This window comes from Ciconia boyciana, chromosome 2 (genome assembly GCF_034638445.1).
Source record: "Ciconia boyciana chromosome 2, ASM3463844v1, whole genome shotgun sequence".
Lineage (NCBI taxonomy): Eukaryota > Metazoa > Chordata > Aves > Ciconiiformes > Ciconiidae > Ciconia > Ciconia boyciana.
This window is the reverse complement of record NC_132935.1, coordinates 77,790,927-78,074,144: the sequence shown is the minus strand read 5'-3', so window position 1 is coordinate 78,074,144 and position 283,218 is coordinate 77,790,927. Positions and strand designations below refer to the sequence as shown.

The window sequence follows — 283,218 nt, the reverse complement described above, 5'->3', positions numbered from 1 at the left end:
TTTTACTAACTGGAAGGACAAACCGTGAGCTATTAACAGACACATAATTCAGTAACCTTTCAGAAAAGAAAAGGGTTTGAGAGCTTCAGCCCTTAAGGAAAGGCAAAGCATTTGACATCTTGTTTTCTTACCAGATGATCTTTAACATTTTCTGCCTTACTGTGAAGACCTACCAAATATAAGTGACATAAAAGATTGACAGAGATATTGTTCTTCCCCACCTTTTTTGTTTAATAAAAGCTATTTAAAAAGCAGAGCTCTATACATATGTTTAAAGTACCTGGTTGGGGAAAAATTTTTCCCTTAAGCTGACGCTCTAAAGATGGCATACATCCATATTACTGTATATTTTTCTTATACTCTTAACCCACAGCTGTTTACAGCACAAAAATGAACTGAAGAGGACAGCCCAGTCACAATCTTCATCACTCCTGACATCACCAGTATAGCAGTTCAGAATGCCAGTGGAGGAAGGGAAAAGAAGGGGAACAGGAAGACCTCGTGATGTAGAGGGGACATTCTTTTAAAAGGAGAGAGGGGTGGTAGGATAAAGATGACTGAGTAGAACACAGTAGGAGTTTGAGGGAGAGGAGATATATTTCCCTGTATCATTCCCAACCCGTTGTTTTGTTCCTGAAGTTTTCCAAAGATGGCCATACGATGTTGCATCAGCAACATTTGCACCCATCTGTCATGTTCTCCAAGAGCAGAAATACAGACAGATTAGGATTTTCTGACCACTTGGCTCTATCAGGAGTTAGTAAAGCTGTTTGGAAGCACTTTTGCCAAAAAGTTCCAATGAAATGATGACGTTCTCTACAGGAAGTGAAAAATAAAACGTTTCCATCTTTTACATACATGTCTATTCAGTGAAAACTTCCTCAACTTTCATATTAGAAAGAGGTGTCAAGCATATTTTAAGACAATTTCTTACATAGTTTGACTGATAACTTGCTTATGCTGAATTTTTCATTTTCAGCTATACTTAATACAGTCATTTTACGCATATGAGAAGGTGAATAAGATGTGGCTCAGTTTTCAGAAGTATCAGATACTTGCTGCTTAAATTCAAATCAATGCATTTTGGTAAGATAAAAACCTGTGGAAGCACAGAATGTGAGAGGCAGGGCTTGCCTGGACCAAACTTATGTTTAAAACAAACATCAAATGAGTGTGCCTGGGTGCAAAGAAAGGCCATAAACCATCTATTGCTATTGTTTAGTTTCATGTGGTAGAAGGTGCTGAGGTCTTAAAGTAAAACAGAAACTATCAGGCTAAATAAATTAAACCAAATACTAAAAATAGACACTTGTTATTCCTCTCTTTGATTGCCTTCCAATTTTTTGCAGCTCAATTAAAAATGTACTGGCTCAGAGAATGAAATGAGAAAAAAGTTTGTATGTATGACTAGTCCAGTGATCAGTCCAAAGGATATATGGGCAACTGGCTTCTACTCCTTGTTCCAGTGAACAACTTCATATTCGATTACAAAATATCTAGGTAGCTATGATGTGCTTCTGAGGACTTAAGGAGCTCTATCCCAAATCAAACAAAAAAAGCATCTAAAACTAGGTCTTCTGTAACCAAGCTGAGTTCTTCCAACAGCTGAGTATAGCGGACTGACAGTTACCACCCTCAGACTGTTTTTTACAAAGGTGGGAGGCTTACGCACTATCTCTGAACAAATTCTCTTGTGTTGAGTCACCTGTATGAATTAACGAGATGAATCCCAAAGGTGTATTGGCATTTCTTCAGTTCCGCACAGCCCACACAGAAGTAATCCTGCACATGCCTGCCAACAAACATATAGAGAGAGCAAGGAAGCCCTGTTTTTTGCAGATCCATTTGTTTTATTTGAATACTTAATAAGGCAGTCAGGTATACAAATCCTCCTAGTGAATCTAGACTTGTATTCACTTCCAGAAACATACATTTAGAACATATAATCTAGTGCTTGCTTCATGAACTCAAGAGGAAGAGATTTCACTGAGATGATATTAAGTATCTCTGATGAATTTGCTCCTAGATAGCTTTATTTAAGAATAATTCACTAGAATAGGGCACTCACTCATGTCTTATATCTTCCTGATGTACTTTATTCAAGCAGAGGCTTGGCTGTGTAAGCTACTTTAATTAACACTTTAAGCTAAGCCTTCACCATCTGCTCTCCGTTATAATTACAAATGTAAAGGGAATCTCATTCTCAGTAGTATCATTAAAATTCAAGATATTAAAGAAAAGACATAAATGCATGGCATTTTATTCATTCCAAGGGCACTCATTCGCTGTGTTCTTTTTTACTGTTTTTGTCTCATCTAGGACTCAAAGGGCAGAGCAGTGCTGAATGGTGCCAAAATATTTCCTTGACTGAGCTCTTGGGACTGCCTTTGAAATCATGGATGACTCACATGAGCTTCTGAATCACAGAAAAGAAACACGTACTGTAGCAATATTATTCTAGGCCAATAAAAATTTGCTTTCAGGAAATTTCATAGAGTTTTTCTATATCAAATTCCCCAGCTTTATCTGTTATGGGGGAAAAGGGTATTCATCAAGAACATAAAAATAAAAACAGGAGTCATACTAGCAAAAGATGCAAAAAAATGAATGACAGAAGGAAATAAGTTTACTTGAAGTACTGTAGTACTTAAAGTTATTATTTCCATTCTCCAGGTACTTGGAAGCCTACTCAGTTATGGTTTCTTGTGTCCTGCACTGACCCAGCAACTTGCAGAGCAACCTAACCATCCTTTCCATCAGCATGGTCGGCAGGGAGAATATTCTCAGCCAGCTTTGTCAGAAATGTCCCAGTGCCTCCTACAGTATGAAACAGCCATAAGCACTTGTTATCAGATATGCACCAAAGACAAAGCTGAGTCAACAGCCAACAAACTGCGAGAACTGTGGGGGAAGAGTCCTTTCAGCAGCATTAATCAAAAAGATTTTGCATAATAAACAAGGAAAGTCTTACTAGTTAGTTCCCTGTATATTCAGGGGAAGTTTATGTTTCAAACTGCCTTTACTGATAAAGAAGAGTACATGAAAGAAGTGATCGTATCATCAGTTTCTCTTGCTAATGGAAACCCAACACAGGACTGTGAGTACTAGTTAGTCTCTTGGTTCCCTGAAGTCCATCTGAAAGACCCTTTCCCTGACTTTTACATCCAAACAGACCCTCTAGAGAATTTTTTCTACTGTCCAAGTACACAGACAGGTAAGGTTCCTTTGCAGAAAAGGAATAATTTATATTTGGAATGAAAAGAGTTATGCTTGCTATTAAATTACTGCTGGTTTTAGGTGTAAACAAAGAAGACGTCATGCTATAAATTATTCAACAGCTGTTAAAGAGAAACATTAGGACTCACAGACATTTTAAGTTGCCCAGAATTGGAGTCTGACTTGTTCCCAAATGCAGAAGAAGCAGAAACAATATTTTTGAAATTAATTCAGATACAAAATTATTCAAATAATATATTAATCTTAAATTTATAGCTGATAATCCCAGCAGTTTCTTCATTCTTTCAGCATTTCATATTTAGCTTGACTTTTTTCTGTAGTTCTTGGTAGTTAATATTAAATATTCTTAATTCATTAATGTCTCTAATATTTAGACTTATGGAATTATTTCAGCTTCTTCGTTGGCCCCTATTTCCATTAGAATTGATCATTCCTGATATAAGCACATTCCATTAATCAAACTAAAAATGAGACATATCAAATGCCAGTAATAACTTAGATATAATCTATTATCTCTTTAGTCACAGCAAGTGATTTCTAGTCTGTTACTCAATATTTATTTTTATTTTTTCATTTCAGTGTGCTAGGGTAAGTAGCAAAATATGTAATGTCATTCTAAATTTCCTCACAAGATTAAAAGATAAGAGATGAATACCACTCCTGATTTTCTGCCTTGTAACTTGAGGATCTCCCTCATGTAAAACACGTTGAAGTTACATGAAACTTAACTTTGAAATTCTTCTGCTCACCGCAGGACTTGGGACAAGATGAATTTCAGAGATGCCCTTCAAATGTCGGGCTTCACTGTTTATATCAGTGGAAAAAGCCATTCTAATGTGATGCTCAAAGCTATGCTGATAAAATGCATCAACACCAGCAGGAGCAGATAGACCTCAGATCTTGCTCCTGCCCACCCAGCTGCCTTGATAGAAACTAGTTCCCACCCAGAAGTGTTATGTTAATCTAGTGCTTAAAAGGATCTAGAAAGAGCTCAAGACCATCGCTTTGCTCACACTGATACAAAGTCTCTTGCCTATTGCTCTCCTGTTCCACCAGGTGGTTACATTGACTGAGAAGCTCACAAAATAATATATGTTGGAAGGTGACCTACCTCTGGAGTCATCTGTTCCTCTACTGCCAGCCTCCCCAAACTGTATCAACTTAGATCAGGTTGCTCAGGACCTTGTCCAGTTATGTTCTGAATATTTCCAAAAATGGAAACTCCACACAACCTTTGGGCAACCTGTTCCAAAGTGTGTTTCTGTTTGACAGATGAGGCTGACTCAGGTGAACCGGAGCCATAAGCGGACCCTGTGTAGTCTGATCAGTACTTCAAACAGGAGGTGGTCCTTTTGTAGAATTCTAGTTTGTTGTAAAACACTTGTACAGTGCTACAAATGAATGAAAATTTCATAATTTTAAGGTCCAGTCTTTCAGGCTTTGTCATATATATCATCCTTATTCATTCAAGTCAAGGCAGGAACAGCACTGTCTAAATAACAGCAACAAAATTTACACGTTTACTCAACATCTCAGCACAGCCATTTCCTTAGCTCCTGTCCATGAATCTAAACCATGCTGATACATCAGAGACTATTCTTAATCAAGGCTACATGGAAAAGGTAAAGTACACGTTTTCATTTTTTGGTTTTAGTGCAACCATGTTATTGAAAGGATTGTACTTGAATGTGATGAAAGAAAAAAAAGACCTGAAGAATTTCTAAAACCTTCCCAATTGTGAGTCACCACAGAGAATTTACTGGCATAATTTTGTTCTCCACTTTTTATACCAGCTCTTACTCTAGAAGCAGTTGGACATTTTACAGTGTGCTTTTTTCCCTGCAGTTTTTTTGGTAAAACTTCTTGTTTGTCTCAGAGTACACAAACATTTTGAAGATAACACAGGGTGTTGTATACTCAGATCTTTAGTGCTACTAAATGATACATTCCATATTCTGAAGATTACAAAGAGGCAATGAAATAAGACTATGGCTCTAGGAATTTGGATTTAGATGCAATAAAAACCCTAGAAATATAAGCCATCGGAGTTATGTACTTGCGATTCCTGTGCACTGCATGAGGAGAATTAGGCACTTCACAAAATAGCCCAAAATCCAGCATCTTCACCAGGGAACTGTTTAAAGTTAATAACAGAATGAACACAGTTTCTTTCTCCATGAATAGCATAAGGCACCTGAGAGGTTGCAGAAAGGCAATGCATTTTTGGTTTTCCTCCTTTTTTTTCCTCCTTTTTTTTCAAGAGGGATTGCTGAAGGTGCCAGCACTGCTCCTGAACACCTCTTCCGTAGCTGCAGTTAGGCCATTGATTCAGTGGTTCTGAAACAAGGAAGGATGAAGGCCTGGGACTCACTGCCCTAGGTCACTTGCCCAGTAGTGGGACTTCTGGATTCTGGTCTCTGCTAAAGCTTCTCTATTCTCTATTGACCCTAAAGCTGCCTAACATAAAATTGTCTTAGAGATCCACAGACTCACGGCTATTCTTGCCTGTTGTCCTGTTGGCTCCACGAATTTGGCATTATCATCCGGTACTATACATGTACCTATGGAATATACCTTATCTCTGCAGCTGTAAGACTCAGTTACTTTTATGGGCAAAGTGAACCCTCAGCATCCCTAATGAGTGTGCAAGCATTGTGGTTTAGCCCCAGTCAGCAACTAAGCACCACCATGCAGCCACTTGCTCACCCTCCCCCCTCCCCGTGGGATGGGGGAGAGAATTGGAAAAGCACAAGTAAGAAAACTCATGGGCTGAGATAAGAACAGTTTAATAATTGAAATAAAATAAAATAAATAAAATAAAATGAAATAATAATAATAATAATAAAATTGTAACGAAAAGGAAAATAACAAGAGAGGGAGAGAGAGAGGAACAAAACCCAGGGAAAAACAAAAAAAAACAAGTGATGCAACCATTCACCACCCACCAACCGATGCCCAGCCAGACCCCAAGCAGTGATCACTGCCCCCCGGCCAACTCCCCCCAGTTTATATACTGAGTATGATGCCATATGGTATGGAATAGCCCTTGGGCCAGTTTGGATCAACTCTCTTGGCTGTGCCCCCTCCCAGCTTCTTGTGTGCCTGGCAGAGCATGGGAAGCTGAAAAGTCCTTGACCAGTGTAAGCATTACTTAGCAACAACTAAAACATCAGTGTGTTATCAACATTATTCTCATCCTAAATCCAAAACACAGCACTATACCAGCTACTAGGAAGAAAATTAACTCTATCCCAGCCGCAACCAGGGCAGCAAGCCACAGGTTCATGACAGAAGGGTGAACATTGACACCACTGTCTAAGGGAAAATGGGACATAGCTTAGGACTTTGCTGCTCTTCTTTCTAGTTTCAGCATCCCAACTCAACTTAGCCAGGAGATATTTTAGCAGATGCAGAACTTCAGTTATAGCATATATAGAACCTGCAAGCTTATCTGGGAGATGACTAGTGAATTTCAAATGTTTTTAAGTTGAGTTAGCAACTGAGCAGATGTTTTCTCATTTGTAATTCTGAAGCTTGACACCTGAGATTTATCTCTATATTCTATCTGGCACTGAGGGCCTTTCCTGTATGTTCTCATTATTGCAATTACCACTGAAGTTGATGATAGTTGCCCTTCTCTTATTGCCAAATTCAATTGCTGCTAGCAGCCTTTTAATTAATTCTGATGTTCAGTAGACCAATCATCAGAGAAAGGCAAAAGGGGCTCATAAGATTTCATTTTGCCCATGCTTACTCCTACTGAAAATTATGACTCAGTCGGAGAAGAGGAGGCCAATATGTAGCACTGAATGATTCATTACAAATATTTCAGAACTCTGACAGCAGTTATCATTAAAGCTTTTATAAATGTGTTTTCTGGAGAGAATCCCATGGTTCATATCTTCCACTGTGGGCAGACTCAGTTTCACCCAAAACAAAAGTGGGCAACAGCTGCTTCAAGCAAGGCTTATAGTCTTCCAAATTTCTACCTTCCTGTGAGATAACCTCAAGAAATTTTGGATTTATGTTCATTTTCCCCAAGCTTTTAGAACTGGCAAATAAAGACTGCATGTGTTTTGTAGATGCAACGCAAACAATTCCTGGGGAATTTGGTAGTTGGGTGCTAGTCAAAGATCTGAAACGTTCTTGAGAACTAAGAGAATGTATATTTTTTATTAGACTAACTTGCATACACAGAAAAATAGGAAAATGTTAATATACACAAACTTTTCTTTGTGTATTGAGCAGAAGGAACAAATTTTAAAGCTGAACAGAAAGTTGAGTTCTTCCTCTTGTGCAAACCAAAAATAAGCATATCTTTATACCTGATCATTTTGCTATGACTGCTGAAGCTTTTCTGTCTGAATCTCACTCAACCAAAAGAACAGTAGACCTCTTCCAGATGATTACATATTATACCAGTTAAAATCTGCAGCAGCTGAAACAAAGGAGTGATTGAGCACCTCCATTTAAAAGGAAAAACTGAAGCAGAAAATGTTTATTCTTGGATCACAAAAAGTGTAATTGAGGTACAATCTGAATACCAATAAGCATAATAGCCTCCCAGGTACCACCTGCAATTTCTTCACAGACACCAAGCTGTAGGTGATAACCTTCTTACAAGCACCTGCCACCAGGGAGCTCACCCAGTAAAAGCTGTCTCTGCTGTGCATCAGCTTAATTTCAACATCCACACTATTCAACAAAGTTGTCTTGAAAGAATGGGTCACTGTGGAGGGGTCCCAACAGTTCAGTCCTCCCACTCTCAGCCATCAGAGCTGAGCATTGCCTAATCCCTGATCACCAACACCATTCAGCATAAGCTTCCTGCTGCCCAGATGTGTCTTTGGAGAAAAAAACCCATGAAGAAATGTGTGGACAGCGTGACATAGCTGTAGATGAGAAACAGCCTGATGACTGAGCGGTAGGAGAAAGAGCTGCATCTCTGGCTTATAAATCAGTTCTGGACTTACAAATCAGTCCAGCTGTCTGAAATTAGAGCCTCTAGTTATTTCAGCACAGGCCTACAGCATCTCTCACACTGAGCTGGACCTGATGAACAGCGCCTTAGGTGCCCAAGCAATTTGTATGGCTATGGCCTTCTATCTGCAAGTCTTGACATTGGGAGCTTTGTAACCCTTCACACAGCTGCCCACACAGTACTTTCCCTTGTTTTCCTCATGCTATTGCTCTCATAGAATCAAAGAATCATTTATGTTGGAAAAGACCTTTAAGATCATCAAGTCCAACTGTTAACCTACCACTGCCAAGTCCACCACTACACCATGTCCCTAAGCACCACATCTACACGTCTTTTAAATACTTCCAGGAATGGTGACTCCACCACTTCCCTGGGCAGCCTGTTCCAATGCTTGACAACCCTTTTGGTGAAGAAATTTTTCCTAATATCCAATCTAAACCTCCCCTGGTGCAACTTGAGGCCATTTCCTCTTGTCCTATGGCTTGTCACTTGGGAGAAGAGACCGACCCCCACCTCGCTACAACCTCCTTTCAGGTAGCTGTAGAGAGCAATAAGGTCTCCCCTCAGCCTCCTTTTCTCCAGGCTAAACAACCCCAGTTCCCTCAGTTGCTCCTCATAAGACTTGTGCTCTAGACCCTTCACCAGCTTTGTTGCCCTTCTTTGGACATGCTGCTGTGGCCATGGCCTTGCACCTGCAAACCCCAATACTCTTGTTAGGGTGGGTTCTCATGGAAAATGGTTGCCACCAGTGTGAGAATCACCCCTTCTTTCCCACTTTTCCTACTCCTCAAATGGTTTGCATTATGAGGAAAATACTGCTTGGGGTGAGGAATGGAACAGGTCACCTTTTTCTGGGTTTCCATTTCTTTTGCACTGCTTGGCACAGCTTGTTGTTCTTTTTCTTCTTCTTGTCCTGACCAGGCTCTGCCCTCTGCCATCCTCAATTTTTCTTTCAAGGGGTTGGGGTGGGCCTTGTCTCTGGGAAGGTGATGTGTTTATTTCTGTCAAAGCCTTTTCTTTGAATAAAGACCAGCCACAGTCCTCCTGCTCTGTTACTGTTTCCAACTTGTCCAGGATGACCTGAAAAATGTGTCTGACCACATTTTTTCAATGTAGGAGGTGCTTATGATGTGGGGCTTAATTACTTCCAAACCTCTTTTCACAAGTGCTATAGACTTTTGTGACCAGTACCCCCTGTTCCTGACCCCTAGTAGCATGGTTGGCATAACTAATGGCATTTTACAGAGCAAACAGCCATTCTCTGTGACCAAAACGGCCATGTATCAGTCCCCTTTTCCCTCCTTATCAGGCCCTGAAGGTCCTGTGCACCAGATAGATTTCTTCTTTCCCTCCCTATCAGCCTCAAGGTTCCTAGGCACCAGGCTGACTACTCCCCTCCTTACCGGCCTTGACAGTCCCAGTTACCTGGCCAGACAGCTTGTGATGACCCCGTCACAGAACAGGGAAGCATAGCAGCACACACAGCACTGTCTATAAAATCAAGCAGTTACAGGTCCTAAGTGATACTTGGACTGGAACTGCTGCTGGACAGCAAAACCCATGACGCCTCGGTGGTGAGGGATGCGTCCACCATCATCTGCTTCCTCCAAGGACTGATTGAGGTGACTCCTGTTCTTTTACCTATTTCAAGTCTAGATTATAATTGTTATATCGATATGGCAAGACAAGTATTAAGATTTGACCTAATCTGCAGACGGTCCAGGTGATTAGAAACCGTAAGCTAAGCTGTGCTATAAAATTCTGTGCTACGCTGCTTATAAAATTGTGCTACACTGATTCTGTGTATTAAAAACCTGTGCTACTCTGATCATAAAATTCTATGCCATGCTGATCATAAAATTCTGTTAAAAAAAATAAAGCTTTACTTGTAACTACAACTTAGTGCTGTCATCATTCTGCCAAGGATCCCTAAAAGAACCTGTCTGTCCCCATAGTGTCAGGTGACAACTTTCTAAACAGGCTATATATATATATGTACCTCCTACGTCAGTCCCATATGTAACAGGAATACCTTGAAAACCAGAGAGACCCTTGCGGTGGCTCTGTACAAATTAATGTACATTGATGGGTCCCCATAATTCTTTACCACCACTACGTTGACCTGTTTTGTTAAAATATCAGAGTCTTCTGGGGCCACAGATGCAACTTCGCAACTACCTTCCAAAAGTCAAAGGAGACATGTTTGTTCTGATCAGTCTTTGAGTCTTTGTTTCAGTGCTGATCATGTTGGTGTGCTGCTGTTGGTTCACTCCTTATATCTCACAACTTCCAAGTGCATGTCCAGGCAAAGATCAGTTTTGGGAGCCTCAACCAACAGAAGTGAATGGACTAAATTTTCTCCTGAAAAAGACTATTCAGAGAAGGAGCCATTCTCACAGCATCACTTACTGGCTTTGGAACCCCTGAACCCTCAGATGGGTTTTCTGGGACAAAGCTTGCTATTGTGAATGCTGTTTTCATTGGCTGTATTGGGGAATGTGTATGGTAAACAGTGTAATCTCAGGAACCTGGTCTTGCAGGTACTATCTCAGAGTGTAACCTCAGATTTTGCTGGCAAAGACTTGATTAAAATTGTCTACAAAGTCCATACATAAGATTCTCACTATGACAAGGCAGTCGTGCCTATGGCTGGACAGATGTACCTAACCACATGACTTGCCTAAATGAATATAAAGCTTTTGACTTCTTTATGCAGTGGTACTCCTGAACTTTTCTGCATTCTCGTAGACACAGTTCATCTGCTAGTCACGGCTTCTGTGGATGATACTCTGATTACTTTTTCAGGAAAGCCTTTATATGAGCACACATCCTAATAAGTTCTCCAGGAAGGCCTATAGGTATCACACTTTCCTTCTGCTTCTATGACTATGGGAGGAAAGACATCAGCTACCCTGCACATGCAACCTGTGCCAAAGCAGGTCATCCTGACAACAGAGAATGGACACCACAAGGGCTTCTTTAACTAGCAGCTAGTCCAGTTAGTAGCTCAATACTGTGTGAAGAGTGGTTCTGCATAGCAAGTCAGTAAAATCTCCCCCACTCAAGAGCAGGGGCAAGTACAGGCAGTACTGGTGTGGGAGTGAGTCCCAGGAGCCAAATAGACCCAAAAAAGCACATAGCCTCCATCACCTTTCCTGTGTTCTTCAAATGACAGTGCTACTGTCAGAATGAAGCTTCCTATTTCAAGCACAGAAAATCTGCCGTTGCATTCATCCTTAGAAACAGAACTAGTTATCACACTTACATAGTGTGATATGTTTCTCCTGGAGAAACAGCAATCACAACATCCCTTTGTACTTCCCCACACCTCTTAGGCTGCGGAACTGTTTTTTTAACCCTTTCCAACTTCCCAATCATGTCATGAGCTTTACTAAGCTGTAACTCCTCTGCTTTTTCTACCCCTCCAAGTCCAGCAGCAAAAGCAGGAGAAGCGGCAGCCACAACAGCAGCAGTGGCAGGCAATACGTCCTCACAAAGGCTGTTGAACTGAGATAGTCATGCATGGCGCAAAGCTCTCTTTTATGGCATGGAGTGGCACAGTCACATATCCTGGCATAGTTACATGCTATGAATTGAGCAGACAAGCAGGGAGGGAGAGATGTGCTAGAGAGTCACATGAGTGACTGCCTATGCTGGTAAATTAAACATGGCTGAGACCTTTGTTAAGCCCAAAAGTTGACTTGGTGTGAGATGCCTCTGCTGGTAAATTCTCTGCCCCAGACTCCCAACAAGATAACTACATCCCACCTGCAAGTTAGTGTTCACGGAATATAACCCCATGCTGGCTACAGATATTTCTGCAGGTCTCTCTCACCTGCATAGCTGACGTTGGGCCCGTAATGCAACACACTGCACTCCCTGCAGACTCAACCACTGATGATGCTTGAATCAGACACCCATCCACCACTCCTCAGGGGCAACTCTCCCTCCCAGTGGGCTCCACATGGCCCAGCTCAGACCCTAAGCTCAGGAGCTCAGCCATACAGCAGAAGTGGCAACATCCAGGCCTCGCCACCTGAGCCCATGGCAGGCAGTGTACAGGATGGAAACCCTCAACATCTGGAAACATCTGCAAAAATCTTCACAAAGAGACACCAGTAGGACAGGAGCACCTTCTGGTGGGACCACATTTGGCATCACCAGATCCATGTACACAATGTTCACACAGGGAGGGCTATATCTCAGATGGAGATGGCTATATCTGAGCAAGGAAGGAGAGCTGGTGTGGCATGCTGTGCCACTGTCTTTTACTCTGGAGTCTTCTGACCCCTGATGTGTCCTGGTCACCAAACCCATGATAGGCAAAGCCATGGTGGAGGTTGCTCCCCCAGTTAACTCACCCATGACTGGGGCATTTTGCCAAGCGTACCTTCAATTTTTTGCATGCTTGACTGGACTAACACTCATTTGGTGACTACAAGGCTCCTTTTAATAGGAGTACTGAATTCACAGACAATCACACAGTCCTAGGCACCTCCTCATCCGTGGCTATGAGGGCTGCCATTTCCTCAAATCTACAGGTGGCTCCTTTTTAGTTATCAACCATTTCTTGCATGAGAAGATCCTGCAAAGAATTAAATTGCTGCTTCACTTGTCCCAAGAGTGCCGTTTTTTCACTGTAATGCTGTGGGTGAGATTGGCATGGCCTCAGGGATGGTATGAGGGCATGGCAGGCCTCTTGGAATCATTCTGAAGGGCTGCATCACAGCATGCTGAAATGCTGTGGCCTTCCCTTTGTGGGGAATGGGGAATGGCCAATGGTAACTTCCAAGCTGTAGGAAGGGAAATATTATCACATTAATAAAGAGCTAATGTTAGTTAATATTAGTACAGAATGTGGACCAAAGTAATGCCAATTAATAGGTTCCAGGGTCACTCTTTCATATGGTTTAGTTTACTCGTATAAAAACAGCCATAAGGGCTGTTGCAGAGGTACCAAACCATGGTTCACCCCCAGTGGTGTTCAGTAAGGCTGTGCTGTTTACTCTGGCAATGAACAATATGAAGAAAAACTGGTGCACAGTAACTGGGTCAGGAGTGATCACTTCCTGGCATAAACCCCAATGACACTGTAGACTTAATTCTAAGAAAAAATGCTTGTTGCAAATAATTTGATAAGTTATATAATTTCTCTCAGGAAAATTATGCTGCACAGAAAACTGACACGCTTTCATTCACCTGGCTGTATAACAAATAAATTTTATAAAAAAGAGAAACATGAATTATGAATGGCTTAGGCTACCACAGAAAAAAAGGGATACATGTATGTGAAATTAAGAGTTTGACTATGTTTTTCTGTAGTGTTTCTACTGAGATGAAGTATGTTGGTTAGCATATGACTAACTCTCTCATTCTTTTGGTAGGAAAAAAAATTGTGTAGAAATTATATACCTTATTACCATACAGTATGTCTGTGATCGTGACTTCTAAAGCTGGAAGAAAATAGAAAAGAGACCTTTCTTAATCATCACTTGGTGTTCATACAAAGGCACCAGAAGGAGCAGATGAAACAAACCATTTAAGTTAATATACACTTGTCAAGCAAGAAGCAGTATGATGGCATGACTCCAGTCTCTCAGAGGAAGGAAGTTTTTTTGTTCAGTGAAAGCTGATATCCCAGTAAACCGCCCAGCACAAAAATAGGAAATGAAGTTAAGAAATGCAAAGCTCTTCCACTCCTCTCATCTTTTCTCCCTGCACTATTATGTTTAATGTTATGGGAATATACAGAGGAGAAAGCAAGCCATAGCTTGTCATCAGAGCTTGACAAAACTGGAAATAAGTTTTCTTTTACTGTCAACATACAATGACAATTTTTATAGTACTATTACAGGTGTCAGCTCCCTATAAATACTTTTGTCCTATTATAGGTAAGCAACTTAGGTGACAGAAACCAACTGAATGAAAACCTATCCGTTGCTACATGAACAGTCAGTCAATGGAGTGCCAGCAATGTCATGTAGCAGATTCTGGATTACATGCATGTCACAGTTAATTTGGATCTCTCAAATTTAAAGGTCAATGTATTCTGTGTTCCATGTCATGGAAGAGGTTACCATCATCCGTAGGTTTGCTTGATTATCGCATACTGCATCAACATTTATCTAATAGTATCCTAGAGTTCCCAACACAAGGGTCAGAGTTGTTTGATATATGAAGGATCCTGACTTTCTAGACATTGTCAACACTCTCTCTGGTGGTAACACCTCACCACAGGGAGTGTTAATGAAGTTCCAGGGAATATTTAGTGTACTTGCTAGATGGACACTTTCCATAGCATGCAGGTGAAATGGCATCTTTCACTCATTTGTCCAGGAGATCAGTGGTTCCTAGGGAGTGAGAAAGAAGACTTATGTCTTGGACTGTATCCAAGCCTCAGTAATGATAAATTTCACTCCCATACTATCTGTAGTTTCCTATGTTCCTTTCCTTCAAAAGCACTGCAAAGTAACCCAGAGTTTTCCGAACGATGGGTGTTGAATTCTCGTCTGATCTCCTGGATGCCACACTGAGGTGTTCAAAGCATCCTGATCATTCAGCACAGGAGATTGTTCAAAACCTTTATACAGTGGACTACCAGTCACTGTCTATCAGGATTTTAAGAACTGCACGGCCTCCCATAAGTTTCTTCCTCAATTAGTGCCACCATTGCGCCATTTGATTTTTTCAAGCAACCTGCTTCATCTTTCTCCTATACCATTACTCTGAGGTCAATAGAGTAAATGCAAAGTCCACTTAACTCCATGCCAAAGACACCATTCTTGTACTAATTTATTTTTAAAATGTGACCCATTATCTGACTGTCTCTCTTGTGGCATTGGCTGTGTAGCAAACCATTGGTTTACAGAATCACAGAATCGTATAGGTTGGAAAAGACCTTTAAGATCATCGAGTCCAACCGTAAACCTAACACTACCAAGACCACCACTTCACCATGTCCCTAAGCACCTCATCCAAAAGTCTTTTAAATACCTCCAGGGATGGCAACTCAACCACTTCCCTGGGCAGCCTGTTCCAATGCTTTACAACCCCTTCAGTGAAGTAAAATTTCCTAATATCCAGTCTAAACCTCCCCTGGCACAACTGGAGGCCATTTCCTCTCGTCCTATCACTTGTTACCTGGGAGAAGAGATCGACCCCACGTCACTACAACCTCCTTTCAGGTCATTGTAGAGAGCAATAAGGTCTCCCCTCAGCCTCCTTTTCTCCAGGCTAAACAACCCCAGTTCCCTCAGCCGCTCCTCATCAGACTTGTGCTCTAGACCCTTCACCAGCTTCATTGCCCTTCTCTGGACACGCTCCAGCACCTCAATGTCTCTCTTGTAGTGAGGGGCCCAAACCTGAACACAGTATTCGAGGTGCAGCCTCACCAGTGCCGAGTACAGGGGCACGATCACTTCCCTAGTCCTGCTGGCCACACTATTTTTGATACAAGCCAGGGTGCCATTGGCTTTCTTGGCCACCTGGGCACACTGCTGGTTTATATTCAGCTGGCTGTCAACCAACACCCCCAGGTCCTTCTCTGCCAGGCAGCTTTCCAGCCACTCTTCCCCAAGCCTGTAGCGTTGCATGGGGTTGCTGTGACCCAAGTGCAGGACCCGGCACTTAGCCTTGTTGAGCCTCATACAATTGGTCTTGGCCCATAGATCTAGCCTGTCCAGGTCCCTCTGTAGAGCCGTCCTACCCTCAAGCAGATCAACACTCCCGCACAGCTTGGTGTCATCCGCAAACTTACTGAGGGTGCACTCGATCCCTTCGTCCACATCATTGATAAAGAGATTAAACAGAACTGGCCCCAACACTGAGCCCTGGGGAACACCACTTGTGACCGGCCGACAACTGGAGTAAACTCCATTCACCACTACTCTTTGGGCCCGGCCATCCAGCCAGTTCTTTACGCAGAGAAGAGTACACCCATCCAAGCCATGAGCATCCAGTTTCTCCAGGAGAATGCTGTGGGAAACCATGTCAAAGGCTTTACTGAAGTCTAGATAGACAACATCCACAGCCTTCCCCTCATCCACTAGGTGGGTCACCTTGTCATAGAAGGAGATCAGGTTGGTCAAGCAGGACCTGCCTTTCATAAACCCATGCTGGCTGGGCTTGATCCCTTGGTTATCCTCTACATGCCATGTGATGGCACTCAGGATGATCTGCTCCATCAGCTTCCCCGGTACTGAGGTCAGGCTGACAGGCCTGTAGTTCCCCGGGTCCTCCTTCTGCCCCTTCTTGAAGATGGGTGTCACATTTGCTAATCTCCAGTCAACTGGGGCCTCCCCAGTTAGCCAGGACTGCTGGTAAATGATGGAAAGGGGCTTGGTGAGCACTTCTGCCAGTTCCTTCAGTACTCGTGGGTGGATCTCATCAGGCCCCATAGACTTGTGAGTGTCTAAGTGGTGTAGCAGGTCCCTAACCATTTTCCCTTGGATTATGGGGGCTCCATTCTGGTCCCCGTCCCTATCTTCCGACTCGGGGGGGCTGGGTACCCAGAGAACAACTGGCCCTACTATTAAAGACTGAGGCAAAGAAGGCATTCAGTACCTCAGCCTTTTCCTCATCCTTGGTCACTGTGTTCCCTCCCCTGTCTACTAGGGGCTGGAGATTCTCCTTAGCTCTCCTTTTGCTGCTAATGTATTTGAAGAAGTATTTTTTGTTGTCTTTTACGGCTGTAGCCAGATTGAGCTCTAGCTCAGCTTTGGCCCTTCTAATTTTCTCCCTGCACAGCCTCGCTACACCTTTGTAGTCCTCCTGAGTTGCCTGCCCCTTCTTCCAGAGGTCGTAGACTCCCCTCTTTTTCCTGAGTTCCAGCCAGAGCTCTCTATTCAGCCAGGCCAGTCTTCTTCCCTGCTGGCTCATCTTTCAGTACCTGGGGACGGCCTGCTCTTGTGCCTTTAGGACTTCCTCCTTAAAGAATGTCCAGCCTTCCTGGACTCCTTTGCCCTTTAGGGCTGCCTCCCAGGGTACTCTGTGGCAGTTCTGCTGACCCCTCTCCTCGCTTCTCCAAGTATCAAAAACTCTATCATTTCGTGATCACTCTGCCCAAGACAGCCTCCAACCATCACATGGCTCACAAGTCCTTCTCTGTTCGTGAACAAGAGGTCCACTGGGGCAGCTTCCCTAGTTGGCTCCCTCACCAGCTGTGTCAGGAAGTTATCTGCCACACACTCCAGGAACCTCCTAGACTGTTTCCTCTCTGCTGTATTGTATTTCCAGCAGACATCTGGTAAGTTGAAGTCCCCCACAAGAACAAGGGCTAGCGATTGTGAGGTTTCTCCGAGCTGCTTATAGAATATTTCATCTGCCTCCTCATCCTGGTTGGGTGGTCTGTAACAGACTCCCACCACAATATCTGCCTTGTTGGCCTTCCCCCTGATTCTTACCCATAGACACTCAACCCTATTGTCACCATCATTAAGCTCTAAACTATCCAGACACTCCCTAACATACAGGGCTACCCCACCGCCTCTCCTGCCTCACCTGTCCCTCCTGAAGAGTTTATAGCTATCTATCGCCGCACTCTAGTTGTGCGAGTCGTCCCACCATGTTTCCGTGATGGCGACCATATCATAGTTTTCCTGATGTACAACGGCTTCCAACTCCTCCAGCTTGTTGCCCATGCTACAGTTTAATCATGCTATGGTTTACAATCTGGATGCAGTGCATGCAAGGTAAACATTATTCAAACTGCTCACTACTTCAACTGCAGTAATAATAAATTTCCACCCCTTGGAGGTACATGTCATGAGTCTGATATAGTCTACTTGCCCAGTAAAGCAAAGGACTCTTCCTTCCCTAAGGTTTGCTTGTTGTTGACTTTGGACAAGAGAATCCTTAATTTCATTATCAAATCCACTGGTTGTCATTAAATGATTTGCTTGTTTCTTAGTAATTGGCCAGCCTCACCTTCTGGCATGCTGATGCAAGTCATATGCTCCAGTGTGTCCAAATAATTTATGGACCCATTGACCACTCAAGGCAGAAGAAAGGCCTTGAGTACTGAATGGTGAAGTAAATACCACCATTTCTGGTGTGCTGCTACATGCTCTATTGTAATAGGATGACAACTGGCAATATCTTATATTTGCTCCCAATATTTGCTTTCCTGTATATTGAGATATATGGGGAATTTGACTAAGTTCCTAGCCATTGTGTAGCACTAGCCCATACAGCATAGGAATCAGTGTATATGGCCTGTGTAACATTTCTAAGAGCCAATACTATGGCATAGAGCTCTGCTAATTGAGCAAAACCTTCTGTTCACTCAGTTACTACAGGTCCTTTGGCTACAAATACAGCCATAGCCATTCCTTGCCATTTACCCTGTATTTTGTGAGCACTCCTGTCAGTAAACCAGACACCATCTGGTTGACAGATGTTGAACTCAGGGGCATCCTGGATAGAAGAGTAAAGAGGCTCCATGTATTCAACAGACATTCCTATATGCTCCACAACTTCAGTAACTTTGTTCTTAGTTAAGCCATCTACAGTTTCATGATGATAGATATACAGTGCTCACCTTTGTACAGGGGTCTTACATACGACACCTAAAGGTACTGGTTTACCAGCAAGCATAGGTTTAAGAATAGGTATTGGCAATGTAAATTTTATGCTCCTTCCCTGGGTCAAGGGTTCAGTCACTACTAGCCCTTTGTAAGCTGCTAACAGCACCTTTTCAAAAGTCCAGTGATTGTGCTCACCACTCTGCCAGATATACATATACACTGCACAACAGTGACCTCCTGTGGTAACTTTAATGTTTCTACTTCTTTAGACAACACAGCATGAACAATGGTCAGACTGTTTAAAACATGCACTAAGGGAGTAAATGTATATAGTGCAGTCCCTGCCAGGTGGAAACAAATCGCTCCCTATCTGCATCCGGTACATATCCTTCACATCTATAGTTGCCAGCCAGGGAAAGGTATGTTAATTAAGAGATTTGACTATATCAGTTACATTGGGAGCAGTTTGTTGTCAGCATTCAGGGCTTAATCTACTGTTAGCTGCCACTTGCCATTAGGTTTCTTTACAGGCCATACAGGAGAATTGTAGGGGGAACAGGAATGGGAATTTTCCCCACAAGTCCACCCACAACTGGCCCTTAAATAGATCAGTGCGTAAGATATTTTGGGGACCTAAGAATAAGGTCAGGTGGACTCTCCATCCATTAGACAGAATTAGTTTAGCCCTGGCCAGTGGGTGGGTAGTGACTTGCTGATTGATGCCTACAACATAAACTAGTAGTTTGCTAAGTGGAAGCTGTCATTTGTAGGTGTCCTTACTTACCATCAACATCTGGGCTGCTGTATCGATAGGGAACGTTGTAAAGCAGCAATCATTAACTGCAACCATCATCTCGGGACTTGGATCCTTAGCAGTGGGAGTAGCTGCGGCAAGTACCTCCATTGGATCAAGCCCCCACCCTAGTCTCCTATGTACTCACGGTCTAGGGTCAGTGCTGATAGCTTTGAATATCTCCCCCAAGTTCACATCCCCAACATCCTCCAGCTCCCTAGGCATTACCTTCTTAAATCATACAGTGTCGCTCCCATCCCTTGATATGGATCCCAGAGGAGTATCACGAGGAGCTAATGAGAAACCTGGCCAACTGCTAAAAAATGGGAATCAGCAGCCCATTTAACTGACTTGGTGAGAGTCCTTTATCTAAACACATTTTCTGTAACTTCTTATGCTCCTTCTGCTCCCTTTACTATGGAGCAGAGATGTCGTAAGAAATCATCTCCCAGGGTATGGGCTCTGCGGAAGGTGTTTGTTTGGCACCTGGGCAACGGGTGGTGGGCCTTCCAGTTCAGCTAAAATAGGGGTTTTCAGGAAGGCAGTCTGAAGGCTGGCTGACGAGGTCCACTGCCATGTGCTTGCCCCACCATGATCAGCAGGATGTAAAGTATGTTGCCAACACAAAACACAAGTCCGGTGACTTCTAATATTTGGCTCTGCAGTATCTAAAAATATTACTGTACCTAATGCTAATGATCAATCTTCAGTTGGGGTAAGGTGGAGCTGGTTGGCTCTGGCTGTCCAGATTTGCACTAGAAAGGCCAAGGGTGTTTCCCTCAGGTTAGTCTGATATCTTCCCTACAGATCTTTTAATTCCAAGACAGTAAACCCTCCAGTAGCTGTTCTAAAGGGAGGTGATTTTTGTGCCCTATTGTTCAGACTTGATTACTGCTGTCAAAACTGGGGGGGGGGGGGGCGGGGAGAGGGCAGGAGACATAATCATCCCAGTTATCATCTGGCCCTGAGGAGCAGGGATCAACGTCTGATTCCACATATTCCCAACTCAATCATCATCACACAAGGTACAATAGATTTTAACTGGGTCAATCATAGTGGCTTCCAGCAACCTTCTCTTGTGCCCTTCTGCATTTGTAACTAACTGGGCTAAAGTTTTGAATAAAGCAATTTAGTTTGCATTTCTAACTGTCTAAACTTTAATTCCCAAGTATTCCCTTTTCCGCATCCTCATTTTCCTTTTTCTGTTGTACAATTTCCCCCTTCAATTCATCAATCTTATCTGTTGCTGCTCTAAGACAACTAATAGCTAGCACATAGCATCTTTCCCCTTTTCCCTTCTTTCGGCTACACAAGTAAGATTACTACCTCATGTCTGAAGTCCTGTATTTCAGGCATTTGCATTAGATAAAGGACTTTAACCTTTTGTTAAAGGATGTTTTGCATGGGTTGAAAGGAGCAATCCCTTAAAGTAGCTGTGAAATTCATACAATAACAGTCAACGTGCTCCTGGTAGAATTATGTTGGAAGTCCACACACACACAAAAAAGGGTTATAAATAGAGTTTGTAGAATGGACTGCAATCCCCAGGCACCGCAGGATAACCGCAGAGACCAGGAGAGTGCTGACTTGCCATGGACCCCTTTCATTGCCCACCTCTTCTCTGCTTTCCCACCCTTGCTCTCCCTGCTGGGCACTCTCCAGACTCCCTTGCAAAGGGGAAGCCCAGTGCCCTCCTTGGAAGGAGCATGGGGTCTGCAAGTCCCATCATACAAGGGGGCCAGGATCCATTGCCCCTGCAAGCACCTCCTACCCTTGCACAGGCAGTCCCACCTCCTCCTCCTTTCCTGCTGCTCATGAGGGTGCTGTCCTCATCTCCTGGCCCCCAGTGTCCCAGACGCCTCACTGCTAAACTTTGGTGCTGGCTGGTATCACCACCCTCTTCTTAACTCCTCCTGAGCCCTTCCCTGCCCAGGGCTCCTTGCCAACCCAGCACCTGTCACAGAAGATACTTCCATACAACTGTTTGCCGTATTTTCCTTCCTCAAGTTGCATCTAACTCTGTACTTTCAGGCTTCCTTTTGATATGAGTGCATATGAAATGGACTTTGTATAACTCTTCCAGTGTTTGAGTGTGCTGTATCCATCAGGTCTCATCATAAACTTGAAAACGAAGCCCATTATAACCTGTCCAGAGGGCCAGTTAAGGCTGCCTGTTAGAGGGAAGTGTTTTCTTTATTGTTAATTTTAAATACCTGCTAAGCTTCTGCCAAGCTTTCTGCTGAGTGTCGGCACAAATGGGAGGAGTATCATTACAGTGCCACAGAATAAAACAGAGATCTTATTTTGGCTGTTGTGTTTTATTTACAAAAGAAGCCATTTGCTGCTGGGCCCAGCTTCATGGATATTGCTGTCCAGGTACCTGTACTCACTGTTAAGCCGAAGGCTGCTGCCCTCGTGTACTCTTGCTGGGCACAGCAACCTCAACTTCATTAGAAAAAGTCTCACAGAAGATCTGCCCAGCCTGTTGGAAAATGAGTGGTCTTTTTAACGTTTCTCTCATTGTCCTTGTACCAGAGCATTATCTTTCCAAGAAAGCAGTCCATCCCACATGCCCATTTCCTACTGAAAGGAGATCCGGTCCTTCAGCTCTCCTGTTCTCCTGGCTCCCTACAGCCCTTGAAAACCACAGCAATTGCAGAGACAGTGTTCTCTTTGGTTTCTCAGCACCCTCCAGGTTGTGTCAGGCTGAGGGCCAGCTGCTCCCTAAGGCATGGGAAGCCCGGAGTTGAGTGTGAGGACACTTCCTGGCAGGGCACCCACGCCAGCACCCAAACCACAGCACACGTCCATTGCCTGCCTCCCATGGACAGGCTGGGACCACTGAGCAAGAATTCTGTTCACCAAGAGTGAATTGCAGGGGAAACAAAGCCTAAGAAGACAGAAACTAACTACTGGCTTTCATTCACACTTAAATATATGCACCATATAGTGTCGTCACAGAGTGCCTCTCCATCATACCTTCTTTGTCTTTGCGTTTTCTTTGTCCTCAGCATCCTGCTGCCAAATGCTTTGCACATCCAAATCAAAAGGCCCTCTTCTCGGCTCATAACTGTTACCATGAGGGTGATCAGCCTTAAACTCTCTGTGAATCATATAATCTAGTAGAGAGGAAATAGAGGTCCTGCAGGCAAAGATTTAACACTTGTCTGTGACAGGGATACATTCATATGTTGCACTTTATTACAGAATTATTCTGAAACACTAACAGGTGAAGAGAGAACCCAAGAAGTTATGCGGGATCTCAGCAAACTTGCTGTGGGTCATTGGTGGCTGGGGGATTGGAGCAGTGCGGGTACCAGTCAGGCACAGCACACGCTGATGGAGAGGACCTCCTTGTCACAGGAGTGTAGTGCTTCAGTAGGTCTTGAGAGAAAAAGACTAAAGGAGGAAGTTGGAGGAAGCTGGCTCTCCGTGGTCACTGACTTCTCTGGTCTTGCAGTGGCATGTGGTATTACTGTCCTACAGTAATGGAAAAGAAAACATTTATGGTAAAAGTTATCTGCTGGAGTGGGTAGGGGGTAGACAGGGGAAGAACACAAGGGCAGCCTGAGAGCTGGGTCTGGAGGTGGTGAAAGGCAGCAGCAGACTCTTCAGTCTCTTCACAAACGCCAGGACTAGACCTAGAAAGCCTTTTGTCTCTGCAAAATGAGGGATGAGTCCATTTTGGATCGCACAGAGGGAGTCCCAAGCAGTTGCCCACATACATCCTGCCATAGTAATTGCGAGAGCATAGTGCAGTCCTGCATTGTGCTCTGCAGGACAGGTTATATCCCTGAGCTGTCTTGGTTCTCCTTTTGACCCGAACCAGAAGGACACCAATGTTTCCTCTGTTGGCAGTGGATTTGACTTGTGCTTCTGAGAGATGAGGTTTCCTTCGGAAACCTGGTCAGCTTCTTGCTAGTGGTCTGCCATAGGAAAAGGACCACAAGATCCTGTGAAGGGTGCAAGAAGTTTTCTAGTAGAACAAAAGGGACCTGTTTATTCCTGACGAAGAGTACACTGTACGCCTTTCAAGAGCCTCCTAGAAAAGTCAGGAGGAGTTTCCATCTTGCAGAGCAGTGTGTGCTGTCTCTTGGCAGATCAGGCTTCAGGGGTGCAGTGCAGGGCCTAGCCACTGGGGCGTTTCTTTGGAGTTTTCCTGGTTCTCCTAGGCTTCCCAGCATGCATTACAGTCAGCCCTCCCTCCTTCCCTCTTTATCCAGCCTGCATTTGTCTGCATTTATGCCAACGAAAGGGCCAGTGATAACCCGGCTGCTAAAGAAATGCTGCTAGAGGGGAGACACACAACCGCCCCTGCACCGCAGAATATTGAACTGTAGGGTAGAGGCTGGGTAGCAGCTTCCTTGTGTGTGTACCTGTACCTGCAGCTGTGGGCTCAGGCAGTTCCTGGCAGCCCTTCCAGGAAGAAATAATTGGGCTGCGAGGTTGAAATGGTCTTTTGTTTCAGTTTAGCCTGCTTTTCTCAAGCTTCACGAGACCACTCGTGCAGGTACTGCCTGTCTGGTGTGCCTAAGCTCTTTTTTTTTTTTTTTTTTTTTAAGCAATCCTCAAGCCAAGGGCCTGCTGCTCTGCAGAGCCCAGGGGTCTGTGGGCAGGACCAACCCCAGCTTCTGCAGCCTCAGCCAGCATGGACAGCGAGTCTGCTGCTGAACTGCCCAGGTACCGCCAGCTTCACCATGCTTTTCCTCCTTGCTGCTCCGCAGCAAAACGAAGGCTTGGAAGAGGATGACCCTGTCGCTGCTTGTCCTTCTGTTCTCTTTTGGTGAGTCTCTGTAGAGCTCAGACCTGAAAGTGGTTCTTTAGGAGGTACCCAGGGCTCCGTTCTGCCCTGGTCCACTTCCCCTGCTGTGACCAGAGGAGCCTGGCTAAGAGCAGAAAGTCCCCAGCAGAGGTGTGCCAGTCTCCCCTGCTTCAGAGGAATGGGTGTGGGGGCGAGGAAGGTGTGACTTGCCTTCCCCAGGAGCGCTAAGCCAGTTCTCGTAAGCCAAGGGAGAGACAGTGGCTAACCTCGCCTGCCTGAGGAGGTTGAGAAGCTTCTGCAGGACAAGGAGCATGTTCCAGGGGAGGAAATGTCTGTCTGTTGTGGAGCCCACGTGGCATCATGACCTCTCTCAAAGACTACAAGAGGAGAGACAACTGTGGCACCTGGGAGAGACACAGAAAGGGGAGTGGGCAGCCTGAGGCATAACCTAGCCTTAGACCAAGTTCTAAGTGTAAGGAGAGCTTTGGTGTATGTCTGACAGGTATTTGCCACGTGGGACAGCTTGGCAAAGAAAGCCTCCGGAGAACTGCAGCAGTAGGCCAGGCCTACGTCTACCTCTGACATTCAGCCGCTGCAACAGCAGGTGACATTTAGGTTTCTTCAAATCAAGGCTGGTTCCGCTAGCGTAACTCCAGGGCATAAAGTCCCACTCATTAAAAGCCTGTGGCTAGGAGTAGGTACAGTAGCCACCCTGGCAGGTCATTCAGGTGAAGGTCAACTGGACTGAACACCAGTGTCTCCACAGTTCATGGCATTGCACACAGCTGACAAAGAGCAAGGATTAGGCAGATTTGGGCCTGCATAGGCTTCAGCAAAGCACTGGCCTGTGTGTGAAGACTTGAGTCCTTTGGTTTTGATCAGTATTAGAGTCCTGCTGCCCTAGCCTTCAACATGCCAACCACTTCAAAAATTCATTTGTGGGCACATAATTCAGCAAGCAGGTTCATAGCAATGGAACTTTTCAGGGTGGTATCAAGAAAGGACCTGTAATCAAACTGTTGTCTCACAAACGGAGTTCGTTACCCGCTGTGCAGCATCCAGTATCACACGCAGAGCCGAGATATCAGTATATTCCAAGTTTTGCGCAAGACCAGGTGCTAGGTGGTAACTCCACAAAGCTAGCACACCGATCGTTCGAACAGGTACTATTTTATACAGTTTAGTTATACATATGCATAAACAATTACATAAAACAGTTTCTTATTGGTCTACATTTCCATACCTTACTCTTAAAGCCACAGTACTACTTTAATGTTCTACGCATGCTCAGAGGTGAGGGGTCTCTACTTGGGCTGGGGTCTCCAGCTCCAGGGGTGTGATTTTTAGTATTATAATGAAGATAGTTCGCGTAAGGGTGCTTCTTATCACACTTCTACTAATGAGGTCAGATTGCTGTTACAATGTCTTATTGAGCTCACGTATTTCTTCAGGATGTGTTTCACTCCCAAGGACAGTAATTCTTTCCACATTCCAGCATGAATCCTCCTTACCAGCTTTACGTATGCCTCGGCCTTCCACCAGCTCTAGTGTACTTTCACATCTGAATCTTCCAACATAGCTGTATAATACTGAATTTTAATTGACTACATGTAATTGACTACAAAACCAGCCTTGTAAGTATAGCAGGAACCTGCCCTGTAGTAGTCCAGCTGCCTAGGAAGGCAGGAAACTGAAGGAATACATAAGAGGTTGCGTGCACCTCCGGAATGGCCCTATTTGCAACGTCTTAGTATCACCCTGAGGAGAGGGCCATTTTCGTGACGGCCTGCAGCGTGGCCACACAGGGCCCAGGGCCTCGCACCTCACAGCCCTGCCCCTGCACCGCAGGGCTGACCCAGGCACGGCCAGGACCCCGAGAGGGTCCCAGCTCCCCCCGAGGCTCTGCGACCGACTGGTGGAAAACGCGTCGCTTGTGCAGCCCAGGGCGGGAAGAGGAAGAGGTCTCCCACCACAGGCCGCGGACGACGAGGGAAGGGAGAGGGACCCGCCTGCCCGCCCGCGGCGCGGCGCAGCACACACGCACCCGCCCACCGCCAGCCAGACCGGGCACCGGAAGATGGCGCCGGCTCCCCTGACCGGGGGAGCGGGGCGGGCCTTGGGCGCCTGAGCGCGGCCCTCGGCGGCTAGGGGCCCCTCCCCCGCGGGGCGGTGCGCGACCGGCCGCGGCCCGCCCCCGTTGCCATTGCCGTGTCTGGCCCGCGCGTCGGGAGCGGCGCGGCTGGGGCGAGCGGCGGCGCTGCCGGGAGCTCGCAGCTGGCGGGCGTCCCTCTTCGGGCGGGGGGTGGCGGCGAGGGCAGCGGCGGGCGCGGCTCCCGCCTCTCTCCCAGTCAGGTGCCGGCTGTGAGGAGCGGGAGCCGCCCGGACCTCGCCTGGCGGCGCCGCTGCAGCCGCCCGTGGCGGGTACGGCGCCGCGCTCAGCCTCCTGCGGAGGGAGGGGGCGTTAGCCGGGGTGTCCCGCTCTGCCTCCGGCGTGAGCCTTACTCCGCCCTGAGGCTTGCCTTCGCCTCCCGTCAGAGGGGGGCTCAGGGCGTGCTCCGAGGCGGGCGCTGGCCGCAGGCGCTCGGCAGCCGCTCCGTCGCGGCAGCCTTTCCCGCAGCGCGGGACCCCACGCGTGCTCCGGCCGCGGCGTGATGCGCCCTTCTGCGTACCCGCCTTTATCTGCTCGGCGGGCAAGCGGAGGAGCTGTCGGTCGCTGCATCCGCTTCGCGGGTTCCTTTCTCTGGCTTCTCTACCCCAGGTGGCCGCAGTGGCTTTCTGCTGGTGCTGCTCAGCGCTCCCGTGCAAGGAGAGGTGCCGGCTCGCCGCTCGGTAGGCTTTCCGTCAGGCCCCACGGCCCGTCGCTGTGGGGTGGAAGTTAACGGCACGGTAAGGTGCAGCTACGGAGGGACTGCACCTGCAGCCACGGAGGGAGCCACGCGTGCAGCGCCCGGTTCCCACCTGACTGAGTTTCCTCAAGTACTGGCTGAGCTCTAAGCACCTTTGCCGTCCCCGAGTCATTTTACCTGGTGTCCTCTTGCACTCTGAATGACGGCGTTTCCTCCTTTTGCAGAGGTCTTCTAGAAGATGTCAGGGGGAGAAAAGCACTCCGAAACACTTTGCCCTCTAGGTGAAGCCCGGTAGAGCGCAGCCTGTTCGACTGGGGTTGCTGATCCTTTTTAGAGGAAATGCCGATTTTGTTTTTTAATCTTAAGCCACGGCATGCAGTAGAGATCCAAGACAGTAGCAACCCAGCAAAGTGCAAAGGAGAGCATTTGGAATAATTAGGTTGCACAGTTTCTGATGGACCAATTAGTGAAGTGACAGCAAGCACGGCCTAATGTTTCTTTGCCCTTGATACCAGGGAGAGCAAGTGCTTTGGGTTGTTATTTCTTGCAGCTGGGTTTCAGCATAGCTAACATTTGTGTGTACCTAAGAACTCCTAAGGCTGCCTGCCTTAAGATAGTTTCCTTACACCTACGAAATGACATTTGCTGCACTTGGAGTCATTTCAGTATGTGTCCTGTGCACCTTTCATGGCATAATTCCTTAGACTGTCTTTTTCTTCCTTGTTGGCCACTCCATTTTCCCATTAATGAGTATTTATTTACATTTTGGTTTTGCTCACTAGAAGTTGAGAAGGTAATGTATTGAGAGGTAGGGTGTTGGGTGGTTTGTTTTTTTTTTTATTTGGGGAGGTGGATGGTTTGGGGATTTGGTTTGGTTGTTTTACAAATAAAGACCTGCAAACGGGCAGGTACTGTCTTTGCTTTTGTTAATGGGGGAGGAGGAAAGGAAACCAAGGCTTAAGTGTTTCCTGCTGTCTTCTGTGCCTCTTGCTGCTCTTGGTGTCCTTGGAAATAGTTTTCTGCATGAAGAGGCATGATCCCCTGTATTAGAACACCTTACGTGAAAACTTGAATGCTGTTTCAAAACTGAAACCAAGGTGTTCCCTTGTTGCATCTGATCCTCTAGAAGTTGCATGTACTATATCCCCCAGAGTAAGCAAGCCTGGTCTTCTGTCTTCAAGCTGAAATGCAGCATGTCACTCAAGTTTCAGGTGGGCTTGATTTGTTAGATGCCTGAAAAAGGGATGCTAGTGGTTGACTTTTACCATAAATATTTTATTTTCCATTATTGCAGGACGGTAATACCACATGCCACTGAAATGACCAGAGAAGTCGGTAACCTTGAAGAGCCCACTTCCTCCAACATCCCAGATTCCGGGTCTTGGTGGCCTTACAAAAGCTCCCCATGAAATGCTGTCTGGGTGCTGCAGGAAGTGGATCAGAGACCGATTCAGCTTACGTCAGGCTGGCAAAGCAAGGAGGCTGACCTGGTGAGCGTCTGTCTCGCTTGTTTGTTTTTCCTTTGTTTTCTTTGGCTTTGCTTAAGTGTAGTGGTAGAAAGTACTTGCAGATGCTACAGAAGAATCCTCTGGATTTTTGAAATTAACCTATGGAAAAAATGAGCAATTGAAAATGTGACATAAGAGGTCACCTTGTAAAGACATCCTTGCAGTCTATTGTGTATAGGTGCCTTTTAGCAAAATGTGTAGTTTTGCACTGTATCTGGTCTAAGTAGATGGTGACAGTTTAGCTGCATTTGAGTGAGATATTTACAATTTATGCTTGGGCTATTTAAGTAGTGGTCTGGTGAAAATGATGTTGTCACAAAAAAGCATAATCAGAAAACTTGGTAGAGGTTTATAAAGTGTTTTTTGTGATGATGTTCAGTTTGTTACAGTGCTGTACATATTCTGTTCTTGTACCAAGGTGATCTGTGGTTTTGTTATTTCTTTTATTGAAGAAGGAAGCTTGAGGAACTTGAGCAGATGGCTTGCACGCACGCTTAGAGCAGGGTGACAAATTCAGAAATATGAATTAACAGACTGGCAGAAACAAGTCAAAGCATTTAGAGCAAGATAAACAAGGTACAAGTGGAATGCAGTGCTGCAAGGTTCTGACTGTCCATTTTACCAAGGCAGACAAATGCTCCTTACTGAATAAAGCAAGCATTTCTTCCTGATACAACAGCAACCTGAAAACAAAGGTAATGCTTTTGCAACCAGATAAGAAGTCAGAAAAGTAGTGGCTTTTGTCTTTTTCTCTCAAGACCTACCGAAGCACTATACTCTTATGGCAAGGAGGTCCTCTCCAGCAGCATGTGCTGCGCCTGACTGCCACTCGCACTGCTCTAATCCACCAGCAGCTGCTGACCCACAGCAAGTCTGCTGAGATCCCGCATAACTTCTTGGGTTCTCTCTTCACCTGTTAGTGTTTCAGAATACTTTTATACTAAAGGGCAAGATATGTATCCCTTGTACAAACAAGTGTTAAATGTTTGCCTGCAGGACCCCTATTTCCCCTCTACCAGATTATATGATTCACAGAGAGTTTAAGGCTGATGACCATCGTGGTAATAGTTATGAGACAAGAAGAGGGCCTTTTGATTTTGATACGAAAAGTGTTTGGCAGCAGGATGCTGAGGACAAACAAAACGCAAAGAAAAAGAAGGTAGGATGGAGAGGCACTTTGTGATGATGCTTTGTAGAGCTTGTGAAGACACCTCTGGCTGGGCCTGTAGGTTCTTACAGAAGGGAAGCTGTAGTCCACCTGGGTTTCTGTATTCCAGAAGCAATTTTTATATTGCAGTTACAGAATGAGAAGTTACTTGTTTCTCTTAAGTGCTGCAGATATAGCATAAGAACCAGAAATACAGGTTCCAGTCACATTATATGGTACGTATACTTAAGTGTGAATGAAAGACAGTAGTTAGTTTCTATCTTCTTATGCTTTATTTCCCCTGCAATTCACTCTTGGTGAAGAGAATTCTTGTTTTGTGATCTTGGTGGAGGAAGAAAGAAGAAGGAGGAAGGAACAGAAGACTTTTCCGAAAAAGGAGTTTGTTTTAGTTTAAAATGCAAGAGTCCGCAGAGGTACTGCACTAGATGTCTTTGAATGGAAGATGTATCCAAGACAAAATAAGTATAGCACAAGCTATGCCCAGAACAAACCTTTCTGTGATGACCTGGGCGTTTTGTCCTGGAAACCTCTCTCCCATATTCCCTCTTTCATCCTCCCTGCCCATTTTAGATGCTGAAGCCTTATGTTTTTTTAATATCCTCTGTAATCTTGGTTGCCTCATTTACCATAGGTCTTCGGAGTATACATGGAAAGGCATTTGATGTACTTGAACACGAGTACCTCCCTTCTTGAACAGAGGAGTGTATGTTGGACGTTTTAGGAAAAAAAGTCCTTAGCCTTTGCTGAGATGAATCACTAGTGCAAATTCAGAACAATGGCTTGTGTAAATGGGAACACCTCATTTCTGAATAGGCTTGGGAATGTTCACTTGATCTGTGGAAACAGGCAAACAAGCAATGTATGCTTAAACTATAATTTGCCTGATGCTTGTAGGTGAAGCTTTTTTTCAATCAGAGATTTAAGGCACTGAAAATTGAAACTTAGCCTGCTACAGAGCCTCTTAAAGGATCGAACTAGGATGGAGAGGAAGTGCTGTACCTTGCTCTCTTACTTAAGAACCAATTATCTTCAGTACTGTTAAGAGTCAAACTTAACTTTGGTAACAGTAAGTGTAATTCAAGCCCATGTGGTGACTGGTACAGTGAGACTGAGGTCCATTTCTGTTTGCATGGAGCTTGATCAAGATCCGGTTTCATTGAGTCAACTTTTTCCCATGTGTTTTATTTATCACCAAATACAAAGTGAATATATGTTGTATATTCAGCTCAGATTCTAAATCTGCTGAGGCCCTGATATATAATTTACACCGCTCTTCTGGAAACTGAAGTTGAATTTTGTCTAAGGAACTAAATCTACCAAATCTTTTTCTTTAAGATTAGGTGCCTGAGAAGGCAGATTCTGTGTCTCTAGCTTTAGCTCTTCCTCCACACCACCATCTCGGAAATGGTTGTCCTTCACAGTACCTTTCTTGTACCCTGAAAAGCATCTCATATATCTTGAAACATCACATGGTGCTTCTTTCACAGCTATTTCTTGTATTTCCTCTTACAGGAGGTTTCTATCCCATGCTTTAAGAGTACCTTCCTGAAGAGTCTTTGAGACAATGGGACTAGCCCTACAAAACAGTCTTGATATTAGTTTTCTCACCGTACATCTTGTATGTTGAAATAGAAGAGATGTATTCCAAAACACCACAGGCAAATTTCTAAGGAATATTCAATTTATTTGTTTGACTACGTGATGATACTGCAGCAGCAAACTTCCTCAAGTACTGAGACTGAACGTATTGAAAATATTTGTCAGTCCAGTCTGACTAAGTAGTTGTTCAGAAGAGAGATGCGTGATGCAGTTGTGGAGATAAATCCCAAAGGGCACCCCTAGGGACAAGTGCAAAAACATTTTAACCTCTAAGGGTACCTGTTCTACTCAGTTTGGAAAACATTGTTCCAAAGCGGGCCCTTGCTCTGAAATGTTAAGCCTTTATGCCACTTTGTTCTGAAGTATTAGAATCTCCAACCGTTCCTCATATTATGGTTGTCACTGTGTAGAGGAGGACTGGAGATCAGGAGGACCATTACATGGTTCTCCATGCCTCGGGATGGATCCTGAGGTTCCTCCCTAATGCCTTAATCACGGGGATAATTCTCGTTCTTCTGGGAACTTTGCAAAGCAGCAAAGACATGTTAGTGCATGAAGGATTTAGGTTTTGTGCTCATGGCAAAGTGATGGACTACTAGCCCAGGTGGAAGCATCCTTTTGCCTATGCATCATGTGGATCAGCCAGGTTGGGTTGAAAATGCTACGACCTTAAGAAAGAGGCAGGCCTGTGTATGGATGGGAGATCAGTTGGAGGTGGTATCAGGGTTAGCATCAGCATTAGGCAATCTTCCTGTGGCACCAGTGAGAGTACTACTTCATGTCTGAAGTAATCTCTTTCAGGCACTTGACTAAAATGTATGTGTATATACGCATACATACATATGTATGTGTGTGCTGTAGCAAAAGGATTACTCATCTGAGGTCAGGATTTTACCTCAGAGATTTGAAATGTAATCTAGAATTTTTCCCTTGATCACAGGGGAGCCAGGATTTCATCCGGGGGCTTTTAGCTTTCCATGCTGGCAGCAGGTATCCATTGTTCTTCATATACCAGCCAGGCACAATACATATCACAGTTCATGTTTCTTGAATTTGAGACTTAATAAATGTGTATGTATAATAAATGTAGGTAGTAGTTTTTAGGGTATGTTGTTGCCATCTCTTCACAAAGGGAGAAAATGCTCTAAACCAAGCACATGTAAAAAATATCCTACATAGTTTGCTTTATCTGGGAAGCTTGATGGCTGTTAAATAGAGGCTTGTCAAAGTGAAAATGCTTCCTCAGCTATAACCATTGGGGTGTAGTGGCACAAGGGTCTGCTTTTAATGCTGAATTTGTTCAGCAAAGTAACAAACAGCACCTGATGGGATTGCAGGTGCCCTCCAAAACCAAATTCTGGTGTGTTCCCTTGCTCCTTTTGTCACTTCTTAGCCGATTTGAACAGTAGGGAATGTTTTGATACCTGCAAGTTATGCTAGCCTGTCTCATTTAATACCAAGAAAAGAAAGACAACCTTTAAAACAGTGTGCGAGACTTGCTAGCAGCCTTCAAGTCTTTTCTCCTTGCCTTTCCTTTCCCCTTTTTTTCCTTGACTTCAGTTTTAACAGTTGGGCCTTTGTCTATCTCTAGACAAAATCTTGCTAGGCTTCCTTTCTCCCCCTGCCCTTTAATGAACTCTTTAATTATTAGACTTCCTTTTCTAATGCTTCTCTTCAGTGCCAAGAGGAGAATCTCATCTCTTTCCATTTACTATTTGTATATCCTGCCTATCAAATCAAGTTGTTTTTCTGTGTTGCCCTGTGTACCATCATGCCTTCAATATGTGACAAGTTACCTGAGTTTGATTATTTCTACTTGTCTAATTAAATAGTTTTAGTCAGTTGAAACTGTAGGTAACTGTGTCCTGGACCTGAAACTTCCATGGTATGTCAGATCTGAAATGGTACAGTTTAATGATAGACAGAAGATGGCGCTATCATTTTTTGCACAATAGGATAGCATTTTTGAAAAGTAAAGCACAAATAGGCTGCTTCAGCAAAGAATAGTGTTAACAGATTTGAAAGGCAGTTCTAAGCAGCTAACATGTTTTTTAACCTCCAGGTTGGACAACAGACCCCCCCCCCATCTGACATTACTGCGTCCGACATCACTGCATGCTCTTGCTAGTATCATCTCTTCTTCTTTGACAAGTATCCCCAGTTTTTAATCTTTTTAAGCTTCAACATAACATCAGTCAGGCTGAAATCTAGGAGCTCATCCACTTATTCTTTACCAGATTCTGGAACTTTTCTTCTGACAAAACTCTGACTCCACTGAAGTCTGTAGGGATTTCAGCACTGACTTAACATGTTGGTTTGCATTGACGTCCTGTTTCAGACTCAGTAGAACTGTCTGTTCTAGGCTTCACTTTCTCCCAGAAAATAAGAAAACTTACACTCTCCGAACATTCAGGTCTGCTTCTTTTAGTGGCTTGTTAATTAGTTCACTGATAAGATGTATTCAAATGCTATTATACTTTTCTTTGCTCTTTCCATACTAAATGTGCACGGGCTCCTTGAAGTCCGTGGTGCACTTACATCTATTTTGGAATCTTGTCCTCATGGATGTTTTCATGGGAGTTGTTTTGTAGTGTCTGCAATCCAAGTGCAACTGCTGAAGATGCATCTAATTTTTTCACTCTGTTCATACTTTATTGCTCTGTTAACTGTATTGCAGTAGCTATGTCCACATAGGTGAAAAGTATCTTTATCCTTAATGTACTTTTGAAATTTACAGAGCAATACATTTCATGTCTAGTTACACTGTCCTGATTTTTTTTTTTAATATAACCTGCAAGTAATATCTCTTATCCTATGGAGTGCTCTCCTGTGTTGCATGTTTAAAAGAGAAAATGGTCAAATAATATGTAGGTTCTAATTAAAAGGATATATTAGTATAACACAAAAACTTTGTTAATAAGCTTTGAAAACTTTGTGCCATCTTCAGGACTCCCCCCCCCCCCCCCCCCCCGCAATGAAGGAAGCTGTAAATAGTCTTTAAAAGGTTTGGTTTTTATTTAACCTCATAATTTCTTAGCAGCTATTAGTGAAAAATATCTGGGAGTTGTTGGGGATATTTAATTTAATTTTTTTTGAGAGGGAAGTAACTTGACCCTTCAGCAGCTGTTGATTTTGATCAAAGTTGTAATAAACAACTTTGATATGTGTTGCTAATGTTTCTCCATTATTTTTTGGTTTTCCAACTTTCAGTCCTAGAGTTTGTGATGTCAGTTCACTGGCTTTCTAGGTGTCATCTTATCTTTCTGTCTTTCAGTCAACACTGAGTTTCTTTACCTGTCATTAGCAAGTGAATGATGATAAAAGTAAAATACACTTTTCTGTTGCAGGCTTCCCCCAATATATCTGTATTTGTTAGATTTTCAAACATCTAATTAATGTACCACAACTGTTTTCTTATTAATGGGATGTTTTATGCTTTTTATTTAAAAAAAAAATGTAGTAATTAAACTGGAAATTACTTTCTGGTCCCACTGACTTTAGTAAGACTGGGATGTTTTCATACGCTACATACAGAGAAATGAGCCAAGATAAGAGGTTGCAATGGGTAAGTCTGAATTTGAAGCTTAACTTTGGGTAGAAGAGTACTGTGAGGGAAAAGCTTGTGGAGAGCACACTTTGCATTATTGACATACTGAACAAAGAACTGATCTGATCTAGAATAGCTAACTAAAGTGCTGCTTTATCTTTTGCTGTTCCTTTATACTCCTCTACTCTTGCTTATGGAAATAATATAGCTAAGATAGTAAAATTTGAAGACATTTAGGGCCTTTAATATAACATTCACTTTTGAAGGTTATATTATCATACAATCTTCTTGGTTACTTTTATCATAACACCATTAAGTTAAGATTTCTCTAACACAGGTAAAGCTCCCAGCTATAAACCCCAAATATCCAAGCAGAATGCTGAATGTTTCTACAAACAAGGAATTTAGTGGGAAAAATAAGCTTTTTTTCACACCTATGTAAGTAGTATGCTTATGAAATTCATTAAACTCCTAAGCCTGCAACTATTTGTGCATGCAAATAATATTACTCCTTGTGAAATTGCAGAGATTAGTGGATATGCGTATGGACTTTGTGGATCCTTACTACTACTAAACTTGCTGTCGTGTGATGCTACGACAGTTTTACAAACAATTAAAATAATAGCACTTTAACTCATATAGGAAAGCTAGTCAATGTAACTTTGCTTTAGGAAAACTAAGCATACAGTTGCATGTCTTCATGTAGCACATTTTTATTGTATTCTAAATTGTCTGGGTTTTTTCTCAATACCAGTGAACAGATGCAAACAATATACATTGTTAGTTCTGTAAGCATATGTTAGAGAGACACAAGTAGGACTACCATTTTAAGAAAACACATAAACTGTAGCCTATATAAGGTCAGGTACAGCAAACGTACTGTAATGAACACCTGGAAGTTAACAGTCTTTTAAGCAAATTACTGTTATCACCTGTGATGTAATCAGTCATCAGCTGTGTGCACAACTGAATTGTTTCTGTGTACTTTGTCTTAAAAATTTATTACACAGTCATCAGTAATCCCAGTATGTTTTAGAAATATGCTAATCATGCAAAATAAGTGATTAAACTGTCTAATGAACTTCAGAGCAAATCTGTGACAATTTTACCTTCATGCAGCACAGAATGAGTATTGTCAGCCTTTTTTACTTACACATTCTTTGTGTGATTTCTCTTTTTCACTTTTTCATCTCTAAGACCAGAACTGTGTAAGTATTATGCATGTAAAGTTCCAATAAAAAGGATGGCTCTTGTCATGTAAAATTACACATTACTGAATCAGGCGTAGTTGTGTGCTTTATTTTTGGTTTTTTGTTAGATGATTACATGGAGAACAGATGTTTAGTTACTTAGAAATAAATTATAACGCTATTGCCCTTTCTGTGCAAAATACAATTTTCCCACCTAATACCCATTTTTGTTTACTTATGCAATTGTTTTCCTTAATATATTTGGATTTACAGGCCTGCTCAGAGAAAAAGCGAAGCAGTGTAAACTTTAGCAAATTAATCAGCAATGGTTATGGGACTGGCTGGTTTCAGCAGTGTACTGGATGGGGAAAAAAAGATTCAGGAAACATCAGAAAATAGTGAGCAGTCCAAAGGTAAAATTATTGAAAGCTGTTTCTTTTAAAGTGAGTTGGGATCTCAAGGTAACAGCAGAAGGTAGCCTGAATAGTTTGTGTGGCGCTCTCTGAATATGACGAGACTTACTGAGTTACTGTGCTTAGCTTACAATACCCTATGATCAGCCAAATAAAAGAATGCTCCTGTTTGTAGTCAGGAAGGCAGGGGCTTTCATGGGTCTTTTTATCTTTACAATTGCAGATGTATGTTCTGTTCCGATCCAAGGGCTTCTGTGTAATGTGTTTTTGTAAAATGCTGCAGACACACAGCTGTCCTCCTTCCTAAATTTAAGCAGACCATAAAATATTTGTTACCTGTTTGTTGTGAGTAGTCTTTGGCCCCTAATATTCTGAAACCTTCTGTGACAAATGTCATCAATACTTGTGTTTAAGAAATAGATCACTGTTCATAACAATTTGTCAAAATAAATATATGTGCATCGTTGAAGACAGTGGTGTTGCAATAGTTTTATTAGAGAGAAAAAAAGTTATCCAATGTTCACCTACTATTTCAAACCAGACTTTGTCATGCATAATGGTAACAGCTATGAAAGACATCACTTGCAAACACTTAGATATAAAGGTTAAAGGGCGGAAAACTCCCCTTACTTCTGTCAAAGACCTTTTGCTTAGGCTTTTTACAGTGGCTTGGTAACCATGGTGGGTATATCAGTTTTCTATAGCAACCTTTTAAAATCCTATTGAACATACACATTGCAAGCTCCAGAATTTTATTTTTTTTAATTTGTATCAGTGAATGATTTTGTATACACTGGGGATTGCCATGGCTGCCTTGACCTTGATATATCAATGTGTGAAAATCTTAGAGGCCGGTTAATTTAGTTTCTGTGATACTTTAGTACTTCCTGAATTATTCTTTGTGTCTTCCATTAATATATCTGCAGTAATTGTTTTGTGTGTGTGTGCAGAACCTCTTTCTCCAGGTGTGTATCAGAAGAAAACAGGCAAACAGAAAACTAGAAGTTGTGTGTTATGGTTCAGAAGAAAAACTGCTATAAAACTAAGGGATGAAGCCAGATCTCAGTCTGGACCTGAAAGAGGGTGCATAACCTGAGAAGCCACTCTTCAAAGTCAACTGAAGTATCCAGACTCTGATCAGCAGAGGATGGTGCCTTGGGAGGTGCAATGACCTAACAGTTCAACCGTGGAGCCTAAATGTGCTCTTCCCCAGCATGAAAGAAAACGTTGAATATTCTTCTTTTGTCTTCAGAGTTTATTTAACTTTCTTGTGCACTGACACTTTTCTTTTCCATTACTGTGAGTAAAATGAAAGGATTTGGGATTTTTTGAAACCTCAAATTAATTCATTTGGTAATAGCTGATTTCTTTAATGTGAAGTGTGCCTCTAATGGGACATTTGGGATATAAAGAAAGCTGAAGATTTTTCAGAGTAATCATGATACTGTTTTGGTTATACCACTTATGCATAAAGAACAAAATGATGAGTATACTGTAAAGGCTGCTGAAAAGTCACTATGCTGCATAGTTTCATATATAGATACATCTTATTTTTGAGACACTTTTCTTTCAGAAATTCTTAGATAACACGACACCTGCTTTGCTTGTATTGCCCTCCTTTGTCAATCATAGCTATTCCTATTGAGATTGATTCTGTATCTCAATGTACAAGGAGGGTTTTTTTAATGCTTTTAACAGTAATGTTTCATCCAAACATGTACCGTGATTCAGTTTTGACCTTGTCCTTTTCATTCTTTCAGGTATGCACTGAAGGTACTGCTTGCATTTTCTTCCCACTTGGGTACTTTGGTCTGCTCCTCCAAAGCAATTGGCAGCATGAGCACCTTGCAGTTCCCTTTTGAGATGGAGCTTTGTTATCTCTTGCACAAGGTAAGTCCCAAGACACATCAGACAGGAGATATAACCCATTCCATATGTGAATCTATAATCCATTTGTGTTGGGTTATAGATTTGCATTGTACTGCAAACTTTGTAGGTAGCTTGTCTATCTTGTTAGTTAAAAATTAAAAGTACTGGAATTTGTATGCATTTTGACATGAAGGAGAAACTGAAAATTTTAGTTGACCTTTATATAATTATGGTTGAAGTTATGCTAAGAACTTTAATCTTTTTTTTATTGCAGATTGAGAGCCATCACAGTCTGAATCAGCACCTGCAAGCAATAAGTCAAAGCCACTGTTTCACGGATGTAATAAGTAACTTAAAAAACTATTGAGGAAAGTAGTCTTATATGGCTTATATAGTCCACTATTTACATGTTTGTTAGATTACTTTATATAGTTGAACTCATGCCTGATTGAGAAGTTCATTTGGTTTATAGTATGGATGAACTTCATTGTGCTTGATTACAGCAAATTTTAAAGAACAGGCAACAGCTGTCAGTATGTATTCCTAGACCTTTTCTTAATATAATAAACAAAAGGAAGCAAAACGGAAGTTCTCTCCAACACCAGACTAGTGCTCCTTTGCTGTTGTCAAATAGGATTACCACACTGCTGCTGATTTGACTAGACATAGGCATGATACCGATGTGTCCAAGCCAGCAAGTTTATTTCTTTAACTACAGTTATACTTATGATCTATGCCATAAAGAAAGGTGAAGGGGAACTGTACGGTACGGGATGAAATGTAAATAGGAAGAACTGAATTGGTATGGATACTTGCAGTGAAAAACTTAAGCCTTCACTGGAAGGATGCCTTCTTAGTTCCAAAAGCACATTTATTTAGATCAGATATTCAGCTTTCTAGGACAATTCTGTTGCTATGCCTGCTGCACAAGAGATCAGTCATAGTGTCCAGCCACATAATTAAATTAAGACGTGGTGGCATTTCCTGTCATAGTCTTGTTATATAGAAGATGCATCATTGGGTAACAGTGGTGTGGACTAAGCTATATATGATGTCTGCACTTTCAGCTGTTAAATAGAAATTTTATTTATCCTGAAGTTTTGACTGCAACAAAAATATTATATGCTAGATCTCAGTGCTTATTCACACCAGCAAAACAGTTTGTACTTTGAAATAGCAATGTATATAAATTATTTTAATATTTTGAAAAAGTTAGATACACTGATATTTTAACACTTGCTCTTTTATCTACTTGAATTAGGATATATCCCTGAAATCTTATGAATAATTAAATATTTATTATAAAGCCCATTAGAAAGTGGATATAATTTCAATAGGATATTTTTTGCCAATACTATGAAAAGTGAAGTTTTTAATAAGTAAAACAGTAATTTTTAGTTTCCTTTTCAGAGTGCACTCAGTACATTGTACAACTTTGAATCCAAGAGCTGAAGATTTTAAAATGTATTACTGAATATAAATTTATTTGAACAGAATGTTTAGAGGATTCGGCTTATCAGTGCTTTTCTTTAGAACTTTGATATGAAAATTGATTGGAAATAGGTAAACCTATTGCTACCCTGAACCCTCAAAATTTTCAGTGAAAGTTTGTGGAAGTTTTGCTGTTGATGTTGTTAGACCCAGCATCTGAGTCCATCTTTGCTGTTCATTGTAACCAACAATTCAACTGTCTAAGTTGTATTTACAAAAATAGAAGGCTAAAACATATGAAAATACCTAGATGTACAGTTATTGGTTAGTCAGCAAAATTTTCCAAACATAAAAAAGCTTACATCAAGCTGTATCTGAGAGGGGGGGGGAAATTACTACCTTATATCTGTTTTCACTTACAATGTGTCTTGCGGATTATGTTCAGATACATTGAAACCATTAATTTTGCTGTGAAAGCAGAGCTGTTGGTGAAGTCTACTTTTCTATGCTAGAGTACCAGGGTATGCCAGAGCTGGAACTCATGGTATTAAAACCTGACCAGTAGAAAAACTGTCACCTGTCATTATAGAGAAGCACTAAAGAATAAGCTTGTGTGAAGAAATTGTGTATGTATAACAGGGAAATTGTTGATACCCTTAGGATTTCAACTATAAAATTTTACACCTAATGCCGTAATCACCAGTAGCTGCATGATGTTCTCCAAAAAAATAAGTACCATTTTATGAATTTTTCAGAATTATTCAGTCATATGAATGTGCCTTATCTGGGAATTCAGCTATCTTTATTTGACAGAGTCTTTGGATAAGGTTATCACTTTTATTTTTAGTGTCTGTAAATAGACGGCTGGGTTTGTTGTGCCCACCAATGGTAAACTGCAACAGTAAAATACGTTTTGTGTGTGACAGCCTTTGTAGCATACTTTAAGGGTATAAGTATCAGTAATAGTACTACTTTTCACTCTCCCTTTGATCTTCTGACTTCTATTATCATAGAAAAAACTTCTTTTGCAAATACTATGTGCAGTTACATGCTTTTACTGGCCAAAACATAAAAGAAAAGGGAAATAGGAGATGATGATGAAACTCTCCAGAGTTAAGTTGCTTAATGGTAAGGCAGCCAAGTGCTTTTTTAATGCTCATCAGTTGAGTAAGAAGGTTTTTTGTTCTTAAGCATATATTGAATCCATTTCAATCTTTTTTTTTGTAGAAAGTGTTCTGAAACGTCTTTAGTACAAATTTACTGAAAAAGTTGGAGACAGTAATGTTATGACAAAAAAACCCCCCAACCAACTAGCATGGGTATTTAAAAATATTTACAAATTTATAGATCACCTGTTCACATAGACTTGAAGGTGCTTGCTGTGCCAAAGCCCTCAAAATCTATTCCATAAAATAAGAATTCCTGTGTGGCTGCAATACTGTTGACCTGCAGACAAGAATTCTAATCATTCTTTTCCATATTATGGTCTCCTTTTCTCATTAAGATCTGTACAAACCTTCCTAAAGTAACTTCATTAGAGTCATTTGATGTCTTAAGCCCTCTTCACTTTTGGACACTTCTTCCTCAGTGTTGGAGTTCTTGTCCAAAAGTGTCATATTTTTAGGCAATTGTTAGAGGCAGAGACAGGAAGACAACTGAGATCCTAACTTGGTCACTGTTATTTTGCATTACTGTAGTTGTGTTCTTAGAAGTGTTTATAGTGCTGGTTTTCAGGTATTTTAAAAGCATACACCATATCCTATTGTAAAAATTGTCTCTCTTTTACCTTGGTCACCATTAGGTGATATCCACATGACATCCCTCAAATTCTTAAAAGTTTGCTAATGTGCCATTAATGTATACTCAGCTTTCCCTAGTCAAGCCAAGGAGATGTTTGATCTGCACTGTTGGTCAACTGAGTCTTCATGGCTCACAGTTTGAATACTGTGAGTTAGAATATTAACAGCCTAAGAGTTCTCTTTATACGAGCAGGTGGAGAACCCTGAAATTTGTGTTTGTGCATTCAGAATAATGGAAACCTGCAGCACAAGCATAACTTGCCAGTTCTCCAAGGGACATGAAATCAAAGTAGTATGACAAATCAAAAAGCTCCAACTGAATTCAAGGATGGAAATGTGTTGCTCGAGTTCACCTTACCCCAGTAATCATGTTTCATTTACTTCTGAGTCAATGCAGTCATGCAACTGCCAGTTTTCAAAATCATCAGCAGTTCCATGTAAAAGCGGTGGAAGCTTCTGGGTCTGGAAGGGTTTTCAATGTTTGTTTTTCAGAGCGATGCCTTAGTCAAAAGCTGGGCGCTTACTTACAAAATCTAGCCTTATTATTTTAAATGCTGAAACTTTTATTTAGTTGTATTGTGCTCCATCTCTGACCTGAATGCCCTTAAGTAATAAGTGAGATAATTTCTTTTTTTTTGAATACTGATTGCTTTGCAAGCCCAAAGATAAAACAAAAGTGCAGTTATATTTTATGAATTATATCCAAGTATACTGAATATGTGAATATTTTCAAAAGAGAATTACAGATACAGATTTAAAAATAGCTTGACAGTTTAGGTACTGAAGAGTAATTTTCCTTTTACCTGTAACCATTTAACCGTAGCAAAGTCTAATGGCTGTTTTCATTTTAATGTGACTGAATATATACTTCATTCTTACCACTAATGTCTTTTTAGACTAGACTAAAATATGAACATGTTTTCAGAAATCAAGGGTATATATACATTAACTTTCTTTGTGTAGCAATGCAAACAAATTGGCCCATGCATCTCTTAAGCATCTAAAATTTCATTGACTTCAGTGTATCTATTTCTTAACTACTTGTATCTGTGCTGAATATGCAGACTTAGTTGTAAAAGATGTAGGATGAAGCCTATTTTTTTTTCCGTAACAAATAGCCCAATATTCTGCTTTTGCAGTTCTCTGCAGATTATTTTTCAGAATGTAGTTACATATTATGCTATAGCCTGAAAAAAAGCTAGAAATAGAAATCTAGAAGTTCAGTCTTAGCACGTTTTGTCCTCTTATTAATAGCTTTAATGATACTAAACATCCAGCATGACTGAAGAATCAAAATGCAGTAGGGAAGTGTCTGACCAGCTGCACTGAATTATTTGACCAACTGACTATAAAAATGGTATATGGTGAGCAGGAAGGAGTATACCTTTGATTATAAAAGGACAGCCAGCCTTACTTTCCATAGATGCAAGTTTTCATCCATGCAATATAAAAATCTGAAAAGTGAGGCCAGTTGCAAGTCTTGTAATTTATTGCTGTAATAATCCCAGTATGTAGTTGTGTATTTTTTCACCCTTCTAAAATAACATTTGTTAACGTATTTTGTATTTTTAAGAGGTATCTTTCCCATTAAAATACAAAATGAAATGAAAACCCAAAGATTACAAAAACAGGAAGCTTAAAATGAATTTAAATTTAAAAAAAGTTTTCTAGGGATGACTGAGAGCAAAGGTTACTACCAATTATTAGACTCGTAGAGATGCATTATTTATTGAACGTTTCAGACAATGTAACTATAGTAACCTGATTATTCTTTATTTACAAAAGAAATCATTTACATTAATGATTCTCTTAATATATAGCTGGATGACAAACCTCCTGAAAGCCAAAGTAGATTTTTCAGTGGACCCTGAGATGAAGGGGTAGGTAATATTCCTATTTAAAGAAGTAGCTTCTTCCACAGAATTAAAATACTGTTCTAAGGTGCTTATTTTGGATTGTCCACTACCATAGCTTTCAAGTGTTGACAACTATTCAAGGAACAGAAAAATGGAAGATGCATTAGGAGGCTGTGCTTCTATTTTACCTATTAGAGATTTAAACAAGTTGAACAGCTGACGTTTTTCTTAGTTTGTTGAGCAATTTCTCTTGTATGTCATTCATGGCTAGAAACGCATCTGTGTGCAGGGGATTTCTCTCTCTTATATTCCCATACAAAGTCCTTTGGTGTGAGACAGGATATTAAGAGATTTTACTCTAAATGCCTAATATGTGATTTTGTAATAAATACATCTTTGCAATGTCTTGTGCCCAATGTGTTTACCCTCCTGATGTGCAGAAAGTTACGTACCAAGAATGTTTTAGTTGCTCTGTCTCCCAGGAATTCCCTCCTATGACAAACTACAGTGTGGTTCTGGTAGGAAAAATGATTTTTAAAATTGTATTGCAGGATTCTAGGTTTAATGTCTTCAGTTACTGTATGAACAATGTTACATTTATGCTTAGAGTGCTTTATGATTTTTTTCTTTGTTTTTGCTTTAGATTTCTTGCTAATTTGATGGAAAAGGATAATCCTTTTAATAATTTTAAATTCATCTGTTTCCAGCTTGAACCAGTTCTGCCAGACTAAGTATATCCTGTCTTGGAAGAACTACTGTTTGGCCTACATCTCTTACATATAAATTGGAGACTTGACCCTGTAAGATAGACCTAAGAAAATGTGTGCCAAGTTAAGTGTATTTTGCAGTCTCTCTTTCTTGGTTCCTTATAATTTCAAAACTTGTAGGATTGTAGCTCTGTTTCCATTGCAAATGTTACTTCTGTAGCTGAATGTGCTGGATCCCTCTTGCAGATGTTTTCCTCTCTTGTTCAGGATCTCACTGGTGCTTTATGATGAACAGGTACCACTCTTTCAGAACTAAAAAGGGTGTGAGCTGAATTCACAGCTTGGTTTCACTTATTTTTCTCAGGCTAAGTGGCCTAGCTCTAGCAAGGTCAGCTGTATCAAAGTGACACTGGAGATGCCACGGCTACAGTTGTGCTGCACTCGCCTGCCTAGCTTTAGGAGCTGAGAGTACATTTTGTATTTCCTTGCTTTGCAAAACTTTAGCTAGGAGCTATTTCATAGCAAGTTGTGGAGAACCTGTTCTTTTTATTTAGGCAGAGGGGACTTGTGAGAACTTTCTGAATCAGCAAACAGTTGCAGGCTAGCTGCTTTAGTGATGCAGCATGTTAAAACCTGTTGATTGGTGCTCAAGTTTTTAACCCAAAAAGATCATTTGACTTAAGATGGTAGTGTCATGCTCTCTAGATTTTTGTGTATGTTTAGGATGCCAGACATAAGTCAGGTTTTTGTTATAATGAAGATTACCCCTCAGTTGTGTTAGTTTGATCGATTAAGTAGATCTTTAAGTAGATCTTTTATTTAAAATAATACATCGTTATCACTGGCAATGGCCAAGTAAACTACTGGTCAGGTAACTCCGGTTCTGTTTCCAAGGAAATTTTTCAGACTTATGTGGTGGTCTTTGTATTAACACTTGTTTTCCATCCAAAATGCAGACCTCCATTTTATATGCTTTGTAGCTGTTAGTTGGTTGACACTCTGAATTTGATACCAGCAATGATAAACACTGGTGCTTGTTTTGCTGAGTTAGGTACAGCTGAGTTAGCACTTCTCAAGTTAAGCAGAGGAAAATGTTGTGGTGCTGGAGGATCCACCTGATGGGATCTACCTGTCCTGATGGGGAAAACGTGTCTTTCTACGTAAGCTGGTAGGACTGATCGAGAGGGCTTTAAACTAAATCGATGGGGGAAGGGGATACCAACAGGATTGCCGAAGGTAAGCCAAGGGTTGACATGGCATCACCTGAGGTTGGCAATGCTAGTGGGAACGTTTACTCTGCTCCTGAGAGCACAGAAGGCTCGGGAGCATCTCTGAAATGCTTATGCACCAACGCACGCAGTATGAGAAACAAACAGGATGAACTGGAAGCGTTGGTCAGCTCCCAGAGCTATGATATCATTGGTATTAGTGAGAGTTGGTGGACTGAGTTCCACAGTTTGGAGTGCTGGGATGGAGGGCTAGCCAGGGCAGGCGAGGTGGAGAAGTTGCACTGTATGTAAGGGAGAGGTTTGATTGTACAGCCCTTACAGTTAGCGATGATGTGGTTGAGAGCCTCTGGGTGAGGATTAGGGGATGGAAAACAAAGGAGATGTGGTAGCAGGTGTCTACTACTGATCGCCCAGCCAGGATGTAAGCACTGATAAGTTACTCTATAGGCAATTAGGAGAAATTTCTGGATCAGTTAGCCCTTGTCCTTATGGTAGATGTCAACTTCCCAGACATCAACTGGGAATATCACACTGCTCTGATGAGCAGGTCTTGTAAATTCTTGAAGTTTGTGGAAGATAACTTCTTGTCACAAGTACTCAGTGAGCCAACTAGGAAAGATGCCCTCCTAGACTTGCTGTTTGTGAATAGAGAAGGACTTGTGGGAGATGTGATGGTAGGTGGCTGTCTTGGCCACAGTGAACATGAAATAGTTGAGTTTAAAATTTTCAGTGTAATGAGAAAAAAGGACAGCAAAGTTGCTACCCTGGACTTCAAGAGAGAAAACTTTAAGCTACTCAGGAGCTATTTAGCAGAGTACCCTGGGAATCTGCTTTTGAGGGCTTAGGAGTCCATGAGTGCTGGTCAGTTTTTAAGAACCATCTTTTAGAAGCACAGGAGCAGGCAATTCCACTGTGTCATAAGTCAGGCAAGTGGGGCAGAAGACCAGCTTGGCTGAACAGAGAATTCCTCGTGGAGCTCAAGAGGAAAAAGGAATTGTATGATCTCTGGAAGTAAGGTCAGGCTTTGCAGGAAGATTACAGAGCTGTGGTTCGTATATGCAGGGAGAAGACACAAAAGGCCAAAGCTCAATTAGAGTTGAAACTGGCCAGTGTTGTGTCAGACAACAAGAGGGGCTTTTTAATGTCTTTTAATAGCAAGAGGAGGTCTAAAGAAAACATTAGTCTGATACTTGTTGAAGATGGCCATCTGACTAATAGGGATGAAGAAAAAGCAGAGGCATTCAATGCCTTTTTTTTTTTTTGCCCCAGTCTTTAATAATACTGATAGACCTTGGGCTGCCTGGTCCCCTGAGTTGGAGGACCATGAGTGTGGGAACAGTGACTTTCCATTTGTGGACACTGAAATTGTAAGGGGCCAGCTGTATCAGCTGAATGTTCCTAAGTCCATGGGGCCTGATGGGATTCATCCCAGAGTACTGAAGGAGCTAGCAGATGTTATGGCAGGACCCCTCTCAATCTTCTACCAAAGGTCTTGGGAGTCTGGGGACGTCCCGCTGACTGGAAGTTAGCCAATGTTATTCCAGTCTACAAAAAGGGCAGCTGCAGACCCGGGGAGCTACAGACCTGTTAGTCTAACCTCAGTTCCTGGAAAAATTATGGAGAAGATTATACTGGATAGTATTGAAAGGCATTTAAAGAATAATGCAATCATCAGGCACAGTCAACACAGGTTCACAAAGGGGAAGTCCTGTTTAAGCAATTTGGTATCCTTCTATGATAAGGTTACCCGCCTAGTGGATGAAGACAAGGTGGTGGATGTAGTTTTTCTGGATTTTAGTAAGGCTTTTGATACTGTCCCTCACAGCATCCTTCTGGACAAGTTGCCCAGCTATGGGATGAGTGGGTTCATGGTGCGCTGGGTGAAGAACTGGCTGAAGGGCAGAGCTCAAAGGGTTGTAGTGAATGGGGCTGCATCCGGCTGGCGACCGGTCACCAGCGGTGTTACTCAGGGCTCAATTCTAGGGCTGTTCAATGTATTCATCAATGATCTGGATGCAGGAGTTGAATGCATGCATGTTTAGTAAGTTTGCTGATGATACCAAACTGGGACAGTTGGTATCATCTGTTGACTCTCTTGAGGGACAAGAGGCTTTGCAGAGGGATCTAGATAGATTGGAGCATTGGTTTATGATTAATGGGATGAAATTTAACAAGTTGAAATGCTGGATTCTGCACCTAGGATGGGGTAATGCTGGGTACAAGTATAAATTGGGAGAGGAGTGGTTGGGGAGCAGCCCTGCAGAAAGGGATCTGGGTCTACAGCAGGCTTGATATGAGTCAGCAGTGTGCCCTGGCAGCCAGGAGGGCAAACCGCATCCTGGGGTGCATCAAACACAGCATAACCAGCCCATCAAAAGAGGTGATCATCCTGCTGTATTCAGTGTTGATGCAGCCTCATCTTGAGTACTGTGTGCAGTTCTGGGCCCCACCATTTAAGAAGGATGTGAACGTCCTTGAATGCGTCCAGAGGAGGGCAGCAAAGCTGGTGGAAGGGCTGGAAGGAACGTCCTACGAGGAGCGGCTAAGGACTTTGGGCTTGTCTAGTTTGGAGAAAAGGAGGCTGAGGGGCCACCTCATTGCTCTCTACAGCTTCCTGAGGAGGAGAAGTGGAGAGGGAGGTGCTGAGCTCTTCTCCCTGGTATCCAGTGATAGGATGCATGGGAACGGTTCAAAGCTGCATCAGGGGAGGTTTAGACTGGACATTAGGAAGCATTTGTTTACAGAGAGGGAGGTCAAACACTGGAACAGGCTTCCTAGAGAGGTGGTCAATGTCCCAAGCCTGTCAGCGTTTGAGGCATTTGGACAATGCCCTTAACAACCTGCTTTAACTTTTGGTCAGCCGTGAATTGTTCAGGCAGGTGGACTAGATGATCGTTGTAGGTCCCTTCCAACTGAAATAGTCTAGTCTATTAGCAGAAGTCATCTGTGCTCTTTTCTCACCACCTTTTTTGGCCGTACTGAAGTGCACTTAAAGACTGTACGAATATACGTTTACAAAGGCAGACACAGATACCAACGTCCATACAACCTGACCTGACTCTGCAATCCTCAGGGTGCCAACATAAATATTTATATGCATATTGTAAGATCATCCTGAAAGCTGGGAGCCTCGAGGTGGATCTCCAGAGGAGCGGCAGCAGCCCCACGCTTGCAGCACACGAGGCGCGCTGCTCTCGCTTCCCTCCCGCGCCGCATGCCTTACCGGTGCCCGCGGCCCCCGCCGTGCGAACAGCCGGTCTCCGTGCAGCCGGGCGGGCCGCCCCGCAGGCCCCGCCGCCGCGGGCACCCCCGACCCTCGCCGCGTCCCCGGCGGGGGCGGCCGCCGGCGCGCAGGGAGTTAACGGCGGCCGGTGCTGCGGCCCCGGCCCCGGCCCGGGGCGGGGCGGTGCCCGCCCGCCGCAGCCGGCAGGCGGCTCGGCCGCCGCGCCCCGCAGCCCGCCCGGGTGCAGCGAGAGGCTCTCCTCGGTTCCCAGCGGCGGTTCCCGCCGCCCCAGGTGAGAGCCGAGCCCCGCCGGCCGCGGCACGGGAGGTGTGGGGCGAGGCGTGGCGGCGCACGGGGGGGACCCCTGCGGCCCGCCGTCCCCTCTCGGCCGCCGGGCGGGAGGCGGGTGCCGCAGCGGCAGCCCCGGGCGGCGAGACCCCTGCGTGGGGGAGCGGCAGCGCCGTGGGTGCCCGCGGGTGGGGAAGCCGCGGGGAGGGCGGCGGGCGCCGAGGTCTCGTCGGATGGGCGCTTCGGCGGTGCCGCCGCCTCCGAGGTTGGAGCGGTGGGAGCTGGCTGCCGGCCCCGCCGCCTGCGGAGCCGGGGAAATCGTCGGGCGGTGGCGTGCGGCGTGAGCGAGCTGTAGTTGTACAGCCGCAAGAGGGGAAACCACAGTATAAAAGTCAATTTTGCAGTGACTTCGGTTTTTCTCGTGATGGATCAACACCAAACTAGAGCTTTTCCTTAAAGATACCATTAACTCAGGCTTTCTTTAAAAAAAAAAAAGGGGAGGTGGGATAAAAAAATAAGAGAGAGAGCAACGATAATGGACTCTGCGTGGTTTTAAAACACCGGTCAGAGGATTTGCACACACGTTAAAGTGGGCCACGCCCTTTCTTGAGCTGAGTCTTGCTGCGAGCACGTTACTCTTGAACATCAGTTTTAACTTTGCCTGCGGAAGGCTGCTGAAACTTTTGACGTGGCTATAAAAATTTCCATTTGTTTAGACAGTGTGAGAATTTTGTAGCTTTATATTAATTGGGTGCCTGTCAGCTGCTTCCTGATGGCCAGAAGGGTCTGCCAGGGGAAAACTGCTTTCTGCTCGCTCCTTTCTTCTGTTCCTGCCAAGGCATCTCCTGTTGGGCACTGCTGGAGAGGGTATTCTGGACCTTTGGACTGTCAGAACTTTGTTCTTGGTTTTTTGAAATACATCGTTACTTGGGGGATTACAGAACCAAGAAGACTGTTAAAAATCACGTGGTTGCTTAATACCACGTGAACAGCAGCCGAATGAATATCCTCAGTTCGTTTGCAGCCATTTATCATCTAGGTACAAAAAAATCGCTTTGCTGTTTCTTCTTCTCATCTCCTAACTCCTTGTTGTTAGGACTCCCGGCACTGTAGTTTTCTTGGAAGAAATTATGCATTTTTCCCATAATGTACATGGCATAATAGCGATACCCTGTAGTAACGGACTCTAATCGTAGGACCGTAAGGATGCATAATTGATTTTAAATGCGACATTTATACTTTGCCTCCTTGAGCATAGGTTCTAGTATACGTTTAGTACATGTGAAGTTTAGGTCTATTTAATAAATACTAGTATTTTAAATGAAGAAAACTAATAATCCCTATAAATTTTATTACATTTCCATTATTCAGTGGCTTTTAACAGACAGACTTCAGGTTTATTTTGTTTGGTTCTTCACTTCTTCCAAAACAAATGTGTTACGTAATTCTATTGCAATACTGATTTATTTCCTTGTAGCGTAATCCTGGGGTTTTTAAGGGTTACAATACTGTCTGTTATAATTTATGTGCTGCCAGGCCCTTTGTAAGGGAAGGTAGAGCAAAACTTTGTGATTCAATACTTCCTGTAAGGGCATTCCCAGAAAGTACCAACTTTGTCACGTAGCCTTAGTAACTTCTGAAAATAACACCAAATGAATCATTCTGTAATTATAATTCTGTCATCGTATCAGCACCAAAGCCTCAGTGATACATTTGCCTATTTGAATATAAAGGAGAATGCAGAAAGGAGAATTTTTTTGGTATAGGTTAGGGTAATGGATTAGGAAACAAGGTATTCAAGATGGATGATAGAGTGCTGTGACTTTTTGAAGTCCTGTTTGGTTTAGTCTTCCTCGCCCTTAGGCTGGGGCAGGTAGAAATGCTCTTAAGGTCAGTAGGAGGAGTTTAATGAAGAGGATATTATGAGTAAGGTGCTTCCTGGACTCAGGTTTCAGGCACAGGACAGTTAGAGATGAGCTTTGGAGACCTTCTGGAGCCAGAGGTGAAAGGGGGCTAGAGCTAGTTCAGCAGTCACTGTCGCTGTGGGAGGTATGGAAGGAAGAGATTAGTTAGCTAGCTGGGAGACTTACCTCTCTCTGGCCCCTGAGCCAGGTGTTGCTTATACCGCAGAACAGAAGTAGTGGTGAGGTGGGGATTACGTTAGCAAGGGGTTAGTTTGGGCTTCAGTGGTTTGACAGTGGCAATGCTTGGCTGTAAAAAATTGGAGGTGCTCATTTTGCTACAGGCATAAAAGCTGTAGTGTGGCTGGATTATTTTGGGGGTTTAATATTCATGACAGTATCATCTATATAGAAGGTTTCTATCGCTGTTAATGATGCTAGCTTTACAGATGGCAAATTTACTATTTATTTTAGTAATACTTACTATTTATTATACTTACAGATTTACTATTCTGATGCACTTATATCTGATTTTTTTAAATATAACTCTAGGTAGAAGCATACATGGCTCCTGGTGTCTCAAATGAGAAGAAAACTGATGATGAACAGTCGTCAAAGTAAGATTCAGAAATGAATTATCTTGCCCAAATTTACACTCACCTTCCTCCGCAAACTCATAACATACTCATTTAGTTTAAGATAAAGTTTATGATACAAATATTACTTATAACATCAAGTATCTAGTAGAAGCTGTTTTGACAAATGGAGTCCTTATCTGCTTTAACCAGACCTACACAGAGGCCTTTGCTGGCTAGCCATTTTCATTTATCACGACAGTGAATTTTTCCAAACATAGGTGATGTTTTTATTTATTTATTTTTTTTAGTCCAGTGAGCTGTTGAAATGTTGACGTTGGTTGCTGCATATGGCCAGACCTACCTGCTTCAATAGTTTGAACAAATATTTCAATCTATTTCTCTAATCCTTACTTTAAGGTTATTTTAGTAAAACTTTACACGCATGTTTAGTCCTCAGACATTCATGCTTTGTTGAAACACCCAGAAGTTGTAGGTGCTTTACAACAGCGTGAGGGGAATAAATTGTCTGCTGCTTAGAGTTACAGGCCAAAGATTTTTATCAAGCAAACTTTGCCTCTGCTGTAAATCCATGGCACTGGTCCTACATACACATAGTAATATGCTTACTTTTATTGCCCATTTTACCCCAGGGTCCAAGTCTGCAATTAGATCTGGGTGGAAGATAACCAGTACAAGTTTGTAACAGCCCCCAGCTGCAGTGAGGCGGTGGGTTGAAGAGTGGTGCTGGTAGGGTATGAGATGAGAAAGGTGAAAGATTGTCACTGCTGAGGAAGGAAGCTGTATTTAGGCCAGGCACGAGGACAGTGGTGTTGGCACATACCACATGAATTTCCCGGTACTTTTAATAGAGGCCTCATCTTTTCCCAGTTTATTTCCTGGAGAGAAGCTTTTATTGCTGGTATTGTCATAAAGAAGGAAATATTTTTTGCTTGCCTGAGAACAAATTCTAAAGTGATTTCAGATCATATCCTATTCGTATGTAAAAGCCATACCAATAAGTATCAGCACAGCCAGCTATTTGATCTGCGTTAGTGAATGACCCATTAAATATGGGTAGAGAGTCCCACAAAACCAAACAGGAATAATTCAGAGGAGGCAGCCTGGGAATTCTGCTTACATGAGCTGGCAAACTCCTGGGCTGTCTGCACCTTTCTGAAGAGCCATAAACCTGCTCTTTATTTCTCCCGGAGTCAAACAGGTCTCTCGGAGGGAAGAACAAAGGCAACCAAAGCCTTTGGTTCTACCTCAGGCGGGATTTGTATGAAGAGAGGCAAATGGGGCATGTGGGAGGTGGAAAGGGATTACTGCCGAAGGGGCGAACGAACCACCTGCTTTGTTGGGCTGCTTTTTCAGTTGCTGAAGGTGGTAGTCTGTGGTGGGCAGGGACAAATAGGGTGGATTGGGATGATACCTCTGTCTTTGGTTGTGCAGCTGCTGCTGGATAGTTAGTGACATTGGAGAGAGAATTTCAAGAACAGAAACGATTGTTATACTCAGAATATTGGAGTTGTAACTATTTTCTTTGCTTTCTGAGGAACAGTTCAGTGACCTCAGTAGGGGCATCTAGGCCACTTAGGCTTCTTAAGGTAATCGATACATCCTGCACAGGATTGACAGATAAGACATAGGACCTACAGAAAAGCACTGCCCTCCTGGAGAGGCATTAGAAGACAGACAAGGTAACATAAAACATCTAAAATAGCACTGAATGCCTATGTTCAGGTTTCAGAGTTGTTCCTGCAAAGTCTTAATTTTTTGCATAAACTCCAGGCAAACTCTTTTGTTTGTCTCCTCTGACAAAGCAGTTTGAGTTTGCTGAGCCATGCTGTGACTGCAGTGAGCCTTCATTAAGCTATTAAGTCATCTTCTTGTGTCTGGAAGGTATTTATTGCTTGATTTAATCTCTCAGAAACTACTTTGAAGTATTGGCCAGTATTTTGCTTAAGCCTGTGGTTATTGACTAGTCTTTTCCTACCTGTTTCAACTGAACTTAAAAACATCAAGCGCGGAAAGCAGACGTTTTATGAATCATTCAGCTTGCTTAGTTAGTCCACTACCAAATTTTCCATGAAGGCGATCCCACATGCTAAGTAGTGCAGTTTTCCTTCCTTGCCTTGTCATTTTCTGGTTCTTCAGAATTTTTTTTTTTTTTTTTAAGCTGTATCACTTCCTCACAGGAAGCAACTTAAGAGGAAGTGAATTCTTTTTACCTCTTCCTCTCTTTCCCTTTTTCTTGCCTTTTTATTTTCTCTTCCATGGTTTTTTTTCTTTGCTTCAGATTTCCATTTGCCTCTTCCCTCTCCTATTTCAGATCCTCTGTACTCTTGTTACCAGTCTCATGCTGTAGAGTTTTTTCTTCCTGGCTGGATGACACAGAGTTACATGAGCCAAATTGCCAGAAATCCCCTTTGGGCCTGTCTGTAAAGCCAAAATCTTCCCACACCTCTCAGTTGGCTAGGAGGGTCAGTCAAAACACAGAGGTCAAGTTTGCTTTTCAGCTTTGCTATAGATCATCTATGTAGTAAGGTGGTCTATTGAATATTCCCTGGTCCTGCTCCCGTTGTTCTGCTCACCATAAAGACCCACTATGGTTCGCAGCTTTAATATTGTTTAAGATAAAGTTTGCACTGTTGCAAATGCATCCTAGCGTCTCAGCTTTTCTTCAGCAATTTCATCCTGTGCAATGAATGGAATGTTAAATATCATATGTGATTTATTACGAGATGTAAGGTGGTCATGAAATTTAGGATTTCCTTAATGTAATGCATGAGGAACCAAAATTAGGTAGTGCAGGCATACTTAGGTGTGGCATTTCCCAACTTTTACTGCTTGACTTTGCAAAAATAGCATCTGTTCAATGTAGGGGTTTGTATATACTCTATGTATTTCACACTGCTGCTGTCCTGGCAGAGAGAATTTTATCCATCTCTGCAACCCTCACCTGGAGAAAATGAAAGAAGACATCCTGTACCATTTTGCTCTTGGGACTGGTACTCATGATTTTCCAGCATTGTTTGGAGATGTAAAGGTAAGACACTTCATTTCATTCAGCAAGCCTAAGCTTTTCTGCAGAAGGTGGAAGTGTAGCTGTCTTCAAAATAAGACTAAATGTATCAGCATACCACCAATTGAGGAATGAATGGAAAGGGGATAAGATTTTGTGGGTTCTTGTCACTTCCAATATCAAGCAAAATTGGGGATAATTGTTTCTGACTGTCTCTTAATTCAGTAAAAAGGCAAATGCTGCAGTCTCTATTCAGGTAGAGCTCCCTTTTGGGGGGCCTTCAAGCCAGTGTCTGTCTTTTCCTAGTTTAAACAGGTTGAATGCATTTGAGTGCTATATAGAAGGTTTGGATTTTTTTCCCTATAATTTTTCTTCATGGCCTTTTAGAATGATTATGAGAAGAACCACATCTGGAAATAGCTTTGTGTTAACCGACGGTGTTTGCATCCTCATGTTGATCTTTGCATGTTCTTTGATATACTGAATCATGAGTTTGATTTTGTTTTGTTGAATACTGTCGACCCCAGTTTGTATGTGTTGGAGGAAGTCCTTCACGGATGAAAGCGTTTATCGCCTACATAGCTGAAGAACTGGGGCTTGGGAGCCCTGGTGGTGACTATCCTAACATCTGTGCGGGAACTGACCGTTACGCAATGTACAAAGTGGGACCTGTTTTGTCAGTCAGTGTAAGTACCTGACTCAATCACATACGGGACACAGTTCAATGATGCTGTTCAAAGTAGAAAATGTGAATGCACATTTCTTTTAAACACTTAATAGACGGAGTCAGGTTTTTAAGTTTGTATCAGCCATGCTTAAAATAGTGCAGTCAGCTAATTAAGAATTCCTTTTTAGCCCTTTCTTGTTAGATGGCAAATCTCTGAGACCTTTCTTGCCTCTTTTTCCTTAGTGTACCACTGAGGTGTTGCAGGAATGGCCTGATAAATTTTTTGAGCAGGCTTACTGTTGCCTTGTTCCTGTTCTGTATCCTGAATAAGGGGGAAAAAAGGTCACTCGATGCATGTGGGGTATTGGAAAAAATGGCTGTATCACATCCAGAGCTAAGTATCTGCAGTGGCATTGTCAAATGCGCTTACATAGCTTAAGAGTAGCATTCCATGGGACTTGTGCTGCCAACTCATGTATGCATTTTAAAAGTTCATACCTTTAATTTGTAGTTACGATTACATACTTCAATTGCATAACTGTAGTATCATTCTGCACGCTTTCTTTTGAGTTGTAATTATTGCATTATCATGCAAGTTAAGGTGGACTTAAATTTGCTGAACTTGGTGACTAAACCGCGATGTCTGTGTTTTGAAAAAATTTAGCTTAACTATTCACTAGTACTTCAGGTTGGTAAAAAATCAGAATGGGGTTTTTCCTGTGTTTAAGAAATGTTCTGTGATGAAGTACATTTGTCAACTATTAGGAAAGGACACTGCTTATACTTTTGAGAATGTAAATATTTTATAATTAACGATTTTTAGAAATACTGTACTTCATCCTTGGTCTACCACAGCCAGTGGGTAGACTGTTTACTTTCAGTAGCCTTTCAGTAGGCCCATGGGTTAGGGTTTTTGTAGGAGTGAGTTAGGTGACATTTGGAAAAAAATATCAGGAAGGAGATACTTCCAGCTCCTTCTTCCGTATATATTTTGCATTGTCTATGTGAATGTCGAATATGAATTTCTGCTTTCATTTCAGCACGGTATGGGCATTCCTTCTATTTCAATCATGTTGCACGAGCTGATCAAACTGTTGTATCATGCCAAGTGTTCCAACATAACCATTATTCGCATTGGCACCTCTGGTGGAATAGGTATTTCTCCTCTTCATTTCTTTTTTTCTTGAAACCAAAGCATCTTTGTAGGAGAGCAAAGCGTCTCTCTGCAAGTAAGTGATTGATGGTCAGAACAGTTTTCTGCAGGAGATGAATCATTTTGCTTCCGTAATTTTGAAAGAAAAAGCAATATCTGCCTCTGGATAGAGAAAATGCACTTAAGAGATCTGACAACATGAGGAGAAGGACATTCCTGTCCTGTATGAAAAGTATGAGATGATAAAGAATATATAGTGAAAAAGGAAAAATTTAATTCTTTCAGAAATTATTTGTAATAATAAACTGAAGCAGCTAGGCATGCACAAAAAAAATTCTCTCGGTGAATTCAAGGGCAAAATTGCCACCTTTAAAAGAAGCAGGATTGGGTCAAGATATATGTTTTATGTGTGTGGAAAGAAAGCATTAACTACATTGTGAAGCTATATCTATTTCTTTTTACTGCAGGTCTGGAGCCAGGCTCGGTGGTTATAACTAGGCAGTCTGTAGATGCCACCTTCAAACCTCAGTTTGAACAGGTTATTCTGGGAAAGACCGTAATTCGCAGTACAAACCTAGATGAACAGCTAGCTAAGGAGCTGATGCAGTGCAGTAAAGAAATCGGTCAGTTCAATACAGTCATTGGAAACACGATGTGCACTTTGGATTTCTATGAAGGTAAGGCTGGCGACAGGCTAACAATTATATTGGTAAGCAGCAATAGATAAATATTGAATAATATTTTAACATTAAGGTTCCAGTTCACTGAACAGAACGCATTCCCTAGTTTGAGTTGTCTTGTCAATTGTAATTAACCCATTTTTCATATATGTAAAATCAAGCATTGTGCTTAGCAGTTTGCTGTATTGAACCTTTAATTTTGTGGAGGTTTATTTCCCCCCAGCTCTAAATAGATGCTCTGAAATACACAGTCTACCACACACTTTTCACATACTCATCAGTTAGGTATGTTTGTCACAAAATTTCTGTAGTTTACTGAGGCATCCTAGAGGATTAGAGGAGTGAGAATTATTTGTGGCTGGTTTGGGGTTGGTTTTTTTTTTGCACTGATTAAGTATCTAAAGTAAATCTTTTCTGAAAGAAGTGTTGGAACTTGTTTCCCATGCGCATTTTGAGCAAAGCAGTGGTCAGGCAACTGAAGACAATATTTTGCTGAGTTGTGTCAATGCTGCTACGTAGGAGGGGCAAACCTCCAAGGCTTACTTGGGATAAACATATAGACATTCAGGTGCTTTTCTGATCTCCCAAGTCTATTCACAAACATCTTTCAAATCTTGCGAGAATAGGGTGTAGATGGCACCTGATACTACTTTCTCTAGCTGTTACTGAATAGGTGACAAGGGGTGCAACGCAGAAGGGAACACATGGTCTTTGTAATAGTGCTCAAGCTTGGTCAGAAGCAGACACTGTCAGTTTGTGTATCTCCTCGGACACCAATCACAGGTGCAAGCTACACTAAAAAAACGGGGCAGGAATGTTTTCAACTCATACAGCAAAAACTGAGAACAGGCTCAAGGGCATTAATTTAGGAGTACATCTCCTGAAAACAAAAGATACTGAGTAAAACACTGTGAAATTTAACTTTACTGTACATAACCTGCTGCTGTTTTATCTGTAGGTGTTATTCTTGAGTAATTTGCATAAACTAGTTTTCTCAAAAAAATTATAATAGTATTAGCTAGTTAGCTTAAGAGACTCTTCATCTCTTACCTTAGAGAGTCTGTAAGTAATAAAATGTTCATCCTTTTAAGGTAGCATCAGGAAGGCATTTTCAAGCCTGGCAGCTTTTCTAGACAATGATTAAACATAGAAAAAATGCAGCACTCCATACAGCTTAAAGGTTGTTGCTGAATTTTGACGCATGCCACACATGCAGGAAACTACTACTTATATTTTCCCATTTAAGAATTTGAGAATTTAAGCTGGAGAAGACCAATTAAATTACTGTGATTCACATTATAAAAAATAAAAGTAATATGTAGAAGCTCTAGCAGTAGCTAAGAATCACCTTGTCCTATTTGTCTTGCGCACAAAAATAAAGAGTAATAGTAAAAACTGGGTATTGTATAGGGGAAACTGAAATAATTGGGTGTTTTAGAAACTGAATTTGTTCTGTGACTTCATCACTCTGAAAATTTCTACAAAATGACTTTGTAGGACAGGGCAGGTTGGATGGTGCAATCTGCTTATATAATGAAGAAGAAAAACTGCAATATTTGAAGGAAGCTTATGATTCTGGCGTCAGAAACATAGAGATGGAGTCTTCTGTATTTGCTGCAATGTGTAATCTCAGCGGTGTCAAAGGTAAACTAACTTAAAGTCACTTTATTGAAGCTATAGGAAGTTTTCTGCGTTGCAGGGGGTTTGTGGTAAAAACTGCGAATGAGGTGTTAACATACCTTCTGCATAGAAAAAAAAGCAGTTCTGGTTATAGTTTTGTTGCTCTGATTGTTTGATTTGTGTCACATGTATTCACAACTTATGCAAACTTCCTCACATAGTTCTTATACAGTTTAGTTCTGTCATTTTGCTATTCCAGCCCCTGGCAAGCACATAAATCATTAAAGTACCTAATTACCCTATAGCATTAATTTGTTTTCTTCAGGTAGCTTTTGAAGTTTACAGGAAGCAACTGGTTAATTTAAGCAATCAGGTGATTCTCATATACATAAAACTATAATCACTTTCTATACTTTCATATCAAATTGAAAAAAGTATTCTGTGTAGACTTACGTCCTTAATTCTTAAACAGTTGAAAATATTTAGTAGCATCATGAATAAACCATTCCTAATCATAAAATGAGTTTTTAATTTTTTTACACAAGCTAACTAATTTTCAGGAAAGATTAGGGGAAAAAAAAAGTGATTACAAACAGTTTAATACAGTGCCTTTCTACTTACCATGTTAACTATAGTCTCTCACTTTCCTTGGCAAGGAACTTGCCAATTTAAAACACTGATGTTTCTCAAACTTCCTTAAACTCAAGGAGGACGAAATGGAGAAAAATAAGCAAAAAAGGCCAACAGTTATATCAAACATCCTCAGTTCTTACTGACTTGAGAGTGATTAAAAACCCAACCCATGCTATCAGTGAGCCATTAGGGAGCCTGGTCCTTTTTGCCGTCTCTACTTTGTAGGTCTGTAACGTGTATTACTGCTTGCGCTCTGCAAATTGTCACTAGCAGAAACCCCAGATACAGAAGAGTGATGGTAGAGCTCAGCTTGAGTGAAAGGAGTGATTTTACCTTTGGGGCTCTGATTACCAAAAGGCAGCAGATGAGGCTGAGATGATTCATGAGATCCTCATGTACTTGCAGTGCTCCCCGTCCATGAATGTCGAAGCAGCTCATCTGCTGGTTCCCAAGGGATAGCATCTACAACACAGGGTTTTGAGTTGGGGATAAGGTAGATAGCGGAGGGCTGTACCTACATCGGCTAGAACACTGTCTCCAATCACTTCCTACCAGTCAAGTCCTGGGTACTTGTGAAATATAATTCCTATCCAGAAAAACATAAGAAACATGATACAACAATAAGTATCTGCAGCTGCCTGAGAGCTCTTGCTTTATTAATGTAGCAATCAGTTGTCTTAAACTATTTGTACCTTTTTTTATATCATCCACAGCATGCTAGTCCCCTAGCATCATATGGTGATGTGCACCATTTTTTTTTCATTTGTTTTCTCTCATATTTCTAATCTTCTAGCTGTTTGTTCAAATGTTTATGCTTTTGCACTGTAGAAGTGCCAGAATGTCAGTCCTAACTAATGCTGTCTTTTAATTTCTAGCTGCTGTAGTGTGTGTCACTCTTCTGAATCGGCTTGAAGGGGATCAGATTAGTAGCTCACATGATGTACTTGTGGAGTATCAGCAGAGACCACAGAAGTTAGTGGGATATTTCATTAAGAAAAGTCTTGGGAAAGTATGAAATATCCATCTTTGTTTTACAGAAGCAGAAGGCTTTTGCACAGCTGAAGTCATGGTCACGACTTCTGTGCATTAAAGGTCTTTTGCCTCAGAATACCTTACAGCATTCTGTGTGTCTGTGGAAGTTAATAATTTATGTCACTGTGCTTTTGGGGAACTGAATGTGCTGAATGGACTTCAGTTAAGTTTTGCTTAGTTATGCATTGCTGGATCTAAGACTCACTTTTCTGTGAATTGGAAAATGGATCTGTTGTGAAGGACAAGCCTGCTATAATATATAAAAAAGCTTTATTTATCCCTGCTGTAAAAGGAAGAACTAGGAAGAAAATAAAAATTTATTGCCAAGTACTTGCAACCACCAAATTAAAATTAATTTAAGAATGGTAATCCTTTTCTCGTTATTATAAAAAATTATATAAATTATAATTGTCTTTGTTGCTTCACTTGTAAAGAAAATTTAGTGAATGCAGTTTATTTTTTGCAAACTTTGACAAATAAACAATACTATTTTCATATATTAAAATTTCATGAAATTGCAAAGTGTGGGACTGAATTTTCTAAGCATTAAGGACTTGACACCCAGCTGTTGAATATCTGTACTTCCTAGATATTGATCCAACAAGGTCATTCGTATTCCATTTTAACTATATGATTGAATCAATACCCAGGAAACATTTATGCATTAAGTAATTTTGCATTGAAGAACTTGAAATCTTTTACTGAATCAAGGCTCCTGCTTACTCAAGAGGAGCCAAAGGCATTCAGGAGATGCACAGCATGTTCACAGGACTGCATTATGGTAGTTCATTTTTTTTTTTCCCTTTTACTTTGTTTCTTTTTAAATTGGTTTTCATCTTCATGTCTTCAAGACATAACACTCACTGCTGCAAAGGTTCCCAGTTCTTCTGAAGAACTGGAGAATACCTATTGTCTGTACATGCCATCAAAACCATTTCTGCAATTTTTTCCACTACCATTAGCCTGGTGTTTGGGGTTTTTTTAAATTGTATTCATCGCTGCTTTGCTGCTGTGGTTAGAATATAAAAACGTGGCCAGCTAAAGAAAAATGCATTTCTCTCTCCTTCCCCACCACCACTAGTGCAGTGGAGGGTCCAGTCCTAGCAGGAGTCACAGGTCAAAAGGGTCTGAAGAAACTCTCAGAACAGCTGTCACTGATCCTGCTAAATGAGATCTTCTTTTCGAGGATTGTAGTCTGCAACACTGTGAACAAGCATAAGGGTTAGATCTAAGAGGGAGTGATGTAGTAGTAGGCACATTCACCAAGAAGTGGCAGAAACTGGAAGCAATGTGATGAAAACATTAAAAAAGGAAGGGATGACTCTTGTGAACAGGAAACTGCCACTGAGGATTAGTCTCCTTAAATTTGATTAATTTTCAGTTGGAGAACAGATAAAAAGATAAAAATATTAGATTTTTAAAAATTTACTAATTTAGTCTTCCTTTAATTTTAAAAACACATTTTCTCATTTATGCTCAGGATATACAACGAATGTAAGTTTTCAGAGAAAGCCTTTTTTTCCCTAAGCTTAAGGGAAGGAGTTAGGTGGGAATGGCTCCACATTTTGTTTGAACTGTTCCTTCCTTATTTGAGGGGTGGAAAATCTGTGCTTAACTATGCCTAGTGCTTGCCTGGGCATTGCACGAAGCCCTGTGAGGTCCCTTGGGAAACATGCAACAAAGCACATCCTTGCTCTGCAGCCTCCTGTTCCCAGAACAGCAGCAAGGAGGTCACTTAAGAAGCAAGGTGCTGTACCCTAGGCTGAAGAAAAGCTTGTACCAAATTGACCAGTATGGGTTTGAAGGAGACAGTTTGCTGTTGTAAAAGAAATACTTACTATGAATTACGTAAAGAGGAGAAAAAATACTTTATCAAGAAAACAATGTGGCGCTGTGACGCTTTGGGGAAGCATATTACTGCAGTTGTCCTGGAGCTATGAATCTGGAATGGTGTGATTTGTCTTTTTAAAGGAAGGACAGGAAGAATCTGGAAACTGGTTAAAAAGAAATAGTTCTTAAATCATTTAACAGGGTGAGCTGTCAATTGAAACTACAAAGCTTTTGTATTTACAGTCATATAAAGTAGGCACTTCTGTTTTGATAACAAATATCGAAACTCTTATTGCTACATGCCAAAATATAACTAGCATTGTGGCCTGGCTGAATTGGAGCTAAGGTTCAGGCATTCATGGAGTGATGTGTCTATTCTATTAAATCAATACACAAGACCCTAGCAGAAACCCCTGGAAGACTTTAGCCATTCACTTTTTGCAGTATGTCCTTTTTCCTTCCCGCTGTTCCTTAGGACATTGTCCTTTTCTTTCTGCTAAAATACTTTTCTTCTGTGTTCCTTAGGACATTGTACTTTTCTTTCTGCTGAAATATTTTTGTTCTGTGCTTCCTAACAGATGGAGTAAAAGGATGTATGGCAACTTAAAATTAGAATTTAAAGGAGACCAAGTTCCTCCTGTTTCTACTGGTCACCATCCTGTAATGCTGTATTCCTAATGCAAGAGGGTGCTCTATAGACACATGTTACGTGCAATAAAATACTTTTCTTAGCTTCAGAGGAAACTTGCCAGAATGTTATCCTGATAAGAACAATTGTATTTTCCCTTGTGACTGCAACTGGACAGAGAGATAACGAAATGAGTCAGCTGTGTGCATCCGGCAGTGAAGTTACCTTCCTGTAGGTTTTACAAAGACATCCATAAAGAATTATAAAATATTTAATAGGCTTTTATATGCAAATCAATACTTTAATATTAGCCATTCACATTCTTTCAGCAGAACATGAATCAGGATTTGGAGTGGTGATATTTTTAAAAGCATATATGATGTTACATATATGTTTGATATTACATAGTGCAGTGTCTCCTGGTAGATCTGCAAGCCCTGGAAACCTCAATTTCAAATCAAAGGCCTGCTTTTGTTCTCTATGCCACCCTGTACCTAGCAATACACTACAGAATCAGTTTAGTCCAGAGATCATAAGGGATCAAAAGCAAAGAAGGAGGGTAGAAGATATGAATAGGGTGGAGGTGTGAAGGGAGAAAACAGTGGTTTCTACTAATAGTTTGTTCTGTGATTCATGGTGGTGTTCTGGCCTGTGCCCAACTTTTTGTTAAAGAAATGGTTGAAACCATAATGAAGATAGGCTAGAATGCATTTGTTTCACATTTGCAAGAGGCTGAGAATGTGCAGTAACTTGATTAGTGACTTGAAGGAGCGGATTTTTATTTTTGGCATCTTGATATACTTCCCAGAAGGATTTTCTTTAATGGAAGGTATGAGAAATCCTGAAAAGGAATATTTTGGAATGACCTATTGCCAGAAGTGCTTAGAGTATAAATGTTTTTATCTATCCTTTAAAAACCAAGCAAAATAATTCAGTTATTTCAGTATTTCTTGAAAATATACACGTAATACACAGTATCTTTTAAAAAATTCTTCCTAAGTCCTTGCAAAGGATTTTCAGTGCATTATGTAACAGAATTGGATTTTATTCTCAAGTCTGGATCTCAATATATTCCTAAATAAAATGTTTATACAGTTGAATCGGAGATGTGTTTCATTTCCATTGACAAGATAGGTGAAAGAAACTGAAGTGTGAATGTTTTTAGATTTGCCCATCAGCAGTCAGTTATGTTCTGAAGCAGTGCTCAGTAGTGCAAGTAGCAAACTGAGCTTTGGGGACTGGATCTGTGTGCAACAACTGAATACAAAAAAGCACAGTAGTGTGGTTTGATGACACTATTACGGTTTGCTACAAGATGTTGAGGTTTGCTTTCCCTGAAAGTTTCTTAGTCTTTACGTTGGAGTGACTTAACTACATGCTTTCTTTTTGTAAAATAATTACCATTTAATATTATACTCCAGAGTATGAATTAAATTACAGTTTAAAAAGTCTTCTGCCTGAAGAGAAAGGAGATCACTGAATAGAGCAACATTAAATCTGAAACTGTATGGTACAATAATAGAAGAAAGAGTAATGCTGACAGGGGCAATGCTTTTGCTCAGGCTACAGACAAAATGCAGCAGCAGAAAAAGACAGACAGAGCCAGTTTCACAGGACACAGAAACCTGATTCCAGATGCTTCTTGTTGGCGCTGAGCTTGTAACTGTGAGAAAATCTTCGGCTTACTATTAGTCTATCACAGTACAAGAATAAAATTCCTAGAGCTGTCCAGAAGCTCAAACCAACCACTGTCCCCCTTGTGAGATTGGGTCTGTTTTGTTTAATGTGTAGCTCCATTTTAATCAGCCCTATTATTTGACCTTGCCCACAACTAACATTTTTCATCATATCCTAACTTTGCACGCAGGAAGTGTCTCCCAGGAAAGACGCTTCTAATTGATGTCATCCTGCAGGCGCTTTGTCTGCAAAACAGGTCTGTGCCATGTAAATATTTACAAGTAGTACTCCCAGTAATGTTAAAAGGAAAGCCTTGTGATCACACAATAAACCTTGTGAAAGAAATTGTGGGTGGTGATGGGAAAATATGCTAGTTTACCAGATTCCCAGCCATATTCTCACATGATTTGACTGCATTCCTGTCTACCAAAAATTATTTTTGGCTCCTGGGCTTTAACCTCTTTACTGTATAAAACTGTTTCTTTGAATGTCCTTGCCAACCTACTCTAATTAGCTTATATTAAAACTGTAGGCTAGACGTGGTGTGTTAATGGTATCATATTATACAGCAGTCAAGTTTTAAAACCAGAGATGGATGCTGGCAGAAGGTTCTCTGCCTTTTCTGTCCCAGTGGTTTTGGATATCTTGCATATTATAAGTAAACTTCTAAGTTAAAAAAACTGAGACAAGGCCTGCTAAAGCTAAGCAGAAGCAGAAAAGGGCAGGTCACTGTCTTGTCCTCACTTGGAGACCTGATTCTGAGCGTGTTTTTTTTCCATTCCAGAAGGAATGAGTGGAGCACATGATGAAATATATGACCTTCTAATTTGCCCTGCAATTTTCAAGATGCTGCTGTTGACTACAGCCACTCTGTTAAGGAGCCCTGAAAGCATGTATTTTATTTAGCTTACCAGCAGCTGGGCTGCGTTTGAACCTTTTTAAGCTCTTTGTACATGCAAATCCTAAACAAATTTATGCTATTTAAGGCTGGTACTTGCACAGGGTACTGCTTGACACTGTACTGATGAAACCTAGATCACTCAAAAGAGCTTCCAGGATGGCAGCAATATAGCTGATTCGTCTTTCCAAAAATATTTAGAACTGATTTGCTTTTCCTGCCTGTGTGCTTAATTTTTAATATTACCATCTCTTTTGTGCCAAGGGTTTGTACTGTGTGTGAGGGTGGTTTGATTTCATATTTCTCATATTTCTATAACATTGCAAATAATACAGTCAAGCTCATTGTTGTGGTTTAGCCCCAGCCAGCAACTAAGCCCCACACAGCCGCTCGCTCACTCCTCCCGGTGGGATGGGGGAGAGAATCAGAAGAGCAAAAGTGGAAAAACTCATGGGTTGAGATAAAGACAGGTTAATAGGTAAAGCAAAAGCCACGCACACAAGCAAACCAAAGCAAGGAATTCATTCACTGCTTCCCAGGGGCAGGCAGGTGTTCAGCCATCCCCAGGAAAGCAGGGCTCCATCACGCGTAATGGTTACTTGGGAAGACAAACGCCATCACTCCGAACATCCCCCCCTTCCTTCTTCTTCCCCAGCTTTAAATACTGAGCATGATGTCATATGGTATGGAATAGCCCTTTGGGCAGTTTGGATCAACTGTCCTGGCTGTGTCCCCTCCCAGCTTCTCCTGCACCTGGCAGAGCACGGGAAGGTGAAAAGTCCTTGACTAGTGCAGCAACAACTAAAACATCAGTGTGTTATCAACACTGTTTTCAGCACAAATCCAAAACACAGCCCCTTACCAGCCACTATAAAGAAAATTAACTCTATCTCAGCTGAAACCAGGACAGTATCCACCCCTTATTCTATACCATTTACGTCATGCTCAGGTCTCACCCTATCCAATACATTCTTATTACCCACCGTCACCGTTCCCATCCTTTGATATAATACACAGATATAATTCCCTTAGTCTATGGACCACCCCTGTAAAATGTCTGTAAAATGTCCATAAATGTCCACAAAATGTCCACTGAGTTCATTTAGTCCATGACTTTGGGCTCCATCTGTTATGGTGGTCACTCAGGACAGGAGAGGTGGTGTGTTGCATGGAGTTATTGGGCACCAAAGCCAGCTCAGGTCAGGTCACTGCTGCACTTGCACTGCTTCTTGTAAGGCTTCTCCTCCATTGGTTCAGGTGGTTCTGGCTGTAGTAATTCCCATAACATGCAACTCAAATCCTGGGTTACAACAATTTAAAGGTATTTCCATTACAATCTTCACTCCTGCTCCCTTTGGACCAAACCATCGGGTTTAACATTGCAATGAACTCCTCCCATTGCCCCTGCTCTGGCTTGAACTTATCCACAGACTGTAGTCCCTTCAGAAGTAAACTTGCTCCAACATGGCCTCATGCACAGCCACTGATGCTTCAAGGTGTACCTGCTGCAGCATGGACTTTATCCACAGCCACAGATGCTTCGAGGTGCACCTTATCCAGCATGGACTTATCCTCGGGCCACAATTCCTTCAGAGGGATACCTGCTGTGGCACATGCATAACCATGGCCACAGACATTTCAAGATACACCTGCTCTGGCATGGGCTTATCCATGGGCACAGACGCTTTGGGGTGTCCTGCTCCCACATGGATTCATCCACAGGTCACAGTCCCTTTGACTCCAGTTCACACCGGAGTTCCAGCCTGTCCAGTACAGAAGCACAGAAAACAGCAGCAATGTGCTGGCCATCTGCCAGCCCAGGCGCATCCAGAAACATCCTGCTTCTTCTAAAATTACTTTTAGAAATAATTTCCCAGAATGCCACTGCAAGGATTGTTCTTGGTTAGATGTTTATGAGGTATCTTTTACTTCCATAAATTTTGTTCTAGGAAAAACAAGTCTACTACTGGAGAACACCATACTAGGCAAGAATTAATTTCTTTAGGAAAGGACGATGATGTGTGAGGGCAAATGAAGTTAACAGAACTTGCTGGTGAAAGGTGCTTGTCTATTGGGTGTCTTATATAGTAAAATGAGGAGTCAGTAGTTCATTAGTACTGAATACTAACTGCATACAAAATCCTTGTCTCCTGTATCCATGAAAAGCTGTTTAGCATTAAAAAATTAGAATGCAACATTTATGAGTACGTAATTATATAGAGCATGATAAATTATGCACATCACACAGTCAGATGAGCAGAGATTTTGCGGAACTACTTGTTCAGAATAATTTGGCAAATGGTTCATGTGAGCTGTTTTAGCTTACATACTTACAGTCAGGAACTGTCTTCTGTATCAGTTGCTTTGATAAATAACTGCTTGTAATTCATTTTGCTGACTGATTAGTTTATAATTTCCTACAAATCACACACTATAGATTCTGCTCCCCAGCTTTCCAAAATGGCTGTGTGAACCCATGCATATATTCACAATATTCAATTATTGACAAATATTTGTTTAAAAATGCATACTTCAACTGCGCACAGAATTTTCATCTGAGCTATCTCAGAATTTCACCTTTGGTCCTAGTGACCAAAATTACTGTACATACTCTGAAATAGCAGGGATTTTAGCGTTGCTTGACTGAAAACAGAAACATCCCTTATGCAAATGCCAGCCAGCTGTGAAGTGGAGCTCCTTGGTGAGGTATGTTCTTCCTTTTCGGTTGTTTGCCCAGCTACACTTTGCCACGGTAGGGCATGCCAAGAGGAGAGCCCCAGAGAGGGGGGATGATGGGAGAGGTGAGACGTGGGGGACATGTGGCTCTGCTGCACAGCACAGGGGCTGCTCTTCAGCACTGGAGGAAGCAGAAAGATGGTAACGTGGTTGATGACCGCTGGAGGTGCGCGCTTTGCCAGTACCATGCCGACAGAGTGGGAAATAGGGGTTAATGGAAGAACAGAAGATGTGCTCAATAGACCCACCTTCATACATAACTTAATTAATCCTGCCTTAGAGGTACAAACATGCTTAACATCATTCAGGTGAACACTGAACTACTTAGTTTTTTAGTATGTCCTGAGGACTTTCACATTTCTATTTAAATCTACACAATTACTTTAGTAATTTTTCAGTCAGAGAAAATTTTTCAGCAGAGAAAATAAAAAGGAATCCCACCGTATTTGAGGAATAAAGGCGTTCAACTAGTCATATTCTGCCATGACCGCATCTGTGATTTCTGCTTTGCTGGGAGGTGATTTTTACCAGTATGTAAAAATTTATGAATTCATGAGATCTATATAATCTGTTTTTTCTCTACTCCTTGAACCCATGGAAAATGTAAAAATTAAAACAGAAATTTGCACCATTCAAATACAAAGATTTTAACAGAATAATCAGTCAGTTTAACATGAAGTGGAGTAAGTAAGCTTCACAACATGCTCTGGAAGGCCAAAACCTGCTGCTGGGTGACCCAAATCCAAAGCTTGGGAAAGGGAAGCTCAGGCACTGGACATAAGACAGCAGCTGAACCTCATCCCATGGAAACTGGCAGAGCTCAGTGGACCTACGGATGCGCAGTTGCTCACTAAAGAAGTAGCAGACTTGTTAATTTTTTAGATTGCTGCCTTAGCCCAAATCTACTGGAAGTCGGATTCCTCACTGGTGACTTCTATATCCAAAAAGTTTTTACATTTTGGGGGATTTTACTCTTAATGTGAAAAAATAGCTGTGAATGTTAAGATGTCTCTTTCATTCAATAGTAATGCATTTTGCAGGAAGTGTAATGATGCAATTTACTCAGCAATAATGAGAAATGAAGAGTATTTGTTCAGGCATCGCACTGTCCTAATGTGTGTGTATGTGCAATTCATGATTCAGATTATAGGTGGTTTGAACCACCTTCTAGAATGGCTGTGTTCTGTGTCTCCATTGACCACAGAGAGAGCTTTTGGGGATCAGATGCTATCTTAGGCAATTCGCCTGGGTAGAACAAAACGTACAGAACATTTACTCCTCTGCCCAAGGTGTCATTCCCAATCGGTAGGGCAGTCATCCTCACCCCCCAGTAAAACAGCACAGCTCTGCACCGCCAGACACCTGCTGTGTCTCCAGGTGGCCCAGGTACGCGCAGGCTCCCCTCCTGCAGATCCCTCTGCACAGCTCCAGGAATTGCCCTCCCTCCTCTTTGCTGAAGGAAATGCTGGAAGACTGATTTTCATCCTAGGTGGCATGTGGCAATTAATTAATAAGAGTTTTCTGACTCATTGGAATATTCCACCTTTATGTAGGTAATGTATACTGAAAAAGGAGAATGAAATGTCAAACACACACCCTTTATAAGATAAAATTAAACAGTCATATGATGATGCAATGGGACCACCACAGTGCTAGATGTATACTTACAAGGGTGTTCTAGAAGTATACAGGCATGTATAGGGCTATGTGGTTAAACAGTATACTTACTTTCCTACTATTCTTTTTTTTTTTTTTTCAAAAATCTAAGCATATGCATGCAAAATGACATTAACACTGCAGTGACAGAAAGTCACCAAACTGTAGAAAAAGACAAATGGGTGTTACATGTTCTTTTTCCCTGTTGTGTGCATTCATTTTTAGTCCAGAAAAGCAGGAACAAGTGCAGAATATATACTGTGGAGTAAAGCACCCTGAAGGCATTTGTACAAACCCACCCCCTTACTGTTCATTGCACTGAGAAGCAAATGGAAAGATGAGATTCCTCAGCGAATGCAAAACAAGAGGCAGAAACATAATCTCATCTTTTCTCAGCAAGCAGGCAAATCTCTTGCACCATTCTCTAGTGCTGGAATTAATCGGCTTCTGAATAGTATGTTCAGACTGCTTGGTGAGATGATTCTGAGTTAGAAAGTCCTGAAGAAGCTGCTCTGCAAGTGGATGAAGGAAAGGAAGGACGATATGGGGCATGCTGTGCACCAGTTCAAGGCTTTGTTTTGGAAGAATTGGCTCTGCCGTGTGAGGCAACCGGTAAGTTTTTGGAAATGATAAAAAAAGGAATATTTTAAATCTTCTTTTAATATCTGTTGGAAAGAGTGTATCTATCGATTTTCCCTTTTCGCTGCAAATTATTAGGTTGCACTGCAGGTTGCATAGGCTGGCTGCAAGTTCTTGTTTTGCCTTTGGTCTCCTAATTGTTGAAAACACAAGTAGAGAACAACAGTGTGTTTTAATTCTAAAATGGCTGAATACAGCAATGCTCCCCAATTTGCAAATGAGATAGGAAATCTCATAAAAGTTTTGAAGAGCCACAGCTTATCATTTAATTATCATTAGATACTACCAGTGCTTGTAGCAGTGGCGGGGATGAAAATCAATTTTCTTCACATTACAGGTACTCATTGGTAATGTAAAAAAGCTTGCACAATTGTGATCAAAATCTAGATACGGGGAATGCAAGGACTGTGTATTAAAATTGTATATACTTCTAAATTTCCTTTCTTATCCACTCTACAAAGCCTAATTTAACCTTTCAAATTCCAATATGCAGAATGTGGCAGCTACTTCAACAGCAGGCAAAATTAAAATAATACTCAAATATGAGAAGAGATGTCATTGTTTGCTTTTACTGTGATTGACGTGATTTTTTAATTTAAGATAGAAGGAAGCGAATTTTCTCAAGTGAGATAACATTTTTGTGGGGAAAAAAATGTCACTTCAATTAATAGTTTCTCATTGATTTCCCTTGCCTGTCATGATCTGGGGATTTGCAATACGGCATGTTGGCTGCTTCAGATAGGATTACCTCAATTAAGTAAACATACAGGTTTTCATTTCAGAAATATTTCATTTACATAAAATTGTGATTTAGAGAGAGAATTTCTGCTCCAAATAATCTCAAGTGATGTTTTTTAACATGAAAGACATTTTTTCGGGAGGGATACTGTTGGTTATATTCTTCTCAGTTCCTAAATGCTTCTGTATGCTCCCTGTTCCTCCTACTTCAATCAATGTGCATTAAGTGGCTTCTCAGTATCTCGTGTTCTCCTGCATGCTAATCTATTTCTCTTCTTGCTCTGTGTAGTTTTCCCTCTTACATATTTTCAAAGGACAAAATCTTCATTCATGTAAGTTTTAAGTTTGCCTAATTGGTAGCTTTCCTGAAGAGAGAGCTCACTGAGATGCAGACTTCCCCAAACCAGGAATTACAATAAATGACCCAAAGCAAACTTAATTCTGCCTGTTCAGAGCCAGGAGCTGCCCTGGGGAATTTGCAAAACCTCCTTACGTGCTCATTGTGTGAACACTGGGCCATGAAGGCACTCCATCTGCAGTTACACAAGGAGAAATCCAGGTGGATCATCCACCTACACAAAGGGCAGGTCAGACCCTTGTGAATCTGAAGAGAGAAGCATCTCCTGAAAGATCTGATGTGCTTCTGCTCTATATTACATTGTGTAGATCTATCTGTAGAAGGCAGTTGTCTTCTCATGGTTATTTATCAGCAGTTAGGGCTAGAAGACAAGTGTGGTCTGTTGAACTAATGATGTGTCATGAGTGTCATGTGGCATTAGTTGATATCACACAGTGAAGGGGCTGTGAAAGACGTAAGTGTTCTGTAAAGAGTAGGTGTTTTGACTGAAATTCAGACAGGCATTAGCGCCTCTTATTAACATGGTTCAAAGGCAGCACAGGATAATATGTATGTTTGGACGTCAGTTGGAGTTTGAAATTGCAGTTGTGTAGAAGATACCTTCTCATTTCTGTTTTCAGGAGCTTTTGCTTCTGATGTACACATTCTGGAAGCTTAGGAGATACATACTACCAGGCAGCTGTAGTACTTACGTTTTCTATCACTGCATTTCTTAACTATTGTTTATATAGTATTTATTACCATCCAGACTTGCAGCTAGGTAAAGGATGAAATGTGATTCCCAAATTCTCTTGTTCTGATACCCTAATTTAGAGGAGAATTGGGATTATAATAATGTTGTGAAATGCTTGGAGTGTGTAGTTGCTAGTACAGCTATTAGGAGAAAACAGAAACATAGCCTATCCTAAAGCTATGCCTTTTTTAAAAAGTTGCTATTATTAATCATTTTCATTTTGGATTAATGTTAAGCATGAGAGAAAATACTGGTATAATTCTTGCTCTTCATCTGCCCCTACACTGTCATCTTTGCCCTGCTTCTGTCCTTTACAGTTCACACTCATTTCCTCCACACTTTAAAAGATATAAACATCCCTACAAGTTGCTTACTGCTGAATGCCCTCTGTTTTGCACATGTATGTTTTTGCATCAGTGCAAAAAAATGAAAGTAAAATAAAATAACAGTGAATGGCTACAAAGTTGTCTGCTTTTATCAGCCAGGTCCTAAAGCTCCATTATCAAATTCACCATTCTTCCAGGTGCAACTCACCAGAATGGCATGAGCTCTCAGACCCCAGTTCCCCTCAGTGCCTGGGCAAAGCAGCTGCGTAAGGGCTGCCATCTTGTGAATGCCCTTTCTTTGGACCTTCTTCTATTGGTGCCTTTCCTAATTGAACATGAATATGCCTTATACAGCAGTATTACTTCCCACTTTTACCAGGAATAACTTGCTCAATAAGATCAATTTTGCTTGCTTAATGTCTGCAGCATGCTGATAGTTGAGTCCTCCAACTTGTTTCCACTTCAGCCCAACCTGTTGTTGTTGCCTCTGCAGCTGCCTTCTCAGTTCTTGTACTTATCCCAAATTCAGCTGTTATCATGTGCTCTACAGGAGCCAGCTGCGTGGGGTTTGCTTTATTTGCCTAAAAAAATCATTAGCTTACCAAAGGACAGAACTGCTAAGGACTTTTTTGAGGTTTGGGAAAAAACCCCCAACTATTTCAGACTCCCTCACGTCCAAGCATCAGCTGCATGGTTGCTGCTGTTGCTACCCAGGCAGTGGTTGAGATGGTAGTAAGGACAGATGGAGCAGACTACGGCAATGTGGACAACGGGATTACTTCTTAATATTCCTAGGTTCTCTGCAATTGCTATTATCAACATCCAGACTCATGGTACTCTAACAAAGAAAGGCATAAGCATATTAGACTGAGAAGTCTACCTCTGATAAGCCATTAATGCATACTGAAATTCTGGGGATAAATGGAAAATGGGGAAATTATTTGTTTTCCTAAAACCTAAACAACAAAAGTTATTCTAATAGGCCTATACTTGCTTGCCTCACTGGTATTCTCCAGTCACGAATTTTATATATTTATTAAACCTTGAATTTTATAGATTCACCAAAATCATTGCTATTTACCCTATTCTTTAGGTGCAATGAGGTTTCTCAGCTGAATGGCAACAGCCAAGGACAATCCAGCCCAGAATGAGAGCAACGATTGTTTACAGCTCTTATCATTTCATTAGGTGTCTTTCTCCCCCAGTGCCAATGCTAGTGGCATTGTGCAATGTTCATTTTGATCCCTAGTTTTGTGGGGGAAAAAAACCCCAGAGAATTTGCCCATTTTAAAAAATGCTGCTGTTGTATTTTTGTATTTTAAGAATCTTTGGCTCATTTGTCCCAGATTTGGAATAATAACCCTTCCCTGCATGCCAGATTTTTGGATATTCTGACTAAGCAAATTAATTTTGGAAGAGCTTAAACCAGAGGAGAGTTCTCAACTGTAACTGTTCTGTATCTGGCATACCCTACTATGTTACAGCCCATGTGACTTTTCTAGTCACAGAGTATTCTCTTTTATTTCTAGCCAGATGACACTCAGTTATACCTATAAATGGGTTATTTCTTCCCCTTTCTCTGTTTTGCTTCCTACATACCATCTGATAATCCAGCAGCAATTCTCAGTGGGTCAATCTCTTAAAGTTCAAAATATTTCTAAAATGTAATTGCAGACAAAAAAGCCCAGGAACAGGCCAAACCCAATTAACTAAAGTCTACCTGAAATAAATGAACTTCCTTGGCTGCATCCAAAGTCCACAGAAATCTACAGGAAGAATACCATTCAAAGTTTTAGGCCAAGTGATATATCACACCCCATGAAAGTTGCAAGAGTGGGCCTCTGGTGACTGCTATAGTATACCAAAGGGGGCATCAATGGAGAAAGTCCAATTAATTTCACAGCTATCTTAAATATGAATAATGGGTCCTTAATGCAGCCTAATAGGGGAAATGGTATGAAAAAAGAAGGTCCAGAATGAGGGTACTTCTGTATTTGTTTGGGTGAACTAATCTAAATTTTGAAGTCAGAAGCTTGCCTTATTCTGAATTGATGGGAAATTTGTTTCTTCATTAGTAGGGTTTTGTTTTGTCTCAGTTAATGGGAAACATTATATTTTCTGCTTTTCTGTTGTGGTAAGCAAGTAGAATCTTTCAGATACCATAACTCCTATAACGGTGTTTGTGCAAGCGCAAAAGTATGCCACAGTGCTAGTACCATGCTGTTCCTCAATTTTTGTGATAAGATAGTGTGATATTTTTGATCCTAGGTCTACTTCTCCAGAGACATTTAATAAAATCTGTTCCATCCCTCTGGGAAGGCCTTTGTAATGATTAATAAAAGTCTTCAAGTCTATCCCTTCTCTGCTTTGTAGCACAAATAAATCCCTCTTACCAACATATTTAATCCCCTGCATTTTTTGCTTGAAACCTTCTTACTAATTACAAATAACATGTTAGATTTCCTTGACCACAGAGGTACTCTCATCTCAGTAAGTGTCCTAGTGAAACGCTGCTCCAAATTCATATCTTTTTTAGTAAGGCCTAGATTAGCTCTGTACAATAAGACTAGCTTTTTTACTAAGAGTTTGGATACTGGTGACTGAGCCCGTAGGTAAAACCATTCCTGTTCTTCCCACATCATGAGTCCTTGTTAAATATAACCAAGAAACTCAAGGTTTTTCGGTTGGTAAGTGACAACCCATGACTTGGTTTGGCCATGAGTCCAGTCCTGGGCTTTCAGAAGTAGAGCTGCCTGGAATTATTTGTGGTGGCTCCTCACCATGCTTTTATTTACATGACTTTGTGTTTTGTCCAGGTTTTTGTACTGAAAGAGCAAAAAGCTGCCACAGTTATTTTAGTGTCCAGGGCTCACAAGTACAATTCTGGATATTGTGCAATGGACTTGAAAGCTATTGAGCCAACCACACATTCAATTTCTTTATTTATGCTTGATTTGCTTGCAAGAGGTAAAGGAAGCCCCTGGTAAAAGTCTGGTGCAGTAGGACAGACAGAGAACAGAACAGCAGACTTGAAATCAGAAGATTTTGGTTAGTCCGCAAGTTCTCTAGAGATGGTCCCCATGATGCAGAATCCCAAGTGGCTTCTCCAGCTTAACAGAAAGATGAGTAGGCGCAAAGAAGGGCAGATGATAAGTAGCTCTATCCTATCTAGAAGGCATTATCAAGTGAATACCTAAATACACCTACAGCTGTGCTCACAGGTGTCAGGGTCCTGAGGACACTGATAGGTCTTAATGGCCCTGAACAGCCTCACCTGGGGCCTCCACCCACACACCCAGCCCTGTCCCTATTTAAACTCAGCCTGGGGCTTTCACTAGGAGTTGTAGCCTCTTGTACTTTTCTATAGACTCTGCTAGTGATTGCAGACTGTATCTGACCCTGGCTGCTCTTACTAAATGGGACCTGCAGGTTAGCTTCCTGGCTTGGTCATAGGCCTGTCTCATTGCTGCAGACTCACCTGGAAATCTAGACTCTCAGTTGAATCTGGCTGCTGTTGCCTAGCCTGCTTGCTTGGCTGGGCTACTGCAGGACAGGCCCTGCCTGACAAGGATCCTGCTGGCTTGGCATCCCTGTTGGCTCCCTGCCCTTTAGGGAGCAGCTGGCTGGTGCTGTTCCCTGACCACCAGCTGAGGTTGCCATGAGCCCTGAGGTGAGCACCAGGGACCCCAGCCTGTGGCTATCCAGCGCCTTCCCCCTATAAACCCTAGTGAGCTCTGGTCTCCCACAGCCCTGCTGCCTGGGTTTCTTGTGGGACCTTCCCCCAGTACTGGCCTGGGAGGGTGGTGGTGTGTGTCTCCAGGGGCAGCCTTGACACTTTCCAGCCCCTCATGGGCAGCCTGGTGACACTTCCTCCAAGTGTCTTCTGCAGTGTCCCTTTCCTCATCTGCTGTACCTGGCTCTACATCCCCACCTCTTCCCGCCCCCCCAAAACCAGCCCACCGATATCCTGCAGCAATGGCACCACTCCACAGCAAGGCCCCTCCAGTCCCAGATGGGAGGTATGTTGATGAACATGCCAAGGAGGGGAGGCTGCTGCCAGGCCCTGGGGGCACTGCTGAGCTTCAATGGCCCTGACCAGCCTCACCTGGGGCTCCACCTGGGCCCATGCCTCAGCTGAAATGGGGCTTCTGGGCCCACAGCTCCTGCCTGGCTGAAGTCAGAGGATCACCGCTCTCCAGCTCAGCTCTTGTGCTTTGTCACTGTCGTTCTGGCTTGGCCGTGGTCCTGCCTCATCACCGTGACCTTGCCTGAGGATCAGGACCCCTGGTTGAAGCTGGCTGTGATGTCTGGGCCTGCCCTGGTCACCTCGTGGGATCTTGAGGGATGGGTCCCCAGCTGGCAAGGCCCCTGCGCTGCTGGGAGGTGTTACCATCCATGGCTCCCTGTGCTTTAGGGACCAGCCAGCCCTTGCTGCTGCCTGAAAATTTGAAAGCACCAGGCCTCGCTTTTTTTTGGTTGGCTCCTATAGGGTTTGGAGTATGTTCCATTTAAATGAATGGCAATTTCCCTAAATTTCAGGAAACCTTTAGTTCCTCAGGAAGTTCTTCAGGAAACCTTTAGAACCTCACGTTCAGCAGAGCAGGCCTTTTCCACAGGGAAGACTCTGCCACTGGATTTTGTTTTTAAGCGTTATGTTACTTTTCTCAGGTATTTTTCTAACATACCCAAGTTTAGGAATCACTTCCCCAGTAGGATTTGATTCAACTCTGACAGTTTAGAAATAAAAATCCTCAATACACTTCAGAGAAGTTAATAGCCTCTAATGGGAGATCTTTAGTGTGGTTCTTTGTCATTTCTACTACATTTCTGTTACTGAGCTTGGTATTCACACTTTCCTAGCACTTTTATTAGTGAATCTAGAAGTCTTTTGAAAGTTGGCTGAATGGCAGTTTCTTCCTTTTTGCAGCTGAAAATTGAGACAATTGTTTTTGTTTGTTTGTTTGTTTTCTCCGTGCAGTCTGTTTGGGGGTTTGCATCCTCTCTGAGGAGGCTCAAGCACATACTGTCTACGTGCAATTTGCTCAGAGGAGACACACTCAAAATCTGCGAGTCCCGCAGTGGGCCAGCTTGGGTGCCTTTTCATTGTGGCCCTGGAAACGGGAAGGCAGTGAAATGAGAAGCGCAGCAGTGGGCAGCCTCAGGCCCATTAGCTTGGTCTCACAACACCCTGCTGCTGGAGGTGACAAAGGCAGCGTTTGGAGAGAGGTGACTGCAGGTGACAGGAAGGGTGTAATGGCAGCAGTCAGGGAGCCAGGGAAGGACAAGGAGGTATGCCGCCGGGCAGGGTTCAGGACAGCAGGCTTCAGGGGAGCATGAGGAGTTGCAGCAAGGTGCAGAATGCTGCTGGCTTCTTAGGAGGCTCAGGTATGGGAAAGCTGGATGTTGGTGTCATCAAGTTGTCAGTCACTGTGTTGACCAGAGGGAAATATCTACAAACACTATAAATAGAAGAAGTGAAAACTTCTTTTTTACTCCGAAAGCAGTGTATTTGGCAAAGTTATAGGGATTTTAAATAGAAGTCTGAATTACTAATTTGCTTTTAATGATATTACTTTCCCTTAAGTAGTTGTAGAGGGGATATTTAATGTTTTTTTATTAAAAGATATATGAATTTTAATGATTTGTTCCCAAATCTTGTTTTCTATAGTACTGACAATGTTTTGGTTTCCCTTTTCAGGTCCTGTCTCTCACTGAAATACTCTGGCCATGTGTGCTTTTCTTGATTCTGGCTGCAATCCGCTTCCAGGAGCCCCCAAAATACAAGGAAAACTGTATGTTTTGTTTCACCTGTGTTCTGTTTTGGTCGCCTCTGCTTGTAGAATTATTTAGGAAATACTAAAGATATCCTAGAAGGGGGGACTTAAATGTAGTGGAGTCAACAGAAAGAGTCCCAATGGAAAGTGGGATTCAGTCTTGTCTAGCTGTGGATCTGAGCAAGTCATATTTAGGCAGGAAAGAAATACCAAGTTTAAGGTCTGATTTGTCAGACCAGTTTTAGACATCTACTTTGGAGTAAGGTGGATTACTTGGGTTTTAGCTGTACTTATTTCTTTCTATTGAGTAAGGGAGTTTAGATGCCTGGCTCAGAGGTAGATAATTATGCAGTAGATATTAACAGTTAGACAAGATGAATCTTACCCCTACCCACTTCCTGGGATTTAGAATGAACATTTTGTAAATAATAAATTCTTCCATTTCCATCAACACTTCAAAACTTGTTATGACTACCTCCACTTTATAAAGTTCTTTTTGCTTTTATCTTGTCAAATGTTAACTTCATTCAGAAAAGAATTACTTGTGATATTATAGTCTATTCAGTTTATTATTCTGTTATTCACAGATGTCAGTAAGCTGGGGATAAACCAACTTTAGCTACATTAGAAACCAATTTGGTAAAACAATTATAGATCTGTAGAATGAAACATCTGGAGAGAATCTAGCCTGCACTATATACATTTACTTTAGACTAGCTCTAGTCTGGACCCAAGGATGCAATGCATGCTAATGGTTTGAGTACATTAAGTGTGCTCTTAGAGTACATCTTCTGCTTTGCTTTAGTGGAAAGGGATCCCGTGTACGTGCTTGGAGGGCTTTCTACAATGTGAACTGGAGTGTGCTAAGTAAAAATAACTCATCTGCAAATGGCACTGGTCATTCACAACTCAAAATTCATTATTTTATACATCAGGTACAGTTCCTGAGGAATGAAGGATGGTTTGACTAACAGTGCAATTTCTGATGGTATATGTCTCAAAAATATTGGCACCTGAATTTAAATAAAATTAGGATTTTTAAGTATCATGTACATGTAGTAAATTCCCCATTTCTGCATCTTTCAATTCTGAATATTCAGTAAGAGTGATAGCCCAAATGCTAGTTTTCTTATCTCCTTCTCATTTCATTCCCTTAATTTTGATGTAATGGTTGCCAAAAGGAGGTTATTCAGAGGAAGAGGGGAATGACCTTTCAAGTATTTCTCAATTTTAGCTGTTTTAAACAGAGAAATGAAGTTAAATAGGAACCCTATAGTTATTCCTTATGTTTCAAAATAAGCAAAAAAGTTGCTTTATATTTTGAAGTTTAAATTCGCAGAACTATGGAGAGATATGGATAAATTCCAGAGATATGGAAAAGTTGCTGTTTAGACAGTCTTGATGGATGTACATTCAGACATTGCTGAATACCAGTTCCTTCATCTCTTGAAAGCCTGGGAGAAAAGGCGAAATACTATTTTGTGAAGAAGTCTATATTCTAATCTAGGTCACAGGTCATTTTGGGCAGGGAGGCTAGAAAGCGTATGATGTTGCAATGGGATTACTACCGTGCAAATCAGCTTTTCATATGTTATACCCTGTTGTCACAGTCTGACACAGAAGTTACTCATTTTCTGTGGTGAATTAGTTGTTCTTAAATGGGACACCATTGATACAACTTCATTGTTTGCAGGCAACAAAGCCACTTTCTAGGAGAAGGGAACACAATGTGATGGTACAGGTTTGAAACTGCAATGTTACCGGTTTTAATTCTGCCGCTGCTTGGTTTTAGGTTACTTAGAAGCTCGGGATTTACCAAGTCGGGGTCTTTACCCTTTCATGCGGACCCTTTTGTGTAATGTTGGTTCAAGATGCAAGAATACTAGTTACACAACACAGAAAAACAACCGCTTACGGTAAGTTATACGAATTTGAGAGAGCTGTCAGTATCACAGTGCATCTTTTTCTACAGCAAAGCTTCTTATTGTCTTGTAGACAGGTAGAACATGAGCTTTGTTACTCTGTGCTAAAAGTTGCCTTCAGTGTCCTTATGAATGCAAAAGATGTAGGGCCTTAGTCATGCCTCTTCCTAATTTTTGTTTGCCTTTGTTGGGCATTTCCTGCTGTTATTAGATACTGAAAACTGTCTGGGGGGAAAATTGGAGAGGTATCTTGTGATATTCTTGCCCTTCACCGGTGCCATGTGAGAGCATACTTTTATCCTTCACTAGAGAGTCTTTTATTACATGAGGGTGAGATTGAGCATCAAAAAGTGTATCATACATGGATTTAAACTTTGAATAATTTGGGACCATACATGGTGGGATAAATAAACATAGAAAAGCAAAACAAGGATAACTCTTGAGTAAGCCCCATGAAGAGCCAAAAAGGAGTAGCAGAAGCTCTGTAATAAAAAGAACTTGAAAAAGTAATCTGTAAAAGGGCCTTGTCACAGGATCCCAGAATGCAGCAAGAAAATTATGAACTTGAATTTGGGCTTCTTCTTTAAGAAATGTAGTAATTTCATCTACTTCAAAATGTTGAAAAGCATTGAGATGCAAATTGGCTGAAGGATGTAGTCATAAGCAACCTTTCAAAATATATAACAATAAAGTCAAATTAAGGTGAGCTAATCAGAATATATGTATGTATATATGTATGTTTATTCTTAGAAAATTGAGAATATCTACCAAGAAAGATCTTAGAGGTTTGAGCCAGTAAGTGTGTAAGAGCATCAAGTTTTTATGGTTTACGATTGTAGAAGTTTATAGGTAGCAATAAATTCAGCATGCAGCAAGTTGGGAAGCTTCAGTATCACAGTAATCGGCCATAATACTTACCGTTTGATCTAGACAGTCTGTTCTAGTTATTTGTACATGTAGAGAGCTGTTGATTGAGCATAAGACCATGCAAAATAAATCTTGTTTACGGGCAAACACCTTCTACATAAAGCAATAATTTGCTGGTAGAATTGAAATCTTAACAGTTTAAGCTAAGAATCATTATTAATCCAGATCTAGTATTACACAAAAGACTTATATACAGAAATAACAGTATTACAGTAATATCCCTAAACAAAATTTCTCATAATAATAATACAATTAAAATTGTTAGACAATCACTTAGTTTCTACTCCTTTCCCTGGGGTTATGCTCACCTTTCCACTGCTGCTCTGGGTCATAAGGTCACTGGCTGCAGTCTGGTGGTGGTGGCGTTGTTATGGCAAGTTATGATCTGGAGCCCTTTACCTGCAGGAATGCGGTGTTGATGGCTTCTTTTTCACTCTAGGGTGCACTTGGGGTCACTTATGTTTGCTAATGTGCTTTTATACCTTGTTTGTTCTCCATTGGTCTGCATGTCTATGATACATCAGAATGTATAAGGTATCTTTTACATATGTTAGATATCTGTTCTTTTTTCTTGATACTTATAAATTGGCTTTGTCTGGCTATAGTTCTGCATTGTAACTGACCACTGGTGAGTTGTTTATAGCCAGGGGGTCCTCAGTGCCAGCCTGTTGCCCATCTCTTATCATTCCGGACCTGTATTCCAGTACAGTGCATCCTATGTCCCCACTTATCAAGGCCTCTACTATTATACTGGGCCTGTGTTCCTCTGCACTGCTTTGCTATGTTAATCATAAATATCTCATTTTGCACTGAATGATCACTTGTTACTACTATCTGTATAAAACTATGGTGGTATTATACAATGACAAGTGAAAGTAAAGCAAATAGCCATAGACATCTGGCCAGGAAAAAGAAGTTAAAACTAAATTAAGTAAAAAACAAAACTGCAGGCACAGTAAGACAAGTTCAGACAAAGCAAAGGTGGCAAGCCTCTGTGCCATAGTCTTGCAAACTCAGTACAAAGACTGTTACTTGCAGTGGCAATACTATATTACTGGGTTATAGAGTTACAATAGCTGTTGGCCTTTTTAAAAACTGTTTCCTAAAAGGATAGTTTTTATTTATATCACTTGTCCAGATGCCACCTAAGTGTGTTAAACCTCTAGAAACTATGAACTATATTGACGGCTCTGCATGATTATTTACACTGCTTTGACTGAACTGCCCAAATTACATTTCATCTCAAAAGAAAAGCGGGAAAGAATTTCCTGGAGGCAGTCTTAGACCTACTTAAGAATTGGGGAAATTATTCAGTGGCTTTCAATTTTTCAACTGAAAAATAAAATGCATGCATGTATGCATATTTCTAAACTCAATAGGCTACACTGAGTGGCATATAGCCTAGGTAAGGAAAAGGGATAAAAAGGTAGGATGAAGTTCATTCTGAGGTCAGTCTATTCCAGCAGGTCCATCAGTATAAATTAAATCAACCTCAGGGATGCTCTGACTTATGCTGGCTGCCAACAGCCTTAGGAATACAGACTGTCATCTTGATCAGCCAAACATAACTGAATCCTACAATGTCCCTGTGTTGACTGGAGAGAAGGGGTGGCATAGGAACAGTAATACCAATTATCTTCCCTTAGAGGATTTATACCAAACCATAGGTGGTTCTTTATAATCGTTTTCAGGGTCATTTTTGCATCAACTATGTTGTGTTTATTAAGGGTAAATCAAAGACTGTGCATAGTTTGCATGGACACTTAACCCATTTGTTTTCACAGTATGTACCACATCGGTGCTATCAGTTTGAAATATAGTTGTTGCCTTTTGGAAAAAGTAATTCTATGACTTCTGTTGGAACCTCCACTATGAAAGCCATAAACCACCCAAATAACCATTTGTCAGTGAGCAGCCTGAGCAGGCCTGCTCCATGAGAGGGGCTGAACCAGGGGTTGAAGTCATCCTAGTGCAGGCCATGCCCTCACAGATGTGGCACCATTCCCCCAGGCAACAGGCTTCATTAACAGCCTCCAACATGGTGCGAAGATGAGCCAGGTGAAGGCTACAACTACCTCATTAACGTTGATTTGCAGCAAAATCTGTCACCTCCTCTGATGCCTCGGAAAGCATCCATTTTTCAACAGCTCCGAGGCTTTGCTCCTTGCTCCTCTCTTCAGCCACTGCAAAAGCTGCTGGCTTGCAGCTCTTTGATGTGATTCCATAGTCTGTTGCACCCAACAGAGGAGTAAGGAAATATTTAGGAGGTATATTTAGGAGGTCCCATGGCAAAGGACACTTTTCCCTGCTCTTTCCAGAATGTTCTACCCCCCACTTCATCTTAATGGAGCACAGAGTAAAATTGAGAGCATGCAAATAAGATAAAAACCATGCAGCTCAGTGTCCTATGGCCTTACACTCACAAATGAGAGTGCATGTGCATGGAGACATAATGTATTCCCAGTACTCTTAATTCTACTGCAAATCTTGCAGAACATGGTGGGATTTGCCCTTGCAGCTCAGACTTCTAGATCTACATTTGTTAGACTTCTCAATACCTAAAAGAAAATTAAGCTTAAGTTTTCTCAGACTTAGAACTACAAATATCACAAAAACAAGACTCTAAAATGTTATTTCTAAGCACATTAGTTTATTTCTCTTTATTGAGCTACAAGTAGTAGCAGCCTAAGCAGCCTCACTCTGTAGGTGTGTCAGAGCCCCAGGTCTGTCTCTGGCATCTTCTCCTGGATGGACCCCTCGGTCCCACGAGGTACCTCTGTGTCCTTTGGCACCTGACTGGACTCCTGGGCTCATCCCACCGTTTTGGGACTGTCACTGGAGCCTGTGACCCACCCCCGGCTCTGCCTGCTGGCTAGGATCTTGGGGGATGGTGCCGCATCGTTGAGGGCATGGCCTCCTCCAGGGTCACCTCAGCTCCCACTCCTGGTGCAGCCCCACTCATGCTGGTGTCTTTCTTGTTACTGATTTTATTGATATCTGGGCCTCCGTGGTTCTCTAGTAGAGCAGTATCAGAAGGGCTCATGTACAGGAGCAGGTGTGGAAAAACAAAATCAAGGAAGGTCTAAGCAACAATAATAGCACTTGCATAAGAATTGCTTAGAGGGTCAAATTTTTCTTTAATGATGTGTATCTTCAAATGAAAAAAGAAATAATTCTGCAAGATAACTGTACGTCTGCAGCAACTTATTGGAACAGTAACCCTATGTGTTCTGGGCCAGCTTTTGTAGTCTTATGCTATGTAGTTGGAAAACAGAAACCTAAGCAATTTTTGTGATCTTGCTTATAGATTGTCAGAGAGTTGGGGAGAAAAGGAATTTTAAACGTGAGTTTTCTCCATTTTATAGCCAATTAACAACAACACTTTTTTGGTTCTTTATATTTTTTGGTCCATTGCATTTTAGAAGGGTTACAATGGTATGCAACATGGAGGGGGAAGATATTTATTTTCTGTGACAGACACACAGTAAGCTATTGTCTAGCATCTGTATTGGTGTTGATGGAGATGTCATGTCTCCAGGCTGTCCTGAGATGGTGCAGAACAGGAGCCAGCACAGCTGGGGCTTTGCAATTTTAGAGAGAAATTTTCAATGGCGTGACAGGGGTGAGGTTGAGACAAGAGTTTGCTGAGAGGCTTATGAAAATCACCAGTCTAAATGGCATTGCACATCATCGCTGAGATCTCAGATGAACTCTGAAACATTCTTATTGTCATCCTGAGTAACTGGGTAATTTGGACAGAATTAGCATTTCTGAGTCATGACTTTAGGAAATGCCAATTGCTTTTACATGCTCAAAGAGATGCAAAGTCTTTTTGCTCTTTTGCAGTGTTTTGTCATGGTCAAAATTCGTATGAATGTATGTCTTTAGTTTGATTTCTGTCCTCGTGCAAGTATTTCTGGAAATGCACAATTAAGGGAAGAGTTACCATGGATGATAATGAAATTATATATATAGACACACCTTCTCCTAACACCCCAGTTCTAATTATGTTATGTCCTCTCCTACAAATTACTGGCTCCCTCCTTTTGTCCTTTTTGTTATCCCTTGCTTCTCATCTTTATTGATCCTAGCAACTGCTGCTGTTGACTTCCTTTACACATACATAAGTAAGTTAGTGTCATCCTCTGCCCCAGAAAGCACACATTGAAGGCTCTTTGGGAGAGTAGCAGTACAACAATTAAGTATTTTTGTTGGCACACTGTCTGAAAATTGCTTGTCTTGACTGTCCCTGCAGCTGGTTTTGGAGTCTAGTTTCTTATCTTTTTGGCAAGATGGTGACATCTTCCTGCAATTTTGTGTAACTTGTGCTCAATTAAGAAACTAGCAGTATCTCGTAGCATTCTTATTAGGAGATAAATATGGTCCCCTATTCCCATGTTAAAAATATATAAAATCCTTTAAAACTTAGCATGGATATTCAGCAAACGGAACCTCTGTAATATTTTAATCTGTTTCATAAAACTGAGCCTGATAACTAATATCATGCCCGTTGCCTTTTCCTCTTCCAAAGGAGGTTGCACTCAGCTCCAAGAGTAGCCAGAGGAAGGTCTGTGGCAATGATGGCAAAAGAGGGGCACGAGTGGCAGCTGGCTGACATAACTTCTGCCCTGGAAATCCCCATAAACAGCACACCTGAACAGCTGCTCTCATCCTGCTGAGAGGCTTGTGCTTGGGAGTGTGGTGTTTCTATGAGTTTTTCAGGTTGCACTTGCTGCCTTCTCTGCTGTAATAGCTGGGCCTTATGCCTGATTTTTGGTCTTTCTTCCATACCCTAAATATCTATATACCCCTACTGTTTCCCAGCTCCCCCTCCAGTTTCACCATCAACTTGCTTTTCCCTGCACTTCACCCTGGACCTCTTCAGAGCCACCATGCTCCAAGTGCTGCCAGCTATTTTCTTTAATGTTTCTTTTATTCTGTGGGACCCCTCGCAGGTCAGTGGCTTGTCTCTCCAGCCCTCAAGCCCGGAGACACTGAAGGGACAGCCCAGCTGACCTTGTCCTGCTCGAGCAAGGGCAGAGCAGAAAGGGCTAAGTAGGCTGCTGCTGCTGCCTCGCACAGTGCCTAGGGCAGCATGACCTAAAGCCTTTTGATCAACTTCTTAGTTCAAAGGAAGCTTTACAGCTATCAATGAAACATTTTGAAGCCAAGTGATGAAGAGCAGACAGCATTTTTCCTTGCTCAAACTACAGGGTAGGGGAGTTCAGTTTTCCTCTTGTTTGAAAAGCTATTGCTAAACAGACCCTGTTTATCTATTACATTTGCTACCTACCTGCTCCAAGAACTGCTCGCTGCTCTGCTTGTACAGTGTGAGGCTGAATGGTTTCTGGGCTGGGATTACTCACAAGAGATTCGGATTAACAGAAGTGATTAATGTTCACACAATTCAGCCTGTGTTATCAGGTGTGCTTCTGCTATATATCAAACAGGCGGCTATAGCATGTAAAATTAGATTCTGAGAGGGGTTTTTTGTTCCCCTGCTCTTTATCAACCCAAGCTTTGTAGATCCAAGGTGCAGCACATTCAGTGATGGGCGTAGAGGAGAGGGAATTACTAACTTCCCCATCACTGTCATCTGTGCAACCTGCTGCTGGCAGTGAGGCTGAGCAGCACCAACAGCCCTGGCGCCAGTGTTGAGCCCAGCTGTATGCTCCCATGTGAGTAAAAGTGTCCTTTTTCCCCAGAGCGTTATTGTTTGCAGTGCTTCTAAACCAGGGACATTTGTACATGAGGATGCAAGGCTTACGTCTAGTTTGGAAGGAAAACAACGTGGGTTGAAATACTGCTTTTGTGCTCCACTTTTCTGACTACTTGTGATTATTTTAAGTGACCTTGTTTTGTGAGTTTAGTTGTCAATTTAAAGTTCAGCAAGTACTTTGGAAAAAAAAAAATCTGTGGAAAATCCTGTGGAAACTGAGCTAGAGTATTGGTTTTTTAAAGTTCTGACTGGATTTGTGTTTTAACCAATATGGTTGTTATTATTCTGGTCAAGTGCTGGCCACTTGTTCATGCTCAAAAAGCACAGTGCTAGAAAGTTTTCAGTATGTAGTTAGTGTTCCTGTTCTTCTTTACCGAACACCAGTGTTTCTAGCTGTCTAAAATTTCAGGCAGTAGGTATATTAGTAATATTGGAATTTGTGGTAGTTTTGAAAAGCAGTAGCTAAAGTGCAGCTATTAATCACCCTAAAAGCTGCCCTCTGAACAACAGAAACCTGCTTTTTAAAATGTCATTTAAAAGAAAAAAAATGTGATGAGAAATTGTTCTGCCTTTAATCCATTAAAATTTGAGACTGGTGAAAGAGTTTTCCAAAATCCTACTGGCTGTAGGCCAAGTTGGGATCAAAATAAACTGCCCTGAAACAATCAAGAACTTTATTGCTTTAAGATTAAATTTTCTTTTCATCCCTTAGTCTAAAGTTGCAGTCAGCTCTGCAGGTGTCTGAACAAATGAGGATCAGGGAGGGAGAGAAAGAGAAACGAGAGAATCAGAAAGCAGTGGCTGATGTTTTTTGCTTTGGTTTGTGAATCTATCTCAGTTTTTTCTTCACCAATAAGTAAGAATTGTGCTGAAAACTAGTATTCACATACAAGTTTGACAAGAAAGGAATGTAACTCTTTATTATGTTTTTGTAAGTGGGGCTTATGTGACAGTTAATTGTGCTTCTAATGAAAAATAGCAGTATTTTTGCTACACAGGATTTCACCCTAAGATAATTTTAACTTCCTATAAGATAAAACAGAATTTAACTGCCTAGTAAAAGATGATTATTCCTAGCTAAATATGGTTATTCCATTGTTTATGGTACCTTGGGAGAGTCTAAGTTATTTTGTCCTCTAGAGGGATGTTTAAAGGACTCTTTGACTTCTGATTTAATCTTGAAAGTATTGTTATAAAATTGTGCTATTGAGTATCCACCAGATGGTAGTATGATAGAGATAATAGAGATAACATGTACCAGGGGTTTAGCTGTAAGCTGCGATCAGGGGAAAGCCAGTAATGATAATAGGATACTATTTTTATAGGTTGTTGCATGTATTTGAAAAAACAAGCTGTCATATGCCAAATACAAACTGTATAGGTTTTCTGAACAACAGACACTTCTTGTGTGTTGAGTGAGCATAAGGCAAAAATATGTTGCCAGAGACACCATTCTTCTCGCTTTTTAAGTAGAAGGGTACCTTGAGGAGCACATCATCTGGAATTGGCATAGGTTTGTTAGTATGCATGCTTTTTTATTAAGGTGGTGAAATCATTATCATAGTTCTGTTGCTTAGTAAATGAACTAAAGAGGAAGCACCAACTTTCGTCATGGCCCAGAAAGAGGGACTTCCCTATATTTCATCTGGTGACATTGACCAATTTGCCTGTTCTGGTTGCAGCATGTTGCCTTAGATGCAATAAGAAAGCCTGAACTTCAGGGTGCAGGCCATCAAAGAACCATCACCTGGAGTCATGATAAAGCAGGGGAGAAAAGTTAAGTGTGTTCAGAAACATCAAAGGCTTCTTTGGATGTGTCTGTCTTTGGCTGCTGCCAGAATTGGGTTACTGGCGTAGGTGAGCTGCTCCAGCTCAGCAATATTTCATTGCCCTCTTTCCTGAGGCTTTGAGACTCAGTGCTGCAACTTGCACACTAATGAACTGAACTAAATAAAAGTTGTGTAAATGTATAGTAGTTAAAAAAAAATCAGAATATTGCTGTAGATTATATACACATTTTTCAGCTACTTGCTTGCAGTTTGTAATTACCTCCTCTGTCCCATTTCTTTCTGTGAAAAAGTACTTCCGGCATCCAAAGTGGTCCAGAGAGCTTTACAGGACTTGATCTAGACTTCATGAAAGAGATAGAAGAACTTGCAAGGGGATTTATTGAGACCACAGAGAAAACCATGGCTTTAGAAAAGCTATGGGAGGAAACCTCAAAGTTCCCAGGTAAGCTGTGATCTTTCTAATAACGAATTGCTTTGTCTATCAGGGAGTGACAACTGTCAAGCAAAGTAATACTCTTAAAAATAAAATGAACAAACTAATATTTAGCTGATCTGAAAAAAGCTACTTTTATGATTACTCTTACTGTGTCTGTCATAAAACTATCAGAAAAACAGCTTTCTAAAACTATGCCCTTTTTTTACTACTTGATAGTTAACAAAATACTGTGAGGGGAAAGGTTTAAAGGTAAAGTTTAATAATCTGAGCACATGGTTAGTTGGTCTGACATGCATTCAAAAGTAACATATCAAGATTTAAGTCCGGTTTTTCTGTTGTACTAGAGAGTACAGGGATGGAAAACCTCAGTAGCTCACACCTGGTAACCTTTAGGCAAACAACTCCATCTCGCACTAAAAGAGTGAGACTGGAAACACCAAGTTCTGATGCTCCCACTCTGTTCCCACCAGAGTGGGCATTTAAGACCTACTACTACCCTGCCTTTCTGGCTGAGTTTTCAGGCAGTAAGATTTAGGCGAAACAGTTATTTTCATGCCTGGCAGTTTGGGACCTAGTACATTCATCTAGTGTTGATGTGATTATTTTGCCTTACTGAAAAGTGATTGGTAAGCAATTTCTTTTAACTTGTTTTTGTGATAATAGTAAAAGTATTGGAAAGCACAGAAAATCAAGCGGATCACTATCTTTCTAGAGTATTAGTTGTTTCACATGCCTTTACTCCTGTAGAAATGCCCTTTGTGTACTATTTGCTATTGCTTATAAAATTGATTCTTCTGAAGTTAATAATGCCTCTCTGTAAAAGAAAATACTTGATTTTACAGGGCTCCATAACATCACTGCTTTTCTTACTGTAAGTATTTTTACAGTCTATTTCTAAATTACAGTTCTGGATTTTGAGGCATCTTTATTTTAATGGTTAGAAATGTGTATTCTGTCAAGGTTTAGTAAACTATCTTTAAAAATATTGGTATGCTGTTGAAGGAAAAAATGAAGTCTTGTAAATTTGATAGAGGTTCAGTGGTTTCTAGATTACTGATTTAAGCCAGTCTAGGTGTATTTGTTTTGTGTGGCAAGGTTTTGGTAGCAGGGGGGAGCTACAGCAGTGGCTTCTGTGAGAAGCTGCCAGAAGCTTCCCTCATGTCTGATAGAGCCAATGCCAGCCGGTTCCAAGACGGACCGGCCGCTGGCCAAGGCTGAGCCCATCAGTGATGGTGGTAGCGCCTCAGTGATAACATATTTAAGAAGGGGAAAAAAACCCTGCACAACCTAAGCCGAAGAGAGGAGCGAGAATATGTGAGAGAAACAACCCTGCAGACACCAGGGTCAGTGAAGAAGGAGGGGGAGGAGGTGCTCCAGGTGCCGGAGCAGAGATTCCCCTGCAGCCCGTGGTGAAGACCATGGTGAGGCAGGCTGTCCCAGGGAGGTCCATGGTGGAGCAGATATCCACCTGCAGCCCATGGAGGACCCCACACCGGAGCAGGTGGATGCCCAAAGGAGGCTGTGATCCTGTGAGAAGCCCACAGTGGAGCAGGCTCCTGGCAGGACCTGTGGACCCATGGAGAGAGGAGCCCACGCTGGAGCAGGTTTGCTGGCAGGACTTGTGACCTTGTGGGAGACCCACATTGGAGCAGTCTGTTCCTGAATGACTGCGCCCTGTGGAAGGGACCCATGCTGGAGCAGTTCATGGAGAACTGTAGCCCGTGGGAAGGACTCACGTTGGAGAAGTTCGTGGAGGACTGTCTCCTGTGGGAGGGACCCCACTCTGGAGCAGGGGAAGAGTGTGAGGAGTCCTCCCCCCAAGGAGGAAGGAGCAGCAGAGACAACATGTGATGAACTGACCACAACCCCCGTTCCCCGTCCCCCTGTGCTGCTTGGGGGAAGGAGGTAGAGAAAGTCAGGAGTGAAGTTGAGCTGGGGAAGAAGAGACGGGTGGGGGGAATATGTTTTAAGATTTAGTTTTATTTCTCATTATCCTACTCTGATTTGATTGGTAATAAGTTAAACTAATTTCCCCAAGTCGAGTCTGTTTTGCCTGTGATGGTAAGTGGTGAGTGATCTTCCCCTGTTCTTACTTTGACCCACAAGCCTTTCGTTATATTTTCTCTCCCCTGCCCAGCTGAGGAGGAGAGTGATAGAGCGGCTTTGGTGGGCACCTGGCGTCCAGCCAGGGTCAACTCACCACACTAGGTTGTTAGTAGCTAAAATTCACAGTTATTTGAAGGCTGATTATTAATTAGGAGCAATTTAAAAGTGCATCTGCCAGACCTTCTGTAGCTGTATAAAATCATATTACAAAATGTCTTGCAAGGAACTGTTATCCTAGTGTGTACTTATTCAAAACAAAACACCAACCCAAAACTTAAAAAAGGACTGCAGTGAGATTGAAAAGATGGGGCTCTTGCTTGGATGAGATTACTCTGAATTCAGATTTGTGATCTAGTAAATATGGCAAGCAGACTGAAGTGGGGGTGAAGGAAGACAGATTTGCAAGATGTAGCATAATTCCTTCCAGAATCAATTTGTCAGTTTATGTGAAACGAGTTTGGTCTTTTTTACTGTCCCTAATGCATTAGTCTTTCACCCTTGCAATCTCAACAAAAAGAGGAAGGCTGAATGGGCACAGTAGTGGATCTCCATTACTGTCAATTTTGTACCTTTCACAGATCATTGGTTTCACTTTAAAAATATTTTAAAATGCATTTTCTCCATGTGTGATTGATTGTAACTGCTACTTCATGAAACCTAGATTTCCAATTTATAACTTGAAATTAGATGGCATTTTTATAGTAATGTTTTTAAATTGCTCATGAGATACTTGATTGAAAGGAGCTTTATCAATATGAAATTTCATTTCTGGAATGGAATATAAAATAGAAAGAATGTGTTTATCAACGTTAAGAAAATATTTAGTTGAAAGTAGCCTATCATTATAGTAACAGAGCTTGTATACACAAGCTTCTTTTTGTATAAACCATGCTCATGTTACCATTATCTAAAAGAGCCCTAGTGAAACATTAATTTAGAGAAACAAAGACTGCATCATAAACAAGTATGATAGATCCTGTGTTTTGCATAGGCGTCTGATAGTGTAGTCCTATAAAAGAAATGGTTTTACCCCAGTCCATCTTTAAAGAGCCATTCTTATCAATTATTATTTGACATCCCCCCCCGCCCCCAGGAGCTGTGAGGCAAGGATGGCATGTTCCTGGCAGTCCCCTGGTCTTTATACCTTAGACTTAGAAATTCATTGCAGGGCTAAAGAGCTCCTTGTGTTTGAGATCTCAAAGATAATCGTTGTCTTTGGGAGAGAGTTACAGTTCTGAGCAGAAAGAGATTGCTTAGCTTTTCTCCCAGCTCCATTTCCATCAGAGCAGAGAAAGACATCTGAAACAAAGCTTCCATAAGTTCAAAGTACTACCAAAATGATGGGATGAATTACCAAAGCTAGAGGTATGTTTCCGCTTGAAAAAAATATTTAAAATGGTTTAAAATTCAAGAGGGCAGGGGTAGGGGAAGTAACAGGCAGCTGCTATTTTTTTTTTGTTGTTAATGGAAATGTTGCATGTAAATGTGTTTTCTTCACATAAAGATGGATTTGAATGAAGCGGAGGAAATGATTTCTAGAGCAGAAAACCTGTACAGACAACCATATATCTGGAACCTTCTGCATTCACTCCCTCACCTTGAATCGAACAGCTTTTATACGGAAGATGGGTTAGCTGCCATAGCATCGTTTCTAAAAGTTATTCAAAAGTAAGTACTTTTACACGCTTGAAAGTTCTCTGTTTTAATATTTTTACCTGCAATTCTTTTTCTTCTCACTGGCTGTTTAATAAAATAAGCATCTTTATCAGTGTAAAGGGGCTGAAATTTTCTTCTGTTTACCAGATTCTGCTTTTATAGAGGTGCGGTAGGAGTTTTCACCCATTCTGATTCCATCATAACTGTATTTTTCATCTCTGTCTAGCTCAGCAGAGATACCCTAGGAGTCTCCAAGAAGCAGCTTCATCTTAGCAATGGTTGAAATTAGCCCATCACATAATATGGCTTTGAACTTTGTAATGTGCTTTGGGACTCTTTGAAAGACAGAATATTTACATATGACTATAAGAAAATAATAGTTTGCATTCTATTCAACTTAATATGTATGTAGCACTTGGTCAATATTGGGAAAATTACTCCATTTTGTTTCGCAAGCTTCTTGCTATCAAAATAGCTTTGGCTGTTCTCTTGCAAGAAATGAAGCAGTAAGAAGAAACCCACAGAGGCTGTATTCTGAACATGAAAGCTTTCTGCCTCACGTAAAGGACAGCTGGATTCAGAGGAAGACATGATCTCAAAAGCACAGGCTAAGACAAGTACTACAGGAATTTTCAGTAAAATAAGGGAATTGCTAGGAAAAAGTCTAAAATGTATTTGCCAGAGTAGGTAGTTGGTTGTAATAGGTTGATAGGTGATTGTCATTGTAGTCAATTAACATATTTATAAGGCTAGAGGAGGCCACCGAACCTGGCTGCCTGTGCAAGGCTGGCCATGAACTTCACCAGCCTTACCCCATGGGGAGGCAGGGGCCCAAAGACTTTGAATGGGAAATTACTGTGCTGATTCTGTCACCCTTTAGCATCCCACTGTCTTTTTCTTAATAAAAAAGATTATGAACGATATGATGGCATAATTTTTTTCAAACTGGGAAATAAGTCTCTTTTGATTACAATATGTGGATTGTAACTGTGTTGGGGCTTGATTCCCACTCCCCCAGCTCCCTTTATGCCTGAGTAATTTGTAACCTTATTCCAGCTTGTTCTCTGAACTATTAACATGCAAAGCTGTATTAGCTGTGCTTTTGGTGCTTATATCCCAAAAGCAGAAGTCTTTTCTGAAAGGTCTGCAAACTCTCAGAGTCTGAGTGTTCCTGATGTAAGACAGGAACTTGATTGTAAGTTTATGGTTATGGTTTTCTTCTTCAGCAGCAGTAAGTAAAGACAGCACTAACCACTGGCTGCTGTGCTGGGTCAAGTTATTAATCTGTTAATATAATCTCAGCAGTGATTTCTCTATCCTGAGCCTGTAGCGTGGACAGAGCAAGAAGGGGACAAAAGTGGAGGGTGTTCATGGTTATGGCATTTGTCATCCCACATAACTGTTAGGCATGCTGAGACCTTGCTTTCCAGGAAGTGGCTGTGCATCTGCCTGTTGATGGGAAATAGTGAATAAATTCCTTGTTTTGCTTTGCTTGCATGCACAATTTTTGCTTCACCTATGTTGTGGTTTAACCCCAGTCAGCTGCTAAGCACCACACAGCCGCTCGCTCACTCCCCCTGGTGGGATGGGGGAGAGAATCAGAAAAGTGAGAGAACTCGTGGGTTGAGGTAAAAATGTTTTAATAGGGAAAGCAAAAGCCACGCACGCAAGCAAAGCAAAACAAAGAATTAATTCACTCCTTCCCAGGGCCAGGCAGGTGTTCAGCCATCTTCAGGAAAGCAGGGCTCCATCACGCGTAATGGTTACTTGGGAAGACAAACGCCATCACTCCGAACCTTCCCCCCCTTCCTTCTTCTTCCCCCAGCTGTATATGCTGAGCATGACGCCATATGGTATGGGGTATCCCTTTGGTCAGTTGGGGTCAGCTGTCCCAGCCGTGTCCCCTCCCAACTTCTTGTGCACCCCCAGCCTACTCGCTGGTGGGGTGGGGTGAGGAGCAGAAAAGGCCTTCACTCTGAGTAATCACTGCTCAGCAGTAATGAAACCATCCCTGTATTATCAACACTGTTTTCAGCACAAATCCAAAACATAGCCCCATACTAGCTACTATGAAGAAAATTAAATTAATCCAGACAAAACCAGCATAACCTATTAAACTGTCTTTATTTTGATCCATGAGTCTTCTTGCCTTCCTTTTATTTTCTTCCTGTCCTGTGGGAGAAGGGAGTGAATGAGCAACTGTATAGGTGCTTGGCTGCCAGCCGGGGCCAACCCACAAGTGACTAATAAGAGGAGACTCAGATGTTTACATTTGGGTTTTGGTTTTTTTAAGACTTTGGTGCCCTTCAAGGACCAAATTTGCCATAATCAATTGAATTTGGAAAGCAAACCACAAAAACCAATGCTTGACTAGCTTTGTATTAATAACACACATTTCTAGAGGTCCTAGCTCAGGCAGAATTTAGTCAGCAGAAAGGATCCTAAATTTACAACTTCTCCCACTTCCTGGGCTGTACCATCTTTGCTGTGTTTCTCAGTGGTACTTAACAGATACTTTTCATACCTACTTGGAAAAGTTAAATAGCGTTGTATTTTTGGTTTTTTTTTTCCTTCCTCTTGCGTATGTTGGAAACTGCTGATCCGCTTTAACAAAATTGGATTCTTATTTTCATAATAACAAAGGAATACTCTATAGGAAATAACTGGTAAATTTGATGTAAACTTTAATTAGTAAATTACAGCTACATTATCAAAGAAGTTTGTTTCATAGCTAAAGTGACTGGGACTGAGACTTGTAAGAAATTCAATAGATATATATTTTTATCAATGCATTCTCTATGTGCTTTGTTTAATTTGTTGTGAGAATAAGTGTTCTGTTGCTTTAAAGGTTCTTTTTTTCTCAGTAGATTGGGTGGAAGTAAAATATAAGTATTCTGTGTCCATCTTGCCTTGTGGGGATAACTGGGAGAACTTTTGTTCTCCCATTTTTTTTTACTCTCTCAGGTTTTACTCTCATTTTTGCTCTCTCTTTTAACTCTTTTTCTCTCATTCTTTTTTTTTAAGAGGACATTAGTCCTCTTAGGAGACATTTCCTTAATGAAAATTGAGTGAAACTCTAACTGTAAAGTCTCAACTTGTGTTTTTTTCATGAAAAGTCTAATTTGACAAAACATCGATTTTTCAACAATAAAGAAAGTATTTTAATATTCAATTGCTTGAACTTCATCTTTTTCCACCCAGCCCTTTCAGTTTTTCTGGGTGTGTAGACAGCTTGATTTTTGTTTTATTCTTCACTTTCAGTACCTTAACATCATTGAAGGATTTAGCTGTGATGCCATTGGGCAACACTTTCTATGAAATGGTGAAAACAGCACTGAATTTAACTGCTACATCAGTACAGGATAGGAGCTTAGAAGGTAAGGAATTTGCTTCAGGTTTTTTTTGAGTACCTTGCTGGGAATATGCAATAGCAGTAACTGTCTGAGTTTCTGCTAAATTCCTAATGTAAAACGTCTAAGAGTTGAACTATATTGCTGTAGTGCTAACCCATTTCTTTATTGATCTGTATTTTAAGTATCAATAACTAAATTTCATCAGACTGGCAACCATTTGATAAACAAAGCATGTTGGTCTAATGTATCATGTTTAGAATGATCTTTCCGTGGTGAATTTTGGAGAGAGACTAAGTCACTGCAAAGGATAATTTCTTCCTTTTGATAGAAGGATAGCCTCTTGTTTTGGACATGCATGTTAAGCATTATGACTGTTTTACTTTAAGCTTCATTATTCTGTTATCATAAATTCTGGTCTCAGCTGAAGGGCTACGTTTCCCCATCTGCTGCTTGAGTATGGGAGATGAATTTAACTGGAGAAGGTAGGCTGGCCCCAGGACAACTCCTCAAGAAAAGGTCAGGAACAAGTTTCATTGGCAAACGTTCTGGTGGCACATAATTAGATTCTAGGTGCAACTGTCTGCTCTGCATAGAAGGTCAGGCTAACATTTATATGCGGTCTAAATCCCACTTCAGCTGTCAAAACCAGGACTGAAGTGGTACAAAGGTAGTATGCTGGAGCCCTTGCACAGAGGGTGAGCTTCAATTCCCTGGGTCGTCTTGTGTTCTCATGGTGCTCTCCCTCTCAGCAATGATTCATATCCAGCACATACACACACAGGAATGGGGCCCTGCTGGGTCTGCAGGGGCATCTCACCATTATTGTATCAGCTGTCAGAATACCATTAGATTAACTGACTTTACCATACTACTAATGCAATCATGGATTTTATCCTAGTGAAGTTGGTGTTCAGGTGCACTCTTTCACTCTTTTTTTTTTCTCCCCAAAAAGCTGGAAACATGGTGCTTGGATCTTGTCAAGTATGAATCATAAAGAAAAAATATGAACAAAAAGCAGGAATGATGTAAACAGAAGGGTTTTTTTCTTTTAGGTTTTCAGTATAATCTTTCTCTTGGGGATGTTTTGTGGAATCCACATGCTGTGAGAGCAGAACTTGAATCCAGGTTTGGTTTTGATGATCTTCATGTTGAGAAGCTGCTAAGTTACACAGCACAATTAACAGAGGTAAACCACTTGAAAATTTCAGTGTCCCTTTCATCTTTGTTTTTATTTGTACCCTGAAGGGATTTTTCATGCCTTACAGAAGCTATAGTCAATCTTAGACTAGTGAAGCAGCTACAAGACTGCTAAATATCCTGGCTTCATTCCCATCAAAGTAAATGTATTTAGCTTCAGCTGCATTTTTTGCACATGAAGATCCTGATGGATCCTGATAATGTCCTGTGTACATTAATGAATTTATGCTTCTCTGAAGTCACCACTGGGTATGGCAACAATCCTGTAGAGAATTCTGGGGTTTGCTCCACTAAGCTTTTAAACTAGATCCTAGATTTGAAGCTGCCTGGATTAATTTGGCAGGTAGCATTTTTCATCTGGTTTGCTAGACAAAGAATGCCTGTCTCTTCTGTGCATAAATTAAGGCACATCAAGAGTCCTTTCTTCTCAGTCGTGCAGTCTTGATATGAATATACTTTACTGATGAGTTGTCTCAGTGGGGCTATTCAAATATACTGGCGATGTTTCACATTTTGAAGAAAATCTCTTTTCTCAGAGAGGGCTTTCTAACCTTTCTTCTAGACTGAAGTGATCTGTTGTGATGGTCTGGTTTGAACTGCAGAAAACTTGAAACATGGTTTGAATTTCTACTAAAGTCCACAGTTTTTGATAGAACATGCTGGTGTTTATCTGAAATCTGTTTGCTTTTGTCAGGTACAGTCTAGAGTTGTACTCCAGAAGAACTCATTATAAAAATAGCTGATTTAGACAAAGGGGTAAATTATAAAAAAACTTGAATTTTGAATGGCCTTTTAATGAAATATCAGTGATGGCCAGTTTGATCAACTGAACTGAATTTGACTGCAGCCTGTTAGCTGTGGTTGTCTATGTAATCCCAGGCAACTCACTTGCTAGCTATTTATAGATCAAACTAATATCTTGATACTGTTTGCTTGTGTTAGGGCATTGAAGACCCTCAGAAAGTATGAAGAGAAATATGGAAGCCTGGACAATGTCTGTTCTGAGCACTTCCATTCTGTATGTAATGCCCCAGCTCGTTTGGTGTCAAAATGTCTGCAAAACTTTTGATAAATTTTCTAGTCACAGTTGAAAGGAGTTAGGATGTAAAATATCTCAGAAAGACATTAATAGGGAGAATTAAAATGTGCTAAATTATTTTTGTATGCTTTAATCAAATGTATATGTCTGGGAATAATAAATCTTTCAACAGAGAATTTAGAAGTCAGGCTATGAGGAAAAAATTCTGGCCTCTTGACCACACTGCTGAAGCCTGCCAACTTAAATTTAAAACTAGCCTGCTGCATGTAATCATTGGTTGAGATGTACCATTGTACTGAATGCTTTTTACATCAGTAATTTTTATACTTGTGAAGTTGCTTCGATACAGTTATTCTAGTACAAAATTCTAGTGTAGGTGTACTGTATCATTGTCAAGGTAGTTCAGCATCAGCCTGCAAATGACTGTAGAATTAGCAACATTGGTGTAGCTACATGGTGAAAATTCCTTGCATATACAAGTATCATGATTCTGCCTGGTGTATGAGAACCCTAACGGGGCCACTGTTATTTTATACAGCACTCTGCATGTGGAGTACTTTGAAGTACGTGCCCCAGAATATTAGGCTGGATTAAATAGCCTTTGTTCTCACTGAAGGAGGCTATGTGATATTCTTTTTTCACCAGATAAGTAAGTTGATAGCAGAGATAATACTCAGCAGCTCTCTTGAGGTGTTCATCAGTTTCTTATGTCCCTGCCAGATTCCCACAGGAGAGACACTGGAGCAGTTTGTGTGCTCAGCTTTGTCCAGTGTGCCAGAAAATGAAGCAAACAAAGAGAATAATGAAGAGGGCTGTATTTCTGCATGGCATGAAGCCAAACTGTATCTTGTTCATGCTGTCAGCAAGCTCAGACTCTATGCACAGGTACACTTAGATTAAATAGATTAAATTCCTAATTTTTGCATGTAGGCTGTCAAGATCTGAGTTAGCTATTAAATGTTATTGTCATGAACTTTCTTCATCTTGCTAATAAGACAAAGTAATCCTTATAAAGAATTGTTACAGTGGAAGTATAATCTATCACCATGTGTCCACTTAATCAGATTTTCTCATTAACTCAAATACAGATTTGAAATCTAATAGGGAATATAGTGAAATATACTGCACTGCAGAGGCCTGACAGAAGGAAGACCCATTTACTGTCCCATCTGAGCCTGAATTTTGGGCAAAACTGAAAGCAGACTACAGACTTCCACTAATACAGTATATAATTCATTTATTTTTAATTCCCCTCCACTATCTCTGGCAATAGTGGCTGAAGCATGTTGAAGGGGATGAGAGTAAATCTCCAGTATAGCATCTTAAAATTCTGCTCTGGCAGAACAGCTTGGCATGCAGTCTCTATGGTGACATATGTGTAGTTGCATGGAGAAAAGGATAAACCATTCAGATGTTTCCTAAGGAAAACACTTACTTAGCTGTCTTAACGCTGGTGTTTGTTTTTCTACTGAAATGTGTGTTTTTCCTATTAAAAAATACCAGCTGCGTATCAAGCTGCTCTGGAGATCTTTGCGATATCATCTAAAGAAAGCATGTAGAGCTTATCGCGTATTTCCTCAAAAATGTAGCCTTTGATTTCTCTCTTGATAAAGGTTTCACTGATGTATGATGACTTGAAGTAATAATTTAATGTGATTGCCAAAACTAATGCACTAATTCCTGTTGTAGCCGTAGGACAATCCAGTAATAATTTCAGCCATGATTTTAAAAGTCTTCACAAGAGCTGACATCCTTGTGATGGCAACTTGACGTACTGTAAGCTGCTGGCCACTGGGAATTCCCTTGGTGAACAGGACACGTCTTATAGTAAAAATCTGTTATAACCACTTGGCATTAAAAAAATGTAATGGTGGAGGAAAGGAGAGCAGTCAGTAGGTTTGGCCAGGCCTTGGTGTGCCTTATTTTAGGCTACACAATGCGAGCATGCAGGCTCTTTCTCCATCTTTTTGTGTAATGGGACCCCAAAAACGTTGATGCTGCTGCCTTCTATCATGTCGGTAGTGCAGGCAGAAGTCCTGTAAGGGAAAGCCAGCCTGAATAATTACTGTGGAGGTCTGCTTTAGGTTTGTTTAGCTCTCAGGCCATCTTTTTACCATTTCTGGGTGTTTGGGCAAGGACAGCACAGCATAGGATGTTAATTCTCTGTATGATATAGTATGTTATATTGCTAACTTGCAGGTCAGTACAAACTGTATTGAAAATCAACCTGTGTGAGGCCAGCCATTTCAGAGTCTAGACACATTGTTAGGGAGAAATTTTACTGTCATTGTTAATTATGTTTTTTTTTTAGACATGCAAATTCTGCGTCTTGTCTAAATAAGAAAGCTTTGATTCTCTGACAAAGTGTGTTCTGTTTTGCATTCAATCTGCTAGGTATTTGAGCAATGGTTCAGCAGTAGCCTCTCTCAGAAACTCCTTTTGGAACTTGAAAGAATCATAGCTGATTTAATGTATCAGTTTCTAGATGACAGGGAAGCCAGGAAACTTTTTTCAGAGATAAATACCCTGATCCAGCAATGGAATGAGAAATCAGATGCCTACTTTTCAGAAGGATATACTGCATCTCATGATTTGTAAGTTATACTTATCTTTTTGCAACTTGTCTTACAAAGTTAAGATCAATCTGAATATTTATCTTCACATTACATTTGATTGCTGATTTTTGTTTTTTCGTTTTATTCTGTTATTCAAAACCTCATATACAGTCAAATAATTGTGCTGATACATACACATTCTGAAAAATAAATTAAATCTGTGATTCAGAGGATACTTACTTACAGGTTCAACAGAGGACCTGAGTAAATGATCAGGACTCATAGGAATCAGCAGCTCTGTACAGTTATGCATTTTGAACTAGGACCTGAATTCTTTATCTTGTTCTGCAAACAAAGTCTAATTCCCACAAATAGTTGCTGTGACTCAGTAATGCTTCTTACTGATGTATATGCTATAGGATCAATCTACTCATGTACAGCAAGTCCAGTGCATCTGAAATGTTTCAGATTTTTGTTGTAGCAGTCATACTCATGTTAGTTTGTGCAGGAGATCTTGGAATAGAAGCCTACTACAGAGAACAGAATTACAATGTAATGCTATGTGTTTATATATATGTAGTTTCCGATCTTATCTGGGGCACTCTGAGGCTAAGAGTTCTTTTAATGTTTTTGAACTTTCAAGGTCCCCGTTTGGCTTATCACTGAATGCAAATGTAAGCAGTTTATATGAAGATATGGCTATAAGTTCTGTACTTATTCAGAATTATTTGTTTTGTTGAAGCAGTCCAAATCTTCTGTACAGTAGAGTTATTCTTTTAGCAGCTGGTCACTAATCTAGTAGAAATCTATTTTGTTGCAACTTTGGAAAATCCTTCAATTCCCATTTCAGGACAAGTGCAACCAGAAGCTTGTAAAGATTGACTGTGCTTTAATTTCAGGTATTCTGATTCACAGCATATATTTTAAAATAAAATCAAGACAATTATTCTGGGTGATGTATGCAAAATAAAGTGGTTTAAAAGCTCTGTTTCCCTATTAAAAAAAAAAAAAAAAAGGACTTGTTATAAATTATCTGGAAGGTTCTACACAGGACTTAAAAGTTGTAGATACAGGGAGTTAATGTTTGTCAGAGTTGGCAGAGCTTTATGAAAAGTCTATGGCAGAGCACAGGAACTGATACTTCTCTCTTTCTAACTGCACATTGGATGACTTGCATCACTTTTAGGAGTTATAATGTTGGCCTCAGTTTGGCATTGCTTCTTCATATCATAAACTGTCCTTCATTGGAGGAGGTATGATCCATGCTATACAAATCAACATCTGAGGATAAATCTGAAAGATACAAAGTGCTCCAATACGGCACACCCCAAGTGGGAAGTGATCAGGCAATGTCTTTGGTTCTGGATTTGTTGCTGTTTTAATTAACTTATAAAATGGACACAAGCCTCTTTCCATTTCCAAACAAATCTGTTTGAATAGGGACACAAAAAATGAAAAAAATGTTTCCTAAGTAAATGAACTGATATGGGATTATAAACAGGTGTATAACTCCTGTGCTTAACCTAACAGTCACTGGTGGAATATCAGCCACTACCTCCTTTTCCCACCTTTGAGTGTTCAGAAACATTTTTTTTAGTACAGTAAGTGGCTTGATAGAAAATTAACTCTTTAATGGGAAACTTCTCCATTTTTTTTTTCCTGCAAAGGAGAGGAAAGGAGTTGATTTTGTGTGTAAATCTTCTCTAACATTAATGGTTTTGGCCTTCAGGTAAATTAATCTGAAAAGTAGTAGACTTGTCCATGAAAACAAGTTGTACTTCTCACCTGGGAGACTGATCAGTGAATGATGAGAGTCAGAGGGGTTCTTTTGTTTTGTTTTTGCTGTTCTTTCCTTAGTTTGTCAAGGTTTTTGTAAAATCCATTATCTACTGTTAAGAGAGAGACTGCAGTCAAATTGTTCAATAATTTAGTAGTACATTTTGGAATTTGGTTCTTTTTTTATAAAAGGAAACTGCTATACTGCTGCTGTTGTAAGAAACTACAAAGTAGATGATATAGTGACTGCACAACAAAAAAAATCCCATAATTTTTCAGCAACTTTACCTTTTAGTTTGTAGTACACAATGTTTCTATGCTCTACCTGTTTTGATCGCAGAATCCTGCATCTGGAGAGAATGCAGTCTGTACTTCAGGATGTACCTCAGTGGCCTGTTATGAAGAGATTACTTCTGGTAGATGGAGCTATAAGGAATGTAATAGCACAGTATTTATACTTCACTGAAGGTAAAGCTGCATGGTGGTTACTCGTTACTAGCACTCAAATGAATTCCACAGAATAACATGGGAAATAGGTAACATTCTACCTCTAGGAAGGCATTTTGGCTCTGTAATACATGTCACACTTAGATATTTACAGCAGCTTTCAAATTCCTAAAATTTTGTTTCCCTTAGTGATGATAGAACACAACATAATACCTGTTTTCACTTCTCATATCGGGAATAAACAATTTCCTTAGGCTTCTTATATGATGTTGTATGCTACTGTGGCTGTTGTTTAAAGATCTAACTCAAGAAAAAGAGCCTACTTAATAAAAATTAAAATTATCAATGCCTGAGAAGTTTCTGATGCCATCAGTCATGTATGTGTGAACAAGAAGTCTTCGTTTTACATTTAGATGCATCTTAACTTTTCTGGATGGTCATTGCACGTGAAACAAAATGCTGAGTTGGACACATGGATTTTCTGATCTCTTTAAGTAAGGATTTGATTGAGGGCTGTGAAGCACAGAGGCAGGGTCCTTCTTTCTCTGGGGGCTATGCTTTTGGACACAAAGCTAGGCTGATGGTAAAGGAAGTGGAAGATGCCATTCCCACAAGAGAAGGGACAGTATTGAAGAACTCAGGGGAAGTGGAGGTGTATTTTACAAGAAGTTGGGGAACTGGATCTGTTTTCAGCAGTTTGACTGAGTAAGAAGAACTAGCTCCCAAGAAGTTCTTGTAAATATGTCTGTTCAGCAATTGTGACTTTCAGATTTGGAATACATTTATGGTATTATATGGTGTGCTAGGACTCAGACTGTGTGATGTTCAGCACCATGATACCCAGGAGCTGCTCGGCAATATAGTCATATTACAAGGTCCACACAGATTTGGATTTAAAAAAAATCATAACAAAGGGAAAAAGGACAAGATATCTTTCTGTGAAACCTTTTAGTGGAGACCTGCAATACTATAATGTGGGTATATATAGGAAGAACACTTGTATTACTCATTTGTAATTAGGTATGTGAAAAACACTTTGGTCCTTTTGGGGACATTGATAGTCTTAAATTACTTGATATTTGCATATGACTTTACAGTAAAGAATAAACAATATAGGATAGTTTCTGTAGTCTCCTTTTTAGGACAGGTTGATTTGAAGCATGCTACACAATTTTGTCTGTGTACTGTATATCAGTATACCTTCCTTCATGATGGTGGAGTTACACTGATTTACTACAGCTAGGCATCTGCCCTCTCACCTTATGTGGTAAAATGCTCATCTCCATCCACACAAAGGAGTATAGACGAACCGTGGCAAGTGGGAGAACCCGAATGGTACCCTGTCCCGGATCCTCCAAGGCTGGGTCACCTTACAGACTGAGGGGGTTACTGCGTAGGGGTATGGGACTCATTACAGGAAGCAGGGAAAGAGCGTTTTGGGATTGCACAAGACTTAGTATGGGAGATAGGGAAGAGGAACCAAAGGTGGGGAAAGGAAGTGATCTAGGTGGTTTGGGGAGGAACAAGTATGGGGAAAATAGAAATAAGGTGATGAAAGGGGCTGCTCGCATATAAACAGGCTGCTTGGTCAATATGCTTGCCTGGCCGTGCCCTGCACCTAGCAATTGCAGGCTGTCCTGCCTTCTCACTAAACTCCATTTCTAACTCTTTTCCTGGGTGAGGACTCTATTCTGTGTATGCACGTGTCTGGTGCAGCAACTGAGGTCAGACCACAGGACATATAGGGGCCTATAGCAACAACTGGAAGGACTGGAGTGAGTGAAATCAAATGCCAGCAAATGGGGTGGGACCTGTGTGTCTGTGGTGCCAGAAACTAGAGTGAGTGAGGGTGGGCATATCAGTGTGTGATCGCTAGTGAGGATCAGGCTGGGATAGCTGAAGGGTGGGTGAGGTGGCCTGGGAGCTGGGGAGGTGTGCACTTCTCTGACAGTGAGGAGGAGTCAGCTATCGGAGGAACCAGGAGGCCCAGGCCAACACCAGAGAGACCATGGGGTCTGGGGGTTGACTGAGAGACCTGTTTGTGTACCTCCTATGTGTGAGGCAGCTGGGGAGAGCTGAGGGACCAGGACCAGCTGCTAGATGGACTGAGTGTCCAAGAGCAGTTATTGCAGGGATCCACTCTGTGTGAGCAAGTACATCTGTACCAGAAGCTGGAGCAGGGCTGCAGCCTCAAGAGCTCATATGCCCAGTTGTCAGCAAGTGGGGAGGGAGACTGGGATCCAGGGGCAGCTGCTGAGCAGCTCAGACTGGGTGTCTGAACCCAGCTGCTAGGGGGGATCCACACCACATGTGTGTGTGTGTATATATGTATGTATTCCCTGTAACAGATCTTCATCCTGACGAACAAGGGAGGTGAACAGGATGAGGCCATCGGTGCTGTTTGTGTGTGTGCGCAAGTGCTGTGTGTGTTGGCCTGTGTTGATCTGTGTGGCCGGCTATCTGCATTTACTGTGTACGTGTTGGCTTGTGTGCCTACTTGCCCAGCCTTGCTGCCGGTTGGACCTGGGGGCATGGAGCTACAGCAGCCTCACCTCTGTAGGGCTACTGGATTTGGCAACTCCCTAACATGACCTGGTAACATTTCTGTGGTTTTCTTTTACTTGAGAAGGGCGAGATGAGTTTTGCTTGGGAGCTTAAGGAATTAGGCCACCTTTCCATATTTCAGAATAATTTGCTGGCTAAATCAACAAGTACATATGGAAAGAGTCTAAGTTTATTTACAGCATTCATAACTAGAAGCCCACACAGGACCTCAATTTCCTTTCCTGACAATCATGAAATCTCACTGAAGTCATTGGAGCTACTCTGATATAACTGTGAAAGGGGATAAGGTCAAGCTTTTGCTGGTGTAAGAAGACTGGTCTCTTCTTTCTGCCTTCTCCTGATGAGCCTTTTTCAGTGGCAGTGCAGGAGGGGAGCAGTCTTTGCTCTTCTGAAGTGCAGAGTGCAACTGTGTACATATTTTGTGCAAAATGATGGAGTGCTTTGGGCAGGGATGTCATCTAAACCAAAGTGGAACCTTTATGCCTCTGTAACTACTGTATTTTTAAACCATATCATGGACAGTTTTCTTTCGCAGAAGGATGCTTCCTACTGTACTGTCCCTGAATTACTCTGTAGGTTAAATATTTTCTTTATGGGTTGTGTGGGCGAAATGTCTTACAGAAGCTTTACGTAGCCTGGAAAAACTCATTCCGTTTGCCCAAAGAGGTGGATTCATTCATCTAGACATCAGAAAGCTCTTTGTGGAGCTAGAACAGGTATGTTGTTGTCTAATGTTTGTATATTAATTTGCATAAAGCTGCAGAGGCTTATTTGGGGGATAAAAAGTACTTGCTAAGTAGAGTATTTAACTTTTTATTCGGCATCATTTTGTTCCAGCTTTACTTTGTACTTTTTTGTCTTTTGACATCTCATTGTGAGAATTAATATGGAGTGTGAATTAAATTTGTTCCTTCACCCTGAGTTCATTTTTAAAGTAACAGTATATTAATTACATTTTAGATGTTGATGAGCAATGCTTCCTATATATGCCATGACATGCTTACAATGTTTGAGAAGACCCTGAGACTTCCACGGGGCTCAGATGACATTGACATTTTAGCAATATACATGTGCCCTGGCAATGGCTCAGAGGTGACCTTCAAGCTAAGTAACCAGGTCCAGTCACTAAAGGAATCTGTAAGTATTTCTGAATTATTTTCATGTTTAAAGCTTGCAGTGCCTTACTTATATTACTATTACAAAATGAAATAAATTAGCAGGGGTTGTAGCTTACTACTTAGTATTTGCTATTACTAAGTGGATGGGTAACTGATTATTTAAACTGATTAAAATGTGCTTGGGGGCAAGGCACAAGTGGTCCTGCAGAGTCTCTTGAGTGGATGTGACATTTTAGATATGCTAAGTAGCTGTGGCTTCCAGAATAAATTGAGAAGGTTTGAAAGACTGCTCATTTAATCCATGTTATGTTGGATTTCAATATCATCAATATTACAAATCTAAGAAGCAGGACCAAAGTCTCAGGTGAGTTTCCCTTTTACAAGTTTCAAATATTGCTTTCTTTACTGTGAAAGGTCCTACTTCTGCAGAAAGTAACTCAGGGACAACAGAGCCTGCCAGATTCAATAATGGATGATTATTTGGGATGGCAAGAAATAGAAGAGCAGCTAACCAAAAATTATGCTTATTACTGTGAAATTAATCAATTGCTGAGCACAGAGGCACCATCTGAGGACGATGTCCATTTCAGCTCGTGTCAGGAACAGCTACTCTTCTCACTGTATGTATCTTGTGTACCTTTTAATGCATAAAGATCCTGACTGGTACCAGCCTGAAGTAAGGTATTATAACCAGTAACTGAATAGATGAAAAGGTTAAAACCCTGCTTTTTGCTTTTAATTACCACCCAGTGTTAACAATTTTCTATAAGCACAAACAGGAAGGTAGAGGATGAATTTTCTTATTAGTAGTAGTATTTGGGGGGGTAGGGGTGGAAATAGGCTGAGGATAGGCAGGTATCTAGGATTCTAAAAGCCCGTTCTCCCTTTTTATCATCTCACATCCAAGCATTTTCTGCTACTTCTCAGCCTGTTCCTGGTACATACCTCTCTGGTACTGTGCCACTCAGGATGCTTGGAAACTTGGATCTGAAAGACTCCTGGGAGATGCAGCAAAACATTAAAGAGAGGGTAGTTAGAAAGTGCACTAGGAGGGGTATTGCAGCCTCAAGTTGCTTTCTGAACCCATCAAGTGGTCACCGTTCCTCTATTTTGGCAGAAAATCCATTCATCTTTTTATTAAGTTGATTGTCATTTGCAATGACTCAGTAATTCTACTGATTTCAAACTTTAATGGTGTTAAATCAGAGTATATTAGAGACAAATCTTTATATCAATGAAGTGCTTTAAAATGGGATAGGATTTTATTATTCTTGCTTGGCAATGTAAAGCATGAGAACAATGTGTTTAATATGAAGTTGCATTTATACTGGACAGATGTCCTAGGTCACAAACTTAAACGTGTAGAAGACAACTATTTACATTACTTATGTGTATGAGAAACTTGACAGAAGACTTTGCTATTAAAGCAGTAAAACTACTAGCTCTAAGCATTCAAGAATCTGTCAGAAATTCCACAAGCTGCATTGGCAGCAGGGATTAAATCCACAGATATTTAATAACATCTTAGACGTTAGAAAAAGTAGGTCATTTTTCCTGTCCCTTTTGCTGTTGGTCAACGGTTGATTGCTTTCCCTGCCTCTGTGTTTCTAAATAACTATGAAATCACCAGGAGGACTAGTTTTACATTTCCTTTTTTGAGCATCAGAAACACTGATTGAGCTAAAAGGCCCCTGGGAATAGAGGCTTGTGTTTAAGTAACATTGAAGAGCAGGAAAAGCTCAGAGCTATTTTTATGTGAGGTGTTTTGTTGTTGCTTTGTTTGATTGTTTGGGTTTTTTTCAGGAACAAAGCAATGATTTTTTTAATGCAAAGGTGTATTTCAAGACAAGAGGAAGCATTTATCGATAATTGTTTTCAATTTCAAAATGTTACTTTTTGAACCAGAGCATTTTGTTGGGGGTTTCTTAAAAGGCTTTTTAGATTTTTTTTTTTCTGCTCACAAACCTGTGTAGTAAAGTCTAGTTGTGCTTAGAGTCATGTAATAGCTATGCTGCTGATTTCTTTAGCAAAGGACTCTGCTATTAGCCTGCCTGCCTCAGTTCTTCCCTAAGTCAATAGGACTGTCTGTATGCATAAAGTAGCAATAGAATTTAACTAGAGATTTACAGAGAAACAGCATGTGTTCACAAGGTAATTTGACTTTGAAACCAGTCACTGGTTTAATCATGGCAGCCTTGTTTTCTGTGTCATTTCAGAATTAATACTACACTTGAAGACATTTTGTTTGCTTTTGAGGAAAACCCATACTGGAAGGATCTAACAACTTTTGTCAGTTGGACTTGTGAGGTAGCTCAATACATGAATGAGGAAGCAGGCTCCACGGGAGGTCAGTCAGGTGAGGAAACAGCTACTGCACAGCACAGGCTTTATTCTGATGGTTCCCTGTGTTTTAGAGTACAGTATTCCTCGGAAAGGGAAAAGGTGGTGTTTTTTACATTTGTGAGCCTGTTTCTGTTTGTGTTTCCATCAACTTTAGGATTCACCAGCTGACTGAATCATTCTCAAGGAAAACTTCTAATATACAGAGTCTGACTCTGGTAAACAGCTGTGATTTTAGTGTCAGCTGGAAAATGTTGAGATCGTCCATTTCTATTCCAACTGGTTGAACGTGGTTGGCATCTCTACTTTTGCAACAGTATTCTGTGAGGAAGGCTTCCTAAGTCCAGGATATAAATGGGAGATCAGACTAGCTGGTCACCCAGTAGAGGTATTTCTAGGCTTGTTTCATATTAGGCAAGGACTTAATGCTTGATTTCCTTCATCCCAGTTGTCCCGTGATATTCCAGATGTCCTGGCCCATCGGCTGTTAACTTTCTTGGAATAGACTAGTTTTTCATTATTGGGAGAAAACGTTTAAATATCTGAGATTTATGCTGAGGAATGGGAGATATTCCATTTCAGAATTCTATCTCATTAAATATTTGTGTTACTCTACTCAACATTTTAGTGGAGCTATGAAGCAGGGCACGATGTGGCTGATCCAAACAGCTCTAAAAAATTACCTCGCCCAATGTCACCTATTTGTTTCCTTTAAGTATTCTCACCATGCTCCCAATTCTTCAATTTTTTGACCTCTTATATTTCCAGCTTCTGAAGGATTTAGGTTACTGATGAATTTTTTTTTTTTTTTTAAGCTAGTTCTTGGGATTTATGAAAGATCTTGTTCTTGCTAAAGATCTGTTTTTCTGAACACACTTCTATTTTTTCTCCTCTGCTCTTTTTCTCTGTAAAGCTAATCAGAAATGTGCTGAATACCTCATCAGTAAGTGGGCAGCTATAGAATGTATGCAAAAATAAGCAGTACTTTTTAAATCAAACAACAGCGTTAGTGAAATTAACTGTTCAAATGTGAATTGATTGTACAGGTTTTGTAATCTATTACAGTTCCAGATATTTCAGTTATCTGGGCAGTAATAGTGAATTCAAAGAACTGCTTTCTCTTTACTGAAATGCCAAGGAAAAAGAAATGTTAACATTCATTTCAGTGCTGAGTACAGCACAAGTGCACTCTGGTATAATAAAACTAATCTTATTTGAACTAGTTCTGCAGTTCATGTAAAATTCAAAAGTTGTCTTCTGTTTTTCCTTTTTTCTGTAAGGAATTTTATTCGAATTTTTCTGTAAGCAATTCTGTAAGAAAAATATAGGTGTGCTTTATGTAGAGATGATATTTATTATAATCATTCAGTAGAACTAACATCAAACACTTTAATAAAAATTGCATATTTACTTCTTTTAAAATGTACATAATGTGTTTCTCTTTCTGCACACATTCAAGTCCTTCTAAATTTGGTAGGACTTATTCAGGTTGTTTCAGTGGGAGTCAATCAAGTTGTTTATAGATGTGTTCATAAAATCTTTTTTGATCTGTCTCTTGATTTTGAAATTTTTATTTTCTCTGCAGGGGGACTAGAAGCATCTCTATGTTCTAGACAAAAGCTCAGTTTGGAGACCATCCTAGGTCATTATTTAGCATTTCTGCAAGAGTTACCAAATTATTCCTCATTTATTTCCTGGGCACGGTAAGGTTGAACTAGTCAATGTAATTTCTTTGTTTAACTGTTTTCCAGAAATCCTTTACCCCACCTCCACTTCGGACTTTTGCAATTCTTGAACATAATTACCCTGCCTCTTTTCACCAAATGACTGGTGTTTTTCAGTATTACTGGGAAGAAATAGAATCCTGCAAAGAAAGTTATGTCTTTGTCATTCAAAAGCATTAAAAAAATACATCTCCATCTCTGGTGTGTTATCAGTAGTAACCAAAGTGGTGGACTCCTGATGGTTCCAATGTATTGTTACAAGGGCTTCTTGTCACTAAGTTACTTGCATTATAGCCCTGCTGATGTCTAGATGAACAGTGAAACAGAAGCCATTTAATCATCACCCAGTTTAAAAAAAGAAAAAAAATATCCCTCATGAAACAACTTCCGACTAATTGTTGAGTATTGCCTCTGCTATTAAGTGCTATTAACTATTTACCATGCTATGCTGGTGATCACAGCTATTAATAGATAGGAATACTTTCTAATTTACATTTCTGGACTTTGAACTTTATTTTTCATTGTGCTGCTATTTAGCTCCTTTCTAAATCAATCCCTTGTTTAACGTATCAAATGGAAATAAGCACTATCAATGCAATGAAAGATGAAGAATCAAAAGTTGATAAATGGCAAAATTTGAATATTTCCTCCATTGTTAGACAGGTCATGTCGTGCTTTTCATTCAGGCAGAACTTGACAGCTTGATTAAACTTCACAGCTTTAGCAGCTTGATTAAAATGGGCTCTAGAAGCAAAGAACTCCTGGTTTGGGTTTTCAAAATCTTAGATATTCTTGATATCTATAGTAAAAACAAAATGGAAGTTAAGGAGTAGAATGCAAATTGATATCTTGAATGTTCAATCACTTTTCTGTTGTGCTCTTTCCCAATTTTGTTATAAAGATCAATGCAGACAATGCATATTCTTGCTAGGGCAAGGATTTGGATTTGGTGTTAAATACTGTTTCCAGGGTATGCACTATTTTCTCTACACAGTAGTACTAACAAAATCACCTGACTTGTTTGGGTTTTCTTTGCTATACATGCAGAGGTATTTCTTTGACTTGAATAGGTCTAGGAAAGAGATTCTACATGAGGAATGCTTTTTTTGCCAATGTTTGACATCTTGGTTTCTCTCCTGTAGAAGCCATTCCAGTAACTGACACAGAAATTCCCTCACAAAGCTTTTTAATGGTGTGTGGTGTTCTGCTTTTTAACTATTAAAAGAAGACATATTTAAGGATAAGTTATTTTCAACTTGAGACCTTTGCATTGGAATTCTCCTTTTTCCGTGCACCTCAATCTTGACCAGTCTTACAGAGCTAGTAAACATTTTTTCTTTTGATAAATAGTATTGACACAATGGAAACATCAGTTGGAGCATTCCAATTTTCACTGTGATTTCATGTTTGGGTTTTTTTTCTAGATATTAAAGTAGCAGTGTTCAGCTATCAGTCAGTCAACTGGAATGTTTTGGCTTTCAATAATTATGATAAAACAAAAAAAATTCTTCAGAACTCATGGAAAATTAGAGGTTTTGATCGATTTTATTGATCAGTTCCTTTCTACAAAATAATTAGTCTGAAGAGCATAAAAGCTTTGCTCTTTTCAGCAGCTGAAAATGTGACGTACTTAAATTAAAGGTGTTTGACTCTTCGTGGCTTACAAGCTTGATTATGATTACTGATAAATGCACACTTCTTTAACCCAGCTGCCTGCATTCAGGTTTTGATTTGAATGTGGCTGTGACTTTTCAGTGAGTTTTGTCACATTTTTGAAAACCAAAGTGCTTGTCATTTGTGCTATTTCAGGTTTTGTGGTGATTAACTTGTGACTGCTATTTAAATGATATTTGAACTTTCTTTGAATTAAGTAAATAAAACTATATTCTAAAATTATAAAATAGATATTCAACCAATTCTTGTCTGCCTGCTAGGTAACTAACAAGAAAAAACTGGTGCTTAATTTTTCAGGATTTTGACATCTTTCAAGGAGTTTTTGAAGAGAGAAGAAAACTTACGGGTTTCTGGTGAAAAGGAAATGGATCATCTTTTTCATCTTGTAGAAATCATAGAAGAAATTATAATGCTTGATTTCTCAGCTTCTTCAAACCAGTCTCTAATAAAAAATGTCTTGAATAATACAATTATATGGATGAAAAATTTTGCTGAGGGGAAGAAATCTGCCACCAATTTCTCACTTGAAGTTTCTGAACTCCATAATGAGCTACGAAAAAATTTCCAGCCTCTTCAGAGATTCTGGATGAAAGAGAAGACAGAATTTTTCTGGCATATAGTGAAAATTGTATTCTATGAACTTGATTCTAGGCTGTCTCATTTGAGTCAAGTGGAAGAGGAGGAGGTATGGGAGACCTTATCTAGAATTGTATTTTCCATTACAGAAAATAAAATCCGTAATAGAAGTATGCTCTTGCTCCAAAATATCCTGACTGATTGGCCAGAGTTAAATATTGCTGCTTTGAACCACCTAAAACACTTAAGTGAAAACTTCCTAAGGAATCTCTATGAGGTCAGGTCATTGACTGATGATCATGTCAACATGTCTTTCAGCACAATTCATGGAGTGAGTAATGCCTCCTCTTTATTACTCTCAAATGCAACTTTTATATATAAAGTACAAACATTAGGAGAAATTGTGCACGATTTCTTCAAAAACATACAGAAATTAAACAGTACTAGTGTGGCCTCACTTGTTCCAATACTCTTCTCTCTGTATCAGAATGATGATCTGGTCTTAAATATTGAAAGTAATAGCACTCTGTTAACATTTCTTTATGAGACTTCAAAAGATATTTCATCTTTTCAAGTATGGCATGATTTCCAAGATAGGGATCGAGTTTTTGATTTTCTGTCTGAAACTTTTGATCTTCTCTGGAACTTCACCAGTAAGTCTCTCTGTGAAAAGTTACTAATTGTTTACAACTACACAGAGTTTCAGGCCCAGTCTCTTGCACAAAAAGGAAAAAAAGAGATGCAAGTTGTCTATAGTACTCTGAGCAGCCTTAAAACTTTGTTTATCGATGAAGAGGTCCAAACAGCTGCCTTTTGTTATTTGGAACAGTTTCTTGATATCTCCCCAGAATGCCTGGTAAATAATGGGTGTATTGATTTTTATCTATCAAACATTTCTTCTGTAGATGATTCAGTAGAGGTTTACAACTTACTTCTGCTTCCATTGGACAGTGTTCTGTCTAATATAACAAACTTGGGAGATAAAGTAAGTGTGCCTTCTGCTTTGCGCTGCACTTTCACATGGCTTCAAACCTGGACAGAGATTTTTGAAGAAGCATCCAAAATCTTAAATTTGAATTCAACCTTTTTTGTCTGTCTAAGAAATGATTTGGCAAATCTCTCTGAAAGTCTTTTAAATACAACTCATGACGAACTGTGCAATAATACAGCTATGGTTTTTGTTGAAGCTACAACAGCAGCAATGAATCTATTAAAAATCATATTTGAAGGAGATGGTGATTTAAATGACTGGAAAGATTTTGAAGCTTTCCTTGCTAATCTTCAAAGCGTGTTTAACAATGCAGTTGATGTCACAAGCTCGCTTAAAGGTAACAGTTTAGAAAGTGTTTTAGAAGTGATGGGAGTCATGATAACTGAATTGCAGAAATCTATGCTCAAGGTTGTTAATGGAGATTTTTTGAATTCTTGGCTTGATACTTTCATCTCAGGAGGAGCTGAGGGAGAAGATAGGAGTGCTGGTGTATTTTCCATTGGAAATTCCCTTTCTACTATTCTCAAGCTCTCCCAAAAGGAACTTGGAATTATTCTCACTGAGATAAAAGACACAACTGCTTTCTTTAAAAGTGTACCTCAAGGGAAATATATGGTTTGTATCAGCATTTTCCAGAATATTACCAAACTAATTTTGGACAATACTCTGAAAGACATAAGCCATTCACAAACAAATTTTTCATCTCATCTTAATTCCTTTCTAAACTTTTATAGTACAGTGGATGGAGCAGAGGGTTGTAGCAGATGGATACATGGATTAAGTAATCTCAGTGAAAAATACAAGTCACTTTCCCACCTTCAAAGTGCAAAACATATTTTATTTCTACTGAAATCTCTGGGAAACATTGAGACAGATGCTAAGCTAATGAGCATGGTGGACTTCATTAATTTGACTTTTAATTTGATACTCCCTGAATGTTCCCTAACTGGTTCTGATGTGATTTGTGTAAATGTTTATTTCAATATTATAGCAAAAACTTTAAAATTTATTCTTCCTGAATTTTATGTAAAAGATGACATTAGTGTGCTTGAATTTATTTTTACACTTTTAAATAACTCTGGAGGGCAAATACAAATGGTTGTCAATGATTTAGTGGGGCATTCAGAGTATACATCAAATAACACCCATTTTAGTCAGTCAATCCATGGATTAAACAGGACTTTGAGGATGTTCCTTAATCCTTTTCGCCATGTTCAGCTTTCATTAATAGAACTTTTGGCAGAAATTCCAGTTCTTCTCAAAAATAAAACTTTTGAAATCCAAGAAAACAGCTCCTCTCATTTGGATATTGAGATTGAACTTTTCTTGCATGAGAAAAATACCAGTTTGTTGATGGAGTTCTTTCAATATGTGATTAGTGAACTTGACTCAGACTTGCGGGGTGAACACAAAACATTTCTCCAGAAACTGATAGAAGCAGCAGCTCTGAATACTGACCTGGTAAGGAAGGCACTTAACATTTTCAAGTCTTCTAGTTTTACTGGCTTTCCATTAAGAGATGATAAAGAGTTTCTAAAGCATATGGTAGCCTTGGTGCAAAATATGAGAAGCATGGATGTTGAGTTCTTGATAAGTCAATTCAAACATGTCCAGAGGATCCTAGATAATTTCTTTAAAAATATCAAACCTTTGTATATTGAGAACTCTGAGTTAGGAATGTTAACAGACTTGTGGGATGCATTTGAGAACAATTTGTGTAACTGGAACCTGACTGGCTTATGGCAAATAACACAGATCTTTAAGCAAGATGAGCTCTACGATGTAGAAGAGATGTTCCGTTTCCTCCTCAATGTCATCAGCCTTACAGAAAAGTTAGCTCATGGAAACATCACAGAAGCACTAACTGAAGTATACGGTTTCATACTGACTCAGGAAGCAAAAATGCCAATGTTTACAGAAGAGGAGTTCTCTAATCAAGTAGAAAGTCTTCTAATGTTACTGGAGACACTGACAGATATGTCTGATGAACCTGCAGAGGCCTCAGTTTGTTTTTCTGCTGCATTCTGCTGGACTCTCACAACAGCAACACCTCAGAGTGATCCCACTTTCAAACCTTGTGACTTTGTGCATAGCAATTCTACTCTTAGTTACAATGCAGTCATCAAAGTTATTAAGGAGCTGAAACTCATCACTCTGGAGGATAGTTCCTCATGCACTATGGAAGACTTTCAGATGGATATCACTCGCAATCTGACTTGCTTTTTTCATCAGATCAAAGAATGGAACTCTATTCTTTTGAAGTTTTCTGAGCTCCATCACGTAAATGGCTCAGTTCTCAAAGAGCTGCTAGATTTTTGGAATGAGCTATCCCTCTATGCTGTGCCACTGCAGGTGAATAATACATACTCAGTCAATTGTTCCTCCACACTGAAGAGACAAGTGGCTTTACAAATTGTAGAAACACTGGGCAGTATGCCAGTGGCAGAAATGGAGATGGCCAAAGGTGTTCTTGAACAGCTGGATGATCTTTATGGTGGGCTAAGTTGGAACAGACATTCAAAAACATCACTTATAAAGACTGTTCTTACTAATGTTAAGAATATGACCAGTGAAGTTTCTGGACTCCTGGATACAGAAGCTGTCCTTTCTTTTCTTTCTGTAATTCAGCCTTTAATGATGCTGTCTTCTGTTGGAAACCAGACATACTCAATGCTTATGATATTATCAGCTTTAAATGGAAACAGTAATATATCTGATAACTTTGAGAACTTCTGGTTTCCTATAGTTACAAGCATAGAAGATTTATTGGTTAATTTTAATGTTAGACACTTACTTGCAGTGATAGACCAAGAGTTTCAATTACTAAGGTTAGCCACTGGACAGTCCTCTTCAATGGCTCTTGATGCTTTAATACAGCAGTTTAATACATCATCTGTAGATGCTATATTAAGAAATTTTGAAGACATACAAGAGATTGTGAACAGCTTTCTTTGTGAGTGTAACAATAAAAACTATTCTAAAATAATGCATGCTCTAATTCTCCTTATAGCTAATGAAAATTCATCAACTGACCTAATGCAGGTTGTCAAAGACATTATTGACTTTCTGGAACTATTCCAAAATAAGTCTAAGGAAGATTACGCTGATGTGTTGTTTGTTGATGGTCATCTTAGCAGAGAAAAATTGAATAATACTCGTACCGCTAATTCAGTTTTGCTAAACAGTCTCCTTCATGTAATTGCTGATCTTACTGTTATAGAAGAAGCTCTGCATACAAACAATACTGAGCTTCAGATAGTGGACTTCATTGATTCATTTTTTGATAATGCACAATATAGAGAAGTTTCTACTCAGTCCCAAAACAGAAATCTGGACATCATGCAAGAGATCTTGCAAATTATATTTCAGTCTACCACAGGACATGACAGGAACAAAATAACCTTCTTACTAAAGGATTTGCATAAGGATATAATGGCAGAAATGAGGTGAGTGTTTTCTGTGTACTCATTTTGACAGTGTGCTGACAATGACAGGAGGGGTCTTTGTTTATAAACAGCTCAAAACTTTTAAGTTAATTACTGTTTCATTTCAGATTTGTGCCTTTGAATAAAACAATATTTTGTATCAACTTATAGTGTTAAGACCAACCATATTTGGTATCACATTATATTGTATGGACCAGGTTATTGATGTGTTTAGTCATCTCTATTGGTATTTGAGGTGGTTTCTTTGGAATTATTATAGAACCAAATATTTGAAGATACTAGTGTTTTAAAATCCTTGCAGGTCTGAACACTGGACCCCCAGTTATTGGTGGACAACAGTCATTTTGGATGTGGAGCTAAATATTAAGGAATGCTTGGGACTGATATTTTGTGGTGGTTTTTTTTTTTTTTGCCCTTTTTTTTTTTTCTTTCTATATCCAAATGTAGATGTACTGTATTTGAAATGGCTTCAACTTAAATTTGCTGATGACTTATGCAAACAAGATGACCCTTTTGGGGCTATGGTTATAGTGTTAAGTTGTTCAGTTTAACAAATACAGTTTCTGAAGGAATCTTGAGCCCAAGGTCATTTTTTGTCAGATTACTCAAATCAAATGTAATCCAGCAGCAGAGGAAACTCTGCTTCAGGAAGATGTTTACTGAAAACTTATTTAACAAAAGTATTGCTAGACTGGAGTTGCTGCATTTACGTAATACTCACTGAATCCCACAAGATGGTTTTTCCAAACAGCTCTAAGGTGCCTTGCTGGTGGAGATACTGATCCTACTGACATAGACCAGCTGAGAAATGACATACTGAAGTTGATGCATGACTCTGATGTGGTATTTAGACCTTTAGGATTAATTTTATGCAAATATATAAAACCAGTGGTCAGCAGGGCCAGGTATTAGCCAAATCTGTTGAAAAATCAAAAGCAAAACCACTAGAAAAGTGGTTTATTTTCCCCAAATGCTGATTATTAGAGATTTTGAGCATTCTGCTCTTTGCCATCAAGCCAATATATGCCGTGGGCTCTCAGTATTTCTGAAGCCTTTATGATTTTGCTTATTTTGCTAAGGTACTTTCCAGCACTCTTAAGGTCTTAAGAAAGCTGATGACTTGCTCCCTTGATGAAAACCTGTTTGGTTTTGGTTTTTTTTTTTTTTTTTTTTACGTGGAAGTATTATGTTCTGATTTTGAAATAGCTCAGAGAAATGTAATAACTGTTAATATTGAAATCCTTATATGGTACATTGAAGATTGCAACCGTACATAGCCACTTTTTGAAAATTTTCGGTGGTACCCTTGTTATGAAAATAATGCTTTCTTATTAATCTTTCTACAGAGCGTCTAAAATCTGCAAGATTCTTCAGAAACATTTATACCCTGCTAGTGTCCTACTATTGCAGAAGTTGCAGTTTACCATTTTGAATGTTCTTAAAATCTTTTCAGGTTGGTTACAGTAGTGACTGTATGGGTCATCATACGTGTTAGTACTATAATGTTAAGGCTTTACTCTGAGCAACCTTCTGTAAAAATAAGTTAATCTGGGTGATGCCAAGCAAGGCAAGCATACTGATGCCTGGAAATGAAACCAGCAAAGGCACAGGAAAAATTTTTATGCAGATCACATAAAAGGATGATTTCTTTCTGGAGTGATCATGTTGATTCAAACTCTCAGTGGAAGCAGGAGGTCTTGCAGCTCCTCTTCTCTCATTTTTAGCCTTGTGCTCTTTCCCTTTCTCCTGGGCTTACTCTGACGCACCAGGACCTCTTCCTTTTTTGATTTGACTCACAAACCCAGCAGAAGACTGTATACATATTTGGGTTTTGTCTTATCTTTTTTACTGGATATTTTTCTGCCAAGCTAGTGAACTGAGTGAAGTCACAGAGTTGTTTTTTAATGAGCCAGAGTTGCCACAAGGCAGCGTATAGCTGACAGAAAGGAAAAATGGGGCAATTATATAAAGGAAGTGGCACCCCCACTTCTGGCCATGTTGAGCCAGTGGATTGGCTAACTGTAGCTGAATAACTTCACCTTCAACAAATTGTTCAAATTTTAATGTGTTAAGCTTGTTTTATTCCTTGCATATAAGTCCCCAAGATGAGCACTTTAAGAAAGGCTCTGTATTGACCTAAGGGTGTAATTTCATATTATGTTTTCTTTGGGGTAACCAAGGCCTTTGCTTTTGAAACTTCATATTTTAACCTTACTATGCCCAGAATTGTTTGCAAAGAGCAATTAGGAGGTATTAACCTGTCATTCTAGAGCAAGGAATGAGACTGTTAATGTCTTATGCCAACTTCATTTCCAAACAAAACATAAGATGTGACTACAACCCAATTCTGACTATCTTCTCCACTCTCCTGTGACTGATGTAGTTCCCAAAGAGTAAAACAGTAGCAATGTTGAGCTCAGAATAAGTGATCCTGAAAATGTGTGCTAGGTACCTGGGATCTGTCTTTGACCTCTGAAGAACAGTCTATTTACTGAGAGAACTGAGATTAAGGGATAAAATTATTGTTAGTCTTGTTTCAATGCTCTGGTCATAGGGATGTTTCATAACACGTGAATGTTTATTATTCTTCCTTCTTGACTTATGAACCAAACATAAGGAAAAAAACAAGGGGGAAATAACGAACTTGATCCTTCCGTAAACCAGAATGCAACTGTCAAGCCAAACTCCTTCCCTGCTATGCCATGTATAAACCCACTACAGGCAGGGGAACAAACTTTTTTCAGGGACGTGGGGGCCGCAAGCTTGGGTAAAAACTTCCTCCATGGATGATCAGGTGATAAATATCCCTTACATGGTTTTTTGTCCCTAGATATGCAAAATGTCTATGTAATGCTGTTTCCCTCCCCTTGCAGCTAGGGTTTGAAAGTTACTACTCACTGGAGGGTAACATCCTGATGTCTCCATGGGGAAATAGGATCAGGGGAGCCTCCCTGAGGAGGAGGTAGATGTGGTTAATATACACGGCTTCTCAGAGTTATGCTTATTGCTCACAAAGAGCAAAAATGAAGTTTTCTTCGCTGGCTGTGTAGCAGGTATTGCTGTTGTTATTGATCAGGAAAGTGTAATGGAGAAGAGTAATGGAAATCGAATCAAACTAGCCCTTCTTGCAATGATAAATAAATTTAGCCAGAAATATTTCTCTGTGCCTTAACACATCGGACTTTGCTTTTAAAAGCTTTTCTGTCCTTTATTATTTGGTTAACTTTTAATCTGATTACAGTAATTTATTTATTTTTTTAACTGATTAAGCCTGGACATTTTCTCTTACAGAAGAACCAGTTGTCATTGGCAACCTTTTCTGTGTTGTTACAAAGTGTAAAGATGGATTAACGAGTCACTTAATCCTCTCTGTCATTGAAGGAATCACTCTGGTTCAAGATCATTATCAGGTTTGAGTGGTTTGTACACCTACAAGTGTTCTTTACAACATGCATTGAACTTTGGAAACTAATGGAAATTTCTTCTTTTTTTTCCTACTCTCTGAATTACGAGTCCCCACAGTGGCTATAGAAAGCTGAGGTTTGTGTGGGTATAGCTCTGATGCTTTTGATAGTGATACACAGAAGGAATTCCTTAAGTAAACACTGGTGAGCTTTGAAAGCTGTAAATATAACTAGAATTACTAGAATTCCTATTAGTTATAGGAATATTAACTAATAGGATAATATTAGTTATAATATTAACTAATAGAATAATAACTAATAGGAATTCCTATTAGTTATAGGAATGCCAGTCTAGTTATAGAATAACTAGACTGGCATTCAATACCAAACAGCAGCCCATTTTTAATTCCTTTAGATTTTGTGATACTGGTAATTTCATGAATCAGAGTACATTTATACTTTTAAATCTTCACAGGAACAGTTGTGAAAACAAGCTAGATACAAATGAACTTCTTGGCCAGAGTCATTCAAGCTAAAATAGCAGTTGTGGTTACCAGTTGGGGTCAGTCTGTTTTTCTTTAACAGTGCATGAAATTACCAGCAGGAGAGAGTAACATTTGGCATTTAGAGACTCATCCAGAGTTGGAAGCAGGCCTTTGGGTAGCTCACACATGCATGCACACACAGACAAAATACTGAAGTCATGCTTTTAGTACAGAATTTGCCTCCTCTTTATGAAACAGCTCTGCTAGTTTGTCTACCTGGACATTTTGCTGATATGAACAGCAATGTTTTATGGTAAACAGATGTTAGAGGCATCATTCATATCTCAAAGTAGACTTTTGCAGAACAAATGAATTTCTGTTGTCACCACCATTCTATGACCTACTTCTACAAATATTAAAAAAACCTTGCAAAATCAGAAATATGAATGTTCAGGAGAAAAGATAAAAGTGAATACTACACAAAGCATAATGCAAGAAAAACTGTGGATATGAGTGTCCAGATATTTAGGTTTGCTGAATGGAAACTGATGTTGTTCAGAACAATTTTTTGGGAAAAAGATAAAAATGGTCAGCCTAAAATAGAAAAAAGAAAAGCTCATTTAATTTTGAAATTAGATTTCAAATTAAAATGTTGGCATTTTTGTTAACGGATGAATCTCCTTGATAGGCTAGGTCAAATTCACAAATATTTTTGGTTGTTTCCAAAACTCAAATCTTTGAAAATTACTTGATTCTTGAAAACCTCTTGCCCATTTTCAATTACAAATACAATGAGTAAAAGACTATTACCTTACCCATATTCTCATTTGCAAATATGCATCATCTAGTTACTAAGACCTGCTACTTCAAGAAATAACATAATCTCATGAATTTCCTAACCATATGATCACTGTGTTTTGCAGGATATTGAAAGAAAGTGGCCTGCTTTCAACAAGGGGGATTGTGAGAGTATAGCACATATAAACCAAAAACTTTCCAATACTTTGGAAAGCTTCCTGAGAGCTTTGCAGAATACCAGCAATGGCAGCTGTGAATGTCAACTAATATTGGGGAACATACAGAGACGACTGCAAAAGTAAAGCCTTTTACATTTTAGTACCCCAAACAGTTCTTGTTAGAGATTTTATTTTGTGCGTATGTCTGTGTTCTAAATTATGTAAATACAGGAGTAATACTGTTTATCAAAGTCTCTTTAAGCTTTGTTAATTTAACTGAAAATTGAGAGGATACAATGCACAAATTATTTAAATAATTTAGCAAAATTCTGGATATTTCTAAAACCCCTTACACTTTTGCGGAGTACTTGCAGCAGATCTTGCTGCTCCACAAGGAGAATGCTTTGACTCACAACTAAGAAAGTTTTCAATTTTTCACGACCTCAATTAGGTCAAAATTTTGATATCTTAATTTTTTATTTAAAGCTGTTTTGCTGTGGCCTTGTCCTCTCAGCAACTGGATATCTTTTGCAAAGCATTAAATATTCAGATCAGTTCAGCAGTTCAAACAGTCAGAAACACAGGATGGTGCTTGTAAACTGACAGCCAAATAATTTCAGATATTAGCTATTCCCTTGAGGAAAAATAGCAGATTTTAAGTAAATGAATAAAACTGCTACTACAGAGTATTTCAAACTTGCTGTCAGTTAGAAGTGGTCCTTATTATAATTGTTGCTATACTGGTTTGACTGTTGGATTATTTTTATAATGGTCTTGAATGGTCTCTGTGAATTATAGTAATAATACAGAAGAACTTGAGCTTAGATGCTGCTCTTATGGACCATAGACTCATGTCCAGTTTTTGAATGGTAAATAATATCTGATGTGCGTATACTCTTTATTACTTAAATTACAATTAGATAGACTTTATTCATCCTGAACTGCAATGCTTTGTATCTCTAGGTTTTAAAAATGTATATTCAGTAAGAAACATGGAAGCGAGACATTGCTAGACCTGTGCTTTTCCATAAGCTACTGTTTACTAGGGCACTTAGCCATCATGGGAAGATATCTACATTTGCAATCTCATTTAGGCATGAAACATGATGATACAGCATGAGAAGATCTGTAGAGTTGCTTACTGCATGCACAGTGTGTGCACATAGACCATAATGTGACCCTTTTGCCTCATTTAGTGACTGTTTCACTATTCACATTACTTTTTATACATAGTAATGTCAATGACTTAGTTCTGATAACTTGTGAAACTAAGGCTATCATTTCAGGGTGGCTGAAAATTTGGAGCTACAGTTGTCAGAAAATCCAGCAGCAGCTTTTCTCAGCAATTTTAATCTTTTGAATGGTGGGTTCCAGTTTTCTTCACTTTTTTACAAGTCACTGCTGTGTAATTTTGCAGGACAATAACTTTTTCATTGTTCTTCAAACTTTAAAGGGATACTGCACATGGAGACTACTGACTTAATGCAATATATTTTCATTGTACACATGTTCACCTATATGTTCTTGAGTTGGCACAGGACAGCATAGTTTACCCTGTCAGACCCTGTCCAATAAGATGCAGGGATTCATTAGAAAAAAGAGGGGACTTAAGTTAGTGGAAGAAGAAAATCTTAAAGGGCTAAAGGCTGCTTCACTAATTTCAGGTGTTCTCATAATACAGGGATGTGGAATAACCTGTGCTCTTACAGGATAATGCAAACAGATACACAAGCCCTTCAGTCTGCCAGGAGAGTGACCTTTACATTTGAAGTAGAAGTGAATTACATGATATGAAGCTTTTGTGTCCTTTATCGCCCCTCAGAATAAATCTAACAAAAAGGATACAATCCGTGGGCAGTTTAATTAAGCAGATTGGTACTTGCTGGCACTATTTTTCTTCTCTTCCAGATGTGAAAGTCAAAGAGTGTGTGCAGAATCTTACTCAGTTGAGGCTGGACATTGGTTCTTCTGTCAATATTTCTGAAGAAATTATCAGTACCATCCTGGAAGCCAGTATCTCTCATTCAAAGGTAAAAGATCAAAAAGAGGAGTTAAATTAATGGGTCAGCCTAGAGCCTGATGTGCTAACTGAAACAAAACAAACCGCCTTGTTTGTGTGGAATCTTACATTTTCACTTGTCACTTCTATGTGGAATATTTTGTGAGATTTATGACTTCAAAATAACAATGTGAAGCATAAGGAGATCAATCTATAGTAGCACTAGTCTTCTAGTCTAAATGGCACCGCTTCATTATTTTCAGCAGTGTTTTACCCCCTTGTGCTGACATGGAATTTGAGCTTTGCTGTCTTGGTACTATAGAAAAGGTGAGGGTTCCTGGAGAAATCATTTTGTATCTTCCCACCTCTGATCCTTGCAGTACGGAGTTGTCTGATTTTTTTTTTTTTAATTCCTTCATGTGCTCCTCATTGTTCTTACATTATCTTACCGGTATCTTGCCTTACCTCCACTTTATTTATTGTTGTCTCTTGAGTATTGTCTAAAGGGTGGATTGTGTAAGTTTTCCAAATGAAGGACTGTGTGTGTTATCATTGCTGTTGTTTCCTGTGATCCCAGTGATTAGTAGAAATCATGAAAAATGCCACCTAAATTACAGATTCTCTCTCCTGTTAGTGTTTGTATGACTGAAAAGAGTGGGGGGTACATTTGGTATAAAATAATCAGCTCAATCAAACAGCCACTGGGTGTCACTGATGCTCCACTTGCAGAAACAGTTGCAAGTTTTGTTCGTGAAAAGTGTGGCTATTAAAAAGGCAGTTCAGACCACCATAACTACTTACAGATGATTTGTTCTTCTGCTTCTTTGGCAATGTGACTGCATTCATTGTTAGATTGTTATTTTGATACCAGTAAATGGTAATGAGAGAAGTCATCTGGAAGAGATTCAGTTAAATAGGATTTGGTGCACCTTTGATCTTTCGGAATAATAATGCTAATTGACTGAATTTTCAGATGACTTTCTATCCTTATTTTTTGCCAAAGTCCTATGTAGAATTTAGATATATGTCCACATCTCACATTTGCATAGCTATACAGAATTTTTTTTTTTGCTTAAGTGCTTACATCCTCTCCCAGTCCAACTGGAACATTAAAGCCTATGTCTCTTACTGATTATGCAAGATGCACAAGTACTCTTTTAAGCTATAATTGAGGCATGCCCATTATGTTTATGGTATATACAGCCACTGTCTGATAATGTTTATAATAGCTGCAGGCCCATTGCAGTCCTGTATTTCTGTGAATGTATACCACTACTGTGCTTGCCTCTGGAATGGTAAGAATAAGGCTGCAAGTTTGTGCTTATTGCACTTACCCTTAATTTCTACCACAATATTGTGCTCTGGCCATGCTCACTGCCATGTGATTGTGTTTTGAAACTGCTCAAAACTTGTAACTTGAGGACTTGAAGCACTATAAGCATTCATTTACTGAACATAGGAGTTTAGATTAGCTCTCGTACTCACAAAGCTACAAGGAAAGTTCAGAGGGACTTAATCTAGTGGATAAAACACTGAATGGGTTAAAACTGGACTGAAATGGTGATATTCATGCAGGGCATGAGGAAATAAATTTCAAATTGTATCACAGAGTCAAATTTCCTCCACAACAAGAAGTCCAAATCAGTACCCTTTTATGCTGCTAGCAGAATTGTATTTATATTCATATTCTGTTCCTTGTACATGCACAAAAAAGTGAATATTTAAATATATAGGAAATCGTTTGGAATCACAAAGGCAAAATTCTGTTCCAGAATAAAAATCCAAAAGTCAAACTAGTAAGTTGGAAATTAAAATGTTCATAGGAATTAAAGAGTTAAATAGCATATTTTGACCAACTTTGGCTCCTAATTTGATTTTCTTGGGGATCCTCTCCCTCACTGTTACTAGCTACAGATGCATTCAGCGGAGGCAGTACAGGCAGGTTCTCTCCTAAGGAGTACAATGGAGCCCTGAGTACTGTACTTTGGCTCCTACAGGCTCCAAACTTGTAATTTTTCTGGACTTGCTGCCATTTGCTTTCTTTTAGGCATTTCAGGAGAAAGGGTAGCTAAGAACTCCTGGGTATCTGGGCTGCAAGCATTTTTCTTTTGATGTGACATTTTTGTAGGAAGAAACAAACCATCGTTATCCAAGGAGTTTTTATTGTAGTCTTGCCCAAGGTCTGCTTAGGCATCTGTCCCTTCATCCACTATTAAATAATAACACTTCAAAGGAGTGTTGAGCTGAGACATGTGAGCTGGCTCAGAGTGAACATTGTGCCATATAGGCATCCCTAATTGTTAAATTTGTGTGTCCTCTGAAAGAAGGAAGGTCCATATTGTTTGATTTTAGTGGTTCATACACCTAGATTTTGATCTTTAGGTGTTTCTGCAACAAAGGTGTGTATCTGGTAGAATGGGCCTGTTCAGCATTGTAAATATGGCTTATGGTATGAATGCTCATAGAATTAATGATGGACCTGTTCACAAACAAAAGTAAATCTTTATAAGAAATATATTTAATCTCTTTATATGTACATATAATATAAAGTAAGAACATACCATCTGATATAGAGCTGTATAGTTCATTGTTTCAGGTCTGTTGATGACTGCAAATTGTCATGTTACTGTGACACAATTTCTCACCTTATTGACTATAATAGAAGGTGATACATTTCAGGGAGAAAAATTTTTAATACACATACATTATGATAGTTTTTTTACAGTGCCTTTTTGGTAGCTTTAACTGGAAGATGTGATGAAGAATTACTTAGCCTGCTGCTAAAGCTACCTGAAAACAGTAAAACTTCCCTGGTAGTGGAAGAATTGTGTTCTTTACCAGCACTGGACTTGTATACCATGTTTGTAATGATTATACAGAATTTGAACTTACGTCATATTGTTTACAAGGTAAGATGGGAAAAAAAAGCATTCAGTTCTTATGCATTTCTTTTGAAGGTGGTCTAAAGCATGCAGTTAGATAAATGAGTAATTCTATTATTTCTTTAGATGTTCTTTCTCTGTGGAAGCAAACACATGGCATTTTTTGTCTTAATTTAGCTCCACAAAGCAAACACAACAGTTGAAGAATGGGGTTGGTAGATGCTACTGTATTCCATTTCTTGCTTCCTCAGGAAAATTATCACTGAGGAGTTAATTATGAAAGCTTTAGAGAAAACACAGGAGGTCGAAGACATAGTTTTATTAATGTTTAGCAAAGTTTGCAGTTCATGCAATTAGTCATTTCTTAATTTGTAAGTGTGGAAGACTGATCTGGTATAATTGGAATAAAACAAGCATAGGAGCTCACATTAGAAGAATGTGACATATTAGAAAAATTCATAGCACTCTGGAGTGCATTTTATTTGCTGTAGAAATCATGTTGGCAATACAGGAGGCTCCTTCAGGAAGGAGCTTTTCCAGCTCTCAGGATGAGTCTCTCTATAAGGGCAAACCTCCTATATTTTATAGGACCCAAGTCAAATGACTTTGACAAGAATAATACAGTGCCAAAACTATAATGAAGGGGATGCAGAAGTCTGTAGCAAAACTGTATTATCTGTACAACTGTAGATAATCTGAGACCTAGTGTGGGTTTTCAGTGAGATAATATTTTTACTTGTAAGAGCAAAATTATTGGATGGGATTTCTGATAGTTAGCAGACATTTATTTCAGTTCTTTTGGGGTAATTGACAGAACATAAAATGTTGTAAGTACAAATAGTTGAAAAATAGTTATAACACTGGGAGGAAGAATATTTTTTTCTAAAGCCATAGATGCCAGGTTATGTTCTGGATGCTGCATGCCCAGTTAAACACGTTGGCCACACACTTTTAAAACCAAGACAATTTACCAGAATAAGTTAAGATACCAGAGGAAAAAGAAAAGATTTCTACTTTCTGAATTATCTGCTGACCTAGAGGGGGGGGGGGGAAAGAAAAAACCAATGCTTATTTTGATGGGCTTTTCTATTGAACCCTACTGAAGCATAATGAATTCCTAGCAAAGAATAAAAAATGTTGTCAGCTCATCCTAAATTATTATGGAAATTTTACTATTTTTTTAAACGGAATAAGATTTTTTTTACTTTCTTTTTTTTTAATGTGTAAGAGCAGGTGAAGGCTGAGAAGAAAATTAAGCACAGACATTATTGTAGTAGGAAGTAAAATAAAAGTGGATAAAATAAAGATAATCAGAAGAAGTAGCTGAAAGTATATAATGAGGTTATATTGTTTTTATTATCATGCATAGGCAGGTAACAATGAATTGGTTTGTATTACCATATAATCTAAATCACCTATAAAAGAAAAGGAAATAGAAAGAAAATTCAGAGTGCCAGAAATTGCTTGGTAGAAACAGCAAACAGCCAACTGAACTTTACTCAAGTAGGGAACGAAATGCACACAATTATTTTAGGTAAAAGGTAGTGTATATGAAAAATGCGAAGGGAGGAACAGTGTGACAGGAAAGTTTGCTGTCTAATATGATTCCTAAAGCAACTAAAGTGGTTGCTAGATTTAATTTAACTTATGAATTATTTTTGAAATATTAAATTTTTGCATTGAGCATCTTGAGCCTGTTGAAGGAAAAGTTCTCATTTACACTGAATTCCAAGGGGGGGCAGGATGTTGCAGACCCCATTGGCATCTTGGGTAGGAGAGCTCTCTTCAGCTTGGTAGGTATAAACATGTTCTCTGGATTTTAATTTCTGATAGGCCAGTTCTAACATTACCAGAGAATTTTTCTTTAGCTGAATTTGAGAGTAACTGGGGAGTTATACTAAAAGGATTTTTGTTAAACATAGTTTGCAGGAACATTGTACAATTGGCTTTAGAAAAAGACCGAATAATTTTGAGTGTTTCATTGAAAGGTTAAAATTCGTTTCTAACTGGAATTTATTGTTGTGATTTTTCTTTCTTTTCCAAGATTAAGATACCATCTGAGATAGGCATTGTACTAAACATGTTACTGGATGTGGTTTCTAGTATCAGCTCTCTTCTCAATAAAGCCCACCACGTCATGGAAAACCTTCCAGTGTTCCTCCAAGGAGTTCAAGATATTGGTGTGCTTGACGTGTCTGCATTGCAGCAGGTATGTGTATGATTTCAGTATGCAAACTTAATTCCCATCGTGAGGTGCTTTGTTAGGGATGTGTGCTTAATAAGGGGGAACACTAATAGAAATTGTGTCCTAGACAGTTGGGAACTTAGAGAGAAGAGAGTCCATAGACCCTAGGAAGATTAATTTGATCTCTTTCAAGTACTCTGGTAGTAATTTTGAGACTATCGATGTGTTGTTTCTGTCATCTCTCTTTCTGTTAACTAAAGAGATCATAGCCTAAGTTAATATAGTGTTAGGCTACTGATTAATGACAGCATGTATTATCTGTGATTAGGAGATAGCCATGCCTTTTCTGCTAATGCTGTGGGGTTTTCTGATGAGCAGACTATTACTTTGTTTATAAAAAAATAGCTTTGTTTTTTTAAGGATGAGATTTCAAGATAGCATGTGCAGTTCTTGTATCTGCCATGGGTTTCTGTTTGTGTCACTTAAGGTTTTTGCGTGATAGTTCTGCTTGACATTTTAAAAAAAGTGGCATGAGGTGTGAGTGAGGATATTTCTTTTGTCCCTGCCTTTAAGGGCAGTTGCTATACAGCTAGCACAGTCGTGGATCTAGTATTAAATAAATCAGAAAAAAGATTTCTGTTTCTAAGCAGAATTCAATTTCATAAGAAGACCCACTGACCCCTATGGCATTACCTTCTGGATTTGCTATTCTGTGTGGAAAGTTTAGGATCGAATCTGGTTCTAAAATTGCAAACTTCTAAAAGATCCCTCAGTGGTAAACAGCGCAAACTGGTTTGTGACTACAGTACGGAGGAAACACTGCCTTAAATACTGTTTTCCCTAGTAATATGAATCTTTCTCAAGATCTTCTAATCTGTGTGACAGAGGCATGTTGTAAAATGCTGTTCTGTGCATATTAGTTTTGGTGTTGAGCATCTCTTCTTCGGGGTAGCTCTTTGGCTGCCACAATGAAAGGTGGCTTTCATCAGATGCTTACATCTTTTCTGCTTTCCTTAAACTAGTTCTGTTTGTGTCAGACTCTCCTTCGAACAAATTAAATATTCTTTTTGGAGTGAAATCCCGAAGTTGCTTATTTGATAGAAGAACCTCTCAAAAGGTCCTGTTCAAAAAAAGTTTGCAAAGGAACAAATCGAACAGCAGAGGGCGATCTGGTCACAGTTTTAATCTTTGCTGCATGGCAACCCATATTCTGTAATACAGCATAGATTTAACCTTGGAATTTTTGTTCCTTTTTACATCTTACCTTTTTTGGTCACTTTTTCTGACACAATCTTTATTTTCTTAGTTTTTGTTAATTCCTTTTTTTCTTGAGAAATTGCTGGTTTTGTCACCTGATAATTTGTGGAGAACTTAAAAAAACCAGTGTCTATTTCTTTTGTTAATAAATCAGATGGTTGATTTTTTGAAGGGCTCTTCTGTCTCTAACTTTTTCTCATTTTGTAGACTAGTAAAAGTTGTTTATTTTTAAGTATCCTTTCCTTTTCAGGTTTAACTGGATTTTTTCTACTTTCCAATAATACCTTTAATTATAAAATTATTTTGTTTGTTTCTGTTCCATAGTGGCCAAACTTGTGCTACTGAATAAGCGTGCCACTAAAGTGCAGATATTGCTTATACACTTTTCTCCTTAAATATTTTCTTTTGTTTCCAAAAGAGTCCATCTTTCTGGATTTTTATTTTCATGATAACCAACAGCAAAGTAGTTCAGTTACCTAGGAAGGTTACCAAATAAAGTGCTTAAAGCTTTTTGAAGTAAAAATATGTGGACCTTCAGCACAGAGTAAGACAGACTGTCTCCTTCATTAACTTCTAACTGAAAAAGTTATTTTGAAATTGATGTTAAAAAAAAATTAATTATGTCTATAATGAAAGAGGTAATAAAGTAATTGTCAATTATGTGTGGATTTTTGTCTGAAAAACAAAATGAAAAGCAAGAAATACCTTTAAAATATCTGTAAAATGCGAAGTTGAATTGGTATGCTACTTACTGTGTAATAAAAGTTGATGTAAAAACTCAATATCTGCCAGTCAGTAGTAATTGCAATACAGAGCCATATTCTACTGCTAACAACATTGAGTGAATGGATAACTCCCTGAGGAAAAACACTGCTGATTTCGATCATGATTTTTGCTTGTTTGTTTGCCGTTTGAAATTATTCGTTTATATTTCCATAGCTAATTTCTGGTATGTTTGTCACTCATGAATAGATAAGCTGGAGGGGACTTGCTGAGTTACTGAATGCTGTCAGTTGTGAAAGGTGGCCTCATTCTGTAATCCTTCCACTAACTTGAACAAGTTCTCTGTTAAAACTATCATTACTGAAAAACCTCTTGGTGTTATAAATGTATAAAATTCTGACTTAAGTTTATCCATGGCTAGTATGTTTACTTTTGTATCAAAAATGTTCTGTAGGTTTTATAACTTCTCTGACTTGCCCATGTGTTTGTGGAAGGCCAGTCATAGTCCTTCTCTGTTTTGATAGGTTAAATAGATTTATTTTAGTATTTGTTTTGTTTGTTTTAGTTTTTTTCTTTTATAACAGACTCTTAGTTGTCTCAGACATCCTAGTGTCATCTTCACATGCTGTGTTAAGGCTAATCTTGAATGTTGGGGACAAGAAATGTGTACAGTCTTTGAGGGGAATTATGGCTGATGACTCTTGTAGTTCCACTCATTCATGTCTATACCTACTAAAATGACTTCCTTAATCTTGCATTCACCTTTTTAATAAGCTGCATACATTTTTGTCTCTTACTTGATCAAGGATCAGTGATATACCCAGGTAAGCTCCATTTTATAACAGCATCTCATGATTTCAGTTGACAAATAATGTTTTGCACTGGTTATCTTTATATTCAATTTACTTTAAATTAGGTAATTGGTTTCTTGCCATATCACATTCTGACCTTCTTTTCTCCTGCAATGCTTTCTGGTATGAAATTATAGGCAAATTTCAGTAATTTGCTTCTTTCAGGGCTAAAAAACTTTTCACAGTGGACTTAAGATCAGTTTCACAGGAATAACACTAGTAACTTCTCTGTGATCCAGTCCTTTCTTTCCTTTTAACAGGGTCCCTGCAATATCTTCTTAACGCCATTTTTTACCCACTACATAGTTATAGGATTAATGCTGATTTAATATTTTCTAGGACAAGAATATTAATTGGTTGTTAGAGTTCACTTAGTTTAGAGATAGCCTATGTCTTTTTCGGGAAAAAGCACTTGCCTTCCCACGTAAATATATTGTATTGGTCTGGAACGATAATTTGATAATGCATTAAATTCTACTCCTCACATACTTTTTGTCTTTAACTGCTCTGCACTTTAAAATTTATTGTATAACTTGCCCTATTAAACATCACAACAAGATATCCATTATTTCCTGGAGCATTATGTCATTCATTCTTGAGTATAGATGAATTTTCTACTTTTCCTTCAAATATTGCCATCTAAATTTGATAGGCTTCTGAAAAATAATTTAACCAAATCAGCAATTTTGCCACTTTTTCCCCTGATCCCGTCAATTTCAGTACAATAAAGACTTTGTTTTGTTTATGGCTCTATTCACAACTAGGAATATCTATTTCTCTGCATTTGATTCCTTTAGCCCTTCGGTTTCATCAAATTTTGAATTATCTTTAACCATCTTGTAGTTTTCCAGGATAATTGCATTTTTTTTTCTCGCTCTTAATGTAATGATTCTGAATTTATTTTAGTTTTATGTGCAAGCTGTAACCTGGCTTGACTTTTAGGTTTCTTTTATTGAATAGCTGATATTTCTACTCCACATGAATTTGTTTTTATTCATAATGTTTTTTTAAGCATACAGGTGTCCAATTAGGTCAGAAACCCCTATGCTGTGAGTTTTTTGCCCCCATTTGAGAATCCAGTTCCAGATAGCTTTTTAATCTTCAGTACCAGCCTTCCTCTTCCATGAATTTGTTGGAGCAACTGGGTTGACTGATTACTTTGTTTGTAGGAGGCTGCTTGTTTGGATTCATCAGCCTTGATTACAGACCTACTTCATTTAGTTTAAACTAGAACAACTGGACCAAAGATAATTTTTTGTGAACATCCATCGTATATAGTTCTCCCACTTTATCAAAACCAAGTTTTAGGAAACATATCTTATTGATTCACTGGTTATTTAGTTGACAGTAAGTAGATTCAGTCTGTTGGTGGCAGCTTACTGCATAAATATTCATTATTTGAATTTTAAGTTATTTTGATTGGAACTGGAATTAATTAGCAAGTTCGTGCTCTTTGACTGAAATAAGCCTCATTTATCCTTCTAGTGCAAATAGTCACTAATAAGGATTCAAAATGACTTTTATTCAGCATTGTGCATAAATAAAGTTTATTCCTCCAGTAAAGTCCATGCCAGCAGACTTGTTCAGGAGCTGTAGATGATGGTATTATGAAATCTGGATATTATTTTTTTACTATGCTGTATGCTGAAACAGTATGCAAAAGGTCAGATTTTGGGAGCAGACAACACTGAGTTTTGAATAACACTTCCAATGTTCCTCCAGGATTACTAAAGAAGCACCTGGCACTTCAGTAAATGCATTGAGCAGGATAAACTCTTTCTAACAGCACAATCTCTAAACTGTCTGTAATTTATTCCTTATGTAAAGTGCTGTACTAGTTTGAAAATTGACTCTTCTGTTTAAAAAAGAATTCCAATGATAAAATGCTAATTTATTTCAGTGTCAAATGTCTTTGGTTGACATATCACAGTCTTTTTTCTATTTGCCAGTTCTGCAGTCTTCAAATGATATCTGATACTCTAGTTATGTTTTTCTTGACAAGCATCTGCAACTGTAATGAGTATCAGGCGGGCCAATGCATCCTTCAGTTATACTCCAGCAGCATGTTGCCTTGCAGTCATATCCTCTCTTAGAACTGCGTACCTGTACAGCCTTCCATGAGATACCAGTTACAGCTGAGAGTGTTATCTGAAAAATGAAGCTGCACAGAGGAGGCTGGTTTTGTTTTTTTTTTTTTTAATGTGGTGAATGATGGTTCTCAAGCCATAAAAGCAGTCAGATTGCTCTCCTCATTTGCTAGTCACGAGCAAATGGCAATAATAAATGCTGGTATGACTCAAGATGTGCAAAAACTAGAAGCATATCTAACAAGTTAAAAGATGTATTTGAAAAATAGGCTTTTAGGACACATGCACTTGAATATTTTTTTTTCTTCTTAGCAACTGTTTTCACTGCAAACATTCATATGCAAAGTGGTTTTGGTTGTTTCTGCTGTCTTTGTGACGCAGGCGTAATCTACCAGAAGAGCAGACTTTGTGAGAACTGACATTGTAATCAAGGAAACTCTAGTCCAGTTGTCTCGATATTTTCATTCCTTTTTTGCCTAACCGATACACAGTATTTTTCAAAGTTTAATGTAGTATATTATACTACTGTCTTTCATTGAGTATCCTGGCAATTAAAACCGCATCACCTTCCCCCCCCCCCCCCCACCCCATGGTAAAGGTGATGAGGAGAACAGAAAACAGCACAGCAGGCCCTTATTCTTGTAGGCAGTTTCAACAGTCTAATTTTGTCAATCTTCTTGGATGCCAATATTGAGAGAACACCAGGGCTACTCCCTGAAGCTATTAAAAGCAACTTTGATCCATCTGTATATCTGTTTGTTGTAGTTCTTGCAAGGCGGGCAGTTCAGAAGTTCAGCTGTTGGGTCCCTGAAGTCTGTAATCAAGGCAGTGTGTAAGGAAGAATCTTCATTTTTCAGCAATGCAAACCTGTTCATCGACATGCCCAGAATCATGGGAGTCTCGGAGGACAATATGGCAAAATATGGCATTCCTGAAGACTCAAGTAAGAAAAACTATCAATTACAAGTTGCATGTATGCATTCAGAGTTTTGAGACCTTTTTCCTTCTTAAATGGAAATGTTTATATACCAGCTGACATCTCAGTTGACACTGTAATCCTGAGCACAAGGGTTGATCAATAAAAGTTTTATGGCTATGAGATAATTGTGGATGAGACAGAAGTGAATCTGGTTGTTTTCTGTCTTTGCGAATAATAAATAAGAATATTCCTGTCTTAGAGACATATTTATTAGAATTTTAAAGCACTTGGCATTAAAAATATATCTTTGAGATGCAAGATTGAGAATTTATTGCTGCATGCCTTTCTTCTGTGAACACAAAGCTGTGGTATTACTGCGCAGTAAAATATGCAAGCCCTCTGGATAAAATAAGTTTTTGAATATTCCTATAAAGAGAATATTCTTATTCTCTTTATTAAGTGCCCAGAAAACCTGTTAGCTCTTACATAATTTCACCTTTGCTCCCTTTCCTAAACATACATTTGACTTACCCTGATTAATATTTTAATAACCTTGTTAGTGCCTCAGTGACCCTGTGCAAGAGAATACAGTGATAGAGTGTCACTAGGGAAGGATCTGTGACTGTGAATCATGGCTCTATCATCTATTGGTTTCTACAGCCAGAAACTGACTCTGACTTGGCTGGGACCCCGGGAGGGACCCAGAGCTCTGCCCTAGCCTTCTTCACTTGTGTGTGGGATGGCAGTAAGCAGTCAGCTCTGCTTTTCTTTCCTGTTTGAAGAGTGGAGTTAGCAGGATGGCTGATTAGAGGGATTGTTTGGGACTCAGTCTCTTTCAAAGCTGTTTAGGCCAGAAGCACTATCTGTTTCTTGATGATTTTTTTTTTTTTTTTTTAATATTGGCACAACTCTGGAGTGTTGTAAGACCTTTTACCTTAGGACCTTGAAATATCTTTAAAGCATCAGTTAGTTCCAACATTCCTATGAGCGAATTAATACTGTTTTCCATATTTTACAAATTGGTAAATGAGGCAATGGAAAATGAAAATAAAAAAAAATATATGAGGCCACAGAAACTTGATTTGTACTCCTTCAGTGATTAACTTGTATAGATTTTGTGCACCGGACACTTGCCAATGACTTTCTGAAAATCACGGCAAACTCAGATTAGCAAGTCTTCTCTGTCTTTAGCATACTGATGTTTCTGACTGGTCACTCCAAGCTGGCCAGTCAGAAACATCTTAATGTTTTTGACATTCTTTGACAGCAAAGAATTAAACCTCTTAATTCTTTGCTGTCATTTAGCAATGATTGTGTTTAGTAATTATTGTTTCCTTGAAGAAAGTAAAAATTTGGGCAAAGAACTGGATGTTCGTAATGATACATTTCTGACACTTGTTTCTTTAACTTTTGGCAGGAGTTTAAATGTTTTTGGCCTAATTTTCCATTATGTACAATAATTTGTCTTCCTTGAGGAGTTAATGACATTATTTAATATTTCCTCACAGCACTGGAAATGGGATATTTCTAAATCCAGTCATAATAAATAATGAAAAACTCCAAAACACATGAGCTGGGCATAAAAATCTAAATATTTCTCACAGAAAACTCATTGCCTTTGCTTGAGTGCAAGTGCAGTGGGATAACTTGGAAGCTATTATTTGGATCCTAGTTCTGAAGGACATACACCTTAATGCATTAATAGCCCCATCTGATGTAAGAACATGTTTTTTTGGTAAGGAATGGAAAAGTCAATTGATTAGATTTTTCAAATCAAGAAGTTAAGTGTCATGCCAATTTTTTCCTGTATTTTTGGTAGGTTCCTATGAAATTATAGAAAAAAAAAGTCAGTATTTTTCAAGGAATTTATGTATTCCTACTTCTTTCTTAAGTAGGAATAAAAAGCTACAGAACAACCTAGAGTGTGGAGTAAGTCTGTTTTTTTAAGGTGACTCTTCCCTCAGCATTCATTTCGTGGGCAGAGGTTTTGCATGTGTCCTTCCACTCTAAAATGCACTAATATAACTTTTAGGATAGATGGGGTTCACAGGCTCCTTTTCACAAATGTGAGCAGCTCTTTGGATTCTGATTCTTTTTTTCTTATCTAATGTTTAGATTTCTGCATCTTCAAGACTATGATGGGCTGTGGTTAAACAATTTCTGTTCAGGGACCTGTAGTGATTGCTTAGTGGCAGTTGCATGGTATTTGGCATGGTGCTGTGGCAGATCCTAAATTAAGACTCAAGCTTTTCTTTGAATTAAAAAAATAGTAATAATCTAACCTCACCTGTGTTGTCTGTCTTAAATGTGAGTCTGTCTTCGTTTTTGCAGCTCCATTTTGCTTGAAGCTTTATAAGGAGATTTTGCAGTCTTCTAATGGGGCTTTGCTATGGACTTTCCTGAAACCTTTATTACATGGGAAGATACTGTACAATTCAAATATCAACATGATTGACCTGGTGATGGAGAAGGTGAGTATCAAAAGAAACACTATTTCTGTTTATTGATTTTGTCTTTGTACTTCATTTTAAAGGTCCACTTCTTTCAGGGTAGGTAGAAGCAATTGGATAATTGCCTTTCAGAAAACTGGATCCACCCTGCCCCCTGAGTTCTCACCTGTTCCCACTTTAAGCTTAATATTTCTCGTAACTTTTATCCTACTTGTTACAGTGGTTTCATCTCAGTGTGAAAAGCAGAATTTTATTCAAAGTCCCTTAAACCTTGTAAAGAAAGATTAAAAAGAACATATTAGCAGAAATGTTGTGTGAATAATGCCGTATCAAGGTGTAGGATGTAGGTATTCCAAGTGAGCTTTTGCTCTCAATGTTTTCTTACGGTGGGAACTCTAATGGGACAGCATAGAGAGTTGTGGGGAAGGGATGCCCCAAGACCGAAAGCCTGTTGTGAGGGAGTCACTGAGTTGTGTTTAAAAAAACCCAAGAACCTACAGTGCATCCTTTCTGATTATGTTTCTAACACCAGTAGTATGAATGACCGGTAGTAGCTGAGCTGCCATATGTGTGGATGCTGATGACTTGATATTATTCAACAGTTTTACTGTCTCTGCAGTTTTGGTATGGTAGGTGCTCTGTCTTGAGCATGATTATCTATAATAACATGTTTGTTCATGACTAGCTTTGAGGCACTTCTGTAAGAGGAGGAATGATGACTTTTTTAAAGTACACATTAGAGTTCTGTGCAAATTTTGCATTTATCTTGCAAATATATGATTTTTACCCTGGAATATTACTTATTGCAAGATTGGTAATTTAGGTTAATTTAAAATCTAGAAAAAAGCATTACTGGTTGTAAGTGGTACACAAAAAGACTGTAGTAACTTTAAATGTGATGATAACTATTTCCCATGTAAATGGAGTACAACATGGTATTCTGACTTATGCTCTAAAAAGATAGTTAAAAAAAAAACTAAGCCAAAAAGCACATACTAGATAGCAGATACTAGGTAAGTTTATAGTTTCTGCTGTCAATAGGAAATAAGGTTTCAGTGGTTTCATATTTTGCAGTTAAATAACTTAATTTGGGCAACAGGCCCTCTCTGGAGTTGAGTATAATTAATTTTAAATTTTTAGTCAGCTAAAAATGAAGCTGCTCTTGATGTTTATAGATGGAAATTCTATAAAGAATGAGTTGTAAGAAATGATAAAAATTCCAAATTGTTTTGAATACATAATTATATTCTGTGTTACAATGACATTTAGAATGATGCACTTAAGACATTTCCACATTATTTTGCCAATTAATATGCCAAAACCACATTCTTAAAAGCATCTGTAAGAAAGATAAATCTCCTGACATACGGTGTGTTCCCCTATAGATCTTTTAGTGAAATCAAGACTGAGTAATACAATTCAGAATGAAGTTTGCTTGTGGGTTTTTTGTTTTTTTTTTTTAATGCTCTGGAATGATACAAAGATTCTAGTAGATGCCTCTAGCGCATTGTCTCATTCTCATTATGTATTCTCAGGCTCACAAAAGTTCCATCAGCTTATTCAGGTATCTGTGTAAATACACCCTCACCCTTCCCTGAGACGTGTAGATCTAAGAAGCAATTATGGATGTGTATCTGTTTATGAGTAAATATGAAAGTAGTAGGAAAGTTTCTTCAACATTTTTTTCATTTGTTTCATTACAGAAGCCTATCAGCTATTGCTTGAACAGAAACAAAATTTAAATGCAAAATATTGTCCCAGGTATCTCGAACACAACTACTAAAACTCAACCCTGTAGCCCTTACACAGACAAATCTCCTACTGAAATTGGAACAGAAGTTCTAATTTCCTTTAGACTATGTGACCACATGGCAGCTATTTACTGGAAGAAAAACGTAGAGGATTAAAGCTAAAAAAATATGGTTGTTTGTATACTAGGATATATTCTGTAAGTTTTTCACATGGACTATTTTGTTTCAAGACTGTATAATTGACCATTCTTCGATAAGTTGTGAGGTTGCTGATTTTACCTTCTGAGAAGCCAACAGTTCTAATGTGTAGAATAACAGTGACCGTCACAGATACAGGCTGCAGTGCTGACTGAGAGCAAAAAAGTTCAGTGACAACCGGCATCCAGGAGTTCAAAGACCACGTGTGATGTCTTTGATCCTTGCTTTCACAACTGAACTTTTTTGCCACTGATGAGCCGATCTTACGAAAGTATTTCTTATTTCAAAAGATTCTCATAGTTGATCTTTTATTCAGGCAATCACATTAGGACAACTTTGTGCTGTTTCTTTGTAATTGGAACAGTCAGAATATATATATATATATAAAATATAAATGTAGCAAGACAATTGAGAAATGAAAGAAATAAAACTAGTCTAGCAAATTCTTTAATTTCACTTTCCTGCCTTTTTGTCTAGTATAATTAGAAAAATTGATAATGAGTTGAGTAAGTTCTTATTCTAAACTTACATATGCTGTCTGGCTTTGCATAAGCACAATTGACTTGTCAGCCTGTTAAAGTATGTCATTATAAAAGCAGTTCAATAAGCGCAAAATACCATTTTTATTTATTCTTACATCAGGAAGAGGGTTAGACATATTCAAGCCAGACAGGACCATAACTTATATTGAAGACTCTAATTTTAATCAAAGGCAATATTCAGCCTGGGTGTTACAAAGAATATATATTGTAATGGAACTTCATTAATTAGGAAGAAGAGAACTTGAAGAGAACTTCTATTAAACATCAAAGTCCAGCTAGTCATTAGCATACAAACTCACAGGAGTTGCTTTACCATGTAAGTTTAAGCATTCATCTTGCCCTAGGTTCTGAATCCTACTGTAATTAGTGAAGGGTGTATAGGGAAGAACTGACGAACATGTCAGTAAAGTGATATTCCCCCCAAATACTGTCCCAGCTTCCAAAAACTTAAGGGTCAGGCTTGCCAGGAGTTTACTGCTATAATTTGTCCACTTGCTTTTTGAGCTTATGTAAACTCTTAGTATTCATAGTGCCTGTGGTGAGATGTTCTTCATCAACAACCTCTTCCTCGCTTGTTTGTTCTTCAACTGAGGCAACTTCATTTTTAAAATCCTATGTTTATATCTCCCAATTATATTTATTTCTATTCTCTATTTCCACTACTACTTTTAATTGTAATTTATTATTATTATTATAGCAAAATTAAAATTTGCTTAGTACAGATTTCAGAATTATTAGTCTGTAGTCCCCTGGTTCCCCTAGCATCTTTTTTTATGAATAGCATTGCATTTGTTATTTTCCAGTTCCCTGATAACAAGGGAATTTTAATCAGGAGGTTACACTACAGTGAATACTTCAACTATTTAATCCTTGAGTGCTCTTAGAATTCTTGGCTGGATGTTATCTTGTACTGGAAACTACTTATTGTTCATTTTGTTAAATTGTATGACCTTTTTTCTATTGCTGCTTCAATTTGAGACAGATTTTCTAAAGTGTTCTCCATGTAGAAGGCTTCTAGAACTTCCCCAAAGCGTACTGTGGTGAATGAGAAAGCAAGAAAATTTAGCAAAAATTTAGGCAAAAAAAATAGGAAAAAACAAAACACTTTTTTCCCCTAGTCTGTCTTGTTTTCTTATTTGGATGTAACTTCAATTTTTTCTAAGGATGTTTTTCTAATAGTTTCCTGCTGTGTAGTGTGTGTGTGCATGCATATGGTCTTCCTCAAGTCTTTATCAAATCTTTTTTTGATAGGCAATATGTATTTGGTCAGTTTCCTCTATGCCACCTTAGTCTCTGTACCTCCTGCACACAACTTACCCCTTTGCTGCTTTTTATTTTGTTCAAATAAGCTTCTACATTATATAAAGCTCATATTTTCCAAAAATCTGTGCTGCTGCAGTAATTTTTTTTTTTAATTGTTTGTGTAAGGAGGTTGAATACAAGCACGTTATGGTTACTGTAGCTCTTTGAAAGTGACTTCAGCAAACAAACAAACAAAATCTCTTGTGCTGTTCAGAATCAAGTCAAGAAGCACTAAGATCTGAGCTCTGCTGCTTGATATAACAATTTCTAATGATATCTGAAAATTTTATCTCCTTGTGTTCCAGTGTGACCTGTGCTTGCTCTGTACTGGGGAAATAGCAATCTCCCATTTTGGCTGTTTGCTACCCTTGCAGCCTTTCTGGTCTCCCTCAGCTTGTCACCATCGTGCCTGGACAGTGGGTTACATGATCCTGATATTTAGGCCTGTCATTTCAGTCCATGAGGTTTCTGGGTTGCTTGTTAACAGAAGAACTTGTATAGCTGATTTGACACCAAACTTTAGTTTAACATTTAGAATCACTCTCCCTTTGAAAGTGGAACAGGGAACCTCACAGAAGTTAAATGCATAAATTATTTCAGGAAAATGAAATTATCTGCAAGGGTCTCTTTGGGGCATTCTGCGCTACAAACGGGAAGAAAGAAACACCACAAATTGTTTTCTCATGTTGTGCTAGGAGTAGGATTTTGCAAAAGGCACTTAAAATACTATGGCAAAAATTGTGTACTTTCAATAGGAATTATTGCAAAAAGTGTGGTCCCAAATTGGAGTTTACAACTCATTGCAGACACTCTTTGCTGGGAAATGTCACGATCTCTACCATAATAACAATACTGGATTGTTCTTAAATGCACTTCTGTGACTGATAACACCAATTTAAACAAAAACATACTGCAATATTTTCTAATCTTGAGTACACTTGTGATCTGTTTAAAACAGGCTGGAAAAAAATTGATGGTTGTTTGCTAGTACCTAAGAGAGAAATTGTAGCTTATGCTTGACTGGGACAGAGAATATTTTGCTACACTCAAGTCTACCTCTGCAAGAGTATTTTGAAATGGATTGAGTGGTTAGTTGAATTTATTGTCCAGACCATGCTTCCAACTTTCACTTTTATTATATATTCAGTCAAGGTAGTCTGAATAAAAGACCCACAAGGTCTGCAAAGGCTTTCTTTTGAATATGTCCTAATTGTATTTTTTTTCTGTCTTTCTGAAGCACCTCTATGATACTCTGTATGAAAGAGACATTATAAAATAAAGAGGTGTTTATGATGCTTCAGTTAGGAAGCATGCACATTGCAGGAAGACTTTTCTTTGATTTGCTTGGTATTCAGAGACTGCAACAAATACTTTTCATTTCTTAAGTAGAAAAAAGAAAACATGGATATCCTTACTGCTGACTATCAAAGTGAAATGGAAAGTAGTTGCAGAAGATCTGAAGCAAGCCAGTTTTTCCTGTTTCTTAAGATTTGTTATGTGCAGTTTTTACTTCATTTGTCTCTCTGTGTTCTTTTTCCCAGGCTAATTTCACTTTTGGTTTTGTGGAAAACTTGAAGACTTATTCTGAGACATGGCTTAGGATGTCTGAGGTTTTTAAAACCAGTGGAAATGTCCTCACAGTCTCACGACTGCAGGTTGGTGAACTATGGGAGGGCTTCCTATTTTCCAATTATTTGCGATGTGATCTAGACAGAATTTCTATACATGTAAAACTGCCCATGTACCTGGCTTCAGGTTTAAAAAGAGCTGAAAAAGAGGCAGATTAGCTTTAGGTTACGAGCCTACAGTGTGATACTGAGAAAATTCTGAGGTGAAAATACTTAAAAGCATTATTCTCTCAATATGTTCAGTATTACCAGGCAATAGGGGAAATAAAACAAGTAGGTGCACCTACAAACTTTATACAGTTATTTAAAACAAATGTAAGATTGTAGGAAATAAACTCTTTTCTGCAACTTGTTTGTTTATCACCTGCTTTTTCCAACAATGTGTGCAACTAATAAAAAAACAGATGTGGGAAATATTGACTAAAAAAAAAGAGCAGTGTTGTTATTGGGATTTTTCCCATTCTACATATTCGTGTCTTTTTTTTTCCCAATAAAATTTAGTTTTGGCATGTTTGACTTGTGAAAACATGCATGGCTGTTACACTTTGGGAAAATAAGCAGAATCCTGTCATGGTCCATACATATCAATTGAACTTTTAAGTTCAATTAAGGAATGATGCTAGTAATCATGCATTAGACTTGCAGATCCCAGGATGCTCTTGCAGAGCTCATAATTTTTTTCCCCCTTATAACTTGGCAGATGAGCTAAAAAAGTTAAAATAATGTAAAAGGAATTCCCAAATGCCAGTTTTTTAAAGATATTTATTTTACTACTGCCAGTGCTAATAGTATAATGATCCAAAAGTCTTGCAGGAAAAGAAAATGGGTTTCTGTCCCAGCAGACTTACAAGAACGTTAGAATGGACTCACAGTTAAAATATTTGCAGTAAAGGAGGACAGTGATGTACAGCAATGGGGAGTATATGTTCTGCTGTTTATTTGAAATGTGTGGAGTTAACCTGTTAAGAGGGGAAGACTGAAGACATGGAGAGGCTGACTTCTCCAGTGTTATGCAGGAAATCTTGGTAATGGAATTGAACATGAATGTATATGTATGTTTTATATTTCTTTAGAGAAGATAAACCACATGTAACAAATAACATTTTTCATTTTAGGAAGCACTGCAAAGCAATTTCGTAAAGCACTTTATAGAAAGTAATTTGGATATTGATGTGGAAAAACTCTTTAAAAAAATGCAAGTGTATGGTATGTACATAAAAGTGCATGTACTGATTACCCTTATTAGACTTTAACTTGAACTTAGAACTATGTTCAGTTGAAACTGAATGTTTTACCTACTTAAATGATTCTAAAGTACCAGACTTCAAATTCTCTTGTTGAGTTAGTCTCAAATATTTCTAATTGTCTTTTTTTCTTCTGAGTGACTGGGTAATTTGCATTTCAAAATATTGAAAGACTTGAAAAATCTGGTAACAAATTAGAAGTGGCAAACTGTCATGGGAGAGTTAAAAACATAGGAGCTATACTTAAAAGGAGGGAAGGGAGAAGTAATCCTGGTAGACGCAGTTCCATTAGGTAGGAGTAAATTTTTGTAGCAAATTTTGAAGGAAAACTATATACTTTAAATGGAAATAAATAGAAAATGAGATTGGATACAGTGTGTTTAATCAAAAGCTGTCTGTATTTTTTTTCTCCTTTTATTGAGAATTAGTTGCGTGTGGTCTCCTTGAGCCTCGGAAAAACCTGAGATATGGTTATAATCAGGGAGCAGCAAGGTTGGGCTCTGGTCAGTAGAGAGTAAACAGGGTCAGACCCAACCCTGGGATGGCCAGGCCAGGCCATGGGGGCAATGCTGAGGCCAGGCCAGGCCATCACCCTGCGGGTAGGGGTCTGGGCCCAGGTCAGCAGGTCCATGGCCAGGTCCACGGCCAGGCTCTGATGTGGTGGGAACTGCAGCCTGGGGCAGGCCTAACCACAGCTCTGTGCAGCTCTGATGGGAAAGGAGTGGCCCTGGCTCAGGTGTCCGCATGGGGCTGCCCAGCAGTGTCCCTCTGGGTCACAGCCATCCTTCGGTACACTCTTTCCGCCTTGGCAGCCAGACGTCCAAGAGGAGAGAGTAGGCCCTCCAAGGTCAGATAGGTATCCCAAGGGGAACAGTTTATAATGGAGGAGACGGGGATTATTATGAGTAATTTTGGGTATACAGAGATTTAAGGAGGAGAAGAGAAAGTATTATGCTGGAAATTTAAGTTACTTAAAGATTTTATAAGGATTTGATAATTGAAAAAAATTCAATACGTCTTGCTGTCAGTAAGGTAGGTGCATGATAATTAAAATGGTTGCTGGCATGTGCCAGAAAGAACTGTCCATACCAAAGCAGAGTCTAATGTCATTTAAGAAAAGTTCATGATTTTGAGGACCAGAAAGAGAGAAAAGTGGCATAAAATGCAGTAACAGATAAAGCGACATCCTGTGCAAAGGGAGCTGGGTGCTTCCTAGAGGAGGATAGTGGTAGCGAGGACAGACCTATGTAGTTTGTTATGACTGAGTGTTAGGATAATTATGAGCCAGACACAAATCTGTTCCAGTCGTTTGTTGGAGGAGGGCAGTGATGAGTTCTCCAATGCCTCCATGAAGGAGCTGTGTGGCCCTTGTTGCTGGGGAAAAAAGGGCTTTACAGCAATACAGGTTATTAAGTCTTCTCTACAGTCAAAGAATTAAGTCTAGAGCTAAAATAAACAAGTAAATGTGCCTGAAGTGCAACGTGTATTGGATTTCGGTACCTGCCTCTAAGCAGGAGATGGACAAAATCCACTGCAGTTCCTGAGAGCTTGTAAATGATGAAATGTGTTCTCAGTCTTAAATAGTACTACTGCCCCGAGCTGGTGCTGTCATGGTTGGTGTGACCTGAAGTTCTTGGCTTTTCTTTTGCACACAGGATGTGAGATTTCATTGAAACCGGCCTTGATTTGAAGGTTGTGTTTGAGAAGGCTAGGACTAATTGCTCACGCTTTCACTAAGAAAAATGGTGTCCAGAATTCAATCCAGAAAGTAGGAATCTGGGCTCTGTATCCTCCTTAGGCGAGGGACTCAAACTTGAATCTGCTATCTCTCAGGCAGATTTTCTTAACCACTGAGCTGTTGCCTGGTCTGAGTCAGGCACAGCTCACCCCTCGTGGTGAAGCTGGATCACAATACAACTAAACAAAACCCAACAGAGTAATACAATTGGAAAGATAGGAGGGAGGAAAGAGCAAGTCTCTTAACCCACAAGGCCTGCTGGAAACATAGCTGTCTCAATATATTAGCTGAGTAATAGATGGATTTTGTTTGCTTGTCTAACACTGGGAACTACATGATAGGTTACGGGCAAACAATATTTCATTAAGTAGATATCAAGATCTCTTGATATGGAGTTATCAGGTCCATATTCACTGTTGCAGACAACATTATCACAGAAATCAGTGCATACGTTTCTCAAGTTTTAGCTTTTTAACAGAGCTAAGGACATTTGACAATATGTAATAAATGGTTAATAGTTTTGGATGGTGAATACAGGAAATCATTTAAGTAGAATGGCTTATGAAACTAGAATTTCTTTATTTTAATGGAATGCAGTCGATAAAATTAACATCATATAAAAAGTGAAAATCAATATGGGCTATATATCACAATAGCATTTATGCCTTTGTGAAGCTGATCTGTCCAAAGTGCAAGAGCACTCTTCTGCATTTATACTTTAATTACACTTCTTTTTACAGATTTGTTTTGTCATTTTGCTTTTTGAAAAATGTCTATGCCCTCTTATTTTTATGTTGCTTTTGTATATGCTTTTTTGTTCATTTTATTAGTCTGTAATCATGTGCAGCTGTTACTGTAAACCTCTGGTTTTATGGGGTTTTTTAAATTTCATTACTCTTATACTGCATCAGCTTTTTAGTCTTGTAATTATCTTGCTTGGACCCAATTAAAGACTTAAATGTATCCATATATGTTATTGGTTTTACCACTTACAATCTGTTTATTTCCATCCAAAGCTCAAGTTTTCTAAAATCACCTTATCTGTGTGATTATGTATTTTTGTCTTCTAACTGAAGCAAATATTCCCCTGGTTTATTACATCTACACTTGCATTAAGCTGACTTCTAATTATGCTCAAATCCAAGGTGCTTGTATCTTTTTTTACTTCTCTATGATGCTATAAAAATGGTTAACGGTCTTAGTGACATGTTATTCACCCTGCTACTCCTGCTGGAAAGTGTCGGGGACACAGAGTGGATTGATGTAGAACTCTTCCAACCTCTCTATAAAATTATCATGCTATAAGACCCCACAAAGTTATCAATTTCTAAAACGGTTTTACAGGGTTAGTGCGTCAGTTTTACTCATGTGGAACAAAGTAAATATTTAACTGAGGGCAGCAAAGTTTGTAGTTTTCTTTTTAAACCCTTCTTTACTTTCTAAACTAGCTTTATGTGGGCAAGGCAACTGTATTCTTCTATGCTTGCTTTCCGACCCAGCAATTTGCAATAATTTCCTGGGTGTAACCGATTTTATATAAACCCTGTCCCACTAGAGCGTGTGAGCTCCTTGCTGGGCGCAGTCCTTATGAACCTCTCAAGAGGCACTGGGAGGCCGTTGTGCTGCAGGCTCTTCTTTTAGATTCTTGCTTGCTGAGTCTCTTTCTTGTCCTTCTTCTGTGATTTCTTCCAGATGTAAAGTGTTTTTTCAGTACCAATGAATCTCCCTTAAGGAGGGCTACATGTGACCTGGGATGTAACAGCCAGGGTAAAAAAAAAACAGGCAGCTTTCCTCTGTGCTACCTCTCTGCTGCCCTCATTGTAATTAAATAGTTTTATGTGTGTATAGAAAGCTGGAAACAAATAGCTCTAACATCATCACTGAAAACTGTACCACCACCAAAATCACCTGATAACTAGAAACTTTCTCCTAATTTCTGACTTAAATTAATTCATTGCTGGTTTATTCCAATTTATTCGTCTTGCAACCTTTTACTTAAATAGTTCTTCTACCTAGTAGATTTACATACACCAGTTATATTTCCTCGCCGTTACTTAACGGTAGGTTAAATAAACTAAGTGGAAGATGAGGGCTGAGTTGGTATGTAACAAAGTATGAAGATAATAGTGGAAACAGATTTGCTGAGTTTTTTATTTGTAATTGCTACATTTATAAATGGGAAAAATACAAGATAGGCAATTCTATAGATCTTAGTTCTAAAACTTTCCTGTGGATTCTATCTGTTCATATATATTTGTTATTTCTATGCTAGAGTACAGAAGTTCATACACATTGTGAAAGACAATATTTTGCTTCCAGAAACATTTAAGTATGCCATATTCCAAGCAAGCAGCAAGCTAGTTGGTATTTCTTATGCTAAAATATTCAACAGTTTAATTCATAAGAGAGAAGTTTTTTTAGTTAATTGCTGATTTCAAATTAAGGTCTTTCAAAGATCAGCTGGTGAAGAGATCTCTGGTGATTTTTTTTTGTGTGTGTATATATATATATATAGGGCTATATCTAATTACACACACATATTTATAAAAATAAGAATATATATGAAAGCTTAACCCTACTACTTGGGCTTAATGTTATGAATACTCTGTTCTCTCTAGTGCCACAAAATAAGTAGCAGCATAGGTATTTCCTTTGTTGTCCTCCTCAAGGATAGTAGTAAATAAGACATATAGTATCTATATTTGGCACTGTTTTTTTTCAACCCATGTATTCACCCTGTCATTGCTTTCCTGTCTTCTAGTTCTAGACTATCAGTTCCTGTACTTTTTCTCCTTGTGATCTTTATCCTTTCACTGGTAATCATGTCTCTTCTCCAGACTACTCCATACATTTTTCCACTTATCTGCCTTCCTATTGTAATATTTCCTGTGCTGACGCTGAATAATGTGTGAATAATTTATGATTCAGGGTTTGTCTGTCACCACTGTTATCAAATGAGGTCATCACCTGTCCTTTTTAAAGCCCATATCTTCAAGTGAATCTTGACAAATTTAAGATGGACACTTGTGTTGGATGTTTATTGTCTGAGAAATTCAGATATTTCCATTAAATCCATATCAGTTAAGATTGTTTCTAGATCATGCTATCCTTCTGGTTATTCTTTCAAGCATAAGGATATAGCACTATCTCTACATTCTCTACCAACAGATGAAGATCTGAATTCCTTCAAGGGTTCAGTGTTTTTGGAAACCGGGCTTTGGTTAAGGTATACGTTTATCCTGGGTCCATAGATAAGATCAAAGTCAAAATGGGGGGGTTGTAGGCTTTTTTCAGATGCTTTTAAAATGTAGGGCTCAAGTCAAAATGCTTATGGCCTATATAACAAGGTGGTTGAAATATTTGCAGTTTCAGGGTGAGAAGAACTGGCCAATACATTACTAGATGAAAGAGATGGATCTCTGTTGTGAGGTTTGAAGTACAGTAACTCGCTTGTATTTGTGGGAGTAGTTATGGAAAGATTAGGAAATGTTCTAAGTCCTACAGCTTCAAGGACGTGGTCTCTTTCTAGAACTTTGCTAGAATTTGTTACATTTTTGTTGCTCTGAAATTGAAGGAAAAGGTAGCTGAGGACTTGTAAAAGCCACTGAAACGTGAACTATGCTTCCATAAGTTCACAGTAAAATTCCTATGTTTTTAAAACTTCTTCCTTTTTTTAAATACAAAGGGTATTTACTCCTATAGGATGTGCAAGTGAGCACATACCTTTCTGTTCTGTTCATTAAAACTAAGGAAGTCCAATTTGTTTCCTCATCTTAGAAACTATGATGAACAAGATGCTTAACAGCTCAGCAAGTAAACAGATTGACCTGTTGTCACAGCTTGTAGTAAATATCTCTTCCTGTGTGTTACTGAACCGTTTCCAGCCTTTTGACTCTGTTGAGAAACTGGAGGAGAAGGCTCATGAACTCATGCAGCAAAATAATTTTTTGGCTAGTAAGTACCTTATTTAAAATGTATATTGACAGAAAACATCAGACTTTGTAGTTGTTGTCTGTGTTTATTGATAAGGTAGGTTAAGCTTACACAGTTTCAAAGTATGTATTAAAACAAATACAATACAGGCAAAATAAAGCACGTTTACCTTAGAGGTATTCCTCAACATTTGAATGCTGTAATATCTCCTGTAAAGACTAATTATATTGTTTTAATTGTGGAACTGCCAAATGAATCCTTGGAGTCTGTTATTTCTAACAAAATATTGAAAAAAAAAGTCATAATTGTTTAAAGTAGAATAAAAAGAGTTGAAAAATGTATAGTACTGAGGAAACTTGACTACTTATTATGACAAGATCATCTAGTTTACATCCTTTTGAATTTTAATTTTTATATTCTTGGCTTTGTAAAATGGAGGGACGACAGGTGTTTTTGGTAAGTTCTATTCTTAAACCAACACCTCAGAGAAATTAACTTGTTTATTCAGAATAAATAAATTCTTAAGCAATGGATATATTTCTATTCTTCCCTGGGACTACACTCTCTATCCTTTTCCTGCATTATATCCTTATTGCTGAGAATCTTTTAATTGTACAAAAGAGTTTAAAAGACAATAATTTTTTTCTTATTACACATGCTTTCTCTTCTTGCATAAAATGCTTTGTTGCATGTAGCCTTTCCAAAAGAGAGCTCTATTTAAGTCTATATAAAGTGTGCCACATTTTCTTCCCGTGTTCTTTTGTTTTTTGTTGTCTCCCTGGATTTCTGTAAGTACACAACAGAAGACATGTCAAAGCAGTTCTAGAGAATGAAACTACTCAGTCTGGAATCCTGTGTTTGTTCTGTAACCTGCACCATACCCCCTTTTGCAGAATGTGGAAATGACCACCCTCCATCAATATAAAACCAACAGACCATACCATGAGATAAGGAAAATTTCCCAGAAGTACTTCCTAGTACTTCTGGGAAAGTCCCAATTTCACTTCCTAGGGAGTGAAATTGTCTGCCCCTTCAAGGGAAGAAACAGACAGCTAGATCTTGGCCCCCGGAAAATTGAATTGACAGGTTCTAGATCCATTTTGCTTCCACTTACATAGGGAAGGGTCATATGCTAACATAAGCCAAGACATTTCTTGGGAGTTTTTGTCAGTACTGTGGCCTTATAATCTCTTTACATGCTTAAGGAGGGAAGATGGCATTTTAAGGGGCCGAACGTGTCCAACATGTCAGTATTGCACGGTCAGATATAGGCATACATTCCTTTCCATAGTAAGATATGAAAGTAAAGTGGAATTTTCCTTGCTTGCTTTGTTTGTAGCCTCAAAGCCTTCATAGCCTCATGAAACGTCTTAGGAAATTAAATATTTGCATAAATGGGAAAATGAGATTGGCTAGTTGAAAAACTAAGCTTTACAGCAAAGTATTCTATATCATATTATCTTTCAGAGAGCCAGGCGGTAGGTAAGACATCTCTCCCCTTTCCTAAGGAAAAAAGGTCAACATTTCACATTCATCAAGAAGTTCTAAAAAAGTCTGGGTCACCCAGAAGGAAAATACAACCAATTTGCTGGTTTTGACTTCATGTTTACAGCTACAGATTAAGCTTTTGTCTGCTTTTTTTTTTTAATATACAGAGCTAGAGAAAATAAACATGCAAATTCTGCTGTGCTAAACCAGAAGTTTTGTAATTGACTCAGAAATTAAAAATCAGAGTAAATTTTAGTGGGTTGGTACTGTTTACTTTGTCACCCACTTCCAGGGGTTGTTACCCTTTGATGGACGCATTTTATGGCTGCTGCTTTCACTGTGGAATTGACATCAGTCCTCCCCAAAAAGGGGTTAAATCTGGATACAAAGAGAATAAACTGCAATTCAAAAAACAAATCACAGAAGGAATTTTCTCAGATAAAAACGATCGTTGCAAAACCATTTACCATGTGAATAATTTTTTACATTTCATATTCATGAATGTAAAAAATGTAAGTCTCTCTGAAACCTACCATTCTTGTGTTGGGGGGTCAAGAAAATTTAGAGGCCTGCCCTGACAGGTGAATGTATCCTACTATCATATGATAATTGGCTATGAGCTGGCTATGTAAATAGCATAAATCATATAAGCTTGGGTATGAAGCTCCTTTTCTTCTTGTGTCAGGTATCATCTTCAATATACCAAAGAACAAGACGCAAGATTCTAGCAATCTCCTTCCACGACACATTTCATATACAATTAGAACCAGTGTTCTCTATAGCATGAGAACGGATTTGATTAAAAACCCAGCGTGGAAATCCCATCCCCAGAAGTTGCCAGCTGACGGGTTTAAATACAACCATGTCTTTATTCCTCTTCAAGACATGATTGAAAGGGCAATTATTTCAGCGCAAACTGGGACAGATACCTCAGAGCCAGCCATTCAGGTGCAAGCCATGCCTTACCCTTGTCATACCAGTGATCTGTAAGTAAACTTTCAGCTTTTTAATTCAATATATTATCCTTATTAGATTAGTGCTAGAGGACTAGGTCTTTGTAGTGGGTGAATGAATATCTCGACACAGGACTGAACCAGTATATCCAATACCAGAATATTACAGCATCACAAATATTGGTTAACAGCTGTGACCACCACACATTATGCAACTTCTGTCTGGCAAATGACTCCTTACAGGCTGTTTGCAGCTATACTGTGGAGTAGTCTGCTGGACAGAGACTGTATCAACATATTGTGCAACTAACTTAGATTATGCTAAGAAACCTACTTTCCATCCTTAGCTGTCCTGTACGCAACCTGTAAATTGGTCCCTGGTATGTGTTGAAATACAGTGTAGAGTTGATGAAGCAAAAGAAAAAGTGTAGGATTGTTCTTTGTAAAACCATCAAAACATCCTGACTATTAGAATTTAAAAATATTCAGTGGTAATAAGTCTGTTAAAGTGGAGCAAAAGTTGAGTGGCTCATGTTATTACTTACCATCCAAATATATTACTTTGCTGTAGACACAAATCTGAATTCTATTTGACTTTGAATGGAGCCCTAAAGAGTGATTACATCAGTTGTATTGTTGACAAATACTAATATAATATTATAGTACCAATACATATATTTAGCTTGTTACATGAAAAATAAGCAATTCTAACCAGAAAAGAATAAGTCTTATTGCTCATGTCAGACCTTATTTTGTGCATACTTTGAGAATAGTCCCAGTATTAACCTATTAACATTCTGCTAAAAAAATATTTTACCTCTGGGGGCTAACAACTCTGCATATATTTTCTTTCATAGATTCTTGAACAATATAGGGTTTTTTTTCCCGCTTATGATGATGTTAACATGGATGGTTTCAGTTGCTGGCATGGTTCGCAAGCTGGTTTATGAAAGAGAAATTAATCTTGAAGAGGTAAGAGGCAGATTAGCCTCTGAAAATAAAATTTATTTATTAAAGTGTGCTGAAATACAAAACTTAAAGTTTGAGGTACTTTTATGTACTCATAATCCAGCTGGCTTTGTTTTCACTTGTTTCCTCTGGGCAGTAGGTTCTAGTTCTAACTGCCAACTCAGATTCACAACATTGTTTGAGCATCAGTCTCTTAGCATGCAAATATTGTCCCTGAGACAAAAAGCAACAAGCAAGAGATCCATACAAGTTGAAGCTGGAAACTGTTGTTTGGAAAAAGTACTTGTGATTAGAATGGTTTTTATTTTGGATTCTTTTTCATGTTTTGCTATATGTGGTCTAAAATGATAAAACTTCCTAAACCAAATTAAAATTTGCCAACTGTGTAATTATCAGAAATATAAGGAAGGACGACACAGAAAAAATGAGACAATTATTTGCTTCTATCAATGGCTAGTTTTAGCAGGTGCTAAGCATATGGAAGGACAGGGGGTTTTATGATACATTTTCTGTATGGATAAATATACTTTTTTTGAAGAATTATACTGGTCTTTACACTGCTGGAGTAAGCTTTTTTTAATTTGGGAAATTATCTAATTTGTCTAAACTTTGTCTTGTAAGATAGGCCTTATTTTTTTTTTAATGCTTTAGAATATTAAATCAACTTAATAAAGTTAATTTTGATCATCTTATGAAAGATGCATCAGAAGTAGTATTAGCTTGTTTCCAAAAGCCTTTTTTTAAAAAAAGAGGGGTGATACCTCATACCTGGCTAAATTATTATTTGCATGCTAATACATAAAGTTTTACAAACATATCCATATGTTACTTTTAGTTCAGCAACAGGCTGGGAAAAAACATTTGTTTATAAAGTGCTGTAGATATCCTCAGTAGTTTTTAGAGTATAAAAAGGCAAACTCGTCACTGGAGGACCCAGTAATCTGATATCTGCTCCTGCAAGCCTGTGCAAAAGAGAGTTGTGTCTGAACACTGGGATTCCTCGTGTTCGTATGTGATAAGCTCAGAGGCAGCCCTGCTCAGAACCGTGTTTGATCCAGGAGACAGCAGCAGAAAGTGTAGCACAGGAAAAGGGGAAAGGGATGAGTAATTTAAGGAGAAGATGACATCCTTTGGGGACCTGGTAGTGTCTTGGTGGCAACATGTTTTGCTTAAAAAATAAAAAAAAAAAGAAGAGAGAAGAATAAAATTTGTTTCCTAACTTTAACTCTCTTTGCTATGTTGTTTTGCAGTATATGAAGACAATGGGTGTACATCCAGCCATTCATTTCTTTGCTTGGTTTCTGGAGAATGTCATTGTGGTCACAATAAACAGCTGTGCTCTGGCCATCATTTTAAAAGCAAGTGGTATCTTTGCTTATAGCAATGGCTTCCTCATCTTCCTTTTTCTCCTGGATTTTGGAGTTACAGTTATTATGTTAAGCTATTTTTTGGGATCGTTTTTTAGCAGTGCCAATACAGCAGCTTTGTGTGCCAGCCTTATGTATATGATCAGTTTTTTACCCTACATAGTTTTGTTGGTCTTGCAGAACCAGTTGAGTTTCACCAACCAGATTATAATGGTAAATATTTCTTTGCCTCTTCTAATTTTTCTCCTCTAACTATGCTGTGGGTTTCTGTAGTTCTGAAACTTTAGACTATAATTTACTTATTTTTTCCCAGGTTTCTGTTTGCTTTTGTGTTTCACTGGAAATAAGTCACGTTAACAGATATCTAATTTGGAAAATGTTTTGAATGTAGAAAGGAATCAAAAATAATTTTTCAGGGAAATTTTGTAAACCTACAGGAAATATAAGGCAGTTGCATTCCTCATGCTCATGAGTTCTTTTTATGTTTTGGCCTCAAAATATTTGTAATGTTAGTATACTTTCAAGCACACCTGATGACGTGCCACTCCTGAAAGTCATTATTTGTTTGGAGGAAAACTAGTGCCTGATTCTCTGTTGAGTATAATTGGGGATTAGATCAGAAATTTGTCTTGTGCTTATCTAGCTATATAGTCGGAGGTATCTGTTTCTTTGGCATCAGTTCTTCCATGTACTTTCCTGTTTCATGTATGCCATAGGCTGTTTTACATCTTTGTACCATCTTGAGATACTATACCCCTGACTGGGACATCAAATATCACCATCATACAATGCAAACCATATTTCACACATTATAGCTTCACTCTTTCAAAATAACTCACATATCAAATTAAGGTGATGGAATAATTCATACACTGTTAAAAAAATGGACACTTTTTCAGTGTCAATTGGTCAGATAAAATATATTGGTTCTTTGCATACAAGTAAGCACAGACATAAGACTGCAGAATTCAGACAAGGTGGAATTTTGGGGTTTTTTTTTCTGTTGTTGCTTTTTTCTTCCTCCTTTGGGCCACAGAGAAGGAAAAGTATGCATCAGATAACATGCACACTTTAAAATCAGTTATTTCAAAATAACTCTTCAGATATCTTGCATTTGCTGAAAATCAGAGGCAGAAGCATGTGAAAAAGACAGTAATTTTTGAAGAGGGGGAGAGAGTGTCAAGTGAGATGGTGAAACCTTAGCAATGTAAGAGACAGGGACTCAGTTGATGGGAATTAGCATGAACTTCTCTGTACAAAAATGTAATCCGTGCCATTAATGATTTTGAATTTTTTTCTAAGTAGCAGCCTATGCCATACTTCTTTCTTCAGACAGCCGGCAGGATGTGTTCCTTTTGTGTCAAATATTGCAGAAACCTTATTTAATTGCATTATTTAAAAATAGGAGATAAAGTGAACTTCTATTTCAGCTCAATTTCAGACTGCAGAACTTTATCACTGAGTAATGCTTATTAATCTTAGTGATGTTTTGGATCTCCCCATCAGCCTTCACGAGCTCGCCAGTGTTTTTCCATTGATCATCAGTCACACTTCCTTGTTACACTACATCACTAACTTGCTCATTTTCTGTTTTGTACTTTTGTGATACAGCATGACTATGTTGCTTCTTGGAAGTAAAATGTTGTTTCCTTGCACAAAAATGCTGTCTCAGCATATAGTACCCAGTGTGCGTGTTCCTTCTGCCTCTATCTCTTCTTGAGTTCTGGTCTTACAAAAATGAGTAAGACTACTGCTCTTACTACAGAAAGTATATTCCTTTGCATGCTTTTAGTGTTGCACATTATATGTTTTTAGTATGTGGTAGATTTATGATGGGCTATAACTTGTTATAAAGTTAAATAATGCTTTCCAATATTAATAACTAGGAGCTCTTTAAGGTGGAGCAAATACTATTGCAGTATGTGGGGGAGTGTTGTTAAAACATAAAAAGAAATAATGACCATTAGCCTATGTGAAACAAAGGTCTATTTATTTTGTGCTTGCTTTTAGTATCACAAGTTATTTTATTTCATGGAGCTTGTTAATGACGTGTTTTATTTGATGTTCACATCCTGTTTCTCCTCTGGTGTTGTAGTGTCTTCTGTCTACAACTGCCTTTGGGCAAGGAGTATTTTTCATTACATTCTTTGAGGGCCAAGAAATAGGTAAGCTCTCCGGTTAGAAGAAAAGCTTTGTAATTATTATTTAAAAAACTACAGTTGGAAATGTTTTTCACTTTGTTCTGAAACAAATCTCTAATCATGAGTTAACAGGATAGATCATAACAGGAGAAAAACCTTTTTAATGCCCCTTGAAAACAGAGTTAAGCTTGTGCTGCTTTCTAGCAGTAAATTAAAGTGGGCTTAGCATTGCTCTATTTGCAATACAGGTTGGAGGAAAATCTCTGCATCCCATTAGATGACAGAATGAGTGTATTCAGCCAATGCAATTGTTCTAGAGATGCAATCCCAAACTCTATATTTAGTGAAATTCAGTACAGCTACCTAAGGGTGAGTACTGAATATTGAATAACTGAGTATTATTTCACTAATTGAATGTGTTATTTCTCTCAGTCCAGTGGAGGAAGCTTTGGCAAGGCATTTAGAGCAGTTTCTTTAAAGTCCTCATTGATGTCAGTGGCAGCTCTAATGCTTGCTTTCTGATGAGGATATCAACAGGGAGTTTTGTAGGATCACAAAATGGTTGAGGTTGGAAGGGACCTCTGGAAGTCATCTAGTCCACCCCTGTTGCTCAAGCAGGGCCACCTAGAGCCAGTTGCCCAGGACTTCAGAGTACCTCCAAGGTTGGAGACTCCACAGCCTCTCTGGGCAACCTGTGCCAGTGCTCAGTCACCCTCACAGTGAAAAAGTGTTTCCTGATGTTCAGAGGGAACCTCCTGTGTTTCAGTTTGTGCCCATTGCCTCTTGTCCTGTCACTGGGCACCACTGAAAAGAGCCTTTCTATGTCCTCTTTGCATCCTCCTTTCAGGTATTTATAGACATTCATAAGATCCCCCTTGAGCCTTCTCTTCTCCAGGCTGAGTCCCAGCTCTCTCAGCCTTTCCTCATAGGAGAGATGCTCAATTCCTTTAATCATCTCTGTGGCCCTTCACTGGACTCTCTGCAATACCTTCATGCAGAGAGGTACTCTTGTACCCGGGAGCCCAGAACTGGACCCAGGACTCCAGGCATGGCCTCACCAGTGCTGAATAAAGGGGAAGGATCACCTCCCTCAACATTCTGGCAATGCTTTGCCGAAGGCAGCCCAGGGTATCATCAGCCTTCTTTGCAGCAAGGGCAGGTTGCTGGCTCATGTTCAACTTGGTGTCTGCCAGGACCCCCAGGTCCTTTTCTGCACAGCTGCTATCCAGCTGCGTGTCCCCCAGCATATATTGGTACATGGGGTGGTTCCTTGACAGGTGCAGGACTTTGCACTTCTTGTTAAACTTAATGAGGTTCCTGTCAGCCTGTTTCACCAGCCTGTTCAGGCCTCTCTGGGTGGCAGCATGACCTTCTGGCATGTAAGCCACTTCTCCCAGTTTTGTCATCAGCAAACTTGCTGAGGATACACTCTGCCCCATTATCCAGATCATTAATGAAGATGTTAAACAGGATCAGATTCAGTATTGGCCCCTGGGGTACACCGCTAGTTACTGGCTTTCAGCTAGACTTCATGCCACTGCTTACCACCCTCTGGGCCTGGCCATTTAGCCAGTTTGCAATCCACCTCACTGTCTACTCCTCCAGCACATACTTCATTAGCTTCTTTAGGAGGATCTTATGGGAGACAGTGTTAGAAGCCTTACTGAAGTCCAGGTAGACAAGACCACTAGTCTCCCCTCATCCACCAGGCCAGTCCTTTCATCGTAGAAGTTTTATCAAGTTCGTCAAGCATGACTTCCTCTGGGTGAATATCATGCTCCTGATGATATTCTTGTCCTTAATGTGTCTGGAAATGGTTTCCAGGATTAGTTGCTCCATCACCTTCCCAGGGATCGAGATGAGGCTGACTGGCCTGTAGTTCCCTGGGTCCTCCTTCTTGAAGATAGGAGTGATATTTGCTTTCCTCCAGTCTTTGGGCACTTCTCCCAGTTGCCATGATTGATCAAAGATTATTGAGTGTGGCCTTGCAATGACATCTGCCAGCTCCTTCAGTGCTTTTGGGTGCATCCTATCAGGGTCCATGGACTTATGTGCAGTTTGCATAAGTATTCCCTGACCTGATCCTCTGCCACCAAAGGTACATCATCCTTGCTCCAGATTTTTCCCTTGGTCTCTGGGACTTGGGAGTTCTGAAGACCAGACTTGCTAGTAAAGACTGAGGCAAAGGTGGCATTCAGTACCTCAACCTTTTCCACATCCTGTGTAACCAGGTCTTCTGTGTCGTTGAGCAATGGGCCCACATTTTCCCTAGTCTTCCTTTTGTCACCTATGTACTTATAGAAGCCCTTCTTGTCTTTGACATCCCTGGCCAGATTCAATTCCATTTGGTCTTTAGCTTTTGCAGCTTCAGCCCTGGATGCTCAAACAATGTTTCCGTATTCCTCACAGGTTATCTGTCCTTGCTTCCACCCTTTGTATGGTTCCTTTTTGTGTTTGAGTTTGGCCAGGAGCTCCTTGTTCATCCATGCAGGCCTCCTGGAATTTTTACCTGACTTCCTATTCATTGGGTTGGACTACTCTTGAGCTTGGTAGATGTGCCTGGGTTCACACATGCACTAGTGTATAACACAATGGAGGTTTATGAGAACAATATTGTACAGAACAAGAACAGTGTATGTTATTCACTCTCAACATAATGCTAAGATGAATATTTAACTATTATACACTGGAAAGTAAGAAAAAAGTTACCTTTACTCTGTAAAGTATTTTGTACATTTCTCCTGCGTGACCGTATTCATACTCAGCCTGAGTAGCAGCTTGCCTCTGCAAGCTTGGAGGCAGCTGGTGAAATCCCCACTGAGCTACTGTGCCGGTGCAGAAATGCATGAGAACACCCTATTATGTTTAAGAGTTAGGAAGAAAAAAATGTTTGGAAACTGGCTAAATGTTCAAACAGGTTGCTACATGTTTTAACAAGGTGATCCCTACTATCCCCAAGCTAAGAGCTGCCCCTATTGATGCTGAAGTTTTAGAAAAGTAAGTGAATGTCTGGGCCCTTGATAAATGTCTACAAAGGATATGCATTTATGTATCTAAATATATAAAGGGATGTAATGTCTTTCTTTTTTTACTACTACAGCAAGATCGATATTGATGACAGTGGATGTTTCAAACCACTAGGCATTGAAAAAGTATCATAATGATACAAAAGTTGGTAAGAGTGGAAGAGACAGTTGCAGAAAATATTACTTACATTTCCCACCAGATACTTCATCAAAATGACGCATCTTTACTGAAGAAAGGGCAAAACGTGCTTTGTGGAAAAACTGCTTTTCTTGACAATCATAGAAAAAGAATTGTAGAAAAAATATTGTGACCCACTGTACTGCAAACAAAGTAGCATTTTCAGAAAAAAATGCAATGCTTTTTGTAAATCTACAATTTGGTTACTTTTGTCTTCCATTTAGCAATATGGTAGCTTTCTGTAGTACTAGTGTTCTGCACCTTCTTTCTTCCTTTCATGTCTTCTGCAATGTAATAATTTTATGAAGTAATTATTCAGTGAGTTTATTGTTCCAGTTTACCTCTGAGTACAGTCAATGCACACAAATACTTGCTTCTTAGTTAGAAGTCATAGATTTAAGTTTTCAGATTTAGCATTATAGAAATGACTTTAAACTTTGTGTAACCCATTTCTTTATAATATCGGTAGAATAGCATAAAGCCTGATTCATTGAAGAGGTCGGTGCTCCATTTTGTCAGAGTCGTAGTTCTTTTTCTTTTGCCAAATTAAGGGCCAGCTAAAACTTCGTAAACAGCCCTTTCTGCAACAGCTTCTCTCCATTTTCCCAGCAGCAGTGTCACCTGCTGTTCTAAACAGAGGCTTGTACAGGCATAGCAATTAATTTCTATTCATTAGAATTACTGTTATTAACTACGGTCTTTTTTGTGTCAGTGCTTAAATACCCAGAAGTGTGTGGTGTTGATGTGTTTGTGATCTTTAATGCTGTACTGATTTAGCTTTGACCTTTTAAAAATAATTTTTATTATTACTATTACTACCAGGAATTCAGTGGAATAATGTGCACCAGTCAATGGCACAAGGAGGATACATGACCTTTGGATGGATGTGCTGGATGATGTTCTTTGACTCCATTTTATATTCTATAGGTGGCTGGTATTTCAGCAATATTATTCCAGGTAAGATCATGGAGTTGTTCTTATTTCATGTTTTTGAAGAAGTTACTGAATATAATGGATAAAATTGGCTTTCCTCATTGATTGCAACTAAAACAAAACCATACCTTTTTTGATGTGTAAAACTGCCTGATTGCCTTTAGGGAGTGGCTAAGAAAGTCTTCCTACATACATAAATATTGAGTAGTGCTAACACATGGACTAGAATTTGTAGCCAGGCATGAAATATATTTTGTTTGCTTATGGGGATGACTAATATTTGAAGGATTTAAGAATTTGTTGGTACTTCACTGTAAGAGAGCTCGGTCTAGTAGCAAAAATTCCTGTGAAAATGGTGAATCTTCTGAGTCAGTACTTGGGCTGAAACCCATGAACAGCAACACGTTTTCAGATCACAAAGACTTTGAACTGCCTGGTAACTGAATCTTGCTCCCAGTCAGTCCACAGTCCAATACATAAAGAAAAATAATTAGCTTTCACGTATATTTTCAGAAAGTAGTGGCATGTTTTTTTTCATTAACCAGGTTTTATGAATATTATTGAGTTAATTGATGCATTTTTAATCATAGCCTAATGCCTCACTAGCTATTTGAAATTTACCTTTCCTCTGATTTGCATGTCAGCTTTTCTTCTAGCTTCTCTGTTATTTGTTTTAAAAATATAAAAATAAAAACCAAATTTTGCCTTGAAAGATAGGGGTGTGTGGAATATACAACTGAATTTTACAAACTTTAGCTTATATTGACACCTGCCTTTCAGTGTCAATGAAATGCAACTCCAAACACACAGAGAGTGTGTTGTGTGATTGGTATGTGAAGCCTGGAAAGATCTGGCCATGCCAAAGTTTAGGTTGTATGTAGGAGCATATTTTTGCCCTTTCTGTTTGTGTGCTACAATAAATGTTTCTTATGCTGGCTGATTTGTGTAAATTGTGCAGATAGTAATGGAATAATAATCTTTAATGATTGGTGCAATGGATTATTGTTATAATAAAAAATAAGGCTGTTTGCCTTGGCAGGCCATTTGGTGCATTTTCTTTCCTCTAGGTTACAAGATTATGTTAGTCTGTGCTTACATATTGTTAAGTCTATGATTCTGTTACACTTTAAAGCTGATTTGGAGATACAGTAAAGCACAGTATCACTGAGGATTGATTATTTTATGGCAGGACCTAGTGTTATGACCAAATGACTTTTTTCCACTTTATTAAGGTTTGTGAAGTGCAGCTGAGAGTTTGAGCTAATTAAATGGTCTAACCAGCTCTTTGTAAGTAATGATAGGACATTAGTAGTCTACAAACAAATATGAAATTGCTATAAATTTTGCAACAGTTTCTGTCATAATTATAATCTAGGAAAATTTGGATTAAAGAACCGATGGTACTTTCCCTTTACTGTTTCCTACTGGAAGAACCTGTGTGGTGCAGAGAGGAGGAAGAGACATTACCTCAACTCTAATATGTTTTTCTTCAATGAAAACTTCCAAGAAAAAGGTTTGTAGTCATAATAGAATTTTAGTAATGGCTCTTTTCTGATTGGTGTGCTGATTTTGATCAATCTGCTTTTACCATTGCTTGGTCCTATATTATGCGTTTAGATCTTGTCCCTTTCTCTCCTCCATTATATAGTGTATACTATGAACGTTATACACTAACTGTTAATTGTGCTGTCATATGTAATGCTTGAATTGTTCGATTAAAACTATTGTACACAAATATTTAAGAAAACTCTTTAAAAATGTAAAATAAGTATCTCTTGGGTTCATCCTGTCCCTGTGTATTGCCTCTTTGCTTTGTTAGGATCTTCTGAAGTTACTTGAACCTTTCCATACTCTTACTGAATCTGAAAAGTGTTGTGCTTTATTATCTTTTTTTTTTTTCCCCCTGCAGTTTCATTTTCTTCCTCCTCCTCTGCTCTTTTTATTTTCTTCTTGTTTCAGTGGAAAAATTAACTTTGTTCATTTCTTTCCCTTCTATTTCTTATTTCCCTCTTCTGTAATCACTGTTCTATCTCTGCTTCTTAACCTTTTGTTTAAAAAAAGCTACTGTTATTCTAACTTTTATCTGCTTCCAGATACTTTCACTGCTCTTCTATTTCTTTATTCACTTGCTATTAATTTATTTTTTTTTTTAGTTTTTTTTTTCCCTTCTCACATCTCTTGAATGACTTTCTCACATTTCATTTATGTTTTGTGAATGAAGGAGTAGGTCACCCTCACCTGTATTCCCTCTTGGGCCTTACAAAAACATGATGGGTTACGGTTTTTTAGCAGGTACAGTAGCTTGGAAAAGATCCAGTTGTCTGTAGCATAGGTGAAGAAGCTGAACAGCTCAGCAGTTTTATGTATTGGTATCTCCTAGAGTAGGGCAAACTTCAAAATGTCTTGAGGTTCATTTGAACACTTGTGGAAAAACTATCAGTATGAATTTTGTCTGAATTTCTGCAGTTTGGAACAATTCAATTTTTTTGAGACTATTGTCTTTGGTCCTTACTTAAAATGAAGACTTTCAGTGTTTCCCCTTGGGTTCACCACATCCTCTGTGGAAAGCGGAGAAAAAGCCCTCTCCTCTGCCTGAAAAGTTACTAGCATGGTCTCTGGCTCAAGCCATCCAAGTGATTGCCTACAACTTTGTTGATCTCTTTGTCTCATTTCTCCTCTGCTTAAACTGATGCACCTCACATGCTTGGTAGCAAATTGCCTGTGTGTGAACTGTAATGCTGCCATGCATGCAGAGGAACTTGCTGTCTTTCATAAGAATTGGGCATCATTGTACTGATAACAGGCTGAATGCATTTATGGATAATTTGCTTGGAACAGCAAAGTAACTTGCTCCCAGGCGATTTCTGCATTTGTTCCATATAGCCCAGGTAAGGGCTGGTTCAGTGGGGGTGGAAAGCACTTTGGTAATCAGAGGTGTGTCAGCGAAGGGCTGGAGTGTAGGTCCTATGAGCTGGAACTACAACTAGAGCAGGGCTGGCAGAGACCTGGGTGCTGAGTACCCACTTGGAACTCCTCTTAGGAGAAGTCCTAGGGTGATCAATTTACTGCTTGCAAGTAATCTGGAGCTCCTCCTCTGAATCTTACCTGAGATACATTGTCTGGAGCTCCTCCTCTGAATCTTACCTGAGATACATTGTCTGGAGCTCCTCCTCTGAATCTTACCGGAGATACATTGTCTGAGGCTTACTCTGTTAAGTTCCAGGATGTACTTGTAAATTTAGGAAGCAGTGGAAAGGGCATGAATAATGTTTGTAGGTGATTTTAGTCTCCAGACCAAAAGACAGAGAAGCTAACTGGAAGAGAGGTTAATGGGTAGAAGGACCTCAGAAATGTCACAGCTGCTGGTAGTACCTTGCTGGAAGGTAACCTCAAGCTTCTGGCAAAAGTTCTTTCTAAACTTAAAATTGATTGTGAAAGGAGCAAAAAACTTCTTCATTCACAGCCTAAACAAAACCATCCTTGAAGTCATTATATAATTTTTTAATTTATAATTTGATTTATATAATTTCATATATTTTTATGTAAAGCATAATTCTATCTTCTTGTAATATTTATATTTTATTTATATATAAAATGATTACACAAAATATAAATATAAACTATAAATACTGTATATAAATACATAAACTTTATATTTTGATATATAAAATATACATTAAAAAGGATAATTCTCTCTTCTCATAATTCTCATCCATAACAGTTTCCATTTCTTTGGACTAACGTTCCAATTTGGCTTGCCTTTGTTTAAAAAGAAAAAAAAAAAATCCCCCTGCCAGATTTCTCAGTTGCAATGAGTCAATAAAATATTACATCTTAATAATATATTTATGGGGCTGGTGATTGACTGTAGTCACGTTTGGAAAGTAGTGCCAACCTTTCCTCCTGGCATAGAAAAGAAGTCAACTTGATTTGCATCACATGGGTTTTAAACTAAGGGAGGGCAGATTTAGACTGGATTTAAGACAGAAATTTTTTACAATGAGGGTGGTGAAGCACTGGAACGGGTTGCCCAGAGAGGTAGTGGAGGCCCCATCTGTGGAAACATTCAAGGTCGGGTTGGATGGGGCTCTGAGCAACCTGATCTAGTTAAAGATGTCCCTGCTCTTGCAGGGGGGTTGGACTAGATGACCTGTAAAGGTCCCTTCCAACCCAAAGCATTCTATGATTCTATATAGTCATCTCAGTTTGCTGAACTGGTTACCTCACAGCTAGAAAAATGCTGGATATCTACTTGCATTGAGGACCTTGAATTAGGTTTAGACTAGATTGCTGCTCTGAATCATTTCGCAAAGAGATCTGCTTTGCTTTATTGATTGAGGGAGTTAAGAGGATTAACTGGCTATGCCTGTTAATGTTATGTTAATTTTATGTGCCTGAAACTGGATGGCATATATGGAGTAGTTCACACAGAATTTTCTCATACTTATAGGCATAAAACAATGATTCAAGCAACATTATTATAAGTGTTTTTTCTACTAGAAATAAAATATAACAACTATTTTATGACTCTGTGGAGATGTATGTGGACAGGCACACAACTTGGCATAATTGTTTTCGGTTGCTTTTTAAAACTGCAAATAGGCCAAATTCTTAGCAAATATTAACTGGCATAGTATCTTTGATTTCAGTGGAGCTTATGTCAGTTTGGAGCATCTGAACATCTGTTCCAGGCCTTGGTAAATGGCAACAGGGATTAAGTTAATTTGTTATTCCGTATATACAAACACACACACGTTTAGATTCAGCAACTCTCTTGATCTGCTGCTCTTCCCCATACAGACCCAGCACCTCCAAGTTGGAAAGGCCCTTGCATTGAAGGAGCCACCATTGGTGTCATGCTGCTGTCTCTCACCAAAGAGCATGTGGATGGCCAGAAGGCTGCTGTTAAAGATCTCAGCCTCACTTTCCATAGAGGTCAGATAACAGCGCTCTTGGGACCTAATGGAGCTGGCAAGACAACAGTTATGTAAGTCCACCATTTAATGCTATTACACTCTCCTCTGATCTCTGTTATGCTTTCTCACTTCAAAATGTTTGTGAACTCTTTCCTGTGTCTTTTTTTTTCCCAAATATATTTTTACTAAACTGCCCAAAGAACATGGAAAGTGAAGGCTATATATCTATGACAAAAGCAATGTGACGAATAGAGAACTTGGTCCTCTATGCCACTGAAACCATGATGTAATAGTTCAGGAGCAGCTTAAGTAGGAGCTGGGCATGTCTAGTTGTGGAGTTGAACACATCTCAGGGAAGTGTTCTTTTCTGGCATCCCGTGTGTATTCCTATCACATGGAGAGTGTGGAGTCATGGGGTTTTGTGCTTTGTTCCTAGAGGTTGCAAGGAACTTCTTTCTTGGCAGTTGACCAGAAACAAGAATAAGAAAATGAAAATGGCATTTAGAAGTGTCTCAATTAAGAAGTCTATGTATTTCTACCTTTATGTTAACTATAATTGGCTTTAATAAAACCAGTGATGCAGGATGGGACAAAATTAGGAATTACTCCTCAGCTAGAATACACACATGAAAAAGGAAAAAATGGTCTGTTATATTTAGTTGGGGAAAAAATGGATTTTTTTCTGGAAGTAAGGAAATGAAGGATTGTTGAGATCTTGGTTTAAAAAAAAAAAAAAAGCCCAAAACATTAGCAGTGTTTCTATAACTATGCTCAACTGAATTGGTGTTGCTCTAAGGATGCTAGGATGTGCCTCAGGAAATCCAAGTGTGAGCTATGTAATACAGTCATTACACATGATCTTTCTGAGTTTTTTATTTTTTTCTTGTATCAGATCACTGTTGACTGGTCTGTATCCACCGAGCTCCGGTACCATTATTATTAATGGAAAGGACATACGTACTGATCTGGCTGCCATCAGGACAGAGCTGGGTGTTTGCCCACAGTATGATGTCCTGTTCAATGTACTAACAGTGCGAGAACATCTGCTGCTTTATGGATCTGTGAAGGCACCTGGCTGGACAAAGGAACAGTTGAACCAGCAAGTCAGTGGGTAAGTTTTCCTTTTGTTTGTTGAAATCTGCCAAGTTAATAGGTAGTGTCTATTGCAAGCCACTCAAACAAGAAAGTGCTAAAGCAAAATTGCAAGTAGAAGCAAATAGAAACTGCAGATTTTCCATGAGTTTTTATCACACTTCATGTTCTGAAATCATGCCTTGAAAATAGATTTCCTAGTTTCTAACCTTTACTAGAATGTATTTGTAGTGAAACTGTCAACGTGAAACTGTCAACGTTTAAAAACCTGGTATACAGAACCATCAAATAATCATGTTTTGACTGGCGTGGAGATGGTTAGCCTGGTAGCAGCTGTAGTGGTTCCTGCCTCATGCTGTCTGGCTTACCTCCCTCCTTGCTGGAGAGGCAGATAGAAAGTAAACTGCTGTGTGTTCCCCCTGAGTTTTCAGATAAGTCAACACTGACTTTATGTATTTATTATCCTGTATTCCCTTCCCTGTTAAGGGAAGATTGGAAAACCAGGAAAGACAGGTAAAGGCAGTGCTTGTTACAATCTTTTTAAATAGGCCATCACCTTTTTACTTTGTCAAATTCAGACTTTAAATGTGTTTAATAAGTGAAGGGGTTTAAAAATGAACAATCTAATAGGAAAAACAAGCCAGAGCTCTGACATGACCTCAGAGGATTTGCCACTTGTCAGGTTGAGAATGTTTGCTAGTGTTTTTAGACTGCTACTTCTTTGATATAGAACTAGACCTTCCCCATTTTTGCATCATGTATATTAAACTACTAGTAAACCCTACAAGGTGAGATCTTGTTCACTAATAGCAAACTGTATTTTCTGAACTTCAGGAATAAAATGTATGGTTTTCTAATAGTGTGGCAGTGTAAATAGTTTCTGTTTACCTTCTGATTCAAGCTAGACTGTGTGGAGGGCTGGGCACTTCCACATTTCAATGGAAATAAAAGCCAAGTTGATGGGACTTCTCCTTAAGTGTACAATTAGGCATATGCAGACACTTCGGTGGCAAAGTGGCTTTCCTTTTTAGTAGCTATCATAAAAACCTGCTACTTTAAAATTTTGATCTGAAAAATCTCTGGTGTGGGACACTGCATTCTCTCTAGAAACAAGAGAAACAACTCTTTAGAACAACAAAGACAAACCAAACATAGTGTTTGGTTAAAATTTATGCAAAATAATATCCTGTATTTTATTGTACTTAGACTGCTGAATTATAATTTCAGCAGCAGACTGTCATACTAATGGCACATAAGAATACTCAGGACTCTGCAGGCCTTGCTACTAAGAAAAATGTAATTTTTTTTTAAAGGCAATGAATGCTTTAAAATACTTCAGAGAAATTAGAAAAGCAACAAAGCAATAAAAAAAGATTTGCTTTTTATTAAGCAAAAAAGATGGCTTCTAAAGACAGTAAGAATAATTTTCCTGGATATATATCTATACAACAATTATAGGAACCTCTTTTCTTAAAAAAGAAAAATTCTCTCAGGGTAAATGGCATGGTTTACAGACTTCATATTCACTCAAATGATTCAGGAGATTAGCTTAGGACTCTTGAACCTTTTATGTCTTGCTTGCCAAGCTGATAGCAACTGAAAGCTTTTAGGTCAATGACTGGATGTTCAATGTGATGAAAAATAAATTGATGGTCTTTCAGTGCTGCCTTTATTGAGCATGTTTCCACACGCTGCTCAGATGCAAGATCATCAGAGGGCTGAATAGGCAATGTCTGTATGGTATCTCCCAGTCCTTAACACAAGAATTAGATTAGGTTGGATTAGGTAGTATTATTCTACCTAGGGATCGCTAACCTGTTTACTTTACAAAAACATGTCTTCACAAAAAAAAAAAAAAAGGCAAAAAAGCGCAGCAGTGTTACCTTATTTACTTCAAATGATTACATATTTCCTAAAAACTCAGGCATTTTTTAAGGTTCTTTATGTAGTTGCAAAAACTGAAGCACTGTTTGAGTTATGAAACTAACTATCTTTACCATGGTTTAAGAGGCTATAATCTAGAGTTTGCTGAAATTGTTGGAAAAACTGGTATTTATTTGATTGGACTCAATTTCAAAATTATCTGTTCTCATCCTGCACAATACTTATCCAGAATTTGTATTTCAGGTAGTGATGAATGTTTATACTTTGTAGGCAAAGAGACCATTTTTTTTCTATTCGTTTCTGTCACCAAATTGTATAATCAGTCAGAGGTAGGTTTTTTTTTTGCTTTCCATTTATAGTGATTTTTCAGTAATTCTGCTCTGAGTGGATGTGATGTGACTGGAAAAACTTTTTCAAAATCGGTCCCATTTCTCTACTCCTATTTCAGAGCTCTGGAAGATGTGGATTTATCCCAACATCAGTACAAAACTGTTGGAGCCCTTTCTGGGGGAATGAAAAGGAGGCTGTCAATTGCCATCTCGTTTATTGGAAACTCAAAGACAGTTGTTCTAGATGAGCCCACCAGTGGACTAGATCCATGTTCTCGCCGTAGCATCTGGGATGTTCTTCTGAAGTACAAATCTGGTACAAACCTTATACTCATAATTTACTGCTTATTTTCCTTTCTGGAATTCTGTTTCAATAAATTTAAACAGGATAGTCAGAATATTAGTATTGCTATTCAGTAACTAAATACATTAATTTTAGAAGTAGCATTTAATCAAACTTGGGAAACTTTAAAGCAGCAAAGTGAGATTACAAGAATTATCTGTTATCTCACAGAAAGATACCCAATCTAACAGAAGATTGAGCTTAGTTCTGAGTCCTGTCCTTGTCCTGGTTGTGGCTGGGATAGAGTTAATTTTCTTCCTAGTAGCTGGTATAGTGCTGTGTTTTGGATTTAGTACGAGAATAATGTTGATAACACATTGATGTTTTAGTCATTGCTAAGTAATGTTTACACTAGTCAAGGACTTTGCAGCTTCCAATGCTCTGCCAGGTGCACGAGAAGCTGGGAGGGGGCACAGCCAGGACAGCTGACCCCAGCTGGCCAAAGGGCTATTCCATACCATATGATGCCATGCTCAGTATATAAACTGGGGGGGAGTTGGCTGGGGGGTAGCAACCACTGCCTGGGGACTGGCTGGGCATCGGTCAGCAGGTGGTGAGCAATTGCATGGTGCATCACTTGTTTTGTATATTCTTTTATCATTACTATTATTATTATTTTCTTTTCCTTTGCTGTCCTATTAAACTGTCTTTATCTCAGCCTACAGGTTTATATTTTTTTTTCTTCTGATTCTCTCCCCCATTCCACTGGGGACAGGGAGGGCGGACGGGAGGGGTAGTGAGCAGCTGTGTGGTGCTTAGTTGCCGACTTGGGTTTAGGTATGACAGTCCTGAAATTCTTACCTTTTTCTTTTTTGTTAGCTTCTCAAAATTATTTTCTGTTTGTCATTTCCCATTTTGCACATATCTCTATATAGATACATATATACTCCTAATGAAAATAGACTCATCAGTCAGTCTGCTACATTAATTTTTTAAGTGCTGTAAGGTTAAAAACTGATTGTGGGAAGCAACCTCTTCAGCTAGTGAGCACTCAATTAGCTGTAATAACCCACAGTGAACGATCCATTGAAACAGACACTGCTGTTATGTGGTTTTAAGGAATCTCTTAAACTCTTGAAACAGCTTGAAGTTGTAATGGCTTAATACTGCTTACTGTGTATAATACAAGACAAAGCAAGTTTAGACCTGAATCTAACAGACTGTAAATTTGAATGCAGGTTTTGTTTGTGTCTTGCAGTTATGTTTTGAAGGGACCTGAAACATATTCCCTTAAGGTCAAAAGACCCTTGTGAAAGCAAGATGCGTTTCTCTAGAAACCAGGTTTTGTAGACATGTACCAATCTTTCTGATGCAGGTTGCACACTGATCTTTACTACTCACCATCTTGATGAGGCGGAGGTGCTCAGCGACTGCATTGCCATCTTGCAGCGTGGCCAGTTGAGGTGCTGTGGTTCTCCCTCTTATCTGAGAGAAACATATGGCCAGGGACACAGTCTAAAGCTCATAAAAAAGGTATACTAAAAATGTACTGTACAGAACTTAACAGTGCCTGCCAAGTAATAGCTGTGCATATTCTAAGGGAGCCATATGTGCCTGCCAGGAAGTAATATGTGGTATAGATTTAGAGAGCCAGCAAAACATGTTTTTATCAGCTTTCTTGGTTGTTTTGGGTTGGTGGTATTATTATTATTACTACTACTACTATTATTATTATTATTTAGAATAACATAATGACATCTTTGAAGATGATGAATTTCAATATTTAGCTGAAAAGGGCTTTGTCTCACTGTTCTTTATTCCTGGGAAGTAGTCTCTGCATCCCAGTTTTGATGCAGTTTCATCAGTGGAAATTTTCCTGTATGAATTCTACTATCAAGTCCCATACTTCCGGTAACATTTAATTTTTTGTGCATGATTATCTTTCTTTCCTCATAGCCCTCTGTGTTTGAAATCCAGGATCCTAAGCATATTGTTCGGGTCACATCTTTGGTACAGACCCACATCCCAGAAGCCTTCTTGAAAGAGAACAGTGGCACTGAGCTGACCTATGTGATTCCAGAAAGGGCAGATAAGACTTCTTTAAAAGGTCTTTTTCAGGCTTTAGATCAAAGCCTTCATCATCTACATGTGACTGGCTATGGCATTTCTGACACCAGCTTGGAAGAGGTACTTTTAGTTTTTCTGTGTAATGGCATTTTCTTGGTTAGAGAATCCTGTATTAGTTTCCAGCTACTCTTATTGTATCTTTCATGTTTCACAACAGTTTCTTGTAAGCAGCATGTTTTCTTAAAAAAAAAACAAAACAAACAAACAAACAAAACCCCGGGAAGAATGTATACTTTATAGTTTTGCTGTACTGTTAATTTCAGCACCCACTCTACTGTGACTCATTTCTTATTTCAAGAATCTAATGAGAACATTGAGGAACTGTGTAACTCTTAAATGTTTGTTTCTTCATTTACTTAAGGAAAATTTAATGTGTCATTGGTTTAATGAGAACCACTGTTGTTATCCTGGATCTCTAGCCTTGGAATGAGCTTTGAACTTGCAAGGCTGGAGGTTCAGTTCAGGTAGCGCTTGGGATGGAAAAAAAATTGCCGAGAATACTCTCTGACTTACTAAATTCTAAAGCTTAGGACTTAGCAAAACCATGTGGGGAAATCTCTAGAGTATTTTGTGTGTATACCTAGAGAGAGGGAGACACTTACTTAAATATATGTATACATGAACATATATACACACTAATATATATACACTCATATATGTGTGTGTGTATAAATACCAAACAAACCAGAGAAACTCTGTTATGCTTCTTCATCACTTCTGAATTTAGCTCTGTGTAAATAGCGGTATCAGTGAGAAGTTATTTTCCTTGGACTGTTTTTATCCTGCCTATACCTTCTAAATATCAAGATTCCCTAAACCACCACTATTCAAGTTCTGTATTATAGATCCTTTTGAAAATATGATTTTTTCCATTTCTTCAAGTGATGACAGGAGACTAATGTCAGTATTTTTTTGATGCAGAAAACACATCTATTTTTATTTGATGGCACAATTAATTCAGTATCACTTTGTGAAACTGATTTCTTCAGTGATTACCTATGGTGTTAAAGACAGACAACGCTGGACTATTTTCTAACAGAAAATTTAATATATGTTAGGAAAAAACCCCACAAAAATAATGAAATTCAGATTCCTGTAGAGTGATTTTTTTAAAAATGTATTTAAGTATTTAAGTATTTTATATATTTAAGTATTTATAGCAAAAAATACTTAGTATAGAAAAGAGGTGTATCCCTTTTCCCTCTGTTCCCTGGAAATGTATGAGATGATATGATGTAGTTCTGTGGTCAGCTGGAACACAAGATCCCCCAGGGAAGATGCTTATCTTTCCTGGTTTTATGAAGATGATACACTTTAAGGCCTGTCAGACATCACTTATGCATTGTATTTTTGCTGCGTGAGCTATGCATATGGGAATTAATGGGGTCAGATATTTGAAACTGCATCAGCAGTTCTGCATTTTCAAGTTTAGAATTGTTCAGTTTATATAATCTGTGGAAAAAGTATAAATAGGCCCCCAATAATGCAAGTAAACCTAAAATGACAATTATTAATGAAATTTATTGAACCAATACACCACCACGTGGAGCTGCTCTATCCTGATGTGGTCTACCGGGAGACATCTTTAGGAATATATTGATTTGCTACATAGGTTTTTAGGACCCTGCACAAGCATAAAGGATCTGGTTTTGCACATTTGTTTTTAAACTGCAGTTCAAAGAATGATGTACCAGCAAGTACGTGGTTTCCTTTGTTAAGCTCTATACAACTGAGTTATTTATAAAGAAAAAAAAGAAAAAAGCATCTCTTCAGTTTTTCTCTTATAAATGAGCACAGCACATAAAGCTAGTGTGGCAAGCATTTGCTATGGTGGGGGGGGAATAAATCATACAAGTTTAATAAACATTTTACATAATGCTATAAAGTAAATTACCTTCCTGCTATACAATTCTATGAGGCAAGTCAAAAGCTTATGGAAAAAGCTTATTGAAAAATTGTTATTTTCTTTCAAATTATATAGGGTGATTAACATGCTATAAGAAAGAATACTGTTCACTGCCAAACTTTGTAGATTCTGAGGTAATGTATATATTGAGAACCTTTTTTGATTACATCCGTGTGGGATATCATGGGACTTTCCAGAACTGGCATCTGTAAAGTAAATGTGAAGTTGTCATGGAATATGAGGAAGCTTCCTCAGTGTGCTGCATCTGTTACTCAGTCAAGAGCTTGCTTTTGGTTGTTTTGTGCAGGGGAGGTTAAAAAAAAGCTTTAAAGGTGGTATTAGATATTGATGTATCATTCTTCAGCTTGAAGACTTAATGCATTAATTTTGGGTGATTTCTGTCATCTCTGCATCTCATCATTAGTCATTGTTACAACCTCAATTCTCCATTTTCTTATCAAAAGCCTCTTTGCATTGGCAACTAAATGGATAGCACATAATAGCGCTATTTAGTCTATTCAAACAATTCAATCTGGAAACAAAGAACTCTGACTTTAAAGGAAGAAATGTGTTATAATTTTTATTTTATCCTTTCTTTTTGTTCTCTCATACACTCGCTGTTATTCTTTTTCAGTCTGAAGGACACTCGCACTCTCTAAAAGTCCTACTCTTCAAGGGAAACCAGGCTTCCATTCATACTTCAAAGCAATCTTGAAGTTCTAACACAATCAGTTCCTGACACTTTCAAATCTCACTAATATTATATTTGCTTCACTTTAGGTTTTAGATATCTTTTCCAACCATTTGTATTTGTGTACTTTATAATGCTTGTAATCCAAAGAGTGTTAGCAGAACCAAAAGGAGGATAGAAGGGTGGTTAATTAAATTAAGTGTATACTGAGAGCTGTCTGGAGGATGATGTTTCACTTTCTGGCAGCTCTGGAGGTTTCAAAGCTTATTGCTTTCTTGCTTTGCTTTAAGGAGAGAAAAAAACATTGAAACATCTTTATAAAATTAAATACCTGTTAATTGAGTACTTCTTTAAATTCTCTTCCTTGAAATGACCAGAGAGTTTGCCCCAAAACTTTCCAGGGAAAGCCATATACCTCTGAAATATTTTAGCCTTAAAACACTACGTAGCTTCTAATGAGGTTCAGTTTTGTTGAGAGTGCTCTAACAACATCTAATAATGGCACAATCATATTAATCTATTTCACTGTAGTATTGCCATCTGGCCAGACCTTTCTCCTAGAGGGAAAAAGCACTTCCTATACCTACTGACAATCTGGTGGTTTGAAAGAAGCAAGCCAGGGTAGTGGCTGCTGCTTGCAAGTAGGGCAGTCCTTCTCAACAGCCAGCATGACTACCTGCTCTGTCCATGCCCAAGAGTGGCTGAGGTGGTCCTTCAGTGCCTGGCGTGGAGCAAGCTTGCAGGGGCAAATGCTGGAAGTGAGCCACGCTACTCCTGACCTATTTTAAGCACTTTCCTCAAAAGCATACAGCATTTCTTCTTGTGGCTTTGAGCTGTGCCAAGTGTCTGTCTCCCTCTGGGTGTGTGTATCTAAGTCTGACAGTCAGAAGTGTTCCTGTTTAGCAGATAACCATTGACCTGCTTGCAAAAGTTCCTCAGTCAACAGTTGTCCACAGTGAATGGCTCTAAGACTGCTTCTGCAGTGTTCTGCTTAGTGAAACGTGCCTGTAGCTACAGGAGGCTATACTGAGCATGGACTGCCTGGAAGAAAATATAAAAACAATGTGAATAAAAAATGTAGGAAGTGGAAAACTGGCTCCTACACAGGGAAGTTATTTAAGGTAAAATATGGATTACATATGTAGGTTTAAAACTTAGAAACTTCCCAGGGATACTTGCCCTGGTACTGCAGAAAATTAATGAAGAAAATTTACTGAAGAAAATTCAGTGATGCTGAATTATGCAGTATGTAAACATTTCCCAAGTAGAAGATGAATATTGCTTAAAAGGGAGATTTTCAGATTTTGGTATTTGGTTGAGTGTTACTAGTGGTTCAAATATGGAACAATGAGTATTTAGCACTGCTCTGTGCTCACTGATATGTTCATAGGAGCCTGCCTATCCTAGTGAGAAGGTCTACAAAAACAGTTGCGAAAATGTTAAACGCTGCTTCCATGTGGTCCTAATTCCATGTGCTGCTTACTTTTCAGGGACTTTTATATGGCTTTTAAATTACTTAATATGTTACCACTCACAATTTTGACTTCTCTTTTTGCAGGTGCTTGTTGCAAATTAACTGACAGTAAGCAATTCAAGCAATTAACACTTTCCCCACTACAAAATACCTAGGATACACATGGGATTTGTGGGATAGCAGGTCCCAGAAATGTTGTTAAAATATCAGTCAGTGATTTTAGATGATAAAGGACTGTCTATAGGTGTTGGTTGGTTTTTTTGTTTTTGTTTTTTTTTTTCCTCCCCTCTTCACTTTCTTTCAGCCACTTTGGTTTTCTGCATGTTTTCCTTTCAGGTGAAGATGTGTTTTAGGAATTATAACTAAGATGTGACAGGGTCCCCATGCTCTGCAGTGAAGTGTCAAGGATACCATGCCACTGTATCAGTGAACCAGGCTTGTTTTTATGATGCTGTCCCAAAGAAGGGATCAGGAAGAAATCAGGGAGTAGCTGCCTAGTACAGCTTAGAGGGCATGCAGGAAATGTCTGTTTCCCCAGGTTCCCCTACAGACAGCCATCTGGACAAGTCCTTGATGAGATATGGACTTGCTAGCCAAAGCAGAAATTAAGCAGGAATTGCTAAGGCGTGTAGGGAAAGGGATGCTCTGCTGAGGTCTAGAAGACACCTTCTCTTGCATTTATCCAGTCTTTTAAGTATGGCAAGAACACATTGTCTGTCTGCCATGGTGTCTAGTCCTGGCTTTTCCAGATCTGTGTGTTTTGGAGGGTACTTACTCTGCTAATAACATTGTTAGGCTACTTCTGTGCACAATATCCTGTTCAACATTAGATAAATTGTCATTTCTTCTGTGTAATATGGTCCCTAATGATTCCCATTCTTAATGGCATGTTTCAGAGCTGCCTGGATACTATGGGGAGGACTGGGCAATGCAGGTCAGGTGGCCTTTGCCTTTATAGATGTGTCAGAATAGCTGTGTCAGTGAAGCTACGGTAGACACAGTATGTATTAGAAAAGTGTTTGGTGTTTTTTTTGCTTTTTTAAGGCATAGTTACATCCTCCCTGCAAGTGACATAACGTGATTAAAGAAGAAAATATCTGTCTGCAACCTCAGCAGGAATTTTGACACTGAAATTAGTATAGGCAGGCAACATTTTGTAGTGTAGCCTTCATCCTAGCCAGAGAGGAGCAGTTCCTTTGTGGTTTTAGTTGGTTCAGTTTAGTTTGGTTTGCTTGACAGAACTGGTGTGCGAAGGAACCATCAGCAAGCAGATCCAAGGCAACAAATTAGAATGTGGTTTTGGGCAGTCAGGATCTCCCTCCAGGGTCTAATATAGAAATGTCAGGAGGTATTAATTTCTTCTGGCCTTGCAGTTGTTAATGGCCAAAAGTGTTCCCTGAAAGTTGGCAGGTAACAAATGCGATCAATAACCACTGTTAAATGGCAATTATATTGACTAAGGAAAATACAGTTTATGTAACAGTCAGACCTTAGCAAGTCAAGAAATATCTTTCCACAACTGTAAAGTACTTCAAATTGACTGGGTTTTATTGTCTATCGTATGAGCTCCTTGGAAACAAGGATTTTTTTGTTATAGCTGATATCAGGTTCTTTTGTGGGAGGAAATAAATGGTTTCTTAATGATTTCTGAAAGTTGCACCGTGGTTACAATCTAAGTCTTGCAGCTCAACCCAAACAGAGACGAGAAAGCAAGAGAAAGGCTTTCATCAGGAGAAAGCAAAACTTGGTTGTACTTTTGATGTTCAATTAGAGATGTTCATGGTAGCTATACTTTCCGTTAATTTTTCTTTTCTTTCTTTTTATCTGAAGTTCCTAGATCACTGTTTAAGTTGCAGTTCAGGTTAAGATAAGAAAATGTAAATTTTATTTTTCATTTGAGCTTACAACAAGGGGGGTGAGTGTTAATAGCTGAGTCAGTATGAAAGCTGTTCCAAGCTTCTGCAAGGCTGAGGGACTGATAAATGAAATGCATCTCTATGAAATTCAAAGGACTTTATGTGGACAGAACTGTGAAACAGGATTAAGCAAGAAGTAGTAGGTCAAACACAAATCTATTTGGCAAAGTGTATATACCATTTAAATAGATCTCATGATTATAAAGTTGGTGAATTCTGCTGTTTTTTTAAAATGTTACCTTTAACTCCCTTCTGATTTGTGTCCCCCTGCTTAGGAAGATTCAAACCTTATAATTTTACTCTAGTGCAGATTTTTAGATTGTTACTTTTATAAAAAAATAATTTCATTTTTTCCCACGGTGATTTTAGGTAACAGGATCCTATCATCTTCTCCCAGTTTGGGGTATACATGCTAATGGTTTTGCTACAAAATACGCATTGTTGCACAGTCCTCTCCATATAGTATTAGTTAGACAAAACTTTGTTAATGTTGGCTGTGCCTGATGATTGCATTGTCCTTTAAATGTCTTTCAATAACATTATTGCCCACATGCTTGCATAAATCTATGGACACTTCCCAGAGCTCTGTGTATTCTTGGTTCTGTAGGATTTTGTACATTAGATTTAGTTGTACTGGTACAACTAGAACTCTTTGGTAGCAGTTCCAGTTGTGCTCACAGATTTCTGGCTAGATTATCAGAAGAGACTTGAAGCTGTCAATATGCCCTTGGTAAAAACTGCAGTAACTGAGTTCCAACATATACCACAGTTTAGGAGCATAAAATATTGATCAAGGGCAGCCAGTCTATTGAAAAATCTTTGCAGATAGTAGTGTGCATGGGCAAACAATAGTTTGCATAGGTGCTTTTGCATCTATTGGCATTTATTCCTTTCCCCTTATCCCCAGGATTCCTCCACTGGAGAGCTTGACTAATTTTGTAGCCATTCCAGCAGGGTGGCTACAGCTGCTACTACTACTAGCTGGCAATCTGCATGGTTTGGGGGAAAAAAAAAAAAAAAAATATATATATATATAAAAAGAGTAGTTTTTAGAAAATGAATTCTAACTTATTTTTTTCCTATTTCGCGAAAGGTATTTCTGAAGCTACTGCAGGACTCAGAGAAGATGCCCTGTGTTCCACGGGCAGCACACTTGGACCATACAAATGGTGTGGAATCAGCCTGTAAGTAGAAAATTAGGTACCTTCTGAAGCAGCCAGATTTATAAAGATCACAAACGCAAAACTAAACATGCACAAATTTCACAGAGCTGAGGAATGCACAAGCAAATGGACAATACTACCTGCTACCATCTGGTAATTTTTTTTCTGTGTGTGTGATATGATCTGCCTTGGGTAGTAGGTTTTTATATGTCTACTGTGATTCACCTCTGTATCACTTCACAGTTGTCTTCTCACCCTTCTACTATGTGTACACATGCACACAAGCATTCTCTCACTGCATCAGCATTAACGTACTGCTTCCTAACAATCCCTGGCAACTAATTACCCTCTTTGACTCATACTGACAATGGATAAATATTGCTGAGATATAAAATCTGTAAGCTATTAGAAAGGTGTATTCATCTCCATCCATGTACAAATAAATAAATAAAAAAGCTGTTGCCCCCCTCCAGTAGAAGATTATTTGTCCTCTCAAGTGACATGTTATTTCAGGGTTCCTTACATGCTTGTTTGTTTTAAAACAAGTTCCTTCATGCTTTCTATTTTCCTGCCCTGCAAGCCTGGGAGGAAGTCCTTGTTAACATTTCTGAAAACTTAGGAAGCTTGTTCTCCTTAAAAACTCTTCTTAGAAGTCACTCATGATACTTTGCAAAATGCAAGACTCAAGTTCTCTAATGACAGTGCCCACCAGGCTCATCAATAGTTTCTCATTGTTCCTGGGATTTTGATGCTTCTATACATACCATGTTTCTTTCTATTTGATGATTTATATCTAGATTATAGTCTTCTTCGATCTGATGTCAAACATTTTGTTCTATATGCAGTCCTTTTTGTTTTGCTTCTTTAGAACACAGGCACAGAGAGGCCCTGGTCTGTGACTGAGAACCTTCATTGTTACAGTAATGGAAATAAGAATTTTGAACCAAGCTTGTGTTATTTGTTAAGATAAATTCAATTGGATCTGCCAGTGAGTAACCAGTGCCGAGAATTGTGGCCTAAGATGAGACCTTTTGTCACAAAGTGCAAACTTGACTGGATGACTTTTTCCAGAGGGTCTTTTTGCTGGACTATTTCAGTCCCTGTTGAATCAGTGAAGATGTAACTATATAGCAAAAAACTCTCACTAAGAAAATAAAATATCCACTCTTGTGAACGTTGAGAACAAGACTTCCATTTAAAATACATCTTTGAATATCCCTTTATTTTATAACAATCAATTGTGTATTTCTTCAAGGTTCAGCTAGGATATCCGAACCAGTTTCAAATCAAAACAGTCTGTCTTCTCCACATTGCATTTTCATTAAAAAGTAAGATTTACAGTTCCTAAAGTAATGAAAACAGAGTGTACTGTACCTAACAACTTGATAACTTTTGCCATCCACATTTCAAAAGACATAACTTAGTATTTGTTCAAGTTATTACATTAATAAAGAATCTAGTAATCAGAGACTCTGTATTTTTCAGTCTGATAAATTATGGCAAGAAAATGTGATGATAATGCCATTTCTTTGGGGATGAGAGTACTGGAAAATTGTCATTCATTGCGGATGACTGTCATTCATCATTAAGGATAGTTGTGAAGTGTAGGCATAAGGGATCTGGGAAATGGTCATGAAAGGTATCCATCATTGTCAAAGCTAACCAGAATACTCTATGGGCAATAGCTTGACCTGTATAATTTTGTCTTTGAAAGCAGATTCAAAGGTAGTCAAACTTTCTGTTCTCAAAGTAGTCAAATGAATTTTCAGCCCCCCTAGAGCAAACAGCTGGGTTATTGAGAAGATCACAGGATGCTGCTATTTGATTTGTAAAAGAATTTAGATTAGAGAGCTGCTTTGACAAAGCATGGATCTGAGCACAAGCAGGGGTATTGGCTATCCTTTACTGGTACTGAGCCCTTGAGGCGTCAGGATTGTGTAGAAATCAAAATGTTGTCTCTTGTCTCCCAGACCAGGAGATGTAGTGGAGTGGTGTGCGTGTCCCTTCTTAAATGAAACTGCAAAAAATCGGTACATGATTTAGGCTGATGACCAATGCCAAAACCAGCAAGAGACATCACTTCAGCAAAATATGACAGTATCTCACTGAAGTTGGAGTTTTGATAATTTCTAGTTGTGTTTATAGTGTCATTGTACTGGGTCTGGCTGGAATGGAGTTAATTTTCTTCATAGCAGCCCTTATGTTGCTGTGTTTTGGATTTGTGATTAAACCAGTGTTGATAACACGCCAGTGTTTTGGCTATTGCTGAGCAGTACTTGCAGCGTCGGCTTTCTCTTTTTCCCATTCTGCCCCCCTCCCTGTGGTGAGTAGGCTGACGGTGAGCAAGAAGCTGGGAGGGGACATGACCTGGACGGCTGAGCCAAATTGACCAGAGAGTTATTCAGTGCCATATAGTGTCATGTTCTGCAATAGAAACTGAGGGGAGGTTTTTTTGGGGGAGGTAGCCATTGCTACCAGACTAGCTGAGCATCAGTCTACTTGTAGGAGGTGGTGAGTGATTGCCTTTGCATTGCTTTTTTTTTGTTTTGTTTTTCTTTTTTTTTCTTTCTTTTTCCTTCACTTCTTAAACTGTCTTTAGCTTGACCTACAAGTTTTCTTGTTTTCTGTCTTCCTATGCTCTCCCCCATCCTGCTGGAGGAGGGGGAGCATGAGCGAGCAGCTGTGTGGTGCTTACTTGCTGGCCAGGGTCAATGCACCACAATAATGTAAAATAAACTCAGAATTATTTTTGACCCTTTCTAAATGCAAATATTAGAGGTAAGTAGCAGTTCATTAATTAAATTAATTGTAAAAATTTTAATATTGGTAAGTTTAAAGATATGAAGCACACTCTGTAATTTCTAGTGGTTTAAGTTTCCTTTGCGGAAGGAATAATTTTTAGTTTTATTCAAAAAAAAAAAACTTGGAATAAAACTCACCTTTTGGTGAGAACAGTTAACATTTTCTTTTTGTCAGGAATGCCTATGTGTGCAGGCATAATACATGCATATATTATAATACAGATGTGCATAATTAATTTCTACACAGCTGGGGCACACGATTGATGGTTATTGTTTTGTAGATGTACACAGAGCATGCAGAAAAAAGGTTAGACTGAACTTGCAATGACTGCATGACAAGATCATTGGAGCCAAATAGCCTTGAGAAAATGGAGAAACCAACTCTATGGAGTCCAATAAAATTATCATAAACTACAGCAGGCAGTATATGTACAAAAATAATCAGGAGAGCTAAGAGCAAGTCTAAGGGGTGACTAGCTAACCATGGATAAATAACAAAATATTCTGAGCATATGTGAAAACAGGCAATAGGCTAGAGAGTGGGCTCGTTGGATCGTTAAAGGACTAATACTGCAGAATTAAGATATTCAGATATCTTGCTGAGGAGCCAAATGAATTAATTTTGTAGCATGCTATGTCTTATAAATGTTTGGGAGATACCAACTTTGGATCTAATCTCTTCTGGCAGAAAAATACAGTTGGAACCTGAGATACAGTTAAACTAAACTGTAGAAAATTCAAAATGCATAAAATTATATTTTTCACACAGTGATACATAACATTTGACATTCATTGCCATAAAACGTTATGGAGACTACAATGGTGGTAATATGTTTAAAAAAGCCAAAGAGCGGTTATTAGTATATATATAATATGAATAGCTATAGTAACAGAAGTGCTATTAAAGCTTATGTGTCTTTGAACTTCTTGGATAAATTAACCACTGACAGTGTTGGAGTGGAAGCAGGTTGATGCAAAATTAATTTTTATGGTTGCTTAAACCTTTCTCTGAAGCAGCTAGTGTTAGCCATTTTGAATGATATTGGGCAAAATGTTACATTGCTCCTATTAGGATTTAAGAGATCAACAATATACAGTACTTATAAAGCACGCCTAAAAGCTAATTTAATTAAGAAATTGTAGCTGACAAAAAGCAGTCATCAATAGCGAAACATCAAACTGAAGAGCTTTCAGTGAATTTTCACTAGGTGTCAACTCTGCCTTTTGATTTTTTTCATCAGTGATACTGAAGTAAATATAACCTTGCTTATGAAAAAATAAAAAGTGGCTGCTGCAAGGGATTGGTAGAATGGTAATGAGTCAGACCAGTCCTAAAGAGTGAGTTAGATCACTTGAAAAGCTGAATCTATTCTAAATAAAGTGTGTTTTAATTAAGCCAAATTCTGGGCAAATCTATGTAATGGGGAGTAATATCCTGGAAAACGCTGACTTTGAAAGTTACCTACTAATCCTGGTGAAAAAGCATTTTAAGACAGTGTGGCTAAGATGATTTATGTTTCAATTTAATGTACAAAAGGACGTGAAGAGGTCATTTTGACTATCAGTACAAAATTGATGAGACTGATGCTACAATACTATGTACAACTTTTGTGTCCATGTTTTTAAGTTTGAATGTCTTTAAGGAAAAGTTGAGAATTTGGAAAGGGAACAGAGAAGAGTCAATATTGGAGGTTGGAGGTGAAGTCCTTATAAAGGCACCATCAGGGCTCAGTTAATGTAGTTTATCAGAAAGAAGATGGAGAAGTGGTTTGCTTAAAAAGCCTAAATTTTTTTTATGTGTAGAGAATACTGCCTATTAAGGTATGGTTCTAACTTTTATAGGGGCAGAAGTGATAAATGAAATAAAGGAAGAAATAAGAGAAACAAATAGGTGGAAGCTAAAGGCAGGTACTTCTCCTAGAGGTTAATTAACAGTTGGAGTTAGTCTACCCAGGGAAGTAAGTTCCCTCTCCTGCTGCATTTGACCCAAGTCTGGGGCCTTTGCAGAAAATATGCTACAGCAAAAGGTGTTATTGATTTCTGCACATGGGTAACAGAGTGGAATTTGATGTCTGTTGATAGGTGATCAAGTGGTTTCTTCTATTCTTAGATAAGAGCTTTTAATCCACTATGACAAATTGAGTTCCCTGTAATTACAAAATAAGGGTTGACAGAGTATTTGTTATAATATCTTTGAAGTTATACCACAACATCAGTTTTTAAGTGGAACTCCCTTCTTTCATTTCCCTGTAAAAGTCACTTAAAAGGATATAAGAATTATTTTAATGTTCCACCTTGCAAAATGTAACTTGATTTCTGAGTAGAAAATTGTAGACAATAAGTAGCAATGGTTCTGTTTAGAAGAGGTGGCTGCTGACATGAAGACTGATATTAAAATTTTCAAATTTTTGCCAGCTACTGATAAAGAGAAGATATAGCATACATTTCAGTCTTCTGGTAGTCTAATATTATAGATGACACTAACAGTTAAATTCAGCACTAGACCCTGAAAAAGAAGTGTCAAAATAGCTGGTCTAAAAATCTTGGATACATTATATTTTCCTTCAGCTTTTTAATTGTTGTTTTAATTAGTTTCTTGCAGGAAATCTTGTGATTCTAGCGTATGTTGAAAACTTAATTTCACGTCTTCCAATTATTTAGCTTTATACTCCTCAACCCTGAATCTTGCTTCCTTTTCCTTTTGTCACCCTTTCAGGATTGTCTGAAGCATAGAATGAGGATGGAGCATCTTTATAATGTTACCTATCAGTAATCACAAAAAAGATATCCGATCTCAGAAATAAGATCATCTAACTTGTTTAAGGTTTACATAAATTTGTTTTCTTAGTAAGTGCATAACTGTAACTCCTTCTATCCTTCTGAAAGTAAATGGTCAGGTTCTTCCACTTACCTCAAATGTGTTTCACTCTTTCCACCCACTACTTTCTTCTCTCATCCAAAAATTTTCCCTACCAATTGCTTTCATTGTGATTGCTGCCTGGTCCTTTTCCACTTTTCATCCACAGTATGGACATCTTGGGCTCTTTGTTAGATAGGCTCAGACATCATTTATTAGAAAAACAATGGAAAGACAGCTATTTTCTAGGAAAGGGAAGTACTCTTACAACACCAAGAAGCTGATCCACTTCCTGTTCGCCACCTCCTTGTCCTCACGTTCATCTCCTAACTGCTGGCAAATGAAAGAAGTGAACCCTGCCCGCCTTCCTCACAGAGGCTTTTTGTTCCGTTCAGCTCTAGAGAAAAAAATAGTCAGTAAAGCACCTGCCAAAAGGGGGACTCAGTTGAAGAAAGACTATAGTTTTCTGCAAGTGCTAGAGCACCAGAGAACAAAACAATAATCCCTTCTGAAATTTCTGGTTTGAAAATCATATTAATTGCTCATGAATGTGTTCTGTTGATGGAATTGAGTTGGTTCCACAAAAGGTCACCTGTGTGACTTAGTAGCTGCTTTCCTTCACTGTGTAATTTGGTATTTTTCTTGTTCTTAAAACGTACAAATCTCATTTAAACTGAAAGGTATGCTTGAAGAAATGTGTTGTGCTATAGATATAGATCCAGACTTCAGATTGTGGTCTGAAGTTTACTGAGTATTTCCAGTTTCTAAGTAATTGAAAATGAATGAAGAAAGTTGTTGCATCACTCCATCTTACGATGGAAGAGATGATGCCTTTTCTATCCTGCCTAGAAGAAACAGAATAATCAGAGAGACTTTTTTTGAAATTGTGGGTCACCGGAACTGATATGCATGTAACTTTTGATGGTGATGACTATATATTGAATTTCTACAAATCTCAAATGCCTTCTAAAATGCCTCTCTACAAATGCCTCTCTACAAATGCCTTCTAAACAGAAAATTGTACTTGATATTAACATCTCTCAGCTCTTGCTGCCTGGTGCGGATGTATGAGAATATTTTGAACCTGCCCTTTTCAACAACCTGCTGCCTTGCCTTTGTCATAATCTAGATTGTTTGTCATGTTAGTTATTAGTAGTGCTTGTTTCAGAAATGAAATAGCTTGGAAGCTCATCCACTATGCTCAGATGTTTTTTTGAGCTGAAGGACAAAGGATACAGATAGTTGTGAGTGCACTAGGAATGCTTTATTTATCCAAAGGTAATTTTTAGAATGTGAACTTCCTTAACATCTTGAAAAACAAGTGATCAAATCATCTCAGCTGTGTAGCTCTTATGTCTTGCCTATAAGCCCTTCTTTGATTTCTTCTTGACAGTATATTCCTTCGTACAGGCTGTTTTCCCTCAGACTTGCTAGTGCTCCCTTCTGTCTCTTTCTCCAACCTTTCCTTTGCACTCCTGGATTTCCTGGTGTTTTCTTTTAGTTCCTGTATTTTGTTGAGGCTATTACAACAGCTGCAGACAGGGAAAAGGTATTGACAGCCTTTATGATCTTTCATGGTATTTTTAAGATCCTGTCTTTTAATGAAATATTCAGGAGTCTTGTTCTCCACCCTGCAGAACTGCTTGTTTTTCATTTCATGTTGTAATGATTCCTAAGTAATTTTTACCAAAAAGAAAAAAAAAAAAAGGAAAAAAGAAAAGAATATAAGAGAAGTAGAACTGTTCCTCAGAGGATAAATGAGATCTGGCAGACAGTATTCCTGTGTTCACTTATTGCTTTTGAGAATGACCTGATTGCACTTTTTGGAGGTATTCCACTTTTTTCGCATTTGCAACATCTTCAAAAAACTGTATTCAGTATATGGATTATGTGATCGACTGTCATCTGAAAAGCAGCTGAAGGTTAAACAGCAATGGGTTGACTGGTGTAACTCTAATGTGGCTTTTGCTACACCTGTAGTAATATTTTCTTCCTAGCTTAAATAGTGAAATCCTTTTTGGCTTATGCTCTTTCCGTTGCTCAGTAGCAGGAGTTTTCCAAAGATAGCATTTACTTCTCACGCTCAAGATGAACTGATTATTTCTCTCCCTCATAATATAGGGCCTATGTGTTGGAGGAAATTTTAACTCTTAGATAATTAATATGAAGTCACACATATGGTGTCAGAAAATATTGGTTGTTAATAGCTAGTCTTTAGGTTTTATATACAAAGTAAATTCTGGTGGTTCCTTGCCTTGCTTTAGCTTACAGGTGGAGTATATATGTTATAGATTATTTTTTTTTTTCCCCAAGTGTGCCTGTGTTCATATATTTATATATTTTTATAGATGAAGATAGCGTCTGTGTATGTACACATACGCACACAAATATTTTAGAACATAACTTTGCTTTGTTAATGCTGTAGCACCAACAAATACAGATTCTTTAACTTCATTTATGTAAGTAATTTAATGCAAATGGTCAATTTTTTGAAGAAATGCTTATCAAGTCTAAGTATACTTACTTTTCATTCTGAAATGGAACATTGCTTAGGGAAGAGCCTTCATGAAGTCTTCTTAACATCTTGCTTCATCTAATGAGTAAATACCATATATATGTAGAAGGTGTGGTACACAGTTGTGCTAGCAAGGCTGTATTTGAGGTTGATACTTCCACATGAAACTAGATTTTCATGTGTCCAATACCTTCTCAGAAGTATCTCCTTTGGTGAAATTGTTGTCTCTGCTCTGTCACTAAAACATTTCTTTTGTGTTACAAAAGCCCGCAAAGACATTATCACTAGTCACACATCTGTTTTCTTGACACTAGCAACATTCTGCAGGACTACAAGGTTTTCATTTCTCAAAGCTAACAAAAAATTGTTTTAGGAGTTACAGGGACAACATCCAAAGTAGATGCAGTATGAAACGCAGTATGCTGAGCAGCCAGCACTTAGGACTGCACTTCTTTTTGCTAACTGTTCGTGCAATAAACTTATATAGGTCACAAGGTGACACCTTGATAAGATTTGTATATTACACTGTTGCCAGTTAATTCCTCATTTGAAATATATAAGTTGGACTTTATGATACGTAGACCTAGCATTGGACTTTTGTATAGGTGGAAATTTTTACCCATATCATTTTTTCTCTTTCTATCTGTCTCTTGATCTATTTTTGCAGTTCATCTAGGTTACCATATTCATTGGAGGCATTAGAAAAAAATGGAACAGTTGGTTCCGTTAATCAAGATCCTTGTAGCTGTTTAATACCACTATTTATGAGATACCAGAATGCCTGAGGAAAGAGATTATTCATCAAATATATTTTTCAATTGTTTGCTATAGCTGTGGGTCTGAATAAAACATGCCTCCTGCAGAACTCGGTCATCTTTCAGTTTTGAATTGTTTCCCTGCACAAACTCTTATATGATTTTATTGTTAATAGAATAACTCCAGTAGAGATAGTGTCTAAAAATATTCTTGATTATGGAAGTTGCAATATTTTAGACCAAGTACTTTGTTCATATTAAGCTAATACTTGCACAAATTGTAAAAGTTAAAGTGACTAAGAATGTGCTTGTCTATCAGGGTGAAATCTTGGCCCTGCTGAAGAGGTTTGCTCCATTTGTTGTCTGAGTTTTTTCTCTGAGCAATTCCAGGAGGCTTGTTCCAGGGTGCTTTATACAGTGCCTCCAAAGGCCACACACTGCAAAGTGAGCAGCTGCGTAACAAAAGTCATCTGCAGTACAAAACTGGAGAGCTACAATTTAAAAGTCCCCTTTCTGGGAAGGAAGTTACCAGTGGGAAGTACTTGAGAACATCTGGTTTGAATATATAGTTCCTTCGATCCTTGCTACATTAAATCTCTCTAGTTTGAAAATGCTAAGATATTTAGCATTAAGTATCACATTTAAGTGCTGCGGTAGAGAGAACATTCAGATTGTATTGCTGTTGTGCTCTTTCACCAGATCTTCACCAAACACAGCAAAAGTACTGTGGGTTGTAGCCCTATTGTCTACAGTAAATTCAGTCTTGAAATGTTGTAACCTGAGTCTACAGGTTGCATTCAGTGGGTTGAATTCTAATAGATTTCTGAGTACTGATTTACACTTCTACAAAGAAAAGGAACTGATCTCAAAAAGTGTGCTTCTTATTGTAACAAGAGGGTATATTCTAGCGCAGAAGGTGTATTTGATGGATGCTTGCCTGTGCATGTACAAACACATTCTTTCTCTCTGCCAAGTCTGAGATAGATATACACACACACACATATATGTATGAAATTAGTTGGGTTCTTTTTTTGGCAAGTCTGACAGACTGTACTTCTCCTCTGGTTTTGTACTTTTAAAGAATACAGACAAAAGGTGCAAGTAGGCTTCCACTTTGTACCCACCATTCTGTGCCTGTTTTTCAACTGTTCCTCCTCTTGTCCCCTCCTCCATGTGGCAATTCATTGCAGGTGCATCACTGCAGGGGAGATAGTACTATAATAAAGGCATATCTGTTTGGAAAATTATCTCCTGGAAATTGAAATTAGCATATTTGTTAATGTTGCAAGCTAATAATGCAGAAACTCAGAGAATTAGGGCTCCCAAAATTACAGTAATTTTCATTTTCAGGGCATGATAGGATTGTGTCCGCCTGGCTGAATATTTGTCTTTTGTTTGTTTCCAAAGAATATGCCCATCTCATCATGATGAAGGTGCTCTGGCCACAGTAGAGTTTGCCACACAAAGCTAAAAAATACTTGGTGCTTAGTTCCAACTTTTCAGTATGGTTTAGGCTGGCAGAAACCCCAACTAAAATGTAGAGATGAGATACGAATCAAGGCACAGCAGAAGAAAACATGGAAATGTAATAACAGAGATTGTATTAGGCACTGAAAGTCACAGCTGTAGAAAGAAGTGAAACCCTATATTTATGAATTATGGGAACAGTGCATTCAGCAATATGTCCTTCTCTTCCATCAGGACCAGACTAGTTTAGATGGCCATTCATCAAATTAGCTTGTCTGTCAGTGTAACAACCCTTTTTGGTTCCCTTTGGGGTCTGTAGGGTAATGGATAGGAAGGCAACACCATTGTTTCCCATTTCTTTATGCTTCTGTGCTTCTGACTAGAGAAGGGAAGAAAACCTGACTATTTTGTACTAGAAAATTAATTCCCTTCATTGAAAGTTATGACAGTGCTTTTATAACCAGAGTAGGTGCTTGTACCATTCACTAAAAGTGTTACATTTCAAAATAAATATATACTCAGCCAAGTTTCTGTTATGGCTACATGCCTACCCATTGTCATACTAGTAAAACCAACAAGTGGTGTTTTGACATCAGCTAACACTTCAGTAGCAACTAGGGTGTTGTTTTTTTTCCCTAGCTTTTATGGTGGCTATTATTGTTTATTATACTAGCAGCAGTACCTTGGAAACCCAATCTAAAGTCAAGCCCTGTTCTTCCAGACACCCTACGGACTAATAGTAAGGATAAAAAAACCAGATTCTCACTACCTTTGACAGCTTGCAGTCTAGTTTTAAGGCTGAATGCAATGAGTAGATAAACCAGACAGATAGGTTTTGGGAAGGTAAGATTATAAATCAGGTCCATAAATTTAAAGCAGTGGTCTCGGTTCACTGACTTTCTAACTACAATATTTACTTGCTAAATGCCATTTGGACTCTTTTGCTTCCCTAAATTTACCCTTAAAATAGAGAATGCCTGTGATGCACATCTGTTCTAAAATTCTTATCTATTACCACACATGAGGTGCTGTTGCATGGTGTGTCATTTATACTTTTAGAGGATTTTCTGTTATTTTGATATGAGTAATGAGAAAGTTTAATGGATTTTTACAGTAGTAAGAGACTGGGTATTCTTGCATTAAATAGAAGGTTAAAACGGTCAGGAAATGCTATGTGTATTTCAGTATTACTTATACGTGAATTCAAGAGGCTGGCTTACCTTCTTTGTATCTTGTATGGGCATTACAGATACCTAAATTAATACTTCGTATGACAGAATTATAATGTCTACTATAAATAGTCATGGATGTCTGTGAAGATGTAAAGGAAGGGAAAATTGGGATCTAATTGTTTAGTTTGTATCTAATTTGTATAATTGCTAAGAAATATTTGGCTTGCATTCAATGGTGCTCATGTATTTGTCTGTATAATACAGGTAATAGTATATTCTAACTTTGAAAAAACGCAAGTTCATGAAATTAAAGGATGATATTCATAATGTGGATGAGGCTATGGTATGTCTGGAAAGAACAAATAAACACCTTGAGCTGGATTCTTTCTTACACTAAAAATCTCCTGTCCTGACTATTTTGTAGATCTTTGCAGCAGCATACTCTGATGCTGGACTGCTGTAGGAAGAAGAAGATTCAGATGGACTCTGTTCAAATTCACTTAGTAATCTGTACAAAAGTCAAAGAGGTTGGGGGGCAACAATCAATCTTTTTGGGGTAGTCATTTGCTGCAGAGATGTCTGCAGTGTTGAAGCTGTTATTCCACATTTTCACCTCTAACTGCTTAGGCTGTGTCAGCAAAGGCAATATACCCATTTAATGAGCTGTTGAGAATCTAGATAATGTATTCTATTCAGTTCATTATTTTGATAACTATAATGTATTCTATTCAGTTGGGTTATTCAGTACCCAAAAATTAGTCCTGGTTTTAATTATTTCTCAGTTTGCTAGTTAACCATCCCAAAGCTATCCCGTGGAAGGTAAGGTTATGGTTCATCAGGGTGCAAGAGGAACAGAGTATTTTAGATTGGTGGTGTATCAGTCATATTTCATGTGGAACTGTGACTGGAAAATTCCTTATTTTAACTGTTCCTCCTCTCCCAACAAAAAAAAGACTGCAGCTCATTTATCTGTTAACAAATTGACGTGTTGTGTGTTGCACTATACATTTTTCAGATTATGTCATAGTGCTTTGTGAAAAACTAAAATAAAAGAACGGGAAGGAAGGGGACAAAAACCTGCTATACCTCTGTCTTGTTTCTTTCCTTTTCTTTGGTGGACACTAGCAATGTATTTTCTGTTGCCATTTAATTGTGTGCCTTATGTGAGCCTGTACAATGTGTTTACCATCTGCAACAAGCCTGAATGAAAATCCTGGATGTGAACAATGATGTCTGGGACCAAATGCTGTTGCTTGGATGCACCTCTGTCACTGATTTGATAACAATGCAGCAAGAAACAGTAAAGAAAATTATTTTATGGATGAAGGCTTGTTGTTCTCTAGCTGCTGCATGTTTTACACTTTTCCTTCTGCAAAAAAGCACTTTACATGGCTGTGTCTTTCATTTAGCCAGTGAAGGTCAGATGTATCTCCTCTTCAACCAGTTGAGTGAGGGTACTCTAAAGTGTTCCTGCCTCTAAGAGATTTATGTACAATGGTGCGCTATCAGTTCTTCAGCTTCTTACACATTGCTGTGGGTACATGATAGCCGTTGTGTTTAGGCCTGACTTTAGAATTTTATTTCTTCTAAATAGAGGATGGGTAGTTTGAATGAAGTTTGCCCCATTCTTTTCCTAAGCTTCTTGCCTACAAATGAACTTTTGTTCATACCCATTTCTCTGGGAAATGTAAAAATAAGGAGCTTAAAGAGGCTATTTCACAAGTTTGCTGGTAGTTTTTCTGGGGACAGTTTTTTGGATTGTGGGGTTTGTGTGTTGAGTTTTTTTGGTGAGAGTACTCAGCACATTTTTCTGGTTATATTGGTTTTTTTCTTGATTTTCTGATAGGAATCAGTTACATGCTTCATGCTGTCCTTTCAGTGGTCTTCAGTGTGCTAAAATATTAAATATGTCGAATCTTGAACAATAAGAATGTCTTAGATAAAGGAAGGAAATCCTCTGATCAGTCACCTGTCTGGCTTGAGGAAAAGGGCTTGGGAGATCTGAGTTGTGAAGGGGATTTCCACAAGGTTGTGGAGAAACAGACACCAATGCTTTGGCTTTAAAATATGTTAATTTTACTGATGAACTCTACAGTTACCGAGATCTCTATTATTCTGTCTCAAAGATCTTTAGGCCCATGCAGAATCCCATTCTGGAATCTGGGGCCCAGAATGTAAAGCTGAATTTTTAATATTAAAAAAACCTTTTCCCTTCAAAAAATGTCACTTAATTGGATTAAGCAGTATATATGGGGGAGGGAAGAGGAACTGTAAGTTTTGCTGAAGCTTTGCTTTTCTGGACAAGAAATTCTTAAGATGGAAACAATTTGAATCAACTTTTTAGACAAAATACACACAATGCTTAAAATGAAAAATACTCTGGGAGGAAATGGGAGGATTTATATCTAATAATGCCAGAAGGGAATTTCTCTTGTGAAATTCCCCCCAAAATATAGATTTTTCTGACCAGCTCTGTATGGAGACAGCTCATGACCCTATTACATATAAGCAAGAATCAATCATAGTATGAAACATAGACTAGAGGCATTCCCTTTATACCTCACACCATCGAAGTGCCTTTTATTCAAATGCCCTACATGAAAATCAGTCCTCAATATCCTTCTGGAAAAAAAAAATCAATATTATATTCATTTTTATAATGAGTAAACAAATATGTAAGAAGATGAAGGACATTTTTATACCTTCTAATGGAATGCTGTGCACAGATTGGTGGGCTAGCAGTAACTCTATGCCAGCATGACATATGCTGAAATTCAGAACAATGTCAGATCACTAGCTTAGCCTAGAACTACTTGTTGGCACAGAACTTCTGATAAGCTAATAAATGCACACTGCTTCAAAATGCAACCAGTTTCATGTGAGCTAGCTCAACTGTTTTGCCAGGGTATTTCAGTTCCAGGATTATCTTCCCAAAATCTGGACCTTCTCTAAATGACTTGTCTAAATGCCAAAATGACAGAAGCAGAATTGAAAATATCTTCTCCTGGCTGTTAACATAGCCATTGCATAGCCCATTTTGCCTTATTTTATTGTGCCATGAAAAAAGTTTAGAATTACATTATTTTCTAGAAGTGCAAAAAAGGGCAGAAAAAGACCATCTAATATCCAGTTAGAGACTCATACAATATTTGGTTCTGCTCCTAATTCTAGAGCAATCTATAGGTAAGGATTTTCAAAATCTTGCTTCCCAAATTTTAGGACTTGTGCTCTGTTTTCCTGTACCTGATATTAACTCTATAAATTGGAAAGTGGCAAAAATCTTTTCCATAATACAAAGGAGAGTCTAGATGAATTGGAAAGTACAACTTAATTGTGAACATAATTGCAATTCTTGCAGTTAATTGCAATCGTAAGTCAAGCAAGACAGCTTCTAACAGTTGGGTCAGATTTTTAATTTTATGATCTAAATTATTAATGAGAATATTTCCATAAACTTTCTGCATAAAAATTGACTTTATAACAGAAAGGTCAGCTGGTCTTGTCTTCTAGCCTTTATGATTATCAGTGGTAATCAGAAACTGTTTTCTGATAAATGTGAGCTTCTTTTATGCCTCCTGACATACATATCAAATGTAGGTGGTGAATTACTTACAAGCTTTATGAAGCAAAAATTAATTTTATAGGCTCTAGTTAAAAGAAAATTAAATTAGATTATGCATGTAGGATTAAGAAGCATGAAGGGTTAAATGTCAAGTGTACACAGGAATCGTATTTAGCTTTTTTTAATTATTTTTTTTTAATACTTTGGGAATCTTGAAAGCCATATTGAGTCAATTATGGAAAGCCCGATGCAGGCTACTTTTCACAGTGTGGCTTCAGTCAGACAAAATGGTATGATGCATAAAGAAGACAAGCAGATCAGTACAAGAATGTATAATGCTGTTGTATAAATCAGTAGTGTTTCCACATCTGCTAGGCAGCCGTGTTGAACACAATATATCTTGAGACTGATACAGTGGTAATATAAGGGGACTTGAGGCAAGTGGTGAGGGTGATTATGACTATAAAGATTTTTATAAGAGGAGACTGAAAGGTTGAGATTATTTATGCAGAAGATAGATTGGAAACTTCTATAACCTAAAACAAGATTTAAGAGCATATCCAGTACCATCAAATAGAATAAATTCAAAACAGATAAACAACATTTCTGGTTTTTACCTGAAACACAAAAGAATGACAGAATTCAAGGTCACAAAGACAGAAATTTAAGATGATTCAGAAAGACATTTGGCACCTTTCTCAATAAGAATTTTAATTAATAAACATACGCTTTTTTAGAAAAGACAAATCATTTTAAAAAGAAGAAGTGCCTGAGGCAAACATATACTTTTAATATAATGGTTTATTGCATCTTCCTGTGATGTATCTTGGCTGGCCAGCATTAGAAATATTGAGTAAGAGTCAGGATATTGGACAAAATAGAAAATTATTTTTATTCAGGATGACAGTTTCTCTTCCTATTGCAATCTGAATTAATTTGTTATCATTTCTTTCTGCTCCATTTGTCAAGAAAAAAGAATGAATGGCAGCTTTGATTTCCCTTTCTGCTCCCAGAAAGTAGCTGTCATAGTCCTCTTTCAGAGATTCAAAGGGGCAAATATTTTGAAGCATCTTTCACTCACATTTCATGCTTATAGTCTACGAACAGGTCTGAGACTATGGCAAATATCTCATTCTATGCTCCAGCATTTCGCTACTTTGATAAATGAGAGATGGTATATTTTACAATTTCAGGGATGCTTAGCTGGAAATACTTACAGGATATGTTTTATTCTAAAAACACTCATCCCTTGAAATTGTTCTGTTTCCAAGTGTCTCAATTTCTGTATTGAGTCAACTATTGAAAGCCTTACCATAATAATTCAAAGTGCTGAAAACATTCATAAGAAATTTGCTTTAAAAAATTCTTCTTTTACTAAGATTGTCATCTTCTACTAGCCCAATTTGTAGAAAAAACAGGTTCCAAGACCAAAATATATCCATTCTTGCTTGGTTCAGCTTGAATGCTGAACCAGGATCTGAATTTTGTAGCTACTTTTTCTCTCCACAGAGATCAAAAATCCTAAATCCCATTTGTGTTAGCTGTCAAATTAGCAAGTTATGGCTGTGATTAGAACTGCTTAAAGACAGAATTTCTGTTCTGTGGGATTTTCTGGGGAAAAAAGAAATGTCACTCAGTTGCAGAATTAAAAGAATAAATACTGGAATTTTTTTTCCCCAGAAATAAAACCAAAATTAATTACTTAGACTTAACTGGAATCTGATAGATTCAGACAATATTAAGGTTGGAAGAGCAGGTCAAGCGGGTCAAGTAAGAGCAGGTTACTCGGTGCCTTGTCCAGACTGTTTTTGAGTTTTGGTTGTCACCCTCACAGTGAAATGTTTTTTTCCTGATATATTGTCAGAATTTCCCATGTTCCAGCTGGTGTCTGTTGCTTCTTGTCCTTTCCATGAGCAGAGACTTTGCTCCCTCGTGCCAATGGGGTCCCTGGGTGCTACTGGAGAGCTGCTCCTGCTGCCAGGAGGTTCTCCTTGTCCCCAGTACCTGACCCACAGATGCCTCCAAACAGTGCGGATCCCCTCCAGGTGCAGGTGTGCACACGTGTGTGTGTTAACAAGTACTGTTAGTCAGTGTTTTCCTCATCATCGCCCCTGAGGTACAACCCTAGTAACCAACTGCTCCTCAGTTGGACCCAATACCGCTGCTCACAGCCCACAGTGTGGTGCCTGGCAGTCCAGCCAGTGATCCTTGTAGTCCTCCTCACCCCATTTGCTCTAAGGACATTGTGGGACACCATGTCACAGGCTTAGTTAAGTCAAAGTAAACAGCATCCACAGCCCTTCCTTCATTCACCAAACCAGTCCTGTATTCATGGCAAGTTCTCAGGTGGTACGGTTCAACCTTACCAAGTCCATGTTGTCTATTTCCAGTCATTTCTTGTTTTTCATAACCTGGGTGTTGTTTCCTGGAGGATTTGGTCTGTAACCTTCCCAGGGACTGAGGAAGATTAGCCTGTATTTACCTGGATCCTCCTTTTTGCTCTTCTTGGAGGTGGATGTGAAGTTTATCTTTTTCCAAAAGTCTTAGCCTTGAGAAGTCCACATGAGGTATTCTGTGTCATCGTGAAGCCCTATCTCACCTGACTTCCTCCTTTTGTGTAGGCCCAAACCCTAAAAGCCACAATCTCCCACAATGTGTATACTTGCTTATAACTTTTCACGACAAAATACACATAATTTTTAATATAAGAAACCATAAGTTTATAATTCACATTCCAGTTGTAGAGTCCAGAATTTGAGCTGTTCTGCTTGATGGCCACCCTGTCAGAAGTTCAGCTTCTTTTTCAGATTATTTTTTCCCCCCATTTGTCCCACAGCTCTCTCTTCTGGGATTAAAGTTATAGTAAACCAGAAAAAAAACCTGTGCTCAGTAGAGGACAATTAATTTGAGGCTACTTGAAAGCTCCCATACAAGTAGCTGTTAAAATGTAACATGGAAATGCTGCTTAGAGTGGTCTCAATATATAGAAGGGAAGGTAGTAAGAGACAAATCACAAGCGATCATAAAATATAGTATGTCTTTGAGCTATTCAGTCTTGCTACAGTGCAAATACCTGTGGTAGTAAATCTACCACACACTGCTATGCTATAAGGAAGAAAAGAGACTGAAGTATGTTCAGTCTGGCAAGGCCACAAGAGAAGATGGTAATAGCCTGCACGTACCTAGGAGGCATTAGGGTCTAAAATGGAGGCAAAGTGACTGGTTTCATTCACAAGCGTCTAACAAAGAACAATAAAATGAAATAAAGAGAGAGTCTATCAGGAAAATATCTGATTGGTGAGATGTTAATAATCTATGGGCACACTCCCATGGGAAGGTGAGGAACAGCCCATGAGCTGGGATTATGAAAACTGTATTGACTAACACATTAGAAAATCTTGTCAGTCCCATATGAGCAGAGAAATTAAGGGAATGCTTTTATGAGGATCTACGTCTCTAGCATCTATGATGCTCTATTACATACTCTGAAAACGTCCCATTGAAATCCCTTTGGAATAGTTGCCACTGATTTCAGTCAAGGTGGATCAAAACCTTAGTGCTAATACAGGCCATGTTTGTCATAGTCATTTGTCTAGGAGCAAAGGTGGCAACGCACAAGGAATGGTTGCACCAGTGCGAGGACCATGGGAAAACAGGTATTCAGTACTCCTTTAGCTGTGTACAGGGGGCTGTAGAGATAATGTGTTAGCTGAATATCTGTTTTCCCTTATAGGAAGAGTTAATTAGTTATAGTGGGGGGGATTATACTATTCCATCCAGGAGAATATTGTAGATTTATGTAGTTTTGCTTTTTCTATCAAAAAGACTATTATGTTCTATATTTGAAAATGTAGCGCATGAAAGTTTAATTTGATTTTCCTTGTGTGTCAAGAGGGTTGTTTTTTTTTTTGTCTCACTCAGATATCTCACTTACGGGGGCCTCAAGTGTGTGTGGAGCCCGTCTTGTTCTCACACAGATTGTTGCCCTTCTGATGAAGAGGTTTTACCACACTAGGCGAGACTGGAGAGGAATTCTGTCAAATGTGCTGCTGCCTGTCCTCTTTGTTGCACTGGCAATGGCCTTGTTTAGTGTGAAGCCGCTGGCTATTGATTATCCTTCTCTCAAGCTGACACCAAGACTTTATGACAATGTAGAATCCTTTTTTAGGTAAAGGGTTCATCCATCATCATCAATATCCAGGGTTCTGGGACTTTTACCCTTGAGTTCTCATATTTTAAAGCCTATTTGCATTCTAGGAAGAATAATAGGTTACTTTTTACAATAGCTGTTTATTTTGCACGTTTAGTACATTTTTATAGATTATTATGAGGGAGAGATGAAATTAGAAAAGCATTGTGCAAAGGATTGTCTGGAGGAAAGGGCAAAGACTTTGGAGCAGTTTGAACTGGGTAATCTGCTCCAATACCAGTCATGGCCATTTATATGTAAATGCACAAGTGTATTTAAACAAGCCTTTGCATGCTTCATTTTAACTAATTGCTTAGGTCTGAAGCCATTTTCTCAAAATAATTATCAGGTCGGAAAGTGTCACACAATATTAACAAAGCCTGGTGCCCTTCTTACTCAGCCTCTAGTTTCTATATGCTCAGCTTTGAAACCAGCTAGATTTATTTATTTATTTATTACTTTTTAATGTACAGTATCTATAGCTCAGCTCTGAACTATTCTGTATTGAGTGTATATCACATACAGATCACTTTTTCTACTGGACAAATATCCAGATATCTTTATAAACATAATGTGATGCTCTTTAAATTTATAAATGAAACATAAAAACAATTAAACCATGCTAACTGTTAGGAATGTATGTTTATAAAGAGAAAGATGGCCATGGGGACATGTTGAGATTTGTTTAGCCATAATTGTATTGAATTTTCTTTACATGTTCACATATAGTTTTTGAAATGAGATCATTTTGCTGTTTTCGTATGTTTCCTATGCATGGATTTTATAGTTCTTTAATTTCTTGCTAAACATGTAGGATCTTGAGCCTGAAAGTTAATAGAACTAGACATATTAACATGTTTGTGTTTCTTTTTCTTTTTTCTCCCCCCCCCCGGCACACTTTGAACAGCACTGAAGATGATAACCTAGGAAACCTTTCTCAGATTCTACTGAGATATTTCTCTGATTGGGACCACACATGCATGCATTCAAAACAAGGGTAACTGTAAATAATGTAACTACTTCCTTAACTGTAAATTGTAAATATTGTAAATTCCATATTTTTTTTTCCTGTGTCATGTGGACTATCTTAAGCTTTTATTGCAGCATGAGATTAATGACAAATCTGTTCTGATGAAGAAGCTGGCATCCAGGTAAAGTACGTAAGTAGGCTTCATTGTTAAAGGTCTGCTCCAAATCCCTTAAAAGTCAGTGACAGCTTTCTGATTAATTTCAGGAGGATTTTGATCAAGTCTGGTGTCCATATGAATGAAGGTTAGACAATAATTACAATATTTGTTAGGAAGCATTCCAGATTTCCAAATTTAGGAATGCAGAGTTGTGACCATGTTTTACTTATTTTATTGCTGCAAATCCAAGGCGTGCAGCTCATTTGCTGCTTTACTTATATAAATATTTTTAGTGAATCCACTTTGATACAAATGAGTAAAATTGATGTAGCTTTAGACACAGCTGCCACTGTGATAAATGCTAACAAGGTGTTCAAGATGCCAAATCTGCTCGTTACTCTGTGGATTTCTTCTGTTAAGTAATACATTCCTTTCATTTAATGGTTGTTCCTATTGTTATGTTTATTCCCATTAGAAAAAATAATTCATGTTGGCAGATGGAATCTACGTCACCCCAGGATTCATGTGGATGTGTGGCTGAACAAAAGGTATGTCATTTTATATTTACTTATGTATGTAAAAATTATGCGTGTCTATTACATCTAATACCTTGATTCTTCTTTTTGAAGGGCTAGAGAAAGGGATGAGGAAATAAACTTTCAGAGCACTGGCTTTGTTATGATTAGAGATTTTCTTCTGTTTCATCTAATGTTTGAGCTACGTGTTCTGAAGTCTTCAGGGAAAGAGCTTGCACAATTTTGGTGTATACATATGTGCGTGTCTGTATATATATATATGCACTAGAAATGGCTATAGTTTTATATGAAATAACAGGAATCAGAGATGGCTGAACTAATCTCAGCAGATGCAACTTTGCTTTAAATATGTTATAGGACTTTGCTTACAAAAAAACTCATGTAAAACAAGGTGTTGTGGTTTAGCTTAAGTCGGCAACTAAGCACCACACAGCCGCTCGCTCATCCTCTGGTGGGATGGGGGAAGGAATTGGAAGAGCAAAAGTGAGAAAACACATGGGTTGAGATAAGCCCAGTTTAGTAACTGGGAAAAAGAGAAAAAAAAATAATTGTAATGAAAAGTAAAACAATGAGAGAGAGAGAGAAGCAAAACACAGGGGAAAAAACCAAGTGATGCGACCTCTCACCACGCACCAACCGATGCCCAGCCCATCCCCGAGCTGCGATCGCTGCCTCCCCAGCCAGCTCCCCCCAGTTTATATACTGAGCATGATGTCATATGGTATGGAATAGCCCTTTGGTCAGGTTGGATCAACTCTCTTGGCTGTTCCCCCTCCCAGCTTCTTGTGCACCTGGCAGAGCAGGGGAAGCTGAAAAGTCCTTGACTAGTGTAAACATTACTTAGCAACCACTAAACCAGTGTGTTTTCAACATTATTCCCATACTAAATCCAAAACACAGCACTATACCAGCTACTAGGAAGAAAATTAACTCTATCCCAGCCAAAATCAGGACACAAGGTTAAAACATAACACTTCCATAATATCTGGAAGACCACCTACTTTCAAAAGGGAAGGGCAGGTGATCCTGGCTGATAGACGCTACCAGGGAATCTATATGTGAATCAGATTTAATTGTTGGAATTTGGTTTTGATTTGGATTCTGTATTTGAAAATAAAACAGCCTTTGAGGAAAGAAAGGATTTTGAATTTCTGACCTTCTTGACTAGTGAGTTTTCCTGCTGACTTGCTCTGAGGTTGAGTAATAAACAAGAATGTAAAACTGTGTCTGAAGTGACCAAAATATTTCCCTGGATGGGACCATTCTATCAAATAAGTTCTCTCCTTCATAAAGATATAAATATTTAGAATTGCATCTGAAATATAGCAATATAGTTTTGGGAAAAGTGGAAGGAGAAAACTAATTTTTTACTTTGCTGGGCAAGGAACAAATTTGCCTCTGATGCTGGTGAGACTTATACTTAAAATATGAGAAGCTTAAATAAAATGGGAATGGGAACTCACACAGGGAGAGGCTCATTAACCATGAAAGCTCAAAGGAGAGAAGTCACTTGACAGTGGAGGCAGAACCTGTATTTGTGAGCTATGGAAAACCAGAATCTCTGAGAGTTAATTTTAATTTGTGTAGGGTTGAAATGTCAAATAAGCATTAAAATTTTTCAGTTTATATACATAATGTACTTTATAAGGCTTCTGAGATATGTGATCATAATATCGGTCTCCTTTTCTTTGCTTGTTAGAATATCCCACTGACTCTTAGAAAACATCTTCCTTTATTCTTCTCTGCAGTCCATCAATGAGATTTTTAGAAACATATTGCATTAATTAGAATTTTATTTTCATTTCATATTCATCTGGTGCCTTTTTTGTGTTTCTTCTCCAGCACAACAAGTGAATAGCAGTCTTGCCTTTTTCATTGTTGTAAACCTTTCTAAACTTATATGCAGGTTTTGATGTTTTCAAAACAAAACTGACTGACAGGGTTACAAGAGAAATCAAATGTGGTTCTAATATGTAGGTAACACAATTATTTGAGATGCCTTATAAACATAAAACCATACATAATTTATTGAAAAGTTATAAAAGCTGAGAAAATCCAGCAAATCCAGTTGAAAAGCAATCCTGTAAAATCTACCTAAAAATGAAAAAATAGGGCTAAATGTAGTGCTGCTGATTTTTAAGAATGCTTTTTAAATTTTATGTATACTGTTTTTCAGATGTGTCCAAGTTTCAGTACCTCTGCTCCCTATGTGAAGAATAAGAAAGGACATATTTTGTATAATCTGTCAGGGTTCCTTGTGGAAGAATATTTAGTGAGGCCTTCCAATAAAGCAAGGTAACCTTAAAGTATCTGACCTTTGTTTGTCCTTTTTGTACAAAACCCACAGTCCTTCCTGATCCAAAGCATAGACCTACATCACTGAGAATATAAGGGGTAGTTGCCTTTATCTGTTGATTGTTATCAAGGCATAGAGTCAGGCTAAGGTAGCATGGAACCCCCTCCATGGTCACTTCTCAGAGCTTCCTCCAGCAGTTGCATGATAATTGCCTGTAGGGATACCCTGGCTCTTCTTGCCACACAGCGAGTTATTTCAGCATCTCAGAGAAAGAAAATGTATATGCATGTGCAAATCAGATCAACAGTATAGTTTCCATTCCTCAAAAACTCAATCAAATAGAGATGGATATGCTCCAATTAATCTTTTCTTTGAACTAAAAGGGCTGGTATCCCCCTGGCAAGACTTCATAATCTGTGATACCAGCCACAGAGGTTATAAACTGCTGTATTTTGGGGCTTTGAGGTTGACTTACATGCATTTACAGCTTAACCACTGCCTTTGACATAAATGCAAATACTAGACAGAGTATGATTTTATCAAGGAGAAGAAAGTGTTAGACGTTTATGCATTAAAAAAAAAAGTGTATCTGATTTGATAAAAATAGAGGTAAACATCTTAGGATGAAAGATTTGAGCTAGAATATGAGTGGAGCAGGAAGAAATCAAGCTAAGATGTTTCTGAAAGTCAGTAATACCTCGCTCACAAACCCACCTGTTGCTCAGGGATTTCAGCTTTCAGAAAGGAAAAATTCTTATCTGAGGGAATCCCTTTGCTGGAAAAGAGCAATAATGCTCACCTGATTCAAGAGTATATTGAGCTCCTCCTTTTTAACAGAGAAAAGTTTTGTGAGGGCTGAAGTTTTACTTTCAGTTGAAAAATAAAGCATTAATGTAGATATTACCACTTTACCATTGCAAGAAAAGACTGCTAAGCTTAAGGCAGGTAACCTGTTATTACTTTATTTTCTATTACCAGATATGGTGGCTGGTCCTTTGGAGGGAGGAAAGCATTTGAACTTCAAGATACAAAATTGAATAACACCAAATCTAAGCCTCTGGCTAAGGTAAGGGTTGCATGTATGTGTGCGGATTTGTATGTATTGCTTACGTATTCAAGCTCCAGACTTCACAGCACTTAGCAAATAATAAATCATTACATAAAATCCTTGCATTTAGAAAAAAAAACCCTCTGTCTATTATAGTCCAATTCTCTGTTCATAATTCTTGAAGTATTCTCCTGTGTTCTGAGAAGCAGTTTTAAATTAGTCAAATGATATGGCTTTTGTTGTTTTTTCCTGTGAACTTATTTCAGAGTCTAACTGAGCTCATGTTTAAAACTTTTTTTAGGTGGTGAGCCCAGATACTCCTTTATTTTTTTTGTTCTCTACAAAAAGTCAATGTCAGAATTGACAAAAGTTCATTGAACGTCTCAAAAATGAGTTTATTATTGATGTTTTTTTCATTTCTGCAAGGAATACTTTTCTTTGCTACATTTCTCTCTTTCTTCCTGCCCCCCCCCCAAAAAAAAAAAAAAAAAAGAGTAAAGATTGAATTTCTAGGAGTGGCTACTTCTGCATAACAAATACACTACCCTGTGTTTATAATCCACTTTTCAAATATGAGTAACTTTCCATTTTTATCCCAGAGAAACAGAAGTGTGCCTTGCTGAAATTAGTCAAGTTGTGAAATCTGAGTCTCTTCTTGACAGTAGATCGTACTGTCTGGCAATGCTACACACAGTCAGTGTTTTCTGTCTGGAGCTACCTCTGAAGTCAGGAAAAGAAGGATTATTCTAAGCACAATTGAAATAAAGAGCTTTTCCTTGAGGCCTTTTGGTATGTACTGGAAGTCTGCAGTATCTCCATACTGTGAAAACTTGGGATGGGACCTAGAGGCTAACAGGCAATTATCAGTGCAAGGGATTTTATTTTCCTTGGGAATGCTTTGAAAGGTTCTTTTGAGATCCACTCAAATGGAGACCAGTAATGAGTAGAGGAACAGCAGTCTTGGAGGAGTATTGAAGAATACCAGTGAGTGGTCTCTATTTTTGTATTCAATGCAAAACAGATTTGTTAAGAGGAAGTTGTGGACTTTCCAGGTTCCAGATTAGAATATGAAAGAAAGATGCTTCTGCCTTTAAATTGTTTTATGGGGGTATAGAAACTAGATTTTATTTGCTCTTATAAAAGAAGAAGAGAAGGAACTGCATAAACAAGCTCTATCCCAAAAACCATTTGGGGACAATGTTTTAAAACAACCACGTGTTAGAAAAACATACAGATATTCTCCGATCCAATATTATATCACATTTAGTTTTGCAAAATCAGTGCCTGTTTGCAATGCCTTTTCCATGTAGTTTTGTTAAAATCTATCTATCTTATATACTCACCCTACTTTAATATGTATTTTCATTTTGGTCATTTGTGATCTCCCTTCTACCCCTAGATTTCTTATAGCTTTGAATGCCAGTTCCATCAATCCTTCATTAGGAACCTGAAGTCCTAGAGGATTGCAATAAGATGTGTTTTTCAGACTGCTGTTTTTGTCCTATGTATCTTTAATCATTTTAGACTCTTGTTTTGACATGCCTGCACTGTGGTTTTTGTCAGGGTCCTTTTTTTTTTTTTTTTTTAAATGTCTTTGGCATAGAGCTCCACCTGCCATCAGCACAGGGATAAATTACAGTTATAAGCTTACAGTGAGTAAGCTTCATATTTCAGACCCAAAGAAAACAGTGGATTAGATTTATAAAGGGCACTGTGTTATCTAAAATACCTCCTAGAAGTGGCTTTCAACAGATGCAATGTCAAATTATTGCATTAACCTTTCAGTAATTAATAACCAGACTTTTACTTTGACCTTTCAGGTTTGTTCATGAGACAGTGAATGTACCATTTTCATAGCCTTGTATGAAAGAAAATGAGAAATTTGCATTTGAAGAGACTTACTGTACGATTCATTTAATTTTAGAAAATTTCTGAATCTTTATACATTATTCTCCTCCACTCAAAAAGCCAACAATTTTTCCAGTTCATATTGAAAATACTTATTTAATACCTATTTTACTTTACCTAACCATACTATGCTGTATATACCGCATACATGGTATATGCATACACCCAGAGAATGTGTATGTGTGCGTGCACGAGAGAGAATATATCTACCATGTGACAAACGTGGCTGATTAAAACCATTGATTATTGACATTCATTGATGATCACTGCTATGTGGCAAAAGCACAACTCCTCCTCAAATTTTTCATGTTTTCATGACTGTATATTCTTTGCTTTCCTTTGATAATGTGGGCAAAAAGCATTCCATAATGATTTCATAGTTGCTGTTGTTTATAACATAATTAAATATAGGAAGAACATGTGGTAATTTTAAATAGTCCTGAAAGGCAATTTGTACTGTTTATGTGGCATTCTGAAGTGTGCATTTTTCCAATCTCAAAGCTTGGGATTTGAGGCTTTACCGTACAGTAATAGTATAAATGTCCAGAGGAAGTTACATCTCTCCAGTCTAATACCCCTTCTCTCTGCCTCCCCGTCATGAATCTGGTCCAGCAATGCTTAGGGGTTTCCCTGCCCCTCCTCACCCTTTTTTCTTGATAGGCCATAGGTTAGTGAAAATGTCAGTCTAGCATTATTCTGGAATATTAACGGCAAGCAAAAATGGTATGGAATAATGGAAAACACGTTTTTACAGAACTTATATCTAATGTGGTGAGGGGATGTGTTTTTCCTTGGGAAGGAATTTTATCAACCATGGATAAAATAATGAAAATAAAAATTAATCATCTTAATCTATATATTTTTCCATTGCTCATCTCTTTTCTGCCCTCTGTAAATAATTACCTGTGTGGCACACAATAAATATGAAAGATATTTCGGCTGGAACTAATATTTTTCCTTTTTTATATTTTTACCTTTGCAATCAATTTAGAACAAAACACAATACTTTAGAAAAAAGAGCTTAAGTGTCTCTTCTGATGAAGTGAATAACCTCAAATGTCCAAATGCCTCTTTTGCCAGATTATAAACAATTAAATATCCAGCTTCAATTTGGTTATTTCCTGGTGGTTTGATTCAGTTACATAACATAGCTTGAAGGAAGAATTCTAATTAATGTGTGGGATATTGAAATGTATTGTTACACACAATGCTCTATTGAGTTTTTTGTATTTTCATTTGAATATTGGTCACATTATTATATTTCTAAGGTGTTCTGTGAACACTTGAGACCTTCCCCCTGCTTCAATTAAATGAGGTTGTGTCATCAGAATTTTGCTTTATTGTTTTCTTAATTGCCTATTTTTTTTTCAATACAGTGAACACAATTACAGTGGAGTTTTATTATGTATGTATAACTTTCTGTTCGGCACAAATCTTTTTTAAAAAGATGGAATAAGAAATGGGTGTGTGGGAGTGTGAAAAAGACTGGCTACCCTTGATCACTTGTTTATGTTTCTTTGCTCTGGTTGCTTTTTGCACAGGAGACCCAGCAGTGCAAAGATTTGCAGTTTTCCTCAGGACACTTAGGTTCTATTTCACTTCATTTCTTTCAAGAACTCTCTTGTTGATTAAAGAATGGGACATCTAGTTTGTGTAGTAATTTGTGGGAGTTGAACTGGAGGAGAACAAAGGAGTTGCATATGAGTTTGCAAAGGGGGAAAAAGTTTGGGATTTGTTCTTTTCTCTTTTCTTTAAATGTGGGGACATAAGATGCTGTTGAGATTTCAAGAAGTTGTGAAGACCACATAAGGAAGAGTAGAGTATGTGAAAGCTAATGCAAGCAAGAACAGTGGTAGACCAAAGCTGTTCATTTTTTAAATAATGACTAACAGAGCTTATGGGAAAGAAGATTCAAGAGTGAGAGACATAGGAGAAATGACAGTGGAGCTCAGAGTGGTGTTTGAAAGCATGTTATACGATAGACAGGAGGAAATTGAATGGACAATTAGAGTGTTGTAAACCTTGCCTCACAACAGAGTACAATGTGGAGATCCAAACAAGTAGGTAGTCAGAAAAATAAACCAGAAGAAAATAATTATTGAGAGAGGGAAATAGAAATGAAGATTAGACAACCTGCACTGGGAAACGTAGAGAAGAACGTGGCAGGAAAAACAGTCAAAATCTGGAACTAGTGTCCAAGTAAGGATTGTAGCTGAATACTACAAGAAAGAAAAAAAAGAATTACCTGCAAGTAAATTAAACAAAAAAATCTGGAAGTTTACGCCAGTATCAAGAAGAGGCACATATATATGGAAGAGCACTAGATGAGAACAGCATCAGAGTGATAAGAAAAGAATCTTTAGGGAAGTTTCCAAGATATAACTGCGTAGATGGTAATTTTAGAAAGGATCTAAGAAAACTGAAATCCTAGAAGAAGGGTGTTAAGGCAAGAAAGAACTATATTAAAAACTGTGCACTTTGCAGTATGATTCAGAATCCAGACACAAAGTGAGAATTGCCCAGCATCAACCTGAGATGTACAAAATGCAGATTAGCAAATAGCTGATATCAAATAGGGAAAGGTTAAGACTTTTTCAACTGTATAAGCAAAATGGGGAAATGAAGGGTTGCTGTGGAGTGAGGAATGGATAGTAATCAAAGATGATTTTAAGCATGTCACTAAAACGGAAAACAAACATACATAATAATTTGACATATTTTCAGTATAGATAATGTGGGTTCAAAGGCACTATGATTAGCAGTAATGAGGCATAGAAATGGAATCGATTTCCAAAGGCAAAGCAAAACTCAAACCTCAGTATATTCGGTTTTGGGACACACCAGGCTCTCAGCAACAATTCTAGCACATGGAAGTGTGAATTTTGAGTATATTTATCAAGTTGGGGTGATTCTGCACGATTTGAGGATAAAGTATATGTTACAGTAGAATTGCTCCCCTGCGCTCCTCAGAGAGACTGGCTTGCCTTGTCTGCCTTAAAGTTTGTCTGTATTCATTTCCTCCATGCTTAAGAAACCACTGATAATTGCTTGTTGAAGGTGGAGACACAGCTTTGTCCTTTATGAAATAGTTTCATACTCACCTTGTAAACAGTGCCTCCTTGATTCTTTCTTTCCCCACTTTCTAGGGTAATCTGTTCCTAGATATTTTATGCCGTGTGTCACTTGCAGGTATTATTTAGATAAGTCTTTTTGGAGTTTCAATAATGTTCTCCACTCGTAACACTAGTTTTGCTCATCTTTTTGTATTTTCAATTAAATTCGCAAATGTTATTTTTGCATTGTTTTTCCTCTATTTGTTCAACCAAATGTGTGTCAAGGAAGGGACACAGTGTTCCATTAAATCAGAGAATCTCAATGTAATAATTAACATAGGTGTACAGCTCCAACATTAGAAAACAAACTGCTGCATTCTGTTGAAAGACTTGTACAAATTAACTAATTCTGTCCTGCCTAGTTCACCTTCTTCTATAAAGTCGTGTCATAACAGGAGAATTAGATATCTTTATGCAATTCTTCAAGGTATGGGAGCTTTCAGATCAGCATTCAGATTCAACTCATTTTTGATTCACAATTTCCGTTCTCTCTTCCAGGTGTGGTACAACCAAAAAGGTTTCCATTCGCTGCCATCCTACTTAAATGAACTCAATAACTTCATTCTGTGGCTGAATTTGCCTCCTAATGTGGATTGGAAACAGTATGGTAATAGTCCTTTAAGTCTTTTTTCATATCTTTTGAAAAGTAGTTTTTAAATAAACTAAAATAATTTTAAGTATGAAAGCTTTTCATAGTATAAAGTAGGATTGCAGAGTCACACATTTCTTGGGAAGATTTGAAAGTGGAACTTTAATTAAACAGAAGGTTTGTTTGTGTGAAGAATGTAGTGCACAATAAGGTAAGATTTGAATTTACAGCTCACTATGCCATATGAGTTTCTTACAAAGGATATTCCTGTAGAATAAGTGTAAATTGGTTTGCTACACTTGGGATGTTAGTCCCTGTGAAGCCACTGCTAGGGCTTGCTTAAATGGGATGATTAATGCACAACAGAGTATGAATTTATAAATTTTTTGTCACTTTACTCCATCTCCTTATGTAAATATCCCCGGTAAACCCACAGTATCCTGTAAATTCACATTGCAGTGTGATGTTCCTTAGCATTCTGTTGCTCAAGGAACAGAAGAGGCTGGTATATCTTATTATTGTATATAACAAAATATATACAATAGTATATAAATTATTGTATAACTATTGTATATATAAAAAACCAAAAAATAATATATTTGACATTTGAATTCTGTGATTCAGAAATCCTTGACCTCTAGAAGAACTAGTTAAAATAAGAATTTTACAACCTGACTTCTTAAAAAATGACTGCAGCCAAAGAATCAGCTGTTAACACAGGTGAACTTTTAGGATGTTGAAATGTAGTTTGAAATCTGGGCTTCATAGTTCAGGCTAACTTCTGTTTATTCCAGTTCCTTTCATTCTTAAGGTTCTGTTAAAGAGGAATTAGTCTGGTTTAGAGAAATTTAAAAATAGCTTATGACCAATTTTTAAGAGTTTTTGAAAAGGTAGGATGGTTGTCTATAATGGTAAAATGATTTTCAGTGTGTTTATAATGAAGAAGGAAGAAAGAAGACAAAAATCAGTGAAAAAGGGGAAGGAATCCTGAGTATCTGAAAATAGAAATTCATTAAGGAAAGTTTCCAGAATGTCAATGAAAAAAGAATAATTGCTTGCTTTCAAGATGGCTGGGGTTTTATTTTTCTAAATGAATTATGAGAACGAATCAAAGGTAATGTATTTCTGCAGAAAGTTTGAATGAAATGAAATCAGGTATTTTAATGAGAATTTTTAATAGAAATCAATTTTTAATCAAGTTTCCTTGCACTTCATGAATAGTACTGATGCTGGCTTGTTTTCTGTAGCATTAGATATCCAATTCCGGAACTTAAATGTTTAAGTACCCTTACTTTTATATCTGTCATGGAGAATTGGGGATTTACCATCCAGATTACAGTCAGAGAAAATTACCATTGTCCCAAGGATTGTGGAAATGTTATGTTTTATGTTGTTGCATGACATAGAAACACAATAAGCAAAACAGTGCTTAATAAATATTTGAAGTCTTGGACTATCATCTACACAAATATGGGCTCATTATATAATCTGGCAGAATATGTTGGCTAAGTCTCTGCAGAAGTAGAGTTTATGAACTAGGAAGCAGTTTATTTATGTGTATATCTGTTGGAGAGGTATAATAAAGATGGATTGATCATGCTCTTGAGACATAATGCAGAGGGACCTGTCAGAGAAATCCTAGAAAGAGAAGTTATCTACCTATCTGTGTGTATGTATATGTGTGTGTTTATGTATATGTGTGTGTACACATATATGTATACGTGTGTGTGTATATATGCGTAGAGACAAAAGCATATGTATATTTTATTAAAAAAAAAAAAAAACACAACAGTTTTCCCACGCTATACAGGGCAGTTAAGCTCAGTTCACTTTGACTTTTTAACTATCTCTTATTTAAGGATACTGCTCTGATGGAGAAGAACTATTTATATGCTTTTCTTATTAAAATGGTAATATGTAGTCCTGTAAATTAGCAGTCAGAAGACTACATACTGTGTTTCAACACTGAAATCTATTATTTTAGATTTTCCCCCCCCCCTTGCAAACTCTGTTTATATGTAAGGTCAGTTCTAGAATATTATTGGAAATTGCTGTGAGGAAGCTTGTTAGGATGTTGCACAAATGTAGCTTTGTAATTCTGACTTGCATTAATGCCATATTTTTTTTTCATAGGATAACTTCTTCCTGTCAACAGAACCAGTGCTTCTGTATTACTTTTAAGTGACATAAAAATAATTTGACCCTTGAAAAAGGAGTTTGAGAACACAGTCTTTCCTTCCTTCACAAAAAATAAATCTTGCTTTACTGCAAGAGACTTACTTCAATAGGGCAGAGCATTACCATGGATGCAAACAGAGTAGCAACTACTATGATATTGAAACAACCTTGAAAGAGGTCAACAGCTTATTTAAATGCTCATATAAATACTGAAGAACCCTTTCACTTAGCAGTTATATCCTGTGGGTATTTCTTGAGCACAAACCCAGTTGGAGTTCTCCCAAATTCTCTGGAGGAGGGAAGAGTTATTACAGACAGTGTGCCTAGTTCTACCTGCTTTGCTCACGGGGACAGACCTAGTAACTTTCATAGGAGATCAGTAGTAGTGGTCCCAGTTTTTGACAGGTTTTAGTGATAACGAGCTGAGAAGGAGGCTAAATGCTTTTGTCTAATGTCTTTTCTTCAGTCAAGAGGATACAGGGAATATAGACTTAGGATTTTGTATGAGAGTTTGAAGGAAGAAGTTGTACCCAAGATCCAGAGGACATATGCTACTTTACACTGATTTATATCCCAAGGAATTTGTATCTGTTCAAAAAACTGAAAAAAATTGATGATTGTTTCTCTTGTGTCAGTCCAAGTTACTTACTCTTGATCATCCTGAGAATGCAGAAGCAGGAAATGATAATTATTTGGTGATCAAAAATACTTCCTTTTTTTTATTGTGTAATCTGAGCTTCAAATCCTTTCTTTGCAAGTAGAGAGATTTCTCTTCCACCCCCTCCCCCATATGGAATTACCAGTAAGCTTCTCTGAGGATGCTTGGAAAGTTACAATGTTTGCTTCTTGTAACTTTCAAGTAAAGAGTGGTATGGTTGTTGAAGAAAATGTGTGTGCCAGCTGGAGGTGCAAGTAAATAGAGTAACAGAAGTTAGCCAGATTGATTTACGTCAGTTTATCATAGTTAATGGATTGGATGTCTATTTTGGAACAGCAATTCAGGAATCCTTCTTATATGAAAATAGCTCATCTTCTGTACCATGTGGATAGCCACCTCTAGCTTCATAATCATGTAAATCTCTGTTTCTATTGTGGAAAAAAAATCTAACTCATCTGTCTTACTGGAAAGGAAACCAAATACATTATGTTTTCTAGTGGGTTATAAATTCAGTGTCAGATAATGAAAATGAACATATTAAACAATTAAAAAAAAGTGAGAAAGACTATACAACAGAGAAGGTAAGATGTACTGTTTTTTTGTCAAGACCCTTCCCCTCTGGCTGGTCTGCAAGCTTATGTGAATGATGTTTGTATGTTTTTAAATCTCTTTCTGAAATGCTGCATTCCTACAATTAGATAATGTAATTGTGAGCAAATACAAAAATGGAATAATGAAGTAAGAGGAATAAAAATCTAAAAAGCAATATTTTTTGTTCAAGTTTAAGACGGAAATTCTGATCAAGTAAAACTACATTATTTTTCACACCTAATTGTATACAGTTGAGTCAGAATGTGTTTGTCATGCTAGAATATAGGGGAAGGACTATTACCTACTCTTAAGGTAAGGTTATATAAAGAAAAAAGGAGTGGTAGTCATCTGTAATGATGTCTGTAAAGTACAGTGGTCAAAAAAAGTTCTTACATCATTACTCAAAGAACAGAAATGTATCAATATAGAAAGGCCTTATGCAATGCAGCTGCCCATCTCAGGACTTGTATTGAAGTCATTGATTTTTTAAAAACCTTTCATGCTAGGGCTCATTGTAAGTATTCATATAGCATCTTCATGTATTTCAGATTCAGTTCTTCAAAAGAGCTGAAGGGATCAAGAGACCCATTTTCAGCTGAGTTTTGGTGGAAAGTGACTGTATAGTTTCCTGATTGCTTTGCAAATTGTAACTTTAAACCTCTTTTCAAAGGAACCTGTGAAATGGCATTTAGTAGGAACCTTCTTAACCACATCTGGTTAGTGGGGGGGAAAGTAAAATATAAATCATTAATGAGGGTGCTGCCTGTGAAATTCTCCATAAAATATAAGTTGTAATTTTCAGTAAGTAGTAATGTCTCATTTCATACAAACAGAAATCTCATCATAAATTTTAAATGCCCACAAAGAAGAGCTTGTAAAAAGTGTGTATATGTATATATATGCTACCTCCATTTTTGTTATACATACTATTTTATTTTATTCTAAACTATTTTATTCTAATCTGAAATAAAATGTCTGGAATAAAGAAACGTAGATTGGTCTTCTGTTCAAGTCTGTAACAGTCATGATATTTAGAATTAGTAGCACAGATGCAAATTGATCTATGTACTCAAGACTCGGCATGCTACGTGACAGAAAGAAGAGATATTTTACAATGGAGTGCCAAGAGACAGGCTCAGACACACCCAAAATACAGTGCAGAACCGCAAAAGATACCTAAGCTCTGTTTAGCCTATGGTGATGGCATACAAGCTTGAAGACCCTTGAGATTTTTTCCTCTACATCTCTCCACCCTACACTGAAAAAGTACTTCTTGGTTCATATCACTGTCCTTATTTTTACTGCAAAACCACAGATTTTGTAACGTGTGATTATGTGGAAAGTTACCCAGGCAGGATGGACTGGGCTACCCGTGCCTCATGTTCTTTATAACCTACAGGAAGGAAACATTCCAAGTCTCTAAGACAAAGCCAAATTGCATGTTGCTTTCTTTTCTGACAGATGGTCAGGTGGTTTAGTTTTGAAATAGAAGATTGAGAGCACTTTCTCTTGAAGGTACAGTTTGCAGACTGTTAATAAGATGGGGAAAGGTGTCTTGAGTTGTGCAGCTCTTCTGAATGGCAAAAGGGCAGGATTTTTCCTACTACAACCAAGATGCTGTTCATTTCAAACATCTGTAATGTGGATGCATTTTCCTTTTTCCTGTGAACTGTCCTATCCAGAATGGAACAGGATAGTATTTTATTCTAGAGAATGTCATAATGCTTATAACATTTTATGAAGAATTTATTTCACCAGGTTAGGGATTCCTTTTTAACATATTAGAATATAAAATTAGTTTAATCAAGAACAGTGTAAGGAAAGGAATAGGATTGTTCAGCCGGGAAGGGAGAATATTAAGGGGAAATCACGGAGAAGCTGAAGAGGGTACAATTAATTGTTTATTGCCTTTTCTACTATCAAGCATGTAGCATGGAGCTCCTAGTGGCATTTCCAATGTAAATACTACCTCCCGCCCCCCAGCTGGGTTATTAATGCAATTTATAGTTAAACTGTGAAGCTCCGACTACTTCTGTCCTCTTTTCTCCTTACTAATGTGGCTTGCAGGACTGGTAAAAATGCCCTCGTTTCTCAGTTGTGTAAAGATAAGTCTTTCACTGAGCAATACAAGAGATAGCAACTGAGACTTTTACTTAAAAAAAAAAAAAAAGAAAAAAAAAGAACATACAAAAAAAATGTTGTGAACTGTAGTCAAAACAACTGAGGAAAGAAATAAAAGAAGTTTCTTAGCTGAAAACGAGCTAAGAAAATATATTACCAAAATAACTTGTTGCTTGTGCTCTCTGTTGGAATTGACATCTGGCTTCATTCCTTTTCAGAACTATACATGCACATATATATAAATTAACATGTATAAAGTCTTGTTTCTTTCTTTGAGATGCCCTCCTCTTCACCCCACTCTAATTAGGGAAATAGTCCCTTGCATTTTCAAGCTCTTCATTTTTATATTGGAGAAGGTTAAAAGATCTAAGAAAGTCTTGGCATCATGGTGTTCACTTACTCTCTGAACACAACATTAAAACCTTGATATAGTATAAGGATCTCCATGGCCACAGGTTTTCCTGTTCTTGAATTGCTTATGCAAGGCTTTGGAAAGATTGGAATTGGGGGCTATCACAATTTTTCACCTGTGCCCGTAAAGAAGCCTAAATTGTCACTGTAAAAATAATGTGACCAACTCTATGCCAAGGACATAGACAAAGGATGTTTTAGGACAATTGGGAAAATTCTCTGATTAAGTCAGGAGAATATAATGGCAATCTGTAGATGTGGAAGAAATAATTTTATCTTGAGAAATTTATGAAAAGGAGCAAATAGTTAGAGCTGAATTATATCATCTTTGTTGATATTGCCTGTCTTGTTTTTCCCTTGTGAATACTGATTTGGTAAAATTTTCCCTAAAGGCTGCTCGCACAAGCCTGGCAAATACAATCCTTAAAAAAAAATCCTTGCATAAACACTATATACATCTGTTTAATAGGAGCTTTGTAATTTAGAACTTCTTGGTTTATCTGTCATTTATGGTTTTTATTTTAAGTCCTCAAAGATGGTATTTAGTTTTCAACTTAATGAGCAGCATTATAGCAGTTTTACATAGTAAGAAGGCATATAAAGGCAAGAAAGCATCAATAAGTACATTTTACATCATGCTAACAGTTGTATTGGGACAGAGATATATGTAAAGAAAGATGGACTAGGTGGTTAGGAGAAATTTAGGAAGGGATAGATTATAAAAGTACACAGAAGGTTTTTTTTATTAAAAATACATATACGAGCAAGTAGTATATATCAAATGTGTTGTCTTATTTTGCTATTAGAAGATAGTTTATCATTGACTCCTCTTTAGGTTCAAGGGAACTTTTTTTTCCCTCTGTGAATTACAAGCCAGTTGGTTGGCTTTATATAAATTCATCATCTGTTTTTGGACAATAGTGGGGAGGAAAGAAATCATTATAATAAAAAACGTAGCAAATGCAGAAGACCCTCATGCTCCAGACTAATTGAAAAATTTAAAATAATGAATGAAAGGCAAGTATTATATTTAATACATTGATCGAATTTTGAATTCTAACATAGAACTGAACTTAGCTTAACACGGTCATACTTTGGTTAATTGTAATTCAGCAACCCTGGGAAATTTAATCTCAGTTGTGTGTGCAAATTTTCAAAAATGCAATCCTGTATTTCATCTACATGGTTTGAATGAAAGTTGACTGTAGAAAATGGTTACTACTTTTAAGAAGAGCAATTACTTTTCAGGACTCTTCCACTGAAGGAAATTAATTCAGTGCAATTTGCTTTTTGATCAGTACTGTATGATACAAGACTGCAAGGAGCATTATGCTATTTAATGTCGTGGTTTTTTTATTTCACCCAGCAATTATCTCGTTTTCACAGTCTCTGTTTTTTCTGTACTAGAGAGTTATAGCAGTGTATTTCTGTGTATGGAACCCAAGTCAACTGCTATAGACTTTTGTTTAATGGCAATACAGTAATCAGAAAGTTTTGTTAGTTTCCTCTTGGGATCTGTGTACTTAGTAGGGACAGGCCATAGTGATTTCAGGAGAGAGATTATTTCCAGACTCATTAAGTATTCCTGAGCAGAAGTTATTCCTTGTAAAATATTTAATGTCATTTTAGTCATTGTTATGTTTTGCATGTTTCATTAATTCCCTGTGGGTCTTTTTGAAAAGCTTCAGCAGTGCAGGTGGTCTTCTATAAAATTCATTGACTAGGTTCTCAAAACGTACAAGTGGGCAAACCTATGTTTATGAGCATGAATTCATTTGCACAGGAAATTGCACAAGCATGATTTCATAGCTCTGCTTTTGCTAGTGCATATTCTTCTCACTGAATACAGCAGATAGTTGATAGCAGTAGAGCAATGGGATACGATTCAAATCAGCCTGGATTAATTAATGGTATATAGTGGAGAACCTTCATGAATTCCTGGCAAACTGCCCCAGTTCTGGACACTTTATGGGCAATAATTCTCTACCACAGTCCATATGACAGATTTACCTGTCTCACAATTCTGGAAAAGGGATATGAACCACTAGGACCAATTGGTCTCCAAGTCTTGGCATTTCCTGATCATGGGTAGTATTTTAAGATTTTCAATCTCTAAAAATGCTACCCCTTGCGCTGGAGCAACTTTACTGTAGGATTTCTGTCATCTGAAGCTTGGGGGAGGACAGCTTGGTTAGAGCATTCAAATTCTTGATCATGAAGGCAAGACCTTGACAATTGTGGGAAGATCCTCTATAACTAGAACTTGGCTCATGGCCATAAAAGAGGAGGGCTAGAAGATGTATGTCTGCTCTTTTTCATTTTAGCTGAGCACTACTGAGTACAAGAAGCACATTTCATGTTGTTAACTTCTTGTTTTGGTGCTTCTGAAATTATCAGGATTCCCATTTTCCAAAAGCTCTCCTCCATTGTAATTAGATTGTCTGAAAATCAGAAATTTTTTTTTTGTTTTTTTTTTTTTTCTAACCAGATCTGAAAATAAGTTCAGGTTGGTTTCAGTTTGTCTGTATGGTAAAAATCTGGTTTAATTCTATTTTTTGCTACTAATTTCTAACTCAATAGAAATCCTATACTTCAATAGAAATCCTATTTACTTCGTATATGTATAGGAAGTAAAGACATTCTTTCTTCTCATATGCACACCTTTATTCAACCATTGGAAAAGCTTAGAAAAAATTTCTGGGAATGAATCTTCTTTCCTTTACATAAATGGAATTTCAGATAATACTTTATTCCAGTCAGAAAAAACAGTTTTCTTTGATATGTCAGTTTTAGCTTCAGAACAAATAGCAGCTATTGTTTGAAAAATTAATGGTGTAAAAGAAGAACAAAGGAAAATTTTAAACAGTCCCTCTAGGCAAATTACATGAAAGACTTCTGCAAATAGCACATATATCTACTAGTGATAAATCAAAACCTTATTGGCTTGAATCTTCTTTTGATTTGTTAACTACTGTTGGGCTTCAGTGTACAGCTTTTAACTGTATTTGAAAAATCTTTACCTTGTACTAGTTTTGTGTGCAAGTTAATAATCATCCTCTGTTGTTCAGCTTTTACCCCACAGTGACTTAGTGATGTTTACATTATTTTGGCTTGAAGATGAGGAATGCAAAAGTAAAGGGGCAAAAATAAATGTATAGATATACTTGGTAGGATTGCACCTGTTACTGGAAGGAAGACAGTTTTTATCTCTACACAGCTGGACTCTAACAAAATATGAAAAAATATGTTCAATTAAGTGGCACCCTGCAAAGTCCGTTTAAGGCTACCAACAATTTATTTATTTGCCAAAGATACTGGGAAGATTATAATTGCTGTTAGGATGGATTTTTTTTTTTTTTTTTTAATTGGGAACAGCATAGATTTATTTTAGATACTCTAATCAGATAGTGCTGGTTTGATCTCACTGCAAGAGTTTCCAGTTGGTATTATGTTACAGCTGGCACACCTGTCACGTACACACACAGAAATAAGTCAGGAAGAGCATCAAGACCAGTTGGACAGCAACTTTTGCACTGACATGGTTTTGCACCCTCCCCTCCCCCATTTATCTTCTTTTGCTTGAAAAGATAAAAAGCAAAAAGCCACAGTTTTTGTCCATAAACTACCTTCCAATTCTGAAGTTCAGTTTTCTAGATTGTTACAGGCTGGTTGTACCAAGTACCAAAATAAACTTAAGAATGCACTGCCTACTCAGGATTTTTCTTGGTCTCCCAAACCAGGTATCTTTTTAATTTAAAGCTCTACAGTTTCATCTGAGGTGTGCCTTTTTTTTTTTTTTTTTTTGGTGAATTTAGCTAAACAGTTTTTCTCTGCAAAACATCAGCAATCTAAAAATGTTTTTAGCAATGATAAAATACCAAGTATATAAATTTTGGTAACAACCTACTTTACTCCAGAAGATTAGGTATATGAACAAATTCCAGTTTAGTTTTTTTATTTAGCCTCTTCTGTGATGTAGGTCCTGCAGCAATATACAACATTGTTGAACCCATTTCTGCAGTTCAGAATGCAGAAAAGCAGCTGTTACTTATGTTTATTCATTAGATTTTGGTGGATCCAGACTCTGGAAATCACTCAACAGGAGACAGTATTTCATTTGGCAGCTTGGTGGTTGACCTCTTTCTTATTACGTATTTAGCCTTTTCATTCATCTTGTGTAATAAGACGTCAGCAGCGTACTCTAGAACCTGAAGTCCTGATGTAGCATTTAGTATTTCATAATTTATTTTTCTTTTCACAGGGATCACACTCTACAGCCAACCATATGGAGGAGCCTTGCTGGATGAGGACAAAATGTGAGCAAACTCTCAAAATATATAAGAGCTGCAATGAGCAGAGAGTTGAAACTATTAATTTAATAAGCATGTATGTTGCATGCAATAGATGTGACTTGATAGATGCAATTCAGTTCCACTGAGTGAAATATTTTTTCTAGTCTGTTGTTTATATGTCAAGTCTACTGTTTATATCAGATATGGTTGCATTATTTTGTAGAGAAAAATACTGAATTTATGCTGACTGCACTTTACAGAGTGTTTGTGAGTAGGTCATGACATTTTCAAACAGGTTAACTGCTTTAAATGATTGTCAAGTTTTTAAATTTTAATTTTCTGTAGAGGGGAAAATATTTGCAAAACTTCACTTTACTATTCAGACTTTAAACACATGCTGTGTTCCGTAACTCACGTATAGTTTTGTAACTTAACACATCATCTTGCTCCTGTTCTCTAATTAGATGTTGCCAGTGTACAAACATGGTGTTTGCAAACAGGATTAAGGTCCTAATGTCTCGTGTTGTTTTGGTAAGAAGTTGGCATTGAAAATGTTTGGGTTTGGTGAGGGTTTTTTCCCTGTTGTGTGTTCATTGTGCCATTTTGCTTTGTACCATAGAATGGAGAATGTTCGTCAGTGTGGGGTAGCACTGTGTATCATGCTGGGGTTCTCTATCCTTACCGCATCCATTGGAAGTGCCATAGTGAAAGACAGAGTATCTGGCACAAAACGCTTGCAGCACATCACAGGCCTCGGTTACAAAACTTATTGGCTTGCTAACTTCTACTATGATATGGTATGTATCATGTGGGGCAGCATGTGTTCAGGTGTAAATTTTTAACTAGTTTGTCATAAATGAGCAAAAGGAGATATGGTCACAAGACAGGTGAATAAGATTTGAATTGTGCAGAGCAACAGCTCTTGGCTGTCATGTTAACAAGCATTGGGACACCATTCCTACTTTAATACTGTCAGATAAAATTCTTTAAGGCAAGGATTGTGTTCTTCGTTTTCCGAAGTTGAATTGTAAGGTAAAGCATATGCTAGCTTTAGGTACCTACACTATTTTACAAATAAAAGGAAGCTGGCTAATCAACCTAGACAGAGAGAATCTTCCGCAGAGCAGTTCTTAGCAGGAGTTTCTGTGCTTTGAGTTGCCACTGGCAAAATCTTTCAGATTATTGGAGAAGCCTGAAGATACTAGTCAGCTACTTTAAAGGCATAATTATGTTGTCTGTTGGTAGGTAACATGAGAGATATTAATAACTGGTACCTTTTATTTCTGGCAAGATAGACAGTAGAAAATATTATTTATGAATTCATATATACAGAATGTTCTAGATCAGAAATGGGCGAAGTCTCTGTCCTGAACGCTTATTTTTCTCATACAAAATAATTTCTACCATTGTTAACATTACAGATAGTGATGTCTGCATGCAGTTCATAAACAAATCTGAAAATTTTCTCTTCTTTTGAAAATACCACAAAAGTTATTATTTTTCCCTAAATCTTACCCTTTTAATCATATGTAAAGACAGGAATGCCACTGAGACCTGACTTTGGCAGGTTGGATTTAGGCCAACATAGTTAAATGAAATAGGAATTTTTGCTTACCTTCTTCAAGCCTGAGAAGTTGATTTCTGTTCAGGCCAATAAGCAAAGGTGGTGCAATAAAATTATCTTTCTCAAGTCACTGCTACTCCCCAGTCACTGATTTTTCATCAGCTGTGTAATGGAGCTTGTTTTGATTCCATTTAAGCATGAATTCCACAAATTATCTTCAAATATCTTTTTCAAAGGTGAGTCTTTAAAAACTAAAATTAAAAATTGCTCCATTATATATGTGTATATATATCTGTCTGTGTGTGTGTGTGTATATACAAGACAAACATATATGTCCCTAACTGAAAGGCTTTTTCATAATTCAGTTGTGATGAGGCTTTCTATAGTATTAGTTGAGTGTTTGGCCGGAATTTGAGATTAGGTCATCTACTTCTGAAAGGGATAGAATTACTGTTTTTCAAGAACTAGGGCGCTGTGTGTTGATAGTTCACTTCTCAAAGAAGGTGTTTTGGATTGGGAGATTGGTTTCAGAGGCAATAGTGAGCAATTGGAGTCAGCTGGATTATTCAAAAGTAAAAAGATTCCTGGCCCCAGAGAAGGGACTTAAAACTTTCTGCACCTTGCTTAACGCACTGGGTCATGGAAGGAATGGCTGGGATCTAGCATAGGCAACACAAACATGAACTAGCCTGGTCAGGAACAGAGATTTTTGGAACACTCTCTGTTCTCATTCAGACTATTCTAAATCTGAAACATTAGAACTTCACCCATCCATGCTTGAAATCAGGATTTTCACACTTGAGCAAGCTTGAAGTAAGAGCACATTTCTCCAAACATTATTTACTTGGCCAGTCAATCTTTGTATTCCTTTTTCTGTGGTGTCAGATAAGAGAGCTTGGTTAAAAACTCAGTCCTTCATCATTCAGTTTCTCCTTGTGCAGCAAAGTCAACTCCTCATTATTTTCTGCCAATATCTTCCTTTCAAAATGTTCTCACAAATTCAGCACAGGACTGCATGATCAATCATGATCTGGGAAAGAACAGATGCTGCTTTAAATGCTAATTGTGCTGCAGATCATTTAGGGACATTGAACACATGAATATAGAAAGTGTTAAATTTGAAATCCCTCTACATATTTTAAGTATTACAGGCTGTGTCCTGCATTATTGGTAGCATAATCTTTACTATACCTGCAGAATTATTTGATTTATGAAATTACTGTCATCAGAATCAGGCTGTTCTTACTATATTTATACATGTGAATGGTATTCTTTACTATGTTCAACAAATGGAAAATGTGTAAGTGCTAAGAAAATTTCATGACAAATAGACGTTTTGTTCACATTAAGCTTGTGACACTAGAGGGGCAAAATTAAGGTTATTTTATTTGCGCATGTCCAACTTTTATTACACACCATGTTTTCAGGTGAGATTTCTAATAGAATTTATTGTTTAAGTTATTTATTTATTGCTAGAAAAAAGTCCCAGGTCTGTTGAAACATACTGGGACTCAGATGTTTTGTGACTTCTCTACCATATTTTTTAAACAGCTCCTGGATAACTGAAACCTAAATCTGTGGAGTGGTATGATATGACATTTGTATATGGCACTGAATAAGGTACATTGTGAACAACATAAGAACATTACATTTGTCTACATTTCACTCCATTGCCCTTCTCTTAAAAAAAGGTCTGTCTTCCCATTGGCAAAGAAGTGATGCCCTCTGGTTTAATTTTGAAGAGATTTGCATTGTACTTCAGTATGAAAGTCCAATTTTAACAGTAAGGATGTTGTTCGTCTACACTGAATATTTAGCTAGACCTTGATTTGTTGCCTGTATTGCAGTTGTATCTCAGTTATATTAGGATAAGGTTAAATATTATTTAAGCAGAAATAGAGTCACTGCCCTAATGAGCTCTGCTTCAATGTACAGAGCAGGCAGACACTGAGAATGGAACTGAGCACAGATTTTCACATCTTGCCATTGCTAGTTGCAAGCAGAACCCGTCTCTCTTGAATACTTGGATATGAATCCCCTGTACCAGTCACATCCTCCCCCTCTTAAGTATTTGGTTACCATTATGTCAAGAGACCAAACAGAGAAACTACTTTCCCTGTTGGCTGTAACTCTTCGAAATATTATGTCTGTTCCCATTAAAAGTTGTCATTTGCTTCATCAGCACACATGGTCCTTCATTAAGGTTCCTTTTTAAAATTGTACCCTTACTATTCTCCTATGACTGAAGCACCAATCAGTGAAACTGCTATTTCTGAATCCAAGACTCTGTATTCACAGTATAATTTGATGTTTTGTAGCAATGGTCCCATACGGACTCATTATCTGGAAGAGCTAGCTTGTTAAATGGATGTATTGGAAAGGTCAATAGAAATGGAATTAAGGGGAATATTCTGTAGTCGGATTTTATTTTGTCAGGCTGTTTCATGTGTATGTGTGTAAAAGGGGCAGTTTCACAGCAAGTGTGGACTATGAAATCTCAGAGCTCTTCTCCCTAATTCTTCCTAATTTATTGTGTAATTATATTGCAAATATGGAAAAGTTAATCTGTAAGCCCTTCTATGCTAATAAAGTAAGACCAGTAAGAGATGCTCACCTGCTAAGTGCCTTTTTTCTTTTGTTTCTAGCTGTTTTACATGGTTCCAGTCACCCTGTGTGTTAGTGTTATTACTGCCTTCCAGCTATCAGCCTTCACTTTCCGAAAGAACTTGGCAGCCACTGTTCTCCTGCTGATACTCTTTGGGTATGTGATTGGAAATGCTACTATGGAATTATAGCTTATAAGAAACAAACAGAAATCTTTAGACTTGGTTTGCACCTGCTGCTGGATGCATGATTTTCTCTCTTTGGAAATGATTATGATTCAGCAAAAGATAGTGAGAAAACAGGCTGGAACATGAGTTTGAAAGTTCCATGTGGAAGGTGGAGGGAGATTTGCTCACGCATTTAAAAAACAAAAAGGAAAAAAAGAAGGACTGGAAATGCCTCAGAAAATACTCAGCCTCTATAACAATAATTTGCTGTTAGAAACTGATTGTATGTTATCTTTCAGAAAATGAGGGAATAATAACGTAGTCAGGTCAGAATTTCAGTGCTTAGCCGTGCAGAATATCATCAAGAAGGTAAGAAGTGGCTGTCTTTTATTACAGTTCTACCCATTTTCTGTAGTTCTGTAATTTTAAATAGCTCCAGGAATTTATATTTCCAATGAGAAGTCTATCCAATGTGGAGTACTGGGCTGGTTGGAGATTTGTCTCCAGATAGTACTGTGAGAGAAGAAAGTCCTCCCATATCACCCTCTTGCTTAGTTTCACGTGAAAAAACAGTTATAAAAAGTTAAAATAATTGGTTAAGCAGAGGATTGATTTCTCTATAGAAATAAGGCTGTTGAGCCCTGGGCTCAATCAAACTAATGATCTGTCTATTCTGTTCCTTTAACTCTTCCTATGTGCAGTCCCAGGTGATGTGAGAAATGCTGAAGTTGAATAGTTACAGGATAAGCATTCTGAGAAGTTGTTTCTTCCTTATCTCAAGCAACTAGTTTTTGCTACCTTTCTAGGGGGGAGTGCATATCTTACGAGACAAATGTTTAGATAATGAAATATAACAGCTCCATGAGAAAATGACAGGGAAGGAAAGTAGAAAGAACCTTCTGCAAGATCAGGACATGTTCTATTCCAGGAAATGTCTCAGATAAACACTAAAAAAAACCCCAAACAACTCACTGTATTTCATCTTGAAACTGTTTTCAAGATCCCATGCCTCCAGCAACTCCTTTTTTGGAAAACTGTTTCAGTATCTCCATAGCTGGATGATTTCTTTGAAATTCCAGCCTAAGTTTATTTGGAGCCATACTTCGTAATTCTCCATCATCAAACATCTTTTGCAAGCCCAAACAAGCCAAGTCCTCTCTTGTAAAAAGGCCTTCCCATTCCCTGGATAATTCTATTTATCATTTTTGCCTATAACTCCAGTTTGAGCTCATCTTTCCTGGGCATGAGTGGCCAGACCAGTATGTAATATTCTAGAGGTCATGATGCCAGGATCTTGTAAGTAACTCAGATTAAACATCCAAAGATCATACTTTTCTCCTCTTTATATCACTCTTGTCTTCCTCCTCCTTCCTTCTGCACTACTACCAATTGATTCATTCAAGTTAAAGGCAAAAATTTTTATCAGGCTTAGTGCAAAGACTTCACACTACTAAATCTCATCCTGTTTTTTTTTTTTTATTACCTTTGCAACTGTTGAATGCTTCTTGTAATCCAGTTGCTGTGACCCTAGTGTAAGAATAGCCATCTATAGAGATCTTAGCCAAGCAGCAAATGAACCATACAGTACCTATTTGTATGTTTGCTGAAGTCATGACATGTTTTCTGTGGTGTGCTATAGGCTTTGGTCCTGCCCACAGTGTACTACTAAATCCCAGGTGCTAAGAGTTATGCTGGCATTGTTTTAACCAAAATGTTGAGTTAAAGTTTGGATATTTCAGAAGAAAAGCATTGACTGAAAAGCTGGACTGTCTTCTAAAAAGTTTTTTGTTGACTGCAGATGCAGCTTAATCATCTCAGCATAATCCCTCCTGTGCTGTTCAGCTTTGGCAGACATTAACAGATATTATAGTGATTTGTAACAAGAAGGTGTATGTATTCAATGTGTATTAACATGTATTAAAGATACAATAAATGTCAGTCAGTAAGTTTAATGTGTCTCAAGGACACTCTGATAAATTTCAGAGTTGCCACTCTTTCTAGTCTATCCTTTACTCAGCCTAACTACACAGCAAACATGATGAAGCCTATCGTCGTCATTTTATCCTTCCCCAGTATTGTGCATGTAATTCTCATTTATCTGTATTCCCTAATGCTTTTTTTCCTTTTAAAATTTGATTTTTCTCTTCAGGGTACACTTTTGCAGCATTTCTGTTCTAGAATAGAGATAAAAATAGCCCAGTTACATGAAAAAGTTAAGCTCTCTGCCAGAAGGGGGTGTGCTTGAAAGAATAATCAACAATTACCTAGTGCGCTACTTTAAAACTGTTTTCTTTTAAAAATATAATGGTCTCTTAACTAAACTGCATTCTTTCCTCTTTTAGCGGATAGCAGAAGTGTTTTATAGTTCAACTGCTTAAGCACTTTTCTCCAAAATGCTCTATCTTTGATACTTACAAAATAACAAATTACAGCTGAAGCTGAAGGAAAAGAAAGAGTTAGGATAGAAATGTAGGCGTGACTGGCAGCTACTTTAAAGGTTGCATTTGAACATCATACAACTTTAGTATTTGGAAAGTCTTACTCATTCCTTAGCAGCTATAAGCAAACAAATCAAATTGTGCTTTCATTTACAGCAGAGTAATAACACTCTAAATCATGTCTCTTTTCTGAGCTGTTTCCAAGGATGGACTTGTCTTGTATTTACGTTATTGTAATTCAGAGCAAAACTTAGAACAGTGATTTTAGTATGTGCATGAAGGGAAGAAAAGATTGTGTGATTAAGACTGGCAACAGGATGCTGAAGGGTGTAGTGTGATCTTGAATACTTACAATCTTCATTCGAGACCCAAACATTAAGTCATTTAACCTTTATCTTCCTGTAAGCTGATGATAACATCACTATTACTTCACAGCAGGATTTGAAAGTTTGTTTCTTAAGGTAAAGGATTTTGGAATTCTTAGATGAAAAAAGTTAATCAGTAAAGTACACAATACTGAATTTAAAAGGGACTTTTATGGCTTATAATCTAAACTACTGTTTAATGCAATGAAGAAGTGAATTCACAGTTTTTTGGCTAGTTACTCTTGCATTGAGCTCACTATTAATACATATATTAATACTATATAAGAAATATTTATATATACAACTATATATATACACATATATACTTATCATCATGCAATGGTGTATGCTGATACCTATGCTCCTGCAGTCTATATACTGTTTGTTTGATAGATATGTCTTGCGCTATGTTGAATAGAAAATAAATTTCCTTTACATGACACTCATGCTGATCAAATTGCCTGGGCAATTTTTTTAGCTCGGCTAGCCATATCTTACTCTTTATAAAAAATATGACTGCTCCATTTTGGATAGGCGTCATTTGACTTGCCAGAATGGAGGGTGCATTCCCTCCTCCTTTAAAGATTTGCATTGAAAATGATGTAGTCACAGACATGTTGTCTTATCATTGTGCTATGAAGTAAATGTGCACTCATTTTTGATGGCTACTACTCTACTAACTGATAACCTGTTTTATGTAATAACAATGCTAACATGATCTCTGGCAAATTTCAGTTCTCAGATATCACTGGCACAAATATTAGTTCCAGTTCAAGGATTAATGTTTTTTCTTTTTTTTCTCTCCCCCCGCCCCCGCTCACTCTCTCCTTCCTCTTTTGGTCTTTTTTCTTTCTATGAAAGCCTCTAAGAAAAGCTGATTGCTCAGCATCCATGATTTAAGCTTCAAATATTTGGTTGTAATTCTAACTCTGTGTAAGAGGCTTGTTGAGATGCATGGTTTTGCAATCATTCAGAAATCAGGGTTGGGAAGTTTCTGGAACAGTGAAAGTAAACATATGCAGTTGTTATACGCAAAAATGGATCATATCTACCCATCACATGGCCATAGCTCTGTGTACATCTATAGAATCATAAGGCAATTTGATAAAGAAAACATATCCCAGATTTGTCCTTTTTTCTCAGTTGGTCAAAAGACTTGTTTGCATATCTTAAAAATAAGGAGTAATTATTGTTCTTTTTTCTAGTATGATAAATGCCTTTTTTTTTTTGTTTTGGTGAGACCAAAACATAATTTATTTGTGATAATTTTGTTTCTTTAAACTTTCAGATATGCAACTTTACCATGGATGTATCTTGTATCCAGATTCTTCTCAAGTTCAGATGTAGCTTTTATTTCTTATATCTCCTTAAATTTTGTGTTTGGCCTGTGTACCATGCTGATGACTCTCTTACCTCGTTTGTTAGCTATAATTTCCAAAGTGCAGGTCAGTATAAAAACTTTGCTTTACGTTACTCATAAGTGAGATGTATGCACACACATGCATGCATGTATATGTTTGTGTGTGTATATATATATATATATATATGTATATTTATACATATGCACAGGCAAGATTTTTTCCAGCAGAAAAACCTATGTTTTAAAAATTCCTGATTTTTCTGTCCTAGTGTGTACTGTATTGCTTGTTACCATCCTGAATTTTAACTTGTTTATAACAAAAAAAAAAAAAAAGCCCTGTAGTAATGGAAAAACAACATTAATTGAAACCTTGACATTTCCCAGACAATTAAGTTGTAATTGGCACATAATGGGAGCTGTTCTGGTCCATTGAATAGATTATATGCATTGTAAAATGTGTTTGAATAATACTGACATAAGAGATAACCGTATATTCCTAGGATCTGTAAAGCACTGTATGAATAGTAATATGGATTCTCACTCCATATATGTAACTTCTATTAGTCATAATGGTAATTAAGCACCTTTATAGAGAGGAGGTTCAGAATGTGTATGAATATCTATGCACGTACCAGGTCAAAAACTTGATTTTTGAAGTTAGATTTGGATTACACGTCATTCAAGTTTGGAGGCAGATTTGGTGTTGACTTGGGTTTAAGTTGGTGATTTAGAATTAATAGCATTCAAATATTAAAATTTTAAGAAAACAGAATGATTGTGGCCTCATGTGTTTTCTTACTATCCATGAACCTCAACTAAAATTAGAATCCTGTGGCCCTAGGCACTCTAAAATACAATAAGAGATTAACCCTGCCCCAAAATAGTTCACAATATGCTTTTCTGAAATCAGTTCACATTGAGTGAGATTTGAGTGCTGTATCCAGCTGTGTAAGTGTGCTTAATACACTGATGGAGAAAACTAATTTTTTCCCTTTTTTTTTTTTCTTCGCCCCCTCCCCCCTTTCTTGCTGAATCTTAATACAGAGTTTTCAGAACATCTACAATATCCTCAAATGGGTGTTCATCGTATTCCCACAATTCTGCTTAGGCCAGGGTTTAATAGAACTTTCGTACAATCAGATCAAGTTTGACCTGACCAGCAACTTTGGAATAGATTCATATGTGAGCCCCTTTGAGATGAATTTCCTGGGCTGGATTTTTGTGGAAATGGCTCTGCAGGGAACACTGCTTCTTCTTTTACGGCTTTTTCTTCATTGGGATCTCCTCCAGAAATCAAGGTGTGTTACCGTTTGTATTCTGCCATAGTGGACAATGAATTAATTTTTAAAGAAAGAAAATGGTGGCTTCCTTTGAACACCTGAAGATAAATACTTCTGATAACATGGTGTACCTGAATTAGTGGAAACTGCAGAAAAAATACAAGTAGTTGCTGTTTCTCTTGGATTTTGCTGAGATTTGATCACCAAGCTTTAAGGGATTGCCACCAGGGAAATAAAACAGACTTATCCAGACTACAGCAATGTCCAATTTGCCATGTGGCATTTGTTATCATCTTCTGTTTTAGGGGTCAGTGTTCAGTTAACAGCATGGTCAGCCCTTCAGAAGATGTTGATGTAGAAATGGAGCGACAGCGACTCTTTGGTGGAAGAACTGGTAATGACGTCCTCCTTCTGTACAACCTCAGGAAGTGTTATGGAGGTTTCAGTAAGAAGAACACAGCTGTGGAAAGTATAAACTTGGGAATACCAAGAGGAGAGGTAAAGAGGTCTTTTTTTTCCTTTCAGAAAATAACACTTCATTCTGAGCAATTGTTCAGATATACTCAGGATGTCTACCATCTGCACATAGCAGCAGAACAATTTCAGTTGTAGTAATTTCTGAAAATCAATAACTGGATAAAAGCAGAAGCTGTGGTGGTGTTTAAGAAGCAACTGTTCATTTATTTTTTGGGTTACAAATTCATCGGAGTCTTAATTTTTTTCTTCTTGCTTATCTTTACCAAGTTACTGTTTTATAGGTTAAGATAAAAAACAAGTAGGTAGCATAGCAGAGAAAGCAAAGAATACCTAGCTCAATTGTAAACTGTGGACTGAATCCTGAATTTGTCACCAAGGCAAACTTGTAGTTCCCATGCTGAAATCTTCACAGTATATTTTAATATAGCATATAATATACTAATATACTATTTTAATAAACTGAAATTTAGCACTGAATATGGTAGTGCTAAAGATTTCAGAAAAGCATTTATTTGTTGGTTTTTTTTTTCATTATTTCGATGCTTTTGGGAATTGCAGATATTCATTTCAAAAATACTGATAAGGAAAAGACTTTTCTTGGGTGCTAATAGCAAATTGGAAAATGTGAGAAACTAGCACATGGCAGCACAGGTCCAGTGATGTCCTGCCAGTTATAGATCAGTTGTTGGGTAACTGGGGTAACCAGGAGGATGTCATTGCTGATGAAAGCCTATTTATCAATAAGAAAGTTCATGAAACAAGGATTTTAAAAGTTACAAAGTGCTATAAATAGCCTTAATATAAATCCTGTCCTAGCTTAAGTGTATATTCATTGCAGCTAGGGGACTGAAATTACTGTTCAGAAGTCAGTGTGTGTCTTGGCTGTTCAGTGTTCATTTACTTGTACAGAGTGAAGCAGCTCATGAGAAAGTGAGAAATATTGACTATAGACTGGTAGTCAGGGCTCTCAAATAGAACTTGAGATCCTCAGGTTCAAATCTAGCATTTACTAATTCTATGGATAAATAATGCATTTAGTTACTGAGCAGGGTTTTAAGTGGAGGGCTAGAATCCTAAATAAGTCACTTTTAGGAATTATGGGGTAATCTAAATATTATATGTATGGGGTTTTTTTAAATTTATTTTCTGCGGGAAAGGGAATTCACACATACAGTATATTCATACACAGTACCTTAAGGACATCATAGGAAATATGAAAAGGGGAGAAACTGTTGAAGAATTAGTGTTATTTATTTCTTTCAGCATAGCAGATTGATTGCTTTTGTTCCTTTTTTTTTTTTTTTTTTTTTTTTTTTCTTCCCCCATCTCTATTAGTGTTTTGGACTCCTGGGAACAAATGGAGCTGGGAAAAGCACAACTTTTAAGATGCTGACTGGAGATATCATCCCATCTGCAGGACGTGCTGTTATCAAGACTCCTACAGGGTAAATAACACAGGGTTTGATCAGAATAGTGCTAATAGATAATGCCAATGATCAAAGACTCAGCATGTCTTCAGTCCTTTATACTGTACTCTAAGGACCTGTTTTGTTCCCATTTAAATGTATATTGCTTTATTGCTATTAAGTCTCTGCAGGAAAGCATTTTAGCATTATATAATTCCATCTGACAGCTCTGTTAATTGAGAATAAACTTGTCTGGTAGCAAAAGAGTAGGCTCTAGGAAGCCTTAACATACAGCCTTTTAAAATTGTAACAAAAATCTTAACGTACAGTATGTCCAGCTGCATGGACATATATCCCCCTTACTAATGCTGCACTGAAAGGTTTCCAGGCTTATGCTGATGAGCAGCGTTTCAAGTGGATAATTTAAAAATGTTTTCTGACACTTGTGTCCTTCAGAGTAATTAATTAATTACTTGATCAATATACTATGTAATTAGGATAGGAGGTACTGTTGGTGATATTGAGGCTAACTTTGATGGAGTGATAAGTGAATAATGGACTTTTTGGGTTAGATGAAACCAACACTTACCGTTTTTCCCAGCAAAATTGAAGAGGAAGTAAAGTTATTTTTCAGTCAGGCCAAAGTAAAATGTATATGTGTATATATAAGTGCATCCTAGGCTAGTTAACAATTTTAAAACTTCTCTTTTCCTAAATGATGTCTATTTCAAGATATGTGTTTTGGAGAAGGACAAGTGAAGGGTTTAATTCAGAACATTTTTAAGGAAACATTTTGGAATTTCCAAAATGACAAGTTACCTGTCTGGTTTAGAAATTAAATGCTTTCATACGTCAGTATTTGCTCACTTCTTTACAAAGATAATGATCAACAGATTTAACTTCAAAATGTAAGTAGTTTCACTCATTGCAAAATTCAGTTTTCTGGAAAGTTTACACTTTTGAAATGGACACCATCACCACCACCAAAAACATTATTTTTTTCATTATCTTTCATAACAACTTTTTTCCCAAGAGATTCAGTGTAAAAATAATTTGATAACAAAGAACTCTTAAAATGATAATCAAATAATTGTTAATCATGAAGAAAGAATGACTAAAGAGATCTTGGAAAAATGATTCTTAAGAGAATAAGAAGTGATATGAGTGAGGCTTTATAATGGTTATAGAGACTTTTAGATGGTTGTTTTCATTTATAATTTCCCAGAAGACAAAAATTTTCAGACATTAAGCAACAACAAAAATAACAATAACAAAAGTTATTTAAAATTAGGTAAAAATTAACATTTGGTGTTCTTTGGAACAGGTGGAGTGCTTTGTACCATGATACCATGGAGGTCAGAAGTTTAGCATGAGTCTGAAGAGGATTTGAGATTTACAGAAATAAAATAATCTGTAATATTTTTTGATAAGATATTGCCCTCAAGGGCACTATTTAAACTCCTAGGTTTTGTTTAGATTTTGAGGGGTATTTTTCTATAGATTTTAATGGGACTTGCCTTTGGTCCCACCTGTGCATTTATGGATTGCATATGGCTTTCCCTGTACAATGTGGTACCAGATCTATATTTGGGCAAATTATCTGATCTGGTGTGACAATTACAAAATTTTAATATCCGCTTGAAATCAAATATAAAGTTATAAGAACATGTTTCATCATCATGTGTATTGGCACTTACACTATGTTTATTGACTACATGACTTATTTTATCAGAACCCCTAAAGATAACTTTTCAAAAATTCACAAAACAATTTAACAATGCCTGTATTCCTTTTACTAGACATGTTGTTATGTACCTGTGGCTAAACATAAAAATTCTTCTGAGGTCAACTTTAGTGTGCTAAAGTATGTTAAATGCTCTCCCTGCACATCATGTGTGCTACTTTCATTTCTTCCACCGTGTTTTATAAATCCAACATGAAAGCATACTTTAAGATGCAATGTTATTTGCCATATACTAAAATATAGGTGATGAAATTTGACACATTTAGGAGGCTTGAGAGGAAGCCTTAGACATTTGCATTTAAGTGTCCAAAATACCCTTGACGACTTTAATTATCACCCTGTATTATTATGGTGTCAATCCAGGTTATGGATTTTTATGTGTTTGAAGTGGCTGAAGTGAGTGTAAAACCCGTATTCCCAAGTTTTCAAAACGTATCACTAACTTAGGAAGGCAACCTCAAGCAAGAGCTGCAGTTACACAGTAGCTAAACTTGGGGAAACAAACAACTTTGAGGCTGGGAGAAGAGATTTATGTTATTCCTGACTTTGTTCCTTGCTTCATATTTTGGCAACTGCTGTTAAGCAGATCATGGTGCACTGTGTTGCTGTACTACTGAAAATCACTAGGGAACAAATTCGTTGAGTCTTCCATAGGTAAGATTATAAACATAACAGGTCTGGAGAACCCTTCAACGGTTGAAGAATGACTAGTTACTCATCCAAAGCAGAATAACTTTTTCTGAATATAATTGATTTATGGTTTTAAAACAAAAAAAGATGAAGATTGTGGTCTATGAAACAGTTAAGTTGATTTTTTTCTGTAGGCTAGTGAGAAGATACAAAGATGATTGTGATAAAATTTTATGTTATGCTAACTTGATTCAGATCCAGGTATAGCCATGTCCTTTCTGAGCAGCAATCATGTTTATCCCCAGGACAAGAACTGGGGCAACTATCAAGTTCCCGAACAGTGAAATAAAAAAATTAAAATTTAAAAATAGTTTTTGTAACAGTTTATTTATTTGTGAGTGTCCAGAACACCTTCCAGTTCCAGGTGTCTCTAAGCTGTCTTTGTTAGTTACAACTTCAGTGAACAGAAATTAAAAGCTAAATGAGCGTGTCTGAGTCCCAGATCTTTAGCTACCACCTTTAAGCCAGTATTTAGAGGCAAAACCAAGGAACTTCAGAGTGATGGAAATGTTTCTGTTCTTTTTATTTGCTATGCTATGCAATATGCTCTGTAAGGAATATGTACACTCCACATCAGAAAGACAATTGCAGATTTCAGAAATCTTTCCTCTCTAAACGTAGATTTATTTGCTGCTGATAAATCAGTGTGTTTGTCTTAAAACGAAACAAAACCCCACAAACAACAAAAAAACCTCCACCCCTGTATATAATATGTGGAGAAGATAGCTCTAACTGACTTGGGTATCAGGTACCCAGGGACTTTTAGGTAGATTGATTTGTATTTACACCTGAGATAAATGGAGGAATGGGGATATTGTGGTAAGAAGTCTTCTCCTTTTCTCTTCTTCAGTAGTGTGCTCAAAAGCCTGGTATTCCTGGCACAGAGGAAGAGAGGAGGGTCAGCTGAAGAAAGCAGTTGCTGGTCACAGCTGCAGACCATTTGCTGGTCAGCAGATCTAGACTTCTTTGTTTAAAATCTATGTCATGAAACAGCTTCCATAGAGACATTACCTCTGATAGCAATTCCTGATGAATAATTTGGGCAGCAGCATAGATGTAGATCCCATTTCTGCTGGGTTTGACTGGAAAGAACACAACTTTTGTCCTCTGTGACCCTGAAAGGACAGGATACTATAATCTGATGGATCCTTCATAATGCATTCTTCATGACAAAATAGTGAAGTGAGTATGCAAAATTATTATTATAAATATTGGAGAACCTAACTGATGTTACTCCATGCAGAAGAAAATCCTTAATTCATAACAGTTCCTGTTTCCTTGAATAAATATGCTTGAAAGTTCCTGGTTTAAAACAAACAACCCCCCTCCCTCCCCCGCAACAAAACCATATGTACATTTTCCTGATTGCTATTGTAATTGTTTCACTGAATTTAAAATGAAGTCAGAAGTGTCTCTTTGAGGCAGGTGCACTGAAAACAGCCTTGAATTTTACAAGACAGCTTTTGAACCTTTGGACAACACAGGGGACTAGAAATGGAAGATGCACTTTTTAAAAAATGCATGTTGAATTGCAAAGTAGAATTTTGGGAAGTTCAGTGTAAAACATCTTGGACATGCATGGGGTTATATAGAAGCAGCCTCACACATTGATAATCAAGTTGTATTCAGGGAACTCCTGATAGATTCTCAAAGAAAATAATAAAAATGTACTTCTGAAAGGCAGCTGCCTTTTTAACAGGGCAGAAGAGCAGATTCACAACATCTTCAAGTACTTCTAAAAGATTTGTTGGCCTCTAGGTTGTTTGTTTGTTGAATGTTTAATACTGCAAAAAAGGAGCTTATTCCTAAAAACCTGAGAGAAAACTGTCTGTTTTCATAGCACAAGCTTAGTAAAATGCATAAAAGCTAGATGTTATGTAACAATTTTCAATATCACGGAGATTCATAAGACTAGGTGTTATTAATCGGGATTGTTTATTAAATACTATAGCCAACTTCATCTCTTCTGCATATCAAGGTTCCTGGCATTCTTCTTGATGAGGGCGTTCTTCTGGGGAAGGCAAGGCTTCTGATCTGTTTTTATTAAGCTTTTCTCTTTTTGATACACTACAAATTAAACAGATATTTTGAATGCATTATGTGCTTAAACTTTGTATCTTACTGTTTACATGGCAAACGCATGTTTATAGTATACAAGCTGAGCAATCTACCAAACCCCTGCTTTTATTTATTTTCGTATCCTTCTGCAGAAAATGTTTTTAGGCAACTTTTAAAATTTGCAATCCCATTCTGGTTGTAACTGTGATGTGATATAGTCCAGTAAGAGAAATAATAGGAATTTATCACCAACCACAGCCAGTCTTGTGAAGATAATAGCAAAATGCCATTCACTGGCGATTTTGCCTTTTTTATTATTTTGTGTACTTCATTAACATTGCCATTATCAGTGATGTATCTGTCCAAATGAAACATAAAAATAATTATCATATAGAGAGTGTGTCTCTATATTAGGGATATTTGCAACCCCAATATTAAAGAGTGCCAAAGGAAGAAGCAGCATTGAAACAGTTACTTTGGAAGATGTGGAAATAAAATACTGATACTGAAGTACCAGCAGTCCCCCTCATAAAGGGCAGAAATATTAAAAGAAAAAAGGAAAATAACTAGAAAGGAGAGTATTTTAATAAAATTTGCTTACCTGTATTTATAAAGTATGGTGCTATAAGACATTAGGAGACTCTGACTGGCTTTTGAACAACATCCATACAAAGGAGTTGTCAAGCTTAAATATGTATAATAATTAACTGCTTGACATTTAGAAGGTTTTTTTGTGTTCTCTGTAGCACAGCTGTTCCTCTTTAAGAGTACAAATGGACTCAAATTAGCTTATGCTTAACCCTACTGCCATAACTAGATTGCCACCAGTGAATGAAATGAAAGCTAGTGTATAAAACTGTAAACATTTTTGTAGTTACTTTTTCTGTCAAATAGCTTGAAGAAGTAAGGTCTGTGTTAAATACGTACTAAGAAAAGCTAACAGTTAACAAAGTGGTAAAACGAAAAACAAAGTGAGCCCTCATAGTCTTTGAATCTCTTCTGGGCTGATATATCAGCAGATATTGTACATCTGTTCCACTTTTTTTTTTTTTTTGAGTGTCCGTTGGCCATTCTTTGTTTTCTTCCCCTTTCCATATTCATGTCTAAACCTTCAGTGACTCTGTGCCATAAAGCTTCCCTCAACTGAGGAGGGCTAAACACAGCTTGGAAGAGAAAGTGTCAAAATCCTTCGAAGTGTAATGTCAAGATCAATGTAAAATAATGAATAACGTGACTAGTGGTTTGTTTGCCTTTTTGGCACTCTGTATTTTGCAGTCTTTGCTGTTGTAGTTTGCTGAATAGAGTTGACTAAGTTCATACTTAGAGCAAAGTCTCACTTGTAGTGGGGTGCATAGAAGAAGAAATATATAAGCTGGGTGTCATCTTGTTCATAAGTTGCCCCACTGAGGCCTGAACTATTTGGCAGTCTTCCTCATGTAATTAATTTATCTCCCATGAATTTCCATCTTCCTTCTGCACAGAGAGATCCTCCATGACAGCAACTCCCCACCCTATTGAATTGTCACTCATCTCAGCTGTTGGATTACAAAGTCATAGGACCAAATAACTTCTCTCCAAAGAGGGGAAAGTAAAATATTCCTTTATAGCTAGAACTTGGATTCTTTTGATAGTTATGATATTCAGCGTGATAAATAATTAAAAATGTAATTCAAATAGCTTTACTTGAAAGGCAGAATAAATTTACATCAATATAATGGCTGAGATAGCTGTTGTTACACTGTATATCAGTAAAATTAGTTTAATAATAACTAAGCTATAGTTACATTAATTATATTTTAACCTTGAATTTTTTATAATGTTAATTGAGCATTAGTATGCACTGAATTAAATGTGCAGTTAAGAGTACAATGGAATGTCTAACTACTTTTGCAATTTGTAAATTTGTATTTCATTTTGACTAATTAATGGAATTTATCTCTCTACAGAAGCCATTGTAAGTACCATATATATCACTGCCTTTAACTGCATTCAAAAACTGCAGAAAAAGCATACAAAAGTGAAGCAAAGTGCACAGCAGAGTCCATAGTGAAACAATTTTTCCAAAAACAACCATAAGGCTGATATCGAGGGTACTAAGTTGTCTCTGGAACTTGAAACTGAGGTGTACTTTTGAATGTCAGCCCACAGCTACCTATAAGCTGTGTTGCCGGTAACCACTGTAACAAATAAGAATTAAATCTAGCCTCTGCAATAACAGCCTAGCATTCTGGAAACTACAGGTCCAGTTCAGGTGGGAGAAGGCAACAGGTTTTGTCCAAGATCATTCTCTCTTGTTCCACTGTTTTGGTTTCTTTTCAGTGCCAGCACATGGGGTGCCCCATGCCACCCCAATGTAGCCTTCAGGGCAGGAATCAGATTTCAGGGGTTTCTTTCAACTCATGAAAGAAATGGATCAATGTAAAATGCCTTAAAATGATCAGTGGAGGAACAACTTTGAATTAAAAATTATATTCACTCAGCGTTTAGTTTATTATCCCCAGTATCTTGCAAGTCTGGCAAGTTTCTTTCATCGATAGTACAAAACTCTAAGATGAGCACTCCAAACTTATGGAAACCTCCTTGAGTCTTGGATTTTTTTCAGGATGATTTGCACCAAAGTATCATAAGTCTCACTGTATAAATGGAGACCAAAGCACTTAAAGAGGGATGCAATACAATAGCTTTCATGCTTCAAGTGCTAGGCTGTGCTATTTTTCTTGAGGATGCCATACATTCTGTTGACCTTTTCTGAAATTACTAGAAATGTAATTTTGCAACTTTAAAATTTTGTTTAACATATAAAGTTTTCTGGACATGTTCTGTTGGTTTCATCTGTTGCAGCTTTTCCACTTTAAAGGAAAAGTTAAATAGTAAGTGGAAGTATTGACTGAGCATAACAATATAGTCTAAAAATTAAGTCTTCACTGGGAAGGAGAAAACTCGTGTTCCATGTTAGTCCTATGTGTTAACTTGATCAGGATATGTAACCAAAGTTACTACCAAATTTAAAGCTAACAATTATTCAGTGTTTTTATAATGATGCAGAAAGTCCTGTATTAGTGTAAAAGTCTGGTTTCCTGACTATAATTTTTAGATATTACACTGGAATTCATTGTGTCTGCTGTACTATGGACAAAAAGGCTGAGAGGTGTTGCAATCTGCACTTATATGTTCTTTCTCTCTTTATTTATAAAACAAGCTGATTTTTTCTTCCTGTATGTCTTATTGTTTATATGAATGGCCTAATAAGAAACGCTAGTATGCCGATAATAAAAGGGAAGAAAACAAACGTCTGTTTTTCTCTAGCTTGAGAAAAAAAATCAGAATTTTGCTGCATGCTAATCTATATTTCAGAAAATATTAAAAAAAATATATTTCCAATTTGATTCTGATAACATCATATATGAAGATGTTTGTTAAGGAAGAATAGGATTATAATTAGTTTAATGAATGGCATCAGAATTTTAAAAACAAGGGAACATCACTTACAGTATATCATTTAGTGAAAAGGTTTTCTGGTATCATGCCATCACTACTTGAAATGTTCATTTCTTTTAGACCCATGAAAATGAAATCTGAGATATTAACTGAATTTCAAGGAAAATCAATTTCCAGAAATAAGGGCAGTTTTCTGTTGTAAGATATGTACTATAATTAAAAATTATGCTGTGTTTTTCTTTCATCTATTCTTTCAGTATCCAGAAAAAGCTTAGGACCTGGCTAAACAAAACGGAAGGATGATTTGGAAATCTACTCAGTGATATTGCTGAGGGAAGAATAGGCATTGTACTATACGTACCAAAGAAGTCTCAATAAAAGACCAGAATCCTCATATGGCTTTTTTTTTTTCTTCTGGTCAGATTGTTTTCTGCTTTGACAGATACAGAGATGGAAAAAAATTAGGTCCATGAGTTCTTTAGTGAATACATTAGAATCTCTTTATTAATGGGAACTCTTTAAGTGTTCAAGGTCAGCACTAATGGATAAAGTTGCAAGATAAGGACCAAACTGAGTGAGAATATTAAATGATCTATTTTCACTGTACTCTTCCTTTATGAAAGCTAAAGGTCAGTGGGTGAAATATTGTTCATCTAAGGCTGTGTGCTTTATGGGAGGCACAGCACTAAAATCATATCTGTACAATTAGCACTGGGGACACTGATGTGTCTTTATTTCCTGGTGCAAACTGAATAACTATTGTCTAATACAGTTCTAGCTAAAGAACATTAGATGTCTGTTGTTCTTTGCAGCCATGCATACTTATTTTTTGTTCTTCATGGTATGGCCCCATTCCAGACTAGATGTATCTATCCAGCTACAGGGTTCATGCTGAGTAAATGTCCCTGAAATTACCCCTGAGTGTGATTTGTTCTCTTGTGACTGAACTTGGCATATTACCAAAAGCCCAGTCTCTTGTTTCTCCAAAGACAGCAGCTGCACCAAAGGAAACCTTGTTAGCATGCCTCAATCTTCCTAGTAAAAAAAACCTCAGACACATCTCTCTGTATTCAGCAGCATCTAGATAGCATTTCACTGTGGATAGTGTTTCACTATGTTAGTGTTCATTAAATAAGGAATCAACTGATTCTGACAGGTTATGCAAAAGGATCAACATTAATCAATCTGTACCTTATGGTAAAGATGACCTTAAAAATAATTTAATTTGATTTAGGTATGGCTGGAAACTGAGCTGGTAAAAATTCTGTATAAACTTCATTTAAAATAACCTATAAGTGGATATAAATTAATGAGGAAGTACACTTCTGGTATCCTCCTTCCCCTATCACCCCTTTTATTTTTTGCAAAGTCTGTCTAGAGAGATGTCTACAGGCAGTTAACTTCCTTGGCACCATCCAAACCTACAAAGATACTAAAATTTTATATCTTTGCCATTAAGAGCAAAGGACCATTCTAATTAGTCCCCAGCAAGGTTCATCATAATCATGATAATTTATCTTTTGATAGCATTAAAATATATTTTAATGTTGTGATTCATTACATAAAATGCAGAATTTGTGTTTTCTTTGTCTCCCCAGACTCCTGAATCTTGTTAACAGGAGATACATATTTATATTTTCACTAGTGCTGTTATTTGTAGATCCTGCATTTAACACATTTACTTTGTGTCTAAATAATTAACCATATATGTAGTTCTCTTCACCAGAAATGTAGAAAACCACTATGGGGAAAACCATTCTGTTACTCAGAACTTTTTTCTTTCAAAGCTCAGATTTTTTTATTATTAAGTATCTTAATTTTGACAGGTCTTTTCTGTACATGTAAATCAGCATCATTGAAAGTTGTATTAGATGTTGGAATAAATAGGATAGATTCAGTGTCATTATGGATAATGAGACACCCTTGCAATCAAGCTTGCTTCTTAGTAATGAATGTAATTTCAATAAATGCTGTACAGCTACAAAGTGATGGCCAAAGTCTCTTAAATCAGGATCATTTTATATTTTTTCCTGTATTGTCTTTTAACCTATTAGGCTTTAATATTCCGCATTTTGTTTTACTCTTATTGTTTAGATAATGCATGCGTGCGTATGTGTGTGCACAGACACACAAAGAATACACAGCAACATTTCTCTCTGTCTCTCAACTACTGCCCCTTTAATATTGAACATGATGCACACAGTATGGTTTTGACATATGTCTCCTTAGATCAGGGTCTATCAAAGAGATAAGGGAGGTAAACCTGGTGAGAATTAATTCTCATAGATCTGTTCTCCTCCTGTGTTGATCTGCTCACCTTGGTGCACACACCGTTAGAGTAGTGATGCATGGGTGGCAGTGCTAATCTGAAAGGGACAAAAAGCATGCATTGCGTGTGGGTGGTACTATGGTAAGTGATCATAGTGAAGAGATTCAAACTCATTTACCTATGGAGTTGAGAGTAAGTGTGTTTGTCTTGAAGACTGTATCCCAAGGGTGAAACCCAGGCCTGTGCTTTTTTTAAACAACATTCAAGTCTTTTGCTTTTTCTTTAAACAGGTCTGAAATGGATATACTATCTGCTAGCTCTGAAGGCATTCTCATCGGCTATTGTCCACAGCAAGATGCCCTGGATGAACTTTTAACAGGCTGGGAGCATCTTTATTATTACTGCACACTACGTGGAATTCCAAAACAGGATATCCATAAGGTAACTTATCCAGAACAGATTTGCAGGGGGAGCTGAAGCCAGGTTGGGCTGTCAATGTTATAAAACAATTGTACTTTTTTTACATGAGAGAATATCTAATATTTCATCTTAACAGCTTTAGTAATAAGATTTTTCATTACTCCTACTTTAAACAATATGGATTTTTTTTCTGTTTGTTATGCCAGTTCAAAACACAATAACATCACTGAGGACAGTAAAATAACACTAATGCAAATGAAATCTCAGGCACAAAAACTCTAAAGGAAATTAAATTTATGAATGGTTCAACACTTTCATTATCATACTTAGAGAACTAGGAGAGAACACCACATGTTCTGAGTCATGCACCTCTGAAAAACTCTTTTCTTTAGAGATGGATTTAAACTCTGAAGGAATTAAAAATCGTTGAATGATTACATAAATAAACCAAACATTTGGGTGCTGAGATGGCAGCTGTCAGCACTCTGCTAGTAAATGTCTTAAACTTCACAAGATGGTGGCTGCATTTAAACTGCCTGCTGGGAGCAGTCCCTAAAATATTCCACCTGCCATACCAGGCCTGGGGTTGTCCAAGGAGAAGAGGCCAAACCCATGGCAGAAAGTGCTTTAAGAGCTTACTAGTATAGATGATGACCATATCTGGGAATGTCACTGGGAGATTTTGAATTTATAGATACAGATGTAGCTGTGCTGACCAGCAAACAGTGCTCTTTTTCTGTAATGAGGCAATCAGTCAGCCAATACCAGAAATTAAGTACCAAATGGATATAGTGTAAAATGTGGGGTTTTTTTCTGTCTCTGCAGATGGAAGTTTCTGATCTCACCTGGACTTGAGCAGCTCAGTCATGCTTAAGTGCATCTCTATTAACATGAGAAAACTGGAGCATGATATGAAATTGGTGTCTGTCATTCCTGCTGTATAGCCTGGTCCACTGTAGTGGCTATGGCTGTAGAATTGTCCTCATAACCGCCAGAATGCTGCGTGTTGTCTTCCCTTTCCTTCTTCCAGAAGCAAAACTGCATCTAACTGAAATATCTTTTTTTTTCTACCTACCCAGCATTTTCCTGGCTATTGCTGCAGGGTCTGCTAAGTGGTTTACAGTCAGTTCCTTGACTGTATGTGAGAGGGCCGCGTTCTGGTTCTTTGCAGTTTTTTTCCCCAGCAGCTAGGTACTATTCCAGAAAAAGGTATGATTCCTGCAATGAGACATTGAGTATTCAGAAATAACTGCCATCGTGCCCCAATAATAGCATCAGGACAGGCAATATTTTGAATTTTTCCTGTCTTAAGCTAATCATTTGGGTGTTTCTGGATGAGAGACTGGGAGAAATAAAAGATTCTTACAAGTCTTTGCCCCTTCTCTTGGGCAGTATCCTGCCTGTCTGGAGTTTGAACTGACTGTTTTAACAGTACATTTCTTGCAGGCTGCTTAGAAATCATCATGCAGTCTTTTATTTAGTTGTTTGCTCTTCATAACTCATCGGTGGTAGTTTTTGCTTCTGAGTAGTAGCAGAGTACTGATAACTTGAATATGTTTCCCTTGAACTAAAGGAAATATATTAAGGGATAATTGTTATTGCACTAAACCCCTCAACTATAATTACCTGTTTTCTCCATGAACTGACAGCTCCTCTCTAACAGTTGGGCTAAAAGCCTATCATATCTAGCATCTATTATCGTGGCACTTCAATAGACACAAAGGTGGCAACAGATGCTCGCATCTCCTCTAGAGCTTTGTAGTCATTCAAAAGGATGCTGTTAAATATCCATACATCTTACATATGTTATTGAATGCTTTTGGTCCTAAGTGTAATTTAAAACAGGAATCAAAGTTTGATTGTTTAATTATGCAGTAGTGCTCTTAAAATGCTCTAAACATGGCTTTTAAGCTTTTCTGTCTTACCTTTTTCATTCTTGTAATGCATATGTCCAAATGGTACAACATGTACTATAAATGAAGCCATTTTTAAGACACCCTAAGAAGAATGGAAATTTCAGAAGCACCTGAATGATAGAAGTACATAGTTTTAATTACATTTTGTGGGACTCACTTAACTCGCATACTTTGGGTCATATACATACAGTGTTACTCTGAGCAAGCTCACTCCAGAGTATAGAGTAAGCATACTCTCCGTTTGTGAACAGGCTGAAGCACATAAACTCAGGCAGATGGTGATCCTCTGAGAGAGAAATGGAGTAGGGATGAGCCTGTGATGTAGCCTAAGAAGGACTTCTCCACAGTTAAAATAATTGCCTCAGCCTTACTGGAAGAGTTACTTTTATAACTGACGAATTTGCCAAGAGGGGTGTCTTTGAGTGAGAGCTGAGTAGGGCTTTTAGTGCTGTGCTACCTTTCTGACTCCTGGAGTCACAAACTCTTAGCTATTGTTTTATTTTAGTACTCCCAGGTGTGAGGAAAAGCTGCTCAGATGGCACTGGCAGACACCTTCTTATTGCTAATACCTCATCTGCAGACAAGTGGAGACAGTAGCTTTGAGAAGTGTGAACTGATCCATGCATTACAATGGGCTGTTAATGCTTTAATCTTAGACTCTGTGCAAGCCCTGTCAACACCAGGTAGTAGAGGAGAGTGTGTCTGTGTGTGCATGTGCACATGAATCCTGCTGTCACTGCTTGATTTGTGACTCCTTCAGGTCATTTGGCCTTCCAGCAGCAACTGTTTTGGAGGATGAGGAGCAGGATCAGGAGCTATGTGGAAGCTTGAGAATGGAGAGAGATCTGTGGTGTGCTTAAGGACCTGGATATCATCAGTAAACTGTCCCATGCAGCACTGAGCTTTTCTCAGGTGCCTGGGAAGTTTTCCAGGTTGTGATGAGCAGGACGATATCAACAGATTTCTATGCTCTGCCTTCAGGGCATCTCTCTGCATGTGCATGTGTAAATGAACACTACTGCAAATGCCGTCTCCTGTCTGTATTTGGTGAGGAGCCACAAAGGTAACCTGGCTTCGTATACTTTCTCTGTAGATAATGTGAGACTAGTGCTCTCTCTGAAATATCTGGCATTCATAAAACCCATTTCAAATGCAGAAGTATTTATGAATAATTGGTGTACCTAAGAGCTTCCACTTTATGTTCAGATCCAGCTGTTCTTTGGGCAGTTAGTACACAGCTACTCCAATGGCAGTTCTCAAAACCATTTGGGGAGCAGTTCCTCTAATGGTGAGGTAATTCACGTACAGGTCCTTTTTCAAGTGGATCAAAATCAATTCTGCATTATTTAGAGATGAATTATTTTACTGTGGTGGACTGGGAGAAAATAAATGTTAATCTTCTGATTACCCTGGACTTTAGATGATCTAGGTGTAGGTTTAGACTACTCTTTATAGGCAGCATTCTGTGCCTTAGTTTCACATTTGTGATATAGAGACCGTTCTTCCTTTCAGTTGTCCTAATTTTTTGTCTGCATAGATTGCAGAGCAGACTTTGTTGCCATATGCTTGCAATCAAGACATCAAAGGGCTCCTGCAAATAATATTTAGCTACTCTAGTTTACCTTCATCAAAACCAGAAATGCAGCTATCTCAGAGGAAAACAAATGTTTTTGTCAGTGGGCCCTTCTGACTGTGTGGCATTGCTGTCAAGTGTTGAACAGCTGCTGTGTTTCAACTCAGAAATGGCTGGTGCCTGGAGAAAGTGTGCATTTTAGTTGCCTATAAAGAAAATAAGGCCTGGGAATGCTTTGGAATAGCAGCTGTATGGAAATGTAAGCTGTTATTTTCTCATTCCCTCCTGCCTATGATACGGCGCTCCAAGCCTGCCTCTGAGTGTTTACCAGTGAGTGTTTATGCTAACGTGCACACACACATATATTCTAGAGAGTACATGGATTTGAAGAGGCAAGCAACATACATTCACTTTGTTTTTTAATAAATTGGCAAGCAGGCAGGTGACTTAAAGGATGTGTTGCTGCTAAAATAATCTGTTGAAGCACTAACTTCAAGGATCAAATCCTTTGCTAGACAGATTTATCAGCAGCAGGAGTTAAGTGCCTGACATAAAGTTGAGTGCACTTAATGTTCCAAAACAGTAATTAACTGAATGGGAAAGGAGGAGAAAAACAGGTCATTTGCTATCAATGTTAAGCTTCATGTAATGTGAAGTTTTACTTTACTTCCCAAATTTGCTTTGAAAGTTTCTTTTTGCTGCAAAACTGGAAAAGTTAGAGTAGAGCTTTTGGGCTATTTAGACAGATACTAATTTAACATAGTATTCTGAATTCTTATTTTTATTTCATTAATATATCATTTTTCAATATCTTAATTGGTTCCAAAAGACAGCATACAGCTTGTTATAAAATATTACCACAACATTAAATGACATATCTCATTTGCATTAAAACTTGTGTGGCAAATCTGAAAACAAGCTTCATCAGGCCTTCAGAGGCAACTTCTTGGAATATCAGTATGATTTCTCTTTACGTTAACTCTCCGGGAAGATTTTTGCACTGACTCTGAAATCTCATTGACTTCCTTACATGTGATATTCCATAGCTGCTGGAAACAGGAATTTGTAAATTCATTTATTCTTTGCATGCTTGCTTTTTTTGGACCCCAACCAGAATTAGTGTGTACAGTTTTATAAGATTCTGGGATAAAGAACTATTTTCCTCTAGAAGTTTGACCATGAGTATACGCTTTCCTAATGTAAGAAATCTAACAATACTGAGTTTACTCTGAAGGAGAATGAATACTATTTGGTGTGGAATTGATGAATGGTTGCTATTGAGGATGTTCAAACTACACTGCATTCACTTACTCAGAACCTGACACTTTCAACAACTATTTTGAAAGTGTATAGTTATTTTTCAGATGACTCTAGAATTCATCCCATGCTTATTATCATTTGTACTAGGTATGATACACATTTTCAGTATTAGGTCAGGTATGCTTTATGAGGGTTTTTTCAAAATAAAATAGCAAGAAGTTATACATCGTGTTTATTTTGTCAGAAATTATGCAAGCTTAATACACTGATGCATACAGCCCTTCAAGTCAGGATAGAGACGCTATCAAATTTCTAGTCTTCTAGCAAAGCTAGAATTTCTAGTCTTCTAGCAAGACTCAGTCTTTGCTAGCTCCACGTTTTTCTGGAAGACATACTAACTGAAAACTCTCAGTACGACTTAATTATTTGCTTGAATATTAATGGTAATTTTCAAAGAGAGTGGAAAATCATTATCATTAGTGGTTACATAATTAGCATCACTTACTGCTTTTCAGTGAGGTAGATGTGCCTCTTGGTTCCCTGGTGGATAGAGGACACCATGCCTACTTTAACCTTTTCTCCCACAAATATTAAGATGTGTGCAAAAATTCAAATTACCTTACTGCCTCTTCTGGAATGAATGTAGTATTTAGGAAATGCACAAATTTTTGGAGGATTTGGTTTAGATTTTACAGATTGAAGGGCTCATTCCAGTGCCTATTCCAATGCCTATTCCAAAGCTAGGGAACTTAGTCCAAATTAATTTGGGGAAAAAGAACTTTTGCTAAAGATATTAGAATTGATGAGGGAAAAGTAAAGAATTTTAAGGAATATTGGAAAACAGGGAAATAGATGTTAAGATGTTAGCTGATAGATGTTAAGTCTGTTATTATCTGGATGGGGGGGAGGAACGAAAGAGTTTAAATACATGACTACAGCCATGACTAGATGTAAAACACATTTATGTGCACTCACAATGTATATATTTGCATATAATTCTGTGTCTTTTAATTTGGCCTCAATATTATCAACTTGCTAAATAAATTGATGTATCTCCTCACTCTTCACTGCTGCAAGTAATTGAAACCAGAAATAGAACATCATGATGAATATGACAGGGAGGGAGAGAAGATGCTTGTGTATGTATCTCGCATTCACTAAAGGAAGGAAACCATTAGAATTGTAAATCTCTTGCACAATTGTGTGTATCTGCCTAAATTCTAAATTCGTCCCTGTTCAGTGTTCATTGTCTCTTTCAAAGAATGGCATTTTGTTCACTTAGTCTAAGAGTTTTGGTAACACTTCAAAGCAGTCTTAGAAATAGCAGTTCTGGTCATAGCTAAAGGATAGTTTTTACTACATTTCAGCTGTGATAGGTAGCTGTTGATAGGAAAAGTCCTCTTTTCCTTATTGTTTAATAACTATTGAAGCCTGTTGTAGTTTGGAATATATGTTAATTTTGTTGTAAACAAGAGATCACGCATTTTTTCACTTTCTGGTCGTAATTTTTTGTGAGCTTTTCTGTGCAATTCTCTGTATATTGTTGGTGGATTTGTAGGAGGATAATCCTGTTGTCACTAACACGCATGTATTCCCAGTGGCAGTAAAGTCAAGTCAGTTCAGTAGAGTGGATAAGCTGTCTTACCATATGCTTTAGAAGCGTTCACTTTACAGGGTGTTTCGTGCATAAAAAGATGTACGTTTGTAAGTAAAACAAACAAACAAAAAAGCTCAGTTGTTATATCTTAGAATATAGCTTAGACACTTGACCATTTCTAAAGCCACAGAATATTTGAATTTGCAGCACTTCTACTGATATGCAGCAATAGTGTCTAAACAAAAGTAAACCACTGTGAATTAACTCTGAAATAGCAGAAGACTTGAACTTTTCAGTATAAAATTACCTGTGGGTGGTTTAATGGTTGTTGATTAAGGTTTTTTTTTAAAAACTCTCTGCATTTAATGTAGAAATGTAGCTTTTGTCTGAGAACATGCATTGCTGTCAGGTTATACATTAAAGGACACCGAACACAAGTGACTGTTAATACCAGTGCCAGGATCCACACTAGAATACTGCAGATTCTCACTACGGCAGCATTGTTCCTGCTTACAGAGAACTTGATCTCAGAGGTGTCTTTTATTTTTATATGTAGCACTGAAAAATCTTGCTAAAAGGGTCACGAATATCTTGATCATTTCCTAAGGAGCTTGCATAAAACTGTCTTATAAAAAAAATATTATTATGCTTATGGCAGTTTATTTGAAATGGATAGTGAATATTAATTCACTATCCATTGATACTGTTTATTGATATTTTTTTTTCTATTGGATTTTCTGAATTAATTGGAGACTATCCATCTGATCTAACTAATCCTTCCAGTCCTTCCTTGCTTTTTGCTGAAGGTAGTGCAGAGGGAGCAAAAAGAATGCACCATACTGCTGGGGATGCTCTGGCAGTTGATCTCAGGCAATAGAGTACCATGCAACTACTTGTTTTACAAGAATCTCCCAGCTGTGGTACATCCAGGTTGAAGACATACTGGCTCTATTACAAATTTGCTCACCCTGTAATGATACGGCCACCCAGCAGCATGCCACTAACCACCTGCTGCTTTGCAGGGTGCGTCTGGCAGTGGTGAGTAGAAAAGTCGCTGCTGTGTCCCCCATGTTTTTGCATGAGGTCTCCCCAGGTGGTCCAGCAGTAATAGCTGATATAGGTGGAGCAAGGCTCTTGCTACATTTAAAATTCTCTAGCACCAATATTTGAGGGAGCCTCGTACATTAGGACTGTCTCTGACAGGTAAAGAAGAAAGGCCAAGAGAGGACAGCATGAACATTGTCTCCAGCTGTGCTCATGCGCCTGCCCAGCTTACTCAGATCACACATACTTAAGCAATTACAGCCAAACCAGCTAGGGTCAACTTACCCCTCTCAGTTGTTAGAAAGGTATATTAATTTAACCCTAAGTTACCTTTTGTCTTTAAGAAACTCTAAATCCTCGACCTGTGACTTGCTTTTCTGCCATTTCCATCTTTTTGTGGCTGATGTAGTATTTTGTCTCCTGAATTTTCAGTTGCTGTTTGATCAAATAAATACCAGAGAATGAGGTGAAAAGAGGAACATTTTAGATCATTGACCCATCAACACAAAATGAATGCAAATTAGTGTTATGAGCAATGAAAAAGCCAAATTTTCTATATAAGAAAATCCTTATCCTTTGGGGAGAACTAAGGGGTCCTGAAGCACCTTTTTTATGTGTCTAGGATTCAAAAGTAATAATATGCAGCAAATGGGGGTAAATAAGGAAACAACATGTACATTTGCTTAATATGCATGAACAGAGTGTTCTTTCAATCTAAGCACAAACACTACCTAATTTGGCTCATCTTTGCTGGCCTTCACATTTCTAAACCACAGGTTGCAGAGGACCTTGTTAACCGGTTATACCTCAATGCCCATGCTGACAAACTGGTGAGAACATACAGTGCTGGCACAAAGAGGAAGCTCTCTACTGCTGTGGCTTTGGTTGGTAAACCCCAAATACTTTTACTGGTGAGTAAAGGTAATGCTGCGCTTATAATAAATGGGTTATGTTGAATTTTGTTGTCTTGTATGTTGCTCTAAGAAAACCAGGTAGTTCCCTGGTCAGTCAGGGAGTAATTGATACTTGGATGTACCACTATCCTCTTTGTTCTGCTGTATGAACACTTCTTATTTTATTTGCCAGTGCTCACAAAAATAGAAAGTGAAGTTGTTTTTTCTTTTCTTTTTTTTTTCCTTGGGGTAGTTGGGTGAGCAGGAAAAAAAAAGGGGCCCTAAACACACACAAATGCAACTGTAGCATCCCATGTTCCAAATGGATATGTACTTTTTTTTTAAGATTTCCTTATGTAGAAGAAGAAAAAAATATGTAAAATATGTTAATGTAAAATATATTAATGCTTTATGTATTCTCTACTTTGTATATAACATGAGAAAAATATATCTGAACAATTCTACTGGCTTCCTTAAGAAGGAAGATTCTTGTTTTAATTAGGAATTTGGAGCTGGTGTTATTAATTATTGACCCATCTTTTTCAGGATATTCATATTCCTTGCTACGTCGTGCTTCATAAATCTGGACAGTTCTTATATTTTTGTTGGATTCACAAATCACACAATCAAACTAATACTCCTGAATGATATTAATTTGAATTATTTATCACATGTTGTTTTAGTGCTTGCATCCTACTGCTCATTTAGGCCTGAAACTGGCCTTTCTGATTTAAACAGTGTCTTTTGTATTGAAGATCGGGGAATTACAAAGCTTTGGGAACTGCATCATTGCGACACGACATTCTCTTTCTTATCATTGCCTATTGTTTCACTAGAGAAGATTGAACATCCCTTTCTTAAACCTTGGCTGGGAAGAGCTAAACCAGTTCAATAGTGGAATAATCCTTTTGGAACTGTCAGATGGAGGGAATCTGCTTCCCAGAGTTGGGGGGGGAACCAATGCTTCCAGTAATAGATCGCAAGCTAGGTAGAACCACATAAAACTGGTGTTCTCACGGGGTTCATGTTTCATAAGATGAGACACATTTTGCTGCTTTTAACTTCCTATCATTGCCTCACTTCTGAGCTGAATTATTTTATTTACATTTTATGCTTAAACTGACCCAGTTAGTAAAAGGAGGAGATAATCTTAAATCAGTGCTTTTTCCTGATCTTCGAAAATGCTCCAACTGTTTTTTAATGTCTTTATGACAGCATGCTACTGCAAGTATCCATTTCAACCTACTTCTTGCTGCAGGCACAGACTATTGCATATGTAATGACAAGAGGAAAGAAAAATATCTAAACATGTCAAATCCTTTAAAACATTTGGCTGGCTTAAGAAAGCTAGCAGATTTTAAAGGAGTTATTCAGAATTTTAAAAGGCATTTTTTTGTCTGAAAGCAAAGACACCAATGTAAACCACTGAATCTGCTTCTAGATTGCATCCAGGATCATAGCTATTAATTTAAGTAATAGCATGGGTTGCTTTATTTTTATTGCTTTTTATGTTTTCTTTGTTAGCTATCCACAGACAATAGGAGACAGAACTGAATTATTTTCCACGCCTGCCATTGGTAGCTAAGGACCAGAATCAGTATCAAACTGGATGTTTTGTTTGCTTTGTTTCTTGAGAACTTTGCTTCCAGGTTTCATCTGGAATTCCTTGCTGCAAATACATTGGCCAAAGCCATACCACCCTAATAGGTGCTGACACACCTCATGGAATTCCATAGTATAAAAAGCAACTGAAAGAGTTTCCTTCTCCCTAGTTTTGTAGTGACAGAGACTGGCTTTGACAATCAGATATCATTCCTTCTGCTTCCATGAGTAGATGAAGTCAAACTTTGATTTAGTGAGGACAGCGGGATTAGATAGGAAGGGGAAATGTAGTTTTTGTAGCTGCACTTCTTTCTCCATGAGAGCCATCTGGGTGGGAAATGGGTTTGCCAAACGGTTTGCATTGGGCAGCACTGACTGGGTTGTTGTTTAATCCTGTGGGTTTAAATCACCTAATCACCGTGGGTAAGAGTTCCTCCCGAGGGGACTCTGGGAGTAACTGCTGGAGGATGTCGAATGCAAACATACTATCTGCTTCTGGCTATGGGGTGGGCAGTGCAGGCAGCTGGGAGTTACAGCACTTTTCCACGTCTTTGTTCTCATGGCAAATGTGCATGTAGGGGAGAAACAGACACCAAGCCCTCCCAGAAAGTGAGGAAAAACACCTGCAAGTTTCTGCTATTAAAAAAAGTATATGTGTATATATATTATTAAACATATATATGTATATTTATAAATAATATTATATTTATTATATTACTATATAATATACAAACATATTATTTTTATTCATATAAATTTATTTAATAAAAAGTGCTTTCTATAAATTTAGAAACTAAACTATATGTGTTAAAGCAAAAAAACTGATCAGGGATGTCTTTTAAGTGACCTCCTGAAAATGTAGCTTTTTTAGAGAAAAATATAAGATTTTATTGTGAGTTTTTTAATTCTTCATGCTGGGCTGGAGCTGTGGTATGTTTTTCCCATGCTGCTGTATCACCATTTTAATTTTTCCTGTAGGATGAGCCCAGCTCTGGGATGGATCCCTGCTCTAAACGCTACCTTTGGAAAACCATCCTGAAGGAAGTTCAGGATGGCTGTGCAGCTGTGCTGACATCCCACAGGTAAGACCCTTATCCCAGCAGCCAGCATATTCCTGTTCTCTCTCGTCAACTGAGAGCAGAAGAGCATACTCTGAAGGCATGCTCACCCTGGTGTGAAACATGGAATATGTCTCGGTATTTTATGGCAATTCCTTCCTGCTCATGAAAACTGAACTTGCGTAAATCCTAAATATTTTGTATATCTAATTTTCAAGGATTAGAATGTGGCTCAAGGGGGCTGCAGGCACAGAAAATATGACGCAATGAAGTCTTCCTTTTCTATGCTCTTTCTATTCAATGTTGGAGTGTTTCTTCTTGCTTGAAACACCAGGTTATCCTTCTGCAGCTGCCCACTTTACAAATCCTTACAAAGGGAGGTGGGAGTGAAAAACCTTGTTCCAATTTTATTAAGGATTCTGTTTTGCATCTGCATGAAAAAAGTATGCCATGTAATTCTAAAGACAGATGCCTCAGCTATTCTCTGTATGCACTACTGGAAATGGTAGGAGTGACCCTGTCCTCTTAGAAGAGTCTATCTACATTAAATATCTTGTCAATTCTCTGATATGTTCATTGGTATATCAGTTTAATGGAGGAAACATCAATACTGTTTTGTAACATCTATAGTAAAATGGAATAAATTAAATGTTCCCTTAGGGAATACAGTATAGTACATATAATTATATATAAAATGGCTTTAAGTGAGGGAGAGATCATGAAAACATGACCAGAGAGGACAGAACTCATTAATCAAAACAGCAATGTAACATTTTGGCCAAATGAGTTTTGAAGCATAGATGAATCAATAAAAGAATACAGCAAAACTTCCCTCAATGTTTTCTATATATTGTTAATTTTTTTTCAGATGTTCTCAAAATGTATTTGTTGTCCCTGTGCCTGTGTGTGCTACATTATTGATGGAAAAATGCTCTCAAAAGTTTCTAGTATTCTATTTATGGAAGCTGAATCTTGAAAATCACATACCTATATTTGATCCCCAAGTGCTTACCAGCTCACTCATTTAGGGAACACAAGTTATGCATTGTGAATTAAGTTGAGTGATTTTCAGGAAACAGTGTGCTTTGACTTTTCAGTCCAGATTAAGAACCCTTAGTTGTCAAACACCATCTAAACAGAAGAGAGCTGTGGTCTCATTACTAATATGCTGTAAACAAACAATATCCATCAAATTGTTACTAATTACTCCTTTAGCTCTACAAATGAATGACTTGAAGCAGATGTAAGTACAGTGATAGTGTTCACATTTCATTTCTAATTAATAAGACATTGTTGTGCCAGGGTGGAGGAAGGAGAAATTATTTTATACTATTTATACTATTTGCTGAAGGCCATTGGAGATTTATTTGAGATTCTTTCAAAGGCTACTTGTATAAGTAAAGGAATTTTTCTTATAAAGTGAATCTTCATGCATATCAGCAAATAAGTGCATAAGGTATAGAGATGGTTTCCTGTGTAAAAATTAGTTTTTGAGGTCTATGTACTCAATTTTCAGAGACAATGCTTAACTTTTGTTTTGAGGAAGGGAGGAGTGAGACTGTATTAACTGTCCATACAGGCCTAAATTTGTGTTATTTTGCCACAGCTGGGGAGTGTTTTGCCAAGGGGAGCATCAGGAGTTACTGCACCCCATCGAGACTCAGCTGACTTCCTGATTTGTGGGAAGATGTGTTAGCAAGCCCTCTCCCCATCTCTCTCAAATATAGTGGTTTGGCTGTTCTCACCATATCTCTGTCCTCTTTTAAGAAAGTTCTTCCTAGGAGAGTACTTAATTGCCACGCTTGTTCGACAAAAGCACTTTAATTTGGACTGGCACATGGCTGAGGCACACAAGACAACTCTTGTATAGCTGTCTCAGAAGGATTGGGGAGTGCACGCAGTGAATTGCAGGGACATCAAAAAACTTTGTCTCCTCTGTGAGATGATGGATATGTCCCTACTGCTGTCCTATGTCTGAAGCGATGCTTTGGAAGAACAGCTCACACAATTCTGTATAATATGTAGAATGGCAGCCCATCTGCCCTAAGCTTTACAAGTCAAAGTTATTATTTATCATCTGAAGCAGTCACATCTAACAGGATCCTGCTTTTCTATTCAGCTGCATTTCCATGTCCTAAATTCTGTTTGGATTGTAGCGTTTTGCATCGTCTTCTATCCTGCAATCAGACTAAGGGTAACTACTTTTTACAGGTATGTACTATGCAAGAGGCAACCTAAGCAAACTTACTTCATTCTTCTCCCTCTATCCTTTAACTCACAATGACCACAAACAGATATTAAAAGGAATAACAGAGTTCATGGCTCTCACACGCAGTGGCATTTCTGAGACTGCCTATCAGGTATTTGCCTGTGGTAATAAAACCTTTGTATTGTGGCCAGATTTGTCCAATTAGTTCTGAACTAAAAACATAAATTCTGTTTTAGGGCTCTCTTCTAGCTGTCATGTGGTAATAACTTTTGGTATGTACGGACTAGGGTTACAATTTGGACTGTTGCCTTTAAAGTCAAAGGTTTTGTGTACCCATTTTTGCAGCTGTCCAGATTCCTTCCACTTTAATTAAAGTTAGGTATGAATAATGTTCTCTGTTTTCACTATTATTCTTTTAATCTTTTTTTTTTTTTTCCACTTTATTTTGTAGTATGGAAGAATGTGAAGCCCTCTGCACACGGCTTGCTATTATGGTCAATGGAAGTTTCAAGTGTCTTGGTTCTCCCCAGCACATTAAAAACAGGTATCATATGTCAACATCAAACCTTCTGCAGCTACATTCAATCTAAGAGCTGGCTAGACACTTTAATAGTGTCAAGGCATAAATACTTACGACTGCTAAGCACATCTTTCTTTTCCTGCCATCGCTGAAGTTAAAAAAGAGCCCATTAGGGTATCTTAGCAAGCTAAATTGACATATGGCATTGCTAAAATGCTTTGTAGTCTGCACTGGTAACTCAAAGAGACAGATCTGTATCTAAAATGAAGCACTTCTGCACTCAACCTGAGAAATAGGTTGTAAGAATTCAACATGTTGAGCTGAAATACACTTTGGTTCGTTGTGAGGATTTCTTGTAACAGGAAGAAGTGCTTTTAACAGGTCAGCAGCCAGTAAGACAACGTATTTGAACCATCTCTGTTTCCTGCTGAATTCACTGGCAATTGCAGATATATATGCTATGTTTTCTGCGTCCTTTTCCTGGTGTGCATGAGCCTCTCTTCTGCTTCAACTCTGCTCATGAGTTAATTTAACATCTGTTAATGAGGATGTTCATTTAGAGGATGGATTCAAACCACCATAAAGGAAACAGGATCAGAAGCTGAGGGGAAAGTTGCTGCAACTTATAGCTAGAACATTTACATTCAGTAGTAAGTAGAATTTTTATGACACCCAGAGAGTCAGCTGTGTAAAATGATACAGCTCATTTACAAGCAGCAAAGCTACACTCCTTTGTACTAGCTCAGCATTTAGCACTCTTAAGTGCAGATACATTTGACAATGTAAACAAGCACTACAGAAATGTTTTGGAATTGCTGTCTGCCATGGTTGTAGGGCAGAAGTTATCTGTGTGTCAGATGATAACTTCTTGTCCCTTGAGGGCACTTTTGGCTTTCTGTCCTTCCCCTTGGGTACAATTGTAGGCTCTTGTTTTGCAGCTACATTAACATGATGGGCCTGATTCACATTTACTTTAATAACCTCTCTCCTTCCAAGGTTTTTTTCAAGACAAAGTTTCAGCTAGAGACCTTACAAACTGGATGGTGAAAAAAATTGAGGTCTGCATCTATATTTCTGATTGTTCTGTGTGCTCATAGCCGCCTTTTCATGTTTGCGTACCTTTCCGAGAGTAGTTGTCTCAATTTCTGGAGGCATGAGAAGTCAATCGCTCTTCAGCAGTTTCTGCTTCTTTTGTATCTAGCTCTTTGTCTTTGCCATCCTGTCTCTTATTCCCAAATTTCATAGCATAGAGTGGCCTGTTGTCCCACTAGCTGGAGCTTTAGCAGGAGTGCAGGCATCCTTTATTCCTTTTGTAGTAAGAGAGGCCGATGTCTGTAGAGGTCAATGCAGATCTTGGGCAGGCAAAACTGCTTTTTGAAGATGTGTGTGTCCCCTAATAAGGAAAAATGGTAGTACTTAGGCACTTCAGTTGAGTGCATAAAGTTAGCTGGGATAAATGTAGGTCTCCCCTTTTTATGTTTCAGATCCTCTAGAGTGAGCGCATGTCTCTGTCTTGTCAGCTTGACCTTGCGAGGGCAAAATCAGGCATCCCACAAAAGCTAGCTTCATCTTTATCTTCCCAGTGACTTTGTCATTGTTTTGCCACTCCTGATGTTTCCTTTAGCAGCACCTTTTCATCCACCTTCTTAGGAAGCAAGACATCATAAGCATACTCATAAGTATGCACCATATTCCTATAAATAGGACAGTTATTTCTCAATTTGCTGCACTGTCGCTGTAGATAGACCTCTTTCAGATCACAGTAAGCAAATCAATGCAGAAGAATAAACTATATGACATGCTGGAAGTATCTTCAAATTAATTCTCAGGATATCAAGACATCTGCAGATCAGCCATTCAAGAATCAAGGCTGTATGAGCTCCTCTTTTAAATTCTCCAAAGCAAGGTCATGATAAGAATGTTTGGCAGTCATATTCGTAGCAATTATTTGTTTAAAATCATTGTAACTTTTAAAAAAGCACACCTTCTCTATGTTAAGAATATTTCATACTATCAGCAGGTTTGTGTTCCTTGTATTGCCATGACAGTTCTTTAATGTATGTCAGTGGCATTCATGTGGGATAATATGTGCACTGGACACCAATATTGCTGAGGCTTTCCATAGAAACTGTGTAGCTGAAGCCGCACTAAGATTTTTCATTTATAAGGCAGGACTACAATCCCTTTAACTCCTAGCTTATTGATTGATTTAGTGCCCAAAGTTTCCACACTTATTGTTCAGGAACCTATTGAATTTTTCTAAAACTTTAGAACCTTTTATTAGGAAAAAATAGTCGCTAGCTTTATCAAAGCATTTAATTAAAATCATGCCGTTGTCTGAATTTGTTCTGACTGCCTAATTCATTTTCTTGGCTTCTGGAAGCAAAGCTGCTGTAAAGAGCACAGTCTTAAAACCTCATATACACACAGCTGTTAAAGCTTTTTTTTTTTTTTTAATTAAGCATACAATAAAGACATTCCCGTGCTTTCTTTGGAAAACTTTTGGCAAGTGCTGGGGAGAAGCTAAAGACTGTCCCTTTAGTCCTATTATTTTGTTGCTTACTCTAGCATCCAAACTTCCCTCCAGACAGAACTCCTGACTGTGGTTTTCTTTACTTGCCAATACAGTGCTCCATTATAAACCCCAGGCTATCACACACCAAATAAAGTAATTTTTAGGAGATTAAGAAACCTGGTGCTTCTGTGTAATTCATGTTCTGAACTTATTTGAAGATAATTTCCAGATATGCTACCATGTACCTTGTGGAGGACTTCTGCATCTACTTGAGATAGGAAAGGAGAAGAGAAGCATGATTCTTTTACTTATTACTCCAAAGAAAACAATTGAAATAATTAAGCTTTAAATTATTTTAGTCTTTTCATTTTCTCACTTTCCACTCCACCTGTGAACATCCTGAAAAACTTCCAGGACTTGAAAGAGTATTGAGTTACTCCTTCCTTCCCATGTTCCTTCCCTCCCTATGATTCAATAGCCCTATCTTTCTCACTGCCATACAGAGCAAAATGTTCCTTCTAAAGTTATAGACCGTAGGGATTTCTAAGTCTATTAGGAAACACCTACTGGCAGAAGAACACTTTCCTTAACAGCCACCTCCACTGGTATAGTCACTAGTCAGTTCTATTTTTCAGTGTTTTCCTGCAATTAGCACTGTCTAGTGTATTTGTCCCTGGCACCATCTCACAGTAAAAACCTCATCACCTTACATTTTGTTTAGCAAAACTGTTCCATGAAGAAGCAATGTAAGTGAAGGAAAGCATAAGCAAAACTGATTTTACTGCATCTGATTAAATCTAAATTACTCGTACCATAAAAATTGTTTTTTGATGGTGCTTTTGTGTGCTGTGTGTGTGAATGAATTATGCTAGTAATATACATATTTATATTAACAGGCAAGAACTAAAATAAATTAACGGGGACCATAGTTGTAGATTATTGTGTTTTTTCTGTTAGATTTTGCAGCTTTTTTTTTTAAATTTGCTCTTATTTCTAAGCAGCTCTTTATATCCTTTAGTCTGTCTTCAATTTGTTTCTACAAATCAAATTGAACAAATATTTTAAAATCAAGTACAAGTGACCTGATCTAGCTTTGAAGATTGTAAGAAGGAAAGAAATCTAAACACTTTATGAACACTTAAACCAAATAAATCTTTCATACGGCTTTTATTTATAACAGAATGAGTCCTGTATTGTAAGAAATAACAGTAGGAGCACATTTTGATATTACATGTGATTGCATTAGCATGTCTCAAGAATTTTCTTCCTCTTTTAAGTGTAGCTATGTCCACTAAAATGACATTTTTTTCTTCCTTTCCTGGTGATTCTGCCTGTCTTGATGGAAATCCTGAGATTTTTTTTAATTTGCTTTTCCTTTAGTACCATTCCAGTCTGTAAAGTCTAGGTTATGATCACCTTTTTGATGGATGAATGATGAAGGCTTATTGGGTCTTCTTTGGGGCCCTGTTAAATTTGCTTCTTTGCTGTGGATTCAGCTTTGCAGGGATTCAGCTTTCTTTCTCACTGCACTTTCAGCCCTTGGCAGATGTGAAAGACCATAATCTTGGACTGAATACAGCTTTGTCAGATGGCGGTACAAAATTCTGCTATGAAGGGTATGGGTGAGCTCCAGGAAGATGCTAATGTGAAACATAAAAGCTTCATAGGGATGTAAAAAGTGACACATGCTGCTTCTAATGTGTGAGACTTAATCCATTTTTCCAGCTCTTGTGCAAGCCTGTTACAAAATGCTCATCCAAAAATGTCTTCTTGCTACAAATGTAGGTGTCTGGGTTTCTGCTCCCAACTGTTGAGCCCTGACTATATTTGTCTATGTTTAAACAGATTTAAAGTACCCTCAAATGTTTCTCAGTAGAATAATAAGTGTTGGACTTATTTAGAAAGGCCTTTTGTTGCAGATGGCAAATTTCTGAATAATGCCAAGAAAGGTGTTAGCTGGAAAGAATGAACTGAAGGGCAATTTCCAAAAAGTTAGCATCTTAGTTCTAGATGCAGTTTGTATGAGGTAGATGTGTTAGCAGTTGTGCCTGTTAAAAACTAATTTCAGACAACTCCTGCCAACTGAGTCAATTACTCTAAATTGTGAACAGATTACATGTAAATGCTCTCTCCAGTATTCTCTGTTATACTTAATGTTTTTTTAAAAATTCACAGAAGCATTTCCATGTCAGATACAGCTGGCCAATCCTCTGGGAACAACATTTTGAATACTATCCTTCATTCTAGGGCCATCTGGACAGACTTCTCATAGCTGAAAAACCCATACCAATTTTTCAAGTGCTGGACACACATCAAGTCTTTGCTCAAATTTTATCAGCAAGCCATCTGATTAAATTACCCAACAATTAATCCATTTGTTATACCAGAGTTAGAATGAAAAATGTGTTGGCAAGCTATTTACACTTTACCTTTTTTTTAAAAGGTTGATTGAGAATATTTTATTGCTTTTCTTAAACTCACACATGTAGATTTCTTAAATGGAACAGAGAGGATTAAGTTTAAAGATCTCATCAATATTTCAGCCTTCAGTGGAAACAGTGTTGTCATACTAACAGATATACTAGTGGTAAGTTTCTTACATGCCATAAAATATAGAAGTGAATATAATTTTTATTCCTTTTGACTAGAAAACAAATTCCTTTTGTAGAGGAAAAATGTATTAAGGCAGTGGATGTGTTTTCATGTAATATAGCTATTAGTTTATCTTCCCAGAGGAAAGCTTGAATAAAAGAGTTCTTACAACTTTAAGAACACACAGATTGAGAGTTCAGGAATGAGCAATATCTTTGTACTCTCATAAAACTTTGTGCAACATTAATTCAGCCCTACTGTGCATGTGCATTACAATTAAATTTTTTTTGTCATTTTATACCATGTTTTCCACAGGACATTGCATTATATCTGTGTACCTGTTCATTCAATGAGCAGCAGCTAATTAAGATTTCATATTTTCCTCTTTCCCTAGTACGTGATCTGTTTTTACTAGTCATTTTTCAAACCTGTCTCTAAATACAGTATTACCAGCATTTATTGGAGCAGTGCTTCATAAATATCAACATCTATGTTTTCCACAATGCTTCTGGGAAATGGGATTTGAAATAATTATTCCCATTTTATAGAGGAGTAACTGAAGGATGATGCTAAAGTTAAAAGCGTTTGGGTAGTCAGTCTGAGCAGTTCAGGGCTAAATATTTTCCGTTTGTTTAACATTGCATTCAGAGTACAACACTTCTTAACTTCAGCCTTAGCTGTGGGTGTTTCTGAAAGTACTACAAATTCCTTCTGCAAACTGGAGCCCTAGGTCTCAAGGTGGGCCCTTAACAAGATAGGAAAGCAGTAGTGAAAAATGTGGTCTAAGTGAGTTACCACAGATCACACAGGTATGCTGGAGTGAAAAGGTAGAATTCAGTTCCCCAGGGCCGTACCAGAACCATGAAGCACTTTCTTTCCTTTTCTCATCAATCTGCTATGTTATTTGCAACATTTTCTAGATACTGCAGTAAATAAAGCCACTTGTCTGAGCAGGTACCTCTGGTATATCTTGTAAGGCATTCATGATAGGGATTTCATGAAGGGATGCTATGGTGATGATGTAATTAAAGCTTATTACATAATGCAAATATACCAGTGGTTTAAATTTTAATTTCACAGCTGGTCTCCATTCTAGCACTTTTTAACTTGAGAATTTGACCTTGAAGTGTTGATAAGGTCCTTTTAATAAACATTGTAGTGTGCAATATCCTGATTATTTTTTTTAAACTCACTTAAAAAACCAATACGCCAGAAAACAGTGTTAGCAACAGAATGATAATGTTACTGCCTCCTACTTTTTTCACTGTTGAGGCCCTGAAGGTACTTTGAGGAAACAGGTTTGGTTCTTTGTAGGGTGCGCTGTCAGCCTTGCACAGAATTACAGCACTGCTGTTCCTGTTTCTCTGGGAATGTAACATATAAATAATACAATAATAACATCTCTGATACTTGCCTGTATGTGCAGACATACAAGCTCATATACAGACAGGTTTTGTGTGCACACAGGTATAAATAATTAGCAAGATTTTTTTGAAGGTTTTACCATATATTTGGAAATCACGCCTAAGCACTTAAATGCCTACATTCAGAGAGCAAGGCAAAGTTCTGTCCTGCATCGGTCATAACCTAAGGCTGTCACTGTTATGGCAATGATATTATTGAATACAGAAATTAACTTTAGATGGCTTGATATGAAAGCCTGGAGTGTGTGTGAACAAATAGTGCACGTACAATATACTTGAACAAGTGTTACTCATTCTTTTAATAACTGTTTTCATGTTTCTATTGTTACCTGGGAAAAATCATAATAAATTAAAAAATTATGAAACAGAATCTACGAATAGTATATGGAAGACAGATTTTATAATTTATTTGTTATGTCTGATTGTTTGTTTGCATCTAATCAAGTTTATCTGTTCAGCACCACTGAGGTTGTCCTGAATAATTGCAGAAGGAATTCACATTTTGCAAGTGATGGTATATTTGCATTTGATTTCAGCGGTTTTTAAAAAACAAAGCAACTATTTCAAATTTAATAACCTTTTTTCATTCCTAGATATTGTCTTTACCTGCCACTTAGTAGATGAAATAATTAAATTTATTGTGTGATTTAAAAATATCTTAAACTGTGATGAATTTTTTAATATTTTAATTCCAGGTTTTGTTTCTTTTTTCAATGTTTTGCAAAATGTTTTGTTTTCAATCTTGTTCAAGTTTTGTTCTCTTTGTAAATTGTACTTGTGTCTAGGGCTCTAAGGGGAATGACCTGAATCTGTATCTCATGCTTCAGCAATCATACTGGAATAACTAAGCATGTCTAGATGAGGCCTATTCACTTAGGGAAGTAGAATCATATCTGTCTGCAAATGAATGTAAACCAAAGCAGAGGGGGAAACAGCACAGTAACAAATTATTCCCCCTCTTTGATTTATGGCATATATTCTAAAAGATGCAGTTCCTTGCAGACATTAAGTGCCAATGTTCTCTTTATTATGTTTTATTTTGTTATCCAATAATGTCATTTTGAAGTAATCTTTTGATCAATCAGACTAGTGCATACATAAAGTATGCACATTATATTTCCACCAGTAAACTTTCCCGGAGCTGTAATTTTTTGATGTATATATATAGCACAACATTCTCCAGGAAGTGTAATCTTTGATTAGTGGAAAAAAAGCATATGGATGATTAGATGCTTTTCTTGTTCATCAAGGTTTAGGAAATAGGGCCATGTTCTTGATTTCCTGAGGTTACATTCAGCAATTTTGACTGGGGGAGAGAAGAGATGGTAAACGTGCTTTGGGAAGAGTGTGATTCAATTAACTGGTCATTCTGGACCCTCCTGTAAGTTAAAACAGTGGTTTCTAGGTTTGGTTTTGTTCATTTGTGGACAAGCAAACTCCTAAGGGTTTTAAATGAAAGTACAGGTTGTTTTGTTTTGTTTTGGTTTGGTTTTTTGTTAAGCAAATAGATGTCCACTGATAATGGACTTTCTGTTTCACCCTTCACAGAAAACAGGGTTTCATGGGTCAGGCTTCAAAAGCACTCAGTTAGTATACCTCTAGGGACCCCTTGTGACCAGCCAAGCGTAGGCTCAGCTGTGTGTCCACAAGGCATTTTATTTAAGCAACTTCTTGTCCCCATTCAAATCTCTGAATCAGGACCTCTGAGGAATGGGCAGAAGGGAGCACTGAGAAGTTAGTATTACTTGATCTGCCCCAAGTGACAACTCCTCTACTTGGTATTTATGAGAATTTTCAGCCTTTGGGCAACTAAATCCACTTCCATTCCCATTGCAAGGCTAGAAAGAGCATCAGGAAAGTAGCCAGGGGACTTCCTTATCAGTATAGATCTGGCTACACTTGATTCCAGTGTGTGAGTGCAGCTTGTGTAGACACATATCTGAAGTAGTTTTATATTATCTGTCTTTGTACTGCTGGCAGTGTGGCTGTGGAACTGTGGCACAGGCTGCAAAACTCCTCTGAGAACTGAGGAACCATTTGGGTGATTAGCCCAGGCTGACCTCCTCTTTGTGATATTTATACTGAAACAACCGTGAGGTCAGATCAAAGACCCATCTAGCACAGTATTCTCTCTCTGACAGAGACCAGGCGGGGAAAGTACAGGAACAAGATAAGACATGAAGTTACTTTTCCACCCTTCAGCAATTTGTTGCTCAGAGGCTTCCTAAGCCAGAGGTGGTCTTAGTGGATTCCGCGCATGAATTTCTCTAATCTCTTATTCAACTCATGTCAAGATCTGGCATTCAGCACATCCCGTGTCAATGAGTTGTACAGTTTCCCTATGTGCTGTAAGGAAAATTACTTCCTCTTACTGATTTTGCATTCCCTTTACTATAATTTAATTTTATGCCCCCTGTTCTTGCATGAGAAACATAGGAGAGTGAAGAATCGTTCCTTAGTTACATTCCTTAGGCCAGTCATGATTCTGGGCTCTGTAAAAACACCTTTCTACCACCTCGTCATCTTTCTTCGATGCTGAAAAGTTTTAGTCTATTTAGTAATTCCTGATATGGAAATTGTTCCATTCCTTGTTGCCATTTTATGTTCCTTTTGTTCCCTTGTTATTTGAACTTCTCAGCTAGCTTGAGGACCTATGTAATTAAAGGTGTGGAGTTCTTGGATATATTTTGTAGTCCTTGCTAAGCTCATGCTTCTGCAGCTGATGCTGTTGTTAATACTCAAGTTAATTAGTTTACAATCAGTCTGGGAATTTATATTTTAGTTTCCGTCTCATGGTGGCATTTTAGTAGGTAAAGCACTTAATAAGTAATACTCCCACAACCGCTAATGAGGTGAAAGTCAAGCGTGAACAACTAGTTTGACTGAGGGAGAAAAGGAAGGATAGAGAAGAAAAATATTTTTTTGTCAGAATAATGTTTTTGTGTGTTTGTGTGTGTGTATATATACAAATAAAAATGCAGGTGTTGTTAAAGTAATGTGGTAGAAAATAACAGTGGAAAATATCTTTGTTAAATAGCTTTGAAGAGATGGTGATTCTTTTGCAGCAGATGGCTGCTGAACAGGTGTGCTGGCTCAACTTATGCCATTTTAATGATAATGTTTCCCTTCTTAGGTCTTGAACTATCAGGTGCTAAAGGTTTGATCCTAACAGTGCTAATCAAAGCAGATTGTGCTTTTCTCTGTAATTCCACTTTGGGTTTCTGAATTAATTATATTGTCTGAATCAGAGAGGAAAATAGAGTGAAAAAAATGGTCAACACAATTTCCATTGCCTCAGTTCGCTACTGAAAGCAGCTTGCTGATTATAGCAAGGGGAAGTGTTTATTGCTTATCAGCTTACTCTGTATGGGGAGCTCTTGTGCTAAAACAAATTATAAAATCAAGGTATAGAAGCAGCATAATTTGACTAGCCAAAAGAAAAAAAATCTTTTGAAGCTTTTTATTTGTACCATGCTGGTGTTTATGCCATTCAAAATTTAGAATCAAACCAAAGTTGCACAGACTTGTCTGTCTTTGCTAATCAGAATTTTGATTCATTTTCTTTGGAAACTTCATTGCATACAACAATTTCATTTTATGAGACTGTTGAACATCTCCATAAGCCAGCATTTTTCAAACTGTAACTCAATGGTAGCTGTGTAGAGATGCCAGAAAACTGATCAGAATCAATGATCTCTTGTAAAATGTTGCCTCAGGTTGGCTGTCAACTAAATTGAAGACCCTTGTTGACTATATCCATCTTTGTAACATCTTTTTTCATTGTCACATATATTTTTTCAGGGATGATGCTATGCATTTAAAACATTTAATTAGAGATCTATTATGTGTTAGTAAATCATTGCAAAGCAAATCAGCCAGCCACTGCTTTGGATTCCACCTTATTCTGGATCTCATTGGTGTAACAGCACTGTTCATCTGTCATGTTTCATTGCTCAGTGAATATTTGGTCACCTGCAGCTTGGACCCGATAGGATTTAACCCATATAACGTCCTTCAGGAACCAACAAACAGGACACTGCATCAGGAATGTTTCTTCTTACTCTGTTTCAAGCAGTTCAGTGGTTGAGTTTGACTGCAATAAAAAATAAACAAAAAACCCCAACCAAAGACCAAAAACCCCTACAATAATTTATTTGTAACGTAGCTTTTCATACACTGCAACTTCTTAAACAGAAGCTGCTACTGTCATACCTAAAATGTAGCAACTATGGTTTCATTGTGCACCAAGAAATAGGATTCTTCTCTGAGAATATGCTTGGAAATTATATTTTGAATTAATTTGAAATTCTTAACAGAATAAAATATGCAGTCTAGAATTTTTCATGCTGGAAACTTGCACTGCTTTGAAATCAGTGAAGATTTTATTGCTTTATACCAACAGAGGTTCTGGTCCAACACAAAATAGAAGTTAAAGCCCTTGCTATACATGTATTATAGATGAGGAACATGTGGTGCTTCATGTAAAGTATTTTGCTGGGAGTTGCTCAAACAGTGGTTAAACTGGACATATGTCTCAGAATAGTCCTTTCTATTTTTTATTACACTTTGATATTCTGTAGACATTTTTTTTTCTATATTGAAAAAGGGCAGCATCATAGAGTGTGCTGTGATACATACTTCTGCTTTGATCACATGAAAATATGCTTCATGCATGTCAGATCCAATTAACCCAGCTGCTACCCTGAATCACAAGTTGTACACAGGAGAGACACGGGAGAGGAAGGCATTGGCGCGAGGCAGTAACACCAGAGGATAGTCACTAGAAACCAAAGAACTGTAGGAAAGGATTTGGTGATGAATAATCGTGGAGCTGGAGAGTGAAGAAAAGGAAGTAATGCTGGAGTGAAGCATGTGGGAGTGGTGGTCAGTGGGAAGATGGAGAAAGTGGCCGGTTTCTGGGGGGACGTGGGCAATGAAGTCCGAGCTCCCTCTCCCTCTCCCAGCTCTGCCTTTCCATTGCTCTCCAGCAACAGGGAACAGCAGCAGCAGAGGAAAGCTCTTCTGACTTGGCTCCTGCTGCTCTTCTTTCCCCTAGCAATTAACCAAGAAGGTGAACCCAAAAGGAAGACGCGTAGCTGCAAAGGAGGGCTGGGAGGGAAGGGAGGCAGCAGCAGCCCCAAGTCACCCCATCTCTCTGCTGAGCTCTGCCCTTGCACCTTGCTCTGGGAACTGGTGCCGCATAACTTCATTCGCTTAAGCAATGTGCATAAAAATATCGTTGCCATTTCAGTGTTTATGGGTTTATTGCAACTTCCCCAACTAAATATTAGCAGTGAGTAAATCTAATAAAATATAATGTATTAGTTAGATTGCCTGTACTTAACTTTTATCTGTTATTTAGATTGCCTGTACTTAACTTTTATCTGTTAGTTAGTTATTTAACTAACAACATGTCTGTTGAGAAAGAGAAGTTCATTTCCTAAATTATTCTGAGACAGATTGTGTGGCCACAGAGCTAAAGAAAATTCATTAACTTTGCCATCTCTCTAAATACCCCTATAGTTGCCTTTGTGTATCTGTAAAACACAATGGTACTCACATTGCTGAAATAAAAGCTGTGCAGCTTTGTTAAAAGATTTGAAAAATAGTGCTACATGCCCATTTTTCTCATTAGAAAAGTTAAAGGATTTTTTTTTTTTCTTCTGTATTTGTGATTGGTAATCTTCATAGTTTTTTGCTAACCATTGAAAGCAATACGGTAATTAAAGCATACTTTAGTTAGCATAAGTTCAGGTACATTGGATAGTGAAATATCCTGTAGTAATTAAAATGTAGGCATAACACTTTTTTTTTTGTTTCTGTTTGTTATTATTAATTTAACAACTTTCTAATTTAAATTCTATTGTTCAATAGTATAGTACTAAAATCACAGTGATAATACAGTAAGCATACATGATGTTATTTGACATAATCGTTATAGGAAAATCAATTGAAACAAATGTTCTTTCTGTCTTCATAGTGTAGACAAATGGATTTATGTTTCTGTGTATCATTTTCAGGTTTGGAGATGGCTATTCTGTCAAGGTTTGGCTTAGTAAAGAAATAAGCTATCGAAGAATGATTTTGGACCATCTACAACTGCATTTTCCTGGAACACAGTTTAAGGTACAGCTAAAGCTCCTCATCATAGTATTTGTTCTGTGGCAGGATTAAGTATGGGCTGGTAAGAACAATATAGACACGTTTGGATATACTGATCTTTTTGGAAAAAGTATGTATGAGCATCCCTTTTATTTTTCTATCAAGCAATTCTTAAAAATCTGACTTGTGATATTGACTAAATCAACTCCAAACAGTCATTTAGGCAACATAAATAAACAGGCCCTTCTCTGAGTGAAAATTTCCTTTTGCTTTTATTGTTGATGAAGTTGAACTTGCCTTTGTGTTCACCTGAAGTAGGAGTGCAGTGTAGTCACTGAGAGTGATTGATACTGAAAGTAGTCACTGCTTTGATTGCTTTCTGATAAGGTCCATAGATGATAAGTCTCAGTCTTTACTGAGATTCTTTTATTTGATACGAAGCCTTACAAAAGACCTATAGTAATTAGATTCCAAGAAAAACTCTCTAAGACCTTTAATTTTTTTTTTTTACTTTATCCATGTTTAGAAAAAGAATCATGTAAAACTATGACTACCTTAGATATGAACCTGTTTGCGTATTTGTTTATACGTGTGTGTGTGTTCACTCAGCCTTTTCGCAGACTGCATTGTAACAGCACTAGTCTGTTGGATTAGGAACCTATAGCATAAAACTGTCCTAAATTTATATATCTTTTATGAGATTAACAAAATGTCATCTCAGAACACACACAAAATGATGTATGAACATTTCTTTGTGCTACCAATGTAGCACCAATATTTAAAAGCTCATATTTTCCATGTTAAACTGCAATGAGAGCCTATTGAAACTAGACTGGTTATAAGCAAGTGTAACTTCATCATAATGTACATTCACTTTTATCTGTTTCCATCATTTTTGCTTGTTTTAAGGGACAGCATCTTAACCTGCTTGAGTACCATGTACCACGAAGTCAGGGATGCTTAGCAGAGCTCTTCAGAGTCCTAGAGAATCACAAAGCATTTCTCCAAATCAGACACTACTCCATTAGCCAAACCACATTAGAGCAGGTATTTTTTTCTTTTTCTTTTTTCTCCCCCCCCCCCCCCTTTTGTCTGAACATGCTATGTACTGTAATTATTGATGTAATAGAATACTATATCATTTGCTGGATTACCCAAATGTATGCGAGAAACCAGCAGTTCCAGGCTATCTCAGGTCTACACCGTAATTTCATGAACCCTGCTGCTTTTACACTGGAGGTTAGCACAGTAAAAGCGTCACAATAAGCCACATATTTGTACTGTGCGCAAGCATAATCTGTGCTTAGATACCTCTAGATCTATGCAGGATGAGAAGGTGGGACTGTGATCCACCACCCCACAGTCCAAAAGTTGGGATCTTACCAATGTCTTTGAAAAGGCTGAACAAGTCTCTGCAAATTACAGTAAACCTTAGGCTTACAGGACATTTTCCTTTAAGAGTTTTCTTTTGCAGTGCGTATCGTGCTGCACATTAGAGAATAGTGGAAATGCACAAGCAGACAGAAGAGATCCCACTTCTAAAGACTGTGAAATCCTATTTGGGCAGAAGGAAGAACAGAATGATGGCAAGAATGGGGTTTCTGGGTGGTTGTGATGTGTTAGGGCATCTTGAAATGCAACTTCTTGTTATGTATTCTACAAACTGAGAGAGTCACATCTAGTCAAAATATTAATTTTCCATGGTAGATGGTGTGAACTTATTATTTTTTCCCATGTGCAAATCATTAATGAAATATTCTGATCTGTACTGATCTATTAACTGCTCGTAAATGATCTATTCACTGAATGGCTGAATATAAGGTAATTTCAGCCTGTTGATTGCTCAGGTATTGTTCACTCAAGCTTGCTTCCTCTCCATTATGCATGGTGATTCATCACCTCAGTCACCTACCATTGTTTCCTCTCTCACTCTAACTGAGTGTCAGTTTTAAACAGGAAAACAGTTCTGAATAATAAACACCCTTATAATGCATTCCAAGTTTGTTTGCATATGAATATGATCATTTGAATCAAGACTAGCCATTTTCACTCTCTATTCCTTGCTGTCAAATAGTTGTGTAATTAAAAAGCAAACAAGCCTTTTTGTAGTAAGATCTGTTTAAAAAAAAAAAATCGAGGCGGCACATCATTAGTTGCTGAATCATCACTCTGCAATGTTCAGAAGTATACTTTCACCTTGAAATATCTGGACCCTCATCTGTGATGGTTAGTGAAACAGCAGGCTCAAGTTCCTTAGGTGTGTCATTTCAAAGCAAATTAAAACAATTGTTTCCCACTAGCTTGTGCAGCAGTAAAATATAATTTTCATACATAAGTTAGTAACTCATTTTACCATTATTTTTATAATTTGTCAACCACTGTGTTAGCTGCAGAGGTGAAGAGGGATTATTTCTAGAGTTTACAAAACATATCTGTAGAGGGGTTCCCTCAACATAAACTATTATTGTGTCACAAAAGCTTAGGAAAGCATTGAAAAACATCATCAGCTATGTCTCCGAAGTTTCAGTTCAAGTAAAGTTATTTTGAAAGTCCTACTTTTTTTCATGTCTTACAGGTATTCATTAATTTTGCCACACAACAGCAAGGAGTCTCGCATTCTTCACAAGAATCTCCTGTTGTTCGTCACCTGCCAGTCTAGGCTCAGAATACGATGCAGCTTCAGCAGCATATATGTGTGTGTATGTTTGTGTGTATACATGCGCATCTTACATGCAATAACTTTTCGGCTGTTAACAATTTGTGCGTGAGAAACAAATAGTAGAAGCAGAGGTGACTTTGCATTTGTAGGCCAGAAGGAATGCTACCAATTCTCGGTAAAACAAGAAACTGGTTACATGCAGACCAAAAAATCTGCCAGAAAGTAATGCTTTTTAATTAACTGGACTTTTGTAATATAAATGGCCTAATTAACGCAGCTTTGTGGGGAAAAAAAAAAAAAAGCCGATCTGAAATGTCACAGTGTATAATAGATTTTTTTTTTGTGTGGTGGATCTACATTCAACTACAGTAATCTTCTCTTGCATGCACACTTACGATCTAATTTTTACATGACAAGGCAAGACAAACCCATTGAATGGCAGCAATAGCTAGACTATCACCCAATATTTGTATTATTTAATAGCACAAATTGAGAGCTTTTTAACTTCCTTATTAATTCAGTTCCGTGTTGTGACAAGCTAAATTAGCCTTTTTACTGTATAACGAATGAACAATATTCCATAAGGTTTCATGTTAAAGAGGTTATTAGTGTACTAGTCTGCCTCACAGTTATCTTAAGTAAATTTAACAAGATTTCATAAATCATACTTGACAATGAGTTTTCCCTTATGCCTGCAGGTTGCTGCTGGAGGAAGTATCTTTTTAATGATCTGTTTCCTTTTTCTCATCTTTTTGTTATTTTTTTTCTAAAAAAAAAATCAAAATTCTGTTTAATGGGCATGTTAAAAGAAAATAAGATAAACATTCAGACTTTGATCAATGAACTGTTCAATAAATGTATATTATGATGCTAGATACTTCAGACAAGCCCATGCCACACCCTTCAGCCTATACATGCATAAAAGAAGTGAACATTTAATGAATAAAATCTCTGTGTATTGTGGTGGGAGAAAAAAATTACGAAAAAATTTTGGAGTAAACTGCTGCCTCTTCCAAAACAAGTCTTTGGGGCTCCTGTGAAAAGTAGCTGATGCCACTTTTATTGGAATATCTTGTCTGATAGTTGAAATTGTAGCACCTGTGACTTAGAAGTGAATTGCTGCAATATAATTCTGGGGTGGGCAGGGGAGGGGGAAAGTGTACTTTGAGATGGAAGAAGTTGATTTTAAATGGACAATTTTGCAGTGCTGCTGCTCTAATTCCCTGCTGTATGATGATGAAATATTAAAAAATATATATTTGTGTTTTAGGCTTTGCAAGCTGACTCAGAAGGCTGTTTATTGAGGCTTGATTTGTTGGTGTGTTTTTGGCCCACTATGCTTTTTTAAAGTCAGAATTCCAGTTACCTATTTCTATAAAGGTGAAATAAAAAAAATTTTTAAAAAGTGAAGATTTACAGACTTGGTCTGTGTGTACGTATGGATCAGAGTGAGCGAGTTTATGAAACTGCTTTCTCATTAGAATGGCTTGGTATACGCACTCTGCTGCATAATATCAGAACTCTGCTATGCTCCTCGAGATCCAAAGCCCTGAAGAGCCATTAGACCCCAACAGTCACCATCCTGGTAGAAATGCCATGCCACAATGGGATGGCCGTATTTGAGGTGAAACCAGTTACCTTTAATTTCTGCATGAAGCTAGGAGTGGAAAGTTTCTAAGGTCCTCAATCAGAACAAAAAAAGGTCAATCTTACAAAACAGAGTGTGAAAGAAGTAGTGGAGATGAAAGAAAAAGGAGGCACATACAGGAAATTTGGGCAGAAACAGGGGTATGCTATCATAAAAGTGTCCTGCGTAATTTCAGGATCGTGGGGTGGAAGAAACTGAATGTACAAGGCACAGCCAGGCATCTTTGAGTCATAGTCTGAAACCACTCAACAGGAGAACATTCCTGGACCTCTTGCTCAGATGAAAAAAATAGAAGGGGAAGTATGGCAAGAACATGTGCACAGGGCTTTTTTTTTTCCTGTTGGTATGTCTAGATCTGTAAATTGCTGACATTATAATTGATTGGCTTTGTTTTTTTGTTTTGTTTTTATAAACTAATATCTCTCTCTCAACACAAGGAAATTTAGAGGATGGATTTGGGAAAGGAGACGGTGCCAGTTCTTAGGGTGTAAGGCAGCTGAGCCAGAAGGTCCCATTTGTATGAAATTGTGACAAGAGTGCCTATTCCTGCTTCAGAAGTGTGCCAGGGGGCTGAATTAATAAAGCAGTCCTGCAGCTCACTTAGACCAAGGGAAGCATAAAAGCATACAAGACTCACTGTGGTGAGACTGAAAAACAGTGGCCTAGCTGAATGCTTAGACAGGGGAGCTTTTGCAGGGTTTGGCTGTGTAACACTAATTAAATGTCATTTTTTCTGATTAAAATGTGAAAGATTGTATTAGTTTAATAGATTAATACAGTAAATAAGGTTTACTTCAGACTGATGGTTGAGTAAATTCAGTTAACAGTGGGTTTTCTTTTTTTAAATTGCTTCATATGCATCTCAGGAGACCCAATTTAATTCAGGCAAGTAGCAAACAATGTCTGTCTACCAATCTTTTATGGCTGAAGAAGGTCAAAATCTAAATGAATTCCAGTGTACTGGGTTCTGTCTCAGAGGATATTTTCCCTTGCCTTGACTTGCTGCATTCCTGAAATATATAAGTTTCAAGAAAAGTCTTTTGAAGATTTTTTCTTTTTTTTGGTTTTGTTTTTCTTTTTTTTAATTAAAAAAAAAATAAATTCCTAAACTAGGGGGCTGGACAGAAAAGGTCATTTATACGCTAATGACAAAAGAATCCTTGAATTCATAAATCACACAGAACTATCTCCTTTTCTAACAACCCTGAATTTTGAATCAAAGACAGCTGAGGATTTTAAACAATGAATTCTCTTGTGAGATTTTTGTTAGGGAAGCTTCATGTTTTTTCAACTGGAAATTTCTCTGACTGTGAAAGTGTGCCCTTCACCCTGAATGATAAAGTAGAATTAAGCTCAAAATTAGAAAATCAACTGAATGTCTGAAATGCTCAACACTAAAACTGGAGAGATTATTTTCATACTTTTAAAGGAGTATTCCACTATCTGAGTCAGAAGAAGGGCTTCTGCCAACCATAGAACAGATTGTTTCAGGCCCTAATTTAATTTTCATACAACTGTAGAATGAGGTGGGCAAAATAAACTGTAGGTCTGAACCTTAAATCAAAGGACCACAAATTCAGTGGAGTTGGAGGGGTGATGGTAGTAGTGGACAGGATGCTGAAACTCATGAATTGTCATTTTGAATCCTGCTACATATTACATTTCTGTATAGATTTTTGTCCTGAAAAGAACGAACTTATTTCTCTTATTTGGTTCCATCATGACCAAAGATGATGAATTTCCCCAAGGGTAATGGAAGATGTGTAATGTGGTTTCCTGCAGAGAAATTGGGCACTTTTTGAGCTTGTTTGTCCTTGTGAAATTTGAATCATTTGGGTCTGAAATCTTATAAATTAGGGAGTTGAATCTGACTCTTGCCGGAACTACTCAACTCCTAGATCAGTCTAAACCCAATTTAGGTAAGAATATTGCTTTCCTGGTCTTTTTCTAGTAAGTAGTAAAGCTGACAGTTTCTTTGATTCAGTTTAATATAATTTAATATTTTTATGTCAGTACTTTCAATTTTTCTTTCTAAAGAATAGGGAGATCAAAGCTAGCAGTGCAAAGATCTTGCTTTAAGTGATTGAGAGCTGACTAGGTCAGGCAGCTTTCCTGAAACTTACAACAACTAAAGAGAAAATGCTCCCTGAGTTGCGTGTTAGATACTTACATCACAAATAAAACTGATGCTGCAAGTGCACTGAAGGTGGGCAGCAGGTATGAAGCAGAAATCACAGCTTTCTTATTCTTGCAGGGAAAGCAGCAGTCTGCTGCTATCAACAGGCAAGGTACTGCTGAATGTTTTAACAGACGAATTCTCCATGCTGAATAATGATATGGATCACTGAAATAAATCAAAGCGTTTTTCTTCTTTATTAAATTTTAGTATCACAGTGAATATTGTTTCATCAGTTCCCTCATGCCTGTTGCTACCTGGAAATATATGCTGGGGTAAATTCTGGCTCCTTTCACAACGGCTCTGTAAAAGCCATAATCAGAGACATCTGCGCTGTAGAAGTTTATGCACGTCTTTAGCTTAGACAGATCAAATCAACGAGGTTCATATCTGCTTTCCCACAAAGTACAAATGGAGAAAAAGGAAATACAAGCTATATAAGCAAATGATTAAGTCAATAGGTGAGATTTCCATGTGCAACTAATTTATTCCAGCTATAGGACACTACACATGCATAATTTTGCTGCCTGTTAGGCTGTTGGTGCATGTCATGGACAATTTAAAGAAGTGCCTTGGGATTCAGCTGACTTTGAGGTACCCAGCAGGAAAAGAATAGGATCCTCTAACGTGCTGCGGTGTAAGGTAAGATCAAACAGGAGTCCTTCCACTCTCATACTGAGGCAATAAATGCTAGTTTATAATTAAGTGTACTGCATTTAATTCAAGAGAAGTATCAGAAACATTTTGTCCTTTACCTTGTGCTGAAATAGAGAAATTGCAAACTTTATTCCATATAGCATTTTGACACCACTCTTAATTCCTGATCTGCATACCTTACTATATGCAATAACCAGACCCCCCAAAAACCTCAACTCTCCCCTCAGACTTAAATCTTTTGGAACTTGATTCAACTTTTACAAAATGTGAAAGTTTGTGGGTTTTCTTTCTTTAATTTTATTCAGAGCTGTTTCTTAAGACTTTAATAATTATAGCTGAGAACTTGAGAGGAGTGTGTGACATTATTCTGAATCAAATGGAATATGCATGTAATGATCGAGCTGAGGAGTTGTAGTCATCTAGTACTTTGTAGCTAATGATAATTGTCTAACAAGAACCTGAAATTGTTTTCTTAGAAGTCTGTTATTATGAATAATTCTGTTAGCAGTGTGTGAATCCAAAATAGTTTGACTCTAGATAAGAGTATTCTCAGTATATGAAAGGCAAGAATCAAGGTCATGCACAACATTTTGAAGTGTTGTTTTGCTGGGTTTTTTTCCCCTTCCAAAATTAACTAAGTGATTAGAAGTGGCACTTGTCAGTGACCAGCTAGTCACTGAAAATGCTTATTGGTGGCCCAGAGATGAGACTGTTTACATGCTGGTCACTGAGACAACTCTATGCTCTCAAACGCTCTAGGACCTAGATGAAAAGTGCTATAAAGCAGTTGCTTTGACTTTTCATCCATCTGGTTTTTGCTTTTAGAGGAAACCAACAGACTAGCCCAAAGAAACTTGATCTCTTCTCCCCGTTATGAACTCTTTATTGGAAAAAAAGATATTACTTTACAGCAGAGCTTCGGTATTTGTTTAACGAATAAAACAATTTAAAGAATAAAAATCTTCCAAAGCTAGTTTCATATCCAATGCAACCATATACTAACAAAGCCTTACAGATCTATTTTTAAAAATTTCTTCATATCTAGTCTTTTGTTGTGCCAAACAAGCGTTAGCTGGATCAAATGGAGAAGGTGATTGGAGACATTTTATACAACAGTGTATTCTTATTTCAAGCAAATTGTGGTAGATACAATTGGACAATGAAGTCTGCAGTCCAGTTGTCTGATGTGTCCTGAAGGCATGACAGTCCATGATTTCAAAAACTTTCAGTATAAATAGTTAAAATAGTTTTACGAAACAAGAAGGTAAGCACAGAATGACTAAATCACTTGTCTGAGGTCGCAAAGGAAGATAATGGCAAAATTAGGAGAAGAACCCCTTGGTTTTTTTCAAGATTAGTAAAATACATATGCAGTCTTGTTATTGAGTTGAGAGACAGCCAGTTACCTGAGTATCTGGATTTTTTCAGTCCATTGGTCACATAAGACAGGTTTCACTGTATTTAGGACTAAATAGAGAAAGACTGTGTAGCTCAGTGGATTTGAAAATGAGACACAGTGTCTCATCAGTTAGTTCTTCAAACCTAGCCTGTGAATGCAGCCAGGCCAAAAGAGAGAGAGTAGGAGAGGAAAGAGGAATGAAGTAAAGGAAAGAGGGAATAGAGTGAAAGAAAAAGGTTTTCTGAGACAGAATTTGTATTGCTGTAAGACTGAAGTGGAGGAACCTTGGAGGTAGGCTGCCAGTGGAGTTGTCTTTCTCAGAGCCAGAGAAATAAGAGAGAGGTCATGTAAAAAATTTTGGGGAGGGAAGGATAGGACTTTGATAAGATAACAAAGAAAATCTTTAATGCCAGTGAAAAAGAAACCTGACAGAATACGATATTCTCCTTGTTAATGTCTATGGACCCAGCTAAGCCAAGTTTATTTCTCATTTGGAGGGTTGCTCACTATATATGAGCTTGGCTGGTATTGTGTTGATCACCTACAATCGTGGTCATTTCTAAGGCCTTTGTTTTTATGTTTGATTTTTAACATCCTGTTGCCCAATAGAAAGTATGGGATGAAACACTGACACATCAGAATGGCAGAATTCTGTATTCCCAGGTAAGCATGAACCAATAATCAGGACCTGGCCTTCAGTGGGAAGTGAGCTACTTCAGCATCTCATAGAGCTTGACCCTACCTATTCATTGCTATTTCTTGTGCTGCTTTTTGTTGCCAAGCACACCCCTACGAAGAATAAAAGTCAAATTCTGTTTTCTCAAGGACTAATTCACTGTGTTCCCATAACAGTTCAGTCAGGACCTGGCAAGACTTTAGCAAAATAGCTTACCTTGCCTGTTGTTCCACAAAACTGGGAGTCAGCTTGAACCTTCAAGCAGACATAATGAAAAAAAATCCAAAAAACCATGCACATTTTAATGACACCAAGCTGAGTGGTGTGGTTGGTACTCTAGAGGGAAGGGATGCCATCCAGAGAGACCTTGACAGGCTAGGGAGGTGGGCCTGTGTGAACCTCATGAAGTTCAACAAGGCCACGTGTAAGGTCCTGCATCTGGGTCGAGGCAATCCTAAACATGGTACAGGCTGGGGGATGAGTGGGTTGAGAGTGGAGAGAAGGACTTGGGTGTATTGGTGGATCAAAAACTGAATATGAGCCGGCAAGGTGCGCTCGCAGCCCAGAAAGCCAACTGTATCCTGGGCTGCATCAAAAGAATCGTGGCCAGTGGGTCGAGGGAGGTGATTCTGCCCCTCTGCTCTGCTCTGGTGAGACCCCACCTGGAGTACTATGTCCAGCTCTGGGGGACTCAGCCCAGGAAAGACATGGACCTGCTCGAGTGGGTCCAGAGGAGGGCCACAAAGATGATCAGAGGGATGGAACACCTCTTCTATGAGGACAGGCTGAGAGAGTTGGGGTTGTTCAGCCTGGAGAAGAGAAGGCTCTGGGGAGACCTTATAGCAACCTTCCAGTACTTAAAGGGGGCCTACAGGAAAAATGCAGCAGGACTCTTTATCAGGGAGTATAGTGATAGGACGAGGGGTAAAGGTTTTAAACTGAAATAGAGTAGATTTAGATTAGATATAAGGAAGAAATTCTTTACTGTGAGGGTGGTGAGACACTGGAACAGCTTGACCAGAGAAGTTGTGGATGCCCCATCTCAGGAAGTGTTCAAGGCCAGGATGGATGAGGCTTTGAGCAACCTCATCTAGAGGAAGGTGTCCCTGCCCATGGCAGGGGGGTTGGAACTAGATGACCTTTAAGTTTCCTTCCAACCCAAACCATTCTATGATTCTGTGATTTTCCTGTTCATATAATATTATATAATTTTTTACTCACTTGCTTCCCTCACACCCTGTTCCTTGGATCCTGCTAACGTGATCGTGAATTGGATTTATTCCCATGCGTATGCTCTGTTTACAATTAGGTTAGATTTAATTTATAAAAAAATGTTACATGTTACACAGCATTTTATCTCAATCTTAAATTCATCTTCTAATGAAGTTGTGGCTGCAGATAAGAAGGCAGGGAGGTGACTTTTGGCTTTAAGAGGATGAAGAAATGTTTCCAGTGTTTGGGAAAGAACAGACTATGCAGCTATTATTAAAAGCTGACTAGAGGCTACAGTTTTATTATACAAAAAGGTGTAATGGAAAAGAATAAAGGGCAAAAGACCAGCGACATGCAATTTCTCCAAAAACTAACAAGCCCTCAATTATTCATTTGCAATTACAGTTCATTGAATTAGCTACGTGAAAACAATAAAATGTGGCTTCTCTCAGGCACATTCTCAACCAGGGTGTTAGAAAAGAAAGGTTAGAGAGGTCAAAGAATGAGAGTACCATGGCTTTGAAGTTGTTCAGTAAATTGATTCAGCTTGGATTTTCCCCGTCCTCTGTGCACTTTCTCCTTTCTTCGACTTCTGTGCCTCACACCTTCAGGTGAGGGTAGCAGGAGCACCAAGCATCTGCTACGTGTCTGAACTCGGGGATGGGGTCTGACAGCAGATATCTAACGTTACTCTGTGCCTGAAGGGTGCATGTCTCTAGAAAGTGGAAAGAGCCCTCTCTAACTGCTTCAAGACACGGGCCATGGGAAGAATTGGAAAGTTTCTTGCTGTGAGCCTTGCTCCCTTATAAATACCTGTGACTGCACATACATAGATATAGCAGAGAAACTGCCACAAGTTTTTCAGGAAGGATGAGATTTTATCTGCACCAAGGCTGCATTTTCTAGGACTTTGCTCAAGATTATTCTTCTTTTAATAGGCTTTTATCAATCAATCAATGTCTTCAGTCTTTGGCTTTTACTCCACTGCTGTCAAGCTGCAGCTCACTTCACGGCTTTTTGGTACTATGTGTTACACGGGTCTTTAAGTACACCACAGCTGAAATAGCCTCAGCATCTGAGGGAACTGTTTCCCTTGATAGCTTCTTTGCCTTTTGTTCACTATACTGGTTGCCAGATCTTGGATGTGAAAAGTGTCCCCTAAATTGTCTTTGTAGGGAATACTGAAGATCTGGGACTTTTTCTGTGGATCATTACTCTGTTTCACGTCTGCTGATTCATTAGAGCATTTTCTCTAAATAAATTTGCTACTCTCAGAGAGCTCAAAGACATTGGCAATGTCTTTCATCTGTTCTACTCAGTACCAGATCTCACACTTGCTCTTAGTTAGCATCTTCCATCAGAGGCTGCAATAGTAGGTGTTGGGTGAAAAACACCTTACTCCGGAAGACCTGAAAGAAAACACTGACACTTCTGCACTATTTCCAAACAATGTGTGTGGAGGTCCATTTATTAGAGAATGTTTCCTAGTAGCTGTGTTCACAAGAACAGCAACTGTTTACAAACATTAGATAATATTCACAGAAAACAAATTTTGAGCCTATTTGAGCCAAGAATCAAGGGTGAGAGTCAGAGTTCTTTTTGCTCTATCACTCTTATGTACATTGCCTACGTGCCTGATCAGATCTAAGTGCTGGGGTTTGAACATGCTTATTCAATAATTGCAGAAAGTTACGAAGGGCTTTTGGCAACTCCTTTGCATTGATCGCTCTACAAATTAGAGTTTTAGTTGATTTCACGGGCTGGGGAAAAATGTCAGTTTGACTACTAGCCTTTCTTCATGTGACTTTGTAAGTGGTGAAAAATGTGCATGTCTCACGGAAAGGTCCTTATTGACACAACCAAGAGCCCAAATAGTAAAAGTGTCTTAAAAGTTATGGACAGGTTTTAGGGCTTTTTCAGTGGGTCTGAGCAGAGTTGGGAAATCTACTATACAATTAATTGCTCCTGTTCAAGGTTGAATCTTCTGAGGCTAGACTAGGTGGGGCTGCAATTACCAGTCTGACTGGTGTCCTCATGTCAGTCCTTTCCTTCTGAACTGAATGGGAAATGTAGAAATGTACAAAATGCTGCAGGTGACCCCAGTTGCTGCAGTTTCTGTCTCTGTTGCTAAGGAGCATATAAAATAGTTATGACACTGATTTAGATCACAGTAATATACAGTGACATAAAAGCAAATAGTATGTTTGCATGTGACCCTTTAGCTTTAACGGAGGCCAGAGCGGGTGTGGCAGTCCAAGTCTTAATTGTATTATGACCGCAAGGTCTGATGACAAGAGCCATCTCAGAAGGACAATACCTGCTGAGAAAAGCCACTAAACTAGGTGTCAAACAGATAGAGAAATGTCTGAAAACAATGGCAGTGTACTGGCGAGCATGAAGAAACCAAGGACCTGTTCTTTCATGCAGTTTCTTCCAGCAGAAAGCAGTTATGTTAGCCAGCAGCATTGCAAAGACAGGACTGTGATTGTTCAGGATATAACAGTGCTTTTTCCCTATTACTTGCTTTGGGGAAAGGAACAATCCTTACGTGGACTTTCCATAGATTGTAATATGTTCATTTTTAGGGTCACCTGGTCTGCAATTATTGAAATTCATCTACTGAAAAGCATTGTCAGTTGTCTTTTACAAAGAATAACAAATATTCTTTGATAAGAAACCAGTAAAATACAAGCCATTTGTCTGTTTTTTTGTTTGTTATTCCCTCTTCCTTTTTTTTTCCTCTTTTCTCCCCCCCCCCCCCCCCCCCCCGGGGGAGGGGGAGTATGTTTTGTTTTGTGTAGGGTTTGTTGGGTTTTTCTTATTTTTTTTTCTGTGTGGGAAAGTAGAAGATTGGGAGCAGAAGTGGACGAAGAAAGTATTTTTTGCTATGAAGTTTTTAAAACAAAATAGAAGATCTTTTAAAACGATGTTAAGCCTCTACTATATTTTTTTCAGTCTACCAAGTGAAAATAATTCTGAAAATTAATCCCTTAGGTGCCTTTGAAAATTCTATGCTTTTTTACCCTACAAATTTGACCAAATAAACATAAACATTTATTTTCGTAACAGATATAGTCATGATTGTTGTAGTTCATTTACTTATCTGTGTAGAGATTTTATGTATTTTTACCTCGTAAATGCAGATAAAGTATTTACTAAATTTAAATAAAACTTCATTTTGTATTCCATTTTCTTACCAAACAGATTGTATTCCATTTTCTTACCAAAACACAATAAAACAAAATATATGAAATATTATGCAGTAGGTAAAAGGAAATATATTTCTAGTCAGATATGAATAACAGATTAGAAGAATCTTTAATTCACTTTTATCTTGCTTTGATCTGAAACCAAACTATGAGCAGCCAGAAACATTAAAGACTGGGAGGAAATAAGGATGACTCATTTTCTTGATTCACATTGAATTGATTTTGTAAAGAAAGGAATATGACCCTGTTTGTTAAGACAGCATTATGTGGACACTTTAAATGTTTTGAGTTGCTTTCTCAAAAGGTACATCTGTGTATCAAAAGAATCTATCAGTGTATCAGTGATTCAGCATTAGGCATTAAGCCAAAACTTTGTCTAGTATTTATCACTATCTTGTAGTTTTTCCTTCTACATAGCAGTTGGCTTAAATCTGTGTTCCCAGACTCAGGCACATATCATGGTGAAGGAAATAGAATTTAAATTGAAGTACACAAGTGAAAAATTTTGCCCTCTGCTATACCATTAAAGAATATGACATTTGGTTAGAAATAGGAACTTAAAAAAATATTTATATATTAAGACCACCATTGTCTACGGCAAGGTTGATACAGTAATTTGTAGATGTAGAAAAAAGAACAAAAGGTTTTATTTGATGTCTTTCTGATCCAAGATGTTCCTGTGCGTATAAAAAATTGCTTTTACAAATGTATTTGAAAACTACGAGAAGCAAGGGCTCTGCTCTTCCCCATCTCAAATTTAGACAGTGGCAGGAGGATTGTGCTGATGCAGCAGAAAAGGCTTTGGTCCCTTCAGGTTTTATTGCCCTGGGGGTGCTTCCAGCTTGCCACTGGCAGAAGTCAGACTGGAAAAACTACAGGTGCTAGTTTTCTAGGCTCTGCCCATGTTTTGATCACAGAATAATGTTTTCTACAGTAGATTCTGCAGATGCTTATACTGTAAGTACTCCTACTCATCAGGAAGCTAATTAACAGAGTCTTGCCTTGCTAGCTTGACGTTTCAGGCTTTAACTTGTTCCACTGAGCTGCCTGGGAGCAGCATTATTTTAGGTAGTTTGGGGTTACAGGCAGCCAGTGTGTCATGCTGTGTTCATGTTTTGGATCTTAGGTTTGCAACTCTTCTTTTTAAAGATAAAGATGAACCTTTAAAAGGTAGTAGCAGTGGTGTTTGGGGAATAATATGAATTTGCTGCTTGCTATCCTGTGCAACTGTAGCAGTACTGCTTCTCATATATAATCAAGTAGTTCAGGTGTTTGTTGTTCAGGAATACCACCATCTATAGCAGGCTATAGTGTTAATATAGTATAATAAGTGGAGGTTTGCTTTTCCTTTAAGCTTAGAAACTTGTTTTCTTGAAGCTGATGGTCGCTAGTTTCATGTATTTACACCATAATGCAGACAAGTAACTAAGTAATGCAGACACATTTTTTCTTTGGTTATAGGAAAGTTTAGTTGATGATCACAATTTGGGTCTATGGTACCAATGTCTAATTAAAATGTGTGCTTAAAAGAACCTGTAGTAATGTATATATTTGTACTTCGTTTCTCAAGTCCAAATATCACTTTGTCTGCAAAAAATAAAGACATACTGATTTCAGCAATGTAAAGGGCCTTACAACAGTTCAGATTACTTACCGGTATGCCAGGTGAAGGTTTACATTTCAAATTATTGCCATAATAAAGTCAGTCTTGGTCCTTTTCTATCAAATCACTTTGGTTGGACATGATGGGAAAGGAAATAATGAGGAAAATATTCTGGTTAGGGTTAGGTAAAACTGTGCATGATTTCTCGGAACACTAGAGGGAGCAAGAAG

General features: G+C 38.4%; 3 protein-coding genes and 1 long non-coding RNA gene across 5 annotated transcripts; all 4 read left to right on the top strand.

Annotated features, from left to right (window-relative positions):
- Nucleotides 1-28,450: 28,450 nt before the first annotated feature.
- On the top strand, nucleotides 28,451-36,699 carry C2H7orf57 (chromosome 2 C7orf57 homolog). The gene is given in 8 exon segments (XM_072853048.1): nucleotides 28,451-28,587; nucleotides 28,589-28,632; nucleotides 29,409-29,517; nucleotides 29,647-29,809; nucleotides 35,302-35,402; nucleotides 36,428-36,449; nucleotides 36,452-36,520; nucleotides 36,522-36,699. Coding segments are annotated over 8 exon segments (720 nt in total). The 3' UTR covers nucleotides 36,597-36,699.
- An 822-nt stretch (nucleotides 36,700-37,521) lies between these two features.
- LOC140647881 (uncharacterized) lies at nucleotides 37,522-39,439 on the top strand. The gene is made up of 3 exons (XR_012041007.1): nucleotides 37,522-37,866; nucleotides 38,328-38,457; nucleotides 38,711-39,439. It is a non-coding gene; the product is annotated as an uncharacterized lncRNA (long non-coding RNA).
- A 9,432-nt stretch (nucleotides 39,440-48,871) lies between these two features.
- Nucleotides 48,872-60,913, top strand: UPP1 (uridine phosphorylase 1). Of its 2 annotated transcripts, none has more exons than XM_072851346.1 (8): nucleotides 48,872-48,973; nucleotides 51,423-51,487; nucleotides 54,380-54,497; nucleotides 55,001-55,159; nucleotides 56,181-56,295; nucleotides 56,761-56,970; nucleotides 58,471-58,617; nucleotides 60,102-60,912. In XM_072851346.1, exons 2-8 carry the CDS (start codon nucleotides 51,435-51,437, stop codon nucleotides 60,239-60,241), a joined length of 942 nt encoding a protein of 313 aa, XP_072707447.1. In that variant the 5' UTR covers nucleotides 48,872-48,973; nucleotides 51,423-51,434; the 3' UTR covers nucleotides 60,242-60,912. The 2 variants fall into 2 exon arrangements, with proteins under 2 accessions (XP_072707447.1, XP_072707448.1); XM_072851347.1 differs by lacking the exon at nucleotides 48,872-48,973 and adding an exon at nucleotides 49,988-50,008 and having other exon boundaries at nucleotides 60,102-60,913.
- A 54,344-nt stretch (nucleotides 60,914-115,257) lies between these two features.
- On the top strand, nucleotides 115,258-270,408 carry ABCA13 (ATP binding cassette subfamily A member 13). The gene is made up of 45 exons (XM_072851592.1): nucleotides 115,258-117,608; nucleotides 118,955-119,061; nucleotides 120,900-121,018; nucleotides 122,421-122,593; nucleotides 123,740-123,816; nucleotides 124,362-124,483; nucleotides 127,167-127,361; nucleotides 129,379-129,543; nucleotides 135,203-135,380; nucleotides 137,688-137,827; nucleotides 143,141-143,254; nucleotides 144,343-144,433; nucleotides 149,987-150,163; nucleotides 152,316-152,616; nucleotides 153,441-153,555; nucleotides 154,803-155,132; nucleotides 157,015-157,084; nucleotides 161,087-161,221; nucleotides 162,573-162,710; nucleotides 165,998-166,184; nucleotides 167,006-167,224; nucleotides 169,538-169,734; nucleotides 171,077-171,234; nucleotides 171,658-171,888; nucleotides 178,909-178,999; nucleotides 198,029-198,275; nucleotides 199,204-199,293; nucleotides 199,899-199,959; nucleotides 202,136-202,254; nucleotides 203,234-203,321; nucleotides 208,823-208,931; nucleotides 219,134-219,188; nucleotides 219,784-219,961; nucleotides 223,374-223,489; nucleotides 227,591-227,747; nucleotides 228,707-228,960; nucleotides 229,248-229,440; nucleotides 230,755-230,864; nucleotides 241,315-241,460; nucleotides 249,606-249,745; nucleotides 252,308-252,411; nucleotides 255,048-255,140; nucleotides 267,668-267,773; nucleotides 268,659-268,796; nucleotides 270,325-270,408. The coding sequence occupies exons 1-45, from the start codon at nucleotides 115,258-115,260 to the stop codon at nucleotides 270,406-270,408; spliced, it is 8,769 nt and encodes a 2,922-aa protein (XP_072707693.1).
- Nucleotides 270,409-283,218: the final 12,810 nt, after the last annotated feature.

What these genes read in the sequence shown, in the direction of transcription:
- UPP1 (XM_072851347.1), top strand. Translation starts at nt 51,435, where the DNA reads ATGGCTCCTGGTGTCTCAAATGAGAAGAAAACTGATGATGAACAGTCG. An exon ending in GATGATGAACAGTCGTCAAA is followed by an intron (nt 51,488 to 54,379) that starts GTAAGATTCAGA and finishes CTGTCCTGGCAG; the next exon opens with AGAGAATTTTATCCATCTCT. An exon ending in GACCTGTTTTGTCAGTCAGT is followed by an intron (nt 55,160 to 56,180) that starts GTAAGTACCTGA and finishes CTTTCATTTCAG; the next exon opens with CACGGTATGGGCATTCCTTC.
- ABCA13 (XM_072851592.1), top strand. Translation starts at nt 115,258, where the DNA reads ATGGTTGTCAATGATTTAGTGGGGCATTCAGAGTATACATCAAATAAC. An exon ending in TGCATGCATTCAAAACAAGG is followed by an intron (nt 199,294 to 199,898) that starts GTAACTGTAAAT and finishes TATTCCCATTAG; the next exon opens with AAAAAATAATTCATGTTGGC. An exon ending in GCCAAACCACATTAGAGCAG is followed by an intron (nt 268,797 to 270,324) that starts GTATTTTTTTCT and finishes CATGTCTTACAG; the next exon opens with GTATTCATTAATTTTGCCAC.